Raw genomic sequence first — 288,358 nt, 5'->3', positions numbered from 1 at the left:
GTAAGTAAAGTAAATATTATTATAGGATGATTTTCAAATTAGACAGAAAGTTAACGTTAAACTTGGCCGAAAAACACGGACGAAGAAATGAAAATGTTATCGAAATCTGTCGAATCACTAATAAAGAAAAACAACAAAACCATTTTGTTTTCTTGTTAAAACCTGGAGATATTTTTTTCCCAATGTTGACCTGGAGAATGACCTTTCGTCATCTGAAGGGCAGATTTGTTGGCCACTCTTTCTGTGGCACCATACTAGGTGAACCAACGTTGCTCCCTCAGTAAGGACATATAGTACAGAGAAGGGAAGAACATCCATGCCTTGCCCAGGATTCGAACCTAGAACCTTTTTGATGCAAGGCATCTGGAGATATTTTTTATGGAGAAACCTGGAAATCTCCAGCTTCGCTCCGCCACCACAGGCAAACAAATTGCAGTTGAATACCATTCCTTTTCCCTAACTATTGATTTATAAAACTATAGCGTTTTTGCGTTTAGTCCTCCGCTTAAATGCCAATTTGAGATAGTATTCTGTTTTAGCTTCATGTCTGTACAAGAATTCTTAAAATATATCTTAAGCGGAGTTATCATAGAATCTTTTATATGACTTGAAAAAATTTTCAAGGTAAAACAACATTAATTATAATTTAACTAAACCAAATTTCCTCGTATCGTATACTAACAACAGCAATAATTCAGGGAAACCTCCCAGAAAGACCACCTCTGTAGAGCGACCTCCTCTATTTGGGACCACCTTTGGGTGGCACGGAATTCTTTCCATAGACTTTGTGTTGAAGGAAAATGTTAGGAGAAACCATCAAAACGTCCCCGGGCGACCGGGTAAACCTCTGCACCAAATGAATGTCAAATAAGTCAAATGAATGTCAAATAAGGAAACACGAAAAAATATAGAAGCAAAAAATATTAACAAAACAGATAAGTTGATTCAAATGTATTCAAAAATTCTTTCTGACATCTCTTTTTTACGAACTTTAAAAGAGATCGGTGACTTTAGAGTTGAGACTTAACCCTTTCAATACGGCGAAAAATCAGTTCAAGTACGCCCCATTGCCGGGATCAGTTATTTCTCCTCCAAGCGATTATTAGATAAAATAACTTATATGCCTAACAGGTTGAAGGTCTTGCATAAACGTCCCCATAACAGCGCACCATCAAAAACAATTATTTCACAATCTTCATTGATGGGGCAGCATATGTCCCGCCGTAAGCCCAAAGCATCTAAACCCCGGGACAGGGTATGTCCCGGCCGGAATTCTAGAGTCAATAACTCATTTTTATTGAAATTTTACTTAACATTTTGATGATTATTTTAGGCAACGTTTTTTTAATTAACATTTTCATGTACATTTGCGTTAACATTTTTATTAACATATTTATTTATGAACACTTTTCGAAATTAACAGTTATAAAATAAGAAAGGTAAAAAAGTGAAAGTAGTGGAGGAACAACAGTATCTAAAGTCTGGGTTTCTTGAGGGTGTGGTTGGGCTGGAAACAGTTCTTGCACAGTGCTACGTTGCAAGAGGTGCACACTATTCTCAAGCGTGCCTCTTTATTCATTTTTGCGCACCATGCACATAGTCTTCCCGTTTTTCCCTCAATTGGGAAATGGTTTCCAACATTGAAAAGTCTCGCTGTTGGTGATGATGATGATATAGTTTTGGAGGAAGAACGCCTTTGCTTATTGACTTCCTTGCTCGTATTTCCAAATGTTCTTTCTTTCCATTCCTATACTTTCGTTCGTACGTTGGGCAATGTAAATGAATAAGCTTTTGGGAAAGATCTTGAACAAAGAATCCACTTCGGTAGCTTCGTTGCCAATAAAGAAATTTGTTTGACCCTTGATGTAAGTAACTAGTGGCATTCGTGGTGTAAAGTTAGTTGGATGGGACCATGAAAATGATGGTGGATTCTGGTTCTGGAGCTCAACTTCATCATCAAACAAATCATTGTGATTGGGTGAAACGACTTCATTGTCGGTCTCCTCTTCAGCATTTTCTGTTTCAGAAGACTCACTAATATAAGCGAGCTGTCTCAACTTGTTATCAGGGTAAATTCTCTTTCGACTCATTTCGACCCTTTATTAGAAGAAGGAGCCTTCGAATTATTTAGAAATCTGGGCGACGCTGCTCCACCGCCGTGGCTTCGCCACAGGTGCCCACTGGGTAACGAAAAGAGAGTTAGCAGTTCTGGCACTTTCTGTAGCCAATAGACAATAGTTCCAAGTGCCCGCCATTAAAAAAAAATATTTAGAAATAGTGGTGGCTGAAAACCTAATAAATTGAATTTATTAAAATAAAAATCACAATTAATGCACTACCACTCGAAAATATTTAATCGCTGTCCGGAGCAAATTGTCGCTTGCTTGATTAGACCTGGAATGATTGACGTGAGAAATGTAGGGACTCAGAACTATGAGACGGCCTTAAAATCGGTCTTGGAGACCAAAGTGGGCGTTATTTTCTGTCCTAGATATTTTTCAGTAACTGGGACATCTGTTGTCCCAGCCCAGGGGTGAAAGCGAGACGGAAAACAGGAAAGGCTGGTAGTAAAACCATTTCAGTTATAGCTAGTTTTGGGGAGGAGTTTACTTATTCTTTTTTTAAATTTTTCAACAATATCTACTTTATCTTGGAAAAGAAGCAGTTTTATATATATGCCAGAATTATAAAGAAATCTTGATAGTTATAGATATTTCATTTTTTTCGAAAAAAATGCTGGAATGAAATGTTTTACGTACCAGGTTTTTCTCTTTTCCGTCTTGCTATATAAGGGCTTTCACCCATGTCCCAGCCGTAATATCAAAACTTTACCAGACTGGGATAGCACTTGTCCCGTCCGGTGCGAAAGGGTTAAATTGAAAAAAAGTTATTATGGAAAAAACTAAGTATCTCAAATCATCTTTTAAAGCTAAATAATTTTTATGATAGAAAATTAATTAAATACTGGAAATGATATTTATCTCAGTATTCGGCGCGAAGCTCCGCTAACTGATTCATCTAAATTGGTTGGTCATAATTTGAATAGTCATAAGTTGAATCAAGTAAAATGATATGATTGAGGGAGGGGCTGGAGGGACTCCATTTTTATTATCCATAATTGTTTATTTATTTAAAATAGTTCTATCATTCATAATTGGTAAAGTTGTTCTTACACATATATCAGTAAAAGTCATTTTTATTTTTATTTCTTTAATCTATACCATAGATTGTCAACCTTTTCAACGTTGCCGCCCCCTTAAGAAGCAAAAAAGATATCAACGCCGAACGCCCTCCTTTGTGAAAATATAGTTATTTAGAGCATGAGGAGGGAGGGGGTGTGCGGAAATATAAGAGGCATTTTTAGGCAATTTTTTAACCGTTAAATTTGTTTTTTTAAAAGAAAAATTAATGTGTACGTTAAGTTGATAATTTTCTCCCGGCAGATAATCGCAGTCTATTTATCATAATAAAAATAAATACGGTACTGAAAAAAAAAGTACAACAAAGAAAAATATGCTTAAAAAGAGTATCTTGTTCTCAATTAGATAATTAAAAAACACCCTAAAATAAAAATAGTATCAGCGAAACAATCAAATTACTATGTCAGTGGAATGATTGTACTTGATGGTTCATGGCCAATTTCTTAACGTTCGGTTCAATATTTTTTAGTCCCCTCGTTACATGATTTTGAGACTATTTCTCTTTTCTTGTGACTAGATTCATAACAGCACCGAATCCACGTTCGACGAGGTAGCAGAAAGGGAAGGAAATTAAAAAGAATTTTGACAATAGTCAACAGTTCAAAGTAGAGGCGATTGATGCTACCTTGAAGCCAAAATTCTGTGAGCAATCACCATTTCAAAGCTTCATTAATTAAAAGTTTCACCGATTCCTCCTGAATCTGAACCTCTTCTGTTTCCATATTCACAAAAGAGTTCATAACCCATGGAAGGACTTCCAGAACAAAACATATTTACAACGGTTAGAAAAGTTCATGTTCAAAGAGTCAAGGTGTTAACTATATTCTTGTGTATCATCAGAGGAAATTTCGCCATCCTTTACAAGATACGATAAGATTTGAAATTGGCTGAACTCATTCCTACCAAATTTCTGCTTCCACAAAATAAGTTTTTTCAGAAATGTAGAAATAACCGATTTTGTCGGAATCAAATTGAGCTTGTCACCTTGAAGTTGTAAATTAACGCCATTAAATTTTGCAAATAAATCCACCAACGTCTATCTTAAATTCTAGCAATCTGTCTCTCAGAGCTACATTCTGTCTTCGTGGAACTCAAGCACAGAGTCGAAAAGATTCCAAAACCTACTGAGACATGCTCCTCTGGAAAGTCAGCGAATCTCTATGTGTAGTAGCAAGCGATATTCTTCATAATTTTTCCTAAACAGCAGTCTGAGTAATCAATGGTTGAGAACATTACTGCGAATTTTGTTAGCAGCAGATATGACATATTGCAGTGACTGATGCAAACGGTCACTGAGATTTTTTTCTTACTAAATACTGTCTGTGAATCACGCAATGAACAGCTAAAATATCTGGTACCACCCTCTTCAAAACAGCGAAAAACCCACCATGTCGACCCACTATTGCAAGGGATATTTTTGATTAAATCGGATGAGGCTGTATAGTGTAAAACTGTTTCTAAAACTTCCTTGACAGCCGGCAGTATCAATTCTTGGCCGATGGTATGACCTTTCCCAGATTTAGCAATTATTTATGACATATTATTAAAGATTATATTTGATATATTATATAAGAGTATATTAAACCATCATTAAATTTTTGTGATGAGGTTGTTTGTAAGCCTGAGACCAAAGGAGCCTTAAGAAACTTGTCTTTGATGTTCATGAAAAATGACAAATCTTTATTTTGTATACGAGGATGAATATTTTGCAAATGCTTCTGCTAACGGGAAGGCTCCATTGTCTCATTATATTAAACTTTGTTATAAAATAAATACATATGTAGTTGAGAGTTCGAAAGCGATTAAACAAATCTAAACTTCAAGTTCGTGGCACTGTATTGAAGACACTTCTTTATGTTAAACGACATTGATGGTGGCAGCAAAATACGAATGAAAGAAAATCAACTGGTTTTTCAAATTAATAAATAATTTACGATTACGAACTAATTCACAAACGTACCTGGCTAAAAAAACAATGAAATCGAATCGAAACTGTTGAAAAAACTGTTAGGAAGCAAACTAAATCATTACGAGAAACACGGGTCAAATCGAACATTTTTGCTAAAAACACATTCACTTCAATTTTCATCAAATGGCTTGAATGAGTCAGAGGCAAAAACTGCTGACTGATGTACTGTGCTAATTCGGATCGGAAAATATGAGCCGCATAAGTTCGTTTTACTGTTTGTATTAATGTTGCGTATCAGATAATCTTAATTTATTACATAAATGTAATCTTTTTTTTTTCTTTAACATTAATTTTAGATTAATTTTATTTATTAAATGATTCTTAATTTAATAATTTTTTTTGGGAGTATTAAGATTAAATTTGAATGACAAAACATGCTCATCGCCCCCCTACCGCCCAAAACAAGTCCACCGCCCCTCAGCATACTCTCAACGCCCCCAAGCGTTGAGAGTATACGCGTTACCGCCCCCGTTGCGAAACAATGTTGTAGAGTGAAACCGATTGCGAATTTGAAATCAGCAACGAAAAAATATCCAAAATTCCGTTCAATAACCTAATGCATTAGAAAATAAAAAATTGTAATTCATTATAGCGTGAATAAATGCACCTTTTACCTATCTGAAAATCATACGTGTTTTTTTGCGAACAGAAATTTCAGACAGACCTAATTATCTATATTACTGTTTATAATGGAACCAATTTTTAATTGTTAAGGAGCCTGTGATACGAGAGCTGAAGAAATTTTCAGATCTAAAAGAACAGGGATGCCAACTGCTCCGCCCTCTGGAAAAGTTTTAATAAAGTGGTAGCGAATTAAACAGTATAACATGTAAAATAAGCAGAGTTACGTCTACTTTAAAAAACAGTAACCAAGTAATTAATGCTTTTAGGTTGCATGTTATATGATTCTTATAAATTTCGATATTTAGTGGTGGAATAAATAATTAAAATCTTCTGAACTCACAAAAAGTCCGTTTTGTTATTAATTACTGTCACAACTTTAAAAAGATTTAAAAAAAAAAAACAATAAAAAAACTTTTTCCAACCCTTTCTATAAAGTAGACTATACACAGAAATATTTCCCTTTTTTATAATTTCAGTATCCACCAGCCAAATGTATTGCTAGTAGATACTTTTATAAGATGCTTAAAAAACGCTCTCAATACAAGAAAGAATTTGACAAAATTAAATTATATATTAAATATATTTTATTTTCTGTAACGGTAGTTTCTAAAATTCAAATTACTTCATTTCTATGTCAGCATTTGTCACGTAAAAAGATGCAGTATTTTTCATATTTACTTAAAATCACATTTCCTAAAATGATTTAATAATTCATATGACTTAAAATTCAAAATTGTTTGAAACGTTTCCACATCAATAATGATAAATTATAAATAATTATTTAAAGCTACTTTTGGCATAGATTAATCTTTGGATAAGCAAATTTTATAACTGTGTATAAAATGTTTCGATGAGCTTGAAAATTCTACGAGATAAGAAAACTAAACTTTTGATAGCTCTCCTGACCATACTGTTGGAACCATTTCGACAGAATTCGAATTTGACGGAAAAGAAACTTAATAAAAAATGTTCGGTGATATGACTGATTTTGTTCCTTAAAATATTGTCTGCTGCACTATTTAACGAGTGCAATTAATTAATGCAAATTTAAGTTCTGGCCCCTGAATCATTAAGATCGATTCTGAAGTCTGATTCCGATCATTAGTTCATGTGTTATTCAGAGTTTCTATTTTTTTTGCAACAAAAACAAAATAAAGTTAAAGCTAAACACTTTATGCTTTAAATGCTAATTATGAGCGTGTTATAAATCATTATTTATTACAGAATATGTTTTTTTTTAATAGTATGCATTTCCAGGTTTGCCACGGGTGACTAAAATAGCGAAAAGTAGTGACGATTAAAATTTAGAATTTCAATGAAAGAGATTAAAATTTTCAAATTTTTAGCTTATTTTTTAGATAACTAGAAGTGCCAACTTGCTAAGTTTTGTAAAAAAAATAATTTCCATTAATATCAAAATTAGAAGTTATTTTTAGATAAGTTTTTTTCATTTTTTGTAATTGGACATATTGAAAATATAAAGTATCATAAGAAGAAAGTGGGCTCTTTTAAAGAGTGGGCGTAATTTTCCTAATTCTACATGGTTTACTCTTCAATTCGCTACCAATTTATTAGAATTTTGCAGAAAGCGGAGTAGTTTTTATTGCTAGTTTACTACTAAAAGTGGATTCCGAGAATGATTTTCCATAAATTTTCAACTAGAACAATTTGAAGTGTAACTCATAGCGTTATAATACAAATAATAAATAAATAAAATTTCTACCACTTTTTACATTTTAGTTGCCTGTGACATCGCTGCATATCTTTTGTAAGCAAGACGACTTCGGCGTGATACATGGTACCTATGAATTAATAATATTTGTTTGCTATGGGTAAAAGTAATATCGATTATTTTTTTCATTACAAACTAACATAATTTATAGCATCGTAAACGTATGATCTCCTTCTTCCTACCACTTTCTACGTAGCAGAGAAGTGGGAACTCTTAGGCACACAAATTAAATTTTAAAAAAAATTCTGGATAGAAATATATTAATAAATTGCATAAAAACTTTCTATACGGTTTTCATGACGCCAAGGCAAGTGGCATTTACGTACAGTCGGCAAAAAAAAAAAAGATATCACCCTGAATAACTTTCGTTCTAATGATCGGATTTTCACGAACTAAGTATTAATCTTAATGGTTCCTGGGGGTGACCTCAAATATGCTAATTAATTAGTGCTAACTATTAATTAAGTTACGAAATCAGACACAAAAACGTACTTTCTCTGAATAAACATATATTTTTTCTTACATATTTGGATTCTTAACCTTCAAAATATAGGGGGTAGCCGCAATCTGGGAAATATGGTCCTCATAGTTTGGTCAGGAGAGCGATCCAAAGTTCGTACCCCTTAATGTTAATTTCACTTTTTACGTTTTTAGTCATATTTTAAAAACTAATAAAGCAATTCGAAGAAAATTTCACCCAGTCATAAAACTCATTTACCCAAAGATAATTTCACGAAAAAAATAATTTTTAATAATTGTTAATTATTTTTTATTATTTAATAAAATTAGGGATGAAAAATTTTTGAATTATAAGGTATGAATTTTTTTATACCATATTAATCTACATATTTTTCAATTGAAAAATCTAAAGTTTCAACTGTTTTTATTTATTAGAAGCTGAGAAAAATTAAAATTAATTATTTTTAAAAAAATAATTTGGCGACAATGAAGAAATGATTAAATGGAGCGATTAATATTAAAATGTGATAAACTTGCGAGGAACTTGACTTCGCGCGCTTAGCATAAAATTTCATTCATATTTTTTTCGCTACTGATCGTTTGCTTATCTTTTCATTTTTATTTTTTTAAGCTATAAAATACGATGTTTCTTCTTTAGTCGTCTAAAATTCTATTTGCAATTTAGTAAAGAAATTTGAATAAAACATTTTATTGAATAAAATACATTTTATTCAGAGAATGTGGAGTTTTATAAAAGCATGCTTCTGATAGAATATGATTATACAACAGATTGTGCTTCTTTAATGTGATTTTTTTTTCTTTTTTTTTCTCAATAACTGATAAAATTTCAATAATATACATACGAATGAATAAATTTGGAATAAAATATTCATCAATTTCTTGAATATATATTTTATAAATATTAATAAAAATACGCAGTCAACATTTTTAAGCATCTCTCACAACATCGCAAATTTCTCAAAATCTTATAGGGTAAAGTAACCAGTGAAGGAATACTTAAGCTTAGCTTGTCTTTAAAAAAAAATCATAAAAATTTCAAAATTTGTAATTTTAGCTAAATGACGTATTTGTTATTAAATGCATGTCGACATATTTGTTATTAAATGCAAATTATGTAAAAAAAATTTAGATAACTTACATAATATTGTTTTAAGCTTTTGGTGGTTTAAATAATAAGTAGTAAGATAACCAAGTGAAGGAACAGCTCTTAAATTGAATAAACACTAAATTTTCCAATGAATGAACACTTAATTTTGAGAATGTTTGATGCTCGTTAGGAATCCTTAGGCCATACAGATATCTGTCGCCCTGTAGATGCCTGAATTGACTGATGTTAACACAGGCGGGCATTAGGAAAAAAAAATCTTTTAAGTTTTCGTGCCCCCATTTCAGTATCTTAAGGGCCTTACGAGCTCTGTTTAAAAAGAGAGTATCATATCAGATATATATCTATATATATCTGATATATATATATATATATATATATATATGTATATATCTGATATATATATATATATATATATATATATATATATATATATATATATATATATATATATATATATATATATATATATATATATATATATATATATATATATATATATATATATATATATATATATATATATATGTATATATCTGATATATATATATATATATATATATATATATATATATATATATATATATATATATATATATATATATATATATATATATATATATATATATATATATATATATATATATATATATATATATATATATATATATATATATATATATATATATATATATATATATCTGATATATATATATATATATATATATATATATATATATATATATATATCTGATATATATATAACAAAAATAATCATAGTAGCAGTATTTGGTGGTAAATGTAGCTTATCGTAATTGAAGAATATGCTGTGCGACATTTTATGGTGAATTTGCGAACGTAAGTTTCAGAATGTATCGAAACATGTGGATGCTATTTGCTAATCATTTTTATCCAAAGAAAACCATGTAACGTAAATATCTAGCAAAATGAAGCAATTTTTTAAACAATGAATCATACAATATGCAACATATTATTTCAATATCTTATTCTTAAACATAACATATTTCAATGTTTTTAAAATGCCACTAAACATTCAGCAATTCATTGAGTTATAGAAAAAAGAAATCGTAAATTACAGAAAACCTTGTGAATGCGCATTAGAATTACTATACAATCTACATTTTATTTTTCATGCACTTTTTTTTTCTTCAAACTTTCATGCCTAGAAGACTCGATAAAAGCTGTAAAAATCATTATCCCTAAAATTTTGTATATAGCTATTATAAGTTTTGTTAATTTGATTTTAGTATGAAATCCTCGAATAAACATAGCAAAAATAGCATAATCTAAATAATATCAGATAAAAAGTTCATGTATTTAAATTCTGAAAACTTATAAATCGATTCAAATTTTCTTTTCAAAAGAGATTAAAATAATTTTTTATTTTATTTATTTATTTATTTTTTTTGCTTTTTGGACATAAATGAACTTAAAAATTGTCTATTGCCTAGAAACTTCGAGGTGTTTTCTATTAACTATTAATTAAACCTCTCAGAGCAATCACAAAACATTATTTCAATTTTTTTACAGTCAGAAATTGGTTGCCTAGCAACCTAGTAAAATTAAGCGTTTCTCTTTTGAATCAGTCAAGGGTTATCTTAAAATATTTATTTGCGCAGGCGACTTTTTTTGGCGGTTTTCTGGACTATCGCCAAATATATAAACCTTTATTGCAACCCAATTTACGACCCAATTGTTTTAAAATTTTGTCTACCCCCCCTAATTCAAGTGTCTAGATTCCAAATATGTAAAAAAAAATATATGTTTATTCAGAGAAAGTACGTTTTTGTGTCTGATTTCGTAACTTAATTAATAGTTAGCACTAATTAATTAGCATATTTGAGGTCACCCCCAGGAACCATTAAGATTGACACTTAGTTCGTGAAAATCGGATCATTAGAACGAAAGTTATTCAGGGTGATATCTTTTTTTTTTTGCGGACTGTACTAGGAAAATGACACTGACAAGGGAAACTAGGGAAGTGTGACTCGCCAATTTTAAAATAAACTAGTGGGATGTATGCCTTATGAGAAATAATTTTAAGGGGCAACATTCGTTTCGGCCCATAGAAGGTCCTGTGAGAGATAAAAAATAATTCAATATGTAGAAAAATCGATATTTTATTACTTCAATGCAGACTATTAGTTATTGTAATTGCCTCATACTCCAGATAATTTGTAATTAATTGGCTAATTAATTAATTTTCTAATTAATAAATCAATTAGCAAATTAATTAATTAATTATTAATTAATTGATTGATTTGCAATTACATACTCCAATTAATTTGGAAAATTTTTGAAAAAAAAATTTAATGTCAAATTTTTTTTTTTTAACTTAACCTAACAGGTTTTTCTGAAAAATTACAGACATATAAAATTTTCAAAATCAATTTTGAGAATAACTATGCATTATATAGTACGTGAAAGTAAGTACCACAAAATTAATTGGAGTATGAGATAATTACAATAACTAATAGTCTGCATTGAAGTAATAAAATATCGATTTTTCTATATATTGAATTATTTTTTATCTCTCACAGGACCTTCTATGGGCCGAAACGAATGTTGCCCCCTGAAATTATTCCTCATAAGGCATACATCCCACTAGTTTATTTTAAAATTGACGAGTCACACTTCCCTAGTTTTCCTTGTGAGTAAAATTAAACCTGTTTGATAAAAAATTATGTACCTTTGATAACATTTTGAACTCAATGAAGGTAACCCCTAAGAACGACCCACCTATCGATTACCAACCATTCTATTGTGGAACAGAGAGTGGTCACTTCCGAGAGGTTTCACTGTTAATAATAAAAGACAAAGGAAAAAGTATGAGAAAATAGTTCCATTGACTCATGACAAGGTTCTTATGGTCTACAGTGTAATTTATTATTATTCATGTGGAAACGTTTCAAAAAATTTTGAATTTTAAGGCATATGAATTATTAAATCATTTCAAGAAATGTGATTTTAGATAAATATAAAAAATACTGCATCTTTTTACGTGACAAATGCTGACATAGAAATGAAGTAATTCAAATTTTAGAAACTACCGTTACAGAAAATAAAATATATTTAATATAAAATTTAATTTTGTTAAATTCTTTCACACTGATGTTTCCACTATTTTAGATCTAATAAAGGTATCTGCTAGCAATACATTTGGCTGGTGGATACTGAAATTTTAAAAAAAGGAAATATTTCAGTGTATAGTCTATTTTATAGAAATGGTTGGAAAAAGTTTTTTTTATTGTTTTTTTTTTTAATCTTTTTAAAGTTGTGACAGTAATTAATAACAAAACGGACTTTTTGTGAATTCAGAAGATTTTAATTATTTTTTCCACCACTAAATATCAAAAATTACAAGAATCATATAACATGCAACCTAAAAGCATTAATTACTTGGTTACTGTTTTTTAATGTAGACGTAACTCTGCTTATTGTACAAGTTCGTATTTAATTCGTTACCACTTTATTAAAACTTTTCCAGAGGGCGGAGTAGTTGGCAATGGCATCCCTGTTCTTTTAGATCTGAAAATTTCTTCAGCTCTCGTATCGCTCTTGAACAGGCTTCTCAACAATTAAAAAGTGGTTCAATTGCAAACAGAAATATAGATAATTAGGTCTGTCTGAAAGTTCTGTTCGCGAAAAAAAAAAGGAAAGTAGATTTTCAGATAAGCAAAAGATGCATTTATTCACGTTAGAATGAATTAAAAATTTTTATTTTCTAATGCATTAGTAGGTTATTGACTAGAATTTTGGATATTTTTTCGAATGCTGATTTCAAATTCGCAATCAGTTTCACTCTACGTAGATGAATGAAATAAAAATAAAAATGACTTTTACTGATATATAATTATGTGTAAAATAATTTTACCAATTATGAACGATAGAACTATTTCAAATAAATAAACAATTATGTTATTTATTTAAGATTACATTTAATTAATTTTATATCGTAAAAATTAGTTAGCTTTAAAAGATGATTTGAGATACTTTGTCTTTTCCTTAATAACATTTTTTTTCTAATTTAAGTTTGAACTCTAAAGTCATCGATCTCTTTCAGAGTTCGTAAAAAAGAGCTCTCTAAATACGAGCCACTCAAAAAAATTTTTGAATACATTTGAAGCTACTTATTATCTGTTTTGTTAAAATTTTTTGCTTCGATATTTTAGCGTGTTTCCTTATTTGACATTTCCCGCATTTGGTGCAGAGGTTTACCCGGTCGCTGGGGGAGGTTTTGATGGTCTCTCCTAAAACTTTCCTTCAAAACAAAGTCAAAGCCTAATTTTTCAAGTTATACAAAGGATTCGATAATAACTCCGCTTAAGATATATTTACTACACTATAGAAACTGGCAAATAAACTAAGAAAGGATGATATATTTTGCTTTTTTTTGTAGTCACTAAACAATTCAATATCTCTAAGCAAATCTGAGGTTTCGACTAAATTAATTATGCAAGGCGATTCAATCTAGTGGTAACATATTTAGAGAAAAAAGGATTGAGAATTGTGTAGCAACTCATATCCGGAGTTGTCATCCAGTGCCGCTAGAGGAACCACTCTATGAGCGCGCTGCCCGTGCACATTTTAAACAGTACATACTTCTATTTAAATTAAGGACCTAGATTACGTTAATTTCCAAACAACGTATTTAAATAGGTCCAAAAATTATTGTTTTCCCGTATTCTTATTTGGCAACCAACTTGATGAACTTGACAAGCTAGTAGCAAAATCTTTAATATTACATAAATTATTTTTCAGCTTATAATATTATGAATGACGAATCGTCAGGTATAAAAAAATTTACATTTAATGCAGTTAAAGTAAAATGTAAACTGAATTAGAGTCATTAAATCCTGATATTTTTGTATAAAAATTTAGATAAAAATTTATAAAAGTGATTCACGAACGAAAAACAGTCGTCCCTCGTCTAGAAAATACTTGGAACATTACAGACAATTTCGCAAACAACTGTAATCAATGTCATTAAAAATGTTGCCATTGTTAGATTTAACGATTTCGACCAATAGGTTTTTGATGAATACTCGAATCAAATAAAGGGAAGACAAATAACAAACTTATAGCTTTAATAAGACGCCTACGTCATCATGACCTCCATATCTAAAGAATTTTTCCACCGTAAATACTTTACCTTTACTATTTGCTGTCCCCAACACCTGTGTTTTACGTCAATGGAAGGAAAGGAGATGAGTTAATGCTTCAGTGAGGAAAACTGCAGAAATTTAAAAAGTATTTAAAATTATATTGAATCAGTGTAATTTACATTTTGGTCATAATTAGTTAATAGCTCATTCTCAAGGTAAAATTATATATATATATATATAACCGTCATTGAGTAGCCGACCCAGTATTTGAGTTTACGACTGCTAATGTTCAACTCCGTAGTCTTGTAATTTTGAACCCAATCCAGAAAACAAGGGAACTCCTTGCCTGCATGGAGGACTTTTTAATGGAACTAACCCGCATTTGAGTTACATGAAGATGAAGACCACGAGAACTTCCCACCTCCCTTTGATTTTTCTGTTGATTTTTTTCGAATTTTAAAGGATTTTTATGTTTAAAGTATTTCCGTGTTTCTTTCAGAAAATAAATTAATCATCATTTTTATATGTGTGTCAGTTATTTTCTTAGTTAATTTTTTTCTTGCTTTTTCTTTTTTAGATATATATAGTTTCTAATGCAGCTTAAAAAGTTGCCAGCTTTCCCGTTTCACCGTTTGAGTTTGTAAAGTAACAAAATCGAACAGTAAATTGTAACAATTTGGTCGATAAAAGCAGCGGGAAAAATGAGAAAGAAAAATTTCTGATAATAGTACTGTGTTGGTTGTAAACGTAAATGTTTCTAATTACAATCAACACTAAAACAAGTATCTCATAGAACAAACTCTTTTACTATCACAAGTGTACACAAAGAATATATACATGTTGCCAACAAAAGAATAATGTAAGAAATAATATAATAAATAATATAATAAATAATCACCGCCTCTGCGTTCACGCAGTTGCGTCTGGAACATCCTCCCCACCCTGATCAACCTCAAGAGGAATGATCAGTTGAACAGGTCGGGAGATTTCCTTGCCCTCAGAACGTAAAGTACAAGTCCGGACTTTTCCATCGCGTCCTTTAATTAGTCCGGTTACCAATCCTCTTTTCCACGTATGTCGTGGTCTTACATCTTCGTGAAGTAGTACTATGTCTCCAACACGAACATGAGAAGATTTTTGAATGTTGCGAACTTGGTGGAAAGATCTTAATTGCAATAGATAGTCCTTAGACCATTTCTTCCAAAATGCGTCTAATAAATCCTGTTGTTGCCTGTACAATTTTGTCAGATTTCTACTTGATGCTGCAGGCTGTGACGGTATGGTTGTAAGTCTTTTACCGGTAAGAAAATGGGATGGTGTTAATGATTCTTCAGGATCATCATTTCCTTGTTCATAAACTAACGGTCGACTATTTAATGCGGCTTCAACACCAACTAATGCTGTAGAAAGACCTTCTTCATCTAACAAGGTTCGACCTAGGGATTTTCGCAAACATCTTTTTGTTAGTCCGATCAAACGTTCCCACCATCCTCCCCACCAAGCCGCTCGTGCAACAATAAATTTCCACTTAATTCCCGTCTGGGCATAATATTGCTGAACTTTTGATGATGTTAAGTTGTCCCATAAAATGGATAGCTCTTTATTAGCGGCATGGAAGGTAGTGGCGTTGTCCTTGTATATTGTATGAGGGACTCCTCTTCTGCCTACAAATATTTTTAAGGCAATGAGAAATTTGTCAGTAGTGAGATCAGAGACTAGTTCGATATGTACGGCACGAGTAGTTGAGCAAGTGAAAAGTGCGATATAGGCTGTATTTAAAGGTTTTAAGTTACGAACATAAAGTGGGCCAGCGAAGTCTATGCCAATAGTAGTAAATGGAAGACAAGGTGTAATTCTGTCTCTTGGTAAAGGAGCTTCGATTTGTTGACTTCTAGATGCTTGAGAGATTTTACAAGGTAGACATTTATAGAGCACTCGTTTAATGGCTACACGTCCTCGTATTATCCAGAAGTTGGAACGAATCTCTGAAAGTACTATTTGAACGCCTAAGTGATGAAGCTTCACGTGTGTGTAATATATGAAAAGATGTACAAAAGGATGAGATCCATCAAGAAGCAAAGGGTGTTTTTGCTCATTTTTGAGCGATGCGAACTGTAATCTACCTCCTAATCGTATGAGATTTTCCTGAGGAAACGGGTTAAAACGGCTAATTTTTGAAGATTTTGGCAAAGGGGAATTGTTTTGTAAAGCGTTAAGCTCTGCCGAAAAGCATTGCTTTTGCACTGTAAGAATCCAGTAATTTTTTGCTGTGTTAAGCTCATCACATGTGAGGTCAATAGAAATGTGCAGTGCCGTAGCGAGCTTAACTCGCGCCCGGGGCACAATACCTTTTTAGCGCCCCCCCCCCATTCGAAATCCATCTAATATTATAAGTAAAATATACTCGCAAAGTAATAAATAAATAAAGTAAAATAAATAAAGTCATAGGTACAAGCTAGGCATTAAATTTGAGACAAAAAATTTTAGTTGAGAAAACAAGACTAGATTTTGAAATGTATATGATCATCTAGAATTAGTTCAAAAGATACCTATTATTTATTTTACATATTTATAAAGAAATATTTTAAAAACACGCAACTTTAAAACAATAAAAAAGTAAATATTTATTATCTCTATGGAGATACATATATTTAATAATATGATTATAATACATTAATGAAGCTAATAACTATATATAAATTTTCCGCTTTTGATGAAGCAAATTTTTCAATAATATCATCAAAGTTGATCATTTCAAATTTTTTCATACCCTATTCACTGAATAATAGAATCGTCGAGTAGATGTAGTAAGTAATCTTATTTGTTTTATTACTAACCAAGAATGCCTTGAACTTGAAAGGTAGCAACACAGTGAAATATACACTATAATTTATGCTAACATTAAACTTATAACATTTAATAACATTTCATTTTTATTCTAAGCAGAGAGTGATGACAAGGACGCAAAACTGAAAAATACAGGCACAAAATAACTTAAAACATTAATATTTCGGGTATTTACCTAACTTGTAGCGGAATTCCACAACCTGTCGCAAGTGTCACGGATAAGTACAGTCACGAAAAAAAGTATCCGGAAAGTAACAAATAAAGAATCATTTATTTTTTGAAACAGATAATTCTCAGGTACACAACAAATACGGCGTTTGTGTCCTTTCCTAGAAACAGCAAAACGCTGTATTTGTTGTGTGTCTGAGAAGTATCTATAATAAAAAATAGACAATCTTTTAGTTGTTATTTTCGGGATACTTTTTTCCGTGACTGTACATATAAGTACATTAGAGTGCTATTGTTATCGTTTTAAAATAACAAGCGTAAGCTACATTGCGTTTATAGAAGCAAAAATAAATAGTGTTCTGAAAGAAAGAATGTTTGTACTTTGTACACTGTACAAACATACAAACACTTTGTACACTGATGTTTGTACTTTGTACACTGCAAATATTTGGAGATAATATATGTAACCACACAGCGTAGATGCCAAAAGGAAGTGCTGACAGACACAGGTCGAGTTAGCCCAGTCGAAAAGACGTGTCATTTCTATTATGAATATATTATTACAGTTTGATTAGTGTTCCTTTTTATTTACGAATTAACATTTATTATATTTCACCGGCACTAAATTTAAAATATATTTTCCAGAAATAAATTATAATAAAAATAAAAATTATCCAACAATTTTTTTTGTTTTGCTGACCATTTGGCGCCCCTTTGTGTGCAGCGCCCGGGGCATGATGCCCCCCCTTGCTCCCCCCTCGCTACGCCACTGGAAATGTGTTGCTTGGATCGACAGTTATACAAGAAGCGAAATATCCATGCTGTAACTCTAAGAAGTTTCATATATGAACTGAAGCGCGATATATCAATAAGAGGTTGGTAAGAAGTTATCAATAAAGATTGAGAAGCTGGTTTACGTAGTTCAGAATAAATATCTGGATTAGCGTTACTCAGTTGTTTTGAAGGCCAAAATTTTGATGACTGGGTTAGCCAGGTAGGTCCTAGCCACCAAAGATCCAATGATTTAAGCTCTGTTGGTGCAACACCACGAGACAAGTGGTCGGCAGTATTTTCATTGTCAGGGCAATGCCGCCATTGTTTTGGATTTGTGTAATTGAGAATTTCGTTCGTTCGGTTACAGACAAAAGTTTTCCAACGATTTGGATCACCTTGTATCCAATTTAAGGCAACTGTTGAGTCACTCCAAAGTGTTGCTGTGTTCCTATCCAGTTTAGTTTCTGTACAAAAATAGTGGAGTAATCGAGCACCCAATAATGCGGCTAACAGCTGTAAGCGGGGAAGTGTTATTCTTTTCAGAGGAGAAAGTCTATTACGACTGCAAACCATTCGAACATGAAATTTAGTATCTTCTGAGAATCGTACATATAACACTGTTCCGTAAGCACGTTCCGAAGCATCGCAGAATACGTGAATGGTAACTTCAGCAGAAGATATTCCAATCCATCTGGGGATTCGAATGTTGTTTAAATGTGGTAAGTCTATAATCCATTTTGAAAACCTTGATGCGATAGATGGGGGTAAAAGTTCGTCCCATTCAATACCGCATAGCCATGTATCTTGAAAGAGAATTTTTCCTATTACAGTAGATGGTGAGAAAATTCCCAAGGGATCAAAAATCTTTGAGATTGTTTTCAGAAGTAAGCGTTTAGTGATCGGTTCCTTAAATAAATCGTGGTCATGCTCCTTAATATTTTGATGAAAGGAATCTTCTTCTGTATCCCAATGAACACCTAAGACTTGAGTCTTACTTTTAAACTTTATTTTTTCTTTCTTCCATTCGTTTTTCAAAACTTGTGAGTTGGTACTCCATTTCGCTAAGGGAAGGTTTATAAGACTCGTGAGTTCTTGCATTTCGGGAAATAGGGTCTTCGCTTCGATTTCTGAATCAACTCCCACAACGAAATCATCCATGAAAATATTGCCTTTTAGATGTTTAGCTGCTGTGGGATAAATGTTGGAGTACATGCAGCATAATTCGTCAAGTGTAGCTGAAAGAAGGAATGGGCTGCTGGTTAATCCAAAGGGTAAACGTGTAAATTGATAGACCACAATTTCATTCTCTAGCTGCAAATGTCCATCATCACTTTTCCTAGTTTTGAACCATAGAAACTTAGTAGCACATCTGTCTTTTTCCCACAAAGTTAATTGTAAGAAAGCCTGACTTCCATCACAAATAATTGCTTGTTTGTGAAGACGAAATCGTGATAAAGTGGCTAAAATTTCTGGAAGTAAGTTGGGACCTTGTTCTAAAACATCGTTTAATGATGGATGACCTGGTGTGTGAGAAGAGGCGTCAAACACTATTCGTCCCTTAATTTCTGCGTTTTTCTCTTTAATGACTAGATGATGGGGTATGTAATAGCTTTTTTCTTCCTTATCATGATTTTCCGGCGCTATTTCAACTTGCCTTTTGTCTATGTAATCTTCCATGAGTGTAACATACATTTCCTTTAAGCTAGGATCTGTTTGGAGCTTCTTGCACAATGTATTGAAGCGTTTTGATGCTACGTGATAGTTATTTGAAGAAAGAGTAACGTCTTTCTTCCAAGGTAATCTAACAACACGACGATTTTCTAGGACTTCATAAGAGCTTCGAAAGTCTTCCAATATTTCAGAATTTCGAATGGACATTTCTTTGTCTTGCATGGCTTTAATACCTAAAGTATCTAAGTCCCAGAATTTCCTAGCTTGATCATCCAAAATATATGGTGATGTTATGCTGATATTATGAACTGACGATAAAGAAGCGACAAATGTATGAGATCTGGATCCAGACAAAATCCAGCCAAAGATTGATGGAATGAGCACAATTGTTTCCGAGAGTCTGAAAGGAATCTCAGAATTCACCACCGTCCAGTAAAAATCTGCACCAATCAAAACTTCTATATGCATCTCTTGAATGGTGTCATTCGGATCAGCAAGTTTAAATTTTTTCTTATGAGCCGTAGAAGCAATCTCTAATGGAACTGATGGATGAACTGCATATCTATTAGAACTTTCAAATGCATGTAGATAAATTTCTGACTGATTCCAAATACTTGATAGTTTAAATCTTACTTTTCGTCTCGATTGAGCCTGATTTGATGATGATTCGAATGCATGAATTTCAAGTGAATCAGAGCTAATAACATCTAATTTTAGGTAGTCTACAAGATGTGAATGAATGAAACTGGTTTGACTTCCACAATCTAAAATGCATCTTGTAAGCTTAGTAATGCCAGTTGGGCCAGTTATATATACTCGAGCAGTCTGTAAGTGAGTAAAATTAGGTGTACGAGTATCGATGTTATTTGTAGAAATAGATTGGCTAGGTTGATTTGAACTGTCATTTTTACAAATAGAGACATGGTGCTTCTTTTTGCATCTTATGCAGAACGCTTTATCTCTGCGAAGGCAATTTTTTATACTATGGCCACGATTAGTACACAGGAAGCATCTACCAGAGGTTTTTAATTTTTGGATTCGAGTATCGATATCAGTTATGTTCGTACAATCTTGCGGCCAGTGACCGTTAATTTCACAGAAGGGGCAAAATGGAGATGGTTTTTTAGTCTGGTTAACCTTTTTAGAATTCACATGCAAGGCTGCTGTAGATGTCTTAAATGTGTAATCAAAGTTTTGCTCACCTCGAATTTTTAGTGTTGTGAGAGCACCTTCTACTTCTTCAGATAAATATTGCACTAGTTTATTCATATCACCTTCAGATATTTTCTCTCTTTTTGCGTAAATGATCCATCGGCGACAAATATCATCCGGAAAGGCACGTAAAATTTTTGGAGCCAAAACTCGCCCGTAAGCGTTGATATCCTCTCCTAAAGCCGTTAAAGCGTTTAGTCTTCTGTTGCATTCTATAAATACTTCATTCAATGCAATAGGAGTGGGATTACGTATTGGCGAAATATTCTCCAAAAAGTCTAAATGGGCTTGAATTATTCTGTTTTTGTCGCCATATCGGTTTTGAAGAAGAGCTTTTGTAGTTTCATATGTGCTGGCACTAACACTGATTCCGTCGACTAAACGTCTAGGTTCATCTGCTAAATATCCTCGCAAAAACACATGTTTATCAATTAATGATAAACTATTATTATCGTCTATAGAAGATTTAAATTGTTCCCAGAAACACTGCCATTGTTCAATATCACCTCGAAAAGTATGGAGTTTAATAGTAGGAAGTTTCACTGTGTGAGAGTGAGAAACGGGTAATTGCATAACGGGTACTTGTGTAACAGGTATTTGAGAAACGGTTACTTCTGGCGATTGGAACGTATTAACGTAAAATTATTTCTACTACCAAATTTTTTTGCTTTAAAGATAGCGAGTTCGGCATTATCCACGTATTCTTCACATTGAATAATATCATTGTCATAATCACCATCTGTTAATAAACTATGAATGTCGTTATCCAATTTCTTCATTTCTAACAAGCAATCGGAAAGCCGATGAGTAATATATTCGACATTTTCATTTAAAGTGTCAGAGGTTTCAGAAAGATCGGAATTTAATTGAGTAATGAATCGAGTAACATTACCTCGCACTGTTCTTCTTTTTCTTTTCAAAAGTGCCAGACTATCGCCAAGTTCTTTATCGTTTGGTTTCTCCATCATTGAGCAATACTGATGTTTGAAGTTTCGTTATTTTTTAAAAGAGTGACTGCGTAAATTATTCATCTGATTCGTATTTAATTTTAAACCGAGTTGTTTCGGCACCAAAATGTGTTGGTTGTAAACGTAAATGTTTCTAATTACAATCAACACTAAAACAAGTATCTCATAGAACAAACTCTTTTACTATCACAAGTGTACACAAAGAATATATACATGTTGCCAATAAAAGAATAATGTAAGAAATAATATAATAAATAATATAATAAATAATCACCGCCTCTGCGTTCACGCAGTTGCGTCTGGAACAAGTACCAAAACTTGAAACAAATTCTTTAAAAAAATTGAAAGATTTTGAAAATTAAAATTCGTGTACAATAATATTTGAGGATTTTATTAGTAATTTATACTAACAGAAATTCAAATAAAAGTTTTGTTCATTAGTTTTACTCTTGGGTTTTACTACACTGTGAAAAGTTCAGGATCAAATTACGGTGAAAAGCTCTGGCTCCTCGAAATGCAACATCTGTAAAATCCATTTTATCGTAAAATTTTATACCTAATTTTTATAGAATTTTATTACGGTGATTCAGTGATTTTATAGTAAGTAATATCGTGAAAATTACGGTAAATCAGGTTTTTTGTTCCATGAAATTTTACAGTAAAGTTTTATTTCAAGGTAAAATGTACCGTCATCCTGAGTGCCAGCAGGGGAGAGTGGGATCAATTGTAAAATTTTTTACTTAACTATTTTTAACTAACAAAAAATCCAATATATTATTAGTATTAATTGACAGACGAGTAAAGTAGACTATCCTCTACTAGAAAAAAAAACCTTGTTTTAAATGTTATTATATTAGTTATTAAAAATTTTTGACAGTCGTACACTTGTTACAATTGTCCCCACTTACGGGGTCAATTGTAACAGTTCATAAATTCAACTAAAACATAGTTAATTATACATATTATCATAGTTGTGATATATTTTTTTATTGATCAAAATATTAGTGATATTTTAGGAGCAAAAATAATAATGAGCAGAGACCTAAAGGGTTAAACTTTTAACTTTAAGGGGTTAAAAATTTTAATTTATGCTGTGAAAGGTGACAAATAAAATAATGCACATGCAACATAATATAAATGATATAGGAAACTATTGGTGGTTCTTAAAGAGTTAAGTAACATAAAGGTTTGTAAACATAAGATTATTTATTTTCAGCTGTTACAATCGTCCTTTTACTTATTGTTACAATCGTCCCCAAGACGCCATTTCAGCTTCATTTGTTAAAAACAATGCTAGTTAATTAACAAAACTAATTTTTTTTGAAATGTTAATTAAGGTGTCCACTTACATATTCGGTTAATAATTTTTATTTGTTTAAACAAAATTACTTTGTTACAATATAATATTCTACTACCAAAGAAGTACTCACGTAGCATGAAAATATCTTTTGTGATGTAACTCTTACAAAAGTATATAAAAATGGTTGCCAGCAGGGGTGTACATGTAGATTTATCAAATACACCTTGTGCGCCACCTAGGAACCAAATCTAGAACCCGACACTCGAAATTTTTGCTCTGTTACAATCGTACCCTGTTACAATTGACCCCACTCTCCCCTACTTTTAATCAGAATTTGTACAACCTTTTAAATTTCTTATTACTTTCCATCTCCCTATTTTATATAGCTTGAATAATCATACATTATTGTTTCGTAATCATTAGCTACAAAAAAAAAAATATTTGTTTTTGAAGCTATACAGAATACAGTAAGCTATTTTGAGTTCTAATTCCCCCCCCCCCTTTAATAAAGAATATCAAATGAAAGATTACTGGCTTATTACCAAAAGTTTTTCGCGTTACAGAAAAACTGTAGCTTTAACAAATCAATAAAATATATGAAATATTAAAGTGCAGAAATCAGTTATTAACTAACGTGCAAATAAATTAAGGGGTGGTCCGTTTCAGTGCCAAAGATCAAATTAACTAGAAATTACCTAGTTTCTCAAATTACCCAGGTAATCTCCTTATTACGTACTACACAAGTGGAAATAAGATCTTTGCTGGGACAACAACGTTTCTATTCACTGAAATTAACATAATGTTGTTAATTTATTTTCTCGCCATCTAAAGAATATCAAATCATTAGAATCAAACAATTAAAACATTAATTTATAGAATCAATCATCAATCACTTTAAAAACGGTAATATGAAGAATCAAAGGAATTAAGATATTATTAAAATTAAAGAAATTAACATAATGTCATTGATTTATTTTTCGATATCTAACGAATCAAGTCAAAACAATCAAGAAATTTAGTTATTGTAATGAAACAAACAAACTTTTAAGCTTTAACTATACGGAACCATTAATGCGTATATTACCTAGGTAAATTGCTGAAAACTCTCGATTCCTCACTTTAACTGATTACTTTAGTTAACCCTTTAACGGGCCCTTTATTTCTAGTAAAGGTAAATTAAAGTATTTTTGGAATTGAAATTGTTTTAAGAACAGTAATTGATATTAAAAAAAAAACTCATTTAGTTTATAAAAATGGTATTTTTTTGGTGGTAATTATATTTAACATGACATATTAGGAACTTACTGACTTTTATTTTTTTTATTTATTTATAAAATAAATTCCTTAAATGCTACAAACTTCAAAAGGAATTATGCACTTTATAACTTTTATACGTTTTTTAAAAGTGACAAATGGTTACCAATTTTATTCAAACTCACTTCAAGAAAACTGAAGTTATTGAAAAATGGAAACCTTAATTAAAAGTGGTAAAACGTGGTGGTAAGTATACTTACCACGGCCTTCAAAAGAGTTAATCTGCGGATTTGTTAAAGAATTTGCTTATTAACGGCTTTCGAGAGTAAGTGCGCTAAAAATGATTGGATATGAATCCCTCCACAGAAGCTTTGACAATTTTGAGCAGAAAAAATCAAAGTGATAGAAAATAAAAAGTCCGAAAATTTTCTTAACTTAAAAAGAAAAATACTGAATTCACAGCAATGAATACTGAGACAAACCGCCTCGTGGCTGAGCGGTAGCGCTTCGCGCTGTCGTGCCGCAGGTCCCTGGTTCGATCCTGGGGCCGGGCAAGAGCCCATCCTTTCATCCCTTCAGTGGGTCGATAAATGAGTACCAAGCATGCTTGGGAACTAAACACTGGGGGGGTTCCGCGTTCGGCTGACCACCTGACCGGAACATCTGCTCCTGCACACCGGAGCCCAAAGTCAAGAAAACTGAGATGGGCACAGTAGGCCTTGGCCCTCTATGGGCTGTCGCGCCACTGTGCTTAGTTTAGTAGAATACTGAGTACATTTGCATTGTCCGAATTATTTATATGTTGTATTAATAAAATAATTTTAAATGCTATTTAATCATTAATATTACAGGTTTGGAAAAAAAGCTATTATAAATGTTTCATGATACTAATAGAAATTTATATATATAAATTTTATTATAATGATGAGGAGCGGTCGAAAGGTTTGACCCCTAACAGTAATTTTACTTTTTGGCCATTTCACCCAACCTCATGAACTTTTTAAGCAAATTGAAAAACTTATGCACACAATTATAAAATTCATTTATCTAAAGATATTTACATGCAAAAAAGAAATGTTAATAATTATTTAGTACTTTTCTAATTTTTTTTATTAATATTCGAAAAAAATATTGAATTTCAAGGTATACAAATCATTACAAAATTTGAAATATTTTAATTTTAAATGGTAAAATACGAAATTTTCATGAAGTCGGCCGAATAGTTTCTGTGTTACCAAATAAACTTTTACCAAGTCGTTCATTAAAAATTCAATTTTTCAAGAATTTCTACCATATTTTGAATTTTGAAATTACATTCCTTAAAATGGAATGGTGCACGAATTTGTATGCCATACCATTCAATATTTTTCGATTATTAATTAATAAAATAATAAATAGTCATTAAAAGTAATTTTTAGGATAAAAATTTCTTCAGTCAAATGAATTTTTGTAATTGCCTCCAAAAATGTTTCTAATCACTGAAGAAGTTCCCGACATTTGGTGAAATTACATCAATGGATTCTAGCTTTCGAACGATCTCCTGACAAAATTATTGAGACCCTTTGTCCAGATTGCGACTAACCCTCATATCTTGAGTGTAAAGAAACTGAATCTATCGAGAGAAAAAATGCATGTTTAGTCAGAAGAAATGCGTCTTTGTGTCTGCTTTAATTAATTAACATATTTTAGATTAGACTGTCAAGCGATTGAGTCCTAGTGTGTGAAAATTCGATCAATAAATCAAAAGTTATTCAGGGTGTTCACTTTTTATTTTGTTATCTGTACATTTCTAAAACATATAAACAAACTAAATCTTTTGTTTTTTGATTCATAAATCTAATAAAGGACTTAATATGAGATGATAATGATTATGATATGATCACCATTGATGATTGATAAAAGATCATAATTACTATGATGCGATCACAGTGCGCTCCTTCGCTAAATGAGGAATGAGTTAACAATTAAGAATGACAGCCTCAGAAAGAAAATCAAATAATTAAGCATTCGAAAATGAATAAATAAATTAATGGGGGAGAGTGTTGTACCATGAGGTGAACTGAATAGCCCTGCTGCCATCAACTGGTGACTAACAAAACGAACTTATAGTTTTTCCCTTAGCCACCAAGAGTTAGTGTAGAGTAACTAGCAACTTTAAAGTGAGGTTTTTGGGAGCTAGAAAATACAAAGAAAAAATTTCATCGGAAAATAATTTATTATCATTCCCCCCTGAATGATTAGTGTTAAAAATTAAGATAGAGTATTACTTTTAATTGTGTTCCACTTAATAGTATGGCTAGTTAATCTGAACAACTCACCGCAAACGCTTGTAAAGGCGCTTTTTTTTCTCACTGTGTTGCACCTTGGGACTAAATTGCAGTTGAATCTTAAGACGTTCCCATGGCTGGAACCAAAGAAAACCAAAAGAAACCCCGGAATGAAGACCAAAGCCAAAATTATAAACCGGTTTTGAGGATGAACAAAATACTTTTTTGTCTTACGAAGAAGTTGATCACATGTTCATGCAAGAATTAATAGAACGGGTGTTTAAAGAAGAATTAGACATAGCCCTTCATTATGATTTTGAATTCATTATGAATTGACACATTATGACCTTTATTATGAATTGACACATTATTGGCCAAAAGAACATCATTTCATGCAACTTCAGAGACTTTGAAAAACAGCCTTAAACCAGCAATAGTTTCCTACCTACCTCTTCACTAAAACTAAATATCCCAATACTTTGCAAGACTTATGTATACGTTTTATTATCATTATTATTTCAGAGTGTCTAAATCAAAAGAGTGGCAGCAAAAAGAGGTGATTTCTTGGCAAATTCGATTATATACTGTCTGCCTAACAAAATAACTAACCCACTAGTTTTCTAGAGAACCATCGGGGAATATGGTTGCAACTTTTAACTTCTTGAAAAGTGTTTTAATTTGTTTTCATAGCAGCAGACAGCCCCAGAATCTGAGACGCGAGGAGTTTTTTTAGTTAGACAGACAGCAACCTCCATGAATGCCCTTAAATATACCATGAACACTTCTTTCTATTTAAGCACTTTATATTATCTACTTATAGTATCTAGATAACTCTCCAAGGTGCACCAGAATAGGTGTCTCTAAAGTAAAGTCTTATCAGTACAAGAAAACAAATAAGTCTTATCACTACAAGAAAACGAATCAGTCTTATCAGTACAAGAAAACGAATCAGTCTTATCAGTACAAGAAAACGAATCAGTCTTATCACTACAAGAAAACGAATCAGTCTTATCAGTACAAGAAAACGAATAGATTGTGATGAACAAGAGAGGCCTTCAAATGAAACAACCCCGAGAGTGACCCTGGGTTGCAGGGGTGTAAATGCACAGATGTAAAGATGTGCTGTTTACAAAGCTCCAAGTTATAACTGGAGAATGTTCAGTAATAAAAATTATCAGTAGTATAAATTACAGTTGTTATATGCCCTACTATGCGACAATACACATTACACCAAAACTCTAATAACTACTGTCTCATTTCTATTTATAACTTCACACGGACGACTGAAAAACTCATTACAGCTGGCACGCACTGCTTCTTCAGGAAAAAAAACTTACTACGGAAAATATATCTGACACGTTCCTTGATAGTTCATGCATAGTAATGTAAAGTGTATATGTAAGTTCGTGTTTATGAAAGTTCGTGTAAATGTAAGCTAGTGTAAAAAGTAGTACGTTTTATACATAAAAACTATTGCAACTTTTTATTCGATTGTATAGTCTCGTTCAGTTCAGCGTAAAAAGTAACATCAGAAAATATATCTTACATGTTCAGATAGTTCATGTCTAACAATGTAAAGTGTATATATATGTTAATGTCAAAAGTGACAGTTTAGAAGCCATGGTGACTTAGGAGATAGAGCGCTCGTCTCCCAATGAAGTTAAGCGGGTTCGAATCCCAGCGATCGCTGGTCGATTCGAATTCCGCGCACGGCTCGCACCTACCACAGTGCTCACGTAAAATATCCTTGGGGGTAGACAGATCATGCGTTAGAGTCCTCTTGCCGTCAGGCTAACCGTGGGAGGTTTTCTTGGTTTTTCAACCAATGTAACGAAAATGCTGGTTAGTTCCATCAAAAAGTAGTTCACGAATACAGATTTCCTCCTATACTTGATCGAGGAGTTCCCTTGTCTTCTGGTTTAGAATCAAAATTACAAGGCTACGGAGTTGAACATTGGTAGTCATAAGTCCTAAATTGGGTCGGCTGTTTAACAACGGTTTAAAGAGAAAAAAAAGGCGATATTTTTATATATAAAAACTCTAGCAACTTTTTTACTGTTTGTTTCATTAAGCTCTGTATATTCTTATTCGATTCAGCGAGAAAAGTTACACAAAAAAAGTTGTCTCACTTGTTTAGATAGCTATATCAGATGCAAAAATTGTACGTTGTGTACATAAAAAGCTTGCAACTTTTAAACTATAAGTGAGATCGTTTCGGGATTGGTATCATACCATTCAGCGTGGAAAAATATACGGGAAACAATTTTTACTTGCCTGTTTAGAAAACATTCGATTCTCCCCCTCAAATCACCCCTACATTTCCCTCAAAAAAGGGGGAAGGCATTCGGAGGTGAATAAAGAAGCATATAACTATTATTGATAATAACATGACAAAGGTGTTTGTGAAAAAATATTTTGGTTATTAATTTTTCGAAGAAATCGCAGTGAATAAACGTAGCGAGGTTAGCGAATGTTCTGGATTAACAATTTTTTGTTGAAAATATATACAGCGGAGTCTAACACATTAAGGACATATAAAAATTGTAATGATGTAGCTATAAATTCTTATTTCTTTCCACCGTTCTGTTATAACTTGTGAAAACCAAATAAAAAAGTTTTCTCAAACAAAGAAAGAAAAATAGTGAAAATTATTTGTAGAATGAGCTCACTGATCACAGTTATAGTGAATAACATTATGAAACAGTAGTATATGAGCAATAAAACTCTGCAAATATAGACTAAATGAAGGCACATTTAACTGCAACAAATTCAATCAATTTTTACGATACAAAAATAATTCCAAAATCGTAATTGAAATTTTTAAAAGCCGATTCATTTGGTCATCGTCAGCCAATCCGAGTCTTTCTTTCTTTCTTGACTTTTCTTCTTCGCTGTACTAGAAGTTTAGAAATTTGACCAGCTGTCTTATTCAACATCAGCCAACTTACTTCCACCATCCTGGTTAAACAGAGCCTGTACATTTCTATTTGAGATTATGCTGAAACTGCGAGTTATAAATAACGTGGCTTAAGAATTACGGAAATGTTGTTAAAGGCAAGGGGAGATATTTCAGAATTACATTTTTCAATTGATTATTTTTAAAAGATGGCTCAGAAACCAGAACATGATCAGTAATAGAAATAACTTTTCGTTAATGTGTTTTTTACTTGTTTATGTTACGGTGAAGAAGTAAAATAAATCTTTTAAAAGAAATGCCAATTAATTTTCAGTTCAAGGAAAATTATATTCATTTGCTTAGCTGAGTAACTGAGAAACGTTTGATAAAATGTCACTATTTTTTTCCTATTATTTCTAAATTATCTGACAAAAAATACACCATGACAGTTTAGAATGTATGATTGTTAGTATCTTTTTCAAAATGACATGAATTTTTTTTCAAAGGAGTTAAAAGTGACAAAATGATTTCCTAACTGGCATTTATCTAAGAAAAATGAGATATTCGTATCAGTTTTTAAATATATATTAATTATATAACAGTTTGAGACGCTTTGAATCTGTAATAACACTGTTATGATTTTTATTTTATAAATACATTATTATTATTAAAAAAACTCATCCACTATATTATGTAGGTTATTTCAAAATTTATGGAAGGAAACTTTATGCACAGCTTTATAATTAAAAACTTTTATTTTTTTATTGGTTTATTTAAGAATTATTCAAGGCAAAAGTGCACCGAAATTAATATTTTCTATAAGGTTTCAAGAATTTTTATTTTTTGTGTATTTATGTTTTTAGTGATGCTGAATACCAATCCATTTAACAATCACAATTTTTTCCTAGAAAAACTGAAAATTTTTATTTTCCATCAAATTTTTTTTCTTTTTCTAGTTTTAGTAATAAAATTGGATGGTAAACTAGAGAACATTTTCCACAAATCCTGTACCGACAATTAACCGTAGATTAATAAATAAATTAATAATATAGAACTGAAATGCTGTGTCTTTCTCACTACTTATAAAGGAAAAATGGAGGACAGCGATTTATTGAGTTCTGAAATTTTTTAAAAGTTCTCTTTTAGAGTCTCGTAACAAAAACTGAAATATTTCCGTCCTCTGAGAGGAATAAACACTCCCGATAACTGTAATGTTTAAAGTATTTTCCATTCTTTTAAACCACTTTTTATCCGTTTTTAAGCAATTTAATTAATAAAATAGCACTCACATTAGTCTTACTAGTGCAAAAAAATGTCCACTTACTGGAGACTCCTACTCTCAGAAACAGTGGTTGGAAAAACTACCTCATTTTTGTAGTTTATTGCAGCAGTTACAAATGTAGTTAACTACACCTATTTTTTTGAAATGTAGTGACAACAAACTACTTTGGAATAAAATAGCTACTTCACTACTTTAAGGAGATGAACTTTGCTGCAGAACTTAATTTACACTTAGGTTCAAAATGGTTTTGAATAAGAATTGGCTTACATTAAATATAAGGGAATAATTAAGAATTGTTTATTCATGCTTACGTGAGCCAGTTTGTTTTTCGAATTTGTTCATTTAACCTTCAACTTTTTATGTCTTTTTCCACAGTGAATATTTAATTTAAAAAAAGTCGAAACTATCAAATACTTGCCATTTTTTAATTGTTTAATACTCTTTCCTTTCATCTAGGAAATTAAGTACATCAAAAATACGTTGCCTACGTTTGAAAAAACATCTATGTTTCACGAGAGTGCATTCGCATTTGAAAGTGTGACCGAAGTTATTAATTATCTATTTTTCGTTAAAGGATAGTTTATATATTAGTTATAAGTAATTTCTATTAAGCTTCAGCTGCATACGTAGGGTCATTTTCATCGCATCCGTTGACGGACCGCGGAGATTTGTACCCATAAAATTTAAAAAAAAAAATTAATTGCGTTAGAGCTGTGTTATTATTCTTAACTAACGTTAAAAGTAGTTGACAGGAACCGCTACAAACTACTGTTTTATCGTATCGCAATACACTGCAAACTACGAAAAAGGGTAGCGACTACGATAGTTTTACTTACTACTTGTAGTGCACTATTCCCGACTACTGCTCAGATCCAAGTTTTAAGTATTTTTTAAAATATCGTTATCATAAGTAATAAACCACTTTCATCACAACAAAAATTCAGTTGTAAAATATTAATAAATAGTTTATAGAAGAATATATAGATTTAGTTTGAAAGAAACTTTAATTAAACTTTACAACTTAGTTTGAAAGGAACTTTAACAAACTATGTCTTCGTTCTTTTTCAAAAATATTTATTGTGTCTCACACAATTATCTGGTTCGTGAAGCGTTTGAAAGCATTGTGCAACATTTTATGATTTCAATGTTATTATTAAATTTGTTCAAACTGTATCAATTAGGAAATTGGGAACAAAAATTTAATAATCTTAGTTCAGCGAACTCTATATATAGTTCAGCGAGCTTCTCCACATACTTTTTAGATAAGAAAAATTTAAAAAAAAATTTTAAACAAGAATTTAAATTTTAAAATAATAATCATTTAAATTTTATTCACTTAACAAGGTAATGTTGTACAATTTATTGTTGTACATAAAGCACACTATATATTTGTGTGTTCCTGTTACAAATCCTCAACGCAATTCCCATATGATCCGATTATAACCAAATTTGCTGTTTGTCCCCAGAACGAAAAAAAAAAAACTTAATGACTTTTGTTAGATGAGATTTTCTCAAATTTTGTAATCGAAGAGTTGATCTTAAATATACTAACTAATTAGTGGCAACTATTAATTAGGTTATGGAAATCAATACAAAAACATACTTTCTCTGGTAAAAACATAAATGTTTTCGATGAATTCGGATATTTGGCTTCGAAAATATTAGGGTTAGAATCAAATTTGAAAACATGGTCCCAATTGTTTAGTCAGGAAGTGTACGTAAGTTTGGGCCCTTTAACCTCCCAGAGACCATCCAATATATTGGGCATTCCTATTTTACTTATTAAAAAAATTGCTTTGAGTTATAGGTTCTAAACCATTGCAGTTTATTATACTCAATCGCCTTCTTTCTACGTATCAAGACATCCAACAAAACGAAATGAAAGAAGATTTTTATCACTTTAAAATGACGATAACAAATGAAAGAAGATAAGTGTAGAGTGTTAAACGTTATTTTTTTTAAAATATTTGTACTTCACAAAGGTTTACTAGTCGTACTTTACAATAAGCACACAAGAACACATATGAATGCGTAATTATCAATAATTAATTAACTTTTTAACTCGATATTTCTTCCTCTCAGTAAAATATTTTTTTATTTTCGAATAATAAAGTATAATTATAATTTTTACAAAAATTTTTAATGTCTTGTATGAATATTTTAAATTATTATTTTTATTTTTTTCATTGCATTTAGAAACGAAGATCAAACATATTTCCCAAATAACTTCAAGTCACGCAACTTCACCCATCTCAAATAAAGAAGTAAATTATTCACCTCAAATGACAATAATACTGCTATGAGGTGCAAAAAATAATAAAAAAAATTAATCAAATAAAGTAAGAATAAAAAATTATAAAATTAAAAAAAATTAAAGAGCATTTGTGAACAATAAAAAGCTAGAGTTTTGTAGAAGCTCAATTTTGAAATAAGGTAATTGCTTTAAAATGACAGTTTTCTTATTGTAGTTTATAGTTTATTACAGTCATCATTATAGTTTATTATTGTTATAGTTTATTATAGTTATAGTTTGTTATGGTTATAATTTATTATAGTTATACTTTATTAACGTTATAGTTTAATATACTTATAGTTTATTATAGTTATAGTTTAGATTTATTTTCACTAGCCATTGCACATTTATTTGTAATTTTTAGAATTGCTGTAAACAGACATTATGTAGTTTCACAAAACATACAAATATTTTATTGGTGAATTAAATCAAAAGACTTTCATTCAAAAATAAAAAAATTAACATTTAGGTGTCCAAAATTACGATTGCTTAAATGCCTAAACTATAGAGACGGTATTTTTTAGATCGCATATATAGATTCCCCATATTTCCAGAGTCAAAAATACAATTTCGTCGGAACTGGGGCTTGTTTATTCTGAGAAAGTACGTCCTTCTGTATGATTTTGTAACTTATAATAGGGTGCTTTCAAATTAATTAGCTTATTCTAGGTCAGTCTCTCAAAACAATAAGAATGCATTTTGATAAGTAATAATCAGATCATTAAAAGAAATGTTTTTCTTGTGAGCCGTTTTTTATTTTGAGCACTGTACAAACGTTCAAAGGTGGTCTACGTTTACTGTAACGGGGCATAGAAATTCAGATCAAAATTGTACCCAAGTCCGAAATAAGGCAATCCACTTTATACCTGTATTCCCCATTATTTAAAGTTATTCAGATCAAAATTGTACCCAAGTCCGAAATAAGGCAATCCACTTTATACCTGTATTCCCCATTATTTAAAGTTATTCAGATCAAAATTGTACCCAAGTCCGAAATAAGGCAATCCACTTTATACCTGTATTCCCCATTATTTAAAGTTATTCAGATCAAAATTGTACCCAAGTCCGAAATAAGGCAATCCACTTTATACCTGTATTCCCCATTATTTAAAGTTATTCTGATCAAAATTGTACCCAAGTCCGAAATAAGGCAATTCACTTTATACCTGTATTCCCCATTATTTAAAGTGATTCAGATCAAAATTGTACCCAAGTCCGAAATAAGGCAATTCACTTTATACCTGTATTCCCCATTATTCAAAGTGATTCAGACCAAAATTGTACCCAAGTCCGAAATAAGGCAATCCACTTTATACCTGTATTCCCCATTATTTAAAGTGATTCAGACCAAAATTGTACCCAAGTCCGAAATAAGGCAATTCACTTTATACCTGTATTCCCCATTATTTAAAGTGATTCAGACCAAAATTGTACCCAAGTCCGAAATAAGGCAATCCACTTTATACCTGTATTCCCCATTATTTAAAGTGATTCAGACCAAAATTGTACCCAAGTCCGAAAAAAAGGCAATTCACTTTATACCTGTATTCCCCATTATTTAAAGTGATTAATAAAAATTCTTTCAGTTAGTATGTAGCAGCTATTGAATTATTAGCGGCCATATCACTGCCAAAAATAAAGTGAGTATATTTTTCAAGAATTATAAATAATTTTCAATAATTTTTCATTGATTTTCAACAATTTTAAAAAGAATTTTTTTTTCTTCATCGCCATAGAAATCGTGGCATTTTCTTTTAATAAACACGTTGATGAAGCGCGAAAAATGTGGCTTATCATTTTATTGTCGCAATAAGCCATTTAGTTGCTCAACAACATTATTATTAATTTATATTTTACGGCAATATTAGTTAAATTACACATTAATATTTGTTTGGCGTAATATTGACACTGTATGATTTCACACAAACATAAAATACGATTAAATCATATTAATAACTATTTTATGACTTTAATTTCGTTTTATGGTGTATAGATTCAGTTTGCCGGGAGAATTATATCGTTAAGGTCCGACAGCAATAACACTTTTTATGATATAAAAGCTGTATTGTCAAGAATTGAGGCTAAGTACATAAATTATTAGAATTATTGCAACAGCTAAGACAATAAAGGAATTAAGAGCGAGAGACACAGGATAAAAAAAAAATTTTTTTTTGAAGTTTATTTATTAATTTTGTAGAAATAAAATGTAAAATTTAATGTGAAAACAGCAAAAATCACGTACAGGAGTCAGTATAGAAATAATAGCAGTCAGACAAGATCATATATATTCCGTAATCACCTCTATGTCTTTGGAGAGCTTAAAAAAATTACAATTGCAAAATGTACACATGAGAGGTGTACAAAAGGTACACAAAACATGTTTGATTGCTTGAAAAAACTTACAGAAAGTGAAAAATAAATGTTCGAAGTAGTTTTATCGGGCAGTCTAACTGGGTTTGATGCTTCAGTGGAGCTTATTTAATAACTTACATAAATGTTTACCTTTATCCCACCCTTTACTCTAAAGAGTTCTGCAACAATGCTAAATTTGAAACAAAACGCAAATTCGTTTGAAACTAGTTTATGCCACTTAAAATATTAATCAACTGCGATTAATAACAATACGCACTATAACAATTTATTTGTTTTTAGAGATATTAAGATAATAATGAAGATGTTCTGAAGGTGAAGCATTGTAAACTAGAATGCAATAAAAGGTTGATAAATAAGTCAACGAATTATTTCGTTCCTAAAGCATATAGAATATTCCTGGAAGACGAGTTATATAGTCCGTCTCATTGAAAGAGTTAAGCGGAGCTCTTAATTCCTCAAGGGTTACAGAATCGTACCGGACGCTGAAAACATTACGATATTACAAATGCAACTTCTCTGACATTCTCAATAAGTTAAAACGTAATAGCATATCAGAACCAGTTTCTTTGAAAATCTTTATCTAACTCAAAAAAAATTACTGAATCTCGAAATATAACTATCAATAAGGTTAAACATCTGCAATTCGGAGGAAAAAATTCTTTTTTTCATACAGTGATACCGATTTTACGTTAACATCACGGAAAAAGAAATCTAAATATAAGTTTCATAATAGGTCTTACAAACATTAGAAAGTGGAGACGTATATAAAACAAACGTTAATATTTTAATAATTTCATCAATGATTTCGACATATGTTTTCCGAATGTCACGTTTATGTAGAATAAGTAGAATATAGCAGCAGATAGATCATAGAGTTGAAATAGTAGTGTAGTATTTCAACTCTATGAGATAGATAGCTAAAATAACGGAAGAAAAAAAAATGTGCTAGAACAACAATTTTAGTGGCGTCATCTATCGGTTTTAACAGCAATTACACATTTAAGTAAGGGGGCTGATATCACATTGGAACGATACCGAATCTTCCAGTGGTAAGATATACTTATATACATAGGAGTGTGCGTGTGAGGTGTTAATATCTAGCTCATTACTAATAATGCTTGTGCATAAGATCAACACTTTGTTCAAAACTTTTTCAAAATTCATTTCTTCAACTGTTAGAAAATCTGACTCGAGCTTTACATAATGATCAAAAATGTGAATTTTACTTAAAAATGTGTAGTTTAAAAGAACGTAAAATTATATCTGGATTAAAATTCTTTTTCAAAAAACTCAATTAATTATTTTTTTAATTATTGTACGCAATAAATAAATTTTGACTTTTTAGATTTTTTTACATATTGTAGGACTTTTCAGATTTTTAGACTTTTTAGATTTTTTTACGCAGGAGGAAGGGTTTATAGCCATCTCTTCTCCATTTATTTTTCAACTGGAAATTGCACAACTGCCTTTGATGGTGAAGTTGCTGCTATTCGTGTAGCTCTGTCGCAGCCGCACTGTCATCTGAACAGTTTTGTTAAGGCTGTAATCTGTGATTAAAAAGTGACAATTTCTGCTGTGAATTCAAGCACTACTCCTGCCTCCTTTAACATCCTTCATCCTTGAGTGTAAAAAGCTCCTACAGGGCCTGTACGGGCTTTCTAAGGAAAGTGTTTTGCAGTGGATCCCGGGACACTGCGGTGTAGCTGGTAATAAATTAGCAGACCATCTTGCTAAGCAAGCATGGAGCTTCTATCCCACAGACATTAAAGAAAGCTGTCCCTCTCACCAATGCCAAGTGCCTAATCAAGAAAAAGATGATGGATCTCACTTTAAACCAATACACAGAGAAAATTCTGATAAGATCCGGTGGAATAATCTCAAAGATCTTCCTATATGGCCAAGACGTAGGGCTGTTGCCGAGTTTCGACAAGACGCGACTGCCTCCTCAAACATCTCCATCGAATTCATGTTGCTCAAGCCCCTTTCTGCACGCTCTGTGACCTTTAAGCGGAGATGGATGCAGACCACCTCCGTCTTTGCACGGCACTAAAGGACATCTTTTTGTGTGACCGTTACTAGCGCGCAAGAGACTTATTGGGTTCATAAACTTTTCTTGCCACGTTTGTTATTGTTTGTGTTTATTTATTCTGTTGTTCCTCCCTTTGTGGTGAGTGGTCTTTTGTAACCTTGGCCATTGGAAATAAAAATTAAAAAAAAACATATTGTAGGATATTTTTATGGCGTATTTGTTTGCATTTTGATCAAGAAATTCACTAGATTTAACTAATAAAATAGCTAAATGGCATAAAACTATCCAGAAGATTACTTGATTCGATTTCTTCTCATAATTTTCCATTGTAATTAAAAACTAGGACCAACAAGGACAAATCCAATTATGTTTTGACATAAAAATTGTTCTGTTCAGCATTTTAACAAAATAAAAACTTATAACTTAACATAAACTAATAAAAACTTATAACACTTATTTATTTGAGTTTTTTTTTTCTTTTGATTCTTAAAATATGCTAGTTGTTTTTCAATATTTAACTGAGGGGGGGGGGTTCAGATTTCCGGAGTTTTAACCTAATGGTATTTAATGCGTTTCATATTTAAATTCAATAATAATGAACACACTTTATTCATATTCATTTCCCACAAAATAGAAACCAGCTCTAAATGTGAATAATTCTAAGCTTCTTCCACACAAAAAATAGTTTCATATCATCCTTTAAAATATTTAACAATTAAAGCAATACCGATGATATTTTTATTATATTAATGCATAACGTTTAATTTATAATCAATTAATTTTGGCCCTAATAAAATAAAATAATACATTGAGAAATGACCTATATTTATGTGAATGCACTTATAATTGACATTTCAAGTCACTGAAGTAAAAATAATAAAACATAATTTAATAAATTAAAATATATAATTTAATTACTGAAGAAAATAGTATCTTAAATGATTTTTATTTGCAGTTAAGAGCTTTTTCCAATAATAAACTGTGTAAGAGAAAGATAAGCATTTATCTCATATTTTTATTTAAATGTTTTTTTAAGACAGAAAATTTTATCTCAAACAATATTTCAAAGCATGCGTATCTATAACTGAAAAGTTTTTATTTTTATCGACAAAAAAATACAAGGCACGAAGCATATTTATTTTCTGAAGGGTGAGTAAATTATATATAGTGTCGCCATCTGTTCGACATTTTAACAAACAGCTGATAGCCCAACAGTGTTTCGTAGAGTTGCTATGAAACTTATACAGTTAAAAAATTCAGAATTATTTACTTACTTCTCCACCTTATATAATTAAGCAAAACTCTTTAAAATAAGAAAAAACGTAACTCCTAAACAACTCAAATAAAATTGGATTTTCAAGTACTGACTATGCAGACAATTTTAATTGTTCAAGGAAGACCTTTAAAACTATTTAATTCTTTGGTGTAGTGCTCCCGAACCTTTTTATCACCACGGACCTGTCAATGTTTGATAATTTTAACGCGCCCCACAGGGGGGGGGGGTGACGTACATTTTAGATTATTTCTATTCGTTAAATTTAATTTAATTGTATTTAAACATGCATTCAAAATAAAATACAGTTACACCAAAAAATAAATATAAAGTGATAAAGTGAGTTTTATTTTAACTTACTAGAACGTTAAATCAATTAGAACCCTGAGCTTGTTTCTTTGCAATGAGACGGTTCCATCTGAGGATAATCGGAGACAATGACACCCGAAGTGTGTTGCTTATGTCCAGTTTATTCGAATGTAAATTTCGCGCAGTGTTTTCGTGTTTTATTTATGATATTTACAGTTATGATGATTGATTTTCTTAATAAAACTAATTGAATGAGAAAATAGTTGCGGTGGTTTTCTTTTCTTCTTCTTTTTTTTTTTTTTTTAACTTTTTAAAGCATTAAAAAATTTATGTCACTGCCTTCGGGTGCCCCTTTTTTTAAATAAATAAAATTTTAATGGAAATTAAATTCAATTTCAATGAAATGGGCGGCCCGGTACCATTTGATCCAAGGACCGGGGGTTGGGAAACACTGGTGACAATATTTTAAATTACTAAAACTAATACAAACACGTACTTTCACTGATTAAGCATAATTTTATACAAACAGCTTACCTTGTTGGTAAGAGTAAAAATCAGCCTAATTGACGAATGACACTTCAATTAGGGTGATTTTTTAAAAATTTTATTTATGTAATTTTTTCAGCTGTTTTAGCTGGGGTATTACATATAATATTTATTCGGTCTAATATGAAGTTATTATCAAGCTATAAATTATCAAAAACTAAAATTGGGTATGTCACGTGTAACTTAAGACGTTAGCGCCAGCTGATCGCTTATAAGCAAAATGGCGCCTTAAAGTTGAGCTAAGTTTCTCCACATAAGTTGGAATGTTAATTAACGTGAAGTTAATAAAATACAGCCCCGTATCACACATCGAATTTATGGAAAATTAATTGCTCCTCGTCTTCATTTTTTACTTAACTTAGATTCATTATTTGGTTATGTATTTTATTGCAATCGCGATAAATATTAACCGCTGTAAAATTTTGCAATTCGCTTAATATGTTCTCGAAATAGAATTATCTCGATATAGAAAATAAGAATTAATGGGACCTAACTTAGGACAGCTCTCTGAACTAAATTATTGGGATCCTATTTTTTAGATTGCGACTACCCCTAATATTTTGAGGATGAAAAATCCGAACCCATAGAAGCGTCCCTCGATGAATTTTGAAGAGGAATCAGCTCGTTAAAAATTGGGAAGAGTGGAATAATGATAGTCACTAATGAGCACAGGGTCAAATTTGATTAACTGAAATAAGAATTTTTAAATCTTTAAGAGCTCAAGAATTAGATTTACTTATGGGGTTTGCTAGTTTTAAAGTTTAGAATTCTAATTTAAGTAGTTATTTATTTAATGTTTCCTCTACTATTAGGTAATAAGAAATTCTGAAAATACAGGAAGTTTACTATAATAATGGAATAGTGCTGCAAGAATGGAAACAACTATTTTTTTAATTGTAAAATATTTTTAAAAAATGTCTATGTCAGAAGATTTAATTCTTTAGAAATGGTGTTAATTTCACCTCTCCAAAATTTGCTCCCAAAGCAAGCGAAAGTAATAAGCTGGGTACAATTTTAATAACAGTATTTTTATTAGACCTGAAAATAACCACCCTGAACGAAAAAAGTGGACGAAAAAAGTGGCGACTCAGTGGCGACGAGTGAACGAAAAAAAGTGGCGACTCAAATTAAATAAGCAACCGGTCACTTTTTCCCTCTTCTTAAATTTTTTTTACTTATAATTTTTTTTTTTTTTTTTTTTTTTTTTGCACATTAATTTTTCTTAAGGCGAAGTCAAGTTAGTTTGTTTAACAAAATTTTGTCACATATTTATATAATTTTTTTTATTCAATTAACGTTTTATAGCCGCAGATTATATTTAATATGAATTTTAAAAAATGTATATATGATATAACCCCTTAAGCTGCAATGTCGCCTCTGTGGCTCCATCAACTGTCCCCACTCTAAAATTAAACATTTTTCTAGCTTAAAAATTAGTAACCACATTTTTTAAGAATTTGATGAAAATATTGTACTATGCATTTTAAATGATTTAGTGTCTATATTTGTTGAAATAGCATTTGAAGGTACTTGAAGTGCAAAGGGTTAATCTGAGCAAAAAAGTAAAAAGTGGCTATTAAATGAATAGAACCTATTGGTATTGTTTATCGACCCGTTAGGTTGGAAGAAAAAGTGGCTACTAAGTTATTAGACTCGACCGGCCACTGGCTACTAGCTAAAAATTTAAATTTTGAGGCACAATTTTTGTATTACCTTTTCTCTTTCATTGTTAAGCAAATTTTAATCAATATGGATACATTTATCATAGAATGGGATTTCAAATTAATGAAATGAATATTTTTAGGCCTAGATTGTTTTTTTTTTTCTAAATAAATTAATCCTCAACTTGCTTTGGCCTCTTTGGTTGATATTTTGCACCCTTTTCTAAAAGCTTTGATTCCAAATTTCGAATCTATAAGCTGTTATAACGAAATTCGCATTTTTTCGTAATTATTCGTTTTTTTTTTTTTTTTTTTTTTTTTTAAGCTTATAGGTTCGCAACTAATGTACAGTGCGCAAAAAGAAAACTCTGAATAACTTTGGATCAAATAATCGGATCTTTACGTTCTAGATTGTAGGAGGTGAAAAGATATCTAAGGAATTAAGATATTTAAAATTTGATTTCTCAGGAACCATACAACCAATTTCGCTTAAATTTTGAGTATTGCTATGCAAAATAACATTCTTGAAAAAAATTATATACCTTACAGTTCAAAAAATTTTCGACTATTATTAAATAAAACAATAATAAATATTATCAGAAAGTTATTATTATTATTTTTTACATGGAATTATCTTTGGATAACCGAATTTCATAATTGTGTGCAAGAATTTTTCAATTCTCTGAAAAAGTTTTAGAAATATGGCGAAATACGCGAAAAGTAAAATTAACATTAAGGGGTTCAAACTTTGAGCCGTTATTGAGAAAATATTTCCCAGACTGCGGCTACCCTCTGTATTTTAAATCTGAATTGGTCGAAGAAAAGGTTTTTTTTATTCAGGGAAAGTACGTTTATGTGTTTGATTTTGGTAACTTCAAATATCGTCTGCACTAATTTCTTAGCATATTTGAGATCACCTGCTCCAATCATTACGATTGAGTTCTAGAACTTGAAGATCCGATCATTGGCACAAAAGTTACTCGGGGTGATTCGTTTATTTAATCATTTGTTTATTTCTTTTGCGTACTGCACAATTTATAAAACAGTTTATGAAATCTTTTTTCATAGACTATTATCATAGAATAAAAGTATTTACGAGATAAATACTGCGAAGAATACTAGAAATTATTTTTTTTACTCATTAGAATGACAAAGAATTCACTTCAAAACCGTTTCTAAGACGGGGGTGGAAAGATATGTTTTGAAACCAAAACCACATTTCTTTTAGTAGTAAAGAAGAAGAAGAAAAAAAAAAAAAAAAACAATTTTGTAGCCTAAAACAAAACCAGTCACTCCTCATAATAAATAATCACAAATCTCACGCTTGTGCCAGAACATGAATGGCAAATCTTTTCTCTTTTCGCTAAGAAAAAAAAAAAAGGCTAACGGACTCAACTTTTGCCTGTCACTTTTAACGGTGTTTCGCTTCACCCCGTGCCTACGCATCTATTACTCGTCTACGATTACCGGTTGTTTTTCAAATAAAGCCAAAAATCGTCGCCAAATGTTCCCTTTCTTTCAAATTTATTAATTTATAGTTAACAGAAATAACTTAAGACCAAACATAAACACAAACAAATTTGTAGCCAACCGAAATGAAATTCTGGGTGACCATAAATAAAAATAAAATTTCATTTATTTATTTATTATTATTATTATACATATATATTTGGTGAATCATATTCAAATTTTTTGCTTTCAAAAAAATACAATGCTTTGAAAGTTATATAATTAAGTTTTACGGAGCATTTCTTTGAGGTAAAATATTAGTGGTTTGTCTACTAAATTCAAAAAATAAATAAAAATTTCAAAAAGAATTAAAAAAAAAAAGAAAAAAAAAACCACAAAAATAAAAGAAAAAATATATGATGGCCGAAAGTGTTTGAAATATATTTATTGACCATTAGTGTAAAAAGTGTTATTGTTATTAGATATTGGTACACACAGAAAATAGTTTTATGCAGTCATCGCATTCCATAAAATGCTGTTTGAAGAATCATTACTTTTTAAACCAGTATGACCCACGAAGAGGTATTTTTAATTTATTACAACAATTTCTTCGAAAATACCCTTCTATAAGAACTAAAAATAAGGTTAAGTATCCGTATAAAACAATTCACAGAATAAATCCAAGTTCCGTTAAAGTATTCACTTTTATAAATTTCTCCTCAATCATATCATGTAATGCCAGAAATACTGTGGATCTCAAATTTTTTGCCATTACGTAATATTCTGAAACTGTAATAAAAAGTTCTAAAACAGTTTTCTTTCAATGATTATTCAGAAATTTATAATGTTTGACTTTTTATTTTAACAAATTAAGTTTTACAAGGAAAAAATACATTAAATTTTTTTCTATTAATTACTTATGAAGAAAACAAGACTGGTTATGTTTATTTAAATTTCTTAAAATATACCATGAACGCCTGATGAAAGGGAGGTTCGCTTGTTTCCGAAAAGAGTAACTGTATATCAAGAGTTCGCGGTGAGATCTAAAAAGTAGTAATAAATGCATTTTATAAATCAATTCTTATTTTTCTTTTTTTTGAAAATGAAAATGGTTAATTTTTGTCTTGACATGAAAATGAACTAAAGAAACAAAAAAAGGATTGATAAATGGCAAGAGAAAGTCCTTAGCTATATTTTAAAGAACTCAGGAACATCAACGTTAAATTTAGCAACGTTTATTATTTATTAATAATTGTTCAATCATTAATTGTCAAACATTAATTGTTGACGCATTCTCTAATTTAAAACTATTAATTGATCCAAAATTTTGAGCTTTTCCAAATTTTATTTAATACTCCATTTAGTAACTTTTAACTTTTCAACTGTATGACATGCAACTTAGGTTAGTTACATTTTACCTGTTACCTTAATTATAGCTTAATATTAACTCATCTTTCCATCTGTAATTGCTCACCATCCACTATATTTTCAATTTTATGTTCTTTTATGTTTTAAATTCTCCGTGTTATAATTATGTTTGTAATCTATCAGTACTCCCTGGATGCCCCCTGACGTTCCATATGATTTCAGAATTTTTAAGCGTGCAAAAAATTTTATATTGCTCTTCAAAAATTTCTTATTTACAATCGGTATAGTTTTTTGACATAGTTGAAAGAATAAGTCTGGTCGAAAAATATATTTCAAATTTATAATATGATTTTAAAAATAAAGTTTAGTATCTAGACTAAAAGTCTGTGATAAAGCGTAAAAAAATTATGACATAGTCGATGTACTTATTTTTTTCTTTACTATGACAACCTACTAACTGCATTTCATTCTCAAAGTTGTAATAAAAAGTTGAATATATTTTCTACTTCAAAACTCTCTCTGCCAAGTTATTCATGAGGGATTAAAACCGCCGTCTTAGCACAAAAGAAATAGTGCCAAATATGGGAGGAAGACTGGCTTATTTGATTACAATGGAGGATAGATTTTCTTTTCCTGTAGCTCGAAACGTCCCTTGCAATGCGGATCAACTTGCTCTCTAGTTTTGGAAATCAGTAAGTTTCTTTCAATTAATAATGCAATTTCTTCTTAAAATTTAGGTTAAACGGTTTTGTAAAATGAAACTATGATTTTATAAACTACACTCTTCATCAATTGAAGCTCGGAGGTAAAAAACATTATCATAAAAATTTAGTTCAATAAAAAACTAGTGAATATTTAAGCTAATTTATTATCCTTTCCAAATTGTAATTACAATTTTAATTTTTTAAAATTTGCATTTTTATTTTGAATCACTTAAATAACTAATTCAATTACTAATTTTAAAAAAAAAAGATGTACATTTAAAAAATAACAACTAAACCATTTTTATTTAAAAAAATTCAAAAAAATTTTTTTTTGACAATAGTTAGTTGAATACTCAGTTTTAAGAATAAATTGCATACAATTTAAAAAATACTTATGAACTTTTGCATTGACGTTCAGTTCTGATTTTATAACATTAATTTCAGTTGGCTTAAATTGTATATTTTTATTTCATTTATTAATTTTTTGAGAAGATAGAGATGAGAACTTTTGAAGCTGATTGAAGCCAAGTTCACCTATATTTCAGTGAGCACGTCTATCAAAACTATTCCTAATACTGCTTTACATATTTTAATTATGCTAATGAAGTATAGAAATAAAATGCAGTAATAATTAATTAAACTTTTATGTTTAATTTTGATAAATTTTATTTCCCTTACTGTAATAATTACACCATAATTCTATTTTGGATAATTACACTATAATTCTGCCATAGATTTAAACAACTTTATAGTACATAAGATAAATTACAATTAGAACTTTAAGTACTAAATTGCTTTGAGTAATAAAACAGTGCTCATGCTTTCACAATCGAAAAGGCTGTTTTGGCATTTCCGATTTCAAATTATTGAATTTTATTACTCCCAAGAATCATAATCTCGTGATTTAATCATACTGTTTATAATCATACAAAATCATTACTAATGTGAATATCGTTAATTAATTGAGAGTATGATAAATAAATTGTTTAATATACCAAGAATTTTTGTAAAATTGATCAGACATAATGGTTATGAACTGAATATAATAAAAAAAATATTTCACAACAAATTTTAAAAAGCAATGATTAAATTGCACGATTATTTATAAAATTCGTTGAATTCGTTTAGATAAAGAATATTTTTTTAAAATCCTATTTCTTTAATTTTAAAAGTAGTATTTAGACTATTGAGGCCAAAAAATTGTATTGCTTGTTAAAAGTTGATTAAATTTCCCTGTATAGTTCTAATGGATTTCATTTTCTTCACAATACTAATGCGTATTAAAAGGAGAGGTAGGCAATAATATAATTTTATTATATTCTGCAGTCATTCATTAAAACACTTTTTATAATACTTAAGATAAATTACAATTGAAAATTTAAGTACTTCTGCTTTGAATAGAAAACAGTGGTCGATTATGGGCGTCATGAACAGAGTTATATGTCCAGATAATTAGAAATCTCTATAAATCCCTTCAATATTTCAGTAAAATAAAGAAATACTTCACGAACCAATAAGGATTTGAATTCATCCAAGTTAAAATCAAAAATTTATACGAATTTTTTTTTTCTTATATAAACGTACTATTGTGATTGTGTGTTTAAATTTCGTCCCTCTCAAAAAGTGGACTCCTCCGACACCCCTTGTGCTCGTGCTTTTTGAGAATCGAATCTGTGGACATATCCGATAGTCCGATTTACAATAAAAAAACAAGCTTTAAATATAAAAATATTTTCCCTGCTTGGTAAATTTTTTTTAACCAAAACGAATGTAAAATAAATTTTTCACTTAAAATAAAAATTGCTAACTAGATAAATGTACAAGACCTTGCTGTACCTTAGGACTGCAAGATGTTGAACCCTAAATTATTTAATTTTAACTAATATTAGGTCAAGTTCACAGTTTATAATTTTAAGACAATAATACTAAGACAGTTAATAATTTTAAGGCTTATAAATTAAGAAAATACTTTCGACAGAAATATTATCAATAAAATAAAAGTTCTCCGTTTAAATCTAACACATGAAAAACATTTAATGCCTTATAATAATGAATGGAGCAAACACATAATTTAATAAATCAACGAAAATGGTGAATATGGCATGTACTCTAAAAGTTATGTTACCAATTTGATTATGTAAATATTTAAGAGAGGAGATATTTGGTTTCTGGGGAAAATAAGCTGTTTTAGAAAAAAAGAAAAGAAAAATTACTTATTGAACTTAAGTGCACGCATCGAAGATGTATATGTTAGTACAAGTTCACCGCTTTTGAGTTCGTAATATGGGAATTAAAGTAATTAATTAAAATATTATAATAATGCATCAAAATAAATATAAGCATAAAATATAACCTGAGTAATACCTATAGTTAAAATGTTGCAACTCATTAAAACACATTCCCTTTTATCTAAAAGATATCGAAATTATTAAAAATTATGCATATGTTGAACCATGGAACGTGTTGCAAACTACAACATGCTTCCTATTGTTCCAAGGTACACCACAACACATAATTTAAATTAAGTCAAAATAATGCTCAATCCAAATAAACAATCATTATTTTCTCGAATTAAAACGTTTAAAAACCTTCTCTTTTATAACTGAATGAAATCCTGTTGAATAGTTTTATAAATTTATATTCAGAAAAAGAGAATACGATGGGAAAAAAGATCACGTTTGGGTGATGAAATTTTCTTTCTCTCTCCAAGACTTAAATTCAGTGCTCCCAGGATGATAACTTTTGCTGTAATGTCATCTATTTATTTAATTCGTAATCCTAACGGTGCTATAAGGTCTTCAGAAATTCTCAAGGTCCTAAGCACTCTACCCTATGTATTGGTTCAAACTAGAACACTGCATATCAACCCTGCTATAATCTTCTCAATCAATATATAACGCATAAGAATATACACGAAAAGTATTTAAGGGATAAAAACTACTGTACAAAAATTACTAGCAATTAAAAAATGCGTTTTTGCAGGGAAATTTTGACGGATGAGAAGAATTGGATTAAAATTTTTGATTTTCTTAGTCAATACGAGATTTCAAAACAAAGAACTTATTTGAAAAGAAATTTCCCCTATACACCGTGACCGTAGAGTGTTAGATTGAAATTTTTGATTTTTATTGTCAATAACAGATATCTAAACAACAAACTTATTTGAGAAGAAACATCCCCTATACACCGTAGAGTATGGATAATAGGAGAATGAATTCCGTTCCCCAATGCCCTATGCCCTCATCTTAAATCCTGATTTCGCTAAAAACAAACAACATTCTTTTCAGGAATCTCTTCCAGTTGGGATGAAGAACCTTATCCATGCATATTACGCTTGCATAATTTTGCGACGGACTAAGTATTATTTCCGAGGGCTGTCTGACTGAGTATGTTGATGGGATGATATTCATTGGTATTTGATTTATCGACAAGTTAATTAAATTCACATTCGCTTTCTCAAAAGGGAAAAACGCCTAGATCATTTTTCCCCATCTGAAATCCCTGTGTCGAAAAATGTACGGGTAGTAAAAATTATGAGTCAGACAACAGTTGTTTGCAAGAAGATCATTGTATTATGAGAATCTAGTGACAATTCAAAGAGTTCACCACGCGTATGGAAAACGACCACTGTGTGTGAATGGGGAAATAAGTTACGATGAGGTTTTTAGGTTCGCACGAGTCCTATCTAGGGTTCACCTCGAGGAGTCAATGGAAGTTAATTTATTATGATTTTTTTTCTTCTTTCTAGCAATGGTAAGCATTATAATTGTGTGTATTTCAGTAGGAAAAAAGAGTAAAGTAAATAAAATTGTTGAGAAATATAATTAAGTTTTTGAAAGATTGCTTTCGTGGCTTTAAAATATTTAGATTTTTTTTTTTTTTTTTTTTGAGTGATGTCTTGACTAAAAAGTTTATTTTTTCGATCTTAAGCAATAAAAAGATAATTAAAATCCTCAAAGACAATCGACGATGTTTTTATTTATTAAAAAAGAGAAAAACATGAATAAGTTTATGGAATGAAATAGATTATCTTTAAATGAAAAAGATGCATAAAATTAGTGTTTAAGAATAGGTAGAGAAAAAGAACAGCAATATTTTTAAAGAAAGGAAATTTAAGTTTAACTTTAATTCCTATGAATGAGTAAAATATTTAGTAAAGTAGAACACTTTATTTAATTTGAGTTAAAACGTAATTTCGTATCACATCTGGGCTGAGATCAGTACAAAAATTATACAGCTTTACAAACTTAATTGTTGGATTTATAATGGCTTTTATAAATTTAACTACTATAAATTTAAACTTATAAAATTGCAGGGAAAACATTGAGGGGACCGGAAAGTAGTGTCGTTTCAGCGCATTAAATATTCGTTGGTCTTGAAAACCAATTCATCTTTTTCGATTCTTTTTCGATCCGGCATTGAAAAGGTTGTTGCTAACGTGGGTGAATACATTATTGATTAAAAACAAAATCTTGATAAAAAATATCAAATGCACCGAAACGACATTACTTTCCGGTCCCCCTTATATAAGTTAAAAAATTCAGTGAAAGTAGAATAATCGGCTAATTTAAATGGAATTCATTTAACTTATACTATAGATAAAAAGAAATAGTTGTTTGTTGTCAAATTTTTTTTTTTCTTCTTCATCCTGTATCGCGGCATCCCCTTATACAAGTTAAAAAAAGCAGTGAAAGTAAAATAATCGGCTAGTTTAAATGAAATTCATTTAACTTATACTATAGATAAAAAAGAAATACTTGTTTGCTGTCAAAATAATTTTTTTCTTCTTCATCATGTATCGCGACATCCCCTTACATAAGTTAAAAAAAGCAGTGAAAGTAAAGTAATCGGCTAGTTTAAATGGAATTCATTTAACTTATACTATAGATAAAAAAGAAATACTTGTTTGCTGTCAAAATAATTTTTTTCTTCTTCATCATGTATCGCGACATCCCCTTACATAAGTTAAAAAAAGCAGTGAAAGTAAAATAATCGGCTAGTTTAAATGAAATTCATTTAACTTATACTATAGATAAAAAAGAAATACTTGTTTGCTGTCAAAATAATTTTTTTCTTCTTCATCATGTATCGCGACATCCCCTTACATAAGTTAAAAAAAGCAGTGAAAGTAAAATAATCGGCTAGTTTAAATGAAATTCATTTAACTTATACTATAGATAAAAAAGAAATACTTGTTTGCTGTCAAAATAATTTTTTTCTTCTTCATCCTGTATCGCGGCATCCCCTTACATAAGTTAAAAAAAGCAGTGAAAGTAAAGTAATCGGCTAGTTTAAATGGAATTCATTTAACTTATACTATAGATAAAAAGAAATAGTTGTTTGCTGTCAAAATAATTTTTCTTCTTCTTCATCCTGTATCGCGGCATCCCCTTATACAAGTTAAAAAAAGCAGTGAAAGTAAAATAATCGGCTAGTTTAAATGAAATTCATTTAACTTATACTATAGATAAAAAAGAAATACTTGTTTGCTGTCAAAATAATTTTTTTCTTCTTCATCATGTATCGCGACATCCCCTTATACAAGTTAAAAAAGCAGTGAAAGTAAAATAATCGGCTAGTTTAAATGAAATTCATTTAACTTATACTATAGATAAAAAGAAATAGTTGTTTGCTGTCAAAATAATTTTTTTTCTTCTTCATCATGTATCGCGGCATCCCCTTATACAAGTTAAAAAAAAGCAGTGAAAGTAAAATAATCGGCTAGTTTAAATGAAATTCATTTAACTTATACTATAGATAAAAAGAAATAGTTGTTTGTTGTCAAAATAATTTTTTTTCTTCTTCATCCTGTATCGCGGCATCCCCTTATACAAGTTAAAAAAAGCAGTGAAAGTAAAATAATCGGCTAGTTAAAATGAAATTCATTTAACTTATACTATAGATCAAAAGAAATAGTTGTTTGCTGTCAAAATAATTTTTCTTCTTTTTCATCCTGTATCGCGGCAATCTATTAAGATCTTGTAATTCTTAAAGATCTTGCAGAGTAAAAAATCAAATTTTTCAATGTGGACCTAAAATTTCTAAAATTAGAACAGTAATAAAGAAAAAAAATTCTGAATTATTGAGGGGGACACACCTAACCCATTTTCTGCTTTTTTTTAAAAAAAGGAGTTGCATACACTGCTTGCGTCTAAACTACACTAAACTAAATTACGCATAGTTTTTGACTAAAGTAAAAAAATAGAAGCTATTATGTGTGAAACTTTGATAAAGAAAAAATATTATATATACATATGATAAATATCTTCCAGTTGTACAACATAACAAAAAAAAGAAGAAGAAAAAGAACTATCTGAGTAACTAACTTTTGATTTAATGCTTGCATTACTAAGATTCAATCTCAATATTTCGAGTGCTTAGTCTTAGATATGCAAATTAATAAATACAGACTATATTTTTAGTAATGAAATCTACTTACATCCCTTTTAATATAAGCATTCTTTCTTCTCGAAAGTATTGAATTCTTAATTCTCAAAAGATAGGAGAGAGGGGTATCTTAATTTGGAAATTAAGCAGGAGAGCAATATAAGTTTTGAAAAAACATTTAAAAACAGATTTTTAAATTTTTGTTCTAAAGAACTATTCCATAGATTCCTTGCAAATCTTGTATGCCTAATAATTCCTAATTTTTTCGATCACTTGCAAATTAAACAATAAAAAAGGATAAATAAATTTTTAAAAAAATTATATGAAATAATCTTTGGGTGTACAAGTTTTGTAATTTCGCACAAATCTTTTTTTGATTGCCTTTATATGAACATGAATTTATCATTAAGAAGCCATAACTTTTAACTGATTCCCTGGCTAATCTATTGGGACAATATTTTCTGGATTACGGCTGCACCCCATATTTTGAGAGTCAAGAATCCAAATCCATCAAAAATAGAGAATGTTTATTCAGAGAAAGTTCGTTTATGTGCCTGATTTCGTTACTTAAAATATTGTCAGCACTAAATAATTAGGATAACTATTGTAAAGCCCTCGATCTATTTAGATTGTGTCCTAGCACGAGAAATCTGATTATTAAATCAAAAGTTATTCAGGATGTTAGTTTTTTCTCTGCTCTGAACCAGAAATTGTGGAAGCGCGGCGTATAAATTCTTTGATTGTACACTGCACCAAGAAACGGACCACCCAGAATAACTTTAGATTTAATAATCCGATTTTCAGGATCTAGGACTCAATTTTAATGGTTCGAGGGGGATATGCTAATATATACGGGGGATGTGCTAATTAATAAAAGTGCAGACGATATTTTAAGTTACGAAATCAGACATAAAATGTACTTTCTCTGAATAAACATAACTCTTTTTTCAACGAATTCGGATTTCTGACCCCCGAAATATAGGGGGTAGCCGGAATCTGATAAATATGGTCCAAATAGTATGGTCGGGTGAGCGATTCAAAGTTTGGACCCCTTATTGTTAATTTTACTTTTTGCGCATTTTGCCATATCTTGAGAACTTATTATTGAATTTAAAAAAAATTAGCTAGCAGTTATAAATTTTTTTTGTCCCAAGACAATTTTAAGCAAAAAATAACTTTTAATAAATTTTTACTATTTTATTTAATAATGGTTGAAACAATTTTGAATTGTATGGAAAAAAATTTTTACATCTTTTTAAAATTATATAATTTTACATGGCAAAATACAAAATTTGAGCAACATTGGTTGTATAGTAACAGGGAAATTGAATTTTAAATATACGACTTTTCTAAGATTTGATTTCTCAGGAGCTATTCAACCGTTTTCGCTTAAATTTTGTCATATGTAAAATTAGATACTTTAAAATGATGTAAAAATTTTTCTACCCTACAATACAAAATCTATTATTAAATAAAATAATAAAAAATAATAAATATCTACTAAAATGTATTTTTTTGCATGCAATTATTTTTGGAGAAACTAATTTTATAGTTGTGTGCAAAAAATTTTCTATTTGCTTCAAAAATTCGCCAGACAGGGCGAAATACGTCAAAAGTGTAAACACTCCTGACCAAACTATGGGGACCATATTTCCAAGCTTGCGGTTACTTCCTATATTTTAGTATTCAGAAATCTGAATCCGTAGAAAAAAAGGTATGTTTATTCAGATAAAATGGGTTTCTGCGTCTGATTTCGTAACTTAAAATATCGTCTGCACTTATTAATTAGCTGGTTTGAGTTCACCCTTCCGAACTATTAAGATTGAGTCCTAGAACATGAAGATCTAATCATTAGATCAAAAGCTTTTCAGGGTGGTCCGTTTTTTTTTTTTTTTTTTTTTTTGCGCACTGTACGTATAAAAAAATTAACAGTTATTATTTTTTTTATTACAGTTACATGCTTTACCCTGTACAGACACAAAACAAGTTTATAAAGTTAATGTACTATATTGGTCCCCAGAAATTTACCTTTCGATAAATAAAGAGTAGGCTATAAAACAAACCTGCAATGAACTTTATAATTTTTATCAAAATAGAGCGATAAATTTCGTAATTTTATGCCTTCTAACTGAAATTATTAATAAAATATTGATAAAAATATTAATAATGAATATTAATAGAAATTATTAATATTTTTATTAATAAATATTAATAAAAATATTAATAATATATTAAATTTCTCACCAAAATATATTATTTTATTGTAAACATTGTTTACAATTAAATTTATATGAATAAAAAAAATCAAAATAAAAAGTAATATTTCTAAAAGCCACATTTTTGTAGTGGAAAATAATAATTAAAAAACAAAAATTTGAAAAACGAGAAACGTGGGGCGCATGAAATACATAACAGTAATGTTATATTTGTGTGTGTATGTGTGCTCATGAGAATATGTGAATGCATATCTGTAATTGCAATTGTATCTGAATGTGGATGTGTATGTGGAATATGTTTGTGTATATGCATGTGTATGAGGATGTATATGTGGACGTGTATGTGGCTGTGCATGTGTATGAGTAAGAAAATGTGTATACGTATGTGTATAGGTACTGTTATGTATTTCATGCGCACCACGTTTTTCGTTTTTCAAAATTTTGTTGCTTAATTATTATTCTCCACTACAAAAATGTGGTTTTTAAAAATATAACTTTTTATTTTGATTTTTTTTTTGTACTCCCTTCCAAAATCTCAATTTTTTCACTCACTGTACACAAAACTTTTCAACTGACATGTGACACATGTGACACACACATTTGAAATAATCGAATCGACAACAAAAGACAATCGCAAAAATATTAATTTTTCTTTAATTTTAATTTTATTTTACTTTGTATGTCTTTTTTCCCTTCATTTTCATGCATTGTCATCCAATTCTGAACTATGTGCAAAATTTGAAGTCTGTAGCTAGTCGGGAAGTTAGTTTAAAATCGATTACAAAATTCCACCGAACAGACATACACGAAGGCAAGTTGATATAAACGTGGTTATAAAAATACTTCTTCGAATGAAAATTTTTAACTCTATCATGGGCAAAACTGTCATGATGTAAAACTGTTTCTTTTATTTCTATTAATAATAAGATCTACTAACATTGTAATAGCTATTCTATCTTAAACTACGTGTTTTTTTTTTTTTTAATGAACCACTTTTTATTTTGCAAAACTTTACTTTGTAAATAAATGACGACCCCAGTTCTCATAGTTCAAATTTTTCGGTCCCTCAAAGGGTTCAACTTCAACTAGCTTCCATTCTATATATTTAAAACTAATTCAATTATTAAAACTGAAAAAAAGGATTGGTTGAAAACTGAAAAAAAGAAATGGCCCGTTTTCAACTACGGTCTGCTGACTCTTTCTCAAAGAGAGATTTTTTTATTTTGCGTCAATTGCCGCTGTTAAGACGAGCTTCAATTGACAGTGAAAGCTGAGCATCAATTGAGGTCAATTTCAGCAAATTGTCCCAGCATTAGATCATATGCTTCTCCTCACCCAACTTCCTGTTGAGTTTCAAGCAAGGGATTGAGGGTTGAATTTCCATTGAGCAGGTGTAAATTGCCATGTAATAACACTTGATTGGTGGCCCATTTGGTAGAATTCGCTGCTTTGAGTTCTCCGTGGAAATTGAATAAGTTGCCTTTGCTTTTGGATGGCATGTAACAACTAATTTGGTATTTCAAATTGCGTTGCATGGTGTTTATTTGAAATTCATAGAGTAGACAATGTTCATGCGAAAATGAAAATTGTTATTCATTAATCTTATCATTATTTTTAATGAACTTTTTAAAATAGCCAAACTGACGTAAATTGACCAAATGTAAAAATCCCAAAATACTGTTTGAAAAGAAACTTTTTGACAAATTTATTTTCCCATTAGTGATAGGGGGATGGATCTATCAAAATCTGATGAATTATTATCTAGATAACCTTTTAACTCTGACAAAGACACTCTTAAATATCTTTTCTTAAGATCTCTTTAATATCTTTTTCAGACGCTCTAATTGGAAGCAAATATATATATTTGAATTTTTTTAATTATAAAAAAATAGTCTGATAGTTACTAAAACAATCTGTTAGATTATCGGAGTTATATTTGTACTAAAAAATAAAATCCAAAAAAAGTAGCTTACAGAAATTTATCAACAAATGATTTTGTAAATTAAAGAGATTTCAATGATAAATATTTCTCTTAGATCTAAATAACTGGAAATAAGTGAAAATTTATAAAATTATTGTTAGGAAGTGAGTCCTGCTTATAAGATTTTACCTTTAATGCAGAAAAAGTCACCTGCGTATTTCATAACCATATACAATTATAATATTAAAAAAAATATTTTTCACTTATTTTAATCTAAACTAATTCAAATAAGGAACAAAGAGAGAAAAATATTTTTATTAAAAGTTATGCGTTAAAGGGGTAATCCATATTTAAATGAGTTAGAAAACGTCAAAAAAATTTTTTTATTATAGGGAGTACAGTGAAACCTATTAAGTCGACCACTGTGCAGAGTTCGAAGTTCCTTCGAAACTTGCTATGTTTTCAATGCCTTGACATTAACCATAGCAATCTGGTTTAGTTTTATGGCCTTGGTGAGGCTGATAATTTTATGATGATTATAATGATAATTTACAATTTATCATTATGATTATGATGGATTATCATCGATTGATTGATATTTTATATGATTGCTAGCATTCTGAATCTTAAAAAAATGTATAACACTTACTAAAAAGTATGAAAATTTGAAACTTGGGAGCACGTCATATTTTGAAAAGCATTACGCTATGCTTCTTTGTATTTATTTATTCAAAAATGTCGAATGCAGAAGCAAGGCTATTGGGCATAGAGAAATGAACTTTTCGCGATTGTCAAAAGTAATTTGATGATTCATTATGATTCTTTCCAAGCAATTTCTTTTGGCACATTTCCAAGTTGTAAAAAGAAAAGAATAAATAAATATATCTGCGAATTCTCTGTTACAAATTAATTTCCCTAATATTATTAAGCTCTTAATCACTTTTTATTTTGAATAACGGTCTTTTTTATATTTACGCTGCACCAACCAGGTCTCTGCTTTCACATTCTCGGCAAGCTGCTCCTCATTTATTACTACATTACAATGTAGTTCGGCGTCTATTTTCAGTCTGATATTATTTTGTTATTTCAAAGATCATAAAATTAAAATTTTAAAGGTGAAGGGATATATAAGTGTAACAATATTCATCTGTATTATAACTTATTTATTAATTTAACCATGTAAATAAACAGGGTGAAAAAGATGTAATAATAATAAAAGCATGGAAGTTTTATCATGTATATTAAATATATTATAAAGGATATTAATAAAGTGTATGGATTATAAAACTCTGTAGTAAAATTTCTTATTAATTGGTCAATTTAATCTTGGATTATCACCCTCGTAATGTAGTTTGAGATGTAACGAGGGTACTTATTTTTGCATCTATTTATGTAGAGTATTGCCAAATTAGACCGATAAATTCAGCGGGATGGTAAAAGACATCGAGAGGAAAAAAATAACCATACAACATGGGTCGAAACCACATTGAACGGGAAAAAATGTCGAAAAATCCATGAAATGTTTCAACTTTAGGCTTGAAAACAACTGCAAAGGTTATTACAAACTTGTTGACAACAAAAAGATTTACATCATTAATTGTAACGAAAATTGCTCGAAGTGCCACCTGCTGACGTGATTATACAGTCTACAACGACGTAAAACCGATTCCTGGATGACATGAGGATACCAGGTGTGATTAAGATGTGTGCGGACCGAAGAAGATCCGGGTTATGAGAACCTTTGGTGTGGCCACAGTCGTCGGATATACTAATGAGTTATAGTGATCCTATAGAAAAAAAAATACATGAATTTTTAAGTTAAGGTAAGGGTTAGGACTAAACCTCAACTCACCTCTACCTTTCATCTCCTCTAGATTCAGAGCCTACGTGCGGTTTTCTCTATTTTGATTATCTCAACGCGATTTGCTACTCTATGTTATTCAGTTTTCAGCCTCAATGTCTTTTACCACCTATTTGAATTTTCTGGTCAAATTGTGGAACACCCTGCATTAGTCCCTGTAAGGTTTTAATAAATATACTTTTAAATTTAAAATACCTGTGTTTAATAAGTATAGTGAGTACCATAAAATGATATTTTTATTTGTTGCATTTCATCAATTATTCCCATGCAATTATATTCCGATAATTACATGGGAATATGCAATGATATTTGGAAATGATATTTTTACTCGTTGTATTTCATCACTTATTCCCATGCAATTATATTCTAATCTTATACTGGAACTTTAAAAACAAATAAATTTAATTGTTGTTATAGAGGCTCAATAGACCACCTTTCAATGAATAAAATGAAATAAAAAATATATTTTAAAATATGAATTAGTTTCTTAAATAAAGATCACATATAGATAACCCTAGAACTATAACCCTAGATAGATACCTAGAACCCTAGATAGATAACTATAGATAACCCATATCAACATCTGAAAAAAAATGTTTGATTAACATTTGATAAAAATCTAACATAATTTAATAAAAAGAGTTTTGCAATTATCGTGTACTGCAGTAGAAAGGAAATATTTAGATTTTATATAAAAAAAAATGTATCTATTTTAAAATTAAAAACAAAATTAAATCCTGAAGAAGAAGAAAAGAATTAGCACAGAATTCTCGGTTAAAAAAAAAAAAAAAGAGAACTATAACTTGTCAATATTTTCAAGACTACTTTTACAATTCATGTTTAAAAAAAATCTTAATGCTTTTAAGTCTTCTTTGTAGCTATAATGAAGCTTTAGCTCAAGCATCACAATGCTAATAAAAAAAAACTTTTTTTTTAAATTTATTTAATCCTAACGTTATTTGTCTAGGAGACCGATTTAAAAAAAAAAAAAAAAAGGTTCTATATGGAGCATACACTACTTGTCCATGACCGATGGTAAGTGAAGAAAAAAAGATACATGTATTCAGCCCTAATGGGAAGATAACTGCATTCAAAAACGTGTATCCTTATTACGTAGGCCCATTTTCCAATCAGAGAGGAAATGGAGAGACCTTCAGTTCACAAGATCGGCGACAATGACGTCATTTGCCAAGCAGTTGCGCTTAGATCTTCTTAATTGGTGGGCCAATGATGCTCCTGCGTTAATTTGTACCTTTGGCCATATCTTTGGATGATTTGCTATGGCTCTTCCTAGGGTTAAAACGTTAGAAAATAAATTTTTATTCCGACATGACAGCATTCCTGAGTTTGGGTAGTTGGAAAACGCCTTTACGAATTTCCCATGAAAAATTAAATACCATATATTTTGAAAATGTTCTGTGCGATGGGTGCCTTCAGGAGTTGTCCATTTGCAAAGGATTTAATTTTGTTCACAGGTAATGTTCTAGATTGTCCTTTTTTTTCGCAAATACCATAGGAGATAGCTGTTGATAATTATAAATTTATTGCTTTCTCTCTGGGTTTAAATTCTATTTTAACCATTATTTTAAAATGCTGTTAGCTATTCGGTGATTTAGTTCATCGTTTTCTATGGGTGGATACATCTAAATCTTGCTTGTAGAACATAATTTTTGTTGTTGTTAGTTTTATGAGATGGTTATATTTGAGAGCTATATTCTATATCATGCCTTAACCCATTTAGGTCAATTTTAATGGGGAATTACTTAAATATGTAGCAGGTTTTGAGTATCAACTGATATCTCAGCCTTGTTTGTAAGATATTTTGAGATATTTCTAGGCGATAAAAAGTTTTAGTGTACAATAATGAAAAATAATGTAAATGATAGTGAATGCTTGTTTGTTGAATTTAACTGAGATACTTATTTGTGAAAGCTAAATTATAGTAGAAACTGGGAACAAACGAACAATTTATGGACGACTACTGAACATTATGGGTTAAGGCAGTGACTCTTGTGTGAAGAAATTTAGAAACCCTTGGTAGTTCAGGAAATTGTGGTAAATTTGAAAATTTTAAACAAGGAAGGTGGTGGTTTGCCTCTGGAATAAAACACAAAAAACGCTTTGAAAATTTCCAGTTTAGCTTATCATGTTTCAAAATCACTGCTGATAACTTCCGAGTGTAAATATTTTGATTTACTTTATGGCATTGTGAGATTGAATTTAGGATTGATAACTTTAACTGTTTAATGTGTGTTAAAGAGGGAAAAAAACGTTAATAATCGCGTGTCTTCTTGTCAGTATACGAAAACAATAATATATCTTAGCATTCATTATGATCTTATCCCTATAACATAATTCCTTTAGACTGTGGTGTTAAAATAACTTAAATTACATTCATTTCAGCACTTTATACTTATTTTTTTCGTAATTGCTTGTGAGCCGGCATTCTTTAGTATGCTTAAATTTTGATAGTTGTTTTAATAAACTTTGTTTGTAACTATAGTTAGTTAACGTTACTTGATTATATTGCATGAATTCCATCATTTCTGCCATATCGATATAATGAAAATATTTTTAATTGCACACATACTATACACACTTAGTTTTCAAGCAGATATTATGAAATCTAATAGAATATTGGAGAAAGCATTTTTTTAGAAATAGTAACACGGAGTTCAACATTTTTTATCGCTTTTTTAATCTATTAAGACAAATTATATTAGAACTGGTGTTGGAATAAAATTATTTTTAATTATAGAATAGACAATAGAAAATTTTAATTATAGACAATGGAAATATTATACAAAATGGTTAAAATATTGGCAGTCAGAACTTACGGACTCTGGTTTGACTCTTATCACTGTCTCAACTTGACCTTGTAAGGATACTAAAAACAGTAAAAAGAGGCACTTAGAGTCTTAAATTATAGTAAGCCGCATAAATAACTTTTTAATTATAAAAATAAACAGTTCACTTTTAAAATACATTAAAAATTTGGCATACATTTGAAAGTATACATTTGTTAAGGCTTAGCCTACATCATGAATTGAATTCTCCCCTGACAAGTAATTTTTAAAGTGCTTTAATATTTTTCTAGTAAATAAATTGAGCTTATCTTCTGTTACACGAGTATAAGTCGATATATAATAAGTCGTGAATGTCTTGCATAAGTCGAGAATGTCAAATGGGAAAAAAGCATCACTTCGTCTTAGTAGTTAAATTATTCTATGAAAATCAAAAAAATAGTAATGATTAAAAGAAATCTTTTTTAAATAACTTTTATAATTTACATCTTATATGCAGTTTTCATTTTCTTTCTCTCTAGAATATCCTTTTTTAGCGGGTTCTCAGAAATAATATTGAAATAAGTATTCCAAATTAAAAATGCAGCTTTTAATACAATGTTTTTTAAAAATATAGCATTCTATAAGTAGATGTTCAATATAATTGTTTATTGAAAACAGGGTATAGGGAAATGACTTTAACCTCACGAACATTATTTTGTCTAAACTGTTTTCTGTGGAGAATATTAGTTGACTCATAACAATTCCCATAACTTATGATAAATCTATTTGGTCTATCTCAAACGAATGTTATATTTTAGCTTGAATTGTGTCTGGAAAATTGTAATGGTGATCACATCATTACCTTTTTCTGTTATATCAAAGAAGTTTATGCTTATGTTGAAATTCAAGAAGACGTGCATTTTTTAACGCTTAGATGATTGAAAAATCCAAGTAGAAAAGTTGTGATCATATGAATAATTATTAAATAGAGCATCAGTTATTATTTGTAGTGAGTAGTCCTTGTGGGCCAAGTCAACTTTGATATGACCATTTTAACCCACGGAAGGAAAATAAAAACCAGTATTATTTTCTTATACGTAACATATTTTTTTTAACCTGAATATCTGAATCGTGATGGCTTAGGGGAAAGAGCGTTAGCCTTCTAATGAGGTGGCCCAGCTTCGAATTCCAGAGGTGACTGGTTGATAAGAATTTTGCTCCCGGCTCGCACAGGCCACAGTGCTAACGAAAATATTATCAGTAGTAGATGGATTGTGGGTTAAGGTCACCTAATCACCTAAATCGGGTTAACTGTGGGTGATTTTTGTGGTTTTCCTCTCCATGGTAAGGAAAATGCAAGTTAGTTCCATCAAAAAGTCCTCCGGAAAGGCTAGTTTGTCTTATCCAGGAGTTATCTTGTCTTCTGAGTGTGGTCAAAATTACAAAGCTACTATGTAAAATATTTTGACAGTCGTAAACTCAGAATGCATTCGGCTGTTTAACTCTGGTTATTTAATAAAATAAAATCCTGTATATCTGTTACCTGATAAATAGGAGGAGCAAAGTTCCATTTTTTTTTCTTTCGTGTGTTACTCTTAATTACTTTTTTTTAACATTTACGCTTGAGAGTTAAAAACAAAAAAAAAAATTATAAAGCATTAAAATATACAAAGCAATTTATTTTGAATAAGAGTTATCAACAATTTCTTTTTCAGAGTTCATAGTTGTAGTCCATAGTGATCCACATTTGAACCACGAGTATATTTTTTTATTATTGTTCGTAAGCAACTTTTTCAATACGTTTTTAAAATCCTTTCAAAACTGTTTGAAACTGTATATTACAAGAAACTTTTTTGAATTATTAATTGGTCATCTAATTAAGTAATTAGAATGTCATTCTGAAATTTAGATTTTGCATTTATTTTTCAGTCAAATTTTTTTTATTTTTAAAAATCACTTCTAAACCATTTTTTTAAGGTGCAATTTTATTTTTATAAAACTATTACTACTGTTGTTCCATTTCATTCAATTACTTGCAACTCAATTATTTTGCTTTTTGTAGGATAACAAGTTTAATACCTCAAGAAAAAAAGAAAGAGATAATTGGATATCACTTGAAACAGAAAGAAACTAAATTCGTAGGTAAGTTTATTATTGTTATTATTATTTTTACTTTTATCACTAAAATATTTTCATTAAAATTTCACATTTACTGCTTAACTTATATAGATTAGGTAAGGTGGGCAACATGTTACGGGGAATTTTAGAGCATTTAACTGGTTAATGAATGCGACTTTCATGGAAGCAATATAGATTGTATCGTTTTTCTATGTTTAAAATTGTTGACATATTTCATTATTCGTTCGTAAAAAATGTTCATGATTTTTGTTAATGAAACTAATATTAAAACTTAGTAAAAATTTCTATTCAAATAAATTTTTTTAATGCGGTTAGATTTACCAGTTATTTTTATTTACATTATTATGCGTTTTAGAAAATTTTCTCAAATGTGCATATCGATAAATAAAACAAAAATGAAAGATTTATTTTACTGAAAATTATATAGTTAAATTAATTATTTAGTTATTTTAGTGAAAATAGTTTTTTATTTTGTTACTATAGTTTATACTTTTAAAAGCAAACCGCAAAATTGTAAGATATTTTCAAACAACTATTGAAGAAATATTTTTAGAGTCTCCTTAACTTAAATGCATATTTTGAATATTTTTCTTTCAATGAAACATTCATATTTATATTTATTTGATTAAAACAGTAATTTTTTCATTGTTTTTATACAATTAGGAATTCTTTATCGCTTGAAATTTTTAATCGAAATACTAGTACCTGCTGATATTAACCTTAAAAAAAAATCTGAAATTATAAAAAGGAAATCAATAGAAAAAATGCAAAGAAATAATTCGAATTGCCAAATACCTAAATCACGATTGAATTAATCCATATCAGAAAAGCAAATGAAATATTTAAGTTGCTGATTAACTATTTAAAGCTCTCTAATCAAATCCACTCTTTAGTTCTAATTAAAAAAAAGAAGACAACTTTATTAAAAAATACTGAGAAAATTATGTTTATAACTTTTATAATCTGTCATAATATTTGAATTTTTAAGTTCTTTTTGTACGGCATTCCATTTTTACACTTATTCCATTCTTAAGGATTGCATATCCTCCAACATTTTTCTTCTAGTGGTAGCAAATTAAGCCAGAAATCTTCAAAACAAATAAAACTTTTGTCATAAAGTTATCAAAACTTAATATCATGATGATTTATTTGCTTGATCTCCTGAAGACATCTGTTTAAATTATGTTGTGGTTAAAAAAAATTTGAATCTAATTTATTAAAATCTTAAATTGGAGACCAATGAATTTAAGTCTCGAAAAAAGATGGTTAAATGATGTAACGAAAGATTTAATCGCAATGAAATTTTAAAACTGGAAAAAAAAAAGAATTCAGAACAACATTGTTCAGCAAACTAAGGCCCACTGCTTGCTGTTATCAAAGAGGAATTTATTAAAATATTAATACATTATCTTTGCTATTTTTGTTTAATTGGCCTCTACTTTAAGTTTAAATGGCCACTCTGAATATGAAATTAACCAAGAAAATCTCGCATCTCCTCTACTTTTAATGCAATTGAATTATTTTAAGGCACTAGCAATGCTAAGGGAAAATGGAGGACCTGTCACTTTAATGACAATCATTAAGGGAATGTAAAATAAGCTTCAATAGCATTTTCTGAAAATTTAGCATGATGCAGCCATATTACTAGGAAACTACAAGATCAAATTACATCAAATACTTCAGTAGACTATTATTTTAGGTATTTAAAAATAATTTTCTGTAATTTAGAAAGGAAAAATTATTTAGAAAAAAAAAGGACGAAAAAAAAAAAATACATGTTTTGTGGAGATATATTGTAAGAGATATATATATAGTTTTAATGTGAAAAATTCAATCATTTCTGAATTATTAAAATCTTTTTCGGTTTATCTTAAAACTAATTATTTTAAAAATTTGTTTTCATTTAAATATTTTTGCAAAAAATAAATAAAAAAAATAATGATTTATTTCGAAATTTTACTGGATCTTTTTATTGGCTTATTGTATGTAATTATTTGAAGGAGACTTATTAGTATGCTTCGAGATTTATTATTAGAAAAGTACTTGATATTTATTGTAGTACTTTTCAAAATACGCCGGTTTTTTTAATCACTATCTATTGAATTGCTATCGGAAATATAATTAAGTGGTGTGAATATAAATACAAACCGATACTTCATGTCGTATGTATCTTTTACTTTTTACGTTTGAATAGTCTTTGACGGTGCTGCATTTATTTATTTTTTCCTTTTATTTTAGGCACCGTTAAATTATAATTCTTCAGAAATACATTTTGAAATAATTTAATGAATAATTTTTTTGAAATAAGATTTGTCTTTATTTATTTTTAGAATAAGTTAAGAATTTTTAAATTGTTTGTAAAAAACAGATTGAAAAATTTGATATTTAAAGTAAAGGATAGAGAAACTTTTTTGAAAAAGGGCCGAGTAAAAAAAATTTTTTTTTCTAATTTTTGTTTTCGAAGTCTCAATGAATTGTTTTTAAGTATCAAACAGTAATTACTCAATTTTTCCCTAGTAATATAAAGGAATATATAAACTTTTTCAAAAATTTAAAAAGCATATGTATAATAATTTTGAATCAAGAACTGTCTGATGTTTGGCATTAATTGGTTTTCTTTCAAGAAACTAATTATAATACAGTTTTGATTTTCTTTGTAGAAAAACTCATTTCATTACTTTTTTTTACCGTAAAAAATTCATTCACAACTTTAATTTTGCAATAAAACTTTGAACATCATTCTTTTTTATTATGTTTTGGTTTAAGAGTTTTTTTAAATCGAGATGTTGTGAGATTTAAATCTTTTGACACCTGGAATTACCTTTACATTAATCTTATTGTTTTATCGTTTTTTTTTTTTTTAATTTATTGAAACTAGTTTGAGAACAGTTACAAAGTTTCTTATGCTTCTTCCTTTTATTTTATTTTTATTTTGTGTAAAATAATTTTTCTAAATTGAAAGGCAGAGATCACATATTGACCATTCACTGGTTGCAATACTCTATTTTGAGAAGTTGGATGATTCATTCCATATCGTCGTCATGAAAACATTCATGAATCACAGACTGTATTAAATCATCAAGGATTCGCATAAAAATGACGCACAATCACGGTTGGGAAATTTTATTTATTTATCGTAGAATTTAATAAAATTAATGAGTTAAAATTGTTGTTGAAAAATATGTCTAAATGGGGGGGGGGGGAATTACCAAACATATGTTTCTCACTGTGAAATTATTTTAACATGCTTTAAAAAAATATTTATAGTAATAACACAACTAGTCGCATGTAATTTTTAAAAACTTCCAGATAGAATAGTAGGGGAGAGTGGGGTCAATTGTAACATTTTTAACTAACAAAAAATCCAATATATTATTAGTATTAATTGACAGACGAGTAAAGTAGACTATCCTCTACTAGAAAAAAAAAAATAAATACCTTATTTTAAATGTTATTGCATTAGTTATTAACCATTTTTGACAGTCGTGCACTTGTTACAATTGTCCCCACTTACGGGGTCAATTGTAACAGTTCATAAATTCAACTAAAACATAGTTAATTATACATATTATCATAGTTGTGATATATTTTTTTATTGATCAAAATATTAGTGATATTTTAGGAGTAAAAATAATAATGAGCAGAGACCTAAAGGGTTAAACTTTTAATTTTAAGGGGTTAAAAATTTTAATTTATGCTGTGAAAGGTGACAAATAAAATAATGCACATGCAACATAATATAAATGGTATAGGAAACTATTGGTGGTTCTTAAAGAGCTAAGTAATGGTTTGTAAACGTAAGATTATTTATTTTCAGCTGTTACAATCGTCCCTTTACTTATAGTTACAATCGTCCCCAAGACGCCTTTTCAGCTTCATTTGTTAAAAACAATGCTAGTTAATTAACAAAGCTAATTTTTTTATTGAAAAGTTAATTAAGGTGTCCATTTACATATTCGGTTAATAATTTTTATTTGTTTAAGCAAAATTACTTTGTTACAATATAATATTCTAATACCAAAAAAAGTACTTGCGTAGCGTGAAAATATCTTTTGTGATGTAACTCTTTCAAAAGTACATAAAAATGGTTGCCAGCAGGGGTGTACATGTAGATTTATTATATACACCTTGTGCGCCACCTAGGAACCAAATCTAGAACCCGACACTCGAAATTTTTGCTCTGTTACAATCGTACCCTGTTACAATTGACCCCACTCTCCCCTACTTTATAGAATTTCCGTTTTCAGCAATTGAAAAATTTATATTATAATGAGCTATAAATTATTAATATTAACTTTTTGAAAAATTAATACGATGCAAATTAATATAAAAACTTTAATGACTGGCTCCGTCATAGTCATTTAACTATGACTCAACCGCCTATTCTACTTCAGACTACGAATATCTCTCGAGCCAAAATTATAAATAACACAGGGGAGCAAAATTTTGTTGCATTTTATGCAAATACTTGATCTTGCCTACTTTGGGTATGAGTATTTCAAATCTGAAATTAGTTTTGCCACTAAATTTGCAATTTTTTACTGATGTTTTTAGTCTATTTTTGCTGCAATGTATAAGTTATATGTAACAGGGGTCGCATGAATGTGGCAACATACTCCTAGGAGACTTAGGGCACTATATCAGGATTTAAATTACATAGGAACCCGTTTCCGTAAATTCCGTTGTACGCGGCTAGGGGCGTTTCTCTTATTATAACTTATTCCGAAGTTCATGAAGAAACATTTCACTGGCATATGATGACATTCAAGTGCATGTATTCCTATGAAATTTTAATCCTAATGGTGAGCCCTAACTCTTTGAAATTTCTCTTTGAAATTTCTCTTAATATTTATGCAATCCCCTGGTATATAAAACGTTTTTAAACGTTCACATACATTTCAACAAAAAAATAGACTAATAATATCATTAAAAAATTTAGCTTAGAGAAAAAAACCGATTGCAGATCTGAATTTTTCGAATTGTGATGTGAAAGTATCTAAGATCTGTTAAAAAATCCCAAGCAATAGAGAAATTTTTTTTTTTCCCAGTGTAATAAACAAAATATCATCCTGACAACACTTTTTTAAACTTATTGTGTAATTTTAAGGAAACTAACTAAGTAAAACAGAGAGTAATGTCAAGCGTATACAGAAGAAAATTTTATACAAGGAGGTTACTTGTTTGTCAAAAATTAAAACTATGTTGTAAAAAAGATTTTGACACTATTTCAACAATATAAATCGCTGTGATGGGTGCTTTGAAACAATTCCGCAATGTGAGCTGGGACAAATTTTTGAGACGCAACTCGTTCGTATTAAATTACTGTATAGCAAATAATTTATAACGACCAGAGTTATTTATTTCCATTAAAACATTTGGATCATTATTAAACAACTGCAGAAATGACTAAAGGACCAAACAATGGTCCATAAAAGCTAACAATCCCGTAGCACCGATTTTTTTTCAAAGGTGGTTTAAATTATGCTGCATTTGTGAATATTTAAAATATTTTAAACCTACTTAAAATAATTACGTAAGAATATTTAATCATAAAAAAAACTTCAAAAAGTACTATTTTTTAAAAAATTAATTTGCAGTGGAAAAATTTTCCAGGTAAATATTTTCGTTCACAGTGGTCGATCTCAACCCTCATATTCCACTACATGACAAAAACCCCGGAAACAATTCATAATTTTTGTTCTTGTTTTGTTCTACAGAAAAATTCTTTAATCAAATATTTATATTGTGAGAAATTGGTCAGATTTAAAGCAATCTTAGGTATTTATTAAAATTTTTGACTCAAGCATGTAAAATTGCAAATTTTGCTGTTATTACTTGGCACGAATAATAACGCAAGCGTTTTCACCAGTATATAAAAGTGAGCATTTTTATTTTGAATACTTGATAAACAATTAAACTATTTAAAATTATAATAATATTTTCTTTTTTTCTTAAATGCAATTATTTAAAAAGAAAAAAAGAGAAAGAAACGTTGATATTTTCATAAGCTTTTATGATTCATCATTTAATGTGATCTTCTTAGAAACTATTTTTTTTATAAAAACAATGTGATTACTTTCATAAGTAAAATATGAAAAAAGGTAAATAACATATTTTTTTTACAGTTTTGATAAACTGAGAAGTTTGTTCACCCTTTCATGGAACTAGAACTGTCTTAAAAATATGCTTAATCAAAGTCACATGGTGAGATACATATTCTTTTTTTTCGGTATTGAAATAGATTTTTAATTTTCCCAAAAACCTTTTTTACCATTCTAGAAATATACCCATAATACTATTTTACCTGATTTAATTTTCCTTTATTTAAAAAAATTAATTAAAATTATATGCGTTAAAATTTATTTTTAACTACTCTAAAGGGAACCACAACGCTTTATTAAAATTTTAGGAACTATGCTTTCTTAAACTCGTGAAGTATGTTCTCAAATACATAGATTTCTTCATAGATAGACACATATTCTTTTTTTAAGAAAAACTTTAAAATTGTTTAAAAAGTTGCACGAGTCTTACTGTAGTGCAATGAAAAATCTAAACTTTAAAAAGGGGATAAGATCATTTGATTTATATTTAACTTAATACATATTCTTTTAACACTAATTGGGGCATTTTGATCTAGGGGAGTGCCTGGTACCCCCGCTCACTGTCAATTTGATATGTATAGAATATTTTTTCAAGTCAATGGGCCATCGGACATTAATTGTTATATTAAAAAAAGATTATTTTCAAAGTTTCAAGTATTTATGCAGCTGGTAACATGGTAAACAATAGGTTTGAAAATATGTTGAATACAGTAGTCATGAAATTAAGAAAAATTGGTTGAATGTTTCGATTAAACTTCATTTTAATACTAAAAAAATTATTTTTTCTACACATACAGCATCAAAGTATGTAGTTTTAAATTTAATTTGCACAAAGAAAAAAGTTTATGTGTGATAAATTGTTCGAGTGATTACAAATTTACAAAAAAATTGGATTTTGGGTAGCCCTGCTCACATGAATGTCGGGTATCACCACCCAATTTTATTTCGTCGATAAATATATATTAATATAAGTATAATATAATTTTATATAAATATATATTAATATTATAATACATTAATATACTTGTACATTAATAATAATAAAAAGTATGACATTTGTTGTTATTAAATGATAGATTTCACTAAAAGTATATAAATATGTAATAAATAAAATAATTTTGTGATAAAAATGATAAATAAGGTTTATCTATTGTCAATACATTGGTCATTTTCATTTACACCTGAAAAAAAAAGTCAAAAAACATAATTTTTGTAACTGGGCGGGGAAAAACATGTTTTTTTTTAAATTTCTATTTTAAGTTGAACTATTCTTTTTTTTTGGTTTATTCTTTTTGCACTATTTAATTAGGTGATAAAACAATAGAAACATACAAAAATATTGATTATTACTCAATATTATACAGAAATATAAGCAATACCCTTTAAGTGGGAGGGGCTACCCGACTCTCCCCTATGTAAGATTTGGGAAAAATTTTATTCTCATGGACATTGAAAACAATAAATATACTTTCAAAGTATGTATTAACTTGTAACTTTTTTTATAATTTATAATCCTTAAAACGCTTGTATAGGTTTAATTTTGTTAAGTGATTTCCCTTGTGTAGAAAAATATAACTTCAAATTTCAAAATGGATTTTAATCCCCAAATTCCTTTTATACATCTTAAATTTTTAATGAACCTTTTTAACTGTATTGCTTTTAAAAAATTTGAATGCCATCCAAAATGTTCGTAGTAACTTTTCATGCATCTGTGAGTCAGTAAAGCCAGTAACAATTCCCGACGAGATCGTTCTTGTGGAATTTAGAACGTGAATATCACTAAACCATGCTGATTCAAGCTATCTGGCATGATATTCAACGAACCAGCAATCCAATTTGTATGAAAATTCATCAGGTTAATATTGCCAAGTGCTATTTTCATGGGAATTGATTCAGCTGGTGGTTTTGTTAAAACTTTACATAAAAAAAATCTTGTCATCAACTGACGAACAACAAATTATACTAATACATTGTTTTAAAGGTGTAAATTTTTTTAAATTAGTTTAAAAACTGATCTTCCGATTCACTGATTTGTTGATTCGCCGGTTATCTTCTTTTCTTTCATTATGCACTCGTCATATTAAAAAAATTTAAAGTTATTGTCCATTGTGACACGCAATTTATAAACAATATGCTTGAACAATTTTTAAAATAAATAAGCATGAAATAAACCAATAAAAAAATCTAAATATAGACCTAATATGAAATACAATAACAAGAAACGCACAATTGTCATACTAGAACGGAAAATATTAAATGACTTGAGCTATTGCTATTAAATGACGTTGAATATTTTTCTCTTTACAGAGAAGCATGAACTTTTTTTTGAAAAGAAAAAAAAAGGTAAATTTCATAGCTAAAGAAGAGATCAAGTTTGTTAAAATACTCGGCATTTTGTAACTATATATTTTTTTTTAAGTGAGCGCGTTTAAACATTAAAATCTGCTAAGGGTCAGTTTTATATTTCAAATGCATTCCAGATTTTCACTGTACTGTAAAAAAGCTTGAGATCCAATTACTGAATAAAGTACCGGTAATCGGCATTTTAAGTGCATTATCCGTGAAAACCATTTCATAGTAAAATCCATTTTTACAACAAAATATTGTACAGTAATATTTATTCAATTAGAGTGATTCAGTGATTTTACGGTAATTGTTGCTTTAAAAATTATAGTATATCAAATTGTGTGTTCCGTGACATATTGCAGTAAAAATGAATTTTACGACAAAAAGTACCTACCCCCCGAGTGGCGGTGCTTTTTACAGTATTTTTATTCAGAATTTTTTACAGTGTGACAATACATTTGTAATATTAAAAGATAAGCACTTCAACTAAGAGTACAGGGAATCTAAGAAAAAGAAAGCTAAGAGTACAGGGATTCTAAATTGATAATAAACTTAATTTTGAAAATTTTGCCCAAACCACTAGTCAGATACTTTAAGGGGAAATAGAGAAGCAAATTAAACTCCTTGAAATGTAACTTTTTGTTTGTAATAATGCTGTGCAGGAGAAGCTGACATTCAATATGTAAGAGGAAATGCACTGATTTTCAAATAAATCGAGAATAATTTTTGACTGATTTTACAAATCAAACAAATAACTAAAATTATTGTTTGTTGAAAAGAAGAGGGAAAGCATAATATGAAAAAAAAAATACTATTTTTCATGAAACTAAATTATTTTTCGATAAAACGTTGTAAATTATGCATAATATTACATCCTTTTTTTACGAATTTTATGCGCAACGTTGCATTACATAGGAAGTAAATATAAGAACCTACAGTGGTATCCTGATGACAGTAGAATTTGGCATATACGTGGTGTTTCGTAATCATCGCTCTTAATATATATTTTAAGAATCTTTGACAAGAAAAAAATAGAAAAATATACGCTTTAAATAATTAATATTTAAGAGAAGAAAAAATTATAACATTTTCGAAATCATACTAAACACTCTTTAGCAAAGTGAGATTTAAGAAAAATTTTTATTTTTATTTTATTGCTTGACGACACTAGAGAGTTTGCTATTATTATCTTTCAACTTCTTTCCTTTTTTCCGGACACATTTTAATATGTTTTCAGACTCACCTACCTCAGTAGTGGTTCGTCAGATTTTAACAAGTTTTTTTTTTTTTTTTTTTGTTCCTCGCGTAAACATTAATTTACACTCCTAATGTCTATGATTGTTATTGCACTGAGGTAAGGACTACGGTTTACAACTCTTAAAATATATTTTAAGGGCTTATAGTGTGGAAAAAAACGAAATACCATAAATAACTTTTAAACTAATGATAGGATTTTCGTGATAGTTTAAACGTATCAACTTCACAAAATCCAAGTGTTATCCAAATTATTTTTATACACTTAAAAAAATTAATTCAAATCCTAAATTCTATGTCATATGCATTACATTTATTTTATATTACTGAAATTTTAGAGTGTATTTGAAAAGAGTTAAAATTAGATTAATTTTATTTGAAAGATAAAAGGAACCATTTTCTTTTTTAAATATTCAAACGATTTTTATTAACGATTGAAGCATATTCCCAAAATAGCATTAGATTCATTGGCTTTGAATCAATGCGTAATAAATTTCTATTTAACGTGTAACAACAATTTATGTTGCAAATTATTCTACAACTACCACAAAGTTAGACTCTAGGATATATGGAAGTAAAACATTTTGAATTTTCATACTAAGATAATACCAATTTTAATTTAATTCCTCTTAATACTACAGTTGATTTTAATTTTCTTGAATCAAGTTTTCTTTAAAAATAATATGATTAGTTAAGAGAATGCGGATTTAATTTGGTTTCTGCAGAACTTATAAACCAAAAGTTTAGAATAAAAAGGTACTGAAAAGAGTTTATGAGACTAGTTCCCATTTATCTAAATTGTAGAGATGAAAGTCAAGAAAACAGCAAGCGAATAAATATTTTAAACAATCAATTTCTAAATATTTGAGAAATATTGATTATTAGGAACTTTTTATTAAACATTTTTAATAAACGTTCCATTTTGAAACAATTATTTTAATCTAGTCCACTTTTTATTTAAAATAATATTTAACAAATAACTGTCTCTAAAAACTTTAAATATATTCGAACAGTTAACATTAATTTTGTTAAGCCTAATTGTATGGAACACATATCTCATCTTATTTCAATATTTTTTAAATAATATGTATTGTGTAAAAATGTACTTACCTGAAAGTTAAAATGCGTTTTTGAGGAAGTTAATTGTGTTGGATACGAGTTTATTGAGAAAAAAAAATGGTTGAGAAAGTGAAGTTGAATCTGTTTCAGAAATATGACACTCTTGAGTAATTACACATCAGTTATTACACATCATTATCAGCCTTTTCGTTTAATGAGATGTTGCCAGTAGTAAAATCACATATTTTAGCTGTATATTAGCATAAATTTTTGTTCTAAATTTAGTTCATAACTAATGAGAAAAAAACACTGAAAATAATTTTAATGTAAATTGATACATTTTTGGTTTTTAATTGATTTTTTTTTCAACTTTTCGTTTGTGTTAATCAGTATTTTGTTTGTCCTTGTAGCAGAACACACTTTTGAATCTCTCATAACTCCAGAACTCCATTGACTACAAAGAGCAATTTTAGCACCCGATACAATAAATCGTTTACAAGTTTTAATTGTTTCGTTAAGGAGAAATGTTTCAAAAAAGATTTTCTTTTTTCGCATTAGTTTAGCATAAACCATTTATAACCGTCGTAGAATAGCTGACCCAGTTTTTTTGGGTTTACGACTACTAATGTTCAACTCCGTAGCCTTGCAATTTTGAACCAATCCGGAAGACAAGGAAACTCCTGAATCAGTACCCCCAGAGGTATTGATTTGTTATGGGAGCATGGAGGACTTTGCGACTCGACAGATTTAACGTGCATCAGTCACCATTTACTACACGGGTAGCATAAGTCATTGCAATAAATAAAATTGCAAACGATTCTGTTTAAGATTCTATCGCGAGTTCTTTAATGTTTAATATTTTTTAAAAGTTAAGTCTAGGCTGATTTTGATTGCAACAGTTAAGTTACAGTTAAGATCTGGTTCAACCTTGGTTCAGTCATCAACGTAAATGGCTCGTGAATTGGTGTTATGTCACCGAATTAGCATTCCTAACGTTATTTGAAACCACTTGTTCATTTTGTTTATAGTTGTGCTCTTAAAACGTGTTTCAGGGAAAAGATAAGGTGCAATTTTTAGAAAGACTCAATGAATTATAAGAAAGAAAGTATACAATAAAATAAAAACAATTTTTAAAAAAATAATAGCAGTTTTTTTATGTGTTTTTGCGAAAAAGTAATAATTAAAATATTGCGTGCAACCTTAAAAATTCGTGCTCACATTATCTCATCTAATTTTCCAGGAATTATTCATACATTCATATAAACTCATTTCTATAAACCTCATTTTATATAAACTTTATCGTAAAATATTTTGTAAGAATTTCTTATAAAATTTTTAAAATAAGCATAGGAAAATTGGATTGTTCTAAAATGGCAATAATAAATTAAAATAAACCATCTATCTTTCATCTGCTTAAAAAAAAAAAAAAAAAAAAAAACGAAATTCTTGCAACATATTTTAAAATAAATTTTATATAAAATGATCATAATATTTAAAAAATCAGTGGAGGCTATATTAGCATGATTTTTATACGTAATATTTTTTTATTACTTTTTCATGCAGACCCATAAAAAAGATGTTGATTTTTAGAATTATTTTATTTAACACTTAGTTGAAGTTGATCATACATACTTAAAAGTCTTCTTGTTAAAACATGCAACTCGATATAAAATCACGATCATCATAAATACGTGTTTAAATATCTAAAACGGTTATAGTATTTGTTATTAATGCCTTGTAAAGTGCTGTAGCATATTCAACACATTAAAAAAAAATTCAATGTCTTATTGTGTGAAACTAATTATTTTCTATCTCTTAAAAACGGTCAATATTTACACGTGTGAAAATTTTGATAATTTTTTTTTTTTGGGGGGGGGGAGCTAATAAAGAATATTCTCTCGTTTTAAATTTCATTCTAATTCGTGTAAATTCGGTTTCTGGAAAGCATGGAAGAATTACGTACGCCGTACGGTAAATGAAAAGCCAGCGTATTTTAAATTTTAAATTACATAATTAGTCAAAATTATTTATTCGTAGTTTTGACTGACTTTTTATTTTAGTTTTAAATGTATTACACAAATACTAAAGCTGCGCCAGAAGAACTAAAGCTGCGCATTTTGGGAAAAACGAGTTTACCCTCATCGGACAATTATTTCCAGTTTCCTGAGTATCTTGCTTTAAAAAGTTTAAATTTAAATAAACAATCATGCGTCGTACAGCAGTTTTTGCTCTCTAACCAAACAAAATTAAATTGCGTTAAAAAAAAAACAACAACAAGGGTATTATCTAGAATCTTCTTATTTTTAAATTTAGACCATACAAATTTTTTTGTTTTCTTCCAATAAACTTTTTCATAAGTATAACGAAAATATATATCATTTTTTAATCTTAATATTTACAAATATACAGTGAGTTTAAAGCTGGCCATTTGTGAGAATTTAAAGATCAGGGATGCAGAATATGTCCAATCACGCGAACTAGGTTCTAGAAAAATTATGGGAATCCTGTGAAAATTTTGAGCCAATTTAAACAATAATTGCACAATTGCTACAGTTTTTCTCTGTAAAAAAATGGGATGGAATGGAAAATTATTTCTGCAGAAAAAAAGTTTTGCAAGAAAAATAAATGAAACACAAATTACTTAATATCTCAATTTCTTTACTTAGAATTCCTTAAGTTCATAAACGGGACCTTAAATTTAGTTTTATAATTATTACAGTTTCAATATATTTTGATTTTAAGAATTATTAACATGCTTGCTAGTTTATTCAATAATTGTGTAAAATCGAGTGAAATTTTTTTCCGAATTAAAAAAATTATTGTAAAAAAATTTTAACGACAAAACTTTACTTTTCAAAAGTAGTTTGGAAAAGTTATTATAACTTATAAAAAGGCACTATAATATTGGATTAAATTTCAAACTTGAAATATTGTATGCTGAGGAAATATTAGGCTCTGAGAGTTTTCTGTACCCCTGATTAAGATATCATCCAAAAAGTTTTCATTCATAATATTTTTGGTCAAGTGCATTTTCCATGGAATCATCTAAGTTATCAAAAAAAATTGTTTTTTTTGGGGGGGGGGGGGAGTAACTTTCAGGTTTCTCGTTGGTGTTAGTGAGGAGTTAAATATATTTTTTTAGCAGTTACATTTTCCCCTAAAAACTCTTGGTTTTTCCCTGAATTTAAAATGTTTGATTTTCAACCCACATTACATAAAATATCCTTGCGTATAAATCTGGATTTCCTCAAATTATGACTTGTTTTTCTATTTCCCTATTCTACTGAATGTTTTGTATTTAATGCTTTTAACATACATTTTTAGAACGTTTGTCAAAAAGCACGTTTAATGAGTAGTAAATTAATATTAAAGTGAGGAGGAAAAAACAACATTCGAAATATTTATACTGTGGGGGCGGTGTTATCGACCATGCCAACCTTCATCTATCACGAGGTACCTCGTGATTGAATCAAGTTAGCATGTGTTATATACCAGTGAATTGATGTTTAATTTTCGTAGTGGTACTCCCCCACCGGAATTTTTTCAGGGATAGAATTCGATGAACTGATACCATTAGTTGCTCTACCTATGAAAGACCGGGAGAACTGTAATTAAGGTCACCGGGTTTTTGAGTGCGGAATGTGAGAGGTGTATTAACTTCACAGTCGTAGTCGCTCCTGTGTTGCCATTAGCAGTCGGGTGAATGCAGGCAGACATTGTGTTTAATCCAGACGAGACTGAGTTTAATATTAATATAGGGAATATTTTATGTCAGCAATGAGGTCTGTGCTAGCCGGTACAAAACTAATATTGACCAGACCAGACATCGCTGGGATTCGAACCTGGAAGACCTCATTGGGAGGCAAGCGGTCTATCACATGAGCCTTACTCTGCCTTAGGCAATTAAACTGTTTTAGTTATCATTTGTATCACCTTCATAAATAGTGATTTAGCAAGTTTGTTTTTCCCTAGCTTAAAAGTTAATTTGCGGGCCCTGATGAGTACAAGTTTTTATCAAAGATTCTAAAAGTATGCATCAAGAGTAGTCATGATGGAAAATAATGTGTGTTCGTTATATTGTGTTGCTAGAAGTATGGGTTGATTCATATGTTTGTGTCTCTTTCAGTTCACCCTGGATGGTTGATTCAAGACCCATGATGTTCCCTGTCCTAAGTACTAGCGCCGCAGGAGTGTGCTTGAATTGTCACCCCTGCAGCATTGGTGCTTAACACAGAACATTCAAAAATCTACTATTCCCTGAAGATGTACTAGTGAATCTGGATTCGCATTAGAGGTATTCATATGTATTGTTCCTTTTCTTAGTTTTGCTATGTTTTCTAAATGTTCTTGCAAAAAAAGAAAAGTTTGACTAACTCTTTTATTGATCGATATAAAATTATAGAGTTCGTATAATAGACACAGAAAAAAAAATACACAACTTACAACTGGTCAAGATTACACTGAAAAACTAAAAAATGAAACGGAGCATTTAACATTTACCAGGGGTAGGATCAACCTTCAGTAAAGGAGCTGGAGACTATAAAGTCGCCAGATGGCGTTCTGCAAATATTTTAGTTTGGAGTTGATGCCATGGCATTCTGTAAAGAGTTGTTATACAATGTCTTTATTTTCCATTAAAAAAAATGTAATATCCTGAATATTATTTTAACCAATGGATGGTTGACTGAATGTAAACAATAAAAAGCTTCATAAAATCGGAAAAAATTTAGAAAACTTCCACTATATCTGTGAGAAGATTTAACGACCATGTCAACCTTCATCTATGAAAAGGTACCTCACCATAATATCGAGTTAACATGTCTTATATACTAGGGAATTGGAATTATATTTTAGTAGTGGTAGATTCACTACTCCCCCAATAGAATTATATCTGTGATAGAATTCAATGAACGGATACCACTAGTTGATTCATTGCTGTTTTGTGAGAAGCCGGGAGAGCTGTATTAAGATCACCATACTCTTTGCCTGCTGATTGTGAGAGCTGTATTAAGTTCACTGTCGTGGTCGCTCCTATGTTGCCCTTAGCAGTCAAATGAATATACGTTGTACGTTATGTGTGATCGAAACTGAGTAGCAACAGCGTGAGGAGATGGATAATGCCGTAGTCACAAGTAGCAAGTAAACTGCTCAGAGTGACATATCCATCGAAGTAGGACGTGTTCAAATCGTAACGGGCATTTCTGCCAAGGTAGGCGTGTTCGCATCACGTTCGGGTCACCAATGTGGGGGGTGGGTACTTATCGACAGTTTCAAACTTCATCGATGAAACGGTACCCCAACATAAAATCGAGTTAACATGTCTTATATACTAGTGAATTGGAATTATATTTTTGTAGTGGTAGATACACTACATATCCTTCCACTTTTGTTATGCTTACGATGCGATGAGTGAACAGGCTTTAATATTCTAGGAAAATTTTATTATTGTGATTTGTGTTTAAATTTACGCAAATTAACCATTCATAAGATCTTTTTGTAATTAATAAATTCCTAACAAATCATGAGTCTAAAACAATTTTAACAAAATTTATATCACAGCGTAAGAAAAGTGTAAGAGGTTAGCCATGTTTTGAGTTTTATCCCTAATTTGGCGATATTTGTGTAAAGTAGCACCGTTTGGTGATTTTTTGGGTAGCATCATAGGAAGCTAGCGGAGTCTTCCGAATTGATATGTTATTTGTTTCGTTAGATTGAAAGAACGCCTTATATTGAAAACTCTACAAGTATAATAATATTGGATGGCGCATTCCCCCCCCCCCAAAGTTTATGAGTAAAAATCAGTCATAAGTAGTGACCCCGAAGTCTGACGATGAATTTCGACCCCTAGCCTATCTGTGCTTAGTTTTACAGGGTCAATCATCCATATATTATATAGATTTGAAGAAAAAAAATGATGAAAAAAATACGAATACGTATTGGATATGAAATAGGTGCAAACATCAATAAGTATGAAATAATGTAGAAAATCTTTAACATGTTAATTTATAGTACAGTAAAATTAAACTTTTTCTTCGGAAAAATTAATATTCAAGATTAATTTTTTCATAAAAAGCTTTATTATGTTATTTTAAATGATACCGCAAAACTCCCTTACTCACCTCTCTGCGCTTTTCTTTTACTTGAGAGAGATCTAAAAGAGAAAATTAAATTTCTTGTGGACAAGCAAGTGACGCATTGTTTCCAAAGTATCATTCCCACTCTGAATGAAACCAGTCCCGAAAGGATCGGACTAATAGTTTGGAAGTTATAAGCGTTCCATGTACGAAAATGTGATTTTGTACTTGCACCTGTTTACGCATCTGATATTGCCATCTAACCAAGTGAGGCATTGTTTACTATGTATCTTTCCTCGCTGAATCGAATGAGATTATACTCAAGTCAAATAGAACAAATAGTTAAAACGTCTCAAAAGTTTTTGCGTATAAAATATATTTTTTTTTACACTCTCCTCGGTACACATCCCATCCAGCGACTATATGAACGTGTGGAGTAGATTTTTCAAATGTAATTTTTCATTTTGAATTGTGTGATACAAAACAGCAATCGATAAGAAAATTTTTTAAAAAATTTAAAAGATTCTGTGTTTAAAAAAGTAAAATTTTTTACTTGCACTTATTTGTGCACTTTACATTGTATACACTATACAGACAGGTTTTATATTGTTTCCTATTAATTTTTTTTATCACTTAATTAAGCCAAACACGAATAAAAAAGGCTAATATTTTAAAATTTGAAATGTTTTTTTTTTTGTTTGTTTTGTTTTTAATAAAAAGTACTATTTTTAAATTCTAGTTACGAAGAAACACCTTAGAACTTCAAAACTATTAATCCTAACAGCTCAAATTTCATCTCATTCAATTCAATATAAAACATTTCAACGGAAAATATACCTGGCATGCACAGATAGTCCCTAGATAGCAAAACAAAAAGTATGCATAATTCATGTCAAAATAGTATTTTTTTATACATATAAACGCTTGCAACTTTTGAACTATTGGTTCGATTGACTCACGAATAGTTTCATTCAACGTAACCTGAAAAAATACGCAGAAAACAATGTCTCAATTGTTTAGATAGTAATATCAGATGGCTTAAATAAAAACTATTACAAATTTGTACTTTTTGTACACAAAACCTTTATAAACTCTTAATTCTCTAAATTATTAGTCTAATAATCTCGAAATCAGTTGATCATTCAATTTAACCCTTTTGAAGGCCGTGGTAAGTATACTTACCACCACGTTTTACCACTTTTAATTTAGGTTTCCAGTTTTCAATAACTTCAGCTTTCTTTATGTGAGTTTGAATAAAATTGGTAACCATTTGTCACTTTTAAAAAACGTATAAAAGTTATAAAATACGTAATTCCTATTGAAGTTTGTAGCATTTAAGGAATTTATTTTATAAATAAAGAAAAATAAAAGTCAGTAAGTTCCTAATAGGTCATGTTAAATATATTTACCACCAAAAAAATGGCATTTTTATAAACTAAATGAATTTATTTTTAATATCAGTTACTGTTCTTAAAACAATTTCAATTCCAAAAATACTTTAATTTACCTTTACTAGAAATAAAGGGTCCATTAAAGGGTTAACATAAAACAATTCATCGGAAACATTGCCTCCGTTGCTTGTCTAAAGAAATCTATTCCTCCCTCACAAATCATCTTCCTAAATGAGGAAAGCGTACAAAAGAAAATATAAGAGTTTTCAGGTTCCACTTAAATATATACAACAAAGCTTTCTATCATAAAATACCTTTGGCACAAATTTTTCCTGAAAAATACTCCTCTTAATGCTATAATTGCTGGCTATATGCTACATTCCTCTTCACTCCGTATTGGAGCATAGGGATTCTATCATAGCTTTCCATTTCACTCTATTTGTGACCAGATATTTTGCCTATTTCCATGCCTTTCCTAAAGTTTTCAACTTGTTTACAATTATCCTGCGTAAAGATCTTCCTCTTTTTTTTATTGCCCAGGGAGTTCCCATCAGAAATTTGTTTTACCATAAATTTTTCAGGTTTATGATGACCAAATCCATTTCCATTTATTCAACTTTCAGATCAATCAGTTTCTTCTGCTTACTTTTCTAAGGATTTCTGCTTTACAAATTTTATGGAATCACTTGATACGCAAAATTCCTCCTGGTAAATACTTGAAGTTTTTTAATCTCATTTTTATTGCAGTGCCATGTCATGTTTCAGATCCATACAATAGAACAAATTTAACATTAGTTTTGAAAATTCTAATTTTTGTTGAGTTTGTTATATTTTTGTTTTAGTAATTGCTGGACTAATGCCGGAATATGACAGAAATTATTTGAAATGTAAACGAGAACAAATAAGAGAAATATTTCGTACAATGTTTTTCTTTAACTATAACTTATTTAACTATATTTTCGCGCTTGCGCTGTGAAGCTCAAACAGAGTTAACGTTAAAGTTAAGAAGAACTGTAACAATCTGTAAAGTCTCTCTAGTAAGTTGTCACTAATAAGAATCAATAATTTCACATTTGGAATAATTTCACATCACTTTTGGGCTAATTTTCATATCTATTCCATATCTTTTATACCAATTAAGATTCTATTCAACACCCAGAAAGCAATTTACATAACGGCAACCTTGTATCAGAATTTTCTTTTTATTGTCATGAAAATGTTTGTACTAAAAACCTTTTTTCAATAAAGCAAAAATATTGCAGTTTCAAACCTTTCATTCTAAAAGAATCTAAAATTATTTGTAAGTTTTTTTTTTTTAAATATTGTCAGTTAATTTAAAAACAGAAAAAAAAAAAAAGCGAATAGTAAACTTTTTTTTATCATAGTTATAATGATAATGTAAATAGAAATAAAAAGAAATACAAACCTTTTTATAAGGTTTTCACATAATCACCAATTAGATTTAAAAAGTAAGAAACATATTTCTTGTGGATGATCTTTTTATACAGGACACAGCTAAAATTGCGTGTTCAAGAAAATGAACACAGCTGAAAATGCGTTTTCATGAAAATCGACACGTGAATGGAATAGAAAAAAAGAGAGAATTTTTCCACGGAACTAAAAGTTATAAGGAGTATAATATAAAACTAATTATAGCAGAAGCGTGCATAATCATGGAAAAATAACGTCACACTATCAAATTGCATTGTCAATTAAAATTTCATGACAAGGTGGATTTTAGCTGAGCATACGAGACGTTGTTAAAAGAAACCTTATAATTATCTAGATTTAAGATTATTTTCACCTTAAGCCAACTTTATTGAAGAATTTTTTCACGCTTGAAAACCCTAGGACAAAATCGATTTAAGGTTTTTATAAAGGAGGTTGTTTTCCAAGGTTTTGGATTAAGATAATGTGCGTAGAACAGAGCAGATTGCCACAGATCTCGTTTTAAGGTTAGAAGGTTTACACGTAACCCGCATAAAAAACCTTATTAGGTTTATATTAAAAGGTTTTTGCTGAGTGGAAAAAAAAACTTATTTTGCTATCTGGGACAAGATCTCAAGATCAACAAGATTTTTGTAAATTTAGAACTGGATCTAATATACAAACTAGTACAATTCGGTTTTTCTAATGCCCAGTGGGTTCAACAGCTTATAGGAAGGAAATTATTGTTAAATTTTTTAAATACTCTGTAATTTCTTCAAAAATATTTATTTAAAATTCTTCTAATACAAAAATATTCGCCGAACAAAAGTCAAAATAAAATCTTAATTTATCTCTAACTTCTACCTGTTTAAAGTTAACTTAAATTTTTCGCTTCTTTGCGCATGCGGTTAATAACCCAATGTTTTATAGCAGCATTTCCACACTCTGAAGTTTTGAGTTATTAATTTGACAGGTCATGGCACCTGTCAAATGTTACGAAAAGTGGAAATATTATGGTTTGGACAATCGGTGGAACTGACGTAAATTAACCCAAATTAGAAAACTATTTTTTTTTTATCTGTTACATTTCTTTTTCGTTAATTTTTGAAATTTTTCGAGTAATTAGGACATTTTTTGGAACAGTATATATATATAATTTTAGAAGACGATCCCTCAATCGACCTTTTAAACATTCTATGATTATGATAACTGCTTGTTTATAGGAATCGTATTTTTTTTTTTTTCTTTTCTTAAATCAAATGAAATAGAGACAGACGAATCAGTAATTTTGAAACTACAAAACTCTATTCAAAATTTTTTTTACTGCATTTGCTGAAAATATTAAATAAATGTGAAATATTATCATAAAAATTTGATAATGTAAAATTGCTAATCGATTTTTTTTTTCATAGAATGACTGATTTCCTAAGAAGGATGAAAAAATAAATCTAGTCGGTTAGGCTTGATTGAACCGTACATGTAATTAATAGATGGTCCCTAAATTGTAACTATTCAGCTTTGTGATATTTACTAATATTATAAATGGAAATAAAAGATATTAGATTAAAAATCCTAATCTTTTGATTCATAAAATCAGCTTTTGTATTTTAAAAAACTAAGATTGTCTGAATACACACACAGATCAGGAATATCGTGGCAAAAAGCTAAACAACAGGACAAATAATGAGAAGGAAACAAAAACTTTATCAGGAAACTCCGAACCATGAACATTGTTAAAAAATTTGATTAAATTTTTCTTAGAATTTTTTTCTTTTCGATTTGTTAGTTTTCAAAACAGATTGGGGCAACAACGTAACCTTTAATTTATTATAGTGAAAGCTTAATACTTGTTCTATCTAAATTTCCAAAAAAAAAAAAAAAAAAAGAATTTTTTGTGCTAATTCTTATTATTAGTAGCAGAAACACTCTATTGCAAAATCAATTGATTTTAGTTAAAAAATTCAACATGAATAAAATTTCGTTACACGGTGAGAGTAATTTTTTTACAGTTATTTAAGTATATTTTTCAAAATACGAATAATAGTTAACAGTGTGTATTTTTTTTTTCCCTGTTGAATTCTGTTATGTTAGGTATTAGCGTTGGAATGAATAATAGGAGTTGTTTTGGAAACAAGCGCGTATGAGAGCGAATTAGTTGCACAAAAATAATTTTTTCTTTAAAAGTAACAAACAAAAAAAACACCTGAAAAATTCTTCATTGTAAAAGCAATATTACGTTCCTATCCGATTAAAAGTTTCGTTATAGGTGAAAATTACTGTAGGGTAGACGTCGTAGTAGGGAGATTCGTATTTTGTCTGAAATTATCTTTAGGTAAACTTTAATTATCTCGTATAAAAGTCTTAGATTCACTTGATTAGTTTTAAGTATAAGGCCAAAAAACTATTTCCTAAATTTCACTTATATTTTAGAAGAAAAAAAAAATGGAGTTAGAATCTAAAAAGTTTATTTGAACTAAGGAAGTATAACTTTGTGTTTTTTCATTAATTATAATTAATTAATCAATATACAATTAATAAACCCTTGGAGTGATGTATTTAATCGTAGCGTGAGCGAAAATCTACGGTTGATTTAAAAATAATTAAAGGGGTTTTGTTTTGAATTGTTTTAAGTTACAAAAATGAATGGCGAAGTAAACATCAACTAAAGAAATAATAGTTACAATAGTTCTTCACAGCAGCGCTATCTGTTGACGTATTTTGTGCAGTCAGCATCAAACACTGTCTTTAGCACGCGGAATCACTCTGTAGGCCAAGACTAAACCCACAACACAAACTGGGCGGCTACTGCAACTTGAATCCAGCTAGTTAATTATTAAATAATAACTTTATTTTATTTACTACAATTATGTATCCTATTAATTGATCTTATGAAAAAGCGTATTTGTGTAGGTCTAAACTAAATGGGTATGCTTCTGATAGTTAGTTTTTTAATTTGATACATTTGAATAGTTTGAAATAAACCCTTTTATATTATTATTTAATACCTAATTGTGATACTAAGAGATTATTTCTAACATCATTATTTTATTACCAATTTTTATCTTTTCTCTGTCAAAACTACTAGGAAGTTCGTACAAAAGATAAGTCCCGCAGTGAACAGATCGTTAAGACACGGTTCCCAGCAGATCACTGAAGTCAAGCATCACTGGCTACGGTCAGTGTGCTGGTGGGTGACCACTTGGATCAGTCTGCGTAGGGACAGAGGGTGTGCGGTATTGGTCCTCGTTAAACTGTGCTACCGTAAATTGCTCGACTTCGCGCGCAGGTCGTCGGGCTACCGAAGCGGGGGTGCCATCCCCTCCGCAGAGGATCAAAATTGTGATGGCATGTCTTCGGATCATCCTCCGGGATGTTTCCCAGACCGTCGCCAATAGCCCATTGTGCAGCTCTAGTGCGACGTAAATTAACAACAACAACGTACAAAGGATAAAATGATTAAGAATCGGAACCGGGCAAATATTCTAAAGCAGGGTTGCCACAGAAAAAAATGAACAAAATAGTTGCTTTTAGTAGCCTAAAATATGAAAATAGTTGCCTAAATAAGAATAAAAATATGACTAAAATTTTGTTAATGACTTAATTGTCATATACCTTGATCCATTCAGTCAAGTTGGTGGCAAATATGATCATTTTTATATAAACGTAAATGTTTATATATATATATTTTTACATATATGAAAAGTGATTACTCAAATTCGAAATTCACTCATCGTAATATCGTATAAATTTTTTTTTTTCTTTTATAAATCATGCGAAATTTCGTAGAAATAATCATTAAAAATGCGATCAAAAAATGAAATAGACTTACAATGGAGTCTGTGCAGATTGAACGATTTAAAAAGTGAAGACTCAAATTTGCTAAGTTTTTTATCTTTTAAGAAAAAAAAAAGTTCAGAAACTATCTTGTGGGGTGTAGATTTTCCACCCAATTTATGCTTATAAAAAAAAACATCGCTAGGAGTACAGAAAAGTCTCCCTTTCCTGAAAATAGTTGCTTTTTTTAATAGCTTTTTCAGGCAAAAAAAGTTGCCATAGTCGCCTTATGCCAAAAATAGTTGCATTTTAGTCGCCTGTGGCAACCCTGCTAATGAGAGTTCAGTTGGAATGAATTTTATTTATTTATTATTACCTTTTTAATTGCATTCAAGGAAATTCTGAAAAGTATAACTATACAGTATGACAGAACATTAATATAAAAGTAAAGTATTGTTTAAACTGTTATTTCAATTTTATAGGTAAAGAATTTTGTTATCATTTCTGTAAACTGTCATGTTTGTTAATGGTTTAGCTACTGTACGTATGATTTGAGTATTCTTTTATCCACTATATGCTTATGTGATTGTTGTTTCAATAATAAAATTCACTTTGTCACCTGGTGATGAGGAATTTGTTAACTAATGATTCTCTGTGATTAATTCACTCACCTTTATTGAGTTATTTTACAAAGGTAAATGTTCCTATAGAATATTAATGTTCTTTAATAAACTGACATTTGCACTTTGAGTAATTATTTATATCCTTAAGCACCCACAAGACTGAGAGACAAAATGTGTCCACAACATACTATGAGTCACAAACTATTTGAACAACCAACTAAGGAAATAAAACTGTACAGTTTGCTTCTTTCTCAGGGATTATTCAATCCAGTTTACATATAATGTATAAAGTTGACAACAGATGCCACTGCTGAATTAAAAAAAAACTAATAAAATGCGTTTTTTGCTGCATGACAAGTCATTCCCACTGAAATATTTGAACGGGAACTGTATTTGACTCCTAATGCCAAAAAAGCAGCAATAAATTTGTAACTTGTGATAAATTATTTCGATTATTATATGCGATAGTTGCAAAATTTTTTGTAAACCTAGTTTAAATATCTATGAATATATGGAAATTTTTATAGAAACCTACTTTTTTTTGTCTTACAATTTTTTGCTATAACTTTAAAAATATTCAATAAAATTAGACCAAATTTTTGGAGCAATTAAAAAATTAATTACAAAATTATTGCTTTAAAAATTTCGAGAATTTTTTTATCCCTTAATTTTGTAGTGAATTGTATTTGGCAGCTACTAAAAATTTCCTGATTTGAATATCTTAAAAATTTAAAAAGTTTCAATTTCCCAAGTACTTTTTAAAATGTTTTCAAGAAATTTTTTTTGCACCATTAAATAAGATACATTAAAAATGACACTGGCATTGTCTTCGAATTATCCCCCATAAAAGTATTGTATCTTTTCTTAGCACGTTTTCTTTCCTTACACAAACAGGTACTATTATTGTAAGGTACTATTATTTGTAATTTAATTTTGGCTTACACAGGATGACATTTGAAGAAAACTGAGCACTTTTTTAAAAAGGACAATAACTATTTACAAAATTGTTTTTAACTTTAATATATTTAAATTGGCCTTTTTTTCTCATAAGTTTCAAAATATGATTCACTACAGAATTATAAAGAAAAAAAAAAAAGTTAAATTTTTTCCGCATATGCGCAGTATAGAAGAACTTCTTTAATTATGTACTTATAAACTGCACAGCTTATATTGGAATTTTTTTTCAAATTTAAAAGCAAAATTTTTAAAGTAACAGAAGAAAAACTAAAAAAAAAAAAATTATTATAAAATTATCCATATCTCCATAAATATTTAATCTAAGCTTTCGAAATTTTTTGCAATCAGCACACTTAATAACCAATATTGTGACAAAGCAAATTTATCAATGCATTTTTTGACTAGTGTGTTCAAAAAAATTATTTTAGTTTATTGTCGGCCCCTGAAGCCTCTAAACTTCATAGTATGACAAATCATAAAATCAAAACAGTACTGAAGTTATAAAATGACTTAAATTTTTCTTGAGAAATATGAAAAAATGCATTAGTATCAAAGTGTTTCCATTATTTTGTCCACCCCCTGTATTCATCCAAATAAGCATACATTTAGTGAGGAAGCTGCAAAATAATATTAAGTGAAGAAATAAAATTTGTTAACATTATTCAAGATATTGGTATGTTAAGATGAAGAGATGGCGAATTAAAAAAGGGTTTAGTTTATGAACACTCCGACATAAGTCTTAATTTATGAATTAAACTAAGTTTTAAATATTTTTTTTTACTCCATAACATTATTAAATAATGAAGTGAATATAGCTTACAATAAAAAAGCAAGATTAAGAACTCATTCTTTATGCCAATAGCTCCAACATAAATTTTCTAGTCAACATCTTAAGCAAATCGAATCACATAAAATTTAGAAATACCAGAATAAATTATAAATTTTTCAAATAAAATTACAACATTTGTTCCCTAAATTGTCAATTTATATTTTACTTATATCTTCCAGAGTCACTAACAAGTGAATGAAAAGATATTGAACTGACTATACTCATTACAATATTTTATACAAAAATAGCAATTAAAATGTTTATTAAAAATTAGTAGGTTCCTAGTTGTAAATATCAATAAATAGTCATTCCTTAATTTCTTTTATGTCTTTCTTGCTTATTTCAGATATCACAATTTTTGTTGAACCCAAAGACTTAGGCTTTATTTTATGCACAAGATTATAATAATTCATTTTGATGGAAGAATGACAGTTAAAATGGAATTTAATTAAAACTTTCAGAACTTTTTAAAAGACTCTTTTTGAAAAAGATCAATGAGTAGTCAATTTCTAACACTATGTTTTACCTGCCTTTTTCACATTCCCCATAACAATTACAGAATCAAAAGATATATAAGCACTACTTATTACACATATTTTATACAAAAATTAAAATAAAATATATAAATAAAATATATAAATAAAAGATGTTTTTAGAAAAATGCACGAAGCTGTAAGACAAAACTTTTCGCCCACAAGAAGAACAATTTTTATTGTTGTTCGGTGTACATAGATATTCAAAATTTTATCTGTGATTAATCAACCTGTTTTATTACTATCAAAGAGTTTATAATGGAAAATATATGGAAGCAGGTGTAAAATGACTAATTGAAATAGATGGATTTTTGTCAATTATGGCAGGGGAAAAAAATGAATTGAAGATGTCTGATTAAAGCAGGTGATGATATTCGGGAAACTTATATTTCATTGCAGACCTCGAGGTGCTAAACAAAAAGAATATTGTTATCTAAGTGACATTGCAAGTAAACTCATAAATTTCATGATTAAGAACAGGCCAATCAAAAGCAAAGTAAAAAGTAGTATTTAATCAATGCTGTTGAAATACAGGAGAAATCCATTATAAATAGGCGTATTATCGAAAAATCAAACACTGCCAAAAGGTCGTAGGAATCCAGAAAAGGAACAAAACCAGTTGTATAGTGCTTTGTTTTTTAAATAAGATTATTGCAAGATCAAAGGTTGAAGTTTGCTGGAAAAAATTCCACTCGTAAATTTTATAACTTAAGTTCCTACACTTCCTTTAACTACCCTTCCTGTGCTTTGCCCATCCAACCACTCTTCTAATTTTAACTCAAGGCGGAAATCACCTTTCACAGTCAAACAATAATGCAGAAAGAATGTCGGAAAAGCTATAAACAGCTAACAAACAAGTCTCATTAAAAAAAAAAGTTAATGGAAGTTTTGTATAGAAAAAAAAAAAAAAAAAAAAAGGTTCTGATGTTAGAAAAACATATAAAGCGGGCTTTCCCTAAAAAGGGTAAAGCAAAATCTGGGATAATGTAACATTATCAGAATGGGAGATTTTCACAGATCAGCAGAAAATGACGTAGGAAGCGATATAATGCATGAAACAGACAGGTTAAAATAGGGGTTTCACGGTAATTATTTTAGAATTTTAAAACTCAGACTCATGAATGAAATAAAGCAACTTTATAAGTCCTAAATTACAATTCAACTGTTTGATGTATATTTCGTTGAGTAAAAAAGTTATGACTTTTGGGTTTCACAGGTTTTTTCGTGTCACTTTTCATAAATTTAAAAATATTTTGAGATTTGGTGGTTTCTTGCTGGTCATCATCATCTTCTGTTTCTTCCCTAAAAACCATAAATAATTATTAGAAGTATAAATCATTTACATCTTTTATACATTATTTGGACATAAATTTACCAACTAGAATAATTAAACTTAATTGACGAAATCATAAATTTTCAGTCAATGTTAATGAGTAATATTTAAGCTTAGAATGCATTATAAATTGGGTAAAAAACAATGATTTATATATATTTATGAAATTAATGCACTAAAAAATAATTAGAAAATATAAAACCAATAATGATATTTTTCCTTTGGATAAAATGAATAAATTTTCATAAATTTATTTCCCCCCATTTCTTTTTCCAAAAATGGGAGCTGCTGAGTATAGAAGACAACCATGCCCACAATAACCAAAGGAAGTGTCAGGATCCTGATTCCTCTCCCACGCATTTGATTGACCCCTTGACCTGAGGGTCAGAGGGTGAAGGACACGGGGGGTGTCGTCCCCTACATTGGGGGTGGAGCGAATGACTTTTTCTGATGAGAAAGAATTTTTGGAGAGGAGATTAGCTTTGAACGCCGAAGAGTAGAGTTGTAATTGAACGATGATAGATTTAGTATGAACGAAAAAGAAAGGGAGCAGTTGCGCTCCGAGAACATTATACTCAACAGCTCATGTATCTATTTGTAACTTTTCTGTAAATAATTCTATAATCAAGAATTTAATAATAAATAAGCTATAATTGAAATAATCCTTGGTCATCCTTATTGAGGAGTCTTTAAAAACGAACCAAGAGACAAAATGTCTCACAAATTGGCGCAGCCGACAGGATGGAAGGAGGACTGCTATGCTAAGGAAAAGAATCATCGCCGATGCCCACTATGAGAAATGCCCAGTAAAGAGAGTTGCCTTATGGAGTTTGTCTTGATAGAAAGATGCCTACGGAAATGCCTAGTGAAAAAGATTGCCTGAAGGAAAGGATGACGGCGGACTGACAACACCGACGGGAGTTGAAGAGACGGTACTGGAAAGGGACTATTATCGCCGGAGGCGATAGGCAGCCAGCGCTACCCCCCCGTGACCGGTGACCATAGAGTGTGGTTTCAACATCAACTCTCTGACAAAGAGGACAATTGAAAAGATAATAAAGGGAGGTAAGCTTTATCTCATGCATGAAAAGATAAATTACACGCTCACATTTCTGGGTAGAAGTTTAACAAAAAGGGTAGTTAGTTAAGGGGATAAGTTTATTTTGTTTTGGTTTAAAGTCAACCTGATGTGTTATTTTATTTGAGCTTAAGGGATTGGCCAGTTAGCTATAGTATTGTTTGTGTGATTAATGAGTATGATTATTATTGATAAGTATAATAAGTAATGATTCGATATTTTTTTTTAGTAACCTAGTGGTTGGTTTGTTAAGAGTGTAATTTTTTTATTGCTTTATTAAGAGTATGTATGAAAGAAGAAGAGTATTGATTTAATAACATGTAAAAAAGTGTAGGATTATTTAAAGATTGCGTTTTTATATGTCAATAGCGAGCTGAGTAAACAAGGCTCTGGGTTTATTATTATTTAGTAGTGATTATTATTTATAATGCATTCTGTTAAAATAATTTTGGACCGGAAAAAAAGGTCAAGGAAGGGGTTTGCTTTTGTTTAAATGATGAAATGGTTAATTATTACGACGGTAGAATGTACGAAATTTAAGAGTTTTAATTTTGGGGGAAGTAAAAGTGTATATTTTAGGTGTAACAAAAGAGTACGAAATTGTTTTATTTTGCAATGAAAGTTGAAAAGAGTAATTTGTATTTCTGTGCATTAAGAAGTAATGTTTGAATATTGCATGTTTTGAATATTGCATGATACCAATTGTATTGTATATGTTTGGTTTACATATGAGGTATTAAATTTCATAATAGAAGGTCGGGGTATGAGTATAGGGGACGGTGTTGCTAAATTTTATTTTTTTAAGGTTCATTTTTAAATAGGGGTATATTTTTTTGTGGTTAAGAAATTAAATTTATATCGTCAGTATGAGTTTTATTTTTAAAGCAAGAAAGGTAGATTTGATAGTCCTAGCTGAGAAGCTTGGGATAACGGTTCCCGAGAACGCCACGGGTGCTAAGATAAGGCCATTGATCACCGGGAGTTCGGATTACGATGAGCAATTTACTAAAGATGTTTTAAGTGTGATTAAAGAGGATAGATTAGAAAAAGAGGAACGGGAAGATAGGGAACGTGAAGATAGGGAACGTGAGCGACTAAAATTAACAGAAGATAGGGAACGGGAGAAACAAAAATTAAAAGAAGATAGGGAACGCGAGGATGAAATAAAGAGGCAAAAAGAGCATGAACGAAAAGTAAGAGAAGGTGCGGAACGGGCGTTAAATAGAAGGATACGTGAACTGGAATGGTTAAAACGAGAACGGGAATATGATTATGAGCGGATAAGAAGTACTATAGAAGGGATTGAGCTGATAACAAAAATTTTAATGAGTGACCAGGATGAGGAAAGTAAAACCCAGGATTGTAAACCCTTAGTCAATTTAAATGGATCGGTTGGATGTTTAGGCACCGTGGAATCAGCGGAGAGGCCGGAGTCCCGAAGGTTTGGTTTTGGAATTGAAGGAAAGGAGGTGAATGTGAAGGGTGGGGTGAGACGATTTCCTGAATGGAGTGGTCCGAATGTTAATAGAAAGGGTAAGTTTCCGCTTGAATCGCTGAGGAAAAATAGTACTAGCTCAGGAAAATGGTCCCCGAAATGTTATAACTGTGGAGAGGTAGGACACTTAAAGAGGGGGTGTCCGAAAATTAATAGATTTAGGTTAGATCTGAAGAAAGATCAGGCTAAGCAAGATTCCGTAGAACGCGTTAGTCACGAAAAGAGGGTGAAGAAAGACGAATCGGATTTGCGTAGAATCGAGGTGGTTGAGGAGAAGTCTTGTTTCTCAAAATTAATATACAATGTTCCTAAATTAAGCGTATCAAGGCAATCGTTAGATCCTGAAGAAAATTTTGAGATAGGGAGATGGATCTTTGTAAATTCAGAGATAGGCCCTGCTGTAGAGGAAAAGCTCAGTAATGTTCCTAGTAACTGTGGGATAGGGGAAGGAATAGTAAACCCAAGTGAAAAAATCCCGGTAGTGGTCAAAAGTGAAAACGAGACGACGGTGATAAGGGATAGGGAGTTTAAATTAAAGGAGCATGTTTTTGAAAATGCAGGGGATGAACGGAAGGGAAAAGAATGGGAGAAAAAGATGATCGGTTCTGAGGGAAAAGAGCAAGAAGGGAACAAGGGGATTGAGGCTAAGGACACTGACCTTGATTGCGAGAATTCGGACAGGAGAGGAGTGCGAATCACTCCGGGGGTCTCGAGGTGTTGGAGGGAAAGTCAAGTGGGGGTGAGGACGAAGATCCACCATGTATTTTAATGAATCCGGAGTGTGGGGAGAAAGTAGGGGGTGGAGATGAGGAATCACCCTTTTCTCATAGCCAAAGACTTAAAAAGGAGCAGGTGCAGGGCTCGGAATTTGAAGGAATGTTAGAGGAAGTGAGGGAGGATTTTAAAGGCAAAGAAGTTTGTGGTCAGCGAGGGGTTGAAGTGAAGGTTAAAAGTCCAATTAACGCGTTGAAGAGGATGGATTTGTCCTGTGAGAAAAGAAAGGGAGATAGCGACGGCGCGATGGAATCTAAACTTCTGTGGTTTGAGGGGAGAGAAAAATTGTTTAAGTATCCTAAGAAGGAGTTGTACACAGCTGCGAATTCAAGCACTCCCGATATCAGAATTAAAACCCGTAAGGTGCAGGTGAAAATAAGGATTGGTTTTCAGAAAGGGGGGTCAGAAAGAAAAAGTAGAGCAAAAGAGTTAGCTAGTCACGTAAGAGGAAGTGGTATAGAAAGAGATAGGTTCCAGGGGATCAGGTCAATGAACTTGAAAGAGTGGACATTTGGGCAATTTGGACGGTTAATTTTGTATGCTAATCATTATTATTTGTTAGGCAGGAATTTTGGACATGACTTTAAGGATTTTATTTTGAGGGAATTTTATAAATGGATTTTGGCATGGATATTTTATTTTTGGCCTGATAAAAGTGATTTTATTGCTTTGATTGTAAAAATATTAGGTTCTTTTATGCTATGTTTTGATTTTGTATTTATTAGTTTGTCAAGTGTCCTAAGTGTAATTTTATGTTTATTAAGGTATAATGCGGCCAATCTCTTTTGCGCACGGAAATGTGTGCGTGTTATTATTTTTTGGTGCTGGGATGGGCTTGCATTGTTTTTAGGTTTCACTTGTACGACCAGGGAAGAAGGTCGAACTAGATGAAGCCGGGGGGGGGAGGTGTCAGGATCCTGATTCCTCTCCCACGCATTTGATTGACCCCTTGACCTGAGGGTCAGAGGGTGAAGGACACGGGGGGTGTCGTCCCCTACATTGGGGGTGGAGCGAATGACTTTTTCTGATGAGAAAGAATTTTTGGAGAGGAGATTAGCTTTGAACGCCGAAGAGTAGAGTTGTAATTGAACGATGATAGATTTAGTATGAACGAAAAAGAAAGGGAGCAGTTGCGCTCCGAGAACATTATACTCAACAGCTCATGTATCTATTTGTAACTTTTCTGTAAATAATTCTATAATCAAGAATTTAATAATAAATAAGCTATAATTGAAATAATCCTTGGTCATCCTTATTGAGGAGTCTTTAAAAACGAACCAAGAGACAAAATGTCTCACAGGAAGGAATTCGGAGTAAAACTGATCTGTATGGTATACACATCTCTGCAACCGTTTCTTGAATTCAATCCATAAAAACATGTCACTGTTAGTTCAACTGTGATAGATTTCATGTCTGTCTAGCAAATTATGAAATAGGAATACTTAATGTCAGAAATGCAATTAACTTAGGTAAATTACAAACCCACCATCCATTGCCCTTTAGAACTCTGAATACTGTCAAAACTATATTACTTAAAATTTATAATTATATTTTTCAATAATTTAAAGTCCAGTCCAAAATACTCTGTTTAATACTTTTTTATTGAAAGAGGTCTTATGGAAAAACTTTTCATAAAGAATTCTTCTAAATGAGAAATTTTCTTTTAAATGTCACATGGTAAAATATAACATGATATCAAATCCAAAACACCGGTTGATAAATTTTTTCGTCAAGTTGAGTCTCTTAGTGAGCCAAGAAAAAAATTAGAGAAATTAGAGACAGTACACATACATCAGACTATTTTGAGGAAAAAAAAAAAAAAAAAAAAGCAAAAGAGAAACCAACGGGGAAAATAAAAATGTGGGCAATTCCCTTTAGTTAAGTATAACAAATGCAAATTAAAGATTAATAAAATACAGCAAAATGCCTGAACCATATATATTATTAGTGGACGATCTCTGGGTTTGAGCAATTGTAGGATTGAAAATCAGATCCTTAATTTAAAATTGATTATGATTCTAAATTTGTATTTGTAAAATGGGATGCTCTAAACACGCACAAATATCAAATATATTAGGGCAAAATATTTTTTTTAAAGAAAATCAGGATAACTAAGAGTATTACCAAGTTTAGCAATTGATATGTTGTTATATTAATAATATAAAGAAGGTAACTTTTTAATTACCATTCGACTTGTACTGCACTGTTTTCTAAAATTTTCCCAGCAGTTGACCAGCTGAATCTAACGATTTGAGGAAAACCAAATACAGGATCAATACTCTGAGTGAGAAACTTTTTTGTCACAGGATCTAAAAAAATACATGTTTCATTAAATATTTCTTACATACACTTTTGTTTACCTCATTTTTATAAACAAAAAAATTAATGCACAAATTTTGGTAAAGTGATTATTCTTATTGAAGGGGAAAGAGCTAATTTGAATTAAAATATTTACTTTAATTTCGAATGAACATAAACTTTGAAATTTAAATTTTATAGCTTTATTTTGAATAATCATCTCAAATTATGCATTTTTAATCTTCAAAATGAATGTTTAGCCTAATTTCAATTTGATTGTTTTACCCTTAATGCTTTGTGTTTTAAAATCTTCTTGTGTTAATTGAAAATGAAAACTAATTATGAAATTAAAACTAACAAAGAAAAAGAAAATTTCGGAGTATCTTTACTACAACGTTTACAGTTTCAAAGGGAAAAAAACAACAAAAAAACAAAACATTTAAGTTAATCAACGAAATTTTTTATTTCCTCACTAAAAAGTTTAGTGGGAAAACATGCAAAAACAACATTTCTGTGATTTTAAAATGTATTGAGTGCATGCTCCAAATATATAAAAATAGAATATTTTTAAAATGTCACTTATCTTGTTATTTTTAAGTGACACACAAGGTTGGACTGTAATGTATTTCTGTTATTAACATGGAAAAAAAAAACAATAAAACCTTCTGGATTATAAAATTCTTTTTAACATCCGGTATTATATTAGTAAACATGGGAAAATCAGTTTCAGAATACATGATATTACAAACAAATTGTTAAGTATTTCTTTTAGCTGATTCAAAATTGATATAGTATTTATCTATCGTAATTTAAATGATCTTATTTATACAACTGCCAACTTATTTAAAGACTTGGCAGAACAAATTGTTTTATTAATACAACCAATCACTATATATTCAAAAATCCTAAGCATGCAGTAATTCAATTACTTAAAACTTTCATGAAGGCTTTTTAACACCTAGTATTATATTAGTAAACATAAACAAATCAGCTTCAGAATATATGATATTACAAACAAATTGCAAAGTATTTCTTTTTTTCTGAAATCTTTCTTATCCTGACAGGATAAGTTAAAGCTTTATTAATAGAACCAATTACTCCAGATTCTAAAATCCTAAACATAAGGAAATTCAATTACCACTTGTAACTCATATGAAGTATTCTTAGTTCCGTTTTAGTAAGGAAAAAAAAATGTTTAAAATGAAAATAAGATTTTTCTGATTTAACAAATTTTATGCGAATAATTTCTTTCTTACATATCACTTTTACAAATCAATTTCAATTCTAACTCTGTTATTACTTTTGCATATTTTTAATATGCTAATAAAACTGAACACTCTGGCAACAACAGTTCATATAGCAATATTTACTTAAGTTGCTAGTTGATTGTTACATTAATAGACATAATTACCATTTGGATAACCTGATCCATATTCCATTTCATTTAAATTATCACCTTCTGCAAACTTCCATGCTTTTAATGCATTGTCTCTTGCAACCTAACCAAAATATAAGAGTTTATAAATGAGACAGAAATAATTATTTTCTGTTTAAGATAAGTTACTATATCTGAAGATGTTATAAAAATTTCTCACAACTAACTGCAGTTGATATATTTAAGCAAAGGAAATAAACTGAAAAAGTTCTTAAAAAAAAAAAAAAAAAAAAAAACTAGTTTGTTTTGTTTTGCTAAAGCTGGTTTCTTACTTGCAACATACATTCTTACGCTGAAATTTCAAACTTGGATAAAATGTTAATCCGTTAATAATAAAAAATTAATAAATGAATAAAGAAGGAAAATAAATAAACTATAGAAAACTAGCTATTCAAGTTGAATGATAAATTTCTTAAATATATAGGGTGTCTAATTAGTTCACATATAACACAAAAATTTCTGACGCAGAGTTTAAAATATAATGATTTTATTTACAGCAAAAGAAAACTACATTGTGTTAAAAGTTACTATAACAGGTGGTTGATATGATTGCACTTTTTCAGGTTTTTTTTTACAAGCTTTAGCCTTTTTCCAAAACCAGTGCAAACATGCACACATCCATAAAAATTTCTTTTCATTCTCACACAACAACACAAATATCCCTAAACGCAGTTTTGAGATAGCGCAAAAGATTTTTTTTTGCCAAATTTCTTTATTGACCTAAGCAAAAAATTTAACTCCCTTATTAATGGAAACCAACAAATGTTTCCCTTCTTCTGAAAAAGCTCTCAAGAAAGAAGAAGAATCAAGATTACATTTTTTTTTTAAAAATCAGGACAGATTTTGTAATAGTATTGTTCATATTTTTTTTCTTTGAAAATAAGTACAGTAGAATCATTGCAGAGGTAGGGATAAGTATATATTGTTAATTATAATTTCTAATACTCAATAGATGGCGCTCTGCGCAGCAATGTAAAAACATTAGTTTCTAATCAGTTTCCTCCATGACACTGTAGCATTATCATCATCCTTCTTGTTATTAAATATATTTTATGTTAAAAGGCGTTTGTTATGATTGAAAACCCCGAGATCAGAGATCATATCACCGTATTTAATATTGGTGCACCAACCTGGAGCTAAGAATTTGATTAAAGGTGAGTGCAATTGATTTAAATAATGGATTCATACGATGATTTGAAAAATAAAAGAAAAACAATTCGCTCTTTAACAACTCGATTAATAACAAAAATTGAAAATTTGATGAATGATGATAATGTGGAAACTAAAGAAAAGATCGAAGAATTAATAGATTATAAGGAACAGTTAATTGATAAAAATAAAAGTTTAAAAGCAATAAATAATCGAATTGAACCACTAATTGAAAGTGAGGAAATAGAAAATGAAATTACTGGAATTGAAGAATATTCGGAAAAAATAATAAAGTGGCAATCTCGAATCGCAAGATATTTGAAAGAAAACAATAAAGAAAGTAGAGGAGGAGAAGAATCATTTAACAGCGCACAATCTAAATTTGTTCCAGAAATAAGTAATGCAGTTAAACTTCCAAAATTAAACATAAATAAATTTTACGGAGAAACAACATTATGGCTTGAATTTTGGAATCAATTTGAAATCGCGATCCATGAAAACGAAAGTTTAACTGAGATACAAAAATTTACTTATTTAAAGAGTTTACTCGGTGGAATTGCATTAAATGCCATTAAAGGGTTTTCTTTGACTAAAGAAAATTATATGAAAAGCATAGAATTGTTAAAAGATAGATTTGGGCGCGAAGATTTAGTGATTAATAGTCATATGAATCGTCTATTAAATCTTGATCCCGTAAAAAATTCTAGTGATATTAGAGCATTACGGAATTTATATGATAATTTAGAAGTAAACATTAGATCTTTAGAAAGCTTAAATGTAGTCTCTGGAACATATGGACACTTATTATGCCCTATATTATTAAAACTAATACCAGAAGATTTAACTTTAGAATACAACCGCAAACGAAAAGCAAAATCAGAATTTAATGTTTCGGAATTAATTCAATTTATTAAGGAAGAAATTCAAGTACGCGAATCATCTACATTATTCCATGATAATGTTAAGAAAAATAAACACTATTATAATCCCAGGGAAGTAATAAATAACAAAAAACAGTTCAGATCGAATATTCCCACAGCTTCAGCATTGGCTACTAATGTAAAATTTAATTGTGTATTTTGTAAATCAGAACATGATTCATTTATTTGTGAAAAAATGTCGGTTTCTGAGAAAAGAGATAGATTAATGCGCGAAGGTCGTTGCTTTAAATGTTTCCGAAAATCACATTTAAGTTCACAATGTAGGAGTAAAATTAGTCCTTGTAAAAAATGTAATAGTAAATCTCATCACGAAATAATTTGTTTTGGAATTCCGAAAACTCAAAACGAAAGTTCGCAAGAAACCGCAGAGAAAAATACAGTTGTAGCCAGTGTTTCTCATGTCGAAGAGGGACAAAAGGGGGAATTTCAATCAGTGATTTTACAAACATGTGTTGCGAATTTACATTTGGCAGACAAAACGCAGGAGATAAATATTTTATTTGATTCCGCATCGATGAGGTCATTCATTACTAGAGAATTAGCTCAAAAGCTTAATCTCCCGATAATAAGAAAGGAAAATTTATTAGTTTATACTTTTGGAAGCCGTGAACCGCAAGAAAAAACATTTGATATAGTAAAGGCGAGTATAAGCAATAAAAAATATCCTACTCGAAGGTCAGAGTTCGAATTATTGGTTTCAAGTACCATAACACGTGCATCTTTCCCACCTCATAATAATAAAATAAAGTTGCTGCTTGAGGATTTTGCGCTTACTGATTTATGCCTTTCGAAAGGAATAAATTCCATTGATATATTAATTGGAGCAGATTATTATTGGAAACTCCACACTGGGTACATAAAGGAGTTGACTAAAGATTTGTTTTATGTCGAAACATTACTCGGCGGAAGTGTAACTGGGATTATTCATTCAGATTTAAAAAATGACTCTATCATTGAAAATTTATGTTATTGTAAGGAAAAATTTAATTGTGAGGAATTAACTAATGAAAATAATTTTTGTGATGATATAAATTTACAGTTTCGGAAATTTTGGGATATTGAAAGCTTAGGCATAAATGATAAAATTCAGAATACACCTTTAGAGCAAGAAACTTTAAAACAGTTTGAACAAAATATAAAATTTCAGGATGGCAAATACGTAGTTAAATTACCATTTAAAGATGAGGTAAACATTTCTGACAATTTTAATTTATCTAAAAGAAGGTTAATTAGTTTAACATCGCGTTTTAATAAGAATCCTTCTTTGCATGATAATTATGCTAGTATTTTTAAAGAACAATTATCGGAAGGAATAATAGAACCTGTTAATGATAAATCAATAGTTCCAAATATGGTTTATTACTTACCTCATCATCCAGTAATTAGAAATGATAAACAAACTACAAAGTTACGGATAGTTTTTGATGCTTCGGCTAAAGAAAAAAATTGCTACTCTCTAAATGATAACTTATTATCGGGTCCCAATCTAAACCCTAATCTTTTAATTTTACTATTAAAATTTCGCGAGTTTAAAATAGGAATAATTGCTGATTGTGAAAAGGCTTTCCTACAATTGTTAATTGATGAACATGATAGGGACTATCTTAGATTTCTTTGGTCAGAGCAATTCCCTCCCAAGAAAATTGAGGTTTTTCGCAATAGAACCGTAACTTTCGGAGTAAGATCATCAACATTTTTACTGGCTGGAACAATAAAGTATCATATCAAAAATTATAAAGAATCTCATCCTTTGGCGTGTAAGGTTTTAAATGAAAATTTGTATGTAGACGATCTTATTACTGGTACAAATACGATTGAAGATGGACTACTATTATCCAGGGACACTAAATTAATATTAAACGATGCATCAATAAATCTTAAAAAGTGGAAGAGTAATTCTAAAGAGTTATGCCAAAAATGGCAAGACACAAAATTTGAAAAATATCCTAGTGAAGAAACAGTACCTTTAAAGGTTTTAGGATTAATTTGGAATACTTTAAGGGATGAATTTAATTTAGATTTAAGTTCTTTAATTGACTCTTTAGAAAATGTGAAAAATACTAAGAGAAGTGTATTACGCATATCATCGAAATTATTTGATCCAATGGGATATATAACAGCATTCACGATTAGAATTAAAATTCTTCTTCAAGAAATATGGGAACAAGGCTTAGAATGGGATGAGGAATTCGGAGATATTTTAAGACTGAAATGGGAAAAATGGTATAAGGAAGTAAATGTATTAAAGGAACTTTCACTACCAAGATATTATTTTCATGAAGAAGATAGCTGTTCCGAAGTAGGGAATTATAAGATAATTATATTTTGTGACGCAAGTGAGAAAGCGTATGGAGCGATTGCATATATTCGATATGAAAGAAATAAAAAAAATTACGTAAGCTTCGTTACTTCAAAGGCACGCGTTGCACCATTGAAGAAGTTGAGTCTACCAAGATTAGAACTGATGGCCACTCTTATAGGTTCCAGATTATTGGATACTTTAAGGAAAGTGTTTCAAATAAATAACAACTATATACTATATTCTGACTCAACTATAGCCCTTAGTTGGATTCGAGGAAATGCAAATCAGTGGAAGACATTTATTTCAAACAGAGTAAGTGAGATCCAAACTTTAACAGATCCTACTAATTGGAAGTACATAAAGGGAAATGATAATCCAGCTGACATCATATCAAGAGGATGCAGTGCTAATGATTTGCTCTCATGTGCAATTATTTTTAATGGACCAACATGGTTGACATTAAGCGAAGAAAAATGGCCGAAAAATGAAGAAAATTTTAGAAGAGCAGATGTAGATGAAGAAAAGAGATCGAAATTTATTGCAGTTAATTATGCAAGTGAAAATAATGTTCACGATTTAATTTTCGATATCCACAAATTTAGTTCTATTAAAAAGGTTTACCGAATAACAGCCTGGATTAGAAGATTTATAACAAATTTGAGACTGAAGAAAGAAGATAGAATCAAAAATGTTTTAACTGCAGAAGAATTAGAAGAAGCTGAAAACCTTTGGTTGAGACACGTACAAGCAAAGAACTACAGTAAGGATATAGATTGCTTAAAGGAAGGACAACATTTACAGAAGTGCTCAAAAATCAGAGACTTAAATCCGTTCATTTCTGACAAAGGGATTCTACTTGTGGGTGGAAGACTACAGCACTCCAATTTGAACTATTATGAAAAACATCCTATACTATTACCATCAAAAACTAAATTTACAGAACTGATAGTGAAAGAAGCACACGAAAAGACCCTACACTCTGGTATTTCAGACACGCTAACACAGGTACGAGAGAAATTTTGGATTCCGAAAGGTCGGCAATTTATTAAGTCAATAATTGGAAGATGCGTCTTATGTAAAAGATTCAATGTTCGATCAGGAAGAGAAATCATGGCTCCTCTTCCTAAAGACAGAATAGAACAGTCACCCCCATTTTCAGTTACTGGCCTGGATTTTGCTGGACCCTTATTTGTGAAAGATTCTGACAGTAAGTTTTACATCATGCTATGCACCTGTGCAGTTACACGAGCGATACACCCGGAAATTGTTTCCAGTTTAACAACTGAAGCATTTTTACTTGCTTTTCGTCGCTTCATATCCAGAAGAGGACTTTGTTCTGTAATTTATTCAGACAATGCTCAAACGTTCAAGCGAGCAGAGTTTGAATGGAAAAAAATGTGGACTATTTTGAGCAGTTCTGAAGTGAGTGAGTTTTATTCCTCAAGGGGAATAAGGTGGAAATTCATCGTTGAAAGAGCACCCTGGTGGGGTGGATTCTACGAGCGAATGGTTCGTTCAATGAAAATCATTCTTCGGAAATTACTGAGGAAAACATCTTTGACTAGTGAAGAACTCGAAACAGTTCTGTGTGAAATGGAAGCTGTGATTAACTCGAGGCCTATTACTTACGTGACTACAGACTCTCCAGATACTTTTCCTCTAACACCATCCCACATGCTACTTGGAAGACGATTAATAAGTTTACCGTCAGTCAAGTTATCCGGTATTGACTGCATAATTGACAAAAAAATGATAATTAAAAAATTTAAATATCGAGAAAGACTTATAAATCAATTTTGGAAGAAATGGAAAAGGGATTATCTTTTAATTTTAAGAGCTGTCAATTATGTAAATTTGGATAAAGGTAATCAAAATTTTAAGGTAAATGATATTGTTTTGATTCATGATGACAAACTTCCAAGGAGCATGTGGAAACTTGGAAAATTGTGGAAACATTTCAAGGACGTGATAACAAAATAAGAGCATGTGCTTTGAAAACAGATATGTCAATAATAAAACGTCCTATAAATTTATTATATAATTTAGAAGTGAACAATTAAATTAATATGAACATTCTATTTGAACTTTAAATTCACATTTATTACTATTTGAACATTTTATTTTAATATATTACTTAAGATAATCATTTAACTTACAAATTAAGTTTATCTTAAGATATTATTTGAACTTTTTTGATTTAAAGAAAATATGCATACATATATATTTTCTTGTTTAAATGCATGTTTGTTTAAAATTGAAATATTTTGCATGTGAAAGAATTTGTGTTGTGAAAATTGCTTGATTTATTATTCATGATATGATAATTTAATTTCATCAATTGATATTTACTTAAATTTCAATAATTTCATTTATAAGGTTATAATTTCATTTATAAGATTAAGGTAATTTCATTTATTTGTTAAAAGTTTGAACTAATGCTCATGAAACATATTATTTTTTAAGAGTTCAATTAATATTATTGCATTATAATCTTTATATAATTAAGAAGGGCTCATATTGTAAAAAGGTAAGATTATATTATTTTTTAAATATTGGTACCTTACATTTGAGAAAAATAACTTTGATTAATATATGAAATGACAAAATTGTTATGAACTAAATGTTCATTGGGGGGAAGTTCGTTAATTATAATTTCTAATACTCAATAGATGGCGCTCTGCGCAGCAATGTAAAAACATTAGTTTCTAATCAGTTTCCTCCATGACACTGTAGCATTATCATCATCCTTCTTGTTATTAAATATATTTTATGTTAAAAGGCGTTTGTTATGATTGAAAACCCCCAGATCAGAGATCATATCACCGTATTTAATATATATCACCTCAGAAAAATTATTCACAAATCATCATTTATTTATCTCCAAAAATAAAATGACTCTGACAGCCATGGAATAAACCTCCATTTAAATGAACTATAAGACAAGTGAATGTTCAGGTTAACGAATATTAAAAAGGGATAAAATATCTACAACATTTCTTGATATTGGAAATATTTTTACATGAAATTTTTGAGAAAAAAAAAGGGTTGATTTACACGAAATTCCAGATAAAGATACAAGATTCAAAATTAGATTTAATTGGAATTTCAAATAATAGATACCAGATTCAGATTGAAGTGAAATTTCAGGTATTTTGGATTAAGAGAGTTCTACAATTTGTTATCTATCAATAAAATTAGTAAAAATTATTTTTTTTGACACATTTATTCAAATAAAAATTAAACTTCACTTAAAAGTGTTTGACAGAAACATATACACTTTGAAAAATAGGATTAGTAATAAAACTCAAATAATCACCTACTTTAGCACATATACTAGCTGCACTAACAATTGGATAGATTGAATCAGCTTTTTTTGCAACAGTAACTTTAATGCCAGGAAACAAATTAGAGAGTTTAGCTTCATATTTGTCTGGTGGCCCCACAGTGTCCACATATATCTTTAAAAAGGGAGAGAAAAAAAACTTTAATTAATAAATTACTTTATATATACATTAAATTATACCGAAATATTTATAACACGTGAATAAAATCAGTTTTTTGAAAATTATATTGGAAAAAGTTGTAACAAAATAATAGTTAGTATAAATAATAAATAATTGTAATAAATTTGAAATTAAATTCAATTGAATTTTTGAAACTTGATAATTAAATTGTTAAAAATATTAGCAGTGGTAACTCATAATATTTGCAGTTTTACTTCTATTTACAGAAAAATACATATTTTAAATAATACTCTATAATTACAGAGATTCCACCATACTTAGGAAGCTACAGGTCCATAGGAAACAGGGCTTAATTTAAATATTCTAAATTATCTTCAAAAATAACATAATTCTACAAAAGTAAAATAATCTTTCACTTTAAATGTTAAAAAGAATAGGAAAGTAAAAGAAAGAGAATTTTCAAAAGAAAAGAAAAAAAAATCTGTGAAACTGCAAAGTTGACCACACTATAAATTCTCTACCTTTTTATCTATTAATATGTATATTTAAAATGATTCTATCTACTGATAGACAAGATAAAGAATTCAAATGAGTTATATTTGAAGGAAAGATTTTTAATTAGAATTGATTCAACAATAAAAAAACAGCAATGTAATTTGACATCTAGAATATTAATAGACTATTATATATTGCTATTGCATTTAATGGACTAAAACTATTTTTTTTTTTCAAATCAATTTACACATTTAAATTAAAAAAAAATTTAATAAATCCTTTTTTTTTATTCTTGTAAGTATAATATATTTCAGTTCTCAAAAACATTAGGCATAGTAACATTTAATATAAATTTTATTTACTTATTATATTTCTTGTAATAAATAATGTATGTAAATCTTTGTTAAGAGTTCAAAAGTTAAACATTAAATTTTAATTTCAAGAAAAAATTAGTAATTCCCCTTCCCCCTAAACAGATTTTTTTATATGGGAAGAACCGTAACAACCTACTAAACTTAACATGCAAACTTAATATGCAAAAGCTAGCATGCATATATTTTTTACTCATTTGAAAGTCTTATTAATATTAAGCTCTATATATTTTAATCAATTACTAATAACTATGTTAATACTCAAAAATTTACAGCCAATTTAAATTAGCATATCAAACATTACTATTCAGATATCACCATATCATCACACCCCCTGTGGCAGAATTTTTTCTGACTTTCTGCGACAAACCTAATTAGAACCAATATCTTTCTGCAAGATATTTTTATCGTTATAAATGTATGTGTAATGAATTTATAATAATAGATGAAATTCGTGTTTATAAAATAAGTCTACATGCATAGAATAAAACTGTAATTTCATAATATAAGTTTACATTTCTTAATAAGTTTAAATTGTTTAAGTATAAATTTGTATAATCTTCGATAATAACGAAAAGTTATAAATGTATAGATCTGCAGACAAAAATGCTTACTAGAGCATAAATAAAGATTACCCAGAACCTGTAATAAGATAGAACTTATAGAAATAGCTAAGAATGGACAATAAGATTAAATTTATAAAACAAGATAACTGAATTTGAAGTATCAGTTTAAAACAGTATGATTTAATGTTTCACTATAGTAGTTATATCAGGTACAGAAACAAATCAGGTGAAAAAATTAATATTGAAGTTGAGTAATCAAAATAATAAAATAATATTGACTATAACCGAATTCTAAAAGCAAAAAAATTAAAGCACTGTTTGTTTCAATTTTTTCTACATCTAATTAATTTTACCTAATTAATTAGATGCGATTAATATTGTACTGACTTATTGAAAGATTTTTTTTAAAAAAAAGGGAGGTAAATAAAACTTTTTTCGTGATCAGATTAAGTTCAGAACGAAAAAAATACACAGCGCTTGTGATTTCGCACTGTATTGTGTAAATATATAGCACTGATTCCACACGAAGTATGCAGAAGCAGTTTCCGACTCAATATGCTCAAGTCTATTCAACATCTTGAAACGAAATAGTCTTTATCAGTACTGAAACATCGGTATTAGAGCCATATTCATTGGATGCGATTCTTTTTGCATGCGTATAAAGTGCTCTGTTCTCATAAAAAAACACAAAGCAAATTACTGCGCCAGCGATAGAGGCCGAAGTTGGCAAATTTCCAAAAATAGCTTAATAAAGGGGAAAAAAATTCTCCCCTTTTTATCCAGTAACTGTTTGTGTTGGAGATTAACGGAGAATTACGAGCGCTTTCTCCTTCCGCGGTACGCTAGAAAAAAAAATATTTAAAACAATTCTGTAAGAAAAAAAGTTTGCAGAACCATTATTGCTTCTGCAGAATTTTTTTGTTTCTGAAGAAAATGATTTTTTTTTGTTGGTAAAACAGCTTCTGTTTCTGCAGAATTTATTTTGAGAACTTTTGTTTGTGGCAAACCAAAAATTTTTATTTCCCAAATAAAAAAAATCTTTCTGCAAGAACTCAGTCGCTTTCTGCGACAATGTCGCTGTGTCGCCGTGTTTCTGCCACGGGGATCACACCACAACTAAATATCGATCCAAGAGGGATTGCATATTATTCATTTGCAAGAAAAGTTTTCTATGATAAATTTACTAAAATAAATTAAGTAAAATCTGAAAAAAAAATTGGTTTTTACAAATATATTTCTGGAAAAACTTTCATTGCTTAAAGTTAGTTTTGACACCACAAATATTAGGAATTATGAATCAAAATGTGAACTTCAGAATGATTAAGCCATAGTCACTCTCAAATAAAAACTAAAATACAATTATTCCAATAATTTACATATTCAATTGACAGAATTTTTCTTGTCGGTAAATAACTCATTAACTATTCTTTAACGTACAGAAAACTTAATTACACCATAAATATATATACATTTTTGTAAAACCCAAAAGAAAAACATAATAATTAAATTTTCAATAAGATTCATTATATCTAGATATTTATGAATTTTTTTTCAGGTAAATACCTAGGGTATTTACCAAAAGTTATAAAAACTTGGGTATTTAACATTTATACTTGTAACTATTTAAAATAAATTACTTATATTAAGAAAAATTTTATCCATAGATCAAACAAAGAAAATGTTGATTTATAAGTTTATTAATATAATCATGTTATACAGGTAATTATAAGGTAATTTTTTTAAAGAGTTAGTCACCAACCTCTGTAACATTTACTCCTAAACTTAAGGCTTTTCTAATCAATGCTATAGCTGAATCATGAGACAAGGCATTGAGATTATATTTTGACCTGAAACATTAATGAACGTTTTAGATTTAAAAAAAAATTAAAATAACTGCTTAAAATTACTTTTATTGAAAGTATTCAACTTAAGCTTTGAAAAGATTTTTTTTCTTCATCTAAATTCATATATCTTTTAGAAATTTGGCAAGAATAAAGGCTCCCATATTCCTACTTTATTAAAATTTCAATTGAATTATCAGGGGTGATTGTGAGCCTAACTCAAACATCCTGAAAATTTCCCGAGTAAAATCATTAATGGCGCTATTCAAAAAAATAAATGTCTTCATAAATTTAAATCATTCACATTTTAAAAACATGAAATTCAAATTAAATTATATGCAGCATAATTTAAACGAATAATTATGTATTAGTTTACTTTTATGTCGAATCACATTTATTATTCTAAGAGAAAAAATATTTACAAATGAAAGATTACAAATATTTAAAAATGAAAGTATAAATTCTAGTTCTAATATTTCTAAATAAAATATACAAGAATTTTTAGACGTAAAAGTGATCAATGATTCCTCTTTTCTAGACCTCTAGATCTTCTTCTTCTAGACCTTGGATCTCCAGAAACTTCCGGATCACGATTAGCGATCAATCCGGAAATCTGGATTTTTTCCGGAGCACAATCATCTCTGCATTATTGAATTTTTTTCCAAGAAGAAAGTTCAAGAATAAGAAAAATTCAGAATATCACAAATCCAGTAACATAAATAAGAAGTCTTTAATATTTTGTGCAATTTGATAAAATGCTGCGAATGTAGGATTTTAGTTATATTTCATATTTATTTAATCAAAAAGGGATATAAAAATTACCAAGTGATGAAGCTCTGTCTATGACTGTCCTAAACTAGAGTTCTGATTAGTGATTGAACCCCCAGTTCAAGCATTGCGCTAACGGACTACAAATAAAACGGTGTACTAAGGCAATTGACTTTTCAGAGTCACGAACTTAATAGGTTGGTGTCATAACCACAAAAACATAGAAGGAAAGGAAAACAAAACTTACTTTTGAAGAATAAAAAGAATTTTTCGCTAGAAATATCTATTCTTTCGCATAAAAATTTTGTATTTTAAAACTTAGGGTGCGTAGTAAAATTTTCCAACAAAAAATAAGTACAAAAAAAAAACATCATAATTAGGATATGCTCACTAACAAATACAATACTTTAAATAATCAAGATAAAACCATTTCATGAACAACTTTAAATATATTCACTATAGAGTTGCTCATTCTAAATTTATAAACACATTAACTAATTATGACGTAATCGATAAATGAAAATTATTTCTACTCAACAAAAATATTTACAAAATCAATATTATTGACCACACTGAAATGATAAATGAAGCAAACTAAGAAAAACTTGTTAATTCTTATCACAAATATATTAGCAAAATTTTTTCCCCAATGAATTAAAAATAAAAATGCAAATAGCAATGAAGCTAAACGTTTTTGGCGGAAGTAAATTGTTAAATGGTTTCTTTATGCACATTTAAAGAATATGACACTAAAATTTTTTTAATCTCAATTTTTATAAAAATCGAATGATGGTGCTGCAGCTTTCCATCATTGTTGCTGCATTTTTATTGGCCGGAAAAATTACACCCAGTTTTCGCACATTAATTTTCTATATATTTTTGATTGACATTAACATAAAATAAATAAAAGTCATAAAGTTATTGCTTTCCTGTACAATATATTTGTATCCTAAATTTAAAGGTACTTAGCTTTAAAACTTATTTTTCTCATTTTACCCTGCTATTAATATATTTTTGATTTTGATTGTTTTCGAAATTAAAACTTGAAAACTAAAAGAGTTGTTTCTTTGTAAAAATGTAATTCTATAATCTATCTCTACTTAAGCTACATTTTAAGATAAGCTTATTTGAATCAATGTCTAACCATTATTAACTATTTTAAAATTATTATTTCTTGGTATAAATTACATTAATATATAAAAAAATGTATAGTTAATAAGATTTGTTAATTGATTTAGACCTTAATGATCAACTTTAATCACAATACTATGCACAATTTGCATTTAATATATTTCAAACTGTTTGGTAAACTATAATATTTAATAATAGTTGGGGTCTCACAAAATTTGTTAATACAATATACCTTCGATTTTAAATGTTATTTTCTTTCTTTCTAAAAAATTATTACTAAGTAAAATTATTTATGTTAACTAATAAATCTAAATAGAATTATATGAGATCTTTCCAACTTTTTATCAATCAAATTTGAATTAAAATAAACACTGAATCATATAAGATTCTGATAAATAATAAATCTGAATCATATAAGATTTTTCAAATGTTAAACTAGATAAAAACTTCTCAGTTCATACTTTTTTTTAAAACTTGTGCCTAAAAATTGCTGACTTTTTTCATAAAAAACTCAAGATGACGGAAAATTTATATAAAAAATCCAAGAAAATAAAAGTACATTATGAAGTTTAAAATATTTTGTACAATTAGTGGATGGCCCCTCAGACTCAAAATCTAGCTTTAAAATAATCTCAATTAATACATGCTTATCTCCATCGAGTCAAATGAGAAAAAGAAAGACACATATTTGGAAGTTATAATTTTCTGTGATTGTTGATGACTCTGGACCCCCATGAAAATAGTTATTTAGTGTATAATAGAAATAGTTATTTAGTTGTAGCACTCATCTATAAATTGAGAAGCACAGGAATGTCATATGCATATTTGTGCTAAAGATGATGGCACTGCACCACTAAAGAAATGAAATATTACTGAAATTACTGGTTTAAATATTTACCTCTTTAACATGTTGTTACTAATAACGGTGGGTGAAAGGATTTCCAAAAGCCATCCCATCATATCTTTTGAATCAGATATTATTTCAAATAAGTTTTCTCGCTTCTCTTCTGTCAGAGTTTTTGAATCTGCAAATATTAAAAATAAAATAAAGTAAAAAAAGCATCATAAAAATATAATTTAAATGTTTCATATGAACTGGCAGGGTTCCCACTCTATGATGAGATTGAAATTCAAGGACTTTCCAGGACTTTTCAAGGACCTCAACAAAATTTTCAAGGACCTTAATCTAAGACCAATTTTAAAAATTATTCTCTTCTATTTTACTAGAAGCAACAATGCTTGTTTTGGCAATAATTAATTTCAAATATAATACCTAAATGCTTTGCCTATATAGAGAGAAGAGAGTATATGTATTATGGACTAAAATTTATATTTTTTTAAAAACAACCCTACTGGTTTTACATATTAATTCACAAAATCATTTTCAGCACAATCTGTAACTAATGGTAATGAGGTGATAATGGTGAAATCCTTTAATCCTGTGTATTTCCATGTGAAGGCTGCATGAAAGACAGAGCTAAATCTTAGGTATTCCATATTCCATGACAATTCCATAACCCCCTCCTCTCCTCTATTAAACATCGTTTCTGAAATTATTCATCCATAATTTACACAACCTTCTCTAAATGTTATGCAGCAACAATTCTTTCTGAAAATAAAAATTAGAAGGAACATATCCCATTTTCACCATGTTTAAAAGTATTATTCGTTATGTGTAATCCACAACTGCCAATGAATATGACCTGGTGGGAATATTTCTCTTTTAATTCACACTGAAGGTTCTAATAGAATTTCCAATTGACATAGGGTCCATCCATGGATAATTGAAGTATTTTACAGGGATGAGAGTAGTCAGAAAGTAAAAAAGAGGAAATCCAAAAAACAAAAAAAAAAGAAAGAAAAAAAAATGAAAAAAAAAATATATATAAACAAAAATTTGACAAAAAAGTGCAATTTTTAAACTTGTAAACCATGTGAATATAAATCCCGATATGAGACTTTTAAATCACGTAAATATGAAACTCTACATCAAATTTAAAAAATGCGAAAATAGAAATCATGATTTTTTAATTTTTTGATCACGATGCATAATTTTTAAATCGCGCGATATTACAACCACAAAAACGAATCACGATATTGGATTTTAAGCTCACGTGAATACGAATCGCTACATAGGGCTTTAAAAGCTCGAAAATACAAATCGCGATATTGATTTTTTAAATCTCGTAAGTAAGAATCGCACTGTACAATATTTAAATCGCCTGAATAAGAATCGCAACGTTCAACTTTTAAATCAGGTAAATACGAAAATCGAGATTTGATAATAAAATCGAGATTTTAAAAATGCATAAATACAAAACACGATATTGGATTTTTAAATGTCGTAAATAAGAATCATAATATACGATATTTAAATAGCGTAAATAAGAATCGCAATGTGCAACTTTTAAATCAGGTAAATACGAAAATTGATGATTGATATTAAAATCGCGTGAATAAAAATCGAGATCTGAATTACGAAAATACGAGCTATCCAGCCGACGGATAAAAAATACGGAAAATCTTATTTTCTGTGCGTGAAATCGGAGAAAATAGCTAAAATAAGTAAAAATGCGGAAGGGTTAGCAGCTAGGGCGTAGATTGAATTTTCTGTTTATCTCTGAAAATCGTAAATAAATATAATTATTTTACATCAATGACTGAATTTAAAAAAAAAAAGGGATATTTATTTAAAAAAACGAAACTTTTAGAGAATCGGAGTTTTTGATAAAAAGGCTGAAATTCGAGAGACAAAAAAAATCTCATCCCTGTATAAAGGTCAACCAGTTTTATCCCAAGCAAACGATTTTTAGAGAAACTTCAGAGGGAGGAAAAGGGACTTCAACAATTTCCCTCCGCGGAAAATTAAATTCCTCATAAAACATTTTAACTTGGGCAAAAAAAAATTTCAGCGGAAATTAGCGGGAAAAATGGAAAAATCTGAAAAAAAGCGGAAATCCGCGAATCCGCGGAAGAATCTCATCCCTGATTTTAGAGCTTTTAACCATCATCCATGCATTTGTAAAAAGAGGACAAAATATTTTCTGCAGTTCCATGACCCATAAATTGGGAGGTAAGATACTTAGTGCTCCCATAAATTGGGAGGTAGATACTTAGTCTTTTCGGGCATCGATAAAATCCATTCTTTATAAGCTTGATTATCCATCCATTGGGGATTAAAATAGCACTTCCCAGGCATAACTAGTCTAAACTACATAACACAAATACGAAGCCGTGCCTTCGCGAATACGCTTCACAATAAAGTTTTGAAATGACGCAAACGTAAGAACAAGTGCGGATGGTAAAACGGCAAATTTATTGAAAACTACAAGGTACATATTGTTACGAAATTCGAGAGTATTCCAGTTTCGATAAGAAAAAAGATCTAAGCATATGCGACAGAAGATGAAGCGGAGTCTCGCCTCGAACGCATTGATTGTCTGCTGTGCTATGCGCGCTTGGCAGACACCAAGACGCTAGGCCCGGTTAGAAACGGTGGCGTTAAAAACCACGTGAGTGAGCTCGGGAACAAAACAGAAAGAACGAGAAAGATCCGCGGGTGTTTTATAAAAAGGGCCGCCGGCAGTATTGGACAAATTCAAGGACCTATCAAGTTTTTCAAGGACCTAAGACGTTTTTCAAGTACTTTCAAGGATCTAAATCTAGCAAAAAAAAAATTCAAGGACTTTCAAGGACTCTCAAGGACCGTGGGAACCCTGACTGGCTATGCATTTTACTATTTGGACTAATATCAGAAGTCAAAAACGTTTTTTTTTTTTTAATACGTCCGAGGTTCCATTGTGTGTGTATAAACACACACACACATATATATACAATGTGAACATATGTCAGTAATTAGCAAAAGATACTTTTGTAAAAGAAGAACTAAAGACCATTTTAACTGTAATGCATTCATTTAGCTGTCGCAACTGTGAGAAAACAAGTGATCAAAATGAATTTCAACAGCCAAGCACAGGTTATTATCACACTGCCTGCATTTAGACTAAAAGTAAAATACACTATTAACAACTTATTGAGTCTGCCAGACGTGAAACTTTTTTATAATTTTTTTATTAAAGTTAGAGAAACGAATCTTTAAAATCTTTTCACTTTGAAGTAACAAGGGTACTTTATAAAAGTCTCAATATTGAACAATTATTTATTTGCAATTCTGTGTAAAAGCTTTAATATTTTCAAGATAAAATATGATGTGCTCTATTTAGGTGGATCACTACAGTATGAGTACACTATATAAGTAAGGTGCACAGTTGCTTATTGTTGACATAATTATATAATGTATCCAATCGAGTCTGGCAAGTTTTAAGAACGGGCACCTATTTTTGAGCACTTGAAACATGTCGACTTTTAATTCGATTGGTATTTTTTGAAGCCAAGGATTACTGTTTTATATTTTAATCAAGTAATTTTTTAACGATTCCAAATCTAAGGATAATTTAAATACTGTATCATTGTTCATTTAAATACAGTTAATTGGATTTTAAAAAAAAATCTTTTTTTAAGGACATATCAAATCAACAAGAATAAACTAGTATCCACCTGCTACTCCTTTAGCTTTTAAAGCATCCACTTGAGAGACAGGACAGTAAGCAGCTCCATATACCATTGGACCTAGAAATAAATTTTGCGTTAAATATTGGTTTGCGTTACACTTCAAATATAAATTACATATTGTGTTTTAAAATATTTCTAATATGTAAAGATATGATCTTGTTTGAATTTTAAAAATATTAGTTTAGGTCTAGCTCTTTATTAAAGGAAAATGTTACGAATGCTTAAGAAAACAATTTCAAAAATAAAGAAATCAAATTAAAAAATTAATTAATCACTAATTATATAAACAAATAAATAATACAAAAGGTCACGTGTTAAACTATTGAAAAAAATAATAATTACACAAGATTCTTTTTATGCATTTTCCAACTCAATTAAAATATAAATTGTGTACACTATATCTTTAAGTGCATCATCATATAAAAAAGAAAAATAATAATTTCAAATTTAATAAACACCACCAATCATTTTTTAACTATGTTCATCATAAATTTTTCAGAATCTGTGAAAATGAGATTAATATGAATCATAGTTAATGTACTTAACCATACACTCGATCTTTATAAATATATTTTTTAAATATAATTTCAAATCAATTTCTTATTTTTAATCTTACGTTGTATAGAATTTAAGGAACTTGACAGTTTATATTTCTTCTTTATTGGTATGATTATACTCAATAATACATTTATTTAACATAAATTGCAATGTAGTTAATTAAAGCAAGCATTTCAATTTTATTGCAGTGGTAAATTTCATGGTTTTGTTTAATTACATGTCCTAATTGCAATATGTACTACAGATATATGTCTTTAAATATCACAAATTGAATAAGTATTTTGTAATTTTCATGATTCATTATTTTATCGCAATTCCTGATTTTGATACTTTAAGAATATGGTTACTCTTGATACAAATGTTTTTCTTATAAGCATATTTGTGTTGCAAATGGGCATTAATCCTGATGGAGTTTAAAAAACAAATTAAATCTGCTAATTTAATGCTTTGTTGTTATCTAGGTTATCCCTCACACTATGTTCTGAGGATTTCAAAAAGAATAATCTCCCCCCTTATAAATAACTTTTAAACCCTCACTCTCAACTCCTATTTTTCAAGTCAAGGACACTGACTCTTATCTATTGAAATTTGAGGATAAGGTCAAGGGATGAAGGAGAAAGTGCTGCAGGGGGTGGAAAGGATTAAATTACAAAATGATTTTGTCAAGATAAGGAGGCCACCTGCAACCTCAAAGAATGACCATTAGTTTCCTGTTTGTTGCCTTCAATAAAAAAAAAAAACAGTGCCAGGAAAGTTTTTACCCCACTTTCTCAAAAAGGAAGAGATATTTCTCTTCTTTTATTTTCTCCAGCTAACACATTAGCTTTTGAAAAATAGACATATCACACATTAAACTCTTATCACATAATTGAATTGAAGGAACATTTCATAATTATTTTATTTGCTTTTGCCAAGCACCATACAATGCTTGTTTAAACACTAATTTGAGTTTTTAATGTACAGTACTTGTAATTTCACTAATTATGATCATTGTTGTTGTTGACCCTCAAAAAGCCGATGACAAGAAGTGGAGTAGCGTATAAGTCCTCCTTGGAAAGGCCCAAGCAGTCAAGGATATGTTCTGCAGAGGTCTGCTGGGCTTCACATTTGGAGCAGACTGCATAAGTTTTTCTTCCTTCTAAGTACGAGAGACTATTCGTGTGTCCACTTGCCAATCTGGTAATTGCTGTTTGAGATGCTCTATCACCTATATGAACAAGTGAAGAGCCCAGTTCCTTGGCCAGATTACGATAATTTATTATCAGTAGCCAGATACCAGATTACGATAATTTATTATCAGTAAATAGAATGTTTCTTAGTAATCTATAAGTTACACTAACTATACATAGAAGTGTAATTATTATGTTTAATGTTTTTTTTTATATATATCATTTGTAAAACCTTATATTCATGAATATTAGAATAACTTTTTAATTATTTTATATACTTTTGATACTCAGTTATGTGTCAGCACTCAGTATCAGTTATATTGAGTAATGTTATATTGCTAATTAATGAACAATTTCTTCTTCAATGTTTTTATCACAATGTCTGATTAATTTTTATTTGAGTGCATGGTTAACATATATTGTTGGTTCACATATTTTATGGTCAATGAATTTAATGTATGATCATCTCAAACATAGTGCGTTCTTTGCAACATTTTCAATCAAAATTATGTTGGATTTACTAATTGTTCAATTATTTATTTATTGCTAAAAGCAATCGAATTTTACTTTTGATTCAAATTTTATGTTCTAATTTCTTCCTCTGTGTCATTTTAATTGACAGTTATAAGTAATTGTATGTTGTTTGGCCTTATTTGTTTTTTTCTTTTTCCCTCACTTTAGTTGCGACATTATATATTTGAGATTCATATATTACAATTTTTTTAAAACTTTTACTGATGTTTCCAATTTGTTGTCCCTAACAATATTTGCTCACCATATAATCACTTGTTATTAGTTTTGATTTACAATGTTTATTTTTTGTGTTTTTAAGAACTGTTATTACTGTTTATGTATTTTTTCTTTCCAGTGTGGGGAAGATGCAATTTGCGATATTTGAATATATCAGAGTTTTTGCCTGTAACAATTGTCGTCTGCAATTCAGAGCTGTGTACAGAAATGGGTGACTCTTTTTCCAATTTTATATCCTTTTCTACTTTTACTTTTTAATGCTAAATTTCGAATTTTTTTTATGGCATCTATATTAAACTTTAAAACAAGTTTATTTAAATTTTTTTTTGGTTACTTGAACTTCAGTAAAATTTTTGTCTTCAAACTTTTCGGAACATTTAGTATTGAGGAAAATTCTCATATTTTGATATTTACTTAATACCCCGTGGCAGAAACACGGCGACATTGTCGCAGAAAGAGACTGAGTTCTTGCAGAAAGATTTTTTTTATTTGGGAAATAAAATTTTTTGGTTTGCTACAAACAAAAGTTCTCAAAATAAATTCTGCAGAAACAGAAGTTGTTTTATCAACAAAAAAAAAAAAAAAACATTTTCTTCAGAAACAAAAAATTTCTGCAGAAGCAATAATGGTTCTGCAAAATTTTTTTCTTACAGAATTGTTTTAAATATTTTTTTTTCTAGCGTACCGCGGAAGGAGAAAGCGCTCGTAATTCTCCGTTAATCTCCAACACAAACAGTTACTGGATAAAAAGGGGAGAATTTTTTTCCCCTTTATTAAGCTATTTTTGGAAATTTGCCAACTTCAGCCTCTATCGCTGGCGCAGTAATTTGCTTTGTGTTTTTTTATGAGAACAGAGCATTTTATATTTTTTGCACTTATGTGGAAAATTTCATGCGTAAAAAGATTCTTTTTTTTGAAAAAATCATGTCTAGCGAAAAGGTTATTTGTTGCAATTGTGAAGCCACAATAGTTAAAACAAATTTGAAAACTGATTTATCAAGGCGGCATTCCGAAAAAGAAATAAGATGGAAGTCGACAACATCTAAAAATGCCTATATGCTTTGAATTAAATCGTCGATAAAAAATAAATAAAAAAAAAAAGCGCAATCTAACGATAAATGAAATAAAGCCTGAAAGATATCTCACTATCTACGATTTTTTAGCATGCGAATGAAAACCAGATTGGTGAAAAATATTTACTGGTCACTTTCAAACAGGTTTCCATACGCATGCGAAAAAAAATCGCATCCAATGAATATGGCTCTAATACCGATGTTTCAGTACTGATAAAGACTATTTCGTTTCGAGATGTTGAATAGACTTGAGCATATTGAGTCGGAAACTGCTTCTGCATACTTCGTGTGGAATCAGTGCTATATATTTACACAATACGAGTGTGAAATCACAAGCGCTGTGTATTTTTTTCGTTCTGAACTTAATCTGATCACGAAAAAAGTTTTATTCACCTCCTTTTTTTAAAAAAAAAATCTTTCAATATTAATCGAATCTAATTAATTAGATGTAGAAAAAATTGAAACAAACATTGCTTTAATTTTTTTGCTTTTAGAATTTGGTTATAGTCAATACTATTTTATTATTTTGATTACTCAACTTCAATATTAATTTTTTCACCTGATTTGTTTCTGTACCTGATATAACTACTATAGTGAAACATTAAATCATACTGTTTTAAACTGATACTTCAAATTCAGTTATCTTGTTTTATAAATTTAATCTTTTTGTCCATTCTTAGCTATTTCTATAAGTTCTATCTTATTACAGGTTCTGGGTAATCTTTATTTATGCTCTAGTAAGCATTTTTGTCTGCAGATCTATACATTTATAACTTTTCGTTATTATCGAAGATTATGCAAATTTATACTTAAACAATTTAAACTTATTAAGAAATGTAAACTTATATTATGAAATTAAGAAAAAAACTACACAGTTTTATTCTATGCATGTAGATTTATTTTATAAACACGAATTTCATCTATTATTATAAATTCATTACACATACATTTATAACGATAAAAATATCTTGCAGAAAGATATTGGTTCTAATTAGGTTTGTCGCAGAAAGTCAGAAAAAATTCTGCCACAGGGACTTAATATTTGTTTGAAATAAAATTTTATCGAGATTACAAAAATTTTATATAAAATTTCCGGTCCATACAGGTATTGCCCCAGAAGCAGAAAGTGCCTAAAACGGTGACGTACGTCTCAGAACAAACGTAGTCCTGCAGAACAATTTGTATCTTGAATAAGTGACAGCGTTTTGCTGCGAATCCCCCTTCTCCGCCCACTTGCCTCCAGTAGTCTTGCAGAACAATCCCAATCCAATGCTTGCAGAACATCTGTATAAATTAATAAGTCCTGTTGCAGAACATTCGAAAATATTCTGCTTATGGGGGTATTGCCACATTTACACTTGCATAACGTGACAATTTAATATTACCTAATTCTTTCATTTTCTTAAAACTTCATTCATTTTTTTATGTAGTAGCTTATATTTATTTTAACTTTCTGCTTGATCTTCCTCATGGTCATTGTCCTTCCAGTTGGGAGAGTTACCCTCTATTCCCGCCTTTCTTTTTTTTTCAGGGGGGCTAACTTAACCAATCTCTTTCCTTTGATTTTTCGAACTCTCCTTCTCTTTTAATTTAATTGGCTATAATTTCTCTCGTCTCACACCAGTTAACAAATTTTTTAAGATACTTGAACACATTCTCTTTTTTCGAGCCTGCTGGCTGGTTACTTTCTTTTTTTATCCCAGATGCGGACTTTGGTCGGTATCGAGGGGTTCTTGTTATCATTCTTTTTCTTAACCTTTATTTTAAATTAAATACATAACTGTAATCAATTTCTTTAAATCAAACATCTACATTTTATACCTTTAACACTAAAGACTCACTTAAATTTAAGTTTGCTTTCTATAAATATCTTTTTCAATAGTTAAATTTCTCGCTTCCTCTTATTTTTTTTTTTATGCATGATGTCAGTTCTCGTCACCAATTCTTAATAAGGCATTTCGTGTAGTATTACAACATGCATATAAAGATATGTCGTACTAATTAAGTCGTGAATTCGCTCATAATAAAACATGTTGATTTTAAACAAGTGTGTGTTTTTTCATTTGGTGATTTTGCTTATTGCTGTTACCTTTGTCCTTCTGTATATGGTAAGTATTTTTTTTCACTGTTAGGGAAATTTGTTAATTTCCTTATTGGAAACATCTTATCGTATTCAATGTTAAAGTTTGTATCTGAATATAGCATGTCATTATCTTTAATTTATTTTAGTTTCACCCTTTTTCCAAATTTGGTGATACCAATTTGTTCAAACCTCACATTTTGTCACCCTTTGGAACTATTGGGATATTGTAATCCTACGATAGCATTGTACTACCACTTTCCTTAACAATCACATTCCCCTTAATTTAATTATCTTTTATACTATTTTTGGCCTTTTTGTATACCAAGAAATTCAATCATTAACTATTTTTAATAATGACTATATCCAAATACATGTACAGTTACATAATTTAAACCCATTTTCGACTTATATAATATTACTTTAATTGCACCATACATATTATTTTAACTGTAACTATAAAAACATGAACAAAATGCCAAAACAATTTCCAATGACTTTGCATGATCACGATAAAATAACTAGTGTCGAACAAAGAACTCTTTTTCTTTATTATATTAGCCATTACAAAATGACCAAGAGATTTTTCGGTTCGATATCGGATGGTGGAAAATGAGGCCAGAAGTTGATAATATTTCGTAGTTGCACATAAGAGTGCAATAATCTCACCGAACACAGCTCAGTAGACTCACATGCATTTCATTAAACATGCAAAATGATTGGAGCTTTTATATGCTAAGCAGTAATCACTATCTTTAATACTTTTCAAAATATAAAGAAAGTGAACACCAAGTTTTAGAAACTATATTTAAAAAAAAACTACCCAGCAAAAACTAAACTAACCCAACACTGGACCTCGACCAGCTTCATCTATACCAAGCATACATGGTTCAGCTTTACAAGAGGGAGTGTCTGAAAATAACATAATACTTTGGAAAGGATCTGAATTAAAATCAGTTAAATCCATTTTTTAATAAATAACGAACTAAATGAAAAGCAGACTTAACTAATTTATATAGATTACACTTATTACACAAAAATACAATAACGAAATATTCATAAGCAAAAAAAGCGCGCTGATTTGTAAACGGTTAACCGTTAACAGTTTCTCTGAGGCCTTTTCTCCTGCAAAAAAAAAAATAAAATATGATGAGGTTTCCAGCCAATCAGCAAATTTCAATTCAGCTTTAAATTTGAATGCTGGAACAAATTCTGTGTCAAGAGCAGTTTAGCCTTTTGATTGGTTAAAAAATATTACTGGCGGCAAAAAATGAAAGTTAATTTGTTTGGATCTTGTCGATAATTTCATGTGAAGTTTGTTTGTACTTTATTTATTTCGTGCTGTAAGAATTTTCATTGAGAAATAGTTTTTTAGGATGGTATGTGGTTTCTTTTATTTACAAATGTTTATATATGAATTTGTTTTATTTCTTTAACATATGTAGTTTTTGAAAAAGAGAATATTATTCCATCATCAGTTATACCGCTATACTTTGGCAAGTACCAGTCCTTAGGACCCAGGACTTTAAAATTTCTTGGCCCTTTTTTACCAAAAACTGGTCTCAAATAAAAATATTGAACTTTTTTTTTTCAAGATATGCATAAAAAATAAATATATTATGTTTCGGAAAATATCTTATTTGTAACTAAACAAGTAATAATTTGACAAAGAATTAACCCTAAAATTTCTTTTTCATGTGTTGATAAGAGCTATAATTTCCAAAAATATGTGCCAAATCTCTTCATATGTGCCATACATTTATAACTCTTATTATATTATTTAAAATAACCGCTTTTGGTTATAGAATGAAACAAGTATTCAATGAAAATTATATATATACTGTATAAGTGACTTTATACATGTATATGGCATTATATACAGAGGCAACGCTGACTGATATTTTTGGGAGGGGGAAATTCCTATTGAAATTTTGAAATAGGCTAAATCATTAATAAGTGTGTAATTTTTTAGTTTTAATAAAAAAAATTATTTTGATGATATTTTAACTGTATCTTATTTTTTTCACCCATAAGTGACTGATTTAATAATTTTATACCTAATTATTCCAATCAATGAGGTGCGGTTGTTCAACGGGTAAGACATTGAATTTTTGTAAAGAACTGAAACTGGTTCAATGGGTAAAAAATTTAACTACTGTAAAGAAGTGTCATATCAATGGGTACTAGTTAGTATTGAAAGTAAAATCTGTCTGTGTGCGATGCTGACCACATTGTAGAGCCTTGGCTGCCGTGAATCCCTTAGCCCACTAAGGGCTGTTGTCTGTCCACGCCAAATTTACTACCGTTTAGCGGTACCTTCACAAATTCAACTTTAGGAAAACGGTAGTTTCACAAAATACTTTTATTTTTGTGTCTCGTAAGAAATGATAAATCCATATTTTGTGTTGATTTTTTTAATATAATTTTTAATTTTCACAAATTTTGTCTAAATTTTCACAAAATAGGTACCTTTCACAGGGCTGATTGTGCTCCGGAAAAAATCCTGATTTCCGGATTTTTCGCTAACAGTGATCCGGAAGTTTCCGGAGATCGAAAGTACAAACGTTTAAAAAAATCATTGATCACTTAAGTTTCCGGAAATCAAATTTTTAAAGGTGGAACTTAAAAACACAGTTTATTTAATTTGTTTGTAAGGGACAGCCACAGAGATACTTTATAAGCTTATATTCATGATTAATATTCATTTTTTATCACTAAATAGTTGTTATAATCATAAACTCCAAAAAAAAAAAAAAGACATTTGTAAATTTTAATTACTTCTCCAGGTCATCATAGGTATGTGTAAATGGTATAGTTATGTGTAAAATTTTAAATATATTTTTAGTAAACTAAGAAATATTGAGAAAAAGGAAAAAAACCTTGTTTAAATTTTTTTCTAATTTTTCAATTTAAACTTTTTTTTTTTTTCTTTAAATTCGGGAAATTTTCCAGAATTTTGACTTGGGCTCACAATCACCCCTGCTTTCAGGAAAAGCTAGACAGACCCCTGGAATAACTTACTTTTATTCTTATCAATAAATAGTAAACCATTTAATAAATAAACGTTAAATGCAAATCAATTGATTTCTTTTTTTTAAGATGAGGACATAATTTTTCACTATAACTTGAATTAAATAATTTAGTAATAGGCTAATATCATCGAATAGTGGGACATTAATGAACTCAGTAGAAAGAGAAACATGCTTTAAAATGAAAATATTTCAATGGTTAAAAAGAAAGAAAGGAAAAAAAAAATAATGGATTAAAAGTAAATTACAAATAATTTGCACAACTTCTTTAAAATATATTCATTTGTTGAATTTAAAAAACGAACAATAAAGTGAATACAGATATAGTTGTTATACATAGTAATTCAATAAATAATACCAGCATCAAAGCATGTAAAATACGCTTCTCGTTCTTTTCTTCTTAGTTTTATTTAATATCTCAATACTTTTTTTTGCAGTTAAAATTATTACATTAAGGGCTACACTCTCTGCAGGGGTCTGTCTAGGTTTTTCTGAGAGGTACCTATTTTTGTGAAAATTTAGACGTAATTTGTGAAAATTATAAATTATATTAAAAAATCAACACAAAAATATGAATTTATAGTTTCTTAGGGCATAAAAAAATAAAATTAGAAATTCCTAAAAGTTAAATTTGTCAAGTTACCACTAAACGGTACTAAATTCGGCCTGGGCAGACCCTTGCTCTGTTATTTATTGCTCCCCGATTCTTGGAGCCTTATAATTTAGTTACTCCAAGTAAATTTTAAGAAAGTAAGACACATTAAAATTATAATTTAATTTATGTTTTCTAAGTAAAGTAAGAGAAAATGAATTTCTGTAAATATGCTGAATGGCCCAGCAAAATTTGCTGAATAATTGCTATTTTTGGTAGGTCACATCCACCTTTCGTTACCTTCCATCCCTGAGCTCACAGTTACAAATCTTTAATAAATAAAAACTTAAACACAGTAATAGCATTCAAAGATATTTCCAATAAATTTGAATATGGCTCATTTCTAATGAAAATTAGTGATTTGGCCTAAGCAACAGAGTCATCTGTTATATGCTTAATAAACTTATTTTGATGTATCAATCAGAAGGGAGGATGTTTACTTTTATTTTTTAGTGACAACACTTTAAACTGAAATCATGATACTTTTTTTTTTTTTTAATCTGTCCACATATTTTTAGTTCTTTGTATTAGCTTTTGCTTTTTCATTTAAGTTTCTTCTGTGTGTCAAAACTTGTGTAATTAATCTGCAACATCCAGGGGGGGGGGGATAAAATGACAGTAATTTGAAAAAAAAAAATTTCTGAAAATAAGTTCCTATTATAGAAATAAGTAGAAACTTATTTAAAAAAGTTCCCTTGAAAATAATTCTGTAACAAAGAAAAATAAGGGAAGAAAAAAATAAGTGAAAAATATTATTGTTTTCTGTCATTCTTAGATGCTTTATAAAAAAAGAAATTAATTTTGAAGATAAACATGGTGTAAACTAAGAGATGTCTAAAACAAAATAAATCTTAAAAAATTAATAGATTCTATGTGAAATAAAATAAATTTCCATTTAAAATCATGATAGTTTTCTTTTTTTTTTTTAAAGAAAAAAAAAACTTACTAGGTTAGTTGCATTTTTATTCTTATTTTATATTATATGGGGTCTGTCCAGGTAAATAACTATTGTTTAATGGTAGTTTCATAAAATACTTTTTCTTAAAATTTTATTTTTGTATCCCGTGAAAGACGATAAATCCATATTTTTGTGTTGATTTTTTAACATAAATTTTAATTATTCACAAATTATGTCTAAATTTTCACAAAATAGATACCTCTCTGAAAAACCTTGACAGACCCTAAATTTTATTGCATATTTATCCTTCATTTTCCCTCATTTTATGTGTCCTCATATTTGATTTTCTGCATTTGTTTTGTTCATTTATATTTTTATTGTTTGTCAAATCTTGTTTATTTATCCACAATATCCATGGGGGACAAAACGAAATGACAGTAAGTTAGAAATTATTGACTTAGAACAATTTAAAATCACTTTAAAAAATTTATTGATATACTCCCTTTAAAAAAGAGAAACTTATAAAAATTTCACGAGTTGAGAATAATTATCACCCAACTAACCAAAGGGTTACCAACTGCTAAATTTTTTTTTTTACTACTTAAAAAACTAAATTTTTCAGAATTTTTGGTAATTCTGCCAACAATTTTAAAAGTCTCACCCTAAGAGAGTTAGAACAGAGTGGTGTTTCCTATTTACATGTAGTGGAGTAGAAAATAACTTTAAATCAATTTCATAGGACAAATAATCATTCATTAAAACATAAACTTAAATACCACTAGACACAATTTTCCCAAAAAGTGTAGAAAGTTTGCAGCCTTAGCTTAATATAGTAATGTGTAGGAAATTATTTTAACATGAATAGTAATTTCCTGCATTTTTAATAGTGAAATAGTAGCAAAATTTTTTAATAGTGAAAAAAAATTTGTCTCATAGTTTGCCGAAAATTAGCTTAACAAGAAAAATTTAGGAGACAACCTATAACGTTAAGTTTTTTTGCTCTTATCTATATACAGTGAAGCCCCGATGTTACGCTTTCTATCGGACTAGCAAAAATGTAGAAAGTGGGAGAACATACTATCAGGGTAAAAAAAATATGAATATTTTTTTTACTAATTTACATTTACAAGTTTAAGAAAAGAATGCTTAATTTTTATTTGTTCTTTCTGGGTGCATATCATTTTTAGAAAGTGCTTTTTATTTTCATTGGGTACTTTTCAAAGTGTTTAATTACATCTTTTCCTTTACCATGTCAATTTTGCCACGAATTATGCAATAAGTGTTGTTTTTTTATGGCTTCTTTCAAAAAATTTCAAATTTGTTCAACCCCAATCAATTTTGGTGTATAGTCTGTCCGTAGCGTGAAAAAACCCACCAATCAATTCATGTGTTAGAAGAAATACTTGTGGGTCTGCACATGCTTACAGTGAGCTGAATTCCATTGCACTCATTGTTAATGTTACTATTTTTAAGATTGAGATATATTGATAACTATATATTTAAAACAGGGAAATTTATCCTATTTTCAAAATATAGCATGTTTCATTTTGAAAGAACTGTTTAAAAAATTTTAATTAATATATATTTTATTTTGTGTGTTAAGGAGTCGTTTTGCAACTCTCCCCAACCGGAAATGCCTAACGTGAGGCTGAATTTAAATGATGCGTTCGAAAAAGAGGATCCTAAACAGTCTGATAATATGAGCGTGTATGCTCGTATTCGCCCAATGCTGCAAAGAGAAGAAGATGCTGGCTATAAGGTATGTAAAATATAATAATAGATATTAACTAGACTTTTGATAGTATCATTGGTTTAAATAAAGGAAATTTGTTTTAAAAATTTATTGACAACAAATGTACTAAGTATTTTAATATGAAATTATCAGGTTTTTATTAAAGCTTGGTTTTTAATATACTAGTGCAATGGTTCTGTTCTTGTAGATCTAATTTATCAGTGTTTGTCACTGTTTTAAGTTTTTTAGTTATTAAAGTTGATTTTCTGCAGTCATGCTAAGTTTTTATTTTTTTTACTTTATTTTAATGTTTTCACATATTAATTTGTGTTTTTCATAACTGCCAAGTCTCTTGTTTTTTAACGAAAACTCCTGTATTTTACCCCATCTCCTGTTTGCCCGTATATTCTCAAATTTCATCAGATTTGTTGAAATTTAAAAAATAAAGTTGCAATTAAATATCCACTGATGGCAAAAGGGTTAATGGTTCAAGTAATTATAAGTAATGGTTTAGATTACGATTTATATTAATATTTTTTACTTCACTAAATGTAAATGCTTATAATATTTAGAATTTCTTTTTTTGACTTACTTCCTTATGTATGATGTATCAAAACTTTACTCGTAGCTTAAAAAATGTTGCTAGCTTCATTTCAAAGCTTTATTGATGGTAAAATCTCCTATTTTATTTATCTGGTGTTGGCAGGAATGGTTTTTTATTTGTCTTCTTTTTTTTCTCTTTTTTTTTTGGATGTGTAATTTTAAAGGCTAAAATTTTTTTTATTTGATAATAGAAATGAAAAAACATCAAGAAAAAGCAATTGAATAATTTTTATTTATTTTATAGCAATGTATAGCAGCAATAGATGATGTTACTGTGAGAGCTGTTTTCCCTAAGAGTTCATTGAAATTCAAAAATAATAAGGAGGAATCTATAGCAGATTTTACCTATAGTCGAGCATTTGGACCTGAGACTGGCCAATTTCTCTTTTTTGAGGAAACTATCATGAAAACAATGCAAAACTTCATTGATGGCCAGAACTCCTTAGTTTTTAGCTATGGCATCACCAATTCTGGTAAAACGTATACTTTACAAGGTATGTTGTATTTGTAAATATCTATATATCTGTAATATCCATACATTTTTAATATCTATACATTTTTAATTATCTAAAAATTCGTGATTTTTTTGTTCTTAAGAATTTTATCTAATTTTCCACTTATGGACCATGTGATCTGAAAATTACAATATAGTTTTTCCATAGAAAAGTATTGTTTCCAAGCAGATTTTTGACATTTCAAACTGTAGTTTCAATTGTCTGATTAAAAAAAAAAAAATTCATTGTTTAAATTTGGGGGATAACTTATTTTAAAAAAGGGGCTGCAAAAATGTTTTATGTTGAATGAAGTTTTTAAATTATTTGATTCTTTGGGTGAGGCGGTTCATTTAAAATTATGTTTTCCAAAGAATCTCAAGTTATTGGGGTTTCATCTTCTCATTTGCTGTAAAAATTATCCAGAATGTATTTCAGTATACATAATGTATTTAGATATAAATGTAACAGCCTTGTTCGATAAAATTGTAATCAGTTTGAAGAATCAAATGATTTGAGCTTTTTACCCAACATCTTTTCATTTTAATTCATATTAATAAAATGTTATCTTAAAAGTATTATGAGTTAAGTGCTTCTTTAACAAAATTATACTCAGGGATGAGTATGTGGCTGTCACCCCTTCCGCATTTTTAATTATTTTAACTATTTTTTACTCATGGAAAATAAGATTTTACGCATTTTTACCCGCACACCAGATACCTCGTATTTTCGTAATTCAGACGTCGCTCTTCTCGATTCTTATTCACACTATCTTAATGGCAAACATCGATTTTCGTATTGGCCTGCTTTAAAAGTTGCACATTGCGATTTTTTATCATGCGATTTAAATATTCTACGACACATTTCTTATTTACGATATTTAGCAATCCAATGTCGTGATTTTTATTTAAGAATTTTTAATACCCTATGTTGCGATTCGTATTCACACGAGTTTAAAATCCAATGATCTGATTCGCTTATGCAGTTGTACTATCAAACGTCGATTTTCCTATTTATACACGATTTAAAAATTACGCATCATGATTTGTATTCTTGACATCCATTTTCTAGTTTCATATTCATGTAAATTAAAAGCCACATACCTGGATTCTTATTCTCTTAATTTAAAATCAAATATTACAATACTTATTCACACGATTTTAAAATCGTACATGTGATTCATATTCATACAATTTAAAAATAAATCATCGGGATTTGTAATCACTGGCTTTAAAATCACACTCTTTTTGTCTAATTTTTGGATATCATAATTTATTGTATAATAATATATATAAATAAAATATTCCTTCTGGGATTTCCTCTTTTTTGCTTACTGACTACTCTCATCCCTGTATACTGGAAAATTTAAACTTTCTATTTTCAGGGATGAGATTTTTCCGCTTTTTATCGAATTTCCGCTTTTTAGCTGCACATGGAAGAGATAGTGTTTTTTTGGGGGGGGGGAGCCAGTTCTAATGTCCCTAAATAGAAGACCCCGGCTAACTTTCAAAGTCGACGGAATTCAAGAAATTCAGTTCTACTGGTAACAAATCTGCTTATAGGAATTAAGTAAAAGAAGCATAAAAAAATTTTTAAAACTGGAATCCATAACTAAAACTATTTCTTAAAATTTTGAAGAATTAAAATAAATTTGTGTAATATTCCAATGTGTAATAAGTAACTCCACGGGGAGAACAAGGAAAACCTGGAAAATACAGGAAATTTAAAAATAACCTGAAAATGCAGGGAATTTTGTTTCTTATTTTTGTCTTTTAAAAAATGGTGACCACTCAAAGTGTAATCTATGGGTTATTTAACTATGATATTTCAACTATACTAAACTATTTCATTTGCTATATCATTAAGTATGTTCAGCTGTTTTTTCAGCAATTGAAACTAATAAATATAGTTAGTGTATTATGGCTTACACAAGAGCACAGCAATTGTTGTTTCCTATTAATATATTGTGTATTAGTATGTACAGGGAAAACACATGGAACTTTTTTCCTGATTTGAGTGGCAACTCTGTTATAGGAAGCATAAAATTTTTTTAAAATTCATGATTGAATTAAAAATTAAACAGATTTGTAAGAAACAGGGTCTGAAAATTCCCTGCCCACCTAGGTTTTTCGTCCGAAACCTGGGGTTTATTGGGTTTTTGATGAAAACAAAGTTTTTTTTTTCTTCCAAAAATAATAATTTTTTTTTCCGGAGTACTAAGTAAGAAAACATGATCTGTTTCTAACAGGAAAGTTAAATATTTGGTAACTATTTATAAATTGTTTTGTTGCAATGTAAAATTGTTTTAAAGTTTTAGATTGCTACGTTATTATTTTTATTTCTTAAAGATAAGCAGATTGTTACATAAAAATTTAAATCTACTCAACTAAAAGATCCTTATATTTTAATAATCATCCCTGTTTTAGAATTTTTTAGAGTTTTCTGCTACAAACCCCTATATACTTTTCATTATAACAAATATACATGTTACTAATTTAAATTTACAAAAGCGTCAATATCAAAAGAGAAAAAACTTATCAGAAAAAATAATCTAATTTTTTAAATTGAATATGTAATGTTTTTTTTTAAGTAGTCTCTCTTAAAATGTTTTTTTAAGAGAGTTATGTAAGTGATACTCTCGCATTTAATAGGAAGAAAACTGACTAATTATTTTCTTTCTCTTTTTTTATAAGTCATCCGAATTTAAAAGCAAATTTAAAAAATAGGGAGCCTGACAGTAACTACCAAAAAAATATATATATAGCAAAATTATGCAAATTGAACTCTTTAGAAAGGGGGCTGTAAATATGTGTTTTCATTTCAAGATCCAGTTGTTGTAATAAATAATATTAGAAATATCAGATTTTAAAAACTGTGGAAATCATTAGCAACAACTGTCAACAAAATTTAAACAAAATTTTTACTAGATAATTCTCAAATGAGAATAGAAAAGTTATAAGCATTTTTTCCACTTCCCTGCACCGGAATAGAATCTTTTGAATGTAATTCTGAAGAAAAGATGTAAGATGTCTTTCGAAACTTTCTGCAGGAACCCCCTCCCCCCCAAATTTTTTACTTCTCAAAGGAAAAATCTTTCTGCGATGATGTAGCAGCGTCGACACGATTCTGTTAGAGAGATAATCATTTTATTCAGTTAACATTGCAACTTAATGTACTGTTTAATTTTAGTTGAAATATTTGGTTGCTTTAAAATTATTTCATGTTTTTCGCCAAAGTGTTTAGTTGCATTAAGTAAAGTTAATTCCTAATAACAGGTTTGGCTGGAAAAGATTTTGTTTTAGTTCATCATAAAAGTAATAACACATTTGCTGGTCTAGTAGCGAATATATAAACTTGTTGAAATAATTTTTAAGTTTTAGACAAATTTCTTTCTCTCTCTCTCTCTCTTTTTATATATATATATATGGAAAAAAAATTCCAAATCTTAATTTCTGCACAATTTTACAATTAAATTTCAATTAAATCATTAAAAGTGAAATAAGGATTTGTTTAATCTAAATGACATTAACTTTTAATAATAACAACGCTGATAAACAATTATACTATTTTCAGAGTCTTTAATTTTTCAAATAAGTGCTTAATTTTTTCAAACAAAAAGTCCTTAAAGTGCTTAATTTTTGCTTTGTTGAAAGAGTGGGAACCCTGTTATACTTCCAATAAAGTAGTTTCGCATTTGTAAAATTTATTGAAATATAATTTTTAGCTACTTTATTTCATTGTTGAATTTTTCTTTTTCAGGAAATGAAGAGAACCCAGGTGTCATTATCCTTGCTTTACGGCTCTTTTTTTCTGCAATTGAGCATCAGCTTTTAGAAAAATTTTGTGTGAAGCCGGATAAATTTTCGGATCTGAATAGTTTAGAAGAATCTGATATAATGAAAGAGATTTCTATAAAAGAAGATTTAATGAAGTTTTATAACCAAGAGGTATTTTATTTCTTAAGAATCAAAATTACTATAATTTTAGTTAGTTAAATTTCCTAATTTCTTTGTGGAAATTGTGATCAGATTTATATTTTTCAAAACAATATTAGGCAAAACTTTCTTTTAAATTAGAGTGCATATCCTAATCTTGATTTTCTGTTTAAAAAAAGTGCTTAAAAATATTTTTTTAGTGCTTAAAAAGTGCTTATTCTTTGTTGAAAAATTTAGCTACACATCCAACCACCTAGTAAGTGTGATCAAAACTGTGGTTAGTCACTGAGCAGTATCATGGGTACAAGGATCTGGATAAAATTTTATTCCCCTTCAGATCTATATCTAAATTGAGGAAGTAGTCTCACAAATTATACTTGCATGTCTTTGGATCATCCTCAGGGATAGTTTCCTGACCGTTCTCATTAGCCCATTGTGTAACTTTAGTGTGATGTAAATAATGTACCTACCTACATTTTCTTTTACTTCATAACCTTACTTTAAATTATTTTTTGTGTGTTATAAAAGATTTGGTTAAATTATAAATTCCTTTTTCTTTTAGGTGGTTAACAAGTCTGCTGAATCTTCTAGCATTTCAAAATCATTTGCTATGAAATTATGCGATTGTTTTTCTGATAGATATGAGAATCTGGGAGATATTGAGACAACATTGCCCCCAGAAGGTAATGCTTTTTTCCCTGTATGCTTTTGTCATCTTGTTTTCATTTTCAAATATGCTTGTCTCTAATTTATTTTTTATTTTATACTATAGAGTAAAACAAATTTGCTTTTTTTTTTTTTAACATGATGTACTAGTTTTATGTTCTTATCTAATTTACTCTTTAACATGTATATACCCTGCCAACAAGACACTTTATTTTTATATCATTGATCATTTTACTTGTGATTGTGTTCGCATTTATATTTTAATTAAAAAATTTTCAGAATACTTATAAAATATTTTCAGAATACTTATATTTTGTTTTGAACAGTCTTTTGTGAGGACATAAATTTTTACCTTATTTTCTATTGACACACTACTAGAATTTTGCTTTGTGCAGACATAATTTCTTTTACCATATATTTCTAGTAAGTAAAATTCTCTATAATTTATACATATAAAGTAATGTTATATTTTTTTTATTAAATATTTAATATACTTTATAAATATAAATTTTTTGTGATTTACTGCATACTTTGATCACTGCATTGTCAGTACGCGTATAAGCAGACCATACCACGGATTGGAAACGTTGAGGAAAATTTCTGTTGGCATTCTCGACAATTGCCAAACAGCTGTACGCTCATATTTTTGTTTTTCTTTCGGTATTGTGTATCTTTCATTTACTAAGGTGGGTATGAATGCGACATTCCATAGTTTCAGTAAAGCGGAACTTCCTAAAATTGTCTCTAATGTCATTACCACAAATGATGGGAAAATAATGGAAATCCGCTCTTCTATTAAGTCGTATATATATATTAAGTCAAATGCTGTTAAATGAGTTAAGAAATTAAAAATATAATTAAAAAATAACGTATAATTATGTTTTTAATTACTTAATTCATTTAACAGTATTTAAGAATCTATAAATATATCAGGGTTGCCACTCCACAGGGAAAACCTGGAAAATACAGGGAATTTAAAAATCACTTAAAATAACAGGGAAAATACAGGGAATTTGGATTTTTTCTTTACAAACTGGGAAAATACAGAGAATTTTGTTTCTATCTTTTGTCTTTTAAAAAATGGTGACTACTCAAAGCGTAATCTATAGAATATTTAACCATGATATTTCAGCTATACTAAACTATTTCATTTACTATAGCATTATTTAAGTATGTTCAGCTGTTTTTCTAGCAATTAAAACTAATATATATAGTTAGCCCACTATAGCTCACACAAGAGCTCAGTAATTGTTGTTTCATCTTAATATATTGTGTGTAATATGTACAGGGAAAACACAGGGTATTTTTTTTTTTTAGATTTGAGTGGCAACCCTGTATATGTTACATATAATCGTTACAGAATAACCTGTACACAATATATGTAAGCAAAATATATTTTTAGAATTTTGTATTATCTATTAATTGCATTTATTATTCTGATATTGAAAGAGCATCAAGGTATCTATGACCTCCATAATAAATGAAGTATTCACGGACTTTTATGTATATTAAGGAATTGAATCAATTTTTCACGAAGTTTAAGATCTCATTTCATTGCAAAAAAATATAATTCAATAAATATTTTTATTAAACAATAAATGCTTCTAGTAATGAAACAAACTCTTTCAAACTTGTTATAAGACTCGGATAAACTCCAGGTTTTCAATCTGAGCTGATAAAATAAAAAATGCAGTAGAAGCTCACATAATAAGTTACAATTTTTTCTTAATTTATTTTTAATCAATGATCATTAAATCGGATAAAATTAGATATCATTTATATGAAATCAGATATTTTGATAGATTCAGATTAAGTTTAAGATGAATATATGCCATTTCCCCCCCCCCCTCCCCTAATAGCAAGAGAAAATTTTATTTCTCTTGGTAATTTACTTTTTACTCTAGTATTAACTATATGTAACTTAACTGTTTTGCAATATTAAACAGCAAATATGTTGTGTTTAATTTGTTAATAAATTTAATATTTCCAGATATTGAATACAAAACTGTAATTCAGAATTGACTTTGTGCTGTATTACTTATTGATTATTCATACCCTGAAATTTATGTACCTCATCTTGACAGTGCGCGTAGCGTTTTTAAAAAGTACTTTTCTCATTGGGTGTTTTTAAAAAGTGCTTAATTTTCACTTCACTTTTCAAAATGAGATTTTTCCTTTACTATGTTGATTTTTTGCTTCGAATTATGCAAAAAGTGACAGTTCACAATTAATTCAGCCCCAATCTATTTCGGCGTATTGTCAGACCGTAGCGTGTGAAAACTTCATTCCTTTTGCACGATTCAAAATTTCATGATTTTTGACAATTGTCCAAAACAATGCCGAATATTTATTTGTTTATTTTTTTTGTTCACTTTGCTGTTAAACCAAGATAAAACCGACAATTTTCAAAAACTTTCCAACCTTGCCTAATTACAATTTTTTTTTTAAAGTGCTTAAAAATATTTTTGAGTGCTTAAAAGGTGCTTATTTTTTGTTAAATAATTTGGCAACACATCCTGCTTGCGCTAGGACCACGTAAGCAGACCTCTCTAGTTGGTGTTCTACTCATTAACCAATTTTAAAATGCAACCCTTAGACCAGTGATTCTCAACCACTGTGCCGCGGCACTTTTGTGTGCCGCCAAATTCTTAAAATGTGCCGCCAAATATTGGAAATGATGCAATAAAAATTTTTTGCTTTTTATATTTACTTTTTATAATTTTCCCATACTTTCACCGAGTGAACATCTTTGTCTTGTCTCAGACAATCTTAAAATAAGTTAGAATAAGAAGGAAGTGTTTAAATTGTCTTTGACAACTTTAAAAAATATTGAAATTATAGGTAGGAAATTTAATGACTATTAAAATTATTAATTAACAAAGGAAAGCAAGCTAAATATTAACTTTCAAACGGAAATAAAAACTAATCATTAAAGTATAAGCTATGCAATAAATAGTAATAAAAACAAATTAACAAAGGATTACTAGCAATAAATAAGCCAACAATTAAGAATTAGCAAAAATACTAGTTTACAAGAAATCACAAAAAAATAAGAATTAATGTAAAAAAACGAACATATAAACTATAGAAAACAAGCTAACAATTAATAACTAGCAAAAAAATAAATAACTGTTACTAACTAACAAAAAATTAGTCGGAAGATATAATTAATCCCTTAATAAACGTGCTTTTGTAGTACATATTACTTTATTTCTCATTCAAAATTATTATCACAAACTATTTAACACAGTGTATTATAGGTAAGTAAACAAATTTTTTCATTTCGTGCCGTCAAATTTCGAAATCGTTAAAAGTGTGCCGCCACAACAAAAAGGTTGAGAATCACTGCCTTAGACAATATTTTGCATATTTTTTTTATTTCATACTGAAAATATTTGTTAGTTGAGAAGCTCACATACATGCATATAAAGATTTAAAAAAAAAAAAAAAAAAAAAATCCCTGATGTCAGTTAAAATTTTAGTTATGCCAATCTACTATTCTAGAAATGGAAGCCGCTCAATGTGCTGCAGTTCTGAAAACGTTGAGCAAAGAAACTGCAGATCGGCAAAGTGGAAAATGCAACATCTGGATTTCTTTCATTGAAATCTACAATGAATATATATATGATCTCCTCCAACCGAATGTGTTTCCAAGAAAAAAACTCCAGTTGGCAGAGGATCTGAATGGAGATGTATACGTCAAAGGTGGAGAAGAATTTTTTTTTTCTTTTTCTGTACTTTATTTTGATTTTTAAAAAATAGTTCACAACTTACTGGTCTTAATTTTAGGTGCTAAAGAAGTATATGTTGCTAATGTGGAGGAGGCATTGAAACTACTGCATATTGGAAGAAAAAGCTTGAGAATCGCATGTACAAAATTAAATTACCAATCTAGTAGAAGGTGTGTAATTATTTATTTTATTTTAACATGATGTGCAGCGTTTATGAAAAGTGCTTTAAGGTGCTTGTTTTCGACTTTCGTTTTTTAAAAGCCCTTAGATGTACTTTTTTCATGGAGTGTTTTTAAAAAGAGTTGAATTTTCCCCTTTCGAAAATGAGATTTTTTTTTCTTTACAGTGTCAATTTTCGCCATGTATTGAAGAAAAGCCTGTGCATTTCACATTGTTCAGTTGAACATTTTCACAATTCATTCATTCGCAATTTATTTCGGCGTCCCATCAGTCTATATTGCTTGAAAGCGCTAATCATTTTACATGTTTGATGATATCCTTGAAAGTCCACATGTGCGTCTACTGAATTCGGGGTTTTACTGAGATTTTTGCACTCTCATGTTCAACTCTGCTGCATTTTGCAAGATAATCTCAATTTCAGGATTCATTTTCCACCCTCTGATATCAAACCGTAAAACCTGTTCATCTTTTCTCTGAAGTAGTCTAAAAAACTTTTCTTAGATTAAAGTAATTAAAAAGTGATAAAAATTAGATTAATGAATTTATTTATTAATGTTATATGTCCTTATAATAATGGTCAAGTTTTCTATTTTATTTTTAAAAAAGTTTAAAATAAGTTAAATTTTGTCCTGTCCACGGAGGAGATGTAATAGTCAGCGGAGGAATCATTTTATGTTATAAAATATAAATTGACAATGAAGACTAATTCATTAATTCTTGGGTACAATTGATACAAGTTTAACATTAATAACTAAATAATAAAATATTTCATTATTAGAGATAGAGCTACACCCAATTAATCATACTGTTATGAAAGGAAACATGCATTTTTAAACTAGGTGTGCAATTTTTTAAAGTAAATCTTACTGAACATTAATAAATTAAAATGTAAAGACTTTTGAAATAAAAGTTCAGACTCAACATGAAAGTAATTTATGTCTTCCAAACAAAAAATACTGTATTTAATAGTGTGCTTAGTTTTTTAAAAAAAATTGTTATCAACACCGGAAAAAAAGTAGCAGAAAGAATGTGAGAATAGAGCTGGAATGTCCCCCCCAAAAAATGGTATTTGTAGAAGCTTATGATACCTAAAGTATTTCAAAGAAAAGAAGACAAAATAAAAATAAAACAGCACTGATACAAGCAGTAGAAATTCAGGATGGATATTCATTTTGTAATACTTCTCATTGAGAAAAGCTATTAAAAAAAGCCTAACATGCATTACCTATTTCTCCCAGAAAAAGTCTACTCAAATTCTGTGAATCTGTAACCTTACTACCAAAACAAACGAAACAGTCTAGTTCTGAGAAAAAAAGAAAAAAAACTTGTTATAGATTTCTTCTAATGTGATGAAATTTCTTGCTAGATTCCTGGTAGTGCAAAAAGTAAGCTGTATCTAAATATAAAAAGTTTGCCAAACTATGACCTACCCATTATAATTTGGTATCGTACTTTTCTCAAAAAAAGAAAGTAGTACTTAGTTTTCTAAAGTGTTTCTGTAACTATTGTTCAAATTAAGGAACTAAAAAAAGTTTTTTTTTTTTTTTTTCCTTAAGTAAAACAGGTTGACATGCAGTCTTGTTCCATGTTGATGAAAATTCTCTGTGAATTATTAATAATATATTTATATATATTTTTATGAAAGTTTTTGTTTATGCCTTTGAAGTTCAATAGCATTTTTGTATTTTCAGTCATTGCATATATATTGTGAAAGTGGTTCGTTTAAGTGATGACTTCGATTCATTTCGGATAAACAGGTAAGATTTAAAAGATATGAACATATACACTATACGGTGAAAAAAAAAATTTCAGATAATTCCTTCTTCCAGGAATCACTGAAAGTGACTTTCTAATATGTTACTTAGTACAAATTAATTTTTTAAGCTACAGTTATAACAATATGAAGATTAGTAGTTGTCCTTATTTGTCTTGATTTTTTGTTCAGATATTTCTCCTTTTTGTACGTGTTTATAACTTCCCATCTTCTATGAATATAAATGTGAATTTTAAAATAATCTATTTAAAGAATCCGGCAATTAAGATTTTCATTCTAACATCTTTTTATGCTAGTGAAAATTGCATAATTCGATAATTCAAAAATTTAGCGTCACTAATTATAGACATGGTTTAGGTATATAGCCTTACATTACTCACAGGATTTATTGCTTCAAACATTTTGGGAATTCCGTCATTTTATTAAAACAAAACTCAGTCAACAATTTTACATTATAAAATTTTTGGGATGATGAATTCACAAGTCATATGCTTATTTATTATTTTCAGCTAATGCTGTAACATACCTTATGGGGCTTTGTCGTTTCATAAATGTTAATTTGTCTCGTCAATCTGATTTTAAAAATGATCCATTTTAATCAATAATACAGTATTCATATTACAGAATTGAGGGCTCACCTCTAAATTACTTTTACACTAATCCTTTGTTTCTTTTTTCATTAGTCTTTAAATTACTAAATTATTTTATTTGTACAAAAATGTTCAGCACCATACAATTGTGTTTTCTTTTTGAGATTATTACGACCACTTTAATTAAAAAAAATTTTAAGAAATGTTAACTAATTTTTATTGGTTATTTTTTATGCAAACAGTACTGTAAAAATTTTCTGTGTAATTATCTCAAATGACTGAATCTAAAAACTGTTAAACAGCGTAATTCTAAAATTAAAAATAGAATTTAGTTTGTTCTTAGCATCTTTTAAATGTAATCTGATGTGTGTACACTTTTCCTATCCAAAAAATGACCTTTAAAAAAAAAAAATCTAAATTTCTTTTTCTTAAGCATCAGGGCCGATTGTGCTCCGGAAAAAATCCGGATTTCCAGATTTTTTGCTAACAGTGATCCGGAGATAGAAGGTCCAGACATTTCAAAAAATCATTGATCACAGAAGTTCCCGGAAATCAAATTTTCGAATGTGGAATTTAAAAACGCAGTTTATTTTATTTGTTTATAATGGAGAGCCAGAGAGATACTTTAAAGCTTATATTCATGATTAATATTCATTTTTTATCAGTAAATAGTTATTATAATCATAAACTCAAGAAAGAAAGACGTATTTGTAAATTTTAATTGCTTCTCCAGGTCATCATAGATATTTGTAAGTGGTATAGGTATGTGTAAAATTTTAAATATATTTTAAGTAAACTAAGAAATATTTAGAAAAAGGAAAAAAATATTGTTTAAATTTTTTTCTAATTTTTCAATTTAAACCGTCGATTAATTCAATTAAACTTTTTCAATTTCAATTAAACTTTTTTTAAGCTCAAGAAATATTCCGGAATTTTGACTTTGGCTCGCAATCGTTCCTGAAGCATACTTTGAGTGGTCTGCAATGTCAAAAGATTGATCTATTTGAATATTCAAAATACTTTGTAGTTAATGAGATAGATCAACAAATATAATTCTCTTTAGGTTAGCTTTCTGTGACTTAGCTGGTTCAGAGCGAGCAAGCAAGTCTGATACATCTGGGATGAGACTAAAAGAAGCTGGTTATATCAACACGTCATTACTTGTATTAGGAAGATGCTTGGAACAGCTTAGACAAAATCAAAACTCCAAGTATGTCCTTGCAGAGGCATTTAACTAAAAACAAAGATTATATATTTTCTGTAAAAAAATTTAATTTTTTTCTCCCTTTTACTCTAGAGATAAAAAACTCATTCCATTTAGAGAAAGTAAGCTGACTCGACTTTTTTCTGGTCATTTTATGGGCAAAGGCAATGCAGTTATGATCGCAAATGCCAGTCCCTGTGAATATACCTTTGATGAGACCTTGAATGTCCTTAAATTTTCAGCTGTTGCAAAAGAAGTAAGTCTTACACAAATATCAATTCATTCTTATATTGTTAGTATATACATTGCTATGTTGTGTTATGAATTGTCAGCTTAATATTCATAATACAAGCAATGTGTAATTTTTATGAAATATAAAGTGTTACGTAAGTCCCAAGGTTAAATTTAAACCTTTGCTCCGAAAAAATAATAACTAACGAATTTCAGTAATCTGGCTACTTTTTCACTTCTTTGCTTAAATATATAACTGAAAGTACAGAAAACTATATAACTGAAGAAATTTAACAAATATAATTTGGTTTTTAAACAAATATGGATAGGATGCTGTTTGAGTAGCAAATAACAAACATTAATGAAATTTTTAAATGATATGTGTGAAAAAGAATGCAACACAAAGCCCCTTATAAAGCTTTATTTTCTGACCACTATTTTACAATCATAATAAACAAATCTTTTTTTTTAAAAAAAAATTATGTTTGATTTGTTAGAAAAGATAGTATCAAAAAGAGAAAAAAAAAACTTTCTTCCTTGCTATTTTTCCTATGTTTGAATATTTACTATACTTCAATAAGCATATTAAAAGAGTTGTTAAAATGATAGAATAAACTATAAATATTAATAAAGCTGAATATTAAAATTGTTTGAAAAGAGCACCAGCAGACAAGCTTTGTTCCACTTAAAATTATAAATGATTTTAGTAATAAAATCGACTCAATTATGTTCCTGGCTTTTCTGTTGATTTTTTATTATTAAATGGTACTAATTTACTTATGGAGTATGGGACTTTTTAATGTTACTTTTATCTGATTATTTTCCCAGATAATTCTTCACATCAAATGGGGGGGGGGAGTTAAAATCTGTCTTTACTCATGAAAGCAAAAGTTTAAATTATCATCTGCTCACTTTTATTTATTTTTTTCGAACCTATCAGTAAGATTGCCTCATAAGTCGCAGCAATCTTGATGAATACAGATACAGGATTTTCCATTGTGTATAGAAAATCTAATAGTTAAATATTGACCAAATTATTGTGACTCTTAAGGAAAAATAAATTTTCGGGAAAGGGAATTAAAAAATGAATTTATTCGATTAGTTTATTAATTTGATTAATTCGATTATTTTATTCTACTTAAAATATTTTTTATCGTTATGCTGGTAAAGTTTATAATTCTATTTCTTTATTTAATTATTTTTGCATTTGAAAATTAAATAATTTTTAAAATAGCGCTAAAGTGTTCGTGTATTTTTAAACTTTGAATTTAGTATATTTGTTTTTCATATATTTACTATTATTGCACTTTGAAAAATGTTTATGTAGTACATAACATATCTTTATGTATTTCTTAGAGAATTCTGAATAACATGATATCTATGCATATTCAGATTGAGTTTAAGACTGCAATTGTCTAGAAATACATTATCTGGATTGTTTTATGTCAATAAAGTATAAATACTGTCAATGATGTATAAATACTGTATGACTGTATTAGGAATACTATACGAACATTAATAGAAAAATTATTTTATTCTTCTAACAATATTTTTCATTCATATTAGAAGTAACTAATGTGACTATTTTTGGATTTTTATCTCATTGGCAGCCCTGTAAATGTATTGTGAAAGTTCTTTACTTTTAGCATTTGGTAAAAGTTAACTGCAAGTTTAACTCTTAAAGTAAAAAAATGCTGTATAAACTAATCTACTTCCTGCTGAATTGCAACTACAGCATTGAAATTTGTGATATTGAAAAAGTAATTTTTATCTGATGTAATTTGAGTTGTTTTAATTTGTTTGAAAATTATTAAATGCTCAGGAATTTATCTCTTATTTTTTGCCTTAAATGCATTATTAGAGAAATTATTTTTTTAACTTGTACTTTTTTTATACACTTAGTGAAGATGTAAAAAAAAAGAGAGAGATTTGATGTTTTCTGGTATGAATCTTAACGTTTATAACTAAAATTTTAAAAAAAGCTTTTTTTTTTTTAACTCTTAAATCATGCTAGTTAATAAAGTTTATTTCTTGTTCATTTTTCATTCAACCACAATTTATTTCGATGCACCTTCGGTTCATAACGTATGAAAGCGTCATTCATTTTACATGCGTGATGAAATATTTGGGAGACTGCATGTGCGTATACTGAGCTGGGTTCAGTGAGATTATTGCACTCTTATGTGCAACTGCTGCATTTTGCAAGATTTCATGCTTCATTTTTCACCCGCTGATATCGAATCGAAAAATCTCTCGATTATTTTATAATGGCTAATATGATCAAGGAAAGAGTTCTTTGTCAGAAACTGGTTATTTTATCATGATCATATGAAGTCTTTGAAAATTATTTTGCATTTTGTTAAAGTATATAGTGCTTAAAAAGTATTTAAAAGGTATTTATTTTTTGTTGAAAGATTAGGCTACGCACCCTGATTAAATCACACAAGTTTTATTCTTTAGTTGAATTTTTTTTTCCAAGTACAGATGATTATTTTAAATTCCTAGTAATTGGTCATTTCATTGCACTTAACATATTTAAAACGTTTTTTTTTTTTTTTTAAACTCTCTACTATTTAAAGTAGCTATGATGAGTGAGAAACATTTACAAGGGTTGGTAAGCAGGAGACTGAGTTTTGTAGTTTTGAAAAATGTGCTTAGAAAATTTTTATACACTAGTTCATTGTTTGAATTAAAAATTACTATGAATGCAAAAGTTTAATTTGTTTTGTCTTGTCCAGCTTATTTTGAATGACACTTATATGAAAATGGCTTCAAGCTCCTTACAAAGTATCTCGAGCCAGTGGTCTCAGTGCAGAGCCCAAAGTTCCAGTTTTACTCTCGATCAAAGCTCTGACATTGAAAATTCTTTGCTTGAAGATATTCACCAAAAAGATGAATTAATTGAGGTAATTTTTATCTACTTCCATTTTTTTTTTTTTTTTTTTTTTAAGTTGTATACGAAGTTAATCTTCCTAATTTGGCTATTGAATATTTTTTAGAAATTGTTGGATCTAGCAGATTCTCTCAGAAATAATTTAGAGGAAGAGAAGAAAGAGAAATTTAATTTAGAATATTCTATTCGCCAAAAAGTTTGTGAAGAGTATTCTAAATATACTGATGAACTGCTAGACAAACAAGAGTAAGTAAGAAAATTAGTAATTGAAATAACTAAGCCATGTCGAAACTAGCATGGTTCCTGATTTTTTTTTATTTAAATCAGATCTTCTTTTTTTTTTTCAGAATTATTTAAGTGTTATAAATATAATTATAAAATTGTAATGAAATGCTAATAAAAGTTAATCTTAACAATACATTTCAAACAAAATTTTCCCATTAAAATCTGGTTTTGTGTTAATGAGTAATGCACTTAAATGCTTGATGCAAATTAAATTAATGGAAGTGTGGATTATTTAGTTACTTAAAATCAGGTTTACAAACAAATGAAAGAAAATAAATTTTTTTAATATTTGAAATGACAAAATAGTGTTTTTATACCTTTTTTTTTTGTTTTATAATTATTTCTATATAGAATTAGTCTACTAATTTATTTAAACGCTTTAAGAAAGTCTTTTTTTTTTAATTTCCAATTAATTTATAACTTTTTGAAAGTCCTTAAAAAATTTAAAATGTCTCATGTTAAATTGCTCTGCCAATTTTTAAATTGGTGATTTCTATACATGCCTGAAAATACAGTTAAAAATACTTGTATTTTTACTTATTTTTGGCATAGAGAACTGAAATATTTATTTTTTATGTTGACTTTGACTCATTTAAGATTGAAATACATTGGCAAAAGTAATGTTTGATGAGTATTTACGTGTTTTATTTTTTAAGTTCCTAACTTTATGTAAAACACCATTAAAGACGCATTTTTTTAGTATAAAATTATGGTAACTTTGCACAACTAAATTAGACGTAATGGATTGGTTGTTTTCTCTTGGGTTGAATTAGGTTAGCGAAAAAGTTTTTGTTGCTTGTCTGTTGCTTACAAAAGAAGCCTGAAATGGCAAAAATTGAGTGATAGTAGTGCTTGGAAAAGATTGGTGCGCCTATGAAGTTAAAAAGTATTGAGATGCTAACAGTAAATTAGGTCTGATGCAGGGGGGGGGGACAGATAATCCACAAGGCGACAAACCTCAGTTGGAATTCAGCTAAAATTCTGAAAAATCTAGGTTTATCTCTCATTTCTCATCAATTTAGACAAGTACTTAATCTACCTGATGTCATAAAATGTGGGAACAAACCATTGCTCAGTGCACAGCATTAGGCTCTCTTGAAATTCTCCAAAAAGTGTATGATATGACCTCAAGATTTGAATAAAATTTTGTTTTTAGTTGTAAAATTTTTTTTGACTAAGAGAGTTCAGATAAATAAGACCTTTTTTTTTTGGTTTTGCTTATAAAATATCGGCATTTTTTTCCCTTCTTTTTGGCGTCGGAATAGGTACAGTTAAAAAAACGGAGCTTTGAGACAATTCCCATTTGGTTATCGTACTCCTACAACTATCCAACCAAAATCAATTCCACTTGCAATTCGTACTAATTTTACTTCTAAATATCAGATTTTCATGTAACAAAGTTCAATCATAATGATTTAAGGCCCTAACCTTACATATGCTAAATTATTAATAAGTATGTTAAATTAAAAATTATTAATGCCTATATTTAAAGTTACGAAATCTGACGCAAAAACATTCTTTTAATAAATATGCCTTTGTTTTATTGTTTTGTATTCTTGACTGTTGGGTATATCTCTATATTGTCATGGTGCGTGGCATTTTTAAAAAAGTGCTTAAGTTGCTTTTTTTTTCTTTTTTTTTTTTGAAGACCTAAAGGTGCTATTTTCATTGGGTGTTTTTAAAAAGGGCTTAATTTTCCCTTTTCAAAAATGAGATTTTTTTTCTTTACCATGTCATTTTTTGCCACGTATTATGCAAAAGCACTCTTTTCACATTATTCTATTTTTTCACAATTCAATCAATTTCGGCATCCCGCCGGTCCATGGCGTATAAAAGTGCCTATCATTCTTACTTGTTTGATGAGGACGTATCTGTGTCTACTGAGCTGGGTTAGGTGAGATTTTTGCACTCGCATGTTCAACTATGCTGCATTTTTCAAGATATTCTCAATTTAACAAGCTTCATTTTCCACGGCCTGATATTGAATCAAAAAACTTCTTCATTGTTTTATAATGGCTAATATAATCAAGAAAAGAGTCTTTTGTCAAAAACTGGTTTATTTTTTCATGATCATGTAAAAGTCTTTGAAAATTATTTAGTATTTTGTTAATGTGTTCAAGATATTCTCAATTTAACAGGTCAAAAATATTTTTTGCGTGCTTAAAAAGTACTGAAAAGGTGCTTATTTTTTGTTGAAAGATTTAGCTACTCACCCTGATTGTGGAAACGTTTTAAATGTGTTCAAAAGAGTTGTTGCCTCCAATTAAAGAATTCCATGAAAAAAAATAATTTTGAATAGATATTTATTATTTAATTTTTTCATTTTTAAAGCATGAAATTCAAAGGACAAAATGAACAAGGACTGTTTAACATTTCTGAAATTTAAAAAAAATAGAAATAAATAAATGCATTTTGTTGACATGACAATACGTTTTTGATTTTGATTTTCAAGTTACCAAGGATTGTTTGTTATTTTAAACTCATTGCCTTTGTAAATTTAGTTTACAAAAGTAAGCAAGTACAATTTTTTTGGCTGCTGTCAAATATACTTCAAACTCTTTAACTTTTGTTTTCAATTGAGTTTGGATTTTTATTTTCCAGGTATGAAAATATTTTGTAAATCATTTTTGTCAAGCAAACAACTTTAGTATTATTTATGAGTCATTTTTGTTTGCAGAAGAAGATATGATAGCCTCATGGAAGATCTAAGAGAGCAGCATAAGAAACGCTTAACTGAGATCGAAAAAATAAAGGATGAGCAGATTAGACAGCTTAGAGAGGAACTGGAAGCTTCAACTGATGAAAGCTTTCAATCGGTAGACACCAGTCTAACTTCTAACATTGTGAGTATGCAAATCTTTACAATGATTACTTCGACTGAATGTAACTTGGAGTAATGTAGTAAATGTATCCTGATCTTCTAATGTAACTAAATTTTCTTTAAATATAATATAACAGGGTTGCCACTATACAGGAAAAACCTGGAAAATACAGGGAATTTAAACATCGCCTAAAATAACAGGGAATTTTGAGTTTTTTGTTTATAAACAGGAAAAATGGAGGGAATTTTGTTTCTTATTTGGTGCCAGCATTTTAAACTGTATGTTGAATCTAATATTATTTAAACTATTAACTGACATTTTAAAACAAATGGTGACCACTCAAATCTTAATCTATCGGATATTTAAGGATGATGTTTTAGCTATACTAAACTGTTTAATTTACTATTGCATTGTTTAAGTATGTCCAGCTGCTCCTTTTTTCTCTTTTCCAGCAATTAAAACGCATAGTTAGCCCAATACCACTCATATAAGAAGGCAGCAATTCATTCCTCTTAATACATTGTGTATAATACAAAAAGAGAAAATACAGGGAATTTTTTTCCCTGTTTTAAATAAATGCTGAAATCGAAAATTTACTTTTTTTTAGATTTTTTAAAAATATTTAGTAAATTTTAAGTTTTACTTCATTCGAGTTTTCGAAAATAAAGGGTAGGTTAGGTCCTGCTCACCTTGAATTATCGAGAAACGAATTATAATGGAAAAACACAAAGCAATGACTTCTTGATAAACGTGATAATTATAATAATAAATTGTAATAATAGTAAATAGTAGGTATGCTAACTATGTGAGTAGTCTTTTTTGTAATCATTATTTATTTTTTACATTGTTTGAGGTTGTTCAATAAATTTTTTTGAACTGCAAGTTTGCTAATAACTTGGAATGGGGCTACCTCCTAAAACCTAGGGCCAGTTCCTGACACAGGCACAGTCTCACAAGGGATTGTTTTTTAGAGGGTTTAATGTATTAAAGCTTGAATAGGATCTAAACATCAGCATTTGATAATTTCCTTTATTTATTTTTTTTACTTGTCAGACGTTTGTTTGAAAAAATTAAAAAGCTAAAAGGAAACATTTATTATTTCGATACAATTATTAATAATGTTTTATTAGCACCCACAATGTTACCATAAAAAGTGAATACTTAAATTGAGGAACATTGTGTAGCTATAAAGCTCCACTGACATATGTGTAAGTAAAAGGGTACTAAACAACTTTTCTCAATCAAAAAAAGAAACCTCGCAAGTTCTATAATTTTTCTTATATACATTATGTTTATGTTGCTTTTACCAACGTTTTTATTTTGTTATAGCAATGCAAGACAGAAACACCAGTTAATGCTGAAGTTTCTGTTAAGGATCATCCAAAAGCAGGTAATGGTACTTTTTAAGTAGTCTATTATCATTATAAAAATTGATTAATTTTTATTTTCATTCAATTTATTCGTGTAGTAATTGATGTGTTTCATAATTATCCTCAGTTGTTTTATAAAAAAAAATTGATATTGAAGTGACTTAAAATTGACAACAAAAATTAGAAAGTTTAAAAATATTTCTGAATTTACCAGTATAATTTTTCTGTTTTCCCTTTTGTTCAATAATTTAAATTGATATAATTTACTTAATTTTGGATTTCCTTTTATTAACTTGCATAACATAACTGTCTGAATTTGTTTCCACATTTGTTTGATAATTAAAGTAAGTTTAAATTGGTAACAAAAATTGATGAAAAGTTTTCTCAATTTGTTTGATAATTACAGTTGATATTATTTAAATTTATTAATCTATTAACTTATGAAATACAACTGTCTGAATTTATTCTAAAATATATTTAACTTAGCACTTGTTCTACAAAACGCAAATGACAAATTTTAAATAGACCTGATTGTATTACTAAATAATCACCTGATTTACTTACACTGCAATACTGATTTTGTAGCTAGTGTCTACTTTTATAAGGCTACTTTTGATACCTTGAAAATTTTTATCTTAGGGCGAGCGCTAGCTGCTTTTGCTTTCCTCAATGAGATAGATATCCCACAAAAACAAATTGATAATTTTTAAGCTACAAATCGTTTGTGGTCCCCCCCCCCCTTTTGCATGGTGGACACTAGAGGACGGGAGCTTGAACTACGAGAGGACTACTAGTCTGGCCAGCAGAAGGGGAGATAAGGAGTGAAAGATTTATGAGGAATTAGAATGTAGAACGCCTTATCTTAACAATTTGTACTTGTGGAATATAACACTTCTTTCAATTTTTTTGTGGGATGTCTATTTCACTGAGGAAAGCGAGAGCAGCTAGCTCTCAGCCTTAATAAGGGAATAAAACATAATCGGCCGATAATAAAGTCTGACTAAATGGATCATGTTATATGACAACTAAGTCATTTAATAACATTTTGCTAATATTATTGGAAATTTTTTTTTCTTATTTAGGCAACTATTTTCATGCTCTAGGTTACTAAAAGCAACTATTTTGTTCTTTTTCTTTTGGCAACCCTGAAATGATTCAATGAAAATAAATTTTTTTTTTTCAGAAGCTCTTTTAAAATGTGATCATATTCCTGAAATAGAGAGATTATCTGCTGATTTGATTTCACTAAAAGAGGATCTAAATCTTGTGACCTCTGAGCGAGACTCAGCTAAGGAGGAATTAGAACAGATGTCTCAGCTCTTGCAAGAATATGAAGGAAAGTTGATTTCATTGAAGGAAAGTCTTAATGTGATAACCGCTGAGCGGGATGAAGCAAAAGAAAAATTAGATCAAATGTCTCAGCTTTTTGAAGAATCTGAAACGAGTATGTTTTTAGTTTCAAAAAAATTTTTTGAGCCTTAGAATTTAGTAATATGTAGAACAAACAACTAAGTACTTAGTACAGACAACTCATCTCACAAAAATATTAGTATATTTAAGAAAAATTAAATATTCTAATTACTAGAATACCCTCAATAGGATTTTTTTTTTTAAATTTTTAAAATCCTGCAGAATTTCGTAGCAATAACCATTGAAAAGGCGATCAAGATACAAAATAGACTTGCAACTGAATCTGTGCAAATTGAGCACGTTAAAAAGTGATAACTCAAATTTGCAATTCAAAATTTTAAATTTTTTTTTTTTTCTTTTTTTTTTTAAAAAAAAAAAAAAGAAAAAAACATCACTAGGAGCACAGAAAAGTCTCACAATAATCTCTTCTTCCTGAAAATTATTGCTTTATTAACCTTTTCAGGCAAAAACAAAAAAAAAGTTGCATATAGTCTCATTTTAGTCACCTGTTGCAACCCTGCATTTGTTGTAATTTACTAGTAAAACAAGATTAGATATGTGGTTTGAAGCATTGGTAAACATTGATTTGTTTCACCAATCAATTAGCAGGAGAAAAGTTTTTTAATATTTTTGATATTCAAAGTTGAATCTTGTTAAATTATTGAAAATAAACTCAAAGAATAATTTTACATATAACTTCATGAAATTATTTTCAATTTACAGAGCCTAGTGTCAAAGTCGACCTCTTATTTTTCATTACGAATTGTCTAGTGTACAAGTCAACCGCTAAAAAAAATGAAATGAAAATTTCTAAAATTTAAAATAATAAACTTACAAGATTTTTCTCACAAATATTTCACATTTAGAGTTCATACAGAGATCAGAAGAAGAAATCCGAGGAGTCCAAAATTTTAAATAATTAGTTTAAAAAGTTTGTAAGAGATAGCTAGACAGTTTTTTTTTTCATTAAAAAGCAATTATTATAAGGAACTTGCAAAAATGTATATTTTGCATATTTTTTTCTAGTTCTTTTGAAATAAATTTTGACTTTGTCAAAGTTCATCAAGAAAAATAAAGTTATCACTTTTACAAATAAATACATTTTCCAGCTTCAAATATTTTAATAAATATTACCATATGAAATTACTTTCTTTAAAATACTTTAAAAATTTATATACTTTTATGTTTAAAATTTTTCAACTTTTATTAAATAAAATAATAAATAATAAGTATGAAAAAAAATATGCCTTTGTTTGGTACTCCCAACACTTTTTCCTAATATGACATTTATTTTAAAATATTGAATTGAAAATTATACATTGCTAATCTTTTATACAATCACCTATAAAAGTCTTCTCTAGATTCTGATCTTTCAAAACACCTTTACGCTTTTATGCAATATAGCAGTGCTCTTTCTGGTTAATTTAGGAACTCTTAACTTAAATTTTAAAGCGTTATTAGCATTTAAATAAAATACCCTCAATATTTTCAGATAAATCATCAACTGACGATAAATGTTTGCAATTAGAGTCAAAACTACAGGAATCATGTAACGTTCTAGAGCAGTTTGAAAAAGAAGTTGCTTCATTAAGATCAGAAATGTTTGCTGCTGAAAACAAAATTGCTGAAGTAACTGAGGAAAAGCAAAAACTGCAGGAAACTGTATTTTCACTCTCTGAAGAATTAAGTAATTATTTTGTATTCTGTAATAACTATGTCTCTAATTTTGCTGTAAGTAATCATCCGATTCTTTGTTCTGGTGACCTTTAAGCATATAAACATAAGTATACTATGAATATATACTAAAGTGTTAAAATATTCATTAAATTTACTAGTAAGTAGAGTCGTTAACTTCTATGAAGCATTTGTTGTTGCTATGGAATATTTTTAAATTTTACTTGCTGCAACAAACATTGAAAATTTAAATTTTTTTTCTTTGAGATATCTGCTATTCATTTATGAACAATGCACTCCGTAGATTGCTAATTTTGTATGAGAATGTGTGTGTTCCCCCCTCCCCTGGTGAGATCAACTTGAACCTGACCACCAAGCCTTTCCTTTTACTGCCTTAAAGGACTAACTGTTCATAAGAGCATGCAGTTGTGATAATTTGATTGCCATCGAGAGAAAAAGGGAACCTGATTCAGAGAGTTTATAATATATTCTAGAGAAGATGCCTGTTTAAGATATATTTCTGTATCATGCTACGGTTGCTGATATGAAGCAACAGTATACTTAGAAATTCAACCCAGTTTGTTTAGTTGTTCAACTTATTTTAGATCAAGATAAATTTAAACAACTGGTTCGTTTTTCACCATTGAAAAATTTGCTTTATAAATATGTGATTGTGAGCGATTAGAATCACTTCAGAAATTGAGGTTGGCAATTGTGCATCATAGCAATGCAATGCTGAGAGAATGTTAATGATTAAAATTTTCTATGAAAAGAAATATCCTACTGAATTCAGGGCAAGTTAAGGAATTTCAAGGCTAAAAGCACTTTTGATTAAAAAATTACAAATTTAGTGCTGCTGTAATAACTTTCACTTCAGGCAAATTGCAAGAAGTGCATTGTATAAATTATTTGCAAATTAGTATTAAAAAGATCTTAAATAAGGATTTTTTTTTTCCTTGTTCAATTGAAGTATTTAACTTGTCCCATTTTAAATCCTGCTTACATCATATACAATATTTAAGAAAAAAATTTCTTTCTGTTACTTTCTGAAGTTTTCATTAACTCATGTGAACTACTGAAAGGTCTCTGGTAATTTTACGATATGCTGTTCAGAGCCCTTGTACAATGTTGGTAAATCATTAGAGAGATAACTTTGATGCTTCATTTTCAGTTAAAGCTTTTCAGAATAGTATCAAAGGGTAATTGCAAGTCACAATTAAGAATTTTTTTTTTCTTTTCTAAGTTGTTTGTTTTGCTATTCCAGTAGTTCACAACTTTGATGCCTAATTTTCATTAAACAGCTTTTAGAATAATATCAAAGGTAAACTATTGCTCACAGTTAAACTCTTTGGGGTGTGTAAGTCCTTTGGTTAACTCTTACAGTAAGCCATGTGAAAGCTAACAAAAGCAAATTTATTTAAGATAAAATTCATGATTGAATACTTGCTGATTTTGGACTTATCTTTTTTATTCTTGCAAAAAGGTGAACTTTTTTTGATACTTCTGTCATGGGATCAAAATTACACAGATTTTTGGGTAAAAAGAGTCCTAAACTTATTTTCTATTTTAATAACATTAATAAATAGATTTTAAAAAAAGAAATTATTAGTTTGCTAACACTGAATTTTGTTAGCTGCTGAAAAAGGCAAATTAATTCATTAGAAATCCATCTATGACCTTTCACTGAAAATGAAGTTATTATCAGAACGATTGATCCTATTTCAAACATGATAGATCAGACTGCAGATAGCGCAACTGAGTCTCTTTCATTCTCTTCCAATGATGAATTTTGTTTTGAATAATATTGAAAACCCTATGGCAAAGCAAAATAAGTCTGGATATAAAGGAGAAAAAGATACAAGCAGGATTTTTACATGCCTTTGAAGAAATAGAGAAATATATTTACCCTTGGTAGACACTTTGTTTAGAACTTATACGAATCTTTCAGAAAAGTTTAACAAAAAAAAGCCCTCTTCCTCATACTCCAGTTGGTGTACAAAGACTATTCTCAGCTTTGAAAATTATCAAGTTAATCTACAGCTCTCTATCAAAGAAGATCTTGCTGAAGATATTTCATTTCTTAGAAATTACTATGCCATCAATTTTTTAGCATTTTTATTTTATTTATTTACTTAAAAAAAATGTAGGTGTTTACATGAAAGAGGCAGAATAATTAATTTCAAAATTCAATCAGATCAGTTTCCTTACCGAGTCTGCATCAATTGATTCCCTTTTTTGTAGGTTGATTCATTTCTGGAAGAAGATCGTAGGTTATACTTGTGTTTTATTATCACAAATTAAATCTTTGCAATGCTTTTCGTCTTTAAAGCAATTTAATATCTCTCCATAATTTTTTATAGCAATTGTATTAAACAAAATTATTTTCTTACTAAAGCTTCAGTGTATTTTCTAAAAGGTTTTATTAAATCAGTTAAATTCATCTTTTTAAAATAATTTTCTTTCTTTCTTATAATACTTATATTTTCAATGTATCATAGTTGTTTTGTTAATTATTATGTGCATTACCTATTTTCCTAAAACTAATTTGGATTTTCAGCTTCTTCATCTGAACTTATTGAAAAAATGAAAAGTGAGAAACTCGAGATTGAAAACAGTTTGACTACATCATTGGAAAGTCTTAAAGGTAAAATAAATGTTTCATTCAATAAAAGAATTTATTAATCCTTTACAAGATACTGGTCTTTCAGTGATCTCACTTATGTTAAGAAATAATTTTAATCTCTGAAAAAGTTTAACTATGTTCCATTACAAACTGATTTGACAAAGTTTCTTACTTTCTAGTTATGTAGTTTTGTTATTTTTGTGAATCTTAAAAATAATAATGTATTTTTCATAACTTAAATTCAGATGTAGCGTCTAAAAGTTTATTTTAAATAATATCAAATATTCACTTTCTTCTGTCCTTTTTTCTTGAAGTACTTACATTCCAATTTGTTAATCTTTTCGTTAATTTTGTAATTAGTATCTTTAAAAAGAGTTTGAGTAGAGTGAAATAAAAGTGTTACTTTTAATTTTACTCTAAATTGGTTTGTATTTTCAGTTTCTTCATCTGAGCTGATTGAAAAGCTGAAAAGTGAGAAATTAGAACTTGAAAACAATTTGGCTTCATCTGTGGAAGTTCTTAAAGGTAAATCCAATTAAAAAAATTGCACTATTCTCTTGCAAGGCATTTGTTAACAATGAACTGATGCATAATATTTATTGACATTAAAATCTGATACAACTTGAGTGGCATTTTTGATGAGGATGACTTTTGACATAATTTAGAGTAATTTTCTTTGTATTTAAGCAATATTTTTTTTCTAACTGTGAAAACTCCTATTTCAACCTGCTTTTAAATATTGATGAAAGTATATTTGTGAAACAAAAGAATGACTTTTTTATAAAAGTTATATCAAAATTATGTTGATAAAAATATTTATTTTTCTTAAAGGAACTAATGAAAAACATGATGATCTTAGTAAAAAATTATATGAGGCCACTGAAACTATTGAGCAACAGAAGGCCAAGATATTTGCTTTAGAATCTGAGTGTGACGCTAGCAAAAATGAGGCTACCAAATTGTTTGATAAATGCAAAACTCTTGAAGAAGAAATAGGTAATTAGATTCGTTAATTTTATTTATTATTATTATTTTTTCAATGAAATTATTGAGAATCACTTTTATTGCAGGATTAGTTTCTCAAAATTTGGAGGCATTGAATTCTCAAAAGGAAGCTGCTGAAAAACTTAATGATGATCTGGTAAATTCATTAAAATCAGGTAGGTGTATTTTAATGTATCTCTACAAATTATTTACATAAAGATTGTAACAATTTATTTTTCTTCCCTATTTTAGATTTGGTAAGCAGTGAGGAAAAATTTTCAAAGATAAAATTGAAACTAGAAGAAACTGATGGTGTTGCAGAAACTAAAGATGCTGCTTTTAATCAGCTAAAAGATGAATACACATGCTTGCAGCAAGAATTGGCTGTCTTAGAATTGGCTGCTTCACTTGGTAAAATTTCTTGACATTTGATTAAATGGCTGTAAAGGAATGAACTAGAAAATAATAACAATATCATCAGAATATGTGTGTTATGCATCATAACAGGGTTCCTACAGGTCAGGGGAAACCTGCAGGAAATTTTGTTTTTACGCTAAAACTTGGGAAAAATTGCAATTTTCGTTTACAAAAACTTGGAGAATTAATACGTCATACCTGGATATTTGATGACATACCTGGATACCGTCTATTTGAATAATTGTCATTAACAGTAATCAGTTTTTGAGATTCAATTTGAATAATTCTTAGATCTACAATTATGTTGCAGCATAATGATTTTTTATTTTAATGAATAGTTAATAATAAAATTCCCCATTTTAGTGAAAATTTACCATGTTTACATCCTCTTTCAATGATATTTATTTGGCTCACAAAATCTACTATTTAACATTACAAATAAAAAATAACTAATGAAAAATTTCATGTTATAGATAAAGTATGATATGAATTTGCTTTGAAATTTTCTTGAAATAAAGTGGAAATGCTGAATGTGTCATCTATAAAGCTATTGTTAGACTATTTTACTATATAATATAAAGAAAATATTTATATCATCCTATTGCAAATATTGCTGCTCATCACTGGCTATTATAGTATCACTATACATTGATTATTCACACAAGAGTTTACACAGTTTATTTTAGTGGTAGCATGTTAACATAGTATATGTGCAGTTGTCTTTTGTTCAATGTACGAAGGATAATTGTTGAAAACTTATATTTGATATCCCAAAATGTGGTTAGGAACTCTATTCAGAGTAGTCTGTAACCACTGCTTTTAATATATTTCGTACACAAAGTATTACAAAAACATTATTAAAAAAAAGAGTACTAAGTAAGAGTTATAAATTGGTAATGAAACAAGGTTGGGGGGGAGTTGTATCAAGATCTAACTAATCACTCACTGCTGAAGAATATGGGACTTATAACAAATTCATGTGCCAGAGATTAAAAAAAAAAGGGCAGTTCAAATGTGGTGATTATGGAACACTTTCTATTTACGGCACCTTTGTTGTATACAGAAAATAAAATTAAATTATTGAGCTTTATTACATACATGAAATAATAAAAGGCTGCTCTAACAAGTCTGGAAATGGAATATTTTTTTATAATTTGTTTGAGTTACAGTCTGTACAAGACCCTCTTAAATTCTCACAAGCTTTGAACTATGGTATTTATAAAAAGAAATAAGCTATTAATTATATTTTTCAGGTGAGAAATGCAATTTGGAACTTACAGATTTGAAACAGAAATTGAACGATGCACAGAAATCACTTGAAGAACAGGAAATCTTTGTATCGACCTTAAAATCTGAGAACACTAAATTATCAAAAGACATCGAAACATTGAAAATTGAACTGGATAGTAAATCTGAAGATAGTTTGAATAGTGAAGCTGAAATAAGTTTTGGTCCTAAAGATAAAGAACTTGATGATTTCAAAATGCAATTGTCCGAGAAGGAAATTGAATGTGACACTCTGAATAATAAGTGCAATTCACTTCTATTCAAGCAACGTGAGCTGGAAGTAGAAATAGCTGCACTCACGAAAGATTTAGGTTGGTTTTTTTTATTATTGACTCATTTATTCAATATATTGTAATTTATTTCCTAGTTGATGGTTGCAAAATTATATCCTGTTCGAAACTAACAAAATTTATGAGCTGAAGTGTCAGAAAAAAAAACTTAACAGGAAACAGTCTTAAAAATCCATTTTACGTTTCCTCTGGCTTTGCAGATTTTTGTACGAGTTTTATGTTTACATTGTTCACGAATATATATTTAATTCAGGGAAAGTATTTTTTATGTATCTTTTCTTTCAATTTATGCATTTATCTTTTGTATGTAATTGTTAAAGTTGCTTTTTATATGCATACCGCTTTTGTAATCAAATTCAAATATATGATTCTTCCACTAATTCCTGGAAATCTGCGAATTTCAAGACTTTGTTAACAGACTTCTGTGAAACAATAATTTATGTTCTGAAAAAATTTTCTCAGAATTCTTGTATAGAATTTCAGTTTGGTTACTTACTCAAAATCTCGTTAACAAAAAATTTGTTCTACTCTTACCAGCAACTTTTTTTTTTCTTCCTAAGTTCTCATCCTTCAGTGATAATGACTTTTTTTACTGCTGATTTGTTAGAAACAAAACGCAACTTCAGGTGAGCTATGAGAACACAAGGCGATAAAAATGGCATCATAAGGAATAACTTAACTATTCAATAGTTTTTTTTTTTTAAACTTGTATTTTAATGAGTAGCAATTTTGTGCAAATTCTGATTTTTAACAGAAGAATTATTTAATCAATGTACAGTAGAGAGGCGATTATCCGGAACGATCGGGACCATCACGATTCCGGATAACTGATTTTTCCGGTTTTCTTCTGAATCGATACAAATTGCCTTTTTTTTTTTTAATTATTTTTTTTAATGTTTATAAAACGAAACTAAAAAATTTTTTTGAAATAGTTTTAAAAATAATAAAAAAGTATAAATAATAATACGCTTAAGTTTAAATAAGGAAAGAAATTATGAAATAAAATTTATATACAGGCTTACATATGTTATTAATGTTATTATTTACATTAATAACATATATAAGCTATTTGTGCTTATGTGAGATTCGTCTACAAATGGCTTTTGATCCATCCTCTAAATCAGTTCTTTCGTCAACTCGATACGCCGTACGCTCTAAACAAAATGGGCTCAAAATCTTGCAGGAAACACTGATTTTTTTGATGGGAGAAAATTAATTTCCGGTTCCGAATTTCTTTCCGGTTTTCTGATTTCCGGATAAGAGGTTCTGCACTGTACATGTATATGCCCGCCTTTTATTTTTTATTTACCTTCAATTAGATCAAATAAATTTTATTATTATCAAACGACGTGTAAATTTTAAATCTCTCGCATTTCAGTAATTGCATTTCAACACGATATATAGAATCTTAAACCCATGTTTTAATATCCTTTTTCTTTCAGTCAATATAATCAATTTTTAATTGTTTTCTAAATTCCAATATTATTACGACACACTAACTCTGAATCGCTCACTTGAGTTATCACTTTTTTATTTGCTTGAATTCTGTCCTAAATCCATGCAGTGTTTCAATGTTTTTATCAGTTATTATTGCACGAATTCTACCTCTTTTTTTTTTCTTTTTTCAATAATTTATTCTTATATTGTTCATAGTTATTGTGATAAGATCTTTCAATAATTCCTTCATTTTTTAACACGATGCCACTATTTTTTCCATGTTTTTTTTAATTCCAATATTTTCGTTGGATATTATCTGTAGTGACAAGGATTTAGTACATTTGAGGAATTATTTTTGACACAATCATTTGTGCAAAAGCCATGCAGTGTTCTGATAGTTTTTTTAATTATTATTATTATATTTTTTATTCAGTTTCAAAGTTTTTAACGATCCTATATTTATTATAATATATGAATCTCGAAACATGCATTTAATTAGCTACTTTTTGATACATCCTATTTGTACGATTTCACTGTGGATACGCTTGAGTTCATCATTGATCTTATTTCACTTATCACAGTTAAGTGATTTTTGGGAATTTTTACAATTTTTTTCAATACATATTCTTTAATGCATGCATAAAAAATTACATTGAGAAAAAAATTACATTGAGAAAAAAAATTAGATAATTCATTCTTCCAGCCATCACATATCTGCAAATTCTTTTGAGCGTTGGTGAAAAAAGTGCATGTGCATTAAAAGTGCTTTACAGAAATAAATATTCTTAATTGTTGAGCTTCTTACCTCTGTATTCAATGAATTTATTAAATTTTCTTATGCGAACCTGTTAAAATAGATTATAAAATTGCACTTCAAATTCTTATGAAATACCTAACTTGAATTTTTTATTTTAGGCACGCTCAGCACAGTGCTTCTTTTGTTATACCGCACAATTTCAAAATAAAATATTATTAATCGTAGTTACAGTTTAAAATCTCATACTTTTTTTTCTTTTTAAAAGAGGGTGCTAGGCCATGGTAGAAATCCTTCGCGGCAAATTTTCTTTTAACTACATTAGTAATATAGTTTAGAAAACAAATGTATTTAGATAAATTTATTGATATCTTTTAATTGATTTGAATTTTTCAGCATCTTCATCTGAGCTTATCGAAAAACTGAAAAATGAAAAACTAGAACTTGAAAGCAGAATAGAAACATCTGGTGAAAACCTTACAGGTAGAATTAGCATTTTTTATGTTTGAAAGAAACAAAATCATTTAAAATCTTTTATTTCAAACAATTTTGTATATGATTTTTAATTAGTTTAATTTCACTGAAAATATTATTTTATCCTTTGTTTTAAATATCCCTAACCCAAAAATAATAATAATTAAATTTTATGAAAACAACAATTTCTTTTACTAACCTTACTTGAATTGCAAAAGGAAAGCATTTTTTAATTAGTATGACAAAAAAAATATTCTTGACTCTTTTTTTTTTTTATTAAGTATTAATAATATGTCAATAAAAATATATTTTCTTAAAGGAGCTGAAAAGAGTTATGATGATCTTAGTAAGAAATTGAATGATGCTACTGAAACTATTGAAACACAGAAGGCCAAGATTTTTGCTTTGGAATCTGATCGTGATGCTAACAAAAATGAAGCTTGCAGTTTATTTGATAAATGCAAATCCCTCGAGGAAGAAATAAGTAATTAGATTTGTTAATATGTGTGACATTTTCCATTTCCTAATTGTGTTCATAGTATTTTTTATACAATTATTATTAATACTTTCTCTAAATTTATTTTAATAGTCAGCTGTAATAAAAAATGAAATGTTTTATTGATCAATTAAGTATTTTTTCTCTCAAGCAACATATGTGCAGCTGTCAGACTGAATATTTTTTCTAAAATTGAGCTTGCTGCTTTTTTTGCAACTATAGTTACACATACCTTCCAAGTCCTGTTTTTTTTAAAGGAACTTCTGTATTTTGACTTTCTCCTGTTTACCAGTATATTCTAATTTCTCTGTATTTGTTGATGAAATTTAAAAAAAGAAAATTGGTGAAATATCCAAAAATACTTCTTAATCCTCAACAGACAGTGCTATTGCCAGTACTGAAGTATTTTGAGTGTTAATAGTTTAGCCATGATAATTCAGCAGATAGAGCGTTTGCCTTCCAAAAAGTTGAACAGAGTTCAAATCTAAAGGAATGCTGGTTGATAAGAATTCCGCATCCAGCTTGCACCAACCACAATGCTGACATAAAATATCCTCAGTGGTCTATGGATCACGGGTTAGAGTCCCCTTGCCGTGAGGCTACCCGTATGTGGTTTTCCTCTACATGTAACTCAAATGAAAATTTCTCTCAATGTGATCCAGAAGTTTCCTTGTCTTCTGGATTGGTTTCAAAATTAAAGGACTACAGGCTTGAACATCAGTAGTTGTGAGCCCTAAATTGGATCGGCTGTTATTTCCAACATTGGTTTATTAGTTGGGGAAAAGGTAATTATCATTAAAAAATATTGTACATTGTGTTTTTCTGTGTACCAAACAAAAGGTTATTCTGATGTAAGAGTATACTCAAAGTTTTACTGTTTTTTTTTATTTATTTATTTTGTATAGGCACATTTAAATATAAGTATTTATTTTTTTTCTTTTTACAGAATTAGTGACTAAAAATTCAGAAACCTTAAGATCACAAAAGGAAGCTGCCAAAAAGATCGGTGATGGTCTGATAAGCTCCTTGAAATCAGGTACACTTGTATCTAATTTTAATTCTCCTCTGTATTTTATACTGAGTACTAGTAGCTTTGCCTAGTACTGCTATAGTAAAAGAATTTTAGAAGATATTCATATTTTTGACGAACAAAAGCGTTTCTCTACAATTTTTTAGAAGGGTTATTACTTTCATTTAATTATTTGGAGGGAAGTACTTTTTGAATCAATTATTTTTAAGATTTTTGTTCCAACTTTTCACATTTATAAGCCTTAATAAGGAAACGGCAATTTTTATTTAATAAATGAGTTAATATTTTTAACAGAGTTATTTTGGTTCTAAAAAGTGGAGATTAGGTTCTACTAGTTTTATTAATGTGCAACATCATTTATAATTATGTAACTTCATGAAGTTTACAGTACTCTTTTATGTAAGCTTTGTCTTTAATTTTGTGTATCAATTTAAGTAGACTACTTATACAGTAATCTATAAGAGTAAATAATCATAATATCTTTTACAGTAATTGCTTGAAAAGTTTCTACTGCAATGTAGTTAAAAGTGTTATAAATACTACATCAGTTTCTCTGGAGGTGCTGCAAAAATTAGTTGTTGACTTTATTAGTTGTTGCTGTGGTAATCCTTACAAATTTTAGAATTCATTGTGGCTCATTTATATATTGTTTGATTTTTTTATTTTATTTATTATGTTTGACATATTTCGACTTAGTTTGAATTTTGGCTGAAATATTGAAAGCGAAAGAAAACTTGGTTAAACTTAAACGTATATAATACTTCGTTTTTTTATTTGTTTTGCATTTTGCTTAGATTTTAATTTATTTGTCTATATCATTTGTAAACAAAAAAAATTGATTATTTTATCTGTCATTAAAATTATCACTAATATATTAAGCATTTATGAACCCTTAAAAAAGTAGGAAATTAGTGTGTCATTTTTTTTAGTTGTGATAGTTAGTAGTTACGATGCTTCCATCAGATTTTCATATTACATTTTTGTAACAAAATTACCTATATTACTCAGATAAGACTACTTTTAATGTTAAAATTACTTTTTCAGCAGGTAATTTTTAAAAAAAATACTTTAATGATTAATTTTTCTTCTTTATTTTAGACTTGGTAAACAGTGAAAAACAAAATTCCGAGATAAAATTGAAACTGGAGGAGGCTGTTGCATTAGCTACAAGTAGAGAAACAGCATGCAATCAGCTAAAAGAGGAACATACATCCTTGCAGCAGAAATACGCTCTCTTAGAAAATAAACTTTCTTCACTTGAAGATATTCATGGTAAAAAAATTAAAAAAATATATATTACTAAACAAGATACACCATTGATTTTTATTATGATCTTCCAAAATAAGGAAGATATGTGTTTGCCCTTACAAAAAACATAGTCTTTATAACGATACAGCTCAAAATATTTAGTAAACTTAAAAAATTTAGAAATTGGGAACATTTTAAACTAGCTTAATAAGACTATTCATGTAAAAATAAAAAAATTTAAAAAATCATTACAAGGACTATTGATTCCTCCAAAAAAAATTTTTATAAAAATCAAAGCAATCAAATCTAATAATTGTTTGACACAATATTTTACCAAATGTTAGAATTAACTAGATACAAATCTTAAGATTTAGAAATGATCTTGTTTCTTTGAATAGGTTTAACAATTTGTCGGAACAGTACTAAGTATAAACTAAAGGGGTAAACCAATATCTAATTAATCAATGCTAAGGAAGACTGGACCAAGAGCAAAATCCTTTTAATGGCTGAGAAAAACAAAAGTTAAAAGGCAGTTTTTAGAAATGCTTAATGTCATCAGGTAACTAAAAAAAATTAACAATCGTTTTTTTTTTTTTATGCCGTCGTAGTGATTCAACAGAGGGATACGAGTTGATACTGTTTCCATTTCTTCATTGCTTAAATATATAAATTTTGACCCTTATATATATTTTTTATTTTACTTCGTTTTTAACATGAAATCTTAAGTGTATAGAAGATGCGTAACTTTTCTATGGTGCTTTTTTGCCTGATTTCCTTCACGGTACTTAATTAACATTCTAATAATTAGCATAACATAATTAACATTCTAAATTGCAATTTTTAACATTAATATTCAATCTTCAAATTGGATCTTCCAGTTGATGGTTGAATAAGTAATAACATTTCAGAACAATATATTTTTGATAAAATTGATATTTTATTTAATGCAGTAATTCTTTTCAATTCGAAGAACATGTTTCTGTTGGTGAATGTGTCCCTGCAAATTTCATGTATTTCTTGTCCAAAACAGTGTATATCTGGTATAATAAGGGTAGCTATTAGGGAACACCTTGTATAGACAACTACAATAACAACGTTTACAGAAAAGAAGACTTGGTGATTGAATTCATAGTTGGTATAATTAAAGACTGTTGAGGCAAGTTTGTGCAAAAATGATATAAAGCAGTTATAAATCATTTCTGAAACACATTGCTGCCAGCTCACCTGAACACCCATTCTAAACAAAAATTCTCAAAATTTTTAGACTACTATAATTATGAAGAAAAAAAATAATCTGTTAATTACTTTTTACAGGTGAGAAGTGTAATTTGGAGTTGACAGATTTGAAGCAGAAGTTAAGTGATGCACAGAAGTCCTTAGAGGAACAAGAAATATTTATATCCACATTAAAATCTGAGTATGCTAAATTAACACATGACAATGAAACTTTAAAAATTGAAATGGATCGCAAATCAGATGAGAGTATACATAGTGAAGCTGAAATAAGTTTCGGAGCTGGAGCTAAAGAACTTGATGATTTAAAAATACAATTATCAGAAAAAGAAAAGGAATATGAAACTCTTAATAATAAGTATAATGGCCTGGAAGATAAAATTGCTGCACTCACCAAAGATTTGGGTTGGTATTTTTAAATATATATTATTCTTTTTTTTCTGTATTCATAAAGTCCAGGTTGATTGCCAAAATAGTTTTTTCTTTTTGGAAACTGACAAGATTTGTAAAATCTAAATTTGTGTTTAAAATTCTTTCTTTTTTTTTTCATTTCACTTATCTGTTTTTTTTTTTTTTTAATTATTATTATTATTCAGACTTGCATTGTCCATAATTGAAAGTTTTTTGAGTTAATCAAAGGGTGTAAAACAATCACTTTTCCTGTGCACTTCTTTTTTTTTTCTTGTTCTTCTTACCTAATGCATAAAATTAAATTAAAACAGCATTTAGCATACCTATTTCTTTCATTTCAGATTTTTTTTAGCCTAGGTGATAGATAGTTATATTATAGTCTTTGCTATTTTGTATGTTTTTAAATAGACTAAAAAAAGAAATTTGACTAATTGTTAAACTTCTCATTTCTTTATTCAATGAGTTCATTAAATTTTAATTTGCTTACTCAAGCCTACGGAATAACGTGAAAGTAAATTAAGTTTTATGAAATTACACTTCAAACTCTTACAAAATACCTAACTTGATCTTTGATTCCAGCCTCTTTTGCCTTACGTAGTGTTTGTGATCATGTATTTCGCACCTTCAGTTTCTTTATTCAACAATATCAGAAGAAAAGATTTGAAAATGATATAGAAAGCTTGAATGTTCGTTTATTTTAAATTAAAAACTATTTTTTCACTTTTTTAAACAATTTCTAAGAATTTAAATAAGTCTTATTTGTTAATGTTTTATTCACTTAGATGTACAAAGCACAAAAAGAAAATTATCCTAAATCACTTTTAATCTAATGATTGGATTTTCACATACTAGGATTCAGTCTAATTGTTCGCGTGGGTGACTTTAAATATGCCAATTAGTTAGTGAAAACAATATTTTTTAATGATTATGAATCAGGCTCAAAAATTTACTTTTACTGAATAAACATAACTTTTTTCAATGGATTTGGATTCCTGACCCTCTAAATATAGGGGGTAGCTGCAATTTGGAGAAAAAAATATGATCCAAATAGTTTAGTCTGAAGAGCAGTTAAATATGCTTTTTGCGCTGTTCACCATTGCTCAAGAAATTTTTATACCAATAAAATTTCACACAAAGAAAATATATCTTTAATATTTTTTATTTTTATAATTTTATTTCACTGTAAAAGGAGAAAATTTCGAAATGTAGCGAATAATTTACAAAATTTAAAAGTTTGTATATCTAACAATAATTCACTCAAAAATTTCTTGATGTGGCAAAATGTAAAATCAACATTTAGGGATCTAATTTTTTGACCTAACTATTAGGACCATATTTCCAGAATCTATTTATTTTACCTAATTTTTAATTTTGATGAGATCTGTGCTTTTTCTTCAATTTTTTTCCCTAGATTATATCTGCGTCTATTTCTTTTCAACTTAAAAATATTTTTTTAATTTGAAACATTGTAAAACATTTTTAGTATATTACATGAAAATAATCCAAAGAATTATAGCAGTAAACATTTTAGTTATTAATGAAGTCATCTAAAGTAATCTGTTTATTATTACTTCATATGCTTCTTCATGAACTACCCTTGGAATCTTAGCTCACTCCAAAAGAGAATGTATTATTAATCAGTACAATTGTTTTCAAGATAAATTATGGTTGTTTTTACTTAGCACCAAAAAACCTGATGTAAACCATCTAATTAATTTAAATAAGGCCTAGGCATAAGCATATATTTAAGAATAGTTGTTGCTAGTCTTTTCTTTAAATGGTAAAAAAAATTTTTTTTTAATTTGACGTGTAATAACTGAAAAAGTAGTGACAGAATTAATAACATTTTCGTCTCAAAATTTTCCTTAAAGATTTTTCTAAAAATATGCATAATGTATAGTTTTGGCAATGGAAGAATAAAGAGACATGCACCCTTGTATTGTGGTAATTTTCTGAAACTCTTACTGCCATGGTCACAGTAATTTTCATTTTTTGTAATGTATTGAGAATATTTTAAATGTTATGTTTCTTCTAATTATCAATATAAATTTAGAATCTGCTTATAATGATCGAGAAGTTTATGAAAAAGAAAAGGCTGCTGCTACAGAATCTTTAGAAAATCTGAAAACAGATTTCCAGAATGGTATAACAATATTTTTTATATTTGCTACATATTTAGTTTAGGAAGTTTTGCAATTTTTTTTCTCACTAATTTTAATGAACTTAGAATAAAAGCATCCAAATTAAAATTTCAAAAGGTATATGTTCCACTTCAAGGTATCAAAATGCATAAATCTTTTATTTTTTCACTTTTTTCCAGAAAATTTTGTTGTGAGCATGTACTTGCTAAATAAAAACTATAAATTATTTGTACTCATGTTAAATATATAAATAATATTTACAATTGTTTTCTTTTAAAAAAATCGTATTCTAGAATAAGGTTTTCCTTGTTAAATTTGTTTAACCCACTGGAGGTTCTACACTTAAAAAGGGTCATACATCATTTATCCTCACAAATAGTCATAAATGTTGAAAGCCTTAGTCCACTTTTCTTCCTACAGATGATCCTGCTCTTAAAAAAAGCCTCCGAAATCGCCATTTCCAGTGAGTAAAAAAAGGGACTACCCTAATTAACTTTTGATCTAATGATTGGATTTTCACGTTCTAGGACTCAAATCTTAATGGTTCGAAAGAGTGACCTTAAATATGCTAATTAATAAGTGCAGACGATATTATAAGTTCTGGAATCAAACATAAAAACGTACTTTCTTAGATGAACATACCTTATTCTCCCCTGATGGATACAGATTTCGAAGCCCCTAAATATAAGGGGCAGCTTTAATCTGGTCCCAGTAACAATTTGGTCAGGAAATTGCTATAAAGTTTTGACCCTCTTAATGTTAATTTTACTTTTTGCGTATTTCTTCATACCTCGAACATTAATAAAAATAAAAAATTTTGCTAGAAATTTCATGCAAAAACAACTTTTAGTATATATATATATATATATATATATATTTGTTCACTGATAATCGAAAAAATTGTGAATAGTTAGATATAAAATGGGTGGCAGAAAAAAATTCAGGAAAATTGGTCAATTATTTCCTGAGAAATCTAATTTTAAGTGTCTCTTTTGAAATGTAATTTCTCATGACTTATATTTCTCATAACTGTGCCATATAAAATTAAATTTTTCAAAATTGTGCAAAAAAATTTTATACCTTGCAATTAAAAAAAAATTTAGACTGTTAGTGCATAAAATAATAAAAAGTACTAAAGTTATTTTTTTTAATAAACGATTTTATAATTGTATGCAAAAAGAATCTAATTGGCTTAAAAAATTTTCAGGATATAACGAAATACACAAAAGTAAAATTTACGCCACAGAGTTCAAACTTTGGAGCTCTCTTCTGGCCAAACTATTGAAACCATATTTCCTGAATTGCAACTACCCCTTCTATTTTGTGAGTCTAAAATCCGCTAATCCTAGTCCGCTGAAAAAATATGTTTAATTATAGAAAGTATATTTTTGTGTCTGATTTCTTAACTTAAAATAATGTGTGCACTTATCCATTGGGATATTTTAAGTCACTCTATCAAGCTATTAAAATTGAATCCGCAAATGTCCATTAGGTGATTAATTCTTTAAAAAAAAATCCAACACTTAGATCAAGTTATTCATTGTTCTTTTTTTTTTACGCATTATGCATGAAAAGTTGCTAGTGCTTTGCCCCTCCTACCAGATATGGGCATAAAATTAATATCTTTCTCAGTTGTGCTTAATTGAAGTCCAGTCCATTGATTTTAAAAAAAATATTCCATACAATGCAGAAACAATAGAATTTATTTCCTTAAGAAGGGGTAGAAATATAAAAAGAATTCTCTATCTAACTGACTGAAACAGGCAAGTACGAATCAAATAGAAGTGATTTTAATATTTATTGTTAGCTCACAAGGATTAAAATATCTAAAAAGAGTAATAGGTAAAAGACTCAACACTGGTGATTAATTTTTTAAAAAAAAATAATACGGTTAATCTTTATAAATATGATTTACCTATAAGTACAAAAAATAAGCATAAGAATGTTACACATTTAAACAATATGTATTAATAGACTATTTACAGTATTATTTACCACTTTTAAATGACCTTCTAATTAGTAAGATTACTTTTTTTATTCATAAAGTAGTTGACAAGTAATAGTTTTTCTTAATTCTTTGTAAGTGATTAAAAAAATATTTCATAGTCAGTTTCCTATTATGAGTGGCATTATCTCTCATGATTTAGAAATAGTTTATATATATATGCATACATATATTTACACACAAATTTAATGAAACTTAATTAGAATTTTGACACCTTTTATAGTTATTTTCTTATTTTTCTTGTAAACGCATCAATATCAAAATATTATATGTATGTATTTATGTTTTTTAGTTTCTGCCACTTTGACACAAAAAGAAACTGACCTAGTAAGCTTAAAGAATGAGTGTACTCTATACAGAGAAGAAATTTCAGACTTAAAGAAATCAGAGAGTGATTTGAAAGATAAGTCTGAAGATTTAATGAATAAACTTGGTAAGAAAACTTTTATCATTATCTGATATGTGCATTATTTTTGTGGGGGGAAATAATTTTAATTCTGGAGAATCATTAGTTTAATTATTTAATTGCTAATGCCCATTGTAATCAGAGTTTTAAGAAAAGACCAAACTGACCGGTTTCATTAAGAATTTGCAATTTATTCTATGTCAAAATAACCACATTTAAGATTCACAAATATGTTTAAATTTATTGTATTGATGATTTTAATTTTAAAAAAAATATAGCTAAAGTATGTTCTGAAAAATACACTTCAGAATTCTGATATTGTAGCAAACTGCAATACTTTGTTAACTAAACTACTGTAATGAAAAAAATCAATGCAATAAGTTCTATTTATATAACAAAACTTAAAGATACTTAAACAATATTATATCATCAGTTTGGCTTTTAGTAAGAAATGATTCTGATTTCGTGTTCAGTAAGTAATTACATTTTAAAATAATTTATAGAAGAAATATATAACTTCAAAAGAAATCTTGTAAAAAAAAATTTTTTTAAAGTTCTATTTAGTTTTAATTATTTCATATCATAATTCTTTTATATTTATATTTGGAATATATTTTTTTATTATCATTTGAATAGTACCATATTTTGAAAAACATGTTTCCAAAGTTTTTTGTTACTGCGCCACATTCTTTTGTTTATTTATTTATAAAATGATTTGGCGCGACTGAGCCTAACTTTAGTACAATTTGAAATTACACTGTACTTAAAGCTTTAAAAAAAAAAAAAAAAACATTAGAAATTTGAATATACTCATAATTTCAAATTAAATGCTTATCCACAGCTACATTCAGGAATTTGAACAAAAGTAGAAATAAATTTGTATATGTTGCGGCAATGCATCAACAAAATGTTGACAAATATCATCTTAATTCTCCTTGAATCACTAAAAATCAGACAGCTGCTGGTTACAATAGCTGAATGTTTATTGTGTCTACTTTTAATTTTCCTCAAAACGACTTAAAACTGGTTGTAAAACAATATATTGAATTTGTTTTTGGAAAAAATAAAATGTCTTTTGCTACAATAATATAATGTTTTTTCTTTTTACACCCAATTTTGAATTAGCAGCCCAGTACATAATATTTTATTCGTTTTTTACTAGATGCTGCCAATATAGAGCTATCAGATTTGAAGACAAAGCTACTGACTTTGGAATCTGAATTAATTGATATGCAAGCTGTTGGGGAGGAAAAGAAACTGTTGGAAGAAAAATACTCTTCTCTGATTGAAAATAACAGTAATAATTTTTAAATAATCTGCATATTTTTGCTCTTTTCGAAAAAATATGCAATTGCATCTGTCCTTTCTTGATTATTCTATTAACTTTAAAGTATGGCATCAAAAATATCATTGATAAATTAATGAACAGGGATGAGATTTTTCCGCTTTTTAGCGGATTTCCGCTTTTTTCACTTTTATCTCTTGAATTTCAGCTTTTTTATCAAGAATTCAGATTTTCTAAAAATTTCACTTTTTTTATAAGTATTCCGCTTTTTCAGAAAATTCACCGATTTTCAAAGAGAAACAGAAAATTACAGAAACTACATAGCTACCAATCCTTTCTCATTTTTACTTATTTTAGATATTTTCTCCCCTTTTACACGCAGCAGATAAAATGTTCCGAATTTTTTACCTGCCCTCCAGATAAATCCGATTTTCGTAGTTCAAACGATGCTGCTTCTGACAAGCCTTTTAGAGGTCCCGAGCCTGGAATCTGCTAATATCTCGATTCTTATTCACACGATTTTAATATCAAACATAGCTTTTCATATTTGTATTTACGCGTTTTAAAAATTCGATATCCCAGTTTGTACTTTCTCATTTTCAAAATCGCATATCTAGTTTCATATTCATGTGATTTCAAAATCCATAATTGTTATTCATATTCACGCATTTTTAAGACCAACTATCGTGATTCTTGTAAGAAGTAAATTTTTTATTTAATTAGTTACTATAAAGGTGACTGTTTTTCTCACGACGATTATTAGTATATGTAAGTTTTACAACATCAGAGAAACTGGAAGGGAATATATTCAAAACTTACATTCTGTGCTGGCAAAGAAGAAAAAATAGGATTTGTCACAAGATGTTAGAAGATGAACTAGCGACTAAATATAGCAAACATAAAAGATATAGCAAACAAAAGCAATCACTTTTAAAAGGATTTAATTTAAATTTCTTTTTTTTTTTTTTTGGAAAAAGAGTTAATTAACTCATCATCAAAATTTTATTTATAATTGCTGTTATTTATGCTATAAAATGCAAAATTCTTATCAAATAAAAAACAATTATCTAAATAGTTGCTGATTGTCATGTAATTTTTCAAACTAAAATAGCAATTTTTGTATGTTAAAGAGTTACTATATATTTCTACTTCACTGTTATTCATATGTTTCAGAGGGCTCTAGTTAGATTAGACTATAATATGAACATAATAATTCGGTACATTGTTAAAGTTTTTTTTTTCCAATATAATTTAAAAAGTAATATCACCGATATATTTGCTATAAATCACATAACAGTATTTATTAAAAGAAATGAAATATTAATGTATATTCTCAGTAGTTTTAATTTGCTAAACCAGTTACAGGGTTCCCACGGTCCTAAAAAGTCCTTAAAAACTGCTTAGTTTTTATTTTGAAAATTAAGGGCCCTTAAAAGTACTTAATTTTGATTCACGGTCCTTCAAAGTCCTTAATTTCTAGTATAGCTAGTTGGTTGGAACAATTTTTTTATCTTGGGAAAATATCCACAGTTAAAAAGTACGTCTTTCGCCTAGAATGAGACCCTGCATTGAGGGTAGAATATTTTGAATGCGTGTGAGGGTAGGGGTTACAAACAAGTGGAAGAAAACACGTCCTTATTGTTTTTTTTTTCTTTTATTAATTTTTTCATTAAAATATTTCTTTCTGGATCACTCTGAAAGAAAAAAATTTAGTGTAAGGAGAGGGGAGCGTGATACTGCAGGTGGGTAGAGGTCTTGACTTATTTTTAGACAGTACTTGGAGGTACTTTATCAGCTGAAGACCTGCATTGACCTTCTACAGCCATAGGTTCGAGAAATTCATTCTTCTGATAGCACACGTGGCAGCTTTGATACTTCATTCAAATGTGAAATGTTAGAAATGCCAGGAAAGTGTGTTTTTTATAATTTATGGACACTTGATGAAAAATATAAGGAATGGATCAGCCTCTAGTGATCGTCGCAAGGCAAAGTGAATTTTTTTCATTGTATCAGATTTTCTTCTGAAGTTGAATTTTATAAATGACTCCATTTTTTTAATATTAGGGATATCACGAATATTCGGCAAAGTATAATTTTCATCAGGAAAGTCATTTTCGTCTTTTTCTCATCGACACTTTTTTTTTTTTAAGAGTGAAATGTTTACTTTCTGTTTTCACTTTTGCTGGGTTTTTTTTTATTTTATAGCGCGGCATTTTAACAGCGTTTCTGATATATTTTATCTCCACTTTTTCTTTTAAAGTTATACAGATAATTAGATAACCAGTAAAATAGAAAATTGATTTTCTACGTTGCAAGTTTTGTCTTAAGAATTTAGGATAATTTTCTGTTACTCTTTTGCTTTTTTGTGTTTTTTTTATTTATTTTGATAGCATATTTTAAAGAGCTTCTTTTTCGTCATTTTTTCTAAAAATCCGGCGATGGGAAGCACTTAAAGTATAATTTTCAACGTTAAATTTTTCTTATAAAAATTGAGAATGATTTTTTGTTTTTATTTCGTTTGGCTTTCACATTTTTTTTTAAAATGATGCGGCAATTTTAAAGAGCGCTACTCTTAGACATTTTTAAATCGATGTATCGAGAATTATCGACTTAATGCACATATCGGCAAGCCGATATAATTACTTTTATTTTAGGTGATGCATCAGTAATCTGATTTAAGACGCTTGCGATTTAACGTGCGAGCATTCTTGTCTAATCGATGTATCGCGAATTATCGACGTAATGCACATATCGGCAGGCCGATATCATTTCTTTTATCTTAGGTGATGCATCAGGAATCTGATTTAAGACGCTCACAATTTAACGTGCGAGGATTCTTGCGTATGCTAAGACTCTTATACTATCAGAGCTGACCTATCAAGCAATATTGGAGCAAACAAGATCGCAAGTTAACGTTATGTTAGTATAGTGCTTATGTTAGCTCTTTGCTCCAAAAATAGATAAGTCGGCCTGTCTAATTCAGGGGCTCTAGCCTATGCTAACGCTATCAACGCGCTGACGAAGACTATTTTGATTTCATCTCGCTGCGAAGATGATGTTCGTTTCGTGATATTGAATAACGAGGAGTGAGGGTCAGCGTTGAAATATAGAACGTGATGCATAGTTTCCTCATTCGCTATTTTTGACCTTGGGATTTTACGTTTCTTGAAGATTATTTTCAGCGGGACTTATCTTGCTTTCGCTGTACGTTTTATTTCAACTTAATATATTGTTTCAAGTAAATTATTTTCAGTGACACTTCTACTACTTAGCGATCGTTGCGCATTATTTCGTCACTTTTTTTCTGTTTGGATTTAACGTTGTCAATTATTTTCAGCAGACCTACTGTTACTTGGCGATCGTTGCTCAATCGCAGTTATCTTAAATTTTCATTCTGAACTTAATATATTACTGAAACGAAATCATGACTTAAAAAAAAAAGATTCTTTATTGATTTTTTTAAAAGTGATACAATTTAATATTTTATATATTTTGTATTTAAGTAATTTATATTTTGTCATAAAAAGTAATTTTTTTAAAAAAATATATTTAATTCACGTTGCACCCCAGAGCCCAAGGTTAAGAAAACTAAGATGGGCATAGTAGGCCTTGGCCCTCTATGGGCTGTCGCGCCATTGAGTTTAGTTTTTTAAGTATAATAATTTGATTAGCTTTTAAACAAATAATTCTTCAGTCGCTTTTAGTTTAAAAAAATTAGAACAAAGCCTACATTTAATTAATTTGCTTTTATTTTTGAGGAAATTGAAACAGAGTTTGTGTTCTTTCTTTCTTTTTTTTTTTTAATTTGGCTGTTAGTTAAAATGACTAAATTTTTTTAAAAATAAATAAAAAGTTAAGCAATGTTTTAACGCTTTTCAATAATTTAGCAATAGTGCTCTTAAATATAGAATATATATCTATATTTTTTTAAAAATTCCTTCAATACATGTTCGTTAATAATTTGTCAGATAGTGAGTATTATTTTTAAGCATTTAAATCTTTAGTCTATTTCATTTTCAGAAAGGAAAGTAATAATAAATAAATAAAAAAACGTACATTTAAACCATTTGACCATTAGTCAATACAACTTTATTATTTTAAATAAGTAATTAACAAAAGCCTAACAATGTATCAAAAGCACATTTTTTTTTCAACAAATAATTTAAAAAATGTTTTATTTAAGTGGACATTTTCTTTTTTTAAAAATTTTTAATGTATGTAAGCCATATTTGCATCTAATTTTCATTACCTTTGATTTATTTGACTAATTATTGTTTTAAAATTTCAGACAATACTTTATTACGAACAAATTTTTTTATCATCGATTATTTTAGTTCCTTTAATATCTATACAAGACACAATACTTTTTAATTGGATAAATTCTAATTCCATCTTTTTTATGAATGATGTTTCTGATTCCACTATGTTTTGTTGTTTTTTTCCCTTCATTCACAATAAATTTTGTACTTAATGAATTATTTCATTTCATTTTAAATTTTTAGATATGGAATTTTTTCATTTTTATTTCAATTGATCATTACATCCTGCCTTGTCCTGTGTTTCAATATTTATGTTAGCACTTATTTTAACTATCATTTCTGTTTCTCAATTCTTAATTTTAATTACTAAGTTTTTCTTGTAGTTTATTTATTTCTTTTTTCCTGATTGTTAGGTACTGAATATATTCTGATTTTGATCATTAAATTTTTTATATTTTGTGATTTTAATATGTCTTTAGCTTATTATAATTAGGTTTTACTTGGTTTAAAATAATTGTCTTAACCTCAATAAACTTATATTTGTTAGTTTCTTTTTGTCTTGGTTTAGTACCAGTCACTCAAAATAATATTTTTATTAATTTAATGAATTTACCATCTTAATTTATATATTTCTATCTGTTTACACAATTTCTTTCTATTTTTAAAATAGAAAATTTAATGTTTAATCAGAATTCTTTGAGTTTTTCTTTATATTCTTAAAAGCTATGCGAGGTGATTAAATGCAATTTAATCTTAATTAAATACAGATTATTTGTATTAAAGATTTCTTTATTTAGTTTTTTTTTATTAATTTTTTACAGGATGACTGAGTTGAAGAAAAGCTATTCCATTTTTTTAATCTATTATTATTAATCTATGATGTTTTATTTGATGATAAATAATCATTTTTAAGGTCCTTAATTTCTACAAAAAAAGTCCTTAATTTTTTTGATAAAAGTCCTTAAAAGTGCTTAATTTTTGCTTTGATAAAAGAGTGGGAACCCTGAGTTAGTTTTTCAAGTAATAATTGTCTCTTATGTGAACTGAGGAAAAATATAATTTCCAGCTTTATTTTTTCAATTGGTAATTTTTATTTTCACTAAATGTTAAGCATCAATGTAATCATTTATATAATAATAGATTAGTACACAATTGTATGTCAACATATTATTTATTACCTTAAACTGTCTGGAATTTATTATTATAGGGTTGCGCTTGCGTAAAATTTACTATCGTGGAAATTCAGCTTTTTTGCTAATCTCATCCCTGAATGAAGGATATATGTGAAATATCATGCAAATATTATGAACTTGTAATTTTTGACTAATCAATTCATTTTCTTTTTTTTTTTATTACTGATTTATTATTTGAATAATTTGGGATCTCAGTTACTATTGATCAATTATTATCAGGCATGCCAATTGCTTTGATAAAAACTGACAAAATGAACTTCATAAAATGTTCTGTGATTTTACACTGTGATCAATCATGTGTTGTAAATGACAAATGAGTAGCTTTTACAGAGTTGCATACGTTAGAAGAATGTAGAGAAGTATTAAATTTTGTTCGCTGCAATCAAAACAATGCTGCTTGTTATTTTCAAGGTCTGTTTGGCAAGCAATTTAGCTTTAAGATATTTTGTTTTAATGTTTATTTGCAACCACATTACTTATATCTTAGGTTTGAGGTAAGTGAATGTATTAATTGCTGACTAAAGAGTCATCTTACTTGTAATATAATGAAAAAGTTAGGAATTTCAATGACAATTGTATTTTCAAAATCTTGCTTTTTTTTATAGCATTTTTTTTTTTTTTAGTTATGGAGATGTTTTTTTTATTGTATTTGAGCATATTTTGAAAAATGTATAGATTCTTTTTTTCTTATTTTTTCATTGTAATTTTTTCTCCATTTTTTTTTAAAAATTTAATGTTATGAATTTATGTTTTCAGCTTTAGCAGAAGGAAAGATAAACCTTTTGCAGAAGGAACTTGAAGAAAAGTCAAAATCATTGAATGACTGTGGTAAAAACAATTACAAATACTTTTATGTATCTTGATTGATTTCTCTAAATTTTGCAATTTTTTTTCTTTTGCTTGTTGTTTTTAGTATTTTAACTTGTATGAAATATTTACCCCGACCTGCCCCAATTTAGGGCATGCGGGTAAATGTTTATTAAAATCAAGAAAACCAGAAAAGTACATAAAATACAAAAAGTAACATTACAGAGTAACATTATGTAAACATTACAGAGTCTGATGGCAACAGCAATAAAATAATTAAAATGCTCCGAGAGTCCCGCCTTATAGTGCCGAAGCCGACGGGGCTTCCCTTATAGTGAGCCAAAGACACAAATGAAAAATTTTACAACACATCGCAGGAAAGTACAGTATGACATACAATGCATCATGTGCAGGCAGTACATAGGATTAAAACGAGTAATATTACGGAGTAAGTTGGGTCGCTAAACCAAAGCGATCATAAACATTGTGACAGGATATAAAGGACACAAAGTATAAACTGTTGATGTATTCAAGAACAGTAAAACATAAAGTGAACCATTAAAAAAAAAAAACGTGTACCTGAAGTGAACATAAGAAAACATTAAAAGGTCACAGGTAAACGGAGGTCCCAAGTTAATATAGGTCAAGGAACCAATGCAGTCGATGTCAAATTGACAGCAGGTAAGACAGAAGAACAAAGCGTAAGGAGCCAAGAAAATCTCAAATGTAAAACAAAAGGAGGTGAAGATGTAAAGTGGTAAAACAAACAATTAACTTGTATACTAAACAAATGCTTTTTGTCTAGTGCTTTGTATCAATAATTTAAATCTTGTGTTTTTTTTTTTTAAATATTTTTTTTTGTTCTTGGTATTAAAAAAAAGGAAAAGAAAAAAAAATTAAAAGTCAGATATACAAACAAAACTGCAATGATCCAAAATAAAAATGTTTCTTTGTGCTATTCCTCGATGAGTGTAAGTTCATCACTGAAATTTAGAGTTTTAATAAAGAAGTGTGAAGTTCCCACTTGATTTTAAATCTTATTTTCTATGTAAATGGTAAAATAAAGTAAGTAAAGTAAAGTTCTAAATAAAGTAAAACACATAGTCAAGTGATACATATTCTAGCTTCTCTCACTTCCAAAACTAAAGATTATAACCCTTTCTATTTACCCTATGGTATCACCTAGGGCAGAGGTCGCCAAAGTGGTCTATATAGACCCCCAGGGGTCTATTTAACAAAAGCGGGGGTCGATCTGAGCCAGGGGGTCGAATGGGGGTCCATCCGAATCGGAGGGGTCGATTGGGGGTTGAAGAAAAAACAGTTCTTCATACGCAAATCACACATACCTAATTGAGTATGCAAAACTTGTGAATTTTTTTATAATTGACTTAATATCAGTTTCTTTATAGAACATAAATTAATAAACGTATATTTATTCGGGTGAAACAAGTATTTACGTACCAGGGCGGAGTGGCACGAACTCTGCACTTCTGGTTTATAAGTCATATGCATATGTGCGCTCGTCCAAATGTCACGTGTGATGAGCATTGATGTTACAAATGCAAATATCATACGCAGTTTCAGCTGTCATTGCAAACTATCAACAGTGTTGAATAGTTGCAGTGCCTTTATTAAAACTCTTATAGTTTTGGCTAATTAGTTATTGTTTTGATAAAACCATTCGTTTAGTTTAGATATCAATTTTAATTATCAATACATTTAAAAAAGAAGGTAAGCATTAATATATGGATTAGTACAGCCAGCGACAAAACTATAGCAACTTTAAAACTTTACGAAATAGCTCAGCCATTTATGATAGCATTTCCAAGTTCCTATATGGTTGAAGCCGGTTTCAGTCACGTAAATTCACTCTTAACTAAGAACAGAAATAAATTAAATGTGGAGTATCGAGGGGATATCCGAATAAAATTGACCAATTTTGAACCCAATATAGCGTACTTTGCAAAAAAACACCAAGCACACCTATCTCATTGATTAAGAAGCAATAAATCTGAAGTTACTTTACTCATTATTTCTGCTTATTTATAATTACATATTATGTAATAAATACTAAGGTATTTAATTTTCAACATTAATATATTTTTCATGAAACTATTGTTACACAATGTACTATTACTTTAATAAATGTTTAAAATCATAAAACAAATAATACAAATATAGTATCTAATGGAGTTTTATTTTAATTAACATAAAATTACTTTAATGGGGGTCGATGATCAAAAAAGTTTGGCAACCCCTGACCTAGGGTAACATTGTAAGTAGAAGAGAAGTATCAATCACTCAAAGTTGTAATTGCATACCAGAGTATTTGTAATAGAAATAAAGAAAGAACACTGCTAAAAAAAAATTTAAAAATTTTAATTGATTTATTGAACTCCAAGTAACAGAAAAATTGAAGTCTTTATTTTAGCCGGGAATTCGAAACTACTTTCAATTAACAAATAATTTAGTTTTAGACATTCGAGTATTGAAAGTTTTCTTGTATCTGCATTTTTCGCCGCATCCCCCTGTAATTTTTTTCACCTTTAAAAACCGAAAAGTAGATCCGGAAGAAAAAAATTATTCAATAGAAGTTTAATAAATAAATAAACTTATTTCTGGGTCTTAATAGCACCTCGAATTTTCCCAGTATTGTAATTCATATTGATTGTACATTGTAATTCATTTCAACACCATGTGCCGACCAAAAGTAAGAAAAAAAGCTTGGGAACTGAATTTTATTAACAGGGGTATTTAATTGAAACTGTTTCAAACATACAAGGTGCTGCTGTATTTCTAAACCTCTGCACATAAATAATTCATATCTAAGAAATTTTTTAATTATTTTATGTTTTGCATTGTTTAAATTAAAACTTTATAAATTTTCAGCTGAATTAATAAAGGTCTTAGAACTTAGTGAGTTTAAAGCTTCAGATAGAATCAAACATCTGAACGATGTCATCGCAACTCATATGAATAATATCAGTGATATGGAAAGGCAGATTCGAGAAAAAGAAACTGCTATATCTGAGCTAGAAAAAGGTATTAAATATGTATATACAGTGCAACCTCGAAAATCCGGACTGCTGGGGGGTTTGGAAGGTCCGAATTTCCTTAATTTCCGGATTTTAGATAACTTACTTAAATTGATAGAATTATCGAACTTTCGAAGTTGCCAGGCCGATTTCGCGATTAAACGCGCGTGTGTAGACCTTCGACGTCAATTTTAACATAAATATACTCTTTAAATAATAAATAAAAGAATTTAAAAAGCAAACTTTCGTCATTTTTCCCCGTAATCGATCGTTTAGATAACATAATATTAGCAATTAAAACTAAAAATATAGGCTTAAAACGCGAGCTAAATTTCAACTTATCACTGAAACAGATGCTTCTAGACTAGACTGTACCAGCTGATACTAATCCTTATTTTGTTGGGGGATAAAAGAACTTGTCCCCGCCTCCTAAGCTTCAAGGTTAAGAAAGAACCAGTTTTTTTTCTTCACAAGGAGGAAAAACAAAGTGGTAGAAGAATTCCTCCTCCTGAGGGGATTCCCCTTTATGTTCTTTGTTGACTGTACAGAGCTGATAAGAATGACTGGAATTTCCTTATCAGCTATGAGCTTTCATTCACTCCCCACCCCTACCTCTTCATCTACTGCTTCATTGTTGGAGGAGGGGATTCCCCTTCATATTCTTTGTTATCTATACATAGGGTGACCAGATTTTTTCAGGCAATTCCGGGGACACTCATCTCTACCCCCCCCCTCCCAATTTTATAAACCGAAAAAATTTTTAAAAAAATTTGATCGTTTATCTTAAAAAATATTTTTTTTTTTTTCGTTTACATTTTTTTTATAATTTAGTATATAAATTATATCGCTAAAATCGTGATCATAACATTTTTACACAATTTTAAAATCTGTTAACAAAACAATAGTATTGCTTTTAAAATTATACAATTTCTAAACACCGTATTTTTCTGAAGAATGAATCTTCTTTAAAATTTCAGGATTTTTTTCGAGTAATTGAGGAAATATGTCACATGAAAAATCAAAATTAATCAGTACAGATAAAACCGCTTTCACTGTATTCCCATCCATTCGCGATTTTTCTTTAATCCAATAGTTATTTATGCGCGAAAATACTCGTTCTACAGGCTCATTGCTGCTTGGCCAGCACATTGCAAGCTCAACAATTCTTTTGATATTTGTAAATGGTATATTGTTTTTTTGAAAATAATTGTTTATTTCACGCCATTTGTCTGTTATGTGTACGGATTGGTACCATTTATCGTCTTTTGAATCCAAATAACCTTCATGATAAGTAAACTCGTCAAATAAATCGTCGGAATTAACATTCAAAATTGCACATTTTGAGAGAGACTTCGAATTCAGACCGTGAAGGCTTACAATCTAAAAGAAGGCTCTTCAAATCGGACATATCATTGTTGTTATCGTTCCAAGCTTCTAAATATGAAATCGCAGCTTCATAGAATTCTTTCGACGTTTCTAAATAAGAATATTCAGTAATGATATTCTCAGCAATCAATTTAGTCAATTCAGGTTTTACAACAAGTGGAAAAAATTTGGCATTCTTTCGTGCATTCAATTTAAATATCAAATCCTTGACAACCGCTCCAGATTCAATAACACATTTGTCATCGCTTTTAATTTTCAAGATGCTTTGATTAAAAATTGCAGCATGCGAATGCGCAAAAAACAACCATAACTCGGTTGTTTCACTCTCAAAATAATTCTTCAAGATTTTTGGGCACTTTTTTTCAGACAACATAAATTCTTTAAGAGATGAATAAATTTTAAGAATTCTTTCTACAAGTAATGTCAACCACCTAACATGAATGTGTCCTAAAATTTGATGATATTCTTGGTCAAAATTCTTTCAATCTTTCAATTCGGACTGTGTAAATTTTAAAATAACTAAAAAGTTTAGATACCATAACTTCAATATCTACAGGCAAACAATCAAAAGCAGTTTTAGCGCCATTATGTATAATATGCGCATTACACCCAAAACCAAAAATATCTCTTCCGAACTCAGTTTGAAGTTTAGTATGAACATTTTCTGTTCCTCTTCTTAACAATCCTCCAAAATTAGTGTTAGTATTATCCACAGACAAACTATCCATTTTATCCTTCAATTGGAACTCAAATAGTGCGTTTAATATTTCTGAAGATAAAATCTTTGCAGTTTCTCCTTTAATTTCGTTTAGTGATACAAGTTTATTATTAATTGGATCTTTAGCACAGTCCCACTGAAAATACCGCCCTAAAATAGGAAGTAATTTTACATGATTGTGATTGGAAGTATCTCAAGATATTGTTACAAATTGAACAGACTGTAAATCTTTCTTCAATTCAAGAAATGCCCACGGAGAAAAAACATTGGCAGCGATAGCTTCGCATTTTGTTCGGGCACAAGAAAATTTCTTGTCTACAAATTTCTTCTGTAAATTTGAAGTACAGTCCATGCTGCGAAACGATTGGTTGTGACGAATGGTGTGAAATGCAAGCGTTCCTTCATATGTTGCTAAGTCAAACTCTTCTTTGGATGGTTCCAGCTTACGAAAAAACTGTTTGACGGATTTCGTTTTTGTTTTTGCTGCCAAAGCTTCTTTGTGTTTAATTGTAAGAATGTGATCTGCTATAGCTGTTCGTCCTCCACTTCCAACTGAAAACGTTGCTCCACACATTGTACATTTTACTTTGGAAGAATTATCAGGATTCTGTTCAATAAATGGAAAATCGTTTTTCCAATCATCCAAATAATGGCATTTTCTTTTTTTTTTTTGTTTCTGTTGCCATATTGACATCTATTTTAAGGAAATCAAAATATTTTTCTAAATATCTATTACGATAACAAATTATGAGGTTTTCAAAATGTAGAATAATTAGACTTTACAAAAATTAATTAGTCGTAAGTGATAATAATAATAATTTCATAAAAAATGGTTTTATACTTTAATGGTTAGATATATTGATAAAATGTTTTAGTTATTTTTCTAAAATAAAACGGAAATGTAGTAATTCTTGTTGTTTTTAGTGGAAATTAGCTAATATTGGCAGTTTATGTAACCCAAGATATTAATTGTTTTAAAAGCAGCAACTAATATTCATGTTACGTCTTGTTTTAAACTTCTTTTCTTATATAAACATGTCTGGCGTACAGCCTAGTAAAAATGTAAGCATAACTAGATATTAAAGTTATGTGTTCCAAAATTTCTATAGTATAAGTTATAGTGTGTTCTCTAAAACTAGTTTACATTTAATTTTCAATGCTTACATTAATTTGTATGAAAAGTTTTGAGAAAATAAAAATTACATATAACATATTTTTATCAAATATTTTGCACAAATTTTTCAATTTTTTAACCGGGGACAGGAGGTCTTAGCCGGGGACAATCCCCGGAAATCGGGGACGTCTGGTCACCCTATCTATACAGAGCTGATAAGAATGACTGGCATTTCCTTATCAGAATGACTGGAATTTCCTTATCAGCTATGAGCTTTCATTCACTCCCCACCCCTACCTCTTCATCTACTTCTTCATTGTTGGAGAAGAGTTGTGGGATTCCACTTCAGGAGGAGGGGATTCCCCTTTATATTCTGTGTTATCTATACAGAGCTGATAAGAATGACTGGAATTTCCTTATCAGCTATGAGCTTTCATTCACTCCCCACCCCTACCTCTTCATCAACTGCTTCATTGTTGGAGAAGAGTTGTGGTTTTGCACTCTTGCATTAAAATTTTTATTTTAAGCGATTTTTTTAAACTTTTTCTTTTGAAATTTTTTTCTGACGAACTGGAAGTATGAGTCCGGATTTTAGAGATTTCCGGATTTTCGAGGTCGTACTGTATATATTTTTTTCTTCGTTTTTAATTTCTTTCAGTATTGCTAAGAATTTCTTTTTCCCCCCAGCACTAGAAGAGTCACAACATAGAGTCCAGGAAATGAATACGGAAAATCAAAAGCTGGTAAGAAATGTAGATTATAATGCTAATACTGTTGTTAATATGTGACCTCGCTAGGATTTTATCTGTTTTAAAAATCTTAATTTTTGTTTAAACAATTCCTATTGTTGTAACTCAGTTTATTATATTCTGTTATTTTCTGTGAACAAACATCTTTGTTAAACTTAATTTAATATAACAGACATGTGATTCTTTTGCTAATTCATGAAATTCTGCATATCTCAAGACCGTTTATTCGTGTATTTCAGCAAATCAATAGTTTCGACAAAATTTTCTCGGAAATCTGCTCTCCTGAAATTTAAATTTTTTGTTGTCTGCGCAAAATTAAATTGACGAAACATTTATTTGATACATTCTAGCAACTTCTTTCTTTTCTTTTTAAGCCTCATTGAGTTTCAACTACTTTTTCACGTACATTTCTTAGAGGAAAGCGAACCCTTGGATTAACTTTAAGAACATGAAACAGAATAAAAAAGTTTCATAACTTTGGTTGAAATTTTAAGAACTATTGAAGCAAACACAAAAGTAAGAAATTGAAATCTAAAAAGTAATTCTGAAACAGCAACCAATTAAAAAATCAGTTGATACAAAAAATCTTGCATTTTTTTTTTTTAAAACTTGTATTTTAATGAGTAACTATTTTGTTGCTAATTCCAATTCATAACAAAAGAGGTATTTAATCAAAGATACATATATTTGCCATCTTTTTTATTTTGCAAGAATCAGTCTGTGATATTACAACATCAAAATTTTAAATCCTTCTTTTCAGTAATCACTTTTCAACGCTCTCACTACCATGGTAAATAAGTGTTCCGATCTTCTTTTTTTTTTTTTCTTCTTCTTCTGTCTTTTGCATTTAATTTAATTTTCTCGTAGTTTGTAAAATTTTGATGTTATTATGACATGATGTGTTGAATAGCGCATTTCTGAAATTATTTTTTAACCGATGCGGAGCTGTGATCGTTTTATCGGCTGTTTCTTTTATTAAAAAAAAATCATATTTTTTTATACGTAGTTATTACGGCACGCAAAATTCAATTTTCCTTTAATTAATCAATTTTTGATACGACCGTAATTTTTTTGGTCCACTTTTCCTGTTTTTAATTTAATACACGTGGTTTCTTTTGCTTCGATATTTTCATCTGAATATTAGTAAGGAACAGGAAGTTCGAATAGTACATTTGAATAATTACTTTTTAACACGCTCGATTTGCGCGAAATCCAGGTGCCATTACAATTGGCTTTTTTTTTTTCTTCTTCCACTTATTGCTGTGGACATCCACATGATTTTTTGAAATCCCACGATATTATGATACGGGAAATTCAAACCACAGACCTGAGTTTTAACGATTTGACACAAAAATTCTATCTTTTTTTTTTCACTCAATTTTTTAAAATCTCGAAACGTGCATTTAATGTGATTTCATCGTATATACACATGGTATTGTCATCAATCTTTTATTTATTTTCTGTGTACAAAAAATAAAATTAAGCCCTGAAAATTTTTAAAAAAAAGCAGAAAAAGAAAGAAATTTCAGACCATTCACATGTCTGCATAACTATCAGTAGCCTGTACATTTAATTTAATTTTATTAAATATGTAAAGAAAAAAAATAGCTTTTAAACTATAATTGTGACTTCTACTACTCTTTTTCTTCCATTAACAATTGGTTGTTAAAGGCAAACATTTGATTGAAGCTTTTTTTAGATAGGTGTGTAGCTCAATGCTTTTAATATACCTGTCAATCATCTCAATTCAAAGCATGCAGTAGAAATAGTTACTACAGTAACTTCCAAGTGTAATGCAAGCGAAATTCATCAATGCATGAGAATATCTCTTTTAAAAAGTAACGACCTTAAAAAATTTGAATTTAAAAACTAGCAAGTAAAAAATAAGAAATGTACTGATTTTAGACAAAGTGGACAGCACATCGATGCAAGAATAATTTTTGTCTTTAAATATTTAAAGATTGGATGACTATCTTTCTGAAAATACAATGCATACATTATGCTTGGTTTACAGTGTTTGAATGCACATTCTTTTGCAGGAATAATTCTGGTAAATATTCCTGCTATTGGAACTGCATACCACAACTGCTAAATTAAAAAAAAAATATCCACTGGTACTGGGAAAATATTGATTTTTAAAGAAAATTTTAGAAATAAGTTGCTTTTTTTTTTTTTTTTTTTTTTAAAGTTACAGATACTTGTACTTTTTTCTCAAAAAAAAAGCAAGTAAAAGAACTAAATTTAAAAAGTAGTGAAGTAAAAATATTGCTACACGTGAGCATTAGTAACAGGTACTGTAAACTTTTTATGAGTGACAGCAATGGTGTCAAAGCTTTGAAACAGTGCATTCAGTCTTTTGTGAAAGGAAGTAACTAAAGCTGCAGACTGAAAAAAAATTCCCTAAAAGTGTAGGCAGTTGTCTTTTATATGATAAGAATGTTGAAAAGAACTATGCTGCAACAATTGTATCAGTGGCGGCTGTATGGAGAAGTAGCTGTAAGGTGTATTTAATTTTCCGAGTGACCTTTATTAACTTTTTAAAAAAAATTAAGAAAGTTAACCATGCTTAAACCTTTCTTATAGTGTTATCTAGTTTCTTAAAAATATATTTAAATCTCTTAACACATTTTATTTAACACAAAACTTTTTATTTACAAATTTTCGGTGTTGAGTTGCGATAAATTTTTTTTTTTTTTTTTTTTTTTTTTGTTATTATAAGAATAATTGATTACCTTCTCCCAAATTTAATTTCTTTCTATTTAAAGTGTCGTTTTTGTATGCATTGATCGTATTCTGCATGATTAGATATGAACATTAAGAACTAAGTTCCATACTATCTCCTAATGCTCCGGAAGTAAGATGTTGTTCAAATAACTGCATGATCTAATTAATTTGTACTTTTATTTTTAGTTAAAACAAAGAATCGGGAACTCGTATGAGGTAATTAATCAGATAAATTATTGCTGGGATGTGCACCCTTTTTTGGATAGCGGGCCGCAAAATCTAAAAAATAATGTTGGAACCAACATTAACTCTATTATTGAATGAATGCATAAGTACTTGAATTATATTTAAAAGTGAATGCTCTGAGACAGTTAATTTTATGTGTATAAATAAATTGACAAATATATTTGCAAGGTTACAAATAACTATATTGAAACAAAGAGGAGAATAGTAGAAAATTAATGTTCATTTACACCAAATATTTATCCTAATTACAATTGAAAAAATTAAATTTTTTACTAACTGAAATATCAGATTATTGTGATGGTCATTTTCATTTATAGTCAATTTATCTTTAGACTTGTTGAGTTAACTTATCTTTAAGTTCTTTTCTTTTTAATTTGTGTATTTTTGTCATTAGCTTTAAATTATAGCTGTGATAATCAATCTGATTCCAAACTTAAATTTTCAATTAATATTTATTTTTAATTAAGAAAATCTTTTTAATCACAACCTATTCAGAGTTGCTTAAATCGATTTAAGTAGTTTGTAGGCCAAATAAGTTATTACTTGTTGACATAGGAGCTGAATTCATTGTCAGCGCTATTAGCCAAAATTTAATTTCTGTGGCTCTTTCCCATAAAAGGTTGTGCACCCCTTAATGTAACAGGCTTTAATTTGTGCTTTAAAGTTAATAATTTTGTGCATTTTGATTGCTTAGATTGTTAATAACTGGATATAGAAAATTCACTTTGTATGTATTTATATACATTTAATAACCTATCAAATTATGTATTGTAAAATGTAAAGTTGAAATTATGCGTTATTAAATCCTTGTAGTTCCGAAAACAACGTCTGATTTAAAATAATTTATCCTTAAATATTTTTTATTTTTTGCACATTTCATTTTTTTTTTATTAATAATTAATCTTTGATTAATGACTAAATATGCTTAAGGTAGGTTTAGTTCCTAATTCTGTAGTTCCAAATTTATAATTTTTATATTCGAGGTGTTGGAGCTAGAGAACTAAGTGATCTCTGTCTTTTGGCAGAACCCTGATTTCAAGAGAGGCATAAAGAACTTATTAAACAGTGAAAAAGAACTTTATTCTTATCAAATATTTTTAAATTAAAATTTTTCATTAATAATCTTAAATTGAGTTTTGGATCACAATTTTAGAGCTAAATCTAATCTATTTATAATTTTTTTTTTTTTTTTTTGTATGTAGTAAAAGAAAAGAAAATAAGCTGAATTATAAATTTCACTAATATAAAAGCTAAAAAGAACATCTATATATGTTTCTTTCCAAACGAACTTAACATTATAATTAATAATTATGTAATTTTTTTATAAATGCATAAGTAAAATTTTGGAACTCCTTTGACTGTCACATGGAACCCTGGAGTTCCATATAACACCATTTGGGAACTGCTTTCTTAAATTATCGATCATCATTATTTGATCATTTAGGCCGTCTAACAAATGGGAATTTAAAATTCCGTGATAAGCATATCATTTCACTTGTGTTATCTTGCACGCGTAAGTTACCTTTGTTAAATATTAATAAATGGAATTTCGATATTTTTTTCTTTTTTTAGCCTGCAATGTCGAACTTAGATTCATTATTTTATTTTCCTGAAAACTTTTAATTTAATAAGTTAATTTCTTCAATTGGTATAACAAATGGCTATTAAGAATTTATTTTTGTGTTTCTGTGAATTATTATTTTTTAACTAATTGTATAATTTTTTTATTTTAACTTTTCAGGAAAAACCTAAAAAGAAAACTGCAGCTACTAAAGTGAGTGTGCTATATTATTGTAGTTTTGAAGTATCTTTTTGCCATTTAAAATCATTGACCATCAATCAAATTGAATCTTATTTTTTTACGTACCTTTGTTTTTTTGTTTTGAAGTTTATTTTTAAGCTGTTGGGTTTTTTTGTATCGAAAAGACAGTTTTTCCCTTGGCAATTTTACCTAGAAGCTCATTGCGGATTACAGAACAAGAAAGAGTCACATTAAAATATCTAAAAATCCAATATTTTTCTAAGAAAAAAAATTTTAATCTTGTAATATTTTTAATTTTTTATTTAGCTCAAATAAATTTACAGTGTTTTGTGATGTAATTTATTTATAAAAATGAGGTATAACTAAGAAAACTAATAATGAAATTTATGCTACCAGTTACAAAAAAATCAGGGAAATTTGATAAAATAAAGTTTTTTATTATTATTTCTTTATTTTTATTATTTTTTAATGTTTGTGACATCTTTTAATGCATTTATTTTCTAAAATTTAGTCACCTTTACTTGATACTTAAATTTATGGCGTTAAGTGTATAAAAGTTTTCAACCATTTCTCTAGTACAGTACAGAACCCGTTATCCGGAAAACCAAAAAACCGGAACGAAATTCGATAAATTTTTGAGCCATTTTAAAAAAAAAAAATTTTTTTTCCTCATAAGATTTTAGGATTTTTTTTTCTTTTTTGAAAGATGTTTACCTTACCATCATTTTGGAAATAATTATTAGTGTATTCCTTCATCGTTTATTCTTCTTTTTAAGATTATTTCCAAAAAAACATTTTTTTTTGTTGGGTTTAACAATAAACAAACGGCTTTTTGTAGCGATTCAGAAAACCGGAAAAATCAGTTATCCGGAATAGCAATGGTCCCGATCGTTCCGGATAATCGGTTCCCTACTGTATTTCATTTAACCACTAGATAAAAGTAAGCTTAGTTGAATAGCATCTCTATATTTAAAGAGACATTTTAGTGTAAAAATTACCTCAAATATACTCCTGTTTGTTCTAGCTGTATTTTTTAAACTATTTTGAAATAAAAATATTTGAAATCTGATCCTACATTGATATATTTCAAAAATTGCAGTAATTTTTTTCAGAAAATGTCACTTGTAATTGTTAAAGTTAAATATGACAAGCTTTTATAATTTCACCATGTCGTATTTCAGAAAAAATTACTTCTAAGCAACAAACACATATACTCATAATGTATCATCTGATTCTTACTAATGCATAAATCTATATATTAAATTATAGTTCTGCTTATCAAGCTTCATCATACTTATCGATGGATAATTTAGAAAATCAATTACTTTTTTTTTTTTCTATAATCCACAATTTTATTTTAAGAACAGTAATTTTTCATTATATTCATTACAATATTTTTTACAGAGCTTAGTCATGAAGTTTTATTTCTAAAACTATTGCAGCTTTAATGTAATGTTATGAAGATTAAAAAAAAAAAAATATTTAAATCTAAAAATTACAAATTGGTAGAGCATAAAAGATATTTTAATAAATTAGATGAAATTGAAAGTTTTCCGAAATATAAATTTGAGAATGAACAGCATAAGGTGACATCAAACCACCTACTGAAAGAAAAGTGTTATTTAAATGCTATATTTAATATTAAAATTATTTTCTTTTAGATGAAAATTGAATGTGATGACAAAGAAAATTCAGATAAATCTGAATCATTCAAGGTAATGTTTGTTATTATTTCCCTTTTTTGTGAATTAACTAAATATGTGATTTTATTGCTGAAATTTTTTTTTTTTAAAAGGTAGCTTAATAACAACATTTCATGGTGCAAGTGGGCTTTTTTCATTGGGTGTTTTGAAAAAGTGCTTGGTTTTTCCCTTTTCGAATATAATCATGAATATCAGCACGTAATGCGCAAAAGCTTGATTTTCACATTGTTCTATTCGACGTTTTCACAATTCATTCAACCACAATCCATTTCGGCTTACTGTTGGTCCATCGCATATGAAAGCGCCAATCATTTTACATGTTTAATGAAATACTTCCGTGTGTGTCTACTGAGCTGAGTTCGGTGAAATTCTAGCACTCTCATGTGCAATTCTGCTGCATTTTGCAAGATATTCTCAATTTCCGACTTCGTTTCCCCCCTTTGAAATTGAACCAAAAAATATCTCGATCTATTGCATGAATCATTTGAGTAAATTACATTGTTTATCATTTCCTGGTGTTTCCACTACAAAGACTTAAATAAATAATGCAGCATACTACCCAAAAATTACTGGTCTTAAATATACTTTAAAATGCTTATATGTACACATTTTAAATTTACTCAAAACTATATCGCTTGTAAAATTAAAGTTAGGTTACAGTTAATTAATGTTAGGTGTAAAAGAAATTTATTTTTCTTTCTCTTAATTGTTTTAATATCCTGCCACGTTCTAAATCCAATTTTTCAAGAGTACCTAGATCCAGCCAGGTAAATAAATCAGATTTTCATGTTTTTGTGTTTAATTGCCATGGTTTAAATTTATTTAAGCAAAAAAGATTAGAAAAAACTATTTTTTTTTTTTTTACTTTGAGAGTATAATAAATTTGCTGTCTCAAAAAAAATCAATATTTTTTTTAATGTGTAAACCCAGCACCAATTTAAGGTCATCTCTAGCGGTAGCAAAGTAAAGAATTATTGATAATTGTAAAAATGGCCACACGAAAAAATAATTCATTGTTTGTTTTCAAGAGCCAAATTATTTTTTCCGAAGAAGGTTATAGAGTTTAAAAAATGTGTACCTTTTTTATTGAATTTGCAAATTAAGCACAAATGAGTGAAAATGCATTAAATTAGTTTACTATCGTGTTTTACTTCTGTATTTTCACTTTCAAATCAACCTCAATCATTTTCCTTAAGCTTACAAATTAAGTGCTAATTTAGAAATAGTTTATTATAATATTTAATGGTTATTCATTTACTATATTAATAAAAATATTCATTATCAATTTTACAATTATATATTTACTATGGTCTTTTTTGTAGTCTTAAAAAATATCTGTATAACTTTCTTCTATGAAACGAAGAAAAACTTTAGTTTTATATCTATTGATTTTTCATATTTATGTTGGGTATTTTTTATTATTTAGTTATTTCTAATGATCAATACCTTATTTCTTTCTTTTTTTAGGATGTGAAATTGAAGAGAAACTCTTCAACTACCTCTGAGGTATTGTGCTGTATTTGAATGGTTTTTATGTTATGGAAATTAAACCTTTGTATTTATCAATTAAGTTTACTGAAAAAATAAGGAAATACTGTATTTATCTAAAAAAAAAAAAAATAATAATAATAATAATCCCATCCGTGCACGAAGCATACTACACTTGGAAATAAGAATGTTCCCCTTCACTTGTAGTAGCCATAGATCAAGTAACAGTTGTACAATAAATAAAAGTCTGGGAATTTTGTTTTCCTATTTGAGTAGCAACCCTGATTGAAATGCCATGAGAGTGATAATAATGTTTCATTCAAATACACATTTTTATGTGTTTCTTTTCAATAATTACATTTGGACTTTCTATTTTAAACTATTTAATGTTTTGTATTTATGTTCTGCGAAATTTACAAATGCTGTTGGCAATATCCTCCTGGTAGTTTTCCAAGATATGGCATTCTATTATAAATCAGATTTTCTCACTTTAATTTTCAATTGTTTGTATTCAGAAATATACGGTATGTCATAAAGAAGACAATAATTGCAATTTCTAAATAAATAATTATTAAAGCTGTTGTATAGACTATGAAAAAGTCCATAACATTAATTTTATAAAAATAATAACACATTCTGAACATGGAAAAATCTATTTAATAAACCTTATTGGTTCGTATTATTTTTGAGTGACGTGACCCTGCACATAAAACTATTTCTCTTACTTTTAGGAACTCTTATCGTTAATATTTATTATATTTAAACTTATTCTTTCTTTAGTGCAATTTTTCCATTTCTTTGTCTAAAGGTTCCATATTATTGTATCTGATAATATTAGGAGAAACCTAGAATTTTCAGGGAACTTCTCTCTTACTTCTTAACATATAAGCATTAGATAATACAATACCAATCATCACACACAAAAAATCACTTCTAATATCTGTTATGCATTTAAACTGTTAAATGTTCTATAGTTACTTATTTAGTAGCATTTTCTTTTAGTTTTTTGTCATTATTATTTTGTCTTTCTATTTAATATACATTTCTTTTTTTAATTGAAGTTTGTTATAGGTGTTTTAATTATCAATTATAAATTTGTACTATTTTTCTTAGGTAGAAAAACATTAAACTTTTAAGCATGAAATTAATTGATCAATTTTATCAGTTCTTACCTATATTTAGAGTTGGTATTCTTGAAAATAGATCACCATCTGTAGGTTTGATTATTGTGAGAGATCTCTTGAATGAAATTAATATCTACTTAATCTAGTTAATGAATTTCTTTAGATAAACAATGAATGCGAATTAAAGTACTTGGTCGCAAGCAACTGATTATCCAAAAGTTTAGTAATGGGGTTTCTTTAAATTATTTGTAAGACAAGATACAATTTTTTATCTGTGTGCTAAACTGCATGTACATGGTGCATAGTGCTTTTAAAAAGTGCTTTAGGGTGCTTATTTTCGTTATTTAAAAGCCCTTAAAAGTGTTTTTTTCTTTGGGTGTTTTTAAAAAGTTATTAATTTTCCCTTCTCAAAAATACTTTTTTTTTTTCTTTACCATGACTATTTTTGCCATGTATTGTGCAAAAGTGTGATTTTCACATTGTTCTATTCAATGTTTTCACAATTCATTCAACCACAATCTATTTTGGCGTACCGTCAGTCCATAGCGTATGAACGCTCCAATCATTTTACATGTTTGAGGAAATACTTGGGAGTCCGTATGTGCATATATACCAAGCTGGGTTTGGTGAGATTATTGCACCCTCGTGTGCATTTTGCAAGATATTGTCAATTTCAGACATCATTTTCCACCCTCTAATATCAAACCGAAAAATCTCTTGATCATTTTATAATGGCTAATGTAATCGAAGAGTTCTTTGTCAGATACTAGTTATTTTAACATGGTCTTTGAAAATTATTTTGCATTTTTTAATGTACACAGTGCTTAAAAATATTTTATAAATGCTTAAAAGGTACTTATTTTTTGTTGAGTTTTATGTGAGAGCATTTTAATTTTGTCTTTTGAATGATTGTCCTCATTACAATAATGATTTAGATAAACATTGATATGCTCTTTTTATGTTCTGTGCCTGTCGCCCAGCTTGCCTGTCTCTTTCACTGTCAATTTGGGGCCTTAATTTGTACTAAATACTACTTCAGTTGAATAAATGAGCACATCCAGTAATAGTATTACTTTAATAATGTGAATTTTTTTGTTAAATGCTTAAAAAAAGATAAAAATTATCATTATTTTAATACTGAAGTTTTAAATAAAAGCATTAGTAAAACAGATGTTTTAAAAAATGTGAAATTTAAATTTTTAAAAATTTGTAAAGATCTTTACAATTTTTTATAATTTTTCCTTTGTAACTTTATATAGTAATTATACTTTTTTTTCTTCTAATATTTAGGAAGGTCAGGAAGTAAGAAAGGTGTGTATATTTTAATTAATACTTAATTAAAATATCTAAGAGAATCACTGTTTTTAATTTGTTTTTTATTTCTCTTTTTTTAGACGAGACGCGCTCTCAGAACTAGACAGGCGACCTCAGTTGTAACAGAATATGAGGATGTATGTAATGTTTCTAAGGATGTATGTAATATTTGTAATTTTTGAATACCTGTATTTTGTTTGTTTTAATTTCTAAAATGATTTAATTATTGTAGGACATTGATGAGAAGCCAAGAACTGTGTCTCGAAAAAGGGTAAATTTTTGTTATATTTACTTTTTGTTGTATTTTTTTATTTTAACAAGTATTTTTGTAACACAATAGTCTAAATTTATAATAATAATAAAAGTAAAAAATGTTTGTATAGTACATATATCAGAGTTCTTGCTGTCCTAAAAAAGTGCTAAAATTTTTTCCCAACTTTTTTATGGCCTAAAAAGTGCTAAAATTTCTTCTGAGTGCTAAAAAAGTGCTAAATATTTTTTATTTTGGCGTTTTGAAAATTTTTTTGAGTGATCTGATTCCTTAAATTCTGTTGCCTTCAGCTCTCCTGCTGCCTCCATCTTTTAAGAAGATTCTTGGGCTTTGGGGAAAGAAGTTCTTTCTTCTGAGATTTTATGGGCTTTAAAAGTTGTAGAAAGCTACTACTCCTACAATTCTTCCAAATACACTGGAAAATTATTTAGTACAATGTTTCCAGACAGTTCATTAGCAAGTCATTTCACCTGCAGTGAATCTAAGTGTGCATATCTCTGTCATTTTGGACTTGCACCTCATTTTAGCATGCTACTTCTGAAGTGCATTGATAATGCCAAGTTTTATACATTGCTCTTTGATGAGTCTTTGAACAAAGTGACAGCAGAAGCAGTTGGATATACATATCCACTTTTGGAACCCAGATAAGAACATTGTAGAGACGCGATACTTAACATCAGCTTTTCTGGCCCATTCTACAGCAGATGACCTTTTAGCCTGCTTTTGCTATCAGTCAAAAATGTAGACCTGAAGAAATTATTGCAGATTTCTATGGACGGTCCTGCTGTCAAATGGAAGTTTTATAATAATATTCAAGAAGATTTGTTAAAAGAACATGGTGTTCAATGCAATGCAATAGGAAGTTGTGGGCTTCATATTTTAGATAACGCATTCTACAAAGGTGAATCTGAAACAGAATGGCTCATTGGTTCCATCCTGAGCTCAATCTTCTATCTTTTCAAAGATTCGCCCACAAGAAAAGAAGATTTTATTAATTAATCAACTGAGAACAAATTACTACTAAAATTTTGTAACCACCGTTGGCTGGAAAATGCACCTGCAGCTGAAGGAGCAATATTGCTTTGGGATGATCTGAAATCTTATGTGAAAAATGTTGGCAAGTTTAGAAAAGTGAAATGTAAATCCTTTTTAACTTTACAAGAAGCAATAAAAGACAAATTAATTCTTGTTAAGCTGAACTTTTTCTTAAATGTGTCGGAGCTAGTTTCACCATTTTTGAAACTTGATCAAGCAGATCGGCTACTTTTACCATTTTTTGCTGCAGATATCCAGAAAACTATTCTGTTGTAAGAAATGTTGCTTGCATCAATCCAAAATTAATATCAGAAAACAAAAGCAAGTGTGTTCTAAAAATGAGAAACATATTAAATTACTTAAGTCAAAAAAAGAAAATTGAGGAAAAAGATTGTGACAAAATTAAGCTGCAATTTGCATCATGTATAGATTAATTATGTAATTTTTACTTCATGAATCATGAGGCACTTTATTTGTATATTTTTAATATCATGTATAGATTAAGTATGTTATTTTTACTTTACATCAAGTGCTAATTTTTTTTTTCTTAGTCCTAAAAAAGTCCTAATTTTTTTTTTTTTTTTTTGAAATAATTGAGCAAGAACCCTGTATATAGCCTAAACTGTTTTAACAAAATAAAACTGATAATAGTTAGTAGTCAGATTTTAAAAAAAAAAATTTGTATGTTTCCTCAAAATTTTCAAATTTTTAGTGAATTTCAAACTTTTCTCCCATGTCAAACTTGCAGGTCTTAGTTTAGTAATTAATAGTAATAACATAAGTAATACTTTTTTTTACTAAAACAATATGCTTCAGTTACCTTTTTATGCAACAGTTATATTATATTCTTTTATATTGATAATTATATTTATCTTGTATGTGTTTTTCAGAAATCAGATGAGGAATTCGTCCCAACCAAGAAATCTCAAGTTAGTTTTTATATTATATTTTAATTCTTAGAATCAAGTTGTAAATTTCTGCATCAGTAAAGTAAGGCAATTGGCTGCATTTAGCCCATCTGAACAAACCTTTCGGTTAATTCAAATGTATCATACTACTAAAAATGGTGCATTAAACATAACTTTTCAACCATGTCTTTCTTTACTGTTTTTTTTTTTTCATCTTTATATAAAATATTTTATTTGCAGTTTCACTGTTTTAATCTTTATTCAGAAACTACTTTATAACTAGAACTAATTTACTGATTAAATAAAAAGTTTTCTAAATGATCAATGTAAAATATTCTCTGATTTCTTAAGACTTTGTACTTTCTTTTAGAAGGAAACATCTAAACTTCGTAAAATTCCATCCAGACAAATGCTAAAAGATAAAAAAGTAAGTATTTTTGTTTTGGTATTTTACATTCATGATTTGAAACCCTCTTCTGGTTTTAGGTTTCCCATAAGGCTACAATAGCTTTTAATTTTCAAGTAATTAATTTTTTTAAAATTTTATTTTTTAACCAGAACTCTAAAAATAGTCATACAACAACTCTGGAAATTAATCAGTCTTAAAATTCCAGATAGCAAGAAGTAGCCAATTAAGTCCAGAGTAAGCAAATATATTATCTATAACAATTATTTTTTGTAATAATTATTTTAAATGAGGTTAATAAAAATGGAGTGTGTTTTTACAAAATAATCATTCTTTAACTACTTCGTGTTTTTTATTCTTTTTGAAATCTTGTTTCTTTCTCTTTACAAAAAAAAAATCTATTTCCTTGTTAACATCACAATATGACATCCATAACTATTGCATACAGGCATATGCGGAATACATTGCACTGTAAGTGTTAATTATCATGATGATTACAAATGTATAACTATATCAAAGCACTTTTAACGTAATTTGTTTCTTCCAGGCTCAAAATGGCAACATGAGCCCTGCTCAAAAAGTTGCTGCTTTTGTTGGTTCAACAATTCAGAGAGTTGGTAAGTCAAACATTAAATTAAGTTAGTACTTAGGCATGATGAAATTTTAATTGCTAGTTTTTTTTTTCCTTTGATATTTCATTAAATCATGTTAATCTTTTCAATACTGTGGAGCATCGTTTATACGACGCCGAAGGGACCACCGAAAAACGTCGTATAAACGATAACGTCGTATAATCGATTTTTACTTCTAAAACTGAAACTATCTCTGTTTTCAGTTAATTTTAATGTTTAACGTGTTGATTTACATAAATTTCTAAATTAGACAAAGCAAAACAAACAAATAACCAAAGAAGAAAAATTACAGTGAGCAATTTGAATGTATGTTACCTTTAATTATATTTTCTTGCTATAGTCTCTACAATGCTTTGAATAGCGAGTTGAACTTACTGCTTTATGATGCAATTTTAGATTTCTAATCACGGCCAAATCTAATGGCTGAAGCGCTCTTGTGCAATTTGCAGGAAAAAAGAGAGCTTTTACATTTTCCAAAATAATTAGTATCGATGGGTGCGCTGGACATTGGTCGATGAATAGCAAAATTTTTCGTTTTTGCCTCTTCATAACATTGTCTAGATTTTTCAGTCATCTAGTAAAAATTAGGGTCGTCATCCAAGCATTCTTGTTGGCACCCGTTTCTGTATCATTCATGTTGGCAAATTCCGCTCTTTTTTAAAATACACAAGAAAAAATAAAAAAATTAATAAACATGAACAAAATCTAAAAACCGACGTATAACCGATTCTGTGCGTCGTATAAACGATATATTTTTACATTAAAATGAATAGGAATGATTTGGGACCACACTAAAACGTCGTATAAATGTAAACGTCGTATAAGTGATCGTCGTATAAACGATGCTCCACTGTATATCAGTGCTGTGTCCAACTGCAAAGAGCCCACGGGCCAGAATTCCAGTCACTGATCACCTGGCGGGCCGCAGTTTGAAAAAAGTTGAACATTAACCTCTTATACAATAACAATTAATAGTTGAATTATGAATTATAAAACAATGGAACAGAAGGATTATAAAACAATTTGCTTGCATTTTAATGGGAAAACTGAGGTCGATTAGCCTGAATGAGAAGTTGGCGGGCCGCCAGTTGGACAGCCCTGCACTATCTCAACAAATTGCTTACACGTCCTTTGTTAAATCAAATTGAGATTTTTTTTCGAAGGAAAAAAAATTTGTACAGTCAGCAGAAGCTAATCATCTACTTGGGAAGGTTTTGAAAAATCTGTAATTTGTAATGTTCCTTGCCAGGAATTTTAACATCAATGATTTCTCAGAATTTTATTGCAAATGTTTCGATCCTCCAGTACAGGGTGCGTAGCGTTTGTAAAAAGTACTTAAAGGTGCTTTTTTGGGGATTTCGTTTTTAAAAGCTTTTAAAGGTGCTTTTTTCAGCTGGCGTTTTTAAAAAGTGTTTTTTTTTTTTCGAATAATTTTTTTTCCCCTTCAGTGATATCTGGTGGATCCCATGCATTTCACAAAAAATGGGGAGTTTGCTACGTAATCATTCACGCGAACTTCATGTCGTACCCACATTATGACTTGCGCATGCGCGCACTTGAAACCGAAACCCGTGTGCTCCAATTCGGATAGAGAATATCAGATCCTTATGAAATGTTTTTCTTTTTAATTTTGTTCTTATTTATTTTATTTTACTTCTAACACTTTTTTTTTGACGTGGGGGTAAAGGTACTTTTGTTCTGAGTTCAGGGTCAAGTTGAATTCACCTCGGTGATGTGGGAAAGTACTGATTGTTTCGATTTACGCCCGTTTCTTTTTGGGTTTTTTTAACGCTAAAACTGTTTATAAAAAGTTTTTGTTTTTCAATAATATCATTGATTGAATATGAATTTTTTGAGTGCTTGAAAAGTTTTTAAAAAGTGCTTATTTTTTATTCAAAGATTTGGTTACGCACCCTGCAGTACTAACAACGTTTCTGTGTCCAATTATATCTTTTATTCCAATTAAATCCTGTACCATTTATTTTACTTATTATTAAAACTTTTTCTTTTTAAATTTCTAATGTCTTAACACTAAAGGTCATAAACATGACTTAGTGATTGAAATTTTGTCCCAAAAATTTGATGTTATTTAGTCCTTTTTATTTTACTCTTTCAAGATTTTTCTCATTTTGGTCTATTTTCAAATTTAATGAGCCTTCTATATATTGAACTGAGCTTAATATAATTCAGAATAAATTAGAGAAATTATAGTTTTGACCAGAAAAAAAAAACAATTTCACATTTATATTCATACATTTTCTATGTTTTTTTTTATTGTATGTTTTAATTTTTTAATTTCATCTCTACCAAGTAATTTTAAACATGCATTTTTAAATCAAAAGTAAAGTGTGATTTATTCCCCTTCTCAAGGTTCGATTTCATAATAGCATAAAATCCAAATAAGAGCTTTCAATTAATATGTAAGCGGAATTGTATAAAAAAAATGCATTTGCCAATTGAAAGTCTTCCTGATTGCATCCAATTTATGGAAGGAATAAAATTTTATGTTATACTTTGACTATTTATGCTTCTATTTCACAAGGACTTTTCTTCAACAAAAAAAAAAAATGGTTTTGACAATATGGCATACTTAACAAAAAATGCCTATGAATCAAGATCTATCGAATAATTATTTTAACTTCTGGTATGATTTTGATTGTGAATAGTACCATTTTTTTTAATTATTTAAAAAAATTTACAGTGGCTGTTCCTCTTTAATGATCAACAGCAAGAACCCAATAAAGAATGAAACTTTAAAACATATATCAAACTTTCAAAAAAATTATTTACTGCATTACTCTTCCTTTTTATGCTGTTACTTAAGATTTTTTATTTTTATTGACTTTCTTAAAAAATATACTTGATATGTCTATAAAAAAAATTTTAATATTTATAAATTTTATCTTTCAGCCAATACAGTAACTAGTATGCCAAGTCCTCGTATGACCAGAGGCCGAAAAAAACTTTTCAATACGGAAACTGCTTCATCTCCTAATAAAAAAAATTGGAGTGAGTTTATATATTTATAATAATTATTTTTTAAATTTATTCTAAATCCAGTAATTTTTGAATTGAAAAACATCTTATTTTTCTTAAGAAATATAATTTATATGTAATACTACTTTTTTTTCTTCATCTTTACTCCTTTTAATTTGGTGTGCTTTACAGCTTACATTCTTAAAGTGTTCTTTATATAGTTGAAAGAAAAAATAATTAGAAATGCTGTAAACAAGAACCCAAAAGATCAAGCATCTAATAGCTTTTAATATAATTATCAGATTATCCCATTCTAAGGGCCTTATGCTGATTTGAATAATTAGTGTGGGGTGATGTTTTAAATTACGACTTGTAACAAATAAAGAATAATTAATAATTCGTTTAAATAAACATCTTTTATACTGTTTTGGATTCATGCAAAATATAGGTATCCTAAATCTAGAAAAAATATAATCACTTTAGTTCAGTCAAGAAAGTGATTAATAAATATTTTTTACACCTTTTTAAATAAGAAAAAAAAATAATCATTTGAATAGTTCTTGAGCACCAATGAAAATTTTACTTTTATGAATTTATTCTATAATTTTTATTAGTGATTATCTAAACTTCATTTATTTTTTTCTTTCAGAATACTGATGGTCTACAAATGGATGACATTTGATTTTAAGAATTTATTTATTCGGAATTCGTTTTTTTTTTTATATTCAGAATGCTTTTATATTACCTCGTTCATTATATATATCCCTCATTCATATTGATTTTAATATTTATATATTTGATAATAAATTCCTTTTCTAGAATTGTATTGCTTTTTTATGTGTTTTCTAATTGAATGTAATTAACTAATGTTAAAAGTACTTAAGCTTCTTCTCTTATTTATTCATTAATTTTTTTATTGTGGCCAAAAAGTCTTAAAAATATTTAATGTATCATTGAGATTATAGTCACTGAAGTCAATAAAATTTTCTGTAATTCCTAAGTACATATTCTATTGATTATAAAGTTATGACAATCAAAAAAAAAAGAAAGGATCGTATTGTTATTTTTAGAGCAAGAGAAATTCAATCAGTACAAAATAGCTAATATCTATAAAGTTGAATGACCTCTCTTATGTACTAAATATGAACAGTATACTTGCAATATTTAAAAATTGAAGGCTTGCTAAAAAAATTTAAGATAGCGAGTTTTCAAGGTAATAAGTTCAGGACTAAATATATTGATTAAATGAAGAAAAATATATTCTAAAAAGTAGTCATGAGACATAATAAGCACTTATAAATATATGTGTATTGACGGTTAGCAATAAGTCTAAATGCAGCAATTATAATTTATTTTTAAAAGTAAGACAAAAATATTTAGGATTTAAATAGAAAAGAATAGGTTTACAATAAACTGCCATTGTCAGATTATATTAAAAAACTCCCTTATCATAGTGTGTTGACTTCATTTTCAAAATTGTTTATGATATTGAGAGTATGGTATCCAATTTTTTTATTTGCTTTTCTTATGAATATAATAATTTATATATCCAGTCAAATGAAAGGATTGTAGATGATTCTAGTCAAATGAAGGATTCAAATGAAAATTAATTTAAAAAATTTTTGTATTTATAATGCACTTAAAAATTTAATGTTTTTAAATGTCTATGCAAATTTATAACAAAACAATGCCCTACGAACACATTACAATTTTATTTTGGCTTATGGTTGCACTATTTCAACATCTGGTTTAAATAAGCAGTTTCCATTTTTTTTTCAGCCACAGATCCCTAAATGTTTGACCTTCTTTTAACGTGATCCTGATACTTGTAGAAAACGATTGTAATTATTATTTTGAAAATAATGAATGATTGCACTTTTATTCATTATTTCAAAAACATTTTATGAAGGAAAACTTTCAATCGTAAGACTAATTTTATCAATTGAATTTACTGGTCTTAAAATTAGGTTTTATGTCAGGCAGTTGGAATTTACAGGCCTAGATTAGTATCATTCTAGTTCTCAACTAGATTTTATTGTATACATAAACTGAATTATGGTTTTAATTTAAATAAAAATAGGACAAAAGTAAACATTGACAATAGTTATCAGTTCAAATTATAATTGATGAAAGGGTAATTATATATAAATTTTATTGAAAGGCTTCTTAATTGATTAGGATGTTTTGTAAAATCATGGTAAATAAAAAGTCCTAACTTTCGGAACACCTGTGACCTTTCAAGGAACACTTGGGTTTTGCGGAACACCAATTGGGGACCTCTGGTTTAAATAGTGTTATCCTTTTAGCAATATCCAAGCATTATACAACATGCATCATTTTATTTCCCACAGTTCATACATAACATGCAAAATCACAATATAAAACTTTACACTTCATTCTCAGAATGATGCGCAAATGACATAACCACTATAAACAGTAATAATCTAATCTTCTAATTGTACTCTCTGAGGAAAATTAAGAAATCCTTGTACTTAAGCACTGCTTGAGTTCAATCTCTAATTTCTTCTCTCATGAATAAATATTTAATATCCACCATATTTACACTAAAATCATATGGCGAGTGTTTATTAACATGAATAAGTGCAAAATACTGGTGGGCTGCTTCAATGCAAATGGGTAAGATGATGAGTTGCAGTTCATGAGATGTGTGAAAGAGCTTTCAAGGAAATATTACACCCTCGCACCAGTTCAAGTCAGCCGGTCTCAAGATCCAATCTATAACATGGACTACACCATTCTTTGTTGGGATGTCTGCCTTGAAAACGGGTGAGTTGTTAGCATCTACAAGTCGCCCTGAAAGTAAAACAATAAGCTTCAACTTCACAATAATGGTATTTCTTCTCTACAAACTTGGATTGGCTTTATAAATTTCAAGAATGAGGTGTTTATCGAAATTGCAGGTAGTAATTTTGATAAATTTTACCTCGTTTGTAAATATAACTTCAAATTAAGGATTTTAACTAAAGTTTTGTTATTACTGAAATGCATTAAAAATATCTATTACTATTCAGAATTATAAATTTGAAAATCTGATAAATGTATTTAAAAAAAAAAATTGAGTTTTAAAGTCATTAATTTATTAACCAGTTTATAACTGCTATCTAGTTTATATAATATTATTAATTTCCGAGTTATTTAATATATAATTTTTAAATCAAAATTGAAAAAAAAAACAATTAAAATCAAATTTTGTATGAAATTAAAAGACCTTCAATATTTTATGTAAATTAGTATAGTAAAGCCCTATTTTAATTTTTGAAATATAAAAATTTTTTATTAACACTACTAAATATAGCAAATATCATACTAAATATATAGACTACTGTAAGTCACATTGAATTCACAATTACAAACAGCATCTTAATGTTTATAATCATATACTGTCAAGTATAAATACTCAAACAGGTTCTTAAATATATTTAGATTTTGCAAATTTATATAAATTTAAAATAAATTATACAACAAATTATTTACACCATTAGCTTGTGAAGAGTCATAGCAGAAAGAAGTATGTTAGTTTCTGTCTTTATTTTCAAATAAATTGAAAACTTTTTAGTTAAGAAACTATATGGAACTGAAAACTACACTGGTTATCATAAATTAAGGAAAAATCACAAAAATAGCGATAACTCTTTCAAAAGTAAGCCAAACCGTGCAAAATTTGCATATGTTGTCCACTAAGAGTAGCTGAGTAAAATTGCAATATGCAAATTAGTGGCGCTGCACTCGGCTTACGTCATCTGCCTGGAGCATAAAAGTCCAAGTTTGAGAGAAAGCACACAAATTTTACTGTGATTGCGACATTGAAAATCTGAGATAGCCAATTCGTAATAATGACCTCTAGGCATCATTTGCCTGAAGAACTACGATGGAGAGCCATCGGGAGACTAGAGGCAGGGCAGAGTCAATCAGAAGTGGCCAGATGGCTAAATGTGAGTCCATCTGTGGTTCATAGACTTTGGAGGCAATTTCAAACCACAGATTCGGCATCTAGGAGGTTCAGTCAAGGACGGCCAACTGTTACGACCAGTGCCGATGACCGATATTTGACATTAAGTGCACGCAGGAATAGAACCGCTACTCCGACACATCTTAGATCCTCTCTTGCTGCAGCCACCGGAAGGTTGGTGTCAACGTCAACTGTGTGCAGAAGGCTCCACGAAGGTGGTCTGTATGCGAGACGACCAGCCATTTGCGTGCCGCTCACATCACGCCATAGGAGAGACCGTTTGCAGTGGGCCCGACAACATGTCCACTGGACGTCAGATCAATGGAGGCCTGTTCTCTTTACGGATGAGTCCAGGTTTAGTCTAGAAAGTGACAGTAGACGTTATTTGATATGGAGAGAACCTGGGACCCGTTATCATCCATCAAACATCCGTGAAAGAGATGCATACGGAAGAGGCAGTGTCTGTGTTTGGGGAGGCATATCCTTAGGAGGGCGCACATACCTCCATGTCTTTCCAAGGGGAACCGTGAATGCTCAGGTTTATCGAGACAACATCCTTGATGCTTATGTGCGCCCATATGCCGGGGCAATTGGTGATTGCTTCCTGTTACAGGACGATAATGCAAGACCACACAGAGCTCGCATTGTTGATGATTATCTTCAACAGGAAACAATTACTCGCATGGAGTGGCCAGCTCGATCCCCGGACTTGAATCCTATCGAGCACGTTTGGGATGCTCTAGGGAGGCGTGTATCTGCCATCAATCCGCCCCCTCTGACCCTTGCCACGCTTGCAACTGCTTTACAAGAGCAATGGCTCTCACTTCCTATTGAACTGATAGACCGCATAATTGAAAGCATCACACATCGCTGTTTGTGCTGTATTGCTTCTAGAGGCAATCATATTCCATATTAAAGGTACTTTTTCTATTGCAAACCGATACTTCCAATTTGTTTATTTTATACATGTGCTAATTTCTATACTACTATTAATGTCTGATAATTTCTTTTTATGTTGTTTAATACCTTACTATGTGTTGTATATTGTGGGTAAGTTTCATAAAATTCCATGTGTAATTTCTTGAGTTATCGCGATTTTTGTGAATTTTCCTTAATTTATGATAACCAGTGTACATTGAACATAGTTTCAAAAGAAAGCATTGTGGAAATTTAAAAAAATATCATTGTAAATTCCTATCCAACTAAGGCTAGGATAGGGTCAAACCATGGAACCACCGATCTTCTCTCCAAATGGCGTATTCAAGCATTGTGTTTGTGAACAATTTGCTATTTAATGTAAATAATTGTATAGCTTTTTTAAAAGAATTTATTTTAAGCTGACATCACATGATTGTAAAGTGCACTGAGTAATATTTATATAAACTGAAATTTCTATTAAAAAAAATAAATTGAAAGCATAATGCTGTGAAAATTGTGTTTTGAGGTCATTAATTTTTTTACCTAGGCAATGCTCTTTTTCCTAAGGTATAAAATATTTTGGTTATTGTGAAATATATATTTCATGAAAATAAACTGAATTAATTTTTTTATATTGACAGCCATGGTAAACTGCAAGTTTCGGACAAATAGTTGTAATTAAGGAATGATTTATAAAACTGAAACTATTATAAACCTAAAATTTTATAATCACAAGACTCACTATTAGCACTAGAAAAACTAGACTTAGTATATACCGGGATGAGATTTTTCCGCTTTTTAGCGGATTTCCGCATTTTTCACTTTTATCTCTTGAATTTCAGCTTTTTTTATCAAAAATTCAGATTTTCTAAAAATTTCACTTTTTCTTATAAGTATTTCGCTTTTTCAGAACATTCACCGATTTTAAAAGAGAAACAGAAAATTCAAACTACATAGCTACCAATCCTTTCTCATTTTTACTTATTTTAGCTATTTTCTCCCTTTTACACGCAGCAGATAAGATTTTCCGAATTTTTTTCCCGCCCTCCAGATAGATCCTATTTTCGTAGTTCAAGCGACGCTGCTTCTGACAAGCCTTTTAGAGGTCCCAAGCCTGGAATCTGCTAATATCTCGATTCTTATTCACACGATTTTAATATCAAACATAGCTTTTCACATTTGCGTGTTGCGATTCTTATTTATGAGATTCATATTGTAGTCTAATCCAGTGATTCTCAACCTTTTTTTGGGGGCGGCACACTTTTAACAATATCGAAATTTGACGGCACACAATTAAAAAAAATTCGTTTAAAAGTTTACATACCTATAATACACTGCGTTAAATAGTTTGTGATAATAATTTTGAATGTGAAATAAAATAATATGTACTACAAAAGCACGTTTATTAAGGGATTAATTATTTCTCTCGACTAATCTTTTATTGGTTAGTAACAGTTATTTATTTTTCTTTGACTAGTTATTAATTGTTAGCTTGTTTTCTATAGCGATTAACTGTTATTTTTGTGATTTCTTGTCAACTAGTTTTTTTGCTGATTGTTAATTGTTAGCTTATTTTTTGGTTAATTTTCCTTTGTTAATTTGTTTTTATAACTTATAATTGCATAACTTACTTTAATGATTAGCTTTTATTTAAGTTTGAAAGTCAATATTTAGTTTTCTTTCCTTTGTTAATTAATAATTTTAATAATCATTAAATTCCTCACTTAGTTCACCATTTTTTTAAATTGTCAGAGACAAGACAATCGCCGCCAAAGATGTTCACACGGTTAAAGCAAGGAAAAATTATAAAATGTGTATATATTTATATAACACTTTATATATATACACTTTTCTTTAATTTAAACTTTACTCGTAATAAAAAAAAAGCAATATAATTTTTATTGTATCATTTCTAATATTTGGCGGCACATTTTTAGAATTTGGTGGCACACAAAAGTGCCGCGGCACAGTGGTTGAGAATCACTGGTCTAATCTAACTAGAGCCCTCTGAAACATATCAATAACAGTGAAGTAGAAATATATAGTAACTACTTAATATACAAAAATTGCTCTTTTAGTTTGAAAAAATACATGACAATCAGCAACTGTTTAGATAATTGTTTTTTATTTGATAAGAATTTTGCATTTTATAGCATAAATAACAGCAATTATAAATAAAATTTTGATGATCAGTTAATTAACTCATATTACCTTAAACTGTCTGGAATTTATTATTAAAGGGTTGCGCTTGCATAAAATTTACTATAGTGAAAATTCAGCTTTTTTGGCTAATCTCATCCCTGTATATACCTATATTGCCCGAAAGCAGTCAAAGTGACTAGATTGTGAAGGAATAACTAATGTGTAAAGAAATTTGTTTAAAATTAATTTTTTATATTCACAGTTATATAACAAGTTATTAGTTGTAAATATTAGCAATAAAAAAATTATATGTTGCATAAAAAGTTACAAAATTCTAAGAAAATGTGTATACATCATTATTTTTCTAAATAAAATTAAAGCGCAGTCAAAATGACTTCCTTGGGCAATCTAGTGTTAAAAGGAATGAGAACTCACTGTAACAACCATCTACTCGAACACCCACTCTGATAGGTTGCCTCTGATGAAGTGTTGTAAGGTATTGACCATCTTTTAAATCACCGCTAAAGAAGGCACCTTGTACAACATGATAATCTAAAAATTCTGTTCAAAAAGAGTATATATTAGTATTTGGTAGAACAATTTGCTTCTATTTTAAACCTTATTTTATCTATGAGCTCAATTTGAATAGTTCTTACATAACAGAGAATTTGGCCATAACAATTCCTTCCTATTTCCACCACATTTAAGCAAACCTTACAACTACTCAAACTGAAGAGAAAATTTGAGCGTGCTAATTGGATGTTTTGTCACTGTGACATAGATCCAATTTCATCTCGCGACAAAAAGAAAACCAATTAGCTCGCTTAAAATCATTCCAGCAGTTGTAAGGTTTTTCATACCTCCCTCAACTGTCAGAAGGGGTGGAGAAGAGAAAGGAAATTTCTAAATATTATTTTAATAATTTTTGTTTTATTTTCACAACTAAACTGATGATGGATATTTACTCTATATGGAAGTGTCTTTCGATACATGTAAAATGCAAGGCAGCCATCCTATCACAATTTAAGATCTAAAGCGTACGGTTATTTACTGCCTTTCATACAAATATACCTATGACTGCTGAATTGAATTTCAAGCTAAAAATTGTAGCAATTATGAGGATTCAATAACACTGCAGGGTAGCCACAGGCGACTATTTGCTACTATTTTCAGCCTTAGGCGACTTTTTTTGCCTGAAAAGGCTAAAAAAGCAACTATTTTCAGGAATAGGCGACTATTAGGAGACTTTTTTACTCTTAGCGAAGTTATTTCGCATAAATGAACGATAATAAAAGAAAGCAAACTTTTATACAATTATTTATGTCCAAAAATTTAAATTTCCATTAGATTTAATAAAGTATACTTGTTATTTTTTCTCTCCGAGGGGCAGTTTTGTCATTTTTAATTGTTTTTTTCCTTCTATTAACATTCATATTTTATTGTAATTCGACTCTTATTTAGGTACCTATTTTCTAAGATGTATACCTTTTTATATTTGTACGAAACTTTTTTGTACAAATATAAAAAGGTATACATTTTGAATTGGAGCATAGATAGGACTGGGCTATAAATCGATGTATCGCGAAATATCGATTTAACGCATATATCGATAGACCGATGTAGTGACTTTCGTTTTAGGCGATGCTTCAGAAATTTGATTTAAACAGCCGGAATAAGGCTACGATCGCGGTTTAACTATTTAATATGCAAGGATCCTTGACTAGGCTAGCGCTGTTACCACACTGACGAAGACGATTTTAATTTCGTCTTGCTGCAGATATGTAGATAGCGTTTTGCTATAAAGACGATGTTAGTTTCGTGATGTTGAATGACGAAGAGCGAATTGAATCCCAGTTACGTGCGAGGATCAGCGTTGTTACGTAGAACGCAATGCACAGTTTCTTTATGTCCATTTTTGTCTTTTAGATTTTACGTTTTTTGAAAATTATTTTCAATGGGACTCAAGTCACTTTGCAATTGTTGTGCATTTTATTTTGTCAGAAATAATTGTCAGGTTCTTTGTAAATTATTTTCAGTCAGACTTACCAACAGATATACCATTTTTTTTTTTTCTGTCTGGGTTTAACAATTCTTGTCAATTATTTTTAGTAGACCTGCGGTTATTTTGCGATTGCTGCACAATCGCTGTTATCTTAAATTTTCGTTCTGAACTCAATAGATCAATGAAACGAAAATATAAATAAAAAAAGATTTTTATTGATTTTTTTCCATTATTGTTTTTCATTTTAAGCGATACAATTTAATAGGGGTATTTCGTATTTAACTTTGTTATACAAAGTTCGTTTTTTTTAAATCTATTAAATGTAGGTAAGTATAATAATTTAATTATTGTTAAACCAATAAATGTCCAATCGTTTTTAACTATAAAAAAATTACAACAAAGCTTACATTTATTGAGTTTGCTTTTATTTTTGAGAAAATAAAAACGAAGTTTAAAAAATTTGGCTATTAGTTAAAAAAAAAAAGAAGAAAATAATTTTTTTTAATTAAATAAAGAGTTTAGTAATGTTTTGTCGCTTTTTTAATAATTTGACATAAGTACTTAATTTTTTTTATTAAAATTCTTTCAATATTTGTTTGTTTTATAATTTGTTAGATAGTCAGTATCATTTTTAAACAAATAAATCTTTAGTCGATTTTATTTTCAAAGAAAATAATAATAAATAAGTATTTCTTAGGTACAGAATTTGACTATTAGTTAATACTACCTTTTATTATTTTAAATAATTAAATAAAAAAGGGTCTAATGATGCTTTAAAAGCATGGTTTTTTTCCAACAAATAATTTTAAAAAAATGTTTTTTTCTAAAGTGAACATTTCTTTGGTTTGTTTTCCACTTTCGTTTTTTTTATTTTTCATTGCATGTAGGTAAAATATTTTTTTACAGTATTATTATTTTTAAAACAATAAATCTTAAATTATTTTTAATTCAAGAAAAATGAAATAAAGCTTGGGGTCATAGTAGAATATGTTTAGAATTAATATTTTCTTTCGTAATAGATTCATTTCTTTTCATTAATCTTTGATTGATTGAAAGATTTCCCATAGGTAATTTTTGAACGTACGCTAAATCGCGATACATCACTTTAACGCGATGTCTAACTGACGATGTATCACAATTTAAAATTTCTGACATCACCCAATCCTAGTCATAGTATTTTTCAATTAAGCTATAATTTTCGATAGATTTTTGTTCCTGTTCAGGCAACTATTTTCATGCTTGAGGCTACTAAAAGCAACTATTTTGGTTCGTTTTTTACTGTGGCAGCCCTACACTGCAATTTATAATTACAGTGAGAAAAAAAAAATTTTTTTTTAGAGCACAGAGAGAATATTAAGACAAAATTCAAATTAGACTTAGCATAACCAAAGAGTAGAAGTTATACACCATAAAATAATTTGATACAGTTGGCGAAGGTTTAAAAATTCAAATATAATTATCCTTATTACCCAACTAAAAACATACATATTTTACCAGTTAACTCTTGTTTCTTTAAATGTATTTCTACGTGGAGGACAACAACAAACTCACACCAACATCGGTGTTTTCAGAAAAAATAATTCAAGTATGGTGTGAATGCATGTGAGATTGGTGTAAGTTTTTTCCACTTTAGGTGATTAGATTTAAATTACACCCCTTAAATTGTATATGAAAGCTTGATTTGGTGTTAAACTTGAAAAGAAGTGTTCCTTTACACAATTTTATGGAGGGGGGGGGTTCTTTTTCTACATCATAGTCGAAAAAATATTACACCATAATTTTTATAATGTACCTTTTTGAAACTTTAAAGATATGAAATGCCGGATATGTACCTTTTCTGGTATTTAAATTGTCATCTCAATATAAACTACGAAAATAAATAAGAGTAAATTATTTACGAGTAAAAGCTAAATTCCCTCAACTGTCGGAATGACTTTTAAAAAACACAACGTGCTGATAAATGAAAAAGGAATATCAAAACGTGCAGAAACGACATTACGTTCTGGTCTCCCTACTGTAAATATTCTTTATTAAAAATCTTTCGAAGTAATAAATAAACTTCTTGTGAATTGTTGCCTCTTAATAAGTTACGACAAGACTATTTTACTTAATTATATGTTTTTCTTAATTTAATTATTTGTACAGCTGACCCTATTCTGAGGTTACGACTATCAATGTTCAACTCTGTAACCTTATAATTTTGAACCTAACCCAGAAAATAAGTTAAATACTGGATTAAGTATTGAGAGAAATTTGCCTTCTTAGAGAACTTTTAGATGGAACTAACTCGCATTTGTGTTGCATGGAGAGAAAAACTACGAAAACCTTCCATGGTTAGTCTGACGGCAAGGGGACTCTAACCCATGATTCGTCTAACACTGAGGATATTTTATGTCGGCACTATAGTCTGGTTAAGCCAGATATGGAATTCGTATCAACCAGCCACCGCTGGAGTTCAAATCCGAATCACCTCATTGGAGGGCAAACGTTCTAATCCCTGAGCCACGACGACCATTAATTACTCATTGATAGAAGTATGACAATAATATTTTATGTTCCATATTTTATTTCACTTATTGTACTTTTACTACTGCCTTAAATATACAAATAAGCCTATGTATATCAAATCATACAATTTAACTCCTTAATAATTTTCTTTTTTGAAGTCAAATGTTTATCCCAATAAGGCTTTATCAACTTATGTTTGATGAAACTCTGAGCATTTCATCAACCAAATTCAGTCACACTTATGTGAAAATTTCCTGAAAAGGCCGTTTATCCCATACTCAATTCCATATAATTACTCTATATTGCACACTTAGTCGAGATGGCTCAGGGGTTGAGGCGATTGCCTCCCGGTCAGGTGACCTATGCTCGAATACAAGCGATGGCTGATCGATCCGAACTCTACACCCACAGTCCTGATGTAAAATAACCCCTGTGGTAGACACGCATCATGAGATAGAGTCCTCTGCTGTCGGAAAAACCATATGTGGTTTTCCTCTCTATGTAACGCAAATATGGGTTAATTCTGTCAAAAAGCATAATCTCTTAATACTTGATCCAGGAGTTCCCTTTTCTGGATTGAGTGCAAAATTACAATGCTACGGAGTTGAACATTGGTAGCAGTAAAATCAGATTTGTGTAGGCTGTTTAACTCAGGTTATAAAATAAAATTAAAAAAATATTGCAAACCTAATAAATAAATAAAAAATTATTTTATTATTAAAACATGGGTTCGGTTTTAACACCATTCTTGCGCAATCACTCTGAATACGCAAATCAGTTGTGTAAGGTTCCCATTAAGAAATAAATGGCACTAAAAATTATTTGCTTTTCAATTTTTTTTTCTTTCCTTGAATGTATTTATTCAAGCTTTAACCACATACCTCTTAACAGAGTGACGTTTTCTTTAAGAACATTTAATTCATCCGAAGGAATTTTAGTCAAAGCTTCATTGCTGGGTAAAAAGACAGTGTATGGACCATCTGAAATAAATAAAAAATTGCTATCATTACTATAATAACATTTTTAAGTTAAATCTATTTTAAACTTTTTTATTTTCGTAGCAAATTGGAAGGGGCAGTACTCATTGAATACTTCAGGTTAAAACATATCCAGATATCATTAAAATTAATGGCTGATTTCTGAATATATAGTTCGCTAAAAGAAAAACGGACCACTCTGAATAACTTTTGATCTAATCTTCACGTTCTGGGACTTAATCTTAATCGTTCGAGGGGGTGACCTCAAATATGATAATTAATTAGTGCTGACGATATTTTAAGTTACGAAATCACACACAAAAACGAACTTTAATTTTACTTTTTGCGTATTTCGCCGTATCTCGAAAACTTTTTAAGAAAATTAAAAAAGCATATGTTAGTAATTATTTATTATACTTTATTATTTCATTTCATAGATATCGAATTTTATAAAAGTCGTTTATTTAAAATTCGATATCTCAGGAACTATTCAACCGCTTTTACTTAAATATTAAATATTTTAAGTTACGAAATCACACACAAAAACGAACTTTAATTTTACTTTTTGCGTATTTCGCCGTATCTCGAAAACTTTTTAAGAAAATTAAAAAAGCATATGTTAGTAATTATTTATTATACTTTATTATTTCATTTCATAGATATCGAATTTTATAAAAGTCGTTTATTTAAAATTCGATATCTCAGGAACTATTCAACCGCTTTTACTTAAATATTAAATATTTTAAGTTACGAAATCACACACAAAAACGAACTTTAATTTTACTTTTTGCGTATTTCGCCGTATCTCGAAAACTTTTTAAGAAAATTAAAAAGCATATGTTAGTAATTATTTATTATACTTTATTATTTCATTTCATAGATATCGAATTTTATAAAAGTCGTTTATTTAAAATTCGATATCTCAGGAACTATTCAACCGCTTTTACTTAAATATTAAATATTTTAAGTTACGAAATCACACACAAAAACGAACTTTAATTTTACTTTTTGCGTATTTCGCCGTATCTCGAAAACTTTTTAAGAAAATTAAAAAGCATATGTTAGTAATTATTTATTATACTTTATTATTTCATTTCATAGATATCGAATTTTATAAAAGTCGTTTATTTAAAATTCGATATCTCAGGAACTATTCAACCGCTTTTACTTAAATATTAAATATTTTAAGTTACGAAATCACACACAAAAACGAACTTTAATTTTACTTTTTGCGTATTTCGCCGTATCTCGAAAACTTTTTAAGAAAATTAAAAAAGCATATGTTAGTAATTATTTATTATACTTTATTATTTCATTTCATAGATATCGAATTTTATAAAAGTCGTTTATTTAAAATTCGATATCTCAGGAACTATTCAACCGCTTTTACTTAAATATTAAATATTTTAAGTTACGAAATCACACACAAAAACGAACTTTAATTTTACTTTTTGCGTATTTCGCCGTATCTCGAAAACTTTTTAAGAAAATTAAAAAGCATATGTTAGTAATTATTTATTATACTTTATTATTTCATTTCATAGATATCGAATTTTATAAAAGTCGTTTATTTAAAATTCGATATCTCAGGAACTATTCAACCGCTTTTACTTAAATATTAAATATTTTAAGTTACGAAATCACACACAAAAACGAACTTTAATTTTACTTTTTGCGTATTTCGCCGTATCTCGAAAACTTTTTAAGAAAATTAAAAAGCATATGTTAGTAATTATTTATTATACTTTATTATTTCATTTCATAGATATCGAATTTTATAAAAGTCGTTTATTTAAAATTCGATATCTCAGGAACTATTCAACCGCTTTTACTTAAATATTAAATATTTTAAGTTACGAAATCACACACAAAAACGAACTTTAATTTTACTTTTTGCGTATTTCGCCGTATCTCGAAAACTTTTTAAGAAAATTAAAAAGCATATGTTAGTAATTATTTATTATACTTTATTATTTCATTTCATAGATATCGAATTTTATAAAAGTCGTTTATTTAAAATTCGATATCTCAGGAACTATTCAACCGCTTTTACTTAAATATTAAATATTTTAAGTTACGAAATCACACACAAAAACGAACTTTAATTTTACTTTTTGCGTATTTCGCCGTATCTCGAAAACTTTTTAAGAAAATTAAAAAGCATATGTTAGTAATTATTTATTATACTTTATTATTTCATTTCATAGATATCGAATTTTATAAAAGTCGTTTATTTAAAATTCGATATCTCAGGAACTATTCAACCGCTTTTACTTAAATATTAAATATTTTAAGTTACGAAATCACACACAAAAACGAACTTTAATTTTACTTTTTGCGTATTTCGCCGTATCTCGAAAACTTTTTAAGAAAATTAAAAAGCATATGTTAGTAATTATTTATTATACTTTATTATTTCATTTCATAGATATCGAATTTTATAAAAGTCGTTTATTTAAAATTCGATATCTCAGGAACTATTCAACCGCTTTTACTTAAATATTAAATATTTTAAGTTACGAAATCACACACAAAAACGAACTTTAATTTTACTTTTTGCGTATTTCGCCGTATCTCGAAAACTTTTTAAGAAAATTAAAAAAGCATATGTTAGTAATTATTTATTATACTTTATTATTTCATTTCATAGATATCGAATTTTATAAAAGTCGTTTATTTAAAATTCGATATCTCAGGAACTATTCAACCGCTTTTACTTAAATATTAAATATTTTAAGTTACGAAATCACACACAAAAACGAACTTTAATTTTACTTTTTGCGTATTTCGCCGTATCTCGAAAACTTTTTAAGAAAATTGAAAAGCATATGTTAGTAATTATTTATTATACTTTATTATTTCATTTCATAGATATCGAATTTTATAAAAGTCGTTTATTTAAAATTCGATATCTCAGGAACTATTCAACCGCTTTTACTTAAATATTAAATATTTTAAGTTACGAAATCACACACAAAAACGAACTTTAATTTTACTTTTTGCGTATTTCGCCGTATCTCGAAAACTTTTTAAGAAAATTAAAAAGCATATGTTAGTAATTATTTATTATACTTTATTATTTCATTTCATAGATATCGAATTTTATAAAAGTCGTTTATTTAAAATTCGATATCTCAGGAACTATTCAACCGCTTTTACTTAAATATTAAATATTTTAAGTTACGAAATCACACACAAAAACGAACTTTAATTTTACTTTTTGCGTATTTCGCCGTATCTCGAAAACTTTTTAAGAAAATTAAAAAAGCATATGTTAGTAATTATTTATTATACTTTATTATTTCATTTCATAGATATCGAATTTTATAAAAGTCGTTTATTTAAAATTCGATATCTCAGGAACTATTCAACCGCTTTTACTTAAATATTAAATATTTTAAGTTACGAAATCACACACAAAAATGAACTTTAATTTTACTTTTTGCGTATTTCGCCGTATCTCGAAAACTTTTTAAGAAAATTAAAAAGCATATGTTAGTAATTATTTATTATACTTTATTATTTCATTTCATAGATATCGAATTTTATAAAAGTTGTTTATTTAAAATTCGATATCTCAGGAACTATTCAACCGCTTTTACTTAAATTTTGCATTTTAACATGTAAAATTACTTACTTTAAAATGATGTAAAAATTTTTATACCTTACAATTCAAAATTTGTTCGACTATTATTAAATAAAATAATAAATATTTACTAAGGTTTGTTTTTTGCAGGGAATTATCTTCGGATATACGAATTTTATAATTCTGTGCAAAAAGTTTTCAATTCGCTTAAAAAGTTCTCGAGATAGGGCGAAGTACGCAAAAAGTAAAATTAACATTAAGAGGTCCAAACTTTGGATAGCTCTCCTGACCAAACTATAGGGCTATATTTCCCAGATTGCTGGGACAGAAACAGTCGAAAAAAAGGTATGTTTATTCAGAGAAAGTGCATTTTTGTGACTGATTTCGTAATTTAACATGTAGTTTGCTGTAAATAATTAGCGTATTTGAAGTCCCACCCATCCTAAAACGTGAAGATCCGATCATTAGATTGTAGGTTATTTAGAGTGGTCCTTTTTTTGGCACACTGTATATTCATACTTAATCAATATACGATCATCTTTACATATTTGTTTTCAACAGTTCAAACAACTAAGGTTGGTATCAACTTTTAAAACTAGAACTTAGCACCAAAATTTAAACTACTTTTTCTATGAAGGAATTTTTCCAAATGGTAATCTGTTTTTTAAAAAAAAATAAATAGCGTTTTATGATTTCAAAAAAAAAAATTTTTTTAATTGGTGTTTATTAGTTATAATTATATCTTCGTTCCAATGAAGGTTAAAAATGGCTCAACAAAAACATAAAGAACTGGTGTCTAGATTTTGCCCCAGAGTACCTACATAGGCTCGGGCAATTTTAAATGTCTTACTTACGATAAATAGCCGCTAAAAAACATAGTCTTAATCGAATCAATCAATATAAGGCTCAATAAAGAAGCTATAAAATTTTGGGAGAATCGAACAAGTCTAAATAGAACTTATCTAGACAAAATATTGGCTGATAATGGCCCCTCTAGCACTTATTCGGCCAAGATTCGTGAATATTGGTCCTATGATCACTATACTTGAACTCTTTGTTACAGCAAGCCCTTAAATTATACCTCTTAATTAATTTGTCATTGCAGTAAAAAAAAAAAAAATCTGATTTCATATAGCATAATGTATTTATTTTCTTACCATCTCGCATTGTGTCCAGTAACTTAGTGACGTCGGCTAAAGTAAGGAAGCCGTCGTACTTATTGCATGTCCGCAGGGTGCTAATAATGTCTTGGTCAGCAACTGGACATAGAGTACCATCAATGACATGAATGAGCCCTCCCTTGGGTGCAGTGACGTCGCCATAGATAATACGATGACCATTGATAGTGACAGCCTGTTTAGAGAGAAAATTTAAATGACATATAGTTATAGCTAATCGAATCAAAGTATGAAATTGATTTAAACAAGTTTTATGATAAAAATTTTAGAATAAAACTTTAAAATAAATAAAAGTAGCTAAAACCAAATTTGTCTTATGTAAACAATTTACATAGAAAGTTAGACACCAAAAATAAACAAAACGAAATTTGAAAGACATGTATGTTAGCAAAAATAGCACTTTATCAGAGGACACACAGTCTGCTGACGCACTGGATCCTTTCTGTAGTCTTAACCCAAAAGCTGACTGTGAGTTTTCTGTAGTCAGTGGTTAAACCAAAAGCTGAGCATGTCTTTAAAATTTCGTTTTGCTTATTTTTGGTGTCTAACTTTTTATGTAAACTGTTATAGCTGTAATTCTTTTACTTTTTAAAAAGAAAGTTAACTTTTTTTGCACTTATTTTATATGAAATACATTGAAAATCATCCTTTATACTCGATGCACCTTGAAAAGCAATGAAACATTAATAATACTTCCAAAATAAAAAGATTTTATATAAATTTTAAAAAATGCGGAAATAATAAAATTTTTTGAGCAAATAATTTTTAAAGAAAGTGCTAGCTCAGGATCATTTTCTTATTATAATAACCAACTTAATTGGACCTAAGTAAAAATATGTCGAAAACATCAACAGTATTATTTTCAAAGTTCTGGAATGAGTGTATGTATCAAAACTAAAATAAGAAAAATAATACAATTTTTGAGTTTAAAGAGATGTTTTCGGAATCGTTTTCTCATATGTATGAACAATAGTGAAAATATATCAAGAACGCAACCAATTATTTTCGAGGTTTATACGTATTACCGTTCTAATAGGTGTAAAGTGTTGTTGCTATCAGCGTTTGTTAATCAATTTTGTGTAATTGTTATTATCTGCAATATTAATTGGGGTGATTCAGTTAAAGTTCCTGCAGAGGTGATCCAATGGAATGGATCCGGGCAATACTCCCACATCCACCATAACATAGCTAATCCTCGATCGAACTAAACTAATAAACCAATTATAAAGTGTGCGGAAAAGAAACCATTTTGAATAACTTTTGATAGAATGATCGGATTTTCCCAATGACCGGGCAAAGACTCAATTTTAGTAGATCGAGGGACTTACCTTAAATATACTGATTCATTTATGCAGAGAACGTACGAAAGTGCATGCGAAAACCCACTTTCTTTGAATAAATGTACCTTTTTCTCGAAATATACAGATTTCTGAATCCGATGGGGGTAGCAGCAATATTTAAATTTATTTTATAACCGTCGTTGAACTGCAGACCCAATTTTGTGTTTACGACTACCGATGTTCAACTCCACACCCTCTTAATTTTGAACCAAATCTAGAAAACAAGGGAACTACATGATTGGGAGAAACTTGGTTTTCGCTGAGGACTTTTTGATAGAACTAAACCCGTATTTGCGTTACATGGCGAAGAAAACCACGAAAACCTCCTAGGGTTAATTTGACTGCAAGGGGACTCTAAACACATTATCCGTCTACCACAGAAGATATTTTAAGCCAGCACTGCGGTTGGCGGGAGCCGGGTGCGAAATTCGTTTCGACCTGTCATCGCTGGGATTCGAACCCGGTTCACCTCATAGGGAGACGAACGGTCTATCACCTGAGCCACTACGGCTCATGCAGCCGCAATGTAAGAAATATGGCCCCAATAGTTCGATCAGAAGAGCGATCGAAAATCTGTGCCCCTGCATTTTAATTTTACTTTTTGCGTCTTCAACCATATCTCGTGTCTTTTAAGCAAATTGAAATATTATAAAATTAATTTATTTGAAGATAATCCCAAGCAAAAAATAATTTTTAATGACTACTTATTTTTTTATTTAATAATAATAGAAAAAATTTTGAATTGTGAGGTGTACAAATTTATACAGCAATCGGTCAAATAGTTTCTGATTTATCAAATTTTTTTAAAAAAATCGTATATTTAAAATTTGATTTCACACGAGCTATTCAGCCGATTTCGATGAAACTTTGTATTTTTCTATATAAAATTACATTTTTTAAAATGATGTAAAAATTTGTGTAACTTACTATTCAATTTTTTTCTACTGTTATTAAATAAAATAATAAAAAACAATAAATATAATTATTAAAAAGTAATTTTTGCGTGGAAATTATCTTTGGATTGCAGGGAATTAACTTTGTAATTGTGGCAACATTTTTTAACTTCGCTTAAAAATTTTCGCGAGATATGCATGATCGCTCTCGTGATCAAACTATTTTGACCATATTTCTAATATAGCAGCTATGTCTCTATATTGGGGCAATTGGAAATCCGAGTCTTACAAAAAGAAAGGTGTGTTTATTCAGAGACAGTACGTTTTTGTGTCTGATTTCCTAACTTAAAATATCGTCTGCACAAATTAATTAGCATACATAAAGTTAAGCCCTCGAGCTATTGAGATTGAGTCTTTGTACGCGAAAAGAAAATCCGATCATTTGAGCAAAAGTATTTTCAGCAGGAGTGTAGTAGGGCCAAAGAATGTATGAGCCTATGTGGTACTTTTAGTACTTTTCTAGCGGCAGAATGAACGCCGTTCCGTAACTTAATTTTTTAATAATTCTGAAGAAAAAAAACTTCGCAGTTCTCTATAAAATTCTTTAGCATGACAATGCTGAGCTTAAGTTCGTAAATTTGAGATAAGAATTTTTCATCATAGACGGTTACCATATAACAGGTGGGCTGAAAAGTTCGTAGGGTAACATAGAGAAAAAAATTTTATGATAAAATTTCATTTTATTATTCAATATAGTTTCCTTCAAGGGCGATACAACGATTATAGCGGTCATATAATTTTTCGATACCATTTTTATAGTACGATTTGTCTTTAGCCTCAAAATAGGGCTTAGTTTTGGTGACTACTTCTTTATGGGCGCGAACTTCGTTCCAGCGAGCATTCTCTTGACGTCTGAGAACAGAAAAAAGTCGCTGGGGACCAAATCTGGAAAATACCGTGGATGCGGAAGCAATTCGAAGACCAATTTATAGAGTTTTGCCATCGTTTTCATTAACTTGTGACATGGTGCATTGTCTTGATGAAACAGCACTTTCGTCTTCTTCAAATGGGGCCGTTTTTCTGTGATTTCCTAGTTCAAACGTTCCAATAACACTATGTAATAGTCGATGTTGATGGTTGTTCCTTTTTCAAGATAGTCAATGAATATTAAACCATGAGCATTCCAAAATACTGATGCCGAAACTTTGACTGCTGACTTTTGCATCTTTCCAAGCTTTGGAGTTGGTTCCTCTCGTGCAGTTCACTCGCTGACTGTCGATTGAACTCCAGTGTGAAATTATGGAGCCATGTTTCACCCATTGTCATATATCGACACATAAATTCAGATTTATTACGATTAAACAGCCTCAAACACAGCTCAGAATCATCAATTCGTTGTTGTTTTTGGTCAACTGTGAGCTCGCGCGGCACTCACTTTGCCAAGAGCTTTCTCATACCCAAATATTTATTCTAAGCGTGGAGATAGCGGGTTCGAATCCCGCCGTAACCCTGGATGTATTCTTTGTGATGTCTTTCTCTGAATTGTTCTATCTGTATTTTCTACTTGACAATGACTTATAAGCCTATATTGAGCACACAAGTCAGCAAATATGTAATTTCAATTTCAATATTCATTCACGATATGTTTAACACTTTCCTTTGATATCTTTAGAGTCTCAGATATTTTGATCAACTTCACTTTACGGTAATCTAAAATTATTTTGTAGACTTTTTTGATATTTTCTTCGCTAACAGCCTCTTTGGGGCGTCCACGGTGCGCATCTTCGTCGGTGTTCATTTCGCCTCGTTTAAACTTAGCAAATCACTACTCAATGGTTGATTTTTCTGGTACAGAATTCGAATAATGTTTCTCAAGCCAAGCCTTTGCTTCAAGAGTATTTTTTTTCGATAAAAAACAATGCTTTATAAACACGCGAAATTCCTTTTTATCCATTGTTTTTAAACAAACAAAAGTTGCTTCACTAAAAATACTATATCTCACAAACTGTTAGTCCGACAGCTGTCAAATTTATACACGTGTCTTTCGAAGGTTAGAACTAACTAAAAATCATATGTTTTTAATAATAGTAGCCCCATCTATGTGTCAGCCTACGAACTTTTCAGCCCAACTGTTATTTTTTAACTTGCGGTTAAAAACACTAAGGATGTACTCATTATCGTGAATATTGAAGGAAACCTCTTAGCAAAAATTGTATTTTATGCATGCTGCTTGTTTTCATTTTATGCTATGTAAAATTTAAATGGAGAAAATTTTAACTTGAAGATCCATTTTGATTTTGAAGAAAAAAGTCTTTTTATTATGATATAAAAAAAAAACATTTCTGTAATTATAGCGATGGGTAAAAGTGATTGTAAAAATATCAATTGTTAAAATAATATATACAACTAAAAAGAAATTACTCTTTTAAAATACTGGTAAAAATTTGACTGGCATATAAAAATTCTGTGTATGCGCTAACTATTTTGCCCCTAAATTCATTTTAAATCTGTAATAGTAGAACATAACTGTTGATTAAACGAATTACTGGTAAAAAAACTGCATTTTACAAATGCAGTTGAACTTTTCTAACTTATTGTGTTAATGCCATTTGAACAATAAAATCTAGATCATTCTAATAAGCTCTTTTGACAAAACAGGATGTTTAAAAAGATTAGAAGCGGACTAAATTAGGAAGGAAATTCTAAAGAAAGAAAATAAAAATAAAAAAGTTATATTATTATATTTAAATTAATTTTTTCCTAGGCGAATAATCATCAACAAATTTTAAATAAGTTTTTTCAGGTTAACAAAAAGAGAAACTTCTAGGCTGACGTCAATCTTTTGTAGATTCTTTATTTTTTCACTCAAATTTTTATATCTCAGTAAATTAGTTTAGGTAAGACAACATAAACTATTAAAACGTTTAAAGCATTAAAAATTGCTACTATAATAAAATTTTAAAACGCCTTGAGCTATACTGGTTTCATTATTTAATTATTTTCTGATCCAGAATCCACTTATCTCAACTAACATCTTTTGAGATCAGAGGAGAAAAAGAAACATAGATGGACATATGGTTGAGTTGATTAACTTCTGCAATAAAACGGTAAATTAAAAAAAAAAAAAATGCTACGGTGCTTGGTGACTTTACATTTACGCAGAACTTGTTAATCGGAAAAAAAAGGCGACCAGGAGAAAAATCTTTAATTTGTTTTTTTGTTTTTTTTAAATGTAAAAGCAAATTAAATTATAATGTTTTGAACCACATAATTTTTTTGTTGATCATTTAAATACCTAAAAAAATCAGTTTTTTCAAAAAAAGAAAAAAAATTTAAAAAATAATAATAATTCGGGTTTACTAAATAGTTTATATTTAGCAGTCCGATTAGAAATCTTTACATTTTGGGGGACATTTCTAAAATTTTAGCGATCGCAACATTTAATCTTGAAATTTTTTCCAATAATTTAAAATTTAAATGCGTTGTTCTTTATAAGTTTATATTATTGAAAAATAATACTTAAAAGCGAGTCAAAAAAGAACAAGATTGTTTTTAATGAACTTGTGCCATTTTGTAAAAGATAAGTTTAATATTTAATAATATTGCTCTGGTTTTGCCTTGTATCTAGGGAAAAAAATTTTTATAGTGACAAACGTTATATGGATATTATGAGCAAACGATTTTATAAATATCGCATTTTTGGAATCGTTTTCATTTTTTAAAATTAGAATTTACATTTTTAAAATATTGTGCTAAGATAAAACTAATTTTCAAAGGAAAATAATTTTATTGATCACGAAATGAGTAAATTAGAAAGTTTGTTTAAACATTTTTTTAATAAAATTGTGCATGTTTTGTCGAATTAAATATTTAGTGAAAAGAGAGGTCTAGTTTAAGACAATTTATGTTTTCGAACTAATGCTGTAGTTTGCACAAACAACACGATATAAAAAGAAGCTGAGAAGAAAAGTAAATTTAGTAACAAGTACTTCTTTTTGCCATTTTTCTTTTCTTCGGATGTAAATTGTAATTAAAAATGGTTTCATTATACTTTTTGTTAAAATAAAATTATTAGAGATATCAATAATTTGCCCAGAAATATATTTGTACGAAAGAGAATGAGAAATTTATAATAGAAGCTCTGTTGTAAAGAAAAAAAAAATCTTTTTTTATTATTTAAGTGTAATGAGTAAAAATAAAAATTTAAAAAAAATCACTAAATTTACGAAAGAGGATTACAAACTCTTTTACATTATAACAATTATAAAGTGAACCTAAATATGAACAAATTGTACGCAGTCAATTAGTTTAATTGTAACTATTGAAATCTTACATAGTTCTAATTTTTTAGTGATTCTGATTAATTTTCTTAATTCTTCAGTGAAGATCAATTAATTGTTAAGTTGAATAGAGTGTTATATTTATACGATGTTTCTCTCTTTCTCTGTATTTTAAGATTTTCTTTAGTGTTTCCGAAAAGCGTTTACAACGCGGTTTTAAACAAATTCACTAACTACATAACACCTTGAAACAAAACTTCTTTCTCAGAAACCGATTTTAATTATTTTCATTGAAATATGATATTTCTAATTTTAGTATAGCACAATTTATATATTAAAATTTAAATACGGAGTGCGTTCTACTTTACATGCACACACCACCCACCAAGTATCTAGCACTATTTTTAGGGCTCTATTTTAATACAGTATATAAATATTTTTCGTGCAGTCAGATGTTTATTTGTTTTAAAATTCATTAATAATTTATGATTGCAGTAAATTTATCATAAGCATGGTTTTATAAACTTTTTCAATGAATAAGCTTTTACTATAAATAAGCTTCGTCAGTGAATACGCTTTTTCTATGGTCTCCTTTTACTTTTTTCTTACATTGCATTCAACCTTTTATTTGCTTTAAAATTTATATCTAAGTTACAATTACATTAAATTTATTATAAGCATAATTTTACGAGCTTTTTCAATGAATTAATAAGTAAATATTAATAAATGAGCTCTTACAGCAAGTAAGCGTTTTCAGAGAATAAATTTTTTCAAACATTAAACTTTTTCATTAAAGTTATCATTAGCATGATTTTATTAGCGTTTTCATTGAAAAAACTTTTTCAGTGAATAACGTTTTTCAATTATTACTTTCTACTTTTACTATTGATGTGAAAAATACTTACTTCATTGTTGTAATTGTTGACAAAAATGGTTGCTTCATTTGCTCTTGATGTAAGCCTACCGCCTTGTTTCAATTGACTCAAAGAGACTGCATCTGGAATCACGTGGTTCAACAATGCCGTCGTAAAATCTGGATTGTTTTGCCTCCATTGATCTATTAAATTGGATGGCAGTCTTGACACGGCTTCATTAGATGGAACGAATAACGTGTAGGACCCTGAAAACGTACAAGAAGCATTTCTTTTCAGTATCTTATCCAAAAATATTTTAATTCATATGTTCATAATTAATTGAACCATAAAATAATATTATTTCAAGAATAGGTTTTAATTAAAAGTCGTAGGTTTCGAAATGGAAACATCATACTATATTTGCGAGAGTAGTTAAGGTTCGACAGTGCTGCAGTTATGAACTTGGACCCAAATATAGATATTTTTTTTATCCATTTCACTTTTTAAAAGAATTGATTTTTAGGATTTCAAAACTATCTAGGTTCTTATTTTGTGATCAAAGGAAATACCTAGAGGGGCATATAGTACACAGTGTATTGGTAAATATTTAAAAAAGCACTTTTTGAAGCTTTGTTCTTACATTTTTCAATTTAAAATTTAGGATAGAAATCATTATTCAAAAGCCGGTGAAAGTTTTATGAAACTTTCACGTGGTGTTTTATGTATTTCCTGTGTTTTGCACAACAATTTAACCTTTTATTTCATAGTGAGAGGCTTTTACAAATTATTGTATTTTTGTTCATAATTGGTTATTTTTGAGCAAGTTTAAAATATTAATAAACCATAAGTATAGAACAGTGATAAGTTTCGAAATGGTACATGTGTTCAGCAACAAATAAATTAAGTTTTTTTTTAAAGAGAAAAAAGAAATACGAGTTCGTTATAAGTCCTAATTTCAGCCTCATTAAGAATAATTATTTTTAAATTTCATCAAACGTATCTGAAGACATACGAAGCTCGTGAGTGTTATTCAAAGAAAATTGATAACAAAAGGTGAAAAAAATTATTTTATACGGGTGTTTATGTCTCAAATAAAAAAAATTAAACAAATACTTTTTTAACGCTAGATAATTATTTCATAGACTATGGGGGTAGCAAAACATTTTGTTCCAGCTAATTCCGATTTTCTATCCAATACGAAAAGTCCTTTATTTTACACCTTTGAAAAATAACTTATTTATAAAACATATTAGTATTTAATATCTGCTAAAAATTAAATTTATGTAATAATGAATTTCGTATAAAATAAAATCTATTTTGCAAAATTTAAAACTACCTAACCATTTTTTGCTAATTTTTTTTTGAAAATCATAATTTATTTTCATTTTTAAATTAACTAATTGCAATATATACGAATCTAACTCGGGTTAAATAGGGAAGCAATTTACAACTTCCGGCTAGAAGTTTATTTTAAATCTCTTTCTTTCTTTTTTCTTTCTCACTTAGGATCAATTTATAAAAATAAATCATGACAATAATAATTCACAATAATCAATTTATAAATCTCGATGTGATCATAAGATTAAAAGGCGATTAATGTAGGTTTGGAGCATTGTATTCGACGATATCAATCTTGAAAGTAAAATGCAACATTTGTTCTGCTTTTATTAAGGACACCTAAGTTTGTGTTAATTTTCTGATTCTATCTATAGACTACTGAGAAAAAAAACGTGAGCAACTAATTTCACGAATTAAATCTTTATCTTTTAAAATAATTTATTCAGAATTTTCGGATTAATGAAAGCTATAACCTCTTTAAAAAGTTGCTTTTCACTTAAGATTTGATTATCCTAACATATATTTAATAATATGGATAACCTAAGTAATCTATAAGAAATATGTTTAAATTAGTTTAAATTTTTTACAATTCATAGCTATTGTTCTTGAATTTATAAGTAAAAAATATCTAAGTATAATTTATAAGTGAAAAATATCTAAGTATAATTTATAAGTAAAAAATATGTAAGTATAATTTATAAGTAAAAAATAAATAATAATATTAATAGTATTTAAAAGTTATAAATAGGACGCTTTTTATAATCAAACAGCTCCATAACGAGCAAATTTTGAAAATTCTTTTCTGTTTATCAAATTTCTTCTTTTTGAATAGTATCAGATTTACTATAATTCTATATATATTTAATAATATGGATAACCTAAGTAATCTATAAGAAATATGTTTAAATTAGTTTAAATTTTTTACAATTCATAGCTATTGTTCTTGAATTTATAAGTAAAAAATATCTAAGTATAATTTATAAGTGAAAAATATCTAAGTATAATTTATAAGTAAAAAATATGTAAGTATAATTTATAAGTAAAAAATAAATAATAATATTAATAGTATTTAAAAGTTATAAATAGGACGCTTTTTATAATCAAACAGCTCCATAACGGGCAAATTTTGAAAATTCTTTTCTGTTTATCAAATTTCTTCTTTTTGAATAGTATCAGATTTACTGTAATTATACACTAAGACTAACATTTGTGTTATTTTAATATTTTCATGTAATTTTGTATCACAGGATTTCAAAAACTTTTTGGTGAGGGGAATCCATAACATTTACGAAAATTTTTGTGGGACCCCAATCAATGTTTATACATTGCGCAAATCCGACACTTCTGTGAGTGTTTCTTTGCATGTACTGTAATATACTATTTCAGTTTAAGGTCTTTAATTTTAAGGTATAGAAAAATTTTAACATTTCTAAAAAGTAATAAATTTTAAAATATAGTATAAATTCAATTTTTGGGTAAATTCAAGCATTACTCAGTAAAAAGGGGTATCTTAAAATTGAGCAAAATTGTGTCAAAATAGCTCTAAAATAGATGTAGTAAAATTTGAAAATCTCATGTCCTCCTTATTGAGCATAGTGGCAAGCTCAAAATTGAATTAGCACTCAAAATCAGTTTAAATTTGTGAATAAACAAAGCGGCAAGTTAAGAAAGTGTTGCTTACCGATCTGAAGACATTCCTTATTTAAGAAATGAGTTCGTAATATAGCTATTCTAAACTTAGTTATTTGGTATATCTAGTTAGTTTGGAATATAGCTATTCCAAAGAGCTGTTAAACTTTTATCTAATTAGATTTTTCTCTTTGAATAATTCATATGATACTAATATAGTTTGAATTTTGCCAAACTTGATGAGGTTTTGTTATAAAGTGTCATTTTTGAGGCTATTAAATTTTTTTTGCACGTTACTATACTCAATAAAATACATGAAATGTCAATAAAATACGAGATTTCTCAAAAAAATACGTGATATTTTTTAGAGATTCCATTTGACAATATTATATTTACTTCTGAATTTCACTGTATTTTTTATTTCATTTTATAATCGGCATTGAACATTTGACCCAATTCTGAGTTTAACACTACATATCGCTGGTTCAAAATAAAATGACACCTCTGAAAACATAATTAGTGTTGTTTAAAGGAGAAGTGAGTGCAGAAGAGCCATTTTATTTTTGAACCAGCGATATGTTCAGCTCTGTAGCCTTTTAATTTTGAACCCAACCCAGAAGATAAGGAAACTCTAGGATCAAGTATTGGGAGACATTAGCCTTCGAGGAAGACTTCATGGTGGAGCTAGCTCACATTTGCGTTACATAGGAAGCAAAACCATGAAAATCTCCAATGGTTAGCCCGACAACAAGAGGACTCGAACCCATTATCCGTTTACCACCAGGGATATTTTAAGTCAGTACTGTGGTCGGTGCGAGTCGGGTGCAGAACACATATCAACCAACCATCACTAAAATTCCAATCTGAGTCACCCTATTGGGTGACGAGTGCTCTATCTCTTGAGCCACCACAGCTCTTGTATTTCTTATTGAGCATATATTCATATCATTAAAATACGCTAATTTCTTTTTAATTTGATTGTGAAGTTTTGATTAAAAAATTTTTAGAGTACCGCTCTAAAAATAGAAAAGTTTAAAATAATATTATGGAATTAAATCTCATTTAAATTTTAAATTTGTTTATAATTGCCATTATATATTTTTTTTCCTTTGCGGCTAAAAAAAGTTATAGCTGAGGTTAAAAACATTTTTTATGAGATAATGGCACACGGAAAGTCATTAATAAATCTTCTGGAAATTAAAATTGACAACAAGCGTGAAAGTACAGCTCTTAACATCCATTTCCACCCTCACTGCTATGTTAATTTTCTATTGCTATATAAAGACTATACCCTAAAAGTATATAGAGTGCACACCTATATACTAAAACTAGCTTCCCATCGAAATAGAGGGCTTGTCTGGGGGCGATGGCCTTTTAACAAGTTGAATTGCATTTAAACCTACACTTGAAGTGCTAGAATAGCCAGGGAAAGGGTACAAGAGAAAGAATTTTGATTAGAAAACAGTTTAAAAGTAAACACGCAAGTGAAAATCCGGTCATAAAGCGGCTTCAAATAAGCAACATAAAAAATAAAAAAATCTCTTTTTCTAATTCCCCAGTGACCTCAATAATCATTGTTCACCTTTGACTTTTCACCATCATGATAAGTAACAACTAAAATCAAACTTTAAAAAAACACCACACCTCATAACGGTTTTTGGATGAGAGTTGGTATTTTTGGCGAACAACGGGGCGAAACACTGCTTAGGCTTGTTTATTATATGAGTAATGTAATATTTTTGAAAGTGAAATGCGTTCCAATAACAATGCTATTTTTTGATACTTTTTTTAAGCAATGGTGGAACATTATTTTTAAATGGGCGCGCAGCACATTATGCTAACTGCCTTCCTATTTTGATAAAAACTGCATGTCAAAAATAGCTTTTGAATTTTGCACAAATCAAAATCTGTAGAATGATTTATTAACCAAAAGTGTCAAAGAAGCGTACTCTGTAAAAAATAGACACTCGAAAGTTCGGGATATTTCCTTAGTTTTTGACGAAACCGTTTTCCGGACAAATGCATAGAGCGAACATTTTGTCAAAGAAATTACTATCTTTTTCCCTTGTTATTATTCCCTTATTTGATTATACAAATTTTCTCAAAAGCATTAGCCTTAGTGTTACTTATCGACTAACTCTATTGATTAACAAATATGAGTGAGGAAATAGTTTCGCCAAATGTACACATTTCGTCAATCGTTATCAAAAATAACGAAAAAAGCAAAATATTAATTCTGAGACTGCATTTATTTTAGTTTAAAAAAAGATTATTTAAATAAAAGTTTAATCTATAAATATATTGTTTTTAAAAAATAATTTAAATCAGTTTAATGTCTTACTCCCCTCTTTAAGATTTTTAAATACATTTAATTTAACAAATTATTTCGCTGTGAATGAAGTAATTTAATTAACTTTTCCTATTAATGGTTAATTTATTTTTGTGTTACAATTTATTACAAGATTCGATACGTATAAGAATAATAATAAGAATTATGACTCAATTTTAATAGTTTGAGGGGTTTACTTCAAATATGCTAGTTTTAATGCAGGCGATAATTTAAGTTACGAAATGTGACACAGAAACGTACTTTCTCTGAATAAACATACTTTTTTTTTTATAGATTATGATTTCTGCATTTTTTCATATTTTGAAATATCTCAAGAACTTTTTAAGCGAATTGAACAATTATTGCACGCAATTGTAAAATTAGCTTAACCAAAGAAAAATCCAAGCAAAAATAATTTTTTAAACTTATTTATTATTATTTTATTTTTTTGTTTAATAATAGTCTAAAGAATTTTGAATTGTAAGGAAACAAATGAGTTTTAAAGAATGTAATTTTACATGCCAAAATGCAAAATTTAAATGAAATCTTTCAAGTAATTCCCGAGAAGTTGAAATTGAAATATCTAAATTTGGTTTAATTTGTCCGATTTAAGATTTGAGTTTTAGTTTTTGAAAATACGATCGTTAGATCAAAAGTTATTCAGGATGTTTCGTTTATTTATTTTTTGCACCCTTACTTCCTGAGCATTTCCTTCTATTTATTTTATTGCGTTAACCATTCTCTGAAGAGAAAAGCACATATAAATTTATAGTATTAAAATTACGTTAAAAGTATAATTTTTTTAAAAATGAGGAAAATTATTCCTAGTAATTAGTCAGTAAAAAAAAATCTCTCATTATATATTTCTCGGAATACATCATCTTCTCTTTATTTTAATATTCCTAACAGTTTAGATAAAGTTCACGAAATGAGCATTCATTCAACAAAGAAGAACAAATTGTTTGCTGTAAACAACAAGCCTTGTAATCCTGTTGTTTGGGTAAAACTAAATCTCCAAAGTAATGGAGAGTGCGTGAAACTCAGATTTGGCAACAAAGAGAACAAAATCGTTCTCTTTTCTATTATTTACGAGTTCCGTGATCCTTTGATGCACTCATCATCTTGGCGATAACATTCCTCAAACGCTTCACAAAAGACAACTTTCTTTTTATAGTCACTCATTTATCGAAATGGTGAAAGCATGAAAATGGCTGGGCAAGACGATTTTTGACCTTCTAACGATTCGAAGTCAGATTTGTACCCTTGAGCGACTTATCAAAACTTAAGAAATATGGGACATCTTAGATCTCCCGCTCTAAAAATATTTCTATTTTGATAGCCATTTTTCGACCGCACTTGTTCTTAAGGAAACTTTTTTTTTTAATTGAGCAGAGATTTTTATTTTAAAAATTTCTATTTGCATCTGTTCTCAGCATTGTTCATTCAAATTTTAAGCTTCCTTCATTTTAAATATTCAATTTAACGCACTGCACTTACCGATTGCGGGAAAGGTGATTACCATTTACTAATTGCTAAAAATAGCTTCTAAGTTGAATATATTTAGATAATTATATAAATATTCAAACTAGATTTATGCATAGTTGATTATAAGTTTTCTATGAAGTACTATTAACGTCATGAATTGCAAATTTAGATCTTCTTAAATTTATTTACGTTTCATCTTTCACAAGGTACCGCATATAAATCGACCCATTGTATAAGTCGACCGTTTATTTTTGATTATGAGAGAGCAAATTTCTAATATGCCGGGTGTATAAATCGACCACCTATTTTTGATTACTAAGCAAATTTATAGTATGCCGGGTGCATAAGTCGACCGCCTATTTTCGGTTACGAGGGAGCAAATTTATAGTATGCCGGGTGTATAAGTCGACCGCCTATTTTTGATTACTAGAGAGCAAATTTGTAGTACGCCGGGTGTATAAGTCGACCGCCTATTTTCGGTTACGAGGGAGCAAATTTATAGTATGCCTGGTGTATAAGTCGACCGCCTATTTTCGGTTACGAGGGAGCAAATTTATAGTATGCCGGGTGTATAAGTCGACCGCCTATTTTCGGTTACGAGGGAGCAAATTTATAGTATGCCGGGTGTATAAGTCGACCTCCTATTTTTGATTACTAGAGAGCAAATTTATAGTACGCCGGGTGTATAAGTCGACCGCCTATTTTCGGTTACGAGGGAGCAAATTTATAGTATGCCGGGTGTATAAGTCGACCGCCTATTTTCGGTTACGAGGGAGCAAATTTATAGTATGCCGGGTGTATAAGTCGACCGCCTATTTTCGGTTACGAGGGAGCAAATTTATAGTATGCCGCGTGTATAAGCCGTCCGCCTATTTTCGGTTACGAGAGAGCAAATTTATAGTATGCCGTGTGTTTAAGTCGGCAGCCTATTTTCGGTTACGAGGGAGCAAACTTATACTATGCCGCGTGTATAAGCCGTCCGCCTATTTTCGGTTACGAGGGAGCAAATTTATAGTATGCCGGGTGTTTAAGTCGACCGCTGAAATTATAAATATTTTTAATAATAATATTATATAAATAATTTTAAAATTAAAAAAATAATTAATTCTACAAAATTTTCCGAGTTAAATATATTATATATTGTTCTCTTTGTATATAAAAAATTGCCTTCAAATAAAGATGTATTCAGATGTGAGGTTATCTCCTTGAACACTATGCAGTTTTGGAATCTACCAACCGAATGCGAAGTGGTAAAGGAGCTGGCCTTACATCAGAAAGATCCTGGGTTCGAATCCCGGACAAAGCATGATAGTCCCTTCATTTACTGCACTATTAGTCCTTACTCTGGGAGCTACGCTGGCCCACCTAATATGGCCCCCTGAAAGAGTGGGCAACAATTCCGTCCTACTAATACAAGAGTGACGATTGTCAATCGGGTGGAAATTGGAAAAAAATGCTCTGGAATCTTTAAATTTGTAGCTTTATGGTATGTTTTAAAAGTTTTTGTTGTATTTTATATTTCGAAATACTCTTTAAAAATCTTAATTTTTCTTATTCTTAATTTTTCTGCACGTGATGTAAAGTGTTTCTAATAAAAACCCTTATATGTTAGGAAAATATGATGAAAGAAAATGCAAAATTAATTTTATATAACATATTAAAAATAGTTTTTCTAAGGAGTAAATTGATACAGAGTTATTCATATACTTCTCATTATTTATAAGACATCGATATTTCACTATCAAAGAATATCTGACTTTATTACAGATGTAAAAACCGATCCCCTTATTTACGTAAGATTTTGGGGGTTTGAAAAGTCCACTTATACACCGATATATACAGTAACTTAAAAAAATTAAATGATATGTTTCACTTCGGACATATTTTTTATTTTATTTTTGAAACATTTTAATACTAATGAAATTGTACTATATGTCATCAATTTTACGTCTAGTTATTATTTCTTAAAATAACGCAATTAGTATGTATTTAAAAGTATAATACAATCAGCATTTTCGAAAAAGTATATCGGTATGATCTGATTTAGAGTTTTGAAAAATTTTGAGACTTTTTTCGATTTAAAATCCATTTATTATTTTGAACAACAGACAGTTGCGTTTTTCGCAATTTTTTATGACATAATTTTTCAGGGTCACCTATATTCTACTATGCCATGGGGAATCTTTTTTTTCTCTTGTCAATGTTGTGGACTTCAAAATAGAATTTCAAAAAACTGATAAAACAAAATGTATTTTTGACTAAAAATAGTTTATCACTCAAATATGCCAAATATATAAAAATCTCAATTTTGAGTAAAAAAATTTTGAAGCAATAAAACTATGTTGATTTTTCTATTACTCTGCAGAATTGGCCTTAGCCAGTTTAATTAATAATAAAGCTGTAAATTTGAAATAAAATATAAACATACATAAAAAATACAAACAAACTGCAGTATTAAATTGCGTATCTAAAATACTAACTACATAATTTTATTATGCTTAAGATTGTTGAGAAACATCCTAAACATTTTTAGTTACAAACGCTAGTTCTCTGGATCTAATAATAAGAATTCCTTATAACTCGTTTTTTTGAAAAGTAAAATGCTATTGAAAAATATCGATTAACAAAAATTCGTTAAGACTAAAAAAAAAAAAAAATCACATAAATAAAATAAAATTGTAACCCAAAATTAAAAATGGCGAGAAAAGGCTGTTCTAACATATCAAATTTTCTTAAATCTTCAGCATTACGTGTTTTTAAACCATTAAATTAAATATTTGAAATTCTTTATATTAAAAGAAAAGAAATTGAAAATTGAAAATTTAATTAAAATAGCTTCAAATTAAAAAAATAATAGCTTCAAACTAATTTAAGGAAGTTCAGAACAAAAAGTAATTTTTTTAATTTCAAAATGTTTTCATCGTCAAAAATGTATAAAAGCTGTATTTAAACAAAAAAAATCGCATTTTTTTAAAATTTTGAATAATTCTTCAAAACATAACATTATATCTTCCTTAGGTTTCCCTATCTTTCATATTACATTAAAAAAAATTAAAATAAATCATGTTGAAAATTACGTTATTATTTTAATATGAATGAATAATGTAAAAAATTAAATTAAAATGTCTTTTTTTGGACCCAATTCTAATTGGTTATGCGGAGCATCTACCGAAATTACTGTAATGGAATAATAAATACTGATTTGTTTAGTTAAATATATACTTTTCTTTCCAGTGGAAAAAAAATCATTCTCCAATACTCTGGCCAAAACGCAATTTTATTCGCCAAATTTACTATTTGATCGAATCTGGCGAGGAATGCTTAGCGTGGTATTTATTAATGTAGAACACAGGTCCGACGCCTAGAGTATTTGAATTTAAATATACCGCTGTTTTCTAAAAATGAAGGTTTCTCAAAAACAAACAAAAAATCCAGTGAAAGGAAAATGGTGGGTGGGTTTTAAAAACGAATTAATAAATTCCTAGTTGAATTGTCGTTTCTCTAAAAAAAAATTTTTCAACAACGTAGTAAGGAAAAGGATAAATCTCAGACGGTTTTCTAAGAAATGAATGAACGGAAAGCATAATAAAACTGCTTTCGAATGGAACAAAAATGCTTTCAATATTCTCTTTTAGTCAGATAAGTGAAGCATTCAAACATAGTATCATCCTGAGAATGAAAGTGCTGCGCAACAAAGAAAATGGAACACAAACTAATTTTAGGATAGTTTGTAATCTAAAAGACAGTGAAGCACGACAAATCCATATGGAACAATCCTTTCTATAAGAAAGGAGCCAAAAAGCCATGCCAAAAGGCTAAAAACAAAGAACAATCACGATTAAGAGTTACTGAAGCAGATGTGACTTCAGTCTATAATCTCTCTGAAAATAAAATCCCCAATACACAATGTATCTTCTTATTTAACACGATCAGAATCATATATTATTTCTTCATTTCTTGTTCTTACGATTGCGCAATCCTATCTGTTATCCATTTATGAATGTAAGTTACAAAGGTTTGTTCCTAATATCCGTTGTTGGAATTGAGGTGAATGGCTTAAATGTTAAAAAAACTTAACTCTCTTTACTTTAAGCTCTGCTAAGTGAATAAAATCACGTTCCTGAGATCTTAATTGTTTTAAGATCTCAAAAGATTTCATTTTACATTCTTCAAAAACAAACAGCCTCTACTTGTGTTGAGGTAATATTTCTTTAAATTTTGTGTTCTGGTAACCAGAAATCAAACAGAGCGTTTTAAATCTGTCTGGTTTACAAATTTTTTGAGCTTAATCACTGGCATTCTCAAACTTTCTCTGTCAATGAACAAAATAACAATGCAGCTTTAGTCATTCCGGTTTTTTTTTTCACTTACTGAATTAAATTAAAAAAATTCTATGAAACTGTAACAATCTTTTCAGTTTTGATCTTTAAAAAAAATTCTCCAAGTGTCTTTGATTGCATTTTTGTACAGAAATATAAGATTTAGGTTTGGAAGGAAAAAAAACACTTCTAAAAACCTTTTGTTAAACAAGTCGTTTTGGTTTTGTAAGAACAAAAGTCGTTTCGCGGACCTTAATTTTTGTAAAAATAAAAATATTTAGTTAATTGTACGTTTATTTTATGCTATTTTTCCTCTCAAAGTCTAGATGAATTACATACGAACCAAACAACAACGCTATAAACCAAATTAATAAAATGAATGATTTACTAAATAATTGCTTTTTCTTAGAATAAAGAATTATTTTTAGAAAAATGATACACAGATAAAAAAACGTGTCATAAAATATTTCTTGATTCAACCAACTTATTTAAATATCTTACTTTATTTAAGAAATATATTAAAATTAATTTTCGAATTTACAAAATATCACAATATAACATTCTATATCTGTAATCCGGTATATTACATTTAATTTAAACCAAAAACTTAAAACTGAAAAATAAATCTTTTTAATTTGTATAATACATTTAATTTATAAAAACTAAATTTAAAACCGGAAAATTAAAACAGAAAAATAATATACGCTCTTTTATTATAAAGCGTCTTCTAACAATCTCTTCATTTTTTTTATAACTATCAAAATACTTTTACAGTGATTGTTCGCAAGCTCAGATATTCCAGAAAGTTAATTTTTACTTTTTATAAGCTAATTGTGACAACTAATTTCAACTTTTTAAGATAATTCTGAAAGCTGATTTTAACTTTTAAAGATATTTCTGAAAGCTAAGTTTAGCAAAATATGGGGGAATGCCTCTATTTAAATTCCCCTATTCTATGCAAATATAGGGGAATTTCACACCCAAATTGTTTTTTTATTTAAAAATCTGAGGGCTACGTTTCCGGTACTTACATATTATCCAGTCGACTATTTTCGACAACATCGAGCCAGAATAATTTTGGTATCTTTCAAATTTAGTTTAATATAGTAATTGATTATAAAAAATGTATAGAGTACACATATAACTTATAACAAAAAAAATAAGATGTAACTAACGAGATAATATTTTAAATTGAACCATTTCTAAATTTATTTTCAGATTTGGGAAAAACGATCGACGAGAGAATACGCAAGTACCAAGTTTCCCTATAATTTAATAAGAATATAGGAAAATGAAACTCAGAATGATTTCCGTGAATTGTTTATAATTTGTTTCCTTTTTATGTGCAATCTTTGAGGCAAATTTAATTTTATTGCGGAAATATTAACATTTATTAAAGTAGCAATTGCTGTTTGAGGAAAATGAGTGGGCTGTTAATTTAGCATTATTCTCATCTCCGATTGTACATACATTCCTTATTTTTCAGTGGTTGAGTTTCTTTCACAATCGCTTTAGATGATGAGATACCTAAACACTTTTTTTTCTGAACAAAAAAAATATTTTAATTAACGTTAAACGTTTAAAAGCTTTAAACGTTATAGGCTCATTTCAGTTATTCGAATCATGGACAGTTAATTGAACGCCACCAACGAATATATTTTTAGATATTAAGTAAAGGAAACTTGTATATATCCGGCACTAATTAGGTTTCAAATTATTGGCTAAAATCACGCCATTCCTTCTAAAAATGATTTTTTTTATACAGTGTAAGTAAGACTTATAATACCCGGATTGTACCTATTTAGAGATTTGAATATAATAAATATATATTCTAAATATATATTACTTACATAATAGATATAATCGATCAATATAATAGCTTAATATAATAGATATATATTTCTATATAAATATATGTTCTAAATATGTCCACGTTTAGAAAAATATTACTTTTGTTTCGTATTGTACCGATGTAAATAATTATTTTTCATTATTAGTATAGAAATTACATTTTTTGTAATTACAGTTGTATTGAGTATTCATTTATTTAAAAAAAAAGTTTATTTAATAAACTTACAGTGCTTCACGGAATGCTACTTCAGACAGATTCCGAAAAGTTTTCGTAATATTACTGTCACAAGCATTCCTCTGAAATCAAATGGTGGTTTCCAAATGGTGTTCGGTGTAATCCTAGGGTTCCATGTAAGGGGTTCCGAATGTTAGAACATTTTTTTTAAAACTTAAACAACAATGATATTTTGAGCCTGTGTTTATATTTAGATCAGATCAATAATCCATCATTTATATAATATTTCGGTTGACTTTGTGAAATGATTAAAAGTAAAATGTTATTACAATGAAATAGCACATTTTTTAAACATTATTTTTCTAATAACTATACTTTTAAATTATGAATAGGACACGCGTTTATGAAAAATTGCACTATTTCCTATCACGATTTTTAAATTAAAGTTGATGATAAAGATATGTGTCGCTGGTATAACCATTTTCAACGCTGGTATAAATTCTTTTTAATTTTCATTTCAACAAAATAACACAATTGGTCTTATTTGTTTCATTTTCAGCTTATATATGTACACCTGTTATGTTATATGTTATATATGTACTACTGTATATGTTATATATGTGAGAAAAAAAATTCAGAACTAAATTAGATACTGCTCCTGGAGTGCGAAATCAACTTCCTGACATAAAATCTAATTTAAGATTAATGAAGAAACCCTGAAAAAATTTCATTCCTCTTAAATATTTTAAACTCTTTGTATCCATTAATTATATCAGGGTTCCGCCGAAAGAAGCTCGATCATTAAGTGTTCCATAGGCGAAACAAACATTTGCTTCTGAAAATATATGGGAAATAAAAATTTGCTTACCTGTATTAGAGAGCATGGACTCAATTTCATCGTCAGAAAGACCCACAAACTCAAAAAAGGCATCGGCATTTAATGACCTTGTAATTTCTCTAATAGATGACCCAAAGTTCTCGGATGGCAATCTCTGAATTGGAGCACAGTTTTGAGAACAATCGCAGAAATTGTTTTGGTCAACCAAATTGCTAATTTGTCGGCTAATACCCGAACTTCCAGTGATTCCATCGCTTGATGTTTCAAATTCTGTGCAGAAAAATGAAAAGAAAAAAAGTTCAATGTAAAGTTTTTTTTTTTTTTTTTTTTTTTAAATGGCGGGCACTTGGGGTTTGTCCCATTGGCCACAGAAATGCCAGAACTGCTACTCTCTTCTCGTTACCCAGTGGGCACCCGTGGCGAAGCCACGTCGGTGGAGCAGCGTCGCCCACGTCACACAACCACAAACCCGTTTATAGGTGGATCACATTCACACAAAGAGGAAATGACATAGAACACAGAGAGAGGAAGAAACATCCATGCCCTGAGCAGGATTCGAACCAGCGGTTAATGGCTCCGCAGTCAGACACGCTAACCACTCGGCCACCTGGTCAGCATATTTAAAGGTTAAAGCATAATAAATTCAAGAAGTAACAAGCGCTTAAACCAATAAAGTTACTTATGTAATGACTGCCCTTTGCACATATTTTATAGATTCTTTCCAAAAAAATTAAGTCAAAGAGTCTCTTAAAATATGTAATAAAGGTGATCATTATGAAACCTCCTGAATTTATTAATAGTTTATGATTTTGATAACAATTAGGAATCATTGAGGATGCCATATGAATGCAATAGTTTGAAGATAAAATCAAGTAATTGAAAACAACGAAATGATTACCCCATGGTACTGTTTCTTGGTTCAATTTTTTTAAATTGTTTTTTTTTAGAGTTTTTTAGCAAGTTAATTTTGTAAATTGTTATTAAATTTATACAATGTAGAAAAAATTAAATACATATTGAGAGAAAGGATAAACTTAAGCAATATTGAGAGATAGACTTTATGTTTCAAAACAAAATGGATACCATTGCCTTATTTTGATATTTGATTGCCTTATAATTCTTCAAAATAAAATGACAATTACATTTCGGGTAGTTTTAAACACTTAATTAATAATAAATTTAATAAATTTATTGCCAATTCAAGGAATACATTATCTGTCTAAATAATATGCTATAATTCTGTTTTGAATATTTTTACTTTCTCACACTGAAATTATTTTTTCTAAAATGAAAACAGCTTTTTTTAACGTAATAATTTTTTTTTGAAATAACTCTAGTTAGTGTTATTTGTGTACTGACCCCAAGTCATTGCGCATCTTTAGGTGAGACTGAGATTTACCTTAATTTTTTCAAGTCGACCGATTTTTCGTAGATCTATCGTATGTTTCAAAACATGTTTGGCACTTTCGAATAGTTTTCCCTAAATCGGTAATATTGATTTGAAATGACAATAAATTGAATTATTTTGAGAAATGAGAAAATACTTACCCTCTTGTTGTGTTACAGGCGTGTTTTCTCTCACTGTATTTGTTGACACGGTTTCTGTTCCTACGGATGCATCCTCTGGAGTTGAAACATCCAAAGAAGTTATTTGAGTCTGTACATCGTCTTGAGTTGGCAACTGTGGCACAAAATACACTTCGTCAACCGCGTTTCCTTGCGTTGTATTTCTATCATCATCTAGCACTTGTTGCGTGAACTGAGTCGTAGAAATTGGTGAACCACTAGAAGATTGTGTACCATCGTACACATTACCATCATCCAATATCTTTTGCTGTTCAAAACCTCCCTGATTGGAATCGGCTTGATTATATGACGTTCCCGTGGCTTTTTGACCAGTTTGACCTCCTCCAGCGACGTTGTAATTAATATTTTGCTGCGTGCTGTGAAATCCTGTTTGCGTTTTGATATTTTGATTATTATTGATTGAATCGACATTGTAGAAGTGTTTTTCATTTGGAATTACTCTGTTGTTGTTGTTGTTTATCTTGCCTCTGTTGGGTTGTTGGGCCCTCCATGCATTTTGTCCCAAGTTCTGATTTGAATTGTACTGGTTGTTTCCAATTTGCTGGCCACCTTTTACAGATTGAGCGTTGTTGTAGTTTACCTTTTGTGGAAAATTTCCATTCGAAAGAGGTCTGAAACTCTCGCCTCTAGCCCCTCTTTGCACTTCGTTGGAAAAAGGAGGAAATCCTCCTCCACCTCGATGATTTTGTTGATTAAACTGTTGCCCATTGTTGTGCTGATAATTCCTCGTATTGTGGGAATAATCCCTTTGGCCACTTGAAAAGCTTTGAGTCTTAGTTGGTGCCCTGGCGTCCAGTTGGAAGTCATTATTATACTGGTTTTGATTTGAATTACCGTCATTGCCATAGTTTTGGTGTTTCAAAGGAACCCTTGAATCTACTTGGAAATTTTGGTTGTGTATGGCTTCATTTCCACCCTGATGTTGTTGTTCATTTGAATAGGCTTGCCCGTAGTTGTTTGTTGCATCTTGAAAGTTAGGACCAGGAAAGTTCACTGCATTGGCAAAATGATTAGGATCTGGTTGGGAGAATCCTTCATCTGGTTGATTTTGATTATTGTTTTGGTTATAGTTAGGTTTCAGAGGAGTATCTTGAGGCTTGTCGTAATTTTTTTCAGGATATCTTTGGGATTCGAAAGTTGGACTAGGTATTTTTCCTTCCCCTCCGCGATATGCTTCATTTCCATGATTGGGTGGTCCTCTATTTGGAGTTTCTGGATATGGTTTGGAGGCCTGCTCCTGTTGAGGTATGGATATTCTCAAATCTGCTAATTGCTGTTGGACATCATTAGGCAATAATAATCTTATTTCTGGAACATTGTTAAGATTCAGTGGAAAAGTTGCTAATGGTGACGGTTTTTCCTTTGCATATGTGTTTTGAGCTCCTGCAAAATAATTTAAAATCATATATATTTAATTGAACACAACGAATTACTTATCAACTTTTCAATGATACAGATCACCATCTTTTATAAATACATATGTGTAGTATAAAAGTCGCTTTATCATCCGAATTGTTTAAATTACAAGATTATGTAGTCATATATTTACCAAGCAATACATCTGGTATATTAAAGGAATGCTTTAACAGAGTGTTTAATATAAGGGTAATAAAATACAAGTTTTTAAAAACCGGTTTTGCTGACTATTAAGTTTGTTCCCTTTTATTATAATTTCAATTTAATTGAAAAAGAAATATTTTTATTTTTGCACGATTCTTTTTTTGTTGAAATATATTATTTTCCAAAATTTATATTATATTAATAATTTATATGAAATACAGTGAATTCGCGATAACTCGAATCTGATAGGACTGACGAAAAACTTCGACGTATCGGAAGTTCGACTTACCGTTAGTTTCGGTTTTGGACTTTCAAAATATTGTCGGATAATTTAATTAATGCTTATTAATCATTTTTCTGACAAGCCATTTACGATAAGACTGTATGAAGCACTTTATGATACCCTGGTCCATCGGCTGCAACTTTGCTGTTGTGTTTGGCGGGAGAAACTGCAAGTTTACTGCTTTCAAATTAGGTTGATCACTATGTGCTGTGCATTTATCCATAAAGAGTATCACTTTTCTTTTTTTAGCGAATAATTTCCGATCCAATTTTCTTACATAGTTTTCAAATAAAACTGATGTCATCCAAAACTTTTTGTTAGGCTTGTAATCCAAAGGAATACGTTTTTACGTTCTTGAAACATCGGGGATTTCGCTTTTTTTCCGATAACAAGTAAGGGCAATTTCTCTGTCCCAGACGCATTTCTTCCAACTAGGACAGTCAAACGTTCCTTGCTCATTTTACCCCCTGAGCAGTTTTCATCCTTAAACATCATAGTTTTATTTGGAAGACATTTAAAAAATAAACCCATTTCATCAATATTGAAAACATCATTTTAACTGTATCCTTGAAGTAAATTTGGTAACGTTTCACTTAACCACTGTTCACATACTTCAAGAGGGACAGCTTTATCTTCTCCATGAAGAGTGCGAAAGACATTGTGTGTGTGTGTTGCAAAGGAAAGGGCAAGATATCAGTTCCTAGGTTTTTTTTCTTGCTTTAAAAGATCAAAAAAAAATCGAGTTAAAGGGAGTAAAATTCGAGTAATCGAGAATAATTAACATGAAATTGAAGATAAAAGGGTCGGGACCTCATAAAAAAATCGAGTTATAGTAATATTCGAGTTATCGTACTTCGAGTTATAGCGAATTGACTGTAATATTTATTCGAAATAATATTTTATATAAATTAATATTTTTTAATTATTTTATATAACTTTTTAAAATTCAATTTCTCGGGAACTATTTTATCGATTTCGCTCAAAGTTTGCATTTTGCAATGTAAAATCACATTCATTAAAATGATGTACAAAATTGTATACCTTACATTTCAACATTTTTACTACTATTATTAAATAAAATATAATAAATATTTACTAAAATTTATTTTTTTGCAGAGAGTCTTTTTTTCTGGATAAACGAATTTTATAATTGTGTGCAATAATTGTTCAATTCGCTTAAAAAATTCTAGAGAAATAACGAAATACGAAAAAAGTATAATTGACATAAGGGGACCAAACTTTCGACAGCTATCCTGACCAAATTATTGGGACCACATTTCCCAGATTATGACTACCCCCTATATTTTGGGGGTCAAAAACCATCAACAACAAAAAGTATGTTTATTCAGAGAAAGTGTCTCATTTTTGTGTCTTAACTTAAAATATCGTCTGTACTAACTAATTAACATATTTGAAGTAAACCCCTCAAACTATTAAGATTGAGTCCTAGTACGTAAAACTGCGGTAATTAGATCAAAAGTTATTCAGGGTGTTTCATTTATTATTTGCGCACTGTACATTATTTTTTTAAAATACTTTTCATATTATGAATTCTCATAATTTTTAATTATTTAGAGGTCTTGATTTTCATTACGTAGAATATTTATTATAAATCTAAAAACTATGACTAAAGCAAGTGCTTTGTCTTTTGAATTTAGGATGTTATAGGGGACTTAATCGATTTGTGTAATAAATATCACAATTGATAATCACTCGCAATAGATTTTTGTATAATTCTTTTTTTAATTTTAGAAACGAAGAAAAATATTTTTTATGTGACATTTCGTAACTTAAAATATCCACCACCCTGATGTATTCACTAACTATTTTAGCATATTTGAGGTAACCTCATCGGGCCATTAAGATTTAATCTTTGAACGTGCAAAAGTTATTCAGGGCGGTTAGCTATGTAATATAAACGGCTTTGCATAGCTATATAATATAAACGGCCTTGACGACGGAAATCGAAAGTTATGCCGTTCAGAGACTTATATGAGGTAAAGGCCATTATTTAGGAGGGAAAGTAAAGGTAAATAATAATCGGCGAGGGGGTTTTGCTCCCCGAAAATCATTCCGAAATTATAGAGTATCGCTTTCACTAAGAAATCCAATGACTGAAATCTGCACAGAAAAACATTATTCCGTGTTAATAGCCTATAACTTTCACATTCCTATAAAGGTCACTAAATTGACTCTCTCATAAGTATTAAAGTAATTTCTAGAAAGTTGCATTCCAAATTATTTGGACTTATATCTTGGGGTAATATTTCTTGGCCCATTAAGACGCCATTGCATTATGTAGTCTTTAACATCTGTATACGCATCATAATAGCGTCGATAAATAATTCATTCATTTGAGATTCTCATTGATTATTAAATTAAGTTAAAATACGAATGTGCAAATAAAAAAATAATAATGAAAATGATGCAGGTGCAAGTATCATTTCAAATGAGACATAAATTATGGGACATATTTGTTCCTTGAGCTATAAGACAAGTTCATTGCTATCTTGAAAATTTAATTTTCTTGATGATGTTGAAAATGTTTTTTGTCAGTCTTATATTATCCATATTACTCTTTTTTGGTTCTTTCTCTTAATATCAACTGAATATCTTTGAAATCTTTCGATAATTACATGTAAGCCAACTTCCGGTGAGAGTCTAATTCTTTGTTCCATAAATGTTAGGGTAAAACGCTTTAATTTAAAACATTCATCCTTCAAAGACACTGTGGCATATGAAGAAGATATTCAAAAGTGTAAAAATATGTTGAGAGACGGATATTGAAAAATATTGAATCATAAATGTGTGTGTAATACGTATTGATTGAAAACTTTTTTCATTAAAGACACAGTGGCACATAAAGACGATATTCATATATGTGAAAATACGTTGAGAGACGAATAATGAAAAATATTAAATTACATAATTGATGAATAAACAAATTTTTAACAAAATTATGTTGTATTAATATTGTATTATTTTTAGGTTTCAAATCAAACATGAATTTTAACAAATACAGTTTTTGACAACAATGCCCATCAAGACTTTTAGTAAAGCGTACTGACTTTTCTGAATTCCGAGGAAATCCAATTTCCGAAAAGTACGTGGAAAAATTTATAACTGAAATTAGTCCTGAATTCAATAAAAATTCATGCAAAGCAAAATAATCTTTTAATTAATTTGTTTATCTTACGAAAACCCTAACGAACTAATGATCCCAAAATCCATCATTGTAATTCCAAAGAAATTTTGTTCCTAAGCCTCACTGTGAAACTTTTCCATAATATTACATACTCATATTGTTATATATCTCAAAATTATTGACCACTATTTTTCTTATTTATTTACAAATTTAAATATGCATATATTTTAGGGTTTCCATACTCATATTGTTATCTCTCTCAAAATTATTGGCCACCATTATTTTTGTTTCTTTATAAATTTAAATATGCATATATTTTGGAGTTTCCATATCTTTTCTGCATCGTCTATGGGATATTTATTGACTTAAATATTTGAATTCGCTTTTTGAAACATAGTGATAATTTATCATAATTTTCATGTTAACTGTAAATTGCTTTGTTTTAAATTTTATTGGATTTTGTGTTTACCTAGATTTTTGTTTCTTGTCAAATTAATTAATAAGTTGCCGACTGATGAGTTTTTAATCAAATGACTGAAATTATTTTTACATAACCTGTAAAATATCACAAAACTACTTTGGCTATACCTTTATCTTAAAATGATCTCAAAATTTTGTAAACCCTTACTGAAAGAAAACCAAATAATTATAATTTCTGAAAAATTTCACATATTTTATTTCAAAATAGAATAAAAAACATGCGGAAAATTGGAAACTGGAATATAATTTAGATATAGCCTAGTGTTAAGTTATGTCAGTTTTTTACATAATTTTTATATTAATTTTAAAAATGCATAATCAAATTATTATAAAAAATAAAAATGAAAAACAAGAGCATTGTTCATTTATATTTGTTTGTTTTTATTTATGTATGCATTTAAATTTAGTTCATATTACACGAGTGTTATTATCATCATAATCAAATATAATTCATATTCAAACCAATTTTTTTTTCTTCAATGAAGACGATATTTTCGAAAAAAGTCCAAAATCCAAAGAATGATGTGATACTGTTCAGGTTTTTTTTATCAAACACATAAATTAAAAGTTTATAGCTATCATTATGAAGAAAAAAATAAAAAATGATAGGCGTAAATGTCACTATTTAATGCTACATGCTCCATTTCATCACTATTGTGACACTGAAAAAAATCCTTTTCTCCTTAATCATTTTTTATTTTCAATGTCTGTTTCAACACTCGTAAATTCTATAAACTTATTAATAAACGTATTTATTTTGTTCTAAGACAGTAAATTAAATTAGTAATTTGTAAAAATCGCTATTTCTTGTTTTTTCTTAATAAAACTTCTGTTCAAAAATTACAATTTAGTATTCTTTATTAAAAGCAAAACTATTCATAATTCGTAATAAGCTATATTTTTCAAAAATATACATATTTACTTCCAGTGTTTCTTTTTTTATTTTATTTGAATGTATCATCCATAATACAAAATCATAGAAAGATACTTAATTTAAGTGTTGGTTAAAGTAACAATGTTTGTTACCCGGTCAATACTAAGTTACACGATTAATTTTAATAATTGAGCTAAAGGAACATCTCAATTTATTATTATTTTAAAACAGTTTCTTGCTTTTGTAAAGCGGTTTTGTCGTCAAGGAACATTATTTACTGCCTTGTTAAAACTACAGAATCATATTTAATCATTTCACTGAAATAACCTGAATAATTTTCTATAATTTATTTAGAGTTCACATTTGGTCTACATTTATTGTCTATATTTAGTAAGAGCTAAATAAACAAATTTGAGAGCACATCTTAGATTAATTGCTTATGTTGAAGAGAGCAAAACTATAACTTTAATAACATTGTAAAGACAATTTCACTTTGAATTTATTAAACTAGCCTGTGTTTAGCTTCTAGTTTTTGGAGGAAACTAAAGCATATCAGAAAATTAATATTTAAAAGAGTAATTAATGTCAGAGATATTTCAAAATTTACTGGTTAAATAAATGTAATTTTTCTAAGGTATCTTTTTTTTTCTTTTTGATAACAACAACATCAAATTTCAACCAGAAAGTAATATATAATATAATAGTATAATATAATAAACATTTACCCGTATGCCCAGAATTGGGGCAGGTTGGGGTAAATATTTTCATAATATAATAGTATTCATAAATGAGGAAATAATGTAATAATCATCATGAATTGAAAAATAAACATATAATTTAACTTTAAATTAGAGAAAAAAATTACCATGTTGCAAAATATATCTATTGTTAATAAAGCGGTTTTTGACTAAATTACGTCTCATGATTATAAACTTTAAAACTAATCATACTCAATAATTAATCGATTCTTAGAAAAATAAGAAAGTAAATGAATTAAAAGTATTGAAATGCAGACAAATTCAAATTTCAGTAAAGATGTAGATATTTATATCATATTACCGGTGTTTATTTTTATACTAAAGATAAAATATAAAACATTGTTGATATAATTAAAATCCTTAACGAATCCCTAACGTTGTTTTTGCGAAAATCATGTGAGGAGTTTCTGAAAGTAAGAAACTAATAGTAACTTCGTTATACAAATGGAATTTTTTTTTATTTCAGTTTATGCTTCAATTTTAAAAATCCCTTCATATATCTTCAAATAAAAATATATTTCCCTTCAGTTGCTTATATGCTTAAGAATAGATCAAAACATTTTTATTTTTATCCAAAATGTCTTTTTTTCTTTCATCCTATTGACTAAATATCACTTACAGATTTATGAAATAGTTAAACTGAATTTAATTAACTTTATGCCTTAAAGTGAAATTAAACTTATTTATCTAACTATTATGTTTATGAAATTAAAACTCAATATAAGTGCAATTACCGAAAATAAAGCTTGATTTTTTTATTGGTGTTAGAAAGAGTAGCATGGATATGAGGTTTAAATATTTACAATAATGGATAATATTTAATTTCTTTAAACTTTAACGTTTTATTATGTTTAATTATTTATTTTTTTATGAAAATCCTACATTTAATTACTTAACGTAGATATTATATTAAATATTTTTCATTTTTTAAGCTTATTTTTCCGAAGTACGAAAGATAAACACTCAATTACTTAATATACACACAATTTTTACCGAGGTTATGCATTCACTTACTTAACTTCATTTGAAATTTCCTAATAAAATTTATTCTATTTTACAAAAACTATTATTTTTATGTAAAAAAGTTATTATTCCACTATATAAAATTTATTATAAATTATTACCCTTATAAATTTATTACCTTTATAAGAAAATTATACATTCATTTACTTTACGTTTGAAAATTCCATAATTAATTTATTCCAAGATGTCACTTATAAATTTTGAAAGAGCATTTTTTGCATTTTAAGAAAACTATTATTATTCTATCGATAGAAAATTATATGATAATTATACATTCAATTAATTAATATATACTATATTTTTAAAATTAGCTTTACTTATACTCTCAATATTATTTTAGATTATACACCTCCAAAATAGTCATAGATAGAATTTTTTCTGCATCCTCAGAAATATCATCATAATTAAAAAAAATTTGATCTAACTACGATATGATTTATATTACTCAGTTTCAAAATAATCATTGATACTAATTTATTGCTTAGATATAATGAAATAATATCACAATTAAGAAATGGAGATCGGGAAAAGAATAATTAACATGAGTTGTCATACTTCATAGAAGAAAATTAAATGGATTAAAACTACTCACCTCCTGCTGGTGGTACAATGTATCCATCAAGCAATTGAATTTGCACTTGGTGCTGAGATGTAGATTCAGGTTGAAAGTTTGGTACTGGCTTTGTTTTCTGTCTGACGGCATGAGGTGGTAAAGGAGGGGGATTTGCTACAGGTGGGAATTTCGTTCTATGGTAAACTCCAGGAGCTCTTCTGTTGCCTCCTCCAGAAGCAGCAAAGTTCAACATCTGTCGGTGGTATCTTGTTTGTGTTGGATATGCTCTGAGAGGAGGCCCTCCATTGGAACGCTCATGGTCTTTCTGACCCCTGAGATTTTGATGTTCTTCTGCAGGTGAGGATTGCTGTCGCGGAGGATATACCAGAACAAAGCTTTTTCGAGTTTCGGCTGTCTCGCTATCAGATTCGTTTTCTTTTTTAATGTCTGGATACTTCTCGGCAAACTCTGACGTGCTTAAAGATTCAGATTTCCCCACTGGTTTCCAGCCGATGAATTCAACCTCTTTCGTAGAAGCTGTGGTAGCTTCGCCAGCTACTATAAGTAATAGTCCTGGCAAACTTCGCATCCATATTAAGAATATGAAGGTTGATAATGATTTAGAAAACGCCATCACGTTTTGGGATGAGTGCTAAATATTTTATAAGTTACTAATTTATACAAAATTTAAAAACAAAAACTTACGAAAAAGGAATTAGCTGGCAACTAACGATATACAGCTCATTTATAAATAAAATTAAACGCCGAGTAATAAGAAGTTGAATGGTTGCGTTTTTTAAATATAAATCCAAAAGTAATATTTATAAATCTATTGCATCCATATAAATCTACTAAACTTAGAATTCATCATCAGTAACTATGAAGAAAAATCCTTTTTAAAAGTTTACGAGCACTGCAGACGATAACAAGCGAAGAAGACAAATAGCCAGATTTTCTTTTAAAAAGTTCTTTTATGGCAGCAACCACGTGATTTAATCAGTAAGACAAGTAGGGGGTAAAAAATGATTTTTATTTTATTTATTTGTTTGATTAGCCAGACACTATAGCGGAAGATTAGAAGAAGATGGTCCCCCTAACCTGGTATAGAAAAAGAAAGTTGTCCAATCAAGAAACCGCATCAGAGAAGGGAGGAAGGATGAGAAGTCCAGTGGCCTACTTTCCCCATTATTGCGCCTCGAGGTTACAAATTCGATCGTGAATGATTCTTGGAGAATTTGTGGAATATTTTTATTCTGTTCTATTAAAGTAAGGGCTATTTTATGCAAATGATCTGTCCCATTCTTTTTTGGCGCTCTTAAGAGTGGGCGAAGGTGAAAGTCATTCAATAAAAAAGAGCTTTTTACTTTTATTAGGTGATAAGAACTTCTTTTTTGAAACACTATTCTTTGTGATTTTTAACTTTTACCTTTAATTTTTGAGTGATTACATTACCGAGTATTTTCTGATGAGATTTTAGAGACGTTGAAAACGGTATTTCATTGATATAGGGAAATAGCAAACAGTGTGCAATTGAGAAATTAAATAGTTCATTAACATTTAATTAACTAAAACCATCTCTGATAGAATGCGCTGTTGAAAATTTCGGAGCCCATTGAATCAGAATACCACTCAAACTCATTGCAGCCTTAAAATGGTGCCTTGTTGAGCCATATTATCGTATTTCTTAAACTTTCTAAGACGATAATATGTTTTTTAGGGCATTGGAAACACGGTGCAATAATTTAAATTCTTATTAAGGTTGATGCAAATTTGTATCGTATTATAGCTAAATACCGATATGCCAAGTCGAACCATACTATTGTACTTTTGAAACTTGTTTAGTCAATGCTATGGTTTAAAAAGTACGGAAACACGGTTCAATTTAAATTCTTATTATGGTTGCTGCAGATTTGTATCAGATTATGGCTCGACACCTATATACCAAGTTGAACCATATTATTGTACTTCATAAACGCGTTAAGACGATACCTTTAGGTATTCTTTGGCCAAGGACGATACTATGGTTTAATGGGGACGGAAACACGTTTCAGTTTAAATTCTTATTAAGGTTGCAGCAAATTTGTATCGAGTTATGGTTAGGTACCTACATGACAAGTTGAACCATATCATTATTCATAGTTGAACTAATTTTTGTGAGTATGGATTAAAAATACTATTTATAGAAGTATTAAATACCACATAAATGTTGAAGTGTTTATTTTAATTTTTTTAATAATGCTGGTAAAGCTTAACAATTCAGTTTAATTTGAGGTCCTCAAAAATGAGTAAATAAATGAAACTATTTAACCCTTTCTAACTTTTTTACTTTTTAAAGCCTTTACATGTTCGGATAATTTGCATTAAGTTATAGCTGTCAAAATAAAATAACACAATTCGATTGCATTCTTCGTTTCAAACGCAAATGAAAATTAAGAATAGTTACGTTTATTTTAGGACTCTTTTTACTTGCAAATTTTTTTAAAAAAGTGATAAAAGTGATTCGATAAAAATTTATTTTCAAATTTTTATCAAATTTAATTTGGCTTGTAGTTTAAACATTATTGTAGAAATTAACATTTATCCTAATCAAATATTTTATGAAATAAGATTAGGGGAGAGTCAGGTAGCCCCGCCCAGCGGGTACCCCCGCCCACAGTCAATTTCATATGTATAGAATATTTTTTCAAGTCAATGGGCCATCGGACATTAATTGTTGTATTAAAAAAAGATTATTTTCAAAGTTTCAAGTATTTATGCAGCTGTTAACATGGTAAACAATAGTTTTGAAAATATGTTGAATACAGTAGTCATGAAATTAAGAAAAATTGGTTGAATGTTTCGATTAAACTTCATTTTAATACTAAAAATATAATTTTTTCTATACATGCAGCATTAAAGTATGTAGTCTTAAGTTTAATTTGCACAAAGAAAGAAGTTTGTATGTAAAAAATTGTTCCAGTAATTGCAAATTTACAAAAAAAATTTGATTTCGGGTAGCCCCGCTCACATGAATGTCGGGTATCACCGCCCAATTTTATTTCGTCGATAAATGTACGGTTGCAAAGATTATTATTTTATTGCTTCCAAATTTGAATGTTATATGCATTTTTAACAACAAATATATGTTTTAATATTATATGAAGCATAAATTTATGTATTTAGAAATGAAAAATTAAATATTTTTAAAATTTTAATTGATATATCCAAATTAATTTTAATTTCAAGAAATCATAAATATTTTGATAAGCTATTTGCTTACTTATTTATTTTCACTTATTTGTGAACTAATCAATATACAGAAGCATTTGAATGCAATCAAAATACGAAGTGAATTTGTAAGTCTATAAGAAGTATTTTATATTAAGTTTATAAGAAGAGATCAACCAAATAAGTTTATATTGAAAAACAACTATTGTTATTAATTATTGTTACTTAAATTAAATTATTTTCGTTAAATATTTAATATAAATATATATTAATATTATAATATATTAATATGCATTAATAATGATAAAAAGCATGACATTTGTTGTTATTAAATGATAGAATTCACTAAAAGTACATAATTTTGTAATAAATAAAATAATTTTGTGATAAAAATGATAAATGAGGTTTATCTATTGTCAATACATTGGTCATTCTTATTTACACCTGAAAAAATAGCCAAAAAACACAATTTTTGTAACTGGGCGGGGCTACCCGACACATTTTGAAAAGAGCTGAAAAACATGTTTTTTTAAATTTCTATTTTTTTAAGTTTAACTATTCTTTTTTGGTTTATTATTCTTGCATTATTTAATTAGATGATAAAACAATAGAAACATACAAAAATGTTGATTATTACTCAGTATTATACAGAAATATAAGCAATACTCCTTAAGTGAGCGGGGCTACCCGACTCTCCCCTACAGAAAAAGTATTTCTCAATATTCAACAGACCCCACTGAGTGGCACAGTATAGGGGGGCTAACTATAAAACTTCATTGAAAAAGAAATAATAAGCTAAAATAATTAATAAGTAATTATTTGCGAACTACAGTATGTTACCAGCATCTAGGAACTAAGTGGTGGATAAACCTAGTGGAACTATAGTTGGACGTATAAAGTAATTATTTGTAAATTGCAGTATGTTCCCAGCATCTAGGAATTAAGTGGCGGATAAACGTATAAAATTCTGGTTGTGAATGGTTGGGATTGGACGTATAAAATTCTGGTTGTGAATGGTTGGGATTGGACGCATAAAATTCTGGCTGTTTAACCTTTTTAGGGGAAGACCGTCAATAAACAATTTTTCACTCAGTTAATAGCTAGAATACTGTATTTTTTATGGTAGTCGTTTGACTATTTTAGTTAAATATGCTATTAATGCAATTAAATCAATTGTTTTAAAGTTTAATCAAAGTTTGTTTTTAGCCGGGTTCACTTAAGGCAAAATTATTAATCGTAACACGTATTTATAAGTTTAATAATGACAAAATAATAATTAAAACAGCTATGTAATTTATGAATTAAATGACATATGTTTCTGTAAGCGGGAGGGTGACCATTTCGATCAGCTTATAAATTCCAAATGTCTTCGATTTTAGAGCTTGAAAAGCTTGCGTTTGAGATAGCATGGTGTGGAGGCAAAGTGATTATAGTAGCAACATCTGATTTCCGATATTAACAATAGCAGTGTGCTAGTATTTTCTTAGGATCATTATTTAGGAGTCCCGCAGTGGACTGATCGCAAGGACACGGTTGTTAGTAGTCAAGCATCACTGGCTGCTGTCAATAAGCAGGTGGGAGACTACTTTGATCTACCTGTATAGTGACCGAGGGTGTGCGGTATTGGTCCTCGTTAAATTGTTCTACCGTTAAGTGCTCGCATTCGAGCTTTATTAATAACAACCGTATATTTATAACTTTAATTGAAAAATATAACACATGTCTATAATACAATATGCATATATTTCAATAAATTCTTAGAAAGAAAAAAAATGAGCACTTGCAGAGAGACGCATAACATCTTAAATAGAAAAATATTTTCTGATTCACTGGCTTTCGCTTTGCAACAGATGCGCTTCTCTGCATTACTGTTGCCATAGAAAAAAATAAGAGTTGTTTCTCCGTGGTTCTTCTTTTCGAGAACACCATGAGGAAAAGCTTACATACGGGTTGTTGCAAAAATAAGACTAGGATGATTGAGAGCTCATTATTATGTAGAAAATTAACTAAGGAATTTTATCGCCCAACGTGTGATACTGTGAAATAATTAATCTAAAAAAATATTGCAATTATAAACACAAACATTTGCAAAAACATATAAAAATATATGAAAAAATAACATGCAAAAAATTTAAATATGTACTTTTTTTTTTCTTCCTATGCTCTTTTAATAGTGCCCTTACTCATTTTCGCTATTATGAGTGTAATTTGAAAAGCTTTTACCAAAGAAAGTAGTAAAGCCACAATATGAGTGATTAAACTCGAGGCAATTTTTAATTTTAAACTATTCATACTATCTCTCCGAAAAGAACAGTTTGAGCCTTACTGTCAAGTATATTTTAAAAATTAAAAAAAAAAATTGGTTTTTGATTATCAGATTTCTTCAAAATAAAAATCAAAACATACATACAAATCCAAACAATGGGTGGGTTCCAGGACAAGGAACGTTTGGAGCGCGCTCCAAGTTTTTAAGCTCCTGAAAAGTCAGCAATCGTTTGCCAGCTGACATTTTGAACGATCCATTTCCCATTTTCCTCGGGACGTCATATTTCTTTATTTAATAATAATTATTTCATAAATATTTTAAATAATTCTATGAGAAAAAAACTACAACCAGAAAAGTTAAAATCTTCAAGAATAATTATATTCAATTCATGATTTTTAGAAACTTGGGGAAAAATTTTACAGGATCTGGTTTGCTCGTTTTGCTTAAAATTAACTTATTAAGTTCTCAATTTATAAATGCATAGTTCATAAAAAATTTATTTCGATGAAAAATTTATTATTAAAAATACTGTCTATGCAGCTTCGGTAAATTAAATTGTATAAAAATGCAATTGTTAAGACAGTTATTGTCAAATTTAAAAATTAAGTAATAAGTAAGTAAGGTTGATGAAAGTAGTAATTCAGACTAAGTATCTTTTCCACCTAAATAAGTTGGATTTAGTTTATGATGGTTTACATAATCGAAAAGTCAAATATTATTATGAAAAGAAAAATGTTTGTAGCTTCCTAGGAGTCTATTGGGCTGATTCTTTTGGGGGCGATAATGATTTATTTTATAAAAAAAATTAAAAATTAAAATTTTTTTAATGAAACATGGTATTTTACTAAAAAATTGGTATCTTAAAAAAAATTGCGTACTTTTATAGTTAATCTAAAACATTATTGAAATAAAATTTGTTTTTAATCCCAAAAGTTTTAATTGCTAATGGTCACATACCTTTCACAAAGTAAGGACTCAGTTTAATCATGGTAACGTCGTAGCGTTCTGGAAAAGTTGTATAATCACCAATTTGCTTTATACCGCACTGGAAAAATTAATTTCACTAATTGTAAAATTAATTTTTCTGAATTAGCTCTTATCAGAATTTGTACTTATTCCATCGTTTTCAGGGGAAAACAATTTTTCTAGAATAACTTTATTTTTTTTCTCCACTGGAATGTCCTAGATTTTTTCCTCTCTTTTTTAAAGTTCTTTTGATAAATAATAGAGAAAATTCGCAAAATGTTCGTCACTGATATATTTATGATTGGTAGCATTTGAAAGGTAACAACTAAGCTAAATCGGCTCTTAAAATTACTGTCCATTACACTTCTAGTTCAATAATTATATCAAAAATAAGTGTTTTTGATGCTATTCTTTATTTTCCAGTATATAGAGGAATATAAAAAAACATCTCAATGGCTATTCTTTTGGGGGCGATAAGGATTTATTTTGGAAATTTTTTTTAAATGAAATAAAAACACGATATTTTACCAAAAATTGATAGCTTAAAAAAAATTACGTACTTTTACAGCTAGTCTAAAACATAATTGCAATAAAGTTTTTTTTTTTAAATCCTAAAAATTTTAATTGCTGCTGGTCACAAGCCTTTCACAAAGTATATGGTCTAAGTTTAATCATTCCCACTTCTTACCGTTCTAGAAAAGTTGTACTTAGCTCTCCCTTTTTCAGAGTTCTTTTTCCTCTTTTTGAAATTTCTTTTTCTCTTTTTTAAAGTTCCTTTTCCCTCTTTTGAAGCTCTTTTTCTCTTTTTTTGGAGTTGTTTTTTCCCTTTTATAAAGTTGTTTTTTCCCTTTTATAAAGTTGTTTTTTCCCTTTTTCAAAGTTCTTTTCCACGTTTTAAAAGTTCTTTTAGAGTAATGGAGAATAGTAGTTTTTTTCCCCATTGGCCTCAGAAATGCCAGAATTGCTACTCTCTTATCGCTACCCAGTGAACACCTATGGCCAAGCCACGGCTGTGGAGTAGCGTCACCTACGTCATACAAGCACAAACCCGTTTATAGGGCAGGTTACATTCACACACAATCACACAGAAGAAAGGACATAGAGCACACAGAGAGAGAACGAAACATCCATGCCCTGAGCGGGATTCGAACCCGCAACCATCCGCTCCGCAGTCAGGCACACTAACTACTCGGCCACCTTGTCGACATGGAGAATAATAGAGAACGGTGAATTTTAGAATAATAGAGAAAATTCACAAAAATTTCGTTACTGATACATTTATGATTGATGGCATTTGAAAAGTAACAACTAAGCAAAATCGGTTTTTAAAATGACAGCCTATTACACTGTTGGTTTAGTAATTATAACAAAAATAAGTGTTTTTCCGAAAAATTATTACCCAAGTTATTTTTGACAAAAAGTTTTGTTATGTTATTATACATAATTCCGGCAAACTATCTTACTCTCCTCTGTACACTTTCCCCTTTTTTGAGTGATTTGAGGAGGGAAATAAAATCCCTTATAAACAGACAGGCGACGATTATTTCCCGATGGCCCCCCAATGTATTTTTGCACCATGCTGAATTGAATAAGGAATGGTAGCGTAGGAGCTATAAGCATTTAACGCACATAAAGTACAACTTTACACTTGTGTCTATTTGCGCTTCTGATACTGCGACCGAAGCAAGTTAGCAATTGTTTCGAAGTATTTTTTCCCGCTAAACCGAATAAGAATATACACATAGAAGTCGATAAAACTAATAGTTCAAAAATTTCAGCAGTTTTAATGTATAAAAATTTCTACTTTTCGCACGCATTAATGTGTTCACTGCGCATTGCTATCCATGAACTATCGAAACATGTAACGCAATTTTTTATGATGAACTGAAGGAGACCAATTTCAGTACGATCGGATTAATAGTTTAGAAGTTATAGGAGTTTTATTAACAAAAAGTACAATTTTATTCGTGTACTTATCTTACGCTGTTAAACACATAAAACAAGGTGTTGTTTCCCATATATATATATATATATATATATATATATATATATATATATATATATATATATATATATATATATATATATATATATATATATATATATATATATATATATATATATATATATATATATATATATATATTCATTTAATCGAATGACCAACAAGAATTAAAAGGTCTAACATTTGAAAAATTGGAAATTGAAATAATTTAATTTTTAAATAAATTGGACAATTTTTGAACTGCCTTATTATGAAGGAAACACTTATTACTTGTAAAATATTAATCTAATCAGCTCGATTTTAATCTTATTCCATTAAAAAAGAATCATCTTAAAATGTACAGCGTTCAAAAATATATAATTATATGTATCATCCTGAATAACTTTCATTCTAATGATCGGATTTTGACCTACTAAGTATTAATCTTAATGGTTCCAGGGGATGATTTCAGATGTGCTAAGTAATTAATGCAAAATATCAATTTAGTTACGGAATCAAACACAAAAACGTACTTTCTCTAAATTAACATATAATTTTTTTAAAACATATTTGGGTTCCTGACTCTAAAATTAGGGGGAAATTTTTAAAAAAATATTGAATCATAAATTGGGGGGCTAGGAAACTATATATGTTTGATTACAGTTCCAATGTCACCTCCACAAATGAAGTAAATTTTCAAAAGAGCAGTACCTAATTTTTCTCCGTTTCTAAACAACAAATTTGAGACGATGGAAAGTAATGAAATATAAACTGAATGTTTCTCATTCACATTTTGCGATAGCTCGGAAAGGTTTATTTATTAATAGCTAATGGAAAAATATCACAAGGCTTCTAGGGAATAGACATTTTTTGAGATAATTTCAGTCCAAAGAGCAAAAATTGTTTTCTTTTTAATTTTCTTAAAAAATAAAATTTGTATGGATTAATAAATTTTTTATGTTTCTCCAAGATTTTTGATTTTGGATGCGTGAACTTTTTATCTGACTTTATTTGTGTTTTTATATGACTCTTTTACTAAAATTATATTCAAATTATAATATTATCAAATTATTATAATCAAATTATTATATAATTCACTAAAATCAAATTTACGCGGCGAGTCTTCTAGGCTAGGAAGTTTAAAGAAACAAAAAAAAGATACCTGATATGTATAAATAGTGCACTTATAAGTTCATAATAAGGGCAAATCAAAAATAGTAATGCTTTTGTAAAGAAACATATTCCAACTTTCAAAATATTAACCGTCTTGATTCGTGTTTTATTTCATTTCATTAAGTAAGAAAAATACATAAGAAATAATATCTCAATTATCCGTATAGCAAAGTAATATGCGTAAATAAGTCCAAGTAAAAAATCGTATTGTTTGTTCATGAAACAAGCTAATAACTTCTAAACAGTTTATCCAATCATTTAGAAATTAGTCTCATTTAATTCGCAACACAAAAAATTAATTGGAAAATATGCCTAGCATGTTCTGATAGTTCATGGATTACAATGTTATGTGTTTATCTAAGTTCGTATAAGAAACAGTTTTTTTTCATACACAAAAACCATTGCCACTTTTTAACTATCTATTCTATGGACTTGTGCTAATCTCATTTGATTCAGCGTTAAAAATAGTATTTAGCAAAAATATCTTACTTGTTTAGAAAGCAATATCAGTTCCGTAAATAAGATAAAAATAAAACAATACTTAATGCAGAAGAACACCTTGCAAATTTTGAAATATTAATTTTTTTGATTTGTGCTTTGTAATCATTTGTAATTGACGTGTTATATTATCAACACTACCTTACAAAACAATACCTCAATTGTCTGTTGAGAATTTCAGTGCAAATAAGTGCAAGTACAATTTTTACATAAAGCGCTTATAATTTCTAAGCTATTAGACCGATCGTCTGGAGACTGATTTCATTTCATTCAGCTTAAAAATATACATCAAGAAATATGCTTTACTTTTCTGTTTATGCTCACTTCCACTTCAGCCTGATTTTATTCGAAAAAGAAAGGAAGCATTCAGAAGAGATGGCAGATTTCACTTCTAATGATATGCAACAATTTCAACAAAAAATATCTTGTGTATTAATTTTTTCGAAGAAAAAGGCTAATTTTACTGGACTATTTTTTTCTAATGTTCTCTATTTCACAATAAATTAACCTTGCCTACCTGAGAATGAAAGAAAATAACTTCTAATCCGTTACTAATCCATTTTTTTTCAGGGTTTCTTTTGACCTCAACCGGGCGATTATTTCACGTCGCTGATTATTAGTGTTCATTCAGTCTCTTGAAATTTTGCTTAATTAATACTCGGTTAAAAATGAGTCATTTTCAGTTCCATCTGTGTTGTCAGATGCTCATTATTTTTCAAACATGAGCTGTCTTTTTTTTTACGCTTTTAATATTTTTGCGCTTAAATGATTTTTTGCTGAATAAGTTTCTGAAATAATATCCGAAACAATCCTGTCCTTTGAAATGCAGCATGAAGGGTAACTGTTTATAAATGACTTTTAAATCGCGATTTTAAAATCCATGTTAGCTTAAACTTTTCTAAAAGAATTTGAGTCAGACATATTCTTTTCACGATTTATATTAAGAATATGCGTCAGCCATATTCTTCTACATGCCCTTCAAACCAAGGCGCCCTAAACAAATTATTAAAAATAAATGGATATGAATTGTTCCGATGTTGATTTCGTTTACTATTTGGAACAGAGAAAAAGATTAATAATGAAAAATAAGCGAGTACGGGATATTTCTAATATGAGATATTTTGCACTACAAACTTTTTGTCTCAAGCACATGAAGTATGCAAAAATTGTTTGATTTTGATCTATTAACGCTTTAAACACCTATAATTTCTAAATTATTAGTTCTATATGATTCGATTCAACGTAAAATAAAAAATGAAAAAGCACATAGCAAACAATATGTCAAACGTCCAATCTAGATAGCACTGTTAGACACTTCTGTAAATACGTATTTAAGTCAATAATTGAAATTTTTTGTTCACAAAAACCAGATAACTTCCAAAATGTTCATTCTATTGGCTTGATTTTGACATCTTAACGTAAAACAATGCATAGGAAACAATACATTTCTTGTCTAAATAGCATTTTTTAAATTTACCCCCTTAGTATAACTCCATAGGGTGACTAAATCCCACCTCGGGAAAGCAGGTAAACTCAAGATACCCATATTGGTTCTAAAACCACAACTTTTGAAACATTTCCCAACCTTTCCCTCATTATTTTTGCATTCAGCTATTTAGGAAATTTATTATTTTGAGAAAACTAATGAAGCAAAAAAATAATTAAAACAATAAATAAGGATTGGGCTTAAATTTAAAATCTGTTTAATTTCATTGATGAATATTGTCGAATCTGATCTGCCAGTTTTTAGATTTCTTTGACTTTTTCTAATTTGAATGTCTGGTCTATTATTGTATTCTATTCTGGGGGTGTCTAGTCTTCTTCTATTCTATTTCCATTCCGGATTTAAATGTCTTTGTTGCGACAGTCGCGCTAGAAGTTCTTTTTATCCCCTTCAGTTTCTGGATTTCTTTGACTTTTTCTATTTTGGATATCTGAATGCCTGGTCTTTTATTCCATTCTATAGATGTCTGGTCTTCTTCATTCTATTTCTATTCTTGATATGGATTTTGAAAGTCTTTGACTGTCTATGCTGCGACAGTCGAGCTAGTGCAAAATTCGTATCGACCGGCCTTCACGATTCAAACATCGCCTCAGAAGCGAGTGCTCTATCCTCTGAGCCACATTTCATGCCATTGATTTTATGTGATTGCATTTTCCAACTTTATTCAAATTAGAAAAAAAAATCTGAGAAACTGAATGTAATTTTCAATTAAAGATATAAAATTACTATTCGATAACTGCACTGTCGGAATCTAGAACTAAATAAAAACAAATTTCACCAGATTTGCTCAAAAATATAACAATTGTTAGCTTTTCATGTATTCGTACTTAGGAACTTCGTTTTTATTACTAAAATAGAGAAAATGCCATGCTAATGATTTTTGCAAAATTCGCTAATGATTTTTCCAAAGGTATTTGTGTTTCATTGCAATATATTGCATTTTTATTACAAAGTTACGGTGATAATTTTTGCACAAGGGAAAAAAAATTAACATTGATAACGAACCGTTAGTAAGAAAAAGTTAAAATTTTGTGATTGAACAAAAACTAGGTTTTTTTTTCACACATGTACTTTCTTATTTTACTTTATAACTGGCGCTTATCAGCCGACCCAATTCTGGGTTACGGCAATCAATGTTCAGCTCCATTGCCTCGTAATTTTGAAACCAACCTAGAAGACAAGGCAGGGCTCGAAAAACCACCCGTCCGCCCGTCCTCGGCGGTCAAAAATTCCTAGCGGACAACGAATTTCTCGAATCCGACGTCCGCGCGGACGGCCATTTTCCCGTTAAAGGTTCGTGATGCACTTTCAATTTTTGTTATCTTGCAATCTTTTTTGAAGGAGTAGATAAAGAAAATTTTTCTCAAGAATGGGTGTCATTAAAATTTAAGATACATAACATCGCTAAACACCAGAACTCTTCATCCCTCCGAGCCCAAGCTATTTATAAAGACATAATGCAGCAAAATGACCCACGATACAACAACATACTGCGCATGATGGAATTGATGTTTTCTCTGTCTGTGAGTACTGCAGCGGTTGAAAGGACCTTTTCAGCAATGAACTTACTACAAAAAACACACACACACATTACGTACTGGTCTTAAACAAGAAGCGTTAAATGCAATTATGAGCATCTACCTAAATGGAAAACCCCTTTCAGATTTTTGTACAGAAACCTCTGTAAATCATTTGGCTTGTTTCTGGAACTGGCAAACGTCATATTTGTTTCATTAAAAAAGCGCAGTACCCTCGGATAAATTAACATTCCAGATAACTTGACCTTTAATCATTTAAATTATTTCATAAAAAAAATAAATTATTACATAAAAGAAATACTGGGTTAATATTAATAACCTGTTACTTCTTTTGTTACTGTGTAATGTAATCCTAGTAACTACGAATTCTTTGTGCAATTTATATAAATGCTTGTAATAAATATGAGAAAATTATATTTTTATTTATTTAGAAGCGACTGGTTAGTTTCAAAGGAGGACGAGTATATTGTTGGTCAAGCCATCCTCGGGGACGGGTAAAATTTCGAGCCCTGAAACAAGGCAAATCCTGGATTAAGTATTGGAACAAACAAGACTTTGTGGTGAACTTTTTAAAGGTATCCCTGCATTTGTGTTACATGGAGAGTAAAACTTCCCACGATTAGCCCGAGTGCAAGGGGATTCTAACCCTGGATCTATCTATGACTGATGATATTTTACGTCAGCATTGTGGTCGGTCCGAGCTGGGTGCAGAATTCGTATCGAACAACCATCGCTGGGATTCGAATCCGGTTTCCACATTGGGAGGCGAACGCTCTATACCCTAAATTACCGTGGCTCTACGCTTTCTTACTTTACAACGGTCGTTCAACAGCCGACCCAATTTTGAGTTTACGACTACCCATGTTCAACTCCGCAGCCTTGCAAATCTGAACCCATTTCAGAAGACAAGAGAACCCCTGAATCAAGTATTGTAAGAAATTTGCCTTCATGGAGAAATTTTTGATGGATCTAACTCGTATTTGCGTTACTTGGAGAGAGAAACCGCGACAACCTTGCACGGTTAGCCTGACGGCAAGGGGACTCTAACCCATAATCCATCTACCACTGAGCCACCACGACTCTTAATTACTCATTGATAGAAGTATGACAACAATATTTCATGTTCCATATTTTATTGCTTTTATTGTACTTTTACTACTGCCACAAATATACAAATAGGCCTATGTAATTAGAGTATTTACCAGAGTAGAATATTTTTACGTCAGGACTGTGGTCTGTGCGAGCCGGGTTCGGAGTTCGAATCCCAGCTGGGATTACTGGGATCGAACATGGGTCACCTCGTTGGGAGGTGAACGCTCTTTCCCCAGAACTACTGTGGCTCTACACGTTATTATCGTTGATTATTTTTCGGTGTAAATGTCCTATATCGATCGTTAAGTGTATATTGATAGCTTCAGCGATTTTTTCTTCCGTCTCCGATGTATCATTATACCCCCTGAGAACAAGCATGTGTTTTAACTTATATTTTCAGGAATCGTAATTGTATACTTTATCATTCAAAAGTAAATAACTGAAAGTTTTTTTATTCTCCCAGTAATACCACAAGAGCCGGATAACGAGGGGAGTTATTGGGGTTGTAACTCTAGGCCCAAAAGATTTTTAGGGTCTAACAAGGGATCTCTAAAGTTTACAAAAGTATAATTGAGTTAATTGAGCTTTCTAAAAATATTTTAGATATTTTCAAAGGAAATGTTTTCCAATCTTTCTTTAGAATTACTAAAAATGAATTCTATATTTTGACTCCGAATTTCGGAAAATAAAAAATGCAAATATTATTTTTCTTATACTACTAAAACTTTTTTCAAATTTCTAACCTTCACCCAACTTTTAACAAATTACCCCTATTATCACTTTTTTTCAAGCCACAAATGCTTAACTTATTTTATGAAATCATCTACAAAACCGTAAAATATAATGTGGTTGGTTGTTTGGCATAAATATAGCAAGTTTAGTAACAACGAAAAATTCGGATTTGCTTCTTCTATTTTTAAAATTTGTATGTTTCATTGCTCCTACTACTACTTAATATTTATAATTTCGTACATGGGGATTTTTCTGACGTAAACACTTAATCGTATTTTATATTTCAAATCTAATTTTATTTAAAAAAATTAAAAGCCTTAAAGAAGTTTTTTTTTTCTTTTTGAATTTCTGCAAACAAGCTTAACTGTAATTGAATTTCATCAAGAGCTTAAATATTTCTGAACGTAGAAAAATTTTAGCTATTTGAATAAGAGGGCCCCAAGGAGCCCAGGCAACATTATACCTTAATCCGATCCTGGGTAGCCCCCCCCCCTTCTTTTTTAGTTTAAAACGTGTAGCCTTCCATTATTAAAAAAAAATTCAAAACTTCCGCAAGCAAAGATTATGAATCCAGTTTTCGTAAGCGAAAGTAGGAAGAAAACATTCTTTATATAACACCAATTAAAGTATGAGAGTTACTAAATTTAACTCATTGAAATGATACAATTAATTAGCGATTGTCTTTAATTTAAGGCTCACATCTAATACAAAAAAAAAATTCTTTTGATAGTCTATAAAAATAAATAAGTTTCCGTTAAAAAAGAATACCCGTCACTTTCTCAAGTTTTATTTATAAAGTTTCCTTTTCTTTCACCGAAATGTGAATGGGTCGATCAATTGAATGCAAAAAAAAAAAAAAAAATTACGCATTGTCTTTAGTTTAGAACAAAGGTTAAGTTTCGTAGCCAGAAGTGCGTGGGTGAGTGATCTTCGGCGAAATAGCTTGACCTACGGTGAAAAGAAGCGTACAATTTTACTCTTGTGTGAAAATGGCGAGGATAATAAAAGTCCGCACCTTAATTATTCATGACTGAAAGTGACTTTTAATTTTACTTTTATTTACGGTAGATAATGAATGTTGCCTAAATAATTACACTGAAAGTAAGTTTTGATAATTGGAGCCTTAATTTTGATGGACTCATTCAGAATACTAATTAACATATGATAACTTAATAATGATCTTTAACTTATTACAGTGAAACTTGATCATCTCTGTAAATTGATCATCTGTCTAAGTTGATCATAACCCTTTGATGCAGATGGGACACCGGTGACCCTTTTATAAAAAAAAATTTTCTAATAATAATATAATTCTTATTCAAAATAATCTAATAACAAGCAAAATTATTTTTTGTAATTTTTTTTTAAAATAAGTCCAATGACAAGCAAAAATTTATTTTTAAATTTTATAAAACATTTGCTTAAAAATCTGTTAGATTATTGGAATTATATTTGTACTAAAATATAAAACCCAAAAGAAAAGCAGCATGAAGAATTTTTTTTTTTTATTTACACTCAAAAATTTATCAATTATTAATTTTGTAAATGAAAGAAAATTCCGAATAACTGATTTTCTTAGATCTAAATAACTTCTGATAAGTGCTTATTTGAAAAATTATTGTTTGGAAGTGAGCCGTCTTAGGAAGATTTTACCTTTAACGCAGAAAAAGACACCGGTGTTTCATGCTGTGTTTCATAACCACTTAACTTCATAACCACAAAAATAATTAAAATGCTAAATATAATATTTTTTCGCTTACTTTGACCTAAATTAACACAAAATAGTGAAAAAAGTAAGAAAAACATGTTTAATAAAAATTCTTCGTTAATACACACGCATTATTATGCGTGTGTATTACCCTTTGACGACAATTGTAATACACACGCATTATTTGTTGTTGTAGTTCATTTACGTCACACTAGAGCTGTACAATGGGCTATTAGCGACGGTCTGGAAAACATCTGTATAGTTGTAATTGTAAAACGACGGACCAGCTAAAATTAATTACCAAAATAAAAGAGAGAAAGAAAAAAAATATATATACATATTGTAAAATTTAAACCCTGACAAATTAAGAATCTTGAGAACATTTTATTCTGCAAATAATATATTGAACAATTAATAATACTGGATAATAATTGATTTCACAAAATATAAACTTAAATTGAAATTTTTAACAGTAAACAAGTTGAAAATAAGATAGCAGCAAATTATTTAGTTAATTAAACATGAAAACAATTTCAAACAGTTCAGCACAACTAATGACAACAAAACATAAAAACGACTCACCTCGTAAATTAATATAGCTAATAGCTATCGATAAATAACAATTTTGAACGTATCATCGTAATATCTTTGGGAGCTGGTCCCGAAAAGAAAATTATAACCATCTACAACACATCGAATTCGTATGTATATTATTTGCTCCGTGGCGAAAGTAAAGGTTTGAAAATGAAACTTACTACTGCGCAGACTCAAACAAAAATTGAGCTGACATCTATGAATTTGAATTAAACAAAATAAATGATATATGATGAATTGATGCTGCTAGCGTTTAAAGTTACAATTAAGAATTAAAGTACTATATTCAGATTGAAAATTAAATATCAATGAATAATAAATTTTTTAAAACTAAACAACATCCCTGAGGATAATCCGAAGACATGCCATCACAATTTTGATCCTCTGCAGAGGGATGGTACCCCCTCTTCGGTAGCCCGACGACCTGCACGCGAAGTCGAGCACTTTACGGTTGCACAGTTTAACGAGGACCCTACGCAGACTGATCCAAGTGGTCACCCACCTGCACACTGACCGCAGCCAGTAATGCTTGATTTCGGTGATCTGCTGGCAGCCGTGTCTTAACGATCAGTCCACTGCGGGACCCCACGCATTATTATACGTAACACTCGTTGTAGTCGGAAGGTATGAAATTGCCGCAGGATATGATAACTGTCTTATTTCAAGTATGGAATCACGCTGCAAGGACTGTATATTTGTAAGAGGGGGCCATACCCCCTATTAACTCTTTTTTTTTTGTTGTTATTTATCATTTTCTTTTTATTCTGCAACCGCTGTTTCATACCTTCCGACTCCAAGAAGTGTGAAACACGTTCATGCGTGTATATTGCAATTGTTGAACGGCTATTTGTTTTGTATTGTATCAATGTATGTACAGTCCGCAAAAAAAAAAAGATATCACCCTGAATAACTTTCGTTCTAATGATTGGATTTTCACGAACTAAGTGTCAATCTTAATGGTTCCGGGGGGGTGACCTCAAATATGCTAATTAATTAGTGCTAACTATTAATTAAGTTACGAAATCAGACACAAAAACGTACTTTCTCTGAATAAACATGTAATTTTTTTTACAAATTTGGAATCCAGACACATGAATTAGGGGGGGTAGACAAAATTTTGACAAAATTGGGTCTTAAATGGCGTCACAATAAAGGTTTATATATTTGGCGATAGTCCAGAAAACCGCCAAAAAAAGTCGCCAGCGCAAATTAATATTTTAAGGTAACCCATTGACTAATTCAAAAGAAGAAGACTTAATTTCACTAGGTTGCTAAGCAACCAATTTCTGACTGTAAAAAAAAAATATATATATATATATAATGCTCTGTGATTGCTCGGAGAGGTTTAATAGAAATATCTCAAAGTTAATAGAAAATATCTCAAAGTTTCTAGGATATAAACAATTTTTAAGCTAATTTCTGTCCAAAAAGAAAAAAAAAATTTTATTTTAATCTCCTCTGAAAAGAAAATTTGAATCGATTTATAAATTATTTATGATTTTCTAAGTTTTTAGAATTTAAATACATGAACTTTTTATCTGATATTATTTAGATTATATTGTTTTTGTTATACTTATTCGAGGATTTTATACTAAAATCAAATTAACATAACTTATTATGGCTCTATACAAAATTTTAGGGATAATCATTTTTACAGCTTTAATCAAGTGTTCTAGGCAAGAAAGTTTGAAGAAAAAGAAGTGCTTGAAAAATAAAATGTATATTGTATAGTAATTCTAATGCGCATTCACAAGGTTTTCTATAATTTACGATATTTCTTTTTTCTATAATTCAAGGAATTGCTGAATGTTTAGTGGTATTTTAAAAACATTGAAATATTTATATATATATATATATATGTTTAAGAATAAGATATTGAAATAATATGTTGCATATTGTAAGATTCATTGTTTAAAAAATCGCTTCATTCTGCTAGATATTTAGGTTACAAGGCTTTCTTTGGATAAAGATGATTAGCAAATACCATCCTCCTCTTTCGATACATTCTGAAACTTACATTCGCAAATTCACCATAAAATGTCGCAGAGCATATTCTTCAAATACGATTGCAGCTACATTTACCATCAAATACTGCTACTAAGATTTTTTTTTTCTTATATATGTTACCGGACAAAGTATGAAACGCCGGTATTGAATAGAATGCCTAGGCATTCTATACAATGCCGGATGTTTTCAGCAAAGTATGAAATGTGAGAGGTATTACATACTTTCCCTAAGCATTCTATAGAATGACAAATGTTATTTAGGCAAAATATGAAAAAAACATACTGATGAGGTCATTATGTTATATTAATGATGTGCATGTTACTGTGAATGACCAAAATCGGTGCTTGTTGACTTTCACCGGGGAATGTGGACAATCACATAGTCGCTTTGGTGAATGTCCGAAATATTTACTACATCCGATTTGATATTTATCTATTCGTGGATATAATTACATTTATTCGATATTTTAATACTTACTGACGATAGATTAGAAGAAACATCAGTGTTTGGAGTATCAGGCTAATATTTATCGGGCAATGGCACTGAACCTTAAAAAAACATCTGTGTAGGATATACCGGGCAGTGGCACTTGACCTTAAAAAAGCATCAGTTTCTGGTATACCGGGGAAATGTATACCAGGCAGTGACACTTGACCTTAAAAAAACATCAGTGTCTGGTATACCAGGCAAATGTATACCGGGCAGTGGCAATTAATTAGAACTAGTATGACTAGACCTTTAGTAAATGTCCGAAATATATACTAAGTCTAGTTAAGTGCCATAACCCGGTAATACATTTGCCCGGTATATCCTACACTGATGTTTTTTTAAGGTCAAGTGCCACTGCCTGGTATACATTTGACCGGTATACCCTACAATGATGTTTTTTTAAAGACAAGTGTCACTGCCCGGTATACCCTACACTGAAGTTTTTTTAAGGTCAAGTGCCATTGCCCGGTATGCATTTGTCCGGTTTACCCTACACTAATGTTTCTTCTAATCTATCGTCAGTGAGTGTTAAAATATTGATTAAATGTAATTATATCAGCGAATAAATTAATATCAAATCGGATGTAAAAAATATTTCAGACAATCACCAAAGCGACTGTGTGATTGTTGACATTCACCGGTGAAAGTCGACATTCTCCAGATTTCGGTCATTCACAGTAACATGCATTTCTCAAAAATAAAAATGTCATTCTAAAAAAAGAAAACTGAGAGTTCCATTAAAAAACATTTATTCAAAATGTGTAAAGAAAAGTAAAAAGTTGTGCAGGACATAATTTATGCCTGTCTTATTAAGGGAAACAAAATTTTATTATAAAAAATAAGAAAATAACCTAATTGTCATTTTTGAATGACATTTTGACGAATGCATTTTATACTTTGCCGGTTTCTCATTTGGCATTCTATAGAATGCCTAGGAAATGTGTGAAATATACACCGAAGAGACATTACATTATAGCCACCCTGCTAATAACACATAGGACGACCCTTAGCCCTTAAAAATGCTAGTACTCGCCGTGGCATTGATTCCACAAGGTTCTGATAGAGTCTGAGGTATCTGGTACCAAGCGCTCACCAACTGGTCCTGCAATTCCCTCACATTGCGAGGGGGTAGCGTGGCAGTATGAATTAAGTTTTCCAAGTAGGACCACAAATGCTCTATTGGATTAAGGTCAGGTGAATTGGGGGGCCAAGATATGACTTGAAAGTCACTGGAATGTTCCTCGAATCAATCCATGACGTGAAAAATTTATTAGTATATTAATGATGAAATAATAAACGTAGTAGGGTAAAGAATAAGATTTTTAAAAATGTTAAAATTTAATTAAATAGTTGGTAAAATAGTTCTGCGAAACACTTCCGGATAGGTGATTAAAAAATTACTTTTAAGATTAAGACGACATATAAGATGTTGAGAAATTTACAATGATGTGAGAGATGCTTAAAAATGTTGACTACGTATTTTATTATTATTTATAAAAATATATTCAAGAAATTGATAAATATTTTATTCCAAATCTATTCATACGTATGTATATTATAGAAATTGTATTAGTTATTGAGAAAAAAAACTAAAAAATAAAAAATAATCGTATTCTATCACAAGCATGCTTTTATAAAACTCAACATTCGTTGATTAAAATGTTTTATTCAAATTTCTTTACTAAATTTCAAATAGAATTTTAGACGACTAAAAAAGAAATATCGTATTTTATAGTTTTAAAGAAATAAAAATAAAAAGATTAGCAAACGATTATTAGCGAAAAAAACATGAATGAAATTTTACGCCACTCGCGCTAAGTCAAGTTCCTCGTAAGTTTATCACATTTTAATATTAATCGCCCCATTAAAACATTTCTTCATTGTCGCCAAATTATTTTTTTTAAATAATTAATTTGAATTTTTCTCATCTTCTAATAAATAAAAACAATAGAAACTTTAGATTTTTCAATTGAAAAATATGTAGATTAAAATGGTATAGAAAAATCCCTACCTTATAATTCAAAATTTTTTCATCCTCACTTTAATTAAATAATAAAAAATAATAAATAATTATTAAAAATTATTTTTTTCATGAAATTATCTTTGGGTAAATGAGTTTTATGAGTGGGTGCAATTTTTTTTTGAATTGCTTCATTAGTTTTTAAAATATGACTGAAAACACAAAAAACGAAATTAACATTAAAGGGTTCAAACTTTGAATCGCTCTCCTGACCAAACCATGGGGGCCACATTTCCCAGATTGCGGCTACCCCCTATATTTTGAAGATAAGGAATCCAAATATGCAAAAAAAATTATATGTTTATTGAGAGAAAGTACGTTTTTGTGTCTGATTTCGTAACTTAATTAATAGTTAGCACTAATTAATTAGCATATTTGAGGTCACCCCCCGGAACCATTGAGATTGACACTTAGTTCGTGAAAATCCGATCATTAGAACGAAAGTTATTCAGGGTGATATCTTTTTTTTTGCCGGACTGTACATATCAAATTTCATTAAAATCGGTCCAGTAGTTCTAGAGATGTTCGAACGAACAAATCTGCAAATTCTCTTAATTTCTTACATCAGAGCACGTTACTCTTATTTGATGTATCTCTAACTCGTGCAATTTCCAACCGATTCGCTTCAAATTTTGGCACAATGTTTACAATAAATATAGTTTTCGTTGCATGCAGGGAATTTTTTAATTGGATTAACTGGTTTTGAGTAATAAAAAAAATTACTTTTTTTATGCCATTATTTGAATTTTTTTTTCAAAACACTACAATTTTGTAAAAAAAAATTCCTTTTTAAAAATTCTAGGTGTAAAGAAAACTACATTCATGTAGTTTAAAAGAATCAAGATGAAATCAAATTTGGAGGAATTTTTTTCAACTTACAAACACAGTAAGTCTTGTAATATATGAGCACTAATTTTTTATATTTGTGACGTGATAAAATGAAGATTAAGGTGTGTACAGTAAAATAAAAAAACTGTATCAAGTTAAATTCATCACAATCATTACATAACTCTTCAAAAAATCCTTTTTTTCATCTGGATTCTACTGTATTGTTCCTTCTTTAAATAAATTGAAATTACCAGAAAAAACAAGTTCTAAATTTTATATTATGGAATACACGTAAATATAGATTTATAAAGGAAAAAAATCTCTGACTTAGTTCTTTCCAGCTTTTGTGTGATAAAAAAAATGTTACGTATCATTAGTTTTTAAAAAATTGCTTTTGGAAATTTGTTGTAGTTAACTAAAAGGAGAAAAAATTCTGGTAAAATTACCGAACTGTATGGTTATTACATTTCTGGGGAGAGGACCTTAATTCTGGTTAATGAAACCAAAATATACATTAAGCCATTCATTTGGTAATTTTTCCTTCATATGGTAACGATTCACCGGAAATTCTGGTTTCTAAAATTATAGTTCTTATTAACAGACACATTAAGTAAAAAATACAGAACTGAAAACTAAATTTAGCCAAATTAATGGTTTTATGCCATTCTCTTAAAGTATCATTGTAAAATGATCAAATTTTACCACATTTACTGAATTTTGTCGCGCATTAATAAACTATATTTTATAGATAATTTTATCAAAATCATTACCAAAGTGTTTTGGAAGAAATTACCAAGATTTTTGAAGTTTCCATTCAGCCGGACACAGGATACATTTTGCCATATTCTGGTAGTTTTTAATGTTTTTTTTTTCTGATTTTAGCTTTATTGACTTAATAAAGCTTTCTAATCCTTTCTCGTACGATACATATATTTCTTGTTTCTGGCGTTATATTTGTTTTTATTGCCAGACGTATGTTCCTATCAGGCTCATGTTTAAATGGTTAAATTTAATCTCTTTTTTCTTAGAAGCTGCGAAATCAATTTTCAAATTTTTTTTCAATCCCTCAATTTTATAAAACTTTTTAATATGTGTGAATTTAAATTTGAAAAACGTAACTTTTGAAGTTAAAATTGCAACTTTTAGCAGTTTTTTGACTAAACGTTAGCTTTAAATATATTTTTAAAAAGATTAACAAGCAAAATTTTCAACAAAATGAAAAAAAAACATGTTAAGATCTGTTTTTTATTAACACAAATAAAACAATAACATGAAGATTTCCGAAAATCAATTTGTTTACTACTTAGAAGTTGATGCCACACACCGAAGTTGATGTCCTAGTCGAACTCTGAACTCTTTTTGAGCTTCAGATCTATATTTTCTTATATTATAAATACTTTTAAAAACAATTTAAGACTTATCTTTAATTTTGAAGTTGATTTCAGTAAACTTTTCTGCAACACATTTAAAAAAATTAGTTCTGATATACTATAAAGTAAAAGTTCAATATTCGCTTAAGGAAATCAACACTATGCTTTAAGAAACAATGTCTGTTTAATCTCTACATCGATAGACAATAATTCAGTTGTTTTCATTCGAAAAGAATAAAATCATGGAAATAAGTATCAAGGAAATAAAGAGAACTTTTTGAGTTTATTATCTGATTAGGATTTATTCCGTTTTTATTGTTCATCTCAGCGAAAGTTACTATTTTGGATATTTTAATAATGCATAGTGTGTAAAGGTAAACTACAAATAAATTTTAGTATGAAATTTATGCCTGTGTTTTATTTGCATAAAAGGGAAAATATTGTTTTGGAATATTAAAAAAATATTTTGCATTATTTATCAGTAAAATTTAAAATTTTGGACGCGTAGTGTACTTTTATTTCCTTTCATTTGATAAATATAGCTTGATTTTATCGAATATTTTGGAATTATTGTCAAAAATACATTATGTTGAATACGTTCTGTTTAAATTTAGCAATGAGAAAATTTTTAGGAATGATAAACTCTTTAGCTCCAAATTACAAGCGTACATTGATAAGTTTCAAAAGAAAAAGTATCCATAATCGATACTTTTTCCTTCTTTTTAGTTGGCGAAGTTTTATGGGCTAATATTTTAAATAATCAATTATTTTATTACATTGATGAATATTGTATCACTTCGTTTTAACAATATCCTTAAAATGCTGCTATTTACATTTTATTTCACTCATTAAACCAAAATACTGCTTTTCATAATGTAATAAAAAATAGTGTTAATAACGAGGGAGTTAAGGAAAAAAGAAAAGATATATAACTGAATTTGCAAGTTACTATAACTTGTTTGCTTCATCATGTTGTGATGCTGTGCTAATGGATTAGTAGAAGAAATTATGACTAAATTATGAGAAAATTTTAGACAAAAGGAAAAATTAATTTACTATTTATAGCATGGGAGGATTGAGTTCTGACATATACATTGTTAGAAATTTCTCGGAAAAAACAGTTAAATAGCAATTTATTCAATTTTATTTAATCATATTCTAACCATAAATAAGATGACATTCGAACTGTTAAGTGTCAGAAAGACCGTTTATTCACACTTTTTACCTAATACGGTTAAAAAACTAGAATTTTATCACACCAACTAAGCCCACCTAATGAAACCGCTTACTTCCTTGCTGCTGGGTACGCAGTACAGACGAGAGGGCAAATTTGTCAATCTCATGAACAGAAAGGCGAGTCCCAGCTTTGATTTCACAACATTTTCTCCATTCCCTTCAACACATGAGTTTTTATTGCACTGTTCTATTTGTAACTCTGATTATTAGAATACGATATTCTCATTCACATATTGATTTCAGCACCGTAAAACTGCTTAAGACAAAAAAGTCTAGTGTTTCCCATTACTTGCGATAAGTGAAAAAAACAGATAAACTAATTAAACCATATTTCATGGTTCACTTAATGTAACACAACTCAATCATAACCTAACTGCAATGCCCATTACCTAAGAATAGCCTAGTTCCAGTGTTCAGTTAAACTTCATTTTTACGGTTTTCAAACCATACTAGTTGTAAATAGTTTTAAAACGGTAAAGGTAAAAAATGTTCTTTACCATAGACTTTACGATTAATTGTATGGGCACATTGCTGCTGGTTATTTTACCGTAATTATAGAATAAAATTTCTAACATTGCATAAAACAATTTAAAATTTAATGAAATACGCAAGTTGGAATCTTTCGTAATCGCAATGTGTAATAATTTTGAACAATTATTTTGCATTATGAAACATTCTTTAAATAACCTTATTATTTTTTTTTACAGCCAGCATGGTTTTAAAACAGTGAAAAAGGAACTTTAACTGAACATTGGAGCTATGCTTCGTGTTAAACAATGGGCAATGGAGTTAGTCTGTAGTTGAGTTGCTTTTTAGGAAATAAGAGTGGAACGTGGTTTAATTAATTTGTCTGATTGTATCACCCTTCGGAAGATGGGAAATAATAGACTTTTGTGTGCTAAGCAACTTTATGGTGAGGTAACAGATTGATGAGATTATCGCATTATAATAGTCCAGGGTCACAAATTGGGAAATGCAGGATACTGTAAGTTCTTCATGTATTGAAGGTAATGGAGGAAATATTGTGGTGCCAACGCTAGAACTCGAATCTCCATTCTGTCAGTCATGATATTGTCAGATTAGCCCTCTCGGCAATAATATGATTGATGCGTTAAAATTCCGGTTGTTTAACCGCATTAGGTGATAGAAAATAATGAATTGTTATTTAACCCCTTTGCCGGATAAATTTCGAACAGCATAAGCCTCGGAGCATCAGGAAATTGCCGGTAGCTCAGAGCATCACAGACTATGGATTCAATCTGGAAAGCTTGAACAAAAAGTTAAGTCAGGCGATTTCAAGACGATTGCAACAGCATTACAGCAACAAAGCGATTACAACATTAATATTTTTATAAGACCATAACTTCGAGTAAAAAATAATAATTTTTCCTAATTATTTATTATCATTTAATTTAATAAAGATAAAAAAAATAAAGATTGTAAAAGATTTATTTGTACATGAATTGATATAAATTGATACAATTGTACTGTTTTGATATAAATGACTGGTACAAATATAAGTTATTTTTGTGAAATTATAATTCAAATAGAATCCATTTCTTAAAAAAAAAAAACGCAATTGTAGGGGTTTCTTTTTTGTAATTTATGTGGAACTGTTCTACCAATTTATTTAAAATTTAGGAATTTTTCTATTTAAAATTAGGTAGTATAATAACGGGCTACAAAATTATTCGAATTTATATAATATACTATAATAATTATATGCCTTATTCAAATTTTTTTCGATTGAATATTTTATACTAAGTTTAAATTATTCAACAGCTTATTCTTATTAGCTAGAATATTTTACGTAGGTGGATCAAATATAAATGAGACTTTTTTAATAGCATCTGACGAATTTTATTCTCATTGTCAGGGCAACAATAGAGCTTTATCTAGAATCTGAATAATTATTTGGCAGTGTTTCGCTCGTTATAAGTTCTATCTTTTTCTCTTCTTTTTTTTCCTTCCTTTTTGAAACTTGAATCATTCGTGAGCGTTACGTTCCTAATACAGTTGCACAGCGCATAATAATTAAGTTTTTAACCATATCGAACTTAATGAAATTTTGTGCGGATTAAAGGCACAGTTCGTCAATGATACCTTGTCGAGGATTCAAGCATGCAAAATTGAAAAGGTATTTAAATAAGGCTGAGAAGAAGATGAATACTTGTCTCATGATCTTCGACCAAGAAAGAGTTTTAGAACAGAGAAAATTAGCCACGGTCGTGACATTATTTATAACGACTAAGGAAAGTTTGAAAAATTAGTGCTACACCAGAGATGAGTTGTAGAAGTGCGCAAAGCATATTATTCCTGAGAATTAGGAATATAGCAAAAAATCTCAGAAAAGTGAGTGCGCAGAATTTTGATAACATATCAAAGGGATGCAAAGAAAAAAGACATTTGTCAAAAGCCGCAATGACACAAGAAAAGTTACGGGGGGAAAGTTTACTGGGAAACAGTTGAGCATCCTCCATATAGCCTGGACTTGGCACCTTCATTACATAACATTTGTTTGGACCCCTTAAGGAAGCTTTGAGGGAAGAGAGATTTTCATCCAATAAAGAGATTGAAGATTTTGTGCGCAATTGGTTCACTACACGACCTGCTTCTTGCTATGCCACCGGGAATAAAGTTATAGGAAGTACAAAAATGATACAAAGTATAAAAGTTCAAAAGTTACACTTCCAAGTTATACAAAGTACAAAAATATTATTTTTCTATTTTTTGAAAATAAAGTTTTATTATTTAATTATTAAAAAAGTATCATTTATATTTGATACACCCTCGTAAATATACTATTCAACCTTGACGATTTGTAACTGGATACGATAAAAGTGATTCTGCTAAATTTTGCCCTTTTTTTTCCTCCAAAAATAGAAGTTTCATTTAAAATTTGCTGCAAAAAATAAATTCCAATACGATGTTATACTGTATTACGTTATTTCCTCCTTATTAATCGCTCCTGAAAAGAGAAAGTTCGAACCGGTGGTGGTCGTGCTAAAGACTCAGTGGGGAATGTTCAATATTTGCCTCCCTCAGGTCAAGGACTGTCACGATAAACTTGATCCAGAAAACGCCTAAATAGACACCTATTACTGAAAAATTAAAAGGCCCCTAATGTCATTTGGATTGCTGTCGAATTTATAAGGGAAATTAAATCTGAGGCTCCTTTTGGGAGAACACCTTGACCTGAATCTCACTTACTTATTAGAGTTTTTATATAAGCGTTTTAGTGTTTTCTCTTTTAATTTTTATAGTTCTTTTATTTCAGAAGAAAACAAATATGTATCATAGTTTAGTTTATTAAAGGAATTGTTAAATCATATTTAAATTTACTTTTCCTCATTTTGTTACTTTTGTTTTATGTAAGAGAAATTATGATGAAGAATAAGCAATTTAATTTAGCCTTTTTTATACTTTATAAGTAGAGTAAAAAATCGAAATTTTCTTTTTTATAAAACTAGATCAAAATCAATCATATTTATTATGTAATGTATTTAGGATGGAGTTAAAATAAATATAATAGTAAATGGGATATTAATCGAAACAAGTTATATCACTTATGAAATTACAATCATCAGAATATTAGATTACACAGGAGTTGAACAAAATAATGAAACATTTCTATACTAACTTACTTTTTCATATTTCTCAAGAAATACATCGATAATTACTTTATGACTTAAAAACTGTTTTTCCATACGATTTTTCATACATATTAATGAAGTTTTAAAATTTAAGGGTTTGAAGGACCGGCAACAAATTACAAACGAAAAATAGTGTTTTTAGACATCCTATGCCAAAAAAATACATAGTTAGCTTGTAGCTTTTATCAATTACTCTAGTTATCAAATGCAATTACTCCACAAAATTTCGTGAAGATTAAATATCAAAGGAGATATAGATATTTTTATTAAAAAAATTAATAAAAAATAAATAAATAAATTTTTTCTTTACGGTTTTTACTATAACTGCATAAATATTCACTAAAATTAATCAATCTTTATATAGTAATTTTTAAATAATATTAAATTAAATAATATTAATTTTTAAATTATATTAAATTATGTAGTATTAATTTTTCAATGAAATTAAAATTACCGTAATGCATGATTTCTGGTAAAAATAACCGTAATTCTTGTTAATGTAAAGTCAAAATATACAGTACTTAAACCATTGACTTGGTAATTTTTACATTCATTTGATACTAGTTTATCGAAAAGACAAAATTGAAAAATAAATTTAATCTAATAGATAGTTTTTATGCCATGCTCTAAGGTACTCTGATAAAATTACCAAATTTTTCCAGATTTATCAAATTTTATCACATGTTTTAAAACCAAATTTAATTGTTCATTTTGTCAAAAAATCATTATCAAAGTGCTTCGGTAAAAACTGTCGAGTTTTTTGATGTTCCCATAGAGGCAGAAACATAATAAATTATGCCATATTCTGGTAATTTTGACCATAAATTTTTCTCAATATTCATTAAAAAATAATCTGAGAGGCTTTTCAAATAAATAAATGAAAATTTGGTAATCATTATCTGCTAAATCCCATACAGTTAGCTGAACTTCCGATGACTTTATTTTCTGTTTTATAGCAGAGGAAAATAATGGGAGTTAATAAAAAAATTAGTCAAGTTATTATACTAAGTTTGTTAAAGCTCACAAAAGCATTGGCTTCCCACGTTATGAATGATTTTGGCCACACACTTGATGAAAAAATTTCATCATGAGTTCAGGCTAGTCTGTTCTCGTAATTACTATTCTTAATCTTTGAACCTGGTATGATTTTTTAAATGATTTAATGAATCGAAACTTAGTAGAATATAGAATGAATCCATAAAAGTATGTTTTGATTTTTAAAGTTGTTATTCCCAACAAGTATAGAGTTTTCTTGCATAGTAGTATTGTCAAAGTCTGTAAAATCTTTTTCCCTTACGCACTATTTTTTACCTAACTAATCGTCTGAAAGAGTAAACTATTTTTTCTATATTGCTTACTCGATGATGCTAGGCAGCGCTTTTTTTTTTTTTTTTACTTTTTAAGAATTGCAGTGACGATTATAGTTACTTATCACAACATTTAGAATATAATTTAAAAAAATTTATATAACTTTATAAAAATATTACCTCCTTCACGGTTAAAATATATCTAGCTTAACGATTGTTTCGTGTGAACATGCATCTTTTTTGAAAACCAGAAAGATTTGCGGTGTTTGTTAAATGTCTGATAGTGAAATGTTTACATTCAACTTTAAAACCTAAACCCGTTTCTAATCGGATCTATTTTTTTGAAGCCATAAACAAGCTAAAAAAACACAATAATAATAAAAAAACACTTCTTTGAAGCTACAGTAATTATTTATATTAAAAAAAAAATTGCTTTCACCATCCACGATTGTACCCACTGATTTCTAACACGAGTCTTTTTTTTTTTCTGTGTCCCCTTTTCGTTTGTTGTCATAATTTTTTTTCCCCTCTCATTTTCCCAACACCAAAATCTAACAAAAATTCACTTGGCATAGTGACCCAGTGTATGATGAACTACCAAGTGACCTTGCTCATGACATTTACTGAGTGGACTTTATGAACGGTCAACGACATTTTGATTGTTTTTAAAAGTACCCTAACGCATTCTTCTCTCTTCCGCAAAGTTCAAAGAGTTCAAACAGTCTCAGTATCGATATACAGAGCTATAAGCATGCATCTTTTTACGACATCCAAATAGAGGAAATTAAGTTCTCCGAGGGTTGCTCAACTTTGAACTTTGCTTTCTCGACGGTATCTCTCGCGTTCTTCTTCAGAAAATTTCCTTGTAGAAATAAGAGGTTTAATCCATTCATTTTACCATAACCTGTAAGAAAACACCTGCATTTTTCAAAGTCGTTATTCATTCTTGTTGAATATTTATTGAAGTTAAAGAATTTCTTAAGACTAACATGTAGTCAATCATAATAAATCTACCGCTATGATCCGATTGTATAATATATTGCGGGAGGTTTTATTAAGAAGAAACTAGGTTTGAAAATTCAATTTCATTGGCAATTTAGGTTTAAGGCCTCTAAACCTTTAAAAATAGGCGAACTTTTTATATTTATATGGGAATAGCTTAGGGAAAAAACATGCTAAATAGCATTTTTGTGAGTTAAAAAAAACATCAGCTTTACAATGTATGAAAGCTGCAAAACGCAGAGCACGAAGTTTTCCAATCGCGAATCTCTTCTCTAAATAAATGTTGTACAATGCTCCAAAAAAAAACGGACCACCCTGAATAACTTTTGATCTAATAATCGGATTTTCACGTTCTAGAACACAATCTTGAATGCTCGAGGGGGTGAACTCAAATATGCTACTTATTAGTGCAGACTATATTTAAAGTTACCAAATCAGACACAAAAACATACTTTCTCTGAATAAACATATCATTTTTTCAACGAAAACGGATTTCTGACACTTAAAATATAGGGAGTAGCCGCAATCTGGGAAATATGGTCTCCATAGTATGATCAGAAGAGCGATCCGAAGTTTGGACCCCTTACCGTTAATTTTACTTTTTGCGTATGTCCTGAAATTTTTAAGCGAATTAAAAAAACTTAGCACACAATTATAAAATTCTTTTTTTTTTTCGAAAATAATTGCAAAGAATAAATTTTGGTAAAAATTTATCATTTTTTATGTGATACATTTTTACTAAAATTTATTAAATAATAGTCAAACAATGTTTAATTGTAAATTATGCAATTTTTGCGTAATTTTAAGTACGTAATGTTACTTAGCAAAAAATCTGGGCGAAATCGGATGAATAATTCCTCAGAAATCGAATTTTAATAAAGTCGAATATTCAAAATTCGATTTCTCAGGAACTATTCAGCTAATTTCTTCCAAATTTGCATTTTGCCATTTAAAATTTCATACTTTAAAATGACGTAAAAATTGTATACCTTACAATTCAAAACTTTTTCGACTATTATTAAATAAAGCAATAAAAAAATAATGAATAGTTACTAAAATTAATTTTTTACATGGAATTATCTTTGGAAAAACAAATTTCATAACTTTAAGCAAAAATTTTTCAATGTGCTTAAAAGGTTCTCGAAACATGATGAAATACGCGAAAAGTAAAATTATCATTAAAGAGTCCAAACTTTGGATTACTCTCCTGACCAAACTATGGGACCTGACCATATTTCCTAGATTACGACTCCTCCCTATATTTTGGGGGTCAGAAATCAGAATATATTGAAAAAAGGGTTTATTCAGAGAAAGTGCATATTTGTGTCTGATTTCGCAACTTAAGATATCGTCTGCACTAATTAATTAGCATATTGGAGGTCACCCTCTCAAACCATTAAGATTGAGTCCTCGAACGTGAAGATCCGATTATTTGATCAAAAATTATTCAGAATTTTCCGTTTTCTTTTTTATTTTTTCCGCTCACTGTGTACACTTAATATTGACCATAATGCATATTTAGATCCAGAAATGAGTGTTTCCTACGCATCATAAAAATATCATGAAATACATCAAAACTAGGTTCACTTACTATAAAAAAGCACTAAAAAGTAATCCTTTATATTTTATTACTAGCCGCCTAAGGCGGCCAGCTGTCCGCCACGCTAAAGGTTTCCACAAATAAAGTTTTTTAAAACATAGCAGGAAATCTGAAGATTAGTGGACAATTAAAGTGTTCCTGTCCTGCAATTTTGTCTTCATATCCAGTTCTGCTGCAGATGTGTTATAGCTCTTGAGGATGTTTGAAGATGTAACTTTGCTATGGTAACCTAACCTATAATATAACTATCAGGTGGAGACTTGTTTTTTTTTTTCTTAAAAAAAGGCCTCAGAAATTGTAAAAGCATACAAAAGTTGCTTTAAATACATGAAAAGAACACGAAAACGAATTAATTTTTTATGGTATCTATTTCTCTATAATTATTTTATGGTATCAATTTCTATTTCTATATCGCTACAAAAATTAACGTCGGGTAGACTATATTTGAGGGTGCCCCTTGATTCTCGCCAAGTTGTGATCGCGGTTGATCGCCAAGCTGGGCGATGTTGAAACCCAATCGTGATTCTCAACGGTTTAGATTTTAGCGTTATTAATGTTCAACGGTATGCGTAATTTCAGAGGTCCATTAGTTCTTCGTTAGATACCGGCTGGTAAGGTTACTTTTACTTCTGGTCAATAAGATCGAAGGTATGTGGGCAGTCGTAAAAAGGGACTTTATAAAAAAAAATGTCATCACCAGATCGGTACCACAAACGCCATTTTCGATTCATATTTCGCCGAATTTATGTGACGATGGAGGTACACAGATTCTATTCACGATAAATTTAGACAGTATCTAACTGTTATTAGATAATTCTGTGCACCTAAATCTGAGTATATTCAAGCTTAATGAAGAAGTGAGTTGTTTTTTTTTTCCTTTTCTTTCTGCACCTACTCCATTAATCTTTGCTTCGATTCAAAATCCTTTTTATTGGATTTATTAATTTTGCTTATATTGGGTTCATTGCAAGCTTTATCCGATGTTTTGTTGAAATTTTCCAATGTTTTTTGAAATATCATTATGTTTTGGCCGTAATTTCTGTTACCACGGTTGTTCCGCGCAAGCAGGAATAGCGCCAAACATAAGTCACCAATTTCGCCAAGGGGCATCCTCAAGTATAATTTTACCTTATCGTCTTCGCTTAAGAAAAAAAAAGAAGAGCGTGGAAAGAAGAAGAAAAACTTATTATAACAATTATGAACAGCGATAAATATATCAAAGCGTAGCGTTCTATTTACGTATCTAATATGTTGCCACATTTTTAGTACAAAAGTTAAAGTTTTATCCACTTTGATAAATGTAAACTAATGCGAATCTTACAATTAAATTACTAATTCCTTCGTATATCATTGGTTTAAGTTGTCGAAAATTAATATTTCAATTGTAAGGTTCGCATTAGCATACAAACTTATTATAACAATTATGAACAGCGATAAATATATCAAAGCGTAGCGTTCTATTTACGTATCTAATATGTTGCCACATTTTTAGTACAATAGTTAAAGTTTTATCCACTTTGATAAATGTAAACTAATGCGAATCTTACAATTAAATTACTAATTCCTTCGTATATCATTGGTTTAAGTTGTCGAAAATTAATATTTCAATTGTAAGGTTCGCATTAGCATACATTTATAAGAGTGGAGAAAAGTATATGCATTTTTTAATAGTTTCTTGAATATGGCTCTTTGAAGACGAAAAAGCATAGATTTTCTTACAAAATGACTGATAACTAAGAAACTAATCCAAATTTTTGAAAAAGAAAAAAAATACTTCTTCATTATGTCAAAACACAATTATGTGCCGAGTTTCGTGCCTGGGCGAGGCTTCTGGGGCGATATATTGTGATTACAGACACACACACACACACACACACACAGCCGCGTTTATTATTATGTATAGATGTATAGATAACGATACAAGAAATTATACTATTTAAAACTGACTGGGGAAATAAGTTCTTCTTGTGCAAATAATTTTACACTTGATGCATTTTAAATTTTTTTTTTTGCTTGCTTTTTTTAAAGGGCTTTTCTTTCCTAGTGTCCCCCTTTTTTCAATACCATATCACCCTAACACGACTGTGAAAGGTTTTCAGTGCTTTTTTTTCTGTCCAGATTTAGTTTAATTTATTCATAAGATTACGAAGGTTATACTAAATCTCTTGTCTTCTGAGTTGAGTTCAAAACTACGGATGTAAACTTAAAATTTTAACTTATATCGCTTTGATCACGGTTCCCTATAATTAAAATTAATTAACAAGAAAACCACTTCATGCATTAATTTTAATTTATAAGTGGCCGTAAGCTATGCCAGAATCCCACCTACTCAAATCCAGACGTCAAGTATAATACAATCAAATATAAAATCTTGAAAGATTCGAGGGTCGTAATAAATATTCGGTGGGGGAAAATGTTTCTCATTACAGATATATTAAAAGAAATGAACCATAACATGGAAATTACGTTGAATTAAAAACCTAATTTTTACCTGGAGATTTTGTAGGGTGGGGGCCTCATTATCGGAAAAAATTATCTGATTTGATTTAGATGATTAATGGAAAATTTTATTCGATAAGGAACCAAAATGCAAAATTTCGACTAATTGCATCTCCTACAAATAAAGAAATAATATACTTTCAAAGTAATGATTCAATCATTTAATAACGTATTTAACAAAAACAATTAAATCACACAAAAACTAAGCAAACAATTAAATATTTTTTTTTATTTATTAACATTTAATTTATTTATATTTAATTTATTTGTATTTAGTTTATTTATATTTAATTTATTTATATTTAATATATTTATATTTAATTGATTTATATTTATATTTGACAAAATAAAAACTTAATCTTCTTCGAGCTTAGCTACCTATAACTTAATTTTACTTCATTTTATACAATACCGAAGTCCCATTTCCTTTTTTAAAAAATAATAAAAATTGTACAATCAAAATAATGATACGACCATATAATAATGTATGAAAACACTTTAAATGACACGAATTCTAAACAAAAAAGCTTTCAGCAAAATTGTTATGTTTTTTTTAATAATTTTAGTTAAATATTTTAATTTAAAATGAAAAGAAAGTACCTGCCCTAATACTAAATATTTTTGAAACCTATCGATGTCCTCTGACTTAGTCTCAGGTCTCATTTTAAAGGTATATTCTGATAACTAGTTTGTATGTTTGCTTACATTTGTATGTGATAGTGAATTAATCTTTAGTTTGAACGTGAACTATATACTAATCATAAATCATATTGTTAAAATAGTTTTTCAGACTTATAAGTAAACTCTCTGCTTCTGAACTGTTTCAAAAGATTTTATTTTATTCCTTTTCTTCATCATTGTCAAAAGGCAACTTATTCAAGTACATAGTTGGAATCAAAGCAATAAGATTCGTACATGGACTCGTAATATGAACCGAACTTAGAAGACAATAGAACTGTTGAGTCAATAATTTTCACATTTTGTTGAGACATTCAGTATTATTATTACTATTATTATTATTATAATTATTATTATTATAATTTTTATTATTATTACTACTTTATTATTAAGGAAACTAATCGTCATTACAGTTGCATGATGAGAGGCCAACCACAATCATGATCAGTTTAGTTCAATAACTAGACCGATCAACTAGAGCTACTATTTTATTGGATAACCGTATCAACAAGTATTATAACCCCAGTCTTATACAGATTCTACATTTCAATAGCTATAATTTTTGGTAAAAAAGTGTTATTTATTTATTTCCTATTATTATGTATAAAAGTATTGGGGACATCGTAAGAATGAAACTGCAAATACTAATGAAATTAAATACTAATTTGAGTATAATTTTTGCTACAACGAAATCGTGCCAAGTTTCTTACTTTTATAAAATAAAACTCAAAAATTGGTTGTAAAACCACCATAAAAAATTAGGTTCAAATTAAATTTCTTTCTAATAAGAATGACCTTGTTTTACCAGTCACCCCCTCCGAAAACTCTGAAGTAAACGCAGCCATTTTGTCACTTATGACCTAATAACTACTTGGCGAGTAAAAAATTAATAAATAGATAAATAAAAGTATCTTGATGCCTCATAAAATAAATGCCTGTTTTTTTTTTTCTTCAGAAAAAGAACTATTTCTTTTCTCTTTTTTTTCGTTCTCTAAATGCTTGAGTTAATTGAGTAAAAACAACTTCCTTATACAAAAACAAAAAATGTGTGGAAAAAATAATATAACTGCAAGTGCTTGATATACTTCATTTTTTTAAGATAAACAGATTATATGTTATTGTTTTAACTAATAAAATTGAAATCGCAAATTTCCTGAAACTCATATACAAATTCTAACAATGTATATTAGTTAACATTCTCAGTAACATTTCCTTGTGCAAATATCTTTATTATTTCAAAAATTTCTAAATACTTGTAATTGAAATTTTAAAAAAAAAGTTCTTTTTAAAGCTTTTGAGTGTAAGTTCGACGACTATTTCGCATACATACATGCATACATTTCTCTTACACGGCAACAAATGAAAATCTTTATTTCCTTTTCGTATTGGGAACTAAGAAGTGAAATATCAAGCGAGTGAGCGGCCGTAGGCATAAATCCATAAACTTGCACGTTTATAAATTTCTGAACAAAAATTCTTATCTCACGTGGACAACATAAAGCTGAAAAAAACTAAGCTACAAGTTACGTATCTCTGTTTTGTTTTACTTATCAATTCCTGTGGGTTAAGTAATAATTTAGATATTTATTTTATATTTAATGAAACTTCGTGATTATCAAGGGAGGAGATGCATTTGATCAATGAAGATCGGCCAGCTATGATTTTTTTTCTCTCGTTTTCAAACCTTATCTTTTGGTTTTTATTCATTTGTGAGTCATTATTTTAAAATTGGAATTAATGTAAATTTAAAAAAATGTTTGGAAATCAAAGGTTTAAGGAATGCAATGTAATATATTTTTTTACAACTTAATTTTAAAAGAAGTATTATCATAAATCAAAAAAAACTGAACTAAAAGATACAAGTTTGTAATAATCGAGCGAAGTGAGCTCAAAGTTAGAAGTAATCTGACAAACATTGCGAAAGCAGCTCCAGGATCGGTGGGAACAGCGAGTTTATTAAATTTTACTAGCTAATTGCTATTAGGATCAAAGTTACTTTTATGTGGCTCTTTTTCATCCTTTAATTGCCATTTTTTTGGATCTTTTTTTCCTTCCTTTAATTACAAATGGCTATGCAAACCAACCCTCACGATTGCTTCGCTATTATTTTTGTGTCTTTACGACAAGGATTGTTGTTGCGTCACGATTAAAAATTACTTAAATAAAAAATCCAGAAATTTGACATTGTATTAACACAGATTTGGTTCCATTCAATTTCAGTTTCCGATTTTATTTACATAAAATTTAAACGTAATAATTTTGTTCTGTTACAACTACAGCTTTATCTAAAACTTGTAGATCACCGTAGTCAAGCATCACTGGATGCGGTCAATGTGCGATTGGGTGACCACTTGGATCAGTCTGAGTAGGAACCGAGGGTGTGCGGTATTGGTCCTCGTTAAACTGTTCTACCGTAAAGTGTTCGACTTCGCGTGCAGGTCGTTATATTTGTTTGTTTATATTTCTTATTATTAATTATATATACAAGGCCGGATTTAAACTTAGCGGGATCTTAAATCATTGAAGATAGTGCAGTTCTTTTATGTTCAACTCCATTTTTAATATACCATGAGCAAATTGACGTTTCTTTTTATCGTTAATTATGAAACATCAAATAGAAATACCAGGTACTGACATAGAAATAACCCCGAATCAAAAAGGTTTATTTATTTTTCTTATTATTAATTATATATGCAAGACTGGATTTAAACATAGCTGGATCTTAAGTTATTGAAGATAGTGGGGTTCTTAAATATTAAACTCCATTTTTAATACACCTCGAGCAAACTGACATTATTTTTTTTGTGGCGTAACTACCACTATGAAAATTAAACATCAATTCACTGGTATATAAAACATGCTAACTTGATTCAATCACGACGTAACTTTTGATAGATGACGGTTGGTATGGTCGATAACTCCTCCCCCACATTTTATTGTTAATTATTACATATCGAATTGTCTTACTTATTAAAGCATTTGATGAAATTACTTGGTTGTCAAAAATATAATCTCTATGTATTAAACAATCATAAGGGCCGAAGTAGAGTGCTCAACTTTGTTGTCTTGCGAAGAAACTATGACTGAGAAATTACAAATTACAGAAGGTGTATAGTAGAATGTACAGGAATTACGAATGAATATGTGATAATTAGTTATTAACTGTTGATCTTGTAGCAAAAAGTACCATACGCGCCACACTGCAGCCCGCAAGAATGCAACTGCAGACTTGAAATTTGATGTACTGACAGAGCCATTTTAGTTAATGAACTTAGCACGAACTTTTTATTTTATTTAATATTTTATTTAGATTTTTTTTTTTTTAATTTTGATTTATGCTAAAGCCTTGATTAAGACTTATAAGCTTGTAACTATGAAAGTATGTATAAAAAATATACAAAGTGTGCGATGGGACAAAAAAATTTAATAATTATTAATTAATTCGATTATTTTTTTAATTATTTACTGTTGTAAAAAATATGATGTGTGTTGATCTATTGCCGGGAAAATGTCACTACAGCGTTGAAATTTGTCATGAAAAGAGTCATTTTCCTTTATGAACTCAATGAACGATTTGTTCAAAATTTCACTTTTTTTTTCGAATTTATTTGATGTAAATAATGACTATTTATGTATTATTGTTAAGAAATTTAATCTCTCTTTCACAAAATTTATATTTTAATAGCTCCTGCTGACTTGATGGAATAAAATTAAAAAATCAGGAAGAAATTGCTTGTTGCTGTCACATGTAGTGTGAATATCTTAAGAGAAATTTGAACGTTTGAACGGTAACCTGAAATGAATTGCTTAGGGTCTCTTAATTGGTTATGAGGACTTCTGTCGTTATTACGTATGGGTTAATTTTCGTAAAAAAAGACAGCGCGTTTTGAAAATTTAAATACAAAAGATTTAAAAACCAATCCCTAATTTGAAATGTCCTCAATCACGCTAATGAGTAAAATTATTTCTCATTTATTTATTTATTATAAGGAAGTACCATATTCTGTACTTCTTAGGTGAATTTTCTTTATCATGTTCATACTAATTTTTTGAATCTAGATAATCGTTCATTTTATTACGATAAACAAATTGACAAAATGTTCTTTCATAAAAGTACAATACTTATATATTTTGTAAGCAAAATTTTCATTATACTAGTGGAAAAGATCGACGTTTAAGAAAAAAAAACAAAAAACAATGATGAATGAGAAACAAGCAAGGAATTCAGCCTCCAAGTCATTTATATTGTTATTAAAATTTGAGCAACCATAGAAATTTCTGAATATTTATAAATGATATACAGAAAATACTAACTAAAAGGGTGATAAAAGAAAATTTTTATTAAAAAAATTATTGTTCTAATTTAAAGTGAGTGGGAAAACTGACCTATTATGGGTTAAAATGTGATCTCTGATACCAATCTAAAACCCCTCGAATTTTGTATGAGCTTCTCTTTTCAAACGAAGATGATGATCCTATAAGTTTGAAGCCAAAAGACACTGGAACCCATACAGCCACAAATATCCACAACACATCTTAGAGATATCTCTTGGATGAAAAAACTGGACATTGCCATATCCATCAGAGATCCCCGAGACATCTGAATATCCATGAAATATCCAACAGAAATCCAGGGGTCGCATCTGTGTGATGTCTAGCAGATATTTGGATATTGATGTCTGCTGCACATCCAAGAGACATCTGACAGATATCTTTGACCTACCACAGTTATCCAAGGGATATCCCAAGTTAAACATTGATATCTCTCTAACATCGTTCAGATGTCTGT

At 29.1% G+C, this 288,358-nt stretch overlaps 5 protein-coding genes and 1 long non-coding RNA gene across 22 annotated transcripts; 3 read left to right on the top strand and 3 right to left on the bottom strand.

Moving 5' to 3' along the window:
• Positions 1-15,145: 15,145 nt before the first annotated feature.
• LOC122272361 (uncharacterized) lies at positions 15,146-21,873 on the bottom strand. Its single transcript, XM_087149477.1, has 3 exons — positions 21,564-21,873; positions 18,169-21,450; positions 15,146-16,479 (listed from the first exon to the last, which is right to left on the bottom strand). The coding sequence occupies exons 1-3, from the start codon at positions 21,871-21,873 to the stop codon at positions 15,146-15,148; spliced, it is 4,926 nt and encodes a 1,641-aa protein (XP_087005603.1).
• Positions 21,874-35,516: 13,643 nt separating this feature from the next.
• Positions 35,517-37,591, top strand: LOC147805775 (uncharacterized). Its single transcript, XM_087149476.1, has 2 exons — positions 35,517-35,534; positions 37,184-37,591. The coding sequence occupies exons 1-2, from the start codon at positions 35,517-35,519 to the stop codon at positions 37,589-37,591; spliced, it is 426 nt and encodes a 141-aa protein (XP_087005602.1).
• A 20,661-nt stretch (positions 37,592-58,252) lies between these two features.
• On the top strand, positions 58,253-80,138 carry LOC147805774 (uncharacterized). The gene is made up of 4 exons (XR_015428660.1): positions 58,253-58,740; positions 62,114-62,193; positions 68,316-68,394; positions 77,077-80,138. It is a non-coding gene; the product is annotated as an uncharacterized LOC147805774 (long non-coding RNA).
• Positions 80,139-89,681: 9,543 nt separating this feature from the next.
• Positions 89,682-121,329, bottom strand: LOC107448464 (ribonuclease H2 subunit A). Of its 2 annotated transcripts, none has more exons than XM_016063660.5 (8): positions 121,046-121,329; positions 114,558-114,629; positions 110,899-111,025; positions 108,020-108,107; positions 104,685-104,822; positions 96,949-97,036; positions 95,425-95,548; positions 89,682-89,861 (listed from the first exon to the last, which is right to left on the bottom strand). In XM_016063660.5, the coding sequence occupies exons 1-8, from the start codon at positions 121,167-121,169 to the stop codon at positions 89,711-89,713; spliced, it is 912 nt and encodes a 303-aa protein (XP_015919146.3). In that variant the 5' UTR covers positions 121,170-121,329; the 3' UTR covers positions 89,682-89,710. The 2 variants fall into 2 exon arrangements, with proteins under 2 accessions (XP_015919146.3, XP_071036725.1); XM_071180624.2 differs by having other exon boundaries at positions 121,026-121,295.
• A 62-nt stretch (positions 121,330-121,391) lies between these two features.
• On the top strand, positions 121,392-199,564 carry LOC107444097 (uncharacterized). 16 transcript variants are annotated; one of them, XM_087149942.1, is made up of 45 exons: positions 121,392-121,581; positions 126,385-126,540; positions 127,361-127,610; positions 131,367-131,554; positions 132,105-132,225; positions 135,713-135,913; positions 135,998-136,109; positions 137,811-137,876; positions 139,547-139,693; positions 139,781-139,943; positions 142,657-142,824; positions 142,918-143,057; positions 145,774-145,939; positions 147,248-147,308; positions 148,475-148,732; positions 150,191-150,385; positions 152,930-153,016; positions 153,434-153,520; positions 153,827-153,991; positions 154,066-154,155; positions 154,232-154,390; positions 155,650-155,994; positions 158,561-158,647; positions 158,958-159,122; positions 160,081-160,170; positions 161,263-161,436; positions 162,727-163,050; positions 165,110-165,199; positions 167,495-167,635; positions 168,771-168,905; positions 175,102-175,173; positions 178,042-178,194; positions 182,093-182,148; positions 185,065-185,094; positions 186,866-186,898; positions 188,548-188,601; positions 190,057-190,095; positions 192,492-192,512; positions 192,596-192,673; positions 192,748-192,786; positions 194,712-194,750; positions 195,100-195,156; positions 195,683-195,773; positions 198,678-198,776; positions 199,393-199,564. In XM_087149942.1, the coding sequence occupies exons 1-45, from the start codon at positions 121,579-121,581 to the stop codon at positions 199,398-199,400; spliced, it is 5,403 nt and encodes a 1,800-aa protein (XP_087006068.1). In that variant the 5' UTR covers positions 121,392-121,578; the 3' UTR covers positions 199,401-199,564. The 16 variants fall into 16 exon arrangements, with proteins under 16 accessions (XP_087006068.1, XP_087006072.1, XP_087006070.1 ...); XM_087149946.1 differs by having other exon boundaries at positions 148,472-148,732; positions 192,596-192,652; positions 195,683-195,752; XM_087149944.1 differs by having other exon boundaries at positions 148,472-148,732; positions 192,596-192,652.
• Positions 199,565-201,062: 1,498 nt separating this feature from the next.
• LOC107444096 (uncharacterized) lies at positions 201,063-248,767 on the bottom strand. The gene is made up of 8 exons (XM_043052321.3): positions 247,658-248,767; positions 238,904-240,325; positions 237,386-237,625; positions 223,443-223,657; positions 216,004-216,199; positions 211,165-211,263; positions 206,209-206,334; positions 201,063-201,557 (listed from the first exon to the last, which is right to left on the bottom strand). Exons 1-8 carry the CDS (start codon positions 248,250-248,252, stop codon positions 201,424-201,426), a joined length of 3,027 nt encoding a protein of 1,008 aa, XP_042908255.2. The 5' UTR covers positions 248,253-248,767; the 3' UTR covers positions 201,063-201,423.
• Between the last annotated feature and the right edge of the window lie 39,591 nt (positions 248,768-288,358).

The sequence above is a fragment of the Parasteatoda tepidariorum genome, chromosome 8 (genome assembly GCF_982258835.1).
Source record: "Parasteatoda tepidariorum strain Cologne lab strain chromosome 8, Ptep-v5.0, whole genome shotgun sequence".
Lineage (NCBI taxonomy): Eukaryota > Metazoa > Arthropoda > Arachnida > Araneae > Theridiidae > Parasteatoda > Parasteatoda tepidariorum.
This window is presented reverse-complemented; position numbering and strand designations above follow the sequence as displayed.

Bases quoted from the DNA above. Each gene is read 5' to 3' on its own strand.
- LOC122272361 (XM_087149477.1), bottom strand. From the start codon at position 21,873: ATGGAGAAACCAAACGATAAAGAACTTGGCGATAGTCTGGCACTTTTG. The intron at 21,451-21,563 runs GTAGTAGAAATA...ACTCTCACACAG, and splicing joins CTTTAAAGCAAAAAAATTTG to TGAAACTTCCTACTATTAAA. The intron at 16,480-18,168 runs GTAAACCAGCTT...GGATTCTTACAG, and splicing joins AGATATTTATTCTGAACTAC to TGCAAAAGCAATGCTTTTCG.
- LOC107448464 (XM_016063660.5), bottom strand. From the start codon at position 121,169: ATGGATTTAACTGATTTTAATTCAGATCCTTTCCAAAGTATTATGTTA. The intron at 114,630-121,045 runs GTTAGTTTAGTT...ATTTATTTCTAG, and splicing joins TGGTCGAGGTCCAGTGTTGG to GTCCAATGGTATATGGAGCT. The intron at 104,823-108,019 runs GTTGGTGACTAA...CCCTTTTTAAAG, and splicing joins TAGGAGTAAATGTTACAGAG to ATATATGTGGACACTGTGGG.
- LOC107444097 (XM_087149941.1), top strand. The intron at 137,877-139,546 runs GTAAGATTTAAA...AATTCTCTTTAG, and splicing joins GATTCATTTCGGATAAACAG to GTTAGCTTTCTGTGACTTAG. The intron at 185,095-186,865 runs GTAATTAATCAG...TTAACTTTTCAG, and splicing joins GAATCGGGAACTCGTATGAG to GAAAAACCTAAAAAGAAAAC.
- LOC107444096 (XM_043052321.3), bottom strand. From the start codon at position 248,252: ATGGCGTTTTCTAAATCATTATCAACCTTCATATTCTTAATATGGATG. The intron at 240,326-247,657 runs GTGAGTAGTTTT...ATTATTTTGCAG, and splicing joins CATTGTACCACCAGCAGGAG to GAGCTCAAAACACATATGCA. The intron at 211,264-216,003 runs GTAAGAAAATAA...TATTTATTTCAG, and splicing joins ACTGGACACAATGCGAGATG to ATGGTCCATACACTGTCTTT.